We start from the raw sequence: 267,369 nt of genomic DNA, 5'->3' as shown, positions 1-267,369 counted from the left end.
GATATTTGCATTTCAATGTGAATGGTGCCGAATAAAGGTGGGCGAGGGGCTCTGATCAGGGCTAAGCCCTTTCTGCCTGGCTGCTTGAGGGTTTTTTTTTTTTTTTTCCTCCCTCCCATAAACACTTTCTTGTTGTGATGTTGGTTTGCCCCTGCCGCTCGGAGGTAGCAGACCGCGAGGCCTGTTTACTGGCTGGCTTCACCACACTGTCGGTGGGGCCAGGTGGGGGGGGGGTGTGGAGGTTCTCTGCTGGCATGTTGTGAAGCACGCCATTTAAGGTACTCTGGATGTACTAAGCGCACGCCCTCCCGCGAGTGCGAGGGGAGATCCGCTGGCAATCCTGCGACAACCTGGGGCAAAAGATTAGGATGTAATAACAGTTCATACATTTAGGTTTTTGCAAAGCTATAGTTGTACAAATACTGTTATAGATTAAGGGGCATTAATAATATTACCTTTCACTATAATAGCCTTGTTTACTTAATGTATATTCATTTTTTTGTGTTATTGCTTTCTTCCGCCTGTAGGAAGAAAAAAACTGCAGTACTATGAGTAATTTGTTAATAAGCAATTAGTTCAATCAATATGGTTTGAAGTAGACTGTGCCCCGGCGCCCGTACTCCCTGGACATGGCTTTTTCACTCCGGATAGACTCCGTGCGCTCTTTGGCACCGCTGAACTGATTCTGTACGCAGCCCAAACAGCAGCCCTCCCTTCAGTGGGGACATCTCTTACCATCCTTATTTAGCCCTTACAGTATAATTTCACTTAATTATCATTATCATTCAGACACTCCTTTGGTACCACATTGTTCTTCATACATTGTGCAGAACCTCACTGATCATGTAGAATATGCAGATATGATAGTGAAGGTTTCACCCTCTGGAAACATGGCAGCACCTCACCTAACCCTGAAACGAATATCAGTATGACAATATTTCTTCTTCTTATTATTATTATTATTATTATATAGCGATAATTTTTGCCAGTTCAATATCCAGCTGACAACAGTTTGAGCACCCCTGACCGACATGCTATTCAATGACACGTTTTACGATGATTGTCAACTTTTCCTGCATATTTAGGCTTTGATTAGTGTCACCTAAATGCTATGTCTTTCAACTACGTTCATTTGCATGATTTTATACTTCACGCAAATTCTGAGATAAATTAGCACGACTCCCATCTTTGTTGGTGTGGCACGGAATGAATTACCCTGGAAAGGGAACAAGGCTCACTGTAAAAGCTCCGAGAATTACACCTGTGAAATATGTAAATGCATTACAAACGATAATGACCTTATTTATTTTAATTGACAAAGTTGAAATTAGCATTAGGATGACTAAATGAACTGGAAGTTAATAATCAGGCTGCAAAGCTTAACAAGCTTACCCTTTCATTCGTTAGCAAGCTTTAATGGTGGCTTTAACTTGGTGAGTTGGATCATCAGATGCGTACTTTGGAATTTCTAATGCCGTAATCAAATATTCCTGCCTCGGAGGGAATTCCCAGATGCCGCGAGCCGATTAGGTAGTTCACTTCGCTATTTAGGGTTGAGCAGCTGGAAACACAGGTTGCACTAATACTGTAGGGCCCTGGCATTGCTGCTCAATTACTATCATTCAATTAATTTAATTATTAGAGGTGCCAGAACCACATGGTTAACGGGGTCTTATTATCATACCATAACCACTCAACAGTTATGGAAACCTTCGGCGCCTTTTTTTATGGTAATTTAGCCAGTTTTTATGTAGTTCTGTTTTAAGATTCCATCTTACCAAATTGCATTAGTCAGCCTGTATTAAAAAGATTGCCAGTGTATGAGTAACTAATTAACACTTAGTCTTAAACAAGGGTGTAGTTCAGTGCTTTGGTATATGGCCCGTCGTATTACGCTGTAATTTTGCCCGTTTTTACCTATTGGTGTTTTAAGAGAGTTAATTTTTTTATAATTGGTGGTTTTAAAGAATTCATTCAGGGTTCAGATTTAACAACAACGTATAGGTCGTACCGACGCTCCGGGAGACAAGGAAATTATCTTGTTCTTAAATACCATACTGTCAGTTGCATACGATTAAAAATGAGGTTTTCTTTTGTTTATTTCGTATCGATTTGCCTCAGCAACCGTCACGTCAAGTGTCTTTGACGTGAAATTCCCTTCCAGGGTTTAAAGCTACCATTTAGAACAATGAGGCCTCGGAACTTGCAGGGTCTCTGTTCGCGGAGGCGCCGAGGCTATTTCCGCTACATTTGGTACAAACAAAAAACAAGAGTCTCCCTCGTTCCGAGCTCGTGCCTCTCCATCGCTTCACGCTGTCTGGGATAATGGACACGCTGGAATATCGGTGTCGCGCACTCATCACCGGTGTCTTTTCATTCGTCTAATTTGACGGAGAGAGCGAAGGGTGGTGCGCGGCCAACCCTTCGCCTGGCATCTCCCGCTGGCCAAAAGGATCCTCACGCTACTCTGGAGAGGCTCCTGCTGGGGATGATGGGAGGGTGGACCAGTCCCCGGTCCCCCCCTCCGACTCGCTGAGCCTGGCTTTCAACTTCGCTTTTTTTCCGTCATTTCTATGCGTGACATTAGGGAACCGTGATTTCCTACCTAAAATTAATAAAAACAGTATCGAGTATTATTAGCGCTGTTGTTCATAATTCACGTTATTTTCGTCTGTATTTGAATTATAAATGTATAAATGTTTGTATCTGAACACATGGCCTGCAGAATAATATTAAATGAAAATAATACGCATTTAACTTAAATTTAGATAAGATATTCCTAAGTCAACTGGTGACCACTCCTTGAAGCTATACTTGCACATTTTGTGTTAAGGAGCCTGTGCGTCCATTCCTGTCCCTTGGTAACACACTCCAGGAGCAGCAAATTGGCCATTCCTTGTGTTTCCCATCGGTGTCGCCGCGTCGCCGCAGACAGCGGTTCGGTGCCAAGATGCCGTGAACCTCATTCTTCGAGGACAGACACCAGTGTCATCCTGGCGTCGGCACGGCTCGTGCCGACGACGTTAAACAAGGAAACGGAGGCATCAGAACTCCGGAGGCTAAAAGCCGAGCTTTCGGATTGAACGTCCTCGTGAAAAAATGCAATCCACGGTATGTCTTCTCCACTTTGAATGGGAGGCATGCTGGGTAAGAGTGAGAGTCTGTTTACCTTCTCAATCTACATATATCTATCTAATATCTCTGTGCCATTGAGCTGGGAGTCCCTGGGGTTTCACTGCTGGGATTATGCATGGAGGCGGTTGAACTATTGCCCTTTTATGATTGAAAGACCCCCCAGTTTAGGCCTTGCTTATTATACATTTGCACTGCTCAGTTTTGTGGGACTGCGGGGGTAGGGGACAAACACTGTCTGTCTAGCTCAGTTCTGCGTCAAAAGCAGCCTGCCGTCCTCCTCCAAGCACCGTTCTTCGCAGCCAGCAGATGAGAACTCCGCCGATGCGACAAGTCGCCGAGCCCATGTGACCAGCACATACCGTGATTATGAAGGAAATCCGGGATTTTATTGCCTCGGGAGGGAAAAAAATCACGTGCCGTCCGTAAATAAAGAAAACTTTGTGAAACTACTGCGGCCGAGTCCCGAGGAGTAATGAAAGCGCGGCACGTGCCGAGCGCTCCGGAATTCCGCTCGCTTTGTCGAGTCACGGGCTGCCTGCCGATGCAGCCCGTTCTGCATCGCTTTCTCTCCCTCCCTCGCCATCGACAGCTCCGGTAACGAAGCTAATTGCGTCCACGTCCAAGCCCCGAAGTGGTCAACTATGTAATTTTACTAATTCATCCCGCTGAGAGTATGACCTTAAGAAATTATAATTATGCACACCTGAATTGCACAGGGACCCAAGAGGCCTACCAAGCATTTACTACTCAATGAAGGATCATTAAAAAAGAAAAAAAAAAAAAACAGCAGTACAACTAATTGTGGTATCAGTGTACAGGAGGGGAGCTTCATCTGAGGCAGTGAATCACGATGGCCTACATATACGCTTCTGCGCACGTATAAACACGTACAACTGCGGGAAATAATGCTTGAGTGATTACACCCAGCGCACATTTGCTACAAAAAGTCCTTCATTTTTAAAATAAGTTTCACTTCATTCAGACCAAGCGCTGGTACCCGTTTCCGACGCCCTGACTGTCTGACTGTCCGGAGCTGAGCCAACTGGCTGTTTTTGCACTTTAAAGTGTTAATTATGCCGAAATAAAGCCATCTACAGTAACTCTGTATAATATAAACAGAAATTATTTATGCATTTTAATATGCCCACCCATGCCTCATAATTATGCATTACTTTACACTTTCATAATTGACAGGAAATGTGAAGCATGCCAAGGGGTCACCTATTAGAATGACTTTTCATTTAATTTTTTGACAGCCCAATACGTGGATTCATGGTGAATTTGTTCAGGACGCGTACAGCACACAGGAACCTTTCCGCCAAATTCCTGCAGAAATTCCTCCAGGGCACCATTCTCATCTGTTTTAATTGAACAAAACTATTCTTCTTATTCCCACACCCAACTAATCATCATAGACATGTGTTTCTCAATGAGTTTGTCAAAACAGTTTCAAAAATGGGCTTGTAAATGTGCCGCGCGCCAAACGCTTTAAATTTTTATCCACGTCAGGCAAAATGTTTCAACTACAAAAGTTTTTCCAAATCCTGGCAAGTTCACAGATAGAAAAATCAGAGTTATAAAGAGCCCAACATCTGCACCAGTCCAGATCTGTACCTTATGTGATGTAGTATCACTGAGAGACATGACTAATGTATTATTATTATTTGGCAGTACAAGGTACATAGACTGGATTTAATTTAAAACAACAGAACAAAGAATAACTGGAAACTTTCGATGGTTCTGCCATCTGAGGAATGACCTTCTTCTGTACATGTTTAAATCTCTTACTTTCTGACTTACTGTCTCTCTTCGGGGCAATAGAGAATGTGGTTGTGTGAAAATTTTCTGAGCTCAAGTTTATTAGCAGGTCATCAAGTCCTGCCTCATACCTACTGAAGCTTCATCGCCCGGCAACCAGACACCGAGGTGACCCCTGACAAAGGAACAATGCATTGTGGGAAGTGCAAGAATGTGGGCCCTTTCCCCTGGATTTTAAACAGCCTAAAATATTACTGCATCCCTCACATGTAAATCCACATCTCCAGAGCTATAAAAATGCTACAGTGAAGGGCGGCTCTTGTGTTTTTACTGCGTAAATTAAAGCTTCGTCCCACTTGCGATGCGCAACAGAAGTCGCCTTTGTAACCTTTGCGGGCCGGCCACACTGGGGCCTTTGTCACACGGGGCGTCTGGTGAAGGAGCGAACGGAGAGAGGAGAGTGTTTCCAGTTGAGTCACCGAGTTCAGCATTGCTTTCTTCGCCCGCAGGAGAGGGCATGAACTGAAGAATGAATGCTGAACAAAACCAAAAACAACAAACTAAGCTCAAAGAGAAAAAGCCCAAAAGTTTCTCAAAAGCTAACTTTTCCTCAAATGACAATTTGTATTCAAATTCAGTGCTTATTATAGAAGTTTTAGTTGTAATTGTGCATTTTCCAGGTGTTTCCCTGCTCAGCACTGATAGGAGCCATAGCCCGCCCATCCATCCATCCATCCATCCATCCAACTATTGCCAATAACCACTTGTCCAGTGCACACCCTGGATAGGACCCCAGTCCATAAAATTGTAATCACGCACCACAAACAATTTTGACCCACCTATCCACCTGCAACACACATCTTTAGACCATGAGAGAAAACCAGAGCAACCAGAAGAAACCCCCACAAATACAAGGAGCACGTGCAAACTTCACACAGACTGAGGCCGATTTGAACCCAGAGCCCGGAAACTGTCGTGCACCAAAGTATCCACTTCTCCATCGTGACGCCCCTGCCAGCAATAATAACAGCTTCACTTGGATCATCTTTGGTTCGGTCAACCGCTTGATTGAAAACCTGAAAGGGACCAGGATCAGAGACTTGTGCTGCACTCCACCTGGTTGTGCAAATCCAATTTGTAATTGAGCCAAAGTCCTGCTCAGTGCTCCATGTTAACAATCGCTTAGCATTTTTGAAGCGTATTGATATCCCACTGGAACTGATTTTTGTCACAATTCAACAGCCAAGTGCACGTTCTGAACCCGAGAAAGACCGTCTTCCCACCACGTTTTCCCCACCTCTAGTTTAGACCGCGCGGCTGAACTTGGCATCCAAACAAGAAACATGGCGGCCCAGAAATTACTCACCGCAGACCCGAAACTACTTTGACATCGCTAAAGGTCAATTGTCAACCATCTCGATAGCCGCGCGTGTCTCCTAATGGCTCAGGATATGCAAGTCTCTAACCTGTCTCTCCTCCAGGAGGCATTAATAACAAGTCACAGTGTGAAGACAGTGCAGCTCAAAAGGCAGCGCTCATGGAACGGTGAGAAATATGAACACAAATGGATATGATATGCCTTTATCATTCAGATCTCACTAAACATCCCTCATTGCACCTTTCATTTCTGTTTTAAATGAAAGTCTGAATAATGCTCTTCTTTTTCTCACACACTGCAAGAATCTCAGCTATCACATAGGAATAGCGCTGAAGTGTTTCATAAATGAAAACGGAATTTGTTCAATCAATCGACTAAAAATTATGAATAAATCACCGCTTAATTTACCATTTTAATAGTAAATTATCATTTATTAGAAACGTTTAAATTAGACTTTCTAATAATTGTAAAATGCTAGTTTATTGCAAGCCTAACTATTTGTTATGTGTTAATATTTTCTAAAGCGATATGTTATCATTTTGAATTAGGTGCTTCCGTCTACATTGCTATTAATTTCTTTTTGGAAGATCTCAGTGGGAAATATACGGGAGATGAGAGAAGACATTTGGACATGTTCTTGCCGAACCGTTAAAAATTCTGTTCTGCTCTAACAAAACAAAGCAGAATTTGAAATATAAAAAATTAAAAATGATATGCAGCGAACAAGGTGCCTGACTGAAGGACATCTTGGTTTACGACAGAGGGAAAAAGCAAGCTTCTGAGCATGGTGTTATCAGCGCCTTTTGGTAAAAGGATATCATCAATCATGAGCATAATCACATGACATCAGGTCACGGCCTGCTAAGTGTGTTTTCCTCATTATGTTAATATGCTAGAGAGAGACATGTTTCTATACTTTTCTATCTTTTAATAGTCCCTTCGTGACAACCTGCTGTCAAACGAGGAAAGGAAAAAAGATGAGAGATTTAAAAAAAATTAAGATTTATCTTTTAAGTTGTGATGCTTGTGGGGTTCATCATGGTCAAATGAGTTTGCTAAAATGGTTCAACACCAACTTTGATTCACTGTAAAATACTAATGATTTTATATATGTGTGTATATGTATATGTACATAATAATAATAATAGTAATAGATATATGAAATTATTCACGATATTTCTTTTAATAAATGTTCCATAAAAAAAGATACAATTTGATACTAGGGTAAAAATAATGTGGTTACACCCTGAGATTAATAACAAGCTGGTACATCTTACCTGAAGTACAGACCTTCCAGCTGTTTACTGTCTCCTTGACGTATGAAGTTTGTGGCTTTGATTGTGTGTGATTATGTTCGGAGAGGGTGACCTTTAGTGGCAGCGGTGCTGTAGTATAATGAGGATGTGTCGGACCGCAGGAGTACAGTGATGAGAGGCTGCCTGGCCGGGCCGGGCCGGGCCATCGATCCGCCGCCAGCACGTGGGAGGGGAATCGAAACGCTTCCAAAACGTCAGTGCCCAGTGCTGCTGAAAAGTTCAGCTTGAGAAGTCGTTTCATTTTAGAGTGTGGTAGATTTGTGTCACCGTGACGATTCAGCATGTGACCCCCCATTCCAAAAACATGGATAAGATGACTCACAAGCCTACAGTTTAAACAAAACATCACTTCTGATGGATCTGGATTACATGCGATTGCCTTTAAAGCGCTCTAAAATATTATCAGTGATTATTTACAGAATAGGGGGTGCGGCGGCACAGTGGGTTGGACCGCAGTCCTGCTGTCCGGTGGGTCTGGGGTTCGAGTCCCGCTTGGGGTGCCTTGCGACGGACTGGCGTCCCGTCCTGGGTGTGTCCCCTCCCCCTCTGGCCTTACGCCCTGTGTTACCGGGTAGGCTCCGGTTCCCCGCGACCCCGTATGGGACAAGTGGTTCAGAAAGTATGTGTGTGTGTGTATTTACAGAATAATTGTATAATTGTACGAATATGCAGCTTTTTGTCTGCATTTCTCATATAGTTATTGCTTTAAAAAGGGTGATAATTGAAAGCATACTTCATCGGGAGTTCTGAGCATCTGAATATGAGCTGCTTTCACAGCACCGATGGACACAGCCCCGAGAGCACAGAAGTGTGGCTGTTACAGGGTGCCGATGGAGCGTCTTGCGGGATCACAGTCCGCGTCTCCCTCCTCCAGTCGCTGACCATGTTGAGGGCTTGAGGCACGAGGAAGATCTGCACCGTGTGTCCATCCGTTTGGTCTCTCGAAGGAAAACACAGCCAAGAGGGCGTCCACTGCGCGCGAGGCCTTTGAGTCATTACGGCCTGTAATAGGCACACAGGAGTATGAGTGAAACATTCATCACCAAAATATTAAGGCTTATACACTAAGACAGCGCATTAATCCAGATGGCCATTAGGTCTCCTGAGACTACATATTCCTGCAGAATTTTAAAGCATTTGAAAACCCCGATTTGAATAAAACACAGGAAACAAATGACATATGTTATCTGAGGTTTTCTTTTCTCACATCAGGAGGGATAACAGAAGTGGAGAAAGTTTAATTTTATTTTTTGAAAAACTGATCGAAGACCTTAGTTTAGCAGTTCGGCGCCGAGAATATTAAGGTGCGCCGTGCTACGCTCCCCGAAAAGCCGCCCCCGTCGGTGCGGAGCGGCACGGCGCAGGCTGCAGAAACCGGTGGGTGCCCTGAGCCGGCGAGATGTGTTCTCACGGCGCCGTTAAAATGCTGTCTGCAGGGACCCGGTGATGCCCCATCCTTGTCTACACTGTCGAGATGACTGACTGGGCCGACAGCCTACCTGTAGTCGGTGGGGGGAAGGCAAAGGAAGAACACCAATTAGAAACCTTCTCCTGGCTGCACCCTCAGAAAAGCCAGTCTCCACTAAAGGTCAGCCTGAAATTTGAATGACAGGGCTAAAGTCTTTTACTCATAATTTTTGTGTTTGCAGTAGAATTCTGGGCAATTCACAGCTTTAAAGGCCTTAAGTGAGAACAGCAATTAATTGTAATGAATAATCTGACAAATCTGGTTGACATATGGCCGCTAATACTCCTCCTTTCTAGTGGGAGCGTGGGGGGGATTAGATTAGCTCAAATGAAATCAGGGAGTACCGTGCCATCTGCGTGTCTAGGGAGGGCCGGAACACGTTAAACAGGCAGCGGGTAGATTTCTGTTGTGTTACCCTACTCCCCCCCCCAGCCCTGCCTCCCTGCAAGTTTCAGCAACAGAATTGGGAATAGCAAGGTTCTTTTTTTAAATATTGAACCAGCTGCCTGTCATGAAAAAAGCAATATAGCGCTGGCATACGGCCTGGCCGAAGTCGGGCCAAAATCGAAGAGGAAGGAAAGCTAAACAAACTGGAAGAGAACTAATGACTGCTGCCGAACCGCATCAAGAACGTCTCCTTGTTCCTCGGCGCGAACACGCCGTGCGGATGGCAGCGCCGAACAGGTCAGGCTGAAATGTCGTCTTGCGTTAAATATGCATTTATTTGTACTGAATTCAAACGTCACTGTCGTGGCAAAACTACAAAAAGCCAGCAGCGGAAGCACTTTGGCCGATGAAACTAGCTAAGACGTTCACGTTCGCGTTCACGTCTATGTTCACAGCTCAGACATCGTCTAACATCACAGTAAACTTTGCACCTGTATTACCTCTATTTGCTACCATGAACATTTGCAGGCAGCGTATACACTTATATGTATTTGTTTAGCTGACGCCTTTATCCAAGACGACTTACAATCTGAGGTTTGTACACCAAGTTACTTCCAATTATTTACCTTGCAATACAGCTGGGCAATTTTTACTGGAGCATTTCACAGTAAGTACTTTGCTCAAGGGTACTAGAGCAGCAGGTGGGATTCACATCCAAGTCCTTGAACGGCAAGGCAGCTTTAACTGCTACGCTACTCACACTCATCAAAACATGCTATTGTATTGAGAAGCTGCATTAATCAGAAGAAATGGTCTGTATCAGCAACTAATCAGTGATGCCATCCCTGTAAATACAGTATAAAAAGTACCATCCTTTACGGCTCAAATTCTTTAAACGACACCGCGAGAGGTTAGATGATTAAGCATGTGATGATACTGATTTAAAAAATGAAGGGAAGGGTGACATGTATTGCAGGATGTGTGGGGCCCCAGGTAACAGGTGAGAACCACGGTCTAAGCAGGGCAAAATCCACATCCGAGAGGGCTTTGGTCTGCAATGACATCACTGCGCGCGTTCTCCCCAAAATACAGTTCTTTCTTTCAAACCACTGCAAAACAAATGAAGAGATCATCGCCGGCACTGTAATTATTATGTGGAGTTATAATCCTCCCTCACTTCTAAAAATGAATTCTGAATAGACAGTTCATAAGTGGATCTCATATTTAATTGCAAGAATTGAATAAAGGCTGGTTTTCCATGAGGCACTGGTGTCTAGCAGACCTAATTGTCAAGGAACAGGTCTTAATTTAAACTGGGGGGTAATTATCATGCAAAGCATACCCACCCAGAATGTTTGCATAACTATCACAAGCGTTTTCATAAATGATGCTTTAATTAGTCTTAATTAGAATTTGTTTAAGTCAGCAGGGAATGCAGAGCCCGTGAAATGATGTATGTAATAAGCATCAGGCTCTCTCTCCTTTTTTTTCTTACTTGGGGAATAGAGCTGACAAAATCACATCACATTAAATTGATTCAGTCAGAATTAAAATTCTTATGGTATTAATTAAATGGGGAAGATCTCATTAGCAGGCTGTGCGAGGCAGGAGAGACTCTCCCTGCCAGCAGCTGTGTCGGCGGAGGCGCTGCTCGACACGATCGCCATTAGGGCCTGGCCCCAGCCGCCGCGGCCGGGAGAGAGAGAGAGAGAGCGAGAGAGAGAGAGAAACCGGGGTGGCGGGAATATTAATGGGGCGCATTAAGGTCCTAGCCATCTACAGCTTCATTCGGGCTCTACAAAGTACTGCGCTATCCGCTACCGAGCCCCTTTCTGGAGGAGTCGGCCGCGGCGAAACACGTCGTAAGGAACCTTTAGATCATGCTCAAAAGAAGCTTCTAAAATATCAGAAGCATCTGGAACCTTTGAGGAGGCGATCGCGGCACTTCTGAAGTTTACGAAGACACCTATTAAACTAACATGCGGAATTCCTGCTCGATAGGCCACATACTCGATACGCCAAATATCAGGCGAGCTTCTTTGCTCTCTGTAACACGCAGCATTATATCACTCATTTATAGCAAGCTTGACTCTTTTCTGTTCTTCTTCCCCCCTTGCTTCCCTAAGGTAGGAGTTGACATCTTCAGGTCAGAAATTATTCTGTGATGTAGAGCAATAGACACATCGGATTCACCTCCCAGCGGCTGTCACTTGACGTTAGCCTGGACACGGAGAAACACCAAAACATCAAGAGAAAAAGGAGGAACCGGAGGTGAACCTGATATGTGTGTCATACGCTCGCCGCATTTCAATGACACGCAAAAGCGCCGTCCACGAGAGAAATCGCACCGTCTGAAATGTGAACGGGAGCAATTATTGTCATGCCTTTAAACAGGTAAGGACAAGAGAGCTCCCGTTTCTGTTTAAGGAGATAGATACACAACCGTAACCACATTAGGAGAACTCTGCCCTTTGCGTGAAGCTGAGGTGCGACTTATTAATGTCACACGGCACGTATTGCGCCGGCGTAACCGTCGTCCTCGGTTCTGACTCCGTGCGAAAGTTCTCTTCCAACCCGCAGTGCCTCCGAGCCAATATTATCTGCCGCCTGTTAGCTCTTTCAGGTGTGCTGCCTTCAGGAAAAAAAAAAACGTATCAATAGCCAGTATTATTACAATTGTTTCATTGTGCTTATTATTCATTTATTATAATTATTATTGACAACTTAGCTGGCGCGTTTTTCCGAAGAAAATTACGGTGTTACTTATTGACAGTGTTAGATAATTAACAAACGAACTAGAAGCAGAGGGCACTGAAACAATCGGTTTGAGGGTGAAAAGTTGCACTGGGCTTTGAAACCAATGAAAATGGTAATGTTCCAAACCCAGGCCTGGGGGCGTCTTGGTTACAACCCACCGTCGCCCCCCAGCTTCCCCCACCCTTTTTATTAGGGACAAACATGGCTGTTTGGCGGGACCTGAATAAATATTTAGGGCAAATACACAGTATATCATTTTTCTTCACACATGGACTGCATTATGATTCCCATGCAGGCCCAGGTGATCCGAGGTCAGACGACACAATTACGCAGGGCTCGGAAGCAGCTGCCTTCGTGAGTGTCTTTAACCATGCTTGGCTGGTTTAGCCATCAAAAGCCAGTTGTACATGCACCATAAAAAAAACATTGGATATGTGTTTAAAATGGTATTAAAATACTGTTGACCCTTAAAATTAGAAAGGAAAACGTGCAACTCCTTGCATGTCATTTGTTTCACATCTACGTAAAGCGCTATGGAAAACAGAGACATATGGCTGAGGCCTTCGAAATTTATTGGCACATACGCAGACACCGGAGGCAATTTATTCCTGAAGGTTGAATAGGATGAAGTCCGTGCTAAAGAACCATTCGAGGGGTTCAACTTTAGACCCCAGCATATGTCTAAGTGCTTTTGCATCCATTGTTTAACATTATTTAACATTGTCCAGACCTGCCTATAAAACGGTTCTCACACTGTAATGATTTTGTATCATTTATTATTGTACATTTTCCACAAATTCTGTATAGCCAGGATTAATTGGGAATAGACGTTACTAGGAGCCAGTGGATTAAAGAGGAGAAATTGTAGCACATGTCAATTTAGGTATAGATGTATGTAAATCAACTCTATTCCTCGGTTTCAAAAGTTATGTTGAGAGAACAGTTTAGGTTCCACTGGTCTTACACTGTAAGTGGGAAAACAGAAAAAAAGAGAAAAAGAAGGAAAACTATAAATTCAGAGAAAAAGAGCATCACTTTATTTACATAGATTTACATAAACTCTGTTTTAAACCCGATCTTTCAATCGGGTCCAAGCGATCAAGTTCAAATTCATTGTCATAGGTACCAGTACTGTGTACAAGTATCGTGAAATTCTTCTTGAATGCTTCTCCACAGACTATGGACAAAAAAAACAGAAATACTGCACAAAACAAAACAATAACAATGACAATGAGTAATGCTAATAAAGAGTAACAATAAATAACGGTAACAGTAATAACAATGATAGCAGTCGACAGTCAGAGAACTCAGAACGTGAGAGCGAGAATGTGAATGCTTAAAGTGACAGTGTAATTTACCAATGTGCTTGGAAGGAGCAGTCCAACTCTAGTTAGTAAAGGCGGCACATTGGTGAGTGTTGTATACTCTTACAGCAGTGGGATAAAAGCTGCTCCTGTACCTAGCTGTGCGGGTTTGAATAGACCTGAGCCGCTTTGCAGACGGCAGAGAAGAGAAAAGTGCCCGTTCGGGGTGACTGTGATCTTTCACGATGCGCATCGTCCGAGGCAACGTGTGGTGTAGGTGTCCTGGACTGCTGGTAGCTGTGTGCTGATGACTTCAAACTGAGTGATAAAAGCTGCTGGTCCTCTTACGAGAATTGTAGTATACACGTGTGCCAAAAGGTAGTGACACCATGCTGTAAATAACATTACTCTGACAATTAAAAATCAGAAGTGTCTGTACTTTCTATGGATTAGAACTGGCCCAATTCAGTCCCTAATCATAACCAAACAAGTGGCTATTTTAACAATAACTTCTTTTCTGTATTCGAATCATTACAAAGACTTCCACTCTCTGAGCATTTCAAAAGAATATTGAAGTATAGATTTCCATTTATTATTTACTCAAAGTGGGCTTTCTAAATCCATTTATAACGAAGAAAACAAAATCAACGGCAGCCGGTCTCTGTGTATAACAATTAAACTGATTACAACTAAATTTAGAAGACTTGATCATTCGCTATGCCCAAGCCAGACTGTCCCTCCTCCTCTGGTCTCTTGGTGATCCCATGCACAAGAGAACCAAAATCAAAAGCATAAAGGTATTTGGTTCTGGCTTCAGTGTTATAGAATAACTTCCCTCTCTCACTCAAAACTGCTGAATCCCTTTCATTCAAGAAGGGTCTCAAAACACATCTCCTTCAGACTCACTTCTCCCCCGATGTCCTATTAAACATGTACTGTTACCTGTTTTTCCTTTAACCCTATATGCAGCAACTCATATAATGTATTCTGGTTTATATGGCGGTATGAGACTAATTGATTGCACTCAACGATCATGCGTCTACTTCTAGATCTCTCCATCTGTCGGTGTAATGCACTCTTGTGCTGTTTCTGAGATGTACGCCACTGTTGAGAAAGGCATCTGAAAATTGAATAAAAGTAAATATAAATGCAAACTGATAATTTCACTCTCAGCAAGAGTTTAGCCAGCAATTTGCCAAAGAAAATCTTAAATGAATCTTTTCAGCAGACTCCTGGAATTTAGAGGAAAATCAGCGTATCGTCTTTACTACGACCTGTCTCGTAAACCCACACTTCCAAACACAGCTGAAGCTCATGTTCATAGCAAGCTATTTATTATTTAGGCCAAAACAGAAGAGTTCTCAGGGCTGGTCAGCTGTGTCCCCATCATACCTGCGACATCTGTGTGTACACGTTTAGGATAATCCTCTTTGCGATTGTTAAACAAATTGGGGGGTCACCGGTGCAGCTGTACCAGGGTGGTTGGTGGGGGCTGGGCCACGGTGGAGATGTTCCACGGAGTGGTTGGTGGGGGCATTGAGACCCTGTTCAGGTCCTTCTGCATCCCACGTTGCCCTCCGCTCTGCCCGCAGCTGCTGAGGCCCCCACTGGGAGAGGTTTATTATGGCTGGGTTAATTTACTGATTAATATCCAGCCGCTGGATCGCTCTTTCCCCAGATGGCCAATTAAAACCTCCAACTGGCACGGCACTGGGGCCAGGGCTGGAGGCTGTGACAGAAGGTGTGGGCCTCCACCTCGCCAAGGAGCAACTTCCCCCACCCCGGTACGCCATATCAGAGGGGACGGCAAAGTGGGCCTGAGCACAGCACATCGCATTCCAGCAGCGGGGCAGAAGTTTGGCTCCTTCTTCCAGCGCATTCTGCTGTTCCAGCCATCTCCGCTGAGCTCATGTTTTCTGGTCATTGCTGCCTTTTGCTCCCACTCCAGAGACCGATACATTAACTGGGGGGCAAAATAGCCCTTTCCGGTGTATTATGTAAAAATTACCCGTGCTCCTTCTTTCCACGATCCGTAAAGCACTTGACATCGATTCTCGAAAGTGTGCAGTAACATGCAAACTGCTGTTTGCCAAAGTCAAAGATAGTGTTTTACAAACCAAGGAAGGGTGGTATAAAACGACTAAATTAGAAAGCGAATAACGGTGTAATTACAATCTCTCAGCGCTTTGGAATTTCAGTATTATGGAATTGTGATAGCCAGTTTGTCACAAGCGGGAGGTATCATCACTATTAACATCTACTTAAACTATTTTAGAGAATAATGATGTGACATTTTTTTTATTGCTCTTAAAGTCTCTTTTTCATCCAGAATGTAGTGTACTTGTTGTTCTACTCATACCACTCTGCAAGCTGGCTTCACCACAGCGACTTGGGAAGTGGAGGGAACAAAGTTGCCCAAAACACATATAGCAAATCAGAAGCGGCTACACCAAGGGTAGCTACATTTAACTAACCAGCCTAATTTCATGAATAGGTTAACTTGTACTTAGCTGACACCCTTTATTATAATGAAAAGCAAAGGTAATGCCAACCTTCAGGAACAGTGCCTATGCAGTGGTGCAAATAAAAAAATTCCCAGGAATCCTCACAAGACCAATAAACTAAACTTAAAGACCAGTAGAGTCAAAATAAAAGTAAGTTTGTCATGGTAAATAAAAATACAATTAGCCTAACTTTCAACAAAATAAGTAAAAATATCACATGCGACAATCATGTCCAAACGTAATTAAAAAAAAATATATTAATGAAAATGTAACAAAATGACACCCTACTTACAGGTTACCTTCAGAAAAAAACAGTAATAACTGCTCCAAACATGAGTGTGACATCACACAGAGACATGTTCTACTTACAATCCCAACTATGTTCCAGGATATTTAAGGTATTAAAGTTGTACTCGGTACCTATGTTAATAAGAACCCCATGCTGCTTTTCCATTTTGAATGGCAACGCTACTGGAGAGGAAATTCCATACTGAGGTGAAAACCCAGGTAGAGCAACAGCAGGTCTTTGCTGACAGAACAGCAATGTTACCATGGAAACTGTAAATACAATGGGCACCGGTGCAGTTCCGGGAGGAATTAATTAGTAATTGTGTTAAGTGCTGAGAACGAGAAGCAGTTTCCGAGGGCTGCTCCGTAAGGAAGTTTGCCATTACAGTTTTTTCTTTCAAGGGGTCATCATGAGCAGGTGAAATTGCACCATAACTGTTCAGAGAGAGTTCACTAAGAGAGGGAAAGAATTGATGGTCCATTTTATCATTTAATAGCCTATTTAACCTCCTTTTTCTAAACGATTGAGCTTTAAACTCTATCTTAATGTAATGTATGTCAAGCAATTACATAAAAATCCAGATACATTTTTGTTTGTTGAATGCAGTCTCACGCTGGATTTATGGTGTTTCGAGTTGGAAAGAAAATAAAAAAGGAAATAAAACGTAGAAACGAAAATTTATACAGGACTACTGTTTAGCGAGCAACACATTTTCTTAGAAGTTCATTTTCGGACTCTCGGTGGTGACTGAACGGGTGAGAGCTTAGTGAGCGGATCTATGTGAGTTATGGACGATACACTAATTGGAAGGAAAAATTTCAGGGAAAAATCCGGAAATACGATTTCTGAAAATAAGTGTAAAGCAAGACATCGACATGGAAGGTAAAGATGAAAAATGAAAATAATATCTTTAAGGGTGATTTTTGAACAGGTGGAATATGAATACTTATGTGTTCATCCCAGTGATCTGGTTCCCTTCTTTTCCTATAAAAGACTTTGCGGTACAGGAGCAAAGAATCATTAATGTGTTAGCTTTACATGCTTGGACTAACCAAGAACCACCTCAAAAAGGACTCCAGTGTTGATTTTGGACACCTGTACCTCAGCGAAGTCTAACTTGATGCTTCTGCCAGCACGGCTAGGTAGAGAGTCAATAGGGTGATGAAAGAAGAAGAGATATATTACACCCTTCCATGGCAATGGCTCCTACCCCAAGCTGATGTGGAAGTATGATTGAAGCATCAGGGGTTTCTTACACCTTCCATCAGTGCAGAATGTCCCCTGGCCTTCTAGGCAGTGTCCTTTGCCTACCTTCCAGAGCAACTTTCTGCCATGTGTCGGTGGGCAGTGACCTCTGACCTCTCCACAGGGCCGATTCAGAAATCCTCCGTGCAACTCTTCAGGCTTTGGTTAACCGTGAGCCGCCTTCAGCCGCCCTTGCAATTTTTTATATATCCCACAACTGCTGCAAAATGGCATTCAGTTTGTGCTGCACCTGCCGCTGCCATACATGACTTTGTCTGCTTCTCCCTGCCCTAGACAGATGCCCGTGGACCTTGATCATCCCCACTTGTCGCGGACATGCAGCGACCTTCGGCTTCACTGGTTTTTCCTTGAATCCGACCCGCGCCGACTCGTGCCGACCTCCGACTTCCCTGCGATTGTTTTTGCCCTGTGCCGTACAACAGCAAACAAGGTTCCTTCGTGCTCCTTTCATTTCCTTTTTCATGAATGTTCCACCAATGAAAACAGCCCTACCGCTCATGAAAAATTCTACTCAATATGGACATTGAAACTTAAATTTCAATATTTATGTGCAGAACACTATTTTCTGAGTTTGGGGGAAAAAAAAATGTTTTAGTTCAGGCTGGGAACGTGTCTATGGGGTTCTTATCTTACATTATACTCTGACTTTGAACCCTTGCTAAACAGCTGAGGTCTCCGGATCCTAAAGATATACCTTCCGGTTATGTTTGCGGGTCTGTAACTTTCACAAGAAATTTTAATTTAATTAACTGCAGAATAGAAGTTGAATGTGTTGCCAACACAGAGAGCAAATTAAATCAGTTTAAGTCGGTAAATTGAGCATGAAAGGAATTATTTTAATAACGTGAGCTCCCTCAGCCTGATGCTGCATGTAGGCAGAGCGCTTCTCGAAAGAATTTGCCCACTCATGCAAACCTCAATAAAGAAAATTTAAAATGTTACAAAGTTTTTGTCAATTTGATTTCCACTACTTTTCAGTAATTATTAAAAGGGGGCAGTTTGTCTGAACCCAACTACGAGCTGAGCTTCATAAATCCTTTTGGTCCGTTTGGTCATAAAAATACTTCATTTGCACCGTAATAGAACTTCGTACTGTAAGAATGAATTTTAACCACCTCGCCAATATAAATAAAGTATGGGCCGAAACTATATATGGCTTCCAAGAGAAGAATGTTCATTTTTTGAGGAAGGTTGAACGCACTTTAGGAAAGCGTACTTGATTTGAGTGGACACCACACATTTTCGAGTTATTGACTGCAGCAGTTTGTACTCTGCTGCTGGAGAATATATTTCTGTCATTTTATAAAATGCCTGTAGCCTCTACATCTGACTGTGCATGCCCCAGCTGGAATTGAGATTGTGTTGCAGGAGTCGATTTTTCCAAAGCTTTCATTTGGGGTCACAAAGGCTGCGGAGATACACGCTGCATCACTCCTTTTCCCAAGGGATCAGCCCGCTCCGCGTGGCACTTGAGCAATCAAGTGATTCCGGGGATCTAACTGAAAGTCAAGCAGGACTGGAGTGAGAGATGAGGCCCAGCCACGTTGCTCCCCTGTGTGAAATTGGCTGAGAGGATGTAGACATATTCCAGGCGCTGATCCATGCAGGGGCCACCCGGAGAAGGATCTCCACCGCTCTCCTCGGTCACGGAGTGGCCCTGTGAAACCGTAAGGAGTGGCTGCTGCCGGACCAGGGATGGAACTCGACTCAGACGAAGCTAACCCCGTGCACGACCGACGTCTGCGTCGCCTCCGTACAATCCCCCCTCAGCAAGGTGCGCAGATATTTGGTGACAGGAGAATGCCAAACTTATCAGCATGCAGGCACGGCAGCAGAGAAAGATGGAGGAGACACTCAAGACTTTGGAGTGAAACCAGCTGCAACGCTGCCTCTGTGTAACACAAGAATACAAATCAGACGTTGACAGTCATCATTTATATTTCCATCCAGTCTAACAGTATGTTCTTTTTTGCCTTCGTAATTAACATCATGTCCTGAGCACAGCATAGCCTGGCATGGTAACATTATAAAGAAACCCTAAGCTACACACAGAGTATGTAGAGTAACTGCAGATCATTCATGTTTGCATTTACTATTTGATTTATTTTTTGAAGCATGGTTGTGTATGTGACAAATAAAATTTGAATCTGCCTTGCAGATAATCCTCTTGTCTTTTTTTCTCTCATTTAGAGGTTTTGCCTATTTAATCTGTATACTCTGTGTACCAGCTTGCTTGAAAGTTGTGTAAGAGGGCTTCTCCAGGCTGGCGACATTCAGCTCACAAGTCTACGTCCTTCACCGGTGCGGCGCCCGCTGTCCGTAGCCTTACTGTCACACGGAACAAGCGTGTGGAAACCGTTATTGACGCCGCTCAGGTTTAATACCCGAACCTACGTTCAGCAGAGCCGGAGATGAGCCAAGTGCGTTTCCTGCCTTGCAGCCTGAGCGTGACCATTCTACGACCCACCCAGATACTGAGTAATGAGCTCATTTAAATAGATTAATTCCCCGGTGATCTATTTGGACGTCGAAGACCTGTTCTTGAAAGTAATATTCATTAGATTGGCTGGAAATCTGATGTTGAATAAATAATGAAATACACTAAAAGTGCTAAAATGTGTTCTAAAAGAGAAATTAGCTATTTTAAATTACCAGACAGTACCTTGAAATCCGTCACGCATGAATTCAATTCATGCTGCCCAAATATAAAACCTTGCCTCGCCCAATCTGTCCTGACTTTAACGTCGAGTTTATTTTGAAGAGCTGAAGATGTTGAAGTTATTAATCGCCCGCCGTCATTAACGTTTCAGACTTTCACATATAGCGGCCAGCTTTAATTTATCAAAATTGTTTGTGAAGCTCCCAACAAGACCGTTTTACAGCCGATGTAAAACCTTACGATTCGCCCCGCGTGCTCTGAAGCACCCCGAATGCAACGGGTACTAACAACTGCATTGGCACATGCAACGATACGGAGAAGTAACAAGGCTGGAAATGCTGGACACGTGGCCCTGTGAATGCTTAAATGCCTTTGATGGAAAGTTTAGCTGTGCAGGAAATGCAATTGAGAACGCCGTAAAAGCGACAGAGAAAAGCATGAATGTAATTAAAGCCCTTGACACTTTTATACTGGGTAATGGGAGTCCGGGGCCCGGCTATTCCCTGACGTGCTCCCCTGGCAGCGCCGAGTGCATTTCAATACCACGGGACGCAACTGCTTAAATGCCACTCTTATGTCCTTTATGGAAAAGTAATATGGATGTGTAAATAGAGTAAATACCAACAGCCGCAGCTACAGCAAGGGATGTGGTAAATAAACGCCACCTAATGCGCAAAAGATATAAAATGAGCAGAAGGACCTCAGAGGTTCTTTCTTTCACTTTTCCATCCTTTACAGCAAAGCTGACTTTGCTGAGCTTAACAGAAGAAATTAATTTCATATTCCCTTATTAGGAGCTTAAAACAAGATTTAGTACAAGCATGCAGTCTGAACTGCTTCATGTCTCCTTCGAATCAAAAACTATACAAACCTGCACATCTCATCATTATTCATAATATATAAAGCTAGTATGTTTCATATGCTCTTTAATGTAAAACATTCGTAAATTCAAATTAAAAATACAGTGTATGTATATATATATATATATATATATATATACACACATATATATACACTATATATGTTTACATGGGTCTCTACAGACCCCACTCAAAAAATATAAGCTCCTCTTCATCTCCCCTTCAAAATGAAAGTGATTTAACCATCTCTAACCCAGGCTGTCAGAAGACTTTTGAAAAATGTCAGAGCACAGAGGTGAATTGCTTTTTTTTCTCCAGCTGTCTCCACGTTATGAAAACTAATAAAGTACATCTACTGTATATTGCATTGTCTATATAAAGGAGAAACATGGTTTGATCATGACATATCGATACACAATAAACCGAAAACAAAATTCAGAAGAATTCATATGCAGAAAACCTAATTGTAGGCCTCTGCAACATGATATTTCTTAAGAATTCTTGCCCAAATGTATTGTCTTGAAAAGAAGATTTAAAAAACTCCAAATTCAAACACCACTGCAATAATGCAGCAAAAAATTACTAAAATATTTTTTCATTTGCATGGTCATCAAAATAATGCTAACATTAACAACTACGTGAAACAGACAACCAAAAAACTGCTAATTGTATATCCTCAGAATTAACTATAATCACTTTCAAAAAAGTATCACAAACAAATAAGTATGTTTAATTATTGAAGACTTTGATGCTATATATTGATTTTGCAACAGAAATGCTGAAATGGGAAATTCCCCTCCAATTTCATGAAAATAGGAAATAAAGGCCTGTGACCAATGCAAGTGAGATAATGAACAAGTTAATAACGTAAATGATACTCTAAAATCTTACTTAACCATCCAGGTCCCACAATTTAATATGTAATAAATAACCAGGCATCATTGTGAGCTGGCGTCTCATAATGGCAAATGAAATATGCTGGTATGATAGGTACAATAAATCTGGATTCTCCCATAGTTCCCTCAGGCTAGAACAATATGTAACTATAGTGCTCTCTATCAGGATGAGCACATCTCGGAGCCGTCATAAAATCTAAATGGGCGCTAATTAGGCAAGCCTTCCCTCTCAGACTTACTATTTCTATTGACATTTTCCGTATAACCCAGCAGCAACCCCCACCCCAATGCGCCCCAGCACGGCGTCATAAGTCACCAGGATAAGAACTCCCAGGATTGTGGTGGAACGAAGCTTTAATGGAGAAGTTCAACTCAGAGGCCATGCATAAATTTCCCCAGCAATGCGGCAGGACTCCTGCATTGTGGAGTTCAGGAGCAGACGCTACAAACTCCTTGTTTATACGTGGCGTTGAGAAGGTTGGTTAACGCTTGTTTTTTTTTGGTTTTTCAAAAATGTTCTCTCTTTCATTTCGATGTCATCGTTCACCAAATTTACTTCATTCTTTTGTATCGTAGCACGTTTCTTCGGCACTGTCCCACAGGATAAAGGCGCACAATAGAAACACGCGGCATGTCTGGCTCAGTCTCTCAGGCAAAGGTTTACCTACTTTTACACTAATGCTGAAGAATTAACAATACAGCTACTGTATTAATTTTGATTTCAATTTCCTATGGCCATAGGTCATCTCCAACACCTGGGGGAAAACACCACAAGTGTCTGTATTCATAAACATTGTCCACTTTTAGTGCCTGAGATTGTGTTTGGGGGACAATGGGGTTCAATTTAAAGCCCTATAGATCCTGCTGGCATGTATTCCTGCTGTCAGGGGGCCGTTTAAAAGACCAGGCTTCTGTTTATTGCCGCAGGCATCCCACCCAGCTGTAGCCCCCAGGACTTCTCCGCAAGGAGGTGGGGGCAGTCAGGTAAACATATATGCATCCTTCGCAGGCTCAAATTAATAAAACTCCACCGTGTGCTCCGGCGCAGTCCTGCTTGTTGAACATATGCTGGAAGCACGGCTAAGCCATCTGGCTCAGAGTCAAGTATTCCCACCGACTGTGGTCTTACGCTACCTGACAGTGGGAAAGCTCTATTCCCCCGGCGTCAGGGGCACGAATGGAGAAATATTATTGAAATGATTATCTGCATCAAGGCTCAGATTTGGGCTGACATTTCGCCGGCTCCACGTAATCCGAGGGGTTGTCTGGGAGTGCGAGGTTGGGGGGGGGGGTTGCCAGTAAGCTGTGGTGCGGTGGGCATGGAAGGGGGGCTCAGGGTGATTAATGAAGGTAGGAGGCTGGGAGGACCCGACCCACCTCCACCCAGACCCGAGAGGCGTAGCCTGCATATGAAATTTATTCGGATGGAAGGAGCCACCAACAACCCCCCCCCCACCCCCCACCCCAGTCTAGCAGAAGCCAGTGATCAAGACAACAAGCTTCACGGTGATTCCAGCACCATTTCTAATCAGCTCCCAGGCTATGGAGTCCATTCCAAACCGCCAGACTAAAACTTCATGCAGCAAGTGCTGGCCGGAGGAGTCAGTCAGGCTGTTCATCATGATCTAGCAGTGGAATCCATGAGGTCGTGTTGTATTCGGCTGACGGCTGAGCGTTTCATGCTGTGGAGACACACTGGTCACTTGCCAGTCACCCGCTCATGAACCCACTGCTTAACTGGACCTCACTTGGGCTACATATTCAACTAACAAATGGCAATTATTTCCCTGTTAGACATAGCTTTAGTACAGAAGTTACAAGAATGAGCTATTATAAAGCACAATGACATAACCTTTACACAGAATTTTAAATGAATTATGTCTGCAACTCTGAATAGTAATGAATTGTGGGAAAATGGTCAGTCAGAGGTACAGCCCTGATACACTGCCAAAGACGTCTCAAGATGTGTGTTTATGACTCAGAATTCTGTTAAATGCGCCCAGTTTCCAATGAGAGGGGCTAATATGTCGCTGCGGACCATCCCCACCTTCCTATGCTGCGCTGCACAAGGTTTCCCCGGCCCCCGACACTGCTGTTCACACATTTACATACATTTACATTTATTCATTTAGCAGACGCTTTTCTCCAAAGCGACGTACATCACGCAGAAAATACAATTTGTGCATTAAATTAGGAGAAAGAGACATAGTTGCAGACGTGTGACTGTTAAGTAAAATACGGTTTCTTTCCACTTTATGCACCGATGTTCATCGCACGAGTAGGTGCATAAAACTCAGGACAGACGAATCCTGATCGCCTTCTTACAGTTTTTTTTAAGGTACACAAACATTTACGTGCAAACGCAAACATTTACATAAAAACACAAACATTTACGTACAAACACAAACATTTACATACGACATGTTCAACAGCCCAGAGTATCTGTGGGGCCAGGGTAGCGCAGGATGCCATTCTGTAGTGGCCAGAGTGTAACACTGATGCCGCTAATGCCATCAGGACGACGCATTGACTCGAACGAGCCCGTCGTGAAGGATAACATTGCTTTCTTATCCTTGAAGATGCCTTCACTATACATCTTCTCTGGTGTTTAGGCAAAGCCTTGTGTGAACACATGGTGAAGCCATCCCTTCAAAATAGCAGGCAGGGTAAACCAGGACATGGGAAACTGGAATATGATGAGCTCTGCCTCCTTCACCTTTTGTTGCTCTTCAACGATGTCAGCACCGAGCGACCCTCTTGCCACGCCAGCAAGCTTTCCTCACCATACCGGAAGTCCTGCGGGTTCTTCAGGGTTCCAGTTATATCCTCGGCAGTGGCAGAAGCTTTGAACTTCGTAACGTAAAGATCAGAAACCACCACATTACAGTTCTGTAAGTGAAGTGCTTTTACAGCTGTATCCAGAGCAGCAGCGTTGAAAGAAGTTACACTCTGACGGGTGTACGCAGTGAGCACGTTCTTCGCCACTAAATCGGTTTATTCTTACTCAGCCACAGGCGTGATGTATGAGCATGTAAACCGGTCAAGACGCCTTGGCGTTCGGCAGGGAGAAATGCAACTTTGGAGCCGCACTAAGGAGTACAGTTGTGTCATTCTCCAACAAACGGTGGGAGAACGGGGGGTTGGGGGGGGAGTAGCCGAGACCTTTTTTAATTAGACCGCACCAATAATTATTCTAAGACAAGGTTGTTGTGCGAACGTGTAATTAATAACTGGAGGGGGGAGCAATCAAGGGGGGCCAAGTGTCACAAGATGGGTAATACCGGAGCAGTGATTTCTAAATTACCACAATTATGTGTTTACCTATTATGATCTAGCTTGGAAAAGCAAGCCCTCTCTCTCCCTCCTCTCTCTCTCCCCATTTTTAAAGAAAGGAAAATGACCAGTGCATGATTAATTGCAAGCTCACAGGTTTTACAGCTTCAAGAGTAAATCAGCTGCTAAGAAGTGCTAACTTGCTAAAATACAAACTAATTTTAGGCCCTGGATATTAAAATATAATCCATCTTCTTCCTCCACGGGGAAAGCTAATTAGAAATTGTGACTGGCATGAGGGAGAGGAGGTGGAAGAACAGTGGGATTAGGTTCAGGAGCAGGAAAACCAGGTTTCCCAGTAAACCACCAAATTCTTTGCTCCTCTTCCTTCCCGTCCTCCAAACCCCTCATATATCATCACTATTATTCTGCTCTTGAAAAATAATTAACAACCAAAAACCATCATGGGCTAGACAACATGACCTCAGGAGTCCACGTTCTTTGAAATGAGGTTTTTACTCCTAAATAAAAATTCAGTGCAGTGAGAGTATTAGAGAGGAGATGAAATAAACAAAATAATTATTAAATTAAGTAAGTATTGAATTATAACTGTGCAATACCCCATACGGACCGGGATGATGGCAAGTCGACTGATTTACATTAAGCGGGCCGATATCATTTTCTCGTTTTTTGCCAACGCGTTTCGTTTGATTCCGCAGCATCCCCGGTACTGCTCAGTCAGTGAAGTAACACAGTCTGCCTTTTTTTGATTTTAACCAGAATTGCACTCTGCATTTAAAAGATAAAATAAATAAATAAATAAATAAATAAATAAATAAACCACCAACAACTCAGCTATAATAAATCTTGCTGTTTTTCCAATGAAGAAAACATTTATGTGGTCTGTCTCTGCACAGGTTTATTTGAGTCTGTGCCTCGTACCAGGAGAGAATAACCAATAAACAACATTCGCCATGACCCGAGGCAATGCGGTTACCTGACAGCAGCTCAGCCCCTGTTCCGCTCTCCCGTTCTTCATATGTATTGACCTTATGCAGAGAAACATCCACATCCTACTGTGGCCTGTGATTTGCGCCCCTAAGCAACGCAGCGGTTCAAAACAGTGCCGGTCACCGGGATCAAGTCTGAGGTCCCGCTCTGAAACTCTCCCTATGCCTCGCACGCAGGGTAAGCCCAGGCTGGGTATTTTCATGTGCAAGACTATACCGGCTCTGCGATGGAACACAGCGGGCAAGCAGTGAGGGGGTTGACCGTTTTGGTCCCCAGACCCCAACCGGGAATGTTAATGCAGGTATGAATTAGCCCCTTTGGAGGCATACTGTACATCTGCTTCCACCAAGTAAGAGAATAAGTGAGCCTAGCATGGGCTCACCAGCGAGGTCCCCTAGTCCACAAAGAGCAGTGCCAGTGGAAACCAGGGTGGGGTCTCTCAGCCCACCTTTGCAACAAGATGGTTTAGAAGTTTTTCTTGTACCTCCTAAAAATGTTGCAATGGATAACTTGTCCATCTGCTGAAGAACTAGGGTCACAACCTTGTAATTTCTCATGTCTTAAAATAAGCACACGATTCTTAACTAATAAAAAAAGTGACATCTTTTTCGTTTCCAAGATTTCTCTTTGTCATCTCAGCCAGAGTCTTAGTAGGGTGTAATTTTTTGGAGAGTGCCAATTTAGCCCTGATGGCTTTGCTCTCTGTTAACCCCTTCGCTGGGGATAAGGCTCTGTAACGGTTAAGAGGGGCACATTTTCAGGAATTTCAGTATAATAGCAGTAGAATTGCTCGCCTGCTGAGTGTCCATTTGGCTGCTCAAATCACATTGCCATGCCTTCCTACGGGCAGCAATTACTTCTGAAATGCGCAAGAAGGAGGAAGAACTTTGCAGCAGAAACTTTGCAAAAAAATCAAGAAAAAGGATCGATATCTCATTTGCAAAGATGTACTCATTTGTAAGGCATTTACTTTTTAAACTTTGATGAGCTATATTTAGATAAGCACACACACACACATATACAGTACATACAGTATATTTATATATTTATATATATATATATATATATATATATATATGCATACACACACATGCATAAATACACATTACAGACAGGCTGATACAGCAGCTGACTAATACAGAGTGAGAGATACATAGTGTGCACATAGAGCTGTAACGTTGCTATTGAAGGGTCTGGGTTTGAATCCCTGCTACTGTTTGAGCAGAGTACTTAACTTTAACTGATACAATAAAAAGTACACAGCTGTATAAATGATTAAATCGCCATAAGTATCTTAGTATACAAACCTAACATTCTAAGTCAGTTTTTAGGGAAACATCAGCTAAATCAACAAATACTAATAATAATAATATATTCAGGACAGATTCAGACACTATACAGTATAATGTATTTGTGATAGATAGATAGATAGATAGATAGATAGATAGATAGATAGAGTGTGTCTGTACTGATGATGGAGATATATAGGTCTTCAAACAGATGGAGAAGGTTTACATGAGAGCAGACACCTGAGGTTTAAGGGCTCAGACAAAGCAGAAATGAAAAACTGATGATGTAAAAGGAAGAAAAAAGGTTCTCCTATTGTAACAGACAGGTCCTGCTGTGTCCCTGCCAACCTTTCTCACAGATTTCTAAAAGTCACTTTACCATTGAGCAAACACCGACAGCAGCCTGTTAAACAGCCACCCGAGGTGAGCGGCTTTTCATCGAGAGAAACGTGGCTTCTTGAACGTCTTCCCTATCTGTACCTGTTAAAACATTTACATTTACTTTGCTCTGTATATTTAATGATGCTGTAAATTGTATGAAGAGTCATTGACCAGAGTGTCGGTTGGCTCAGTCGTCTAGCGAGTGGCAGCTTCCAGTTTGAGGTGGTCATGCATCCGTTAGGAGACTGAGGTGACACGCAACATACTTACCTGTAGAAGGCTCATTTTTACGGGGACAGCTCGGACCGTTAACGTAAGCTGTAACGCGAGCGGTCGGTTCCGCCGAGCATGGCTTGAAACGCCAGCGTAAACGCACAAGCGGCCTGGAGCGTGTTGCAGAGGAGGCGGGGGGCAGGGGGGGGGCGGCCGGCCGCCTGCAGAGGGTCAAACCGAGGGAAGCTCATTTGGAATTCAGCACGGCAACATTGCCATCTTTTGGCAGCCAGGCGAATGCCGGAGTCTGCGGCTGCGGCTGCGGCTGCGGCTGCGGCTGCTCCGGTGGGAGAGCCTGTCCCTGACCGAGGCCTTTGTCAGAGCCTCCCTCAGCCAATTCCGCCTGCATCTTTCCGTGTTCACTGCTTTTCTCGCTATTTCTCAGTAGATCCCACAGCTGAAACTGTTTGCTTATTTAATTTCAGCCTGAGCAGCATAGGATGGAATATGTGATTGAACAGGGGTTATGACTCAGTAGTTTAAGCCCCATCTCACACAGTGTACGAAGTGAGGAAATATATACATTGACAAATTGAAATTTATATATATATAGATATACATACATACATAAATATATATATATATATATATATATATATATATATATATATATGATCTTATTCTGTATCACATATATTGTACATTTGTATACCAATATGTTGGGCAATGAGGGGGGTGCGGTGGTGCAGTGGGATTGGCCAGGTCCTGCTCTCCGGTGGGTCTGGAGTTCGAGTCCCGCTTGGGGTGCCCTGCAGCGGACTGGCGTCCCGTCCTGGGTGTGTCCCCTCCCCCTCCAGCCTTGTGCCCCGTGTTGCCGGGTTATGCTCCGGTTCACCACGACCCCGCTCGGGACAAGGGGTTTCCAACAGTGTGCGTGTGAGCTGTACAATTAGAAAATGTTTTAATGAGTGCTGATTTAGACACCGGTTAATTGAACACGGGCAGTATTTTGCTTTTTGAAGCATGACAATATATACAAAAGAAATGAATAAAGTATAGTTTTTAAAGAGTAACATGTTTTACTTGCAGTTGTAATTCAGCTTTTGTCAGAAGTAGTTCACTCTTGGGGGGCGTGATGGTGTGGTGTGGCAAATTCAGCCGGTGCCCACTGTGTGGCGGGTCTGGGGTTTGAGCACCGTTTGGGGTGCCCTACGATGGAGCGGCGTCCCGTCCTGGGTATGTTCCCAAGTTAGGCTCCGGCTTGCTGCGACCCCGCTTGGGACAAGCTGGTTGTTGACGATGGATGGAATGGATAGTTCACTCTCATTCACTTTTGTTAACCACTTGTCTTTGCCAGGACCACGGCAGTCCTGACACCACGCTAGGAGGGGTATACCCTGGACGGGACGCCAATCCATCTCAGGGCAGCCACACGTGCACACCTTATGGGCCGTTTAACATCACCAATTGAACTGAAAGGCACATCTTTCAACTGTCTAAGGGTTACCCACGTACTCATGGGTAGAGCATGGAAACTCTGCAGAGACTGATCTGGATTCAGACTGGATTCCTACAACCCCACAGCCAGGCGCCACGGTACATTTGAAATGTTTCTCGAATAAAGACATGAATTCTAATACGTTCCAATACTACAAGCATATTCTTCCAACATTATCTGACCATTTATGTGACCGTCGTATAATATTTTTAACTTATTATACTCCTAGATAGCAAACAGTTCTAAATAAACCCAGTACTAACACTGGCTCTCTCGCCGTATTTACGGTAAAATATAGAAGCAGCAAGCAGAAGCAGCACATTGAGTACAGTATTTACATGAAGAGAGAAAACGAACAGTGTCACCGAGTTATTTTGGAACAAGGTTTACAAGACTCACAAGCATGTGTGTGTGTGTGAAGCGCGAATATACACAACACAGGTTGCTTGCGTATCGCTGCGGCCGGCCCATTTTCCCACGGTGGCGTGTGGGACGTCAGTGACACAGCAGGCATCCGCCCTGACGTGAGGGGGGGGGGTGACAACCCGTCTCTCCGTCCCTCCATCTGACATGTCACATTTCCTGATGACTTCATTGTGCGCCCTGTCACCGCACTTAATCTACGTGTCACTCAGGCCCTGAGCAGCCACGGCGGCCTCCCCGGCCCCTTCTAATGCGCGGCCCTCTAACAACATTAGATTGGGTGTAATGCCATTCAGCTTAGTGCAGATGCTATCTCCTGTTTGCATCGCTCTCTCTCCCGCCGCCGCTCACACGCAGCGCCCCGGCCGGGGCGACAGTGAGCCGACCATTCCCCCGCCCCGCTCCCCCATTCGTTTTTACGCCAAAGCTGACAGATGTCAGGAAGGGAAAGTCAGCATTATAAGGCCTTATCGAGGCAAAACACGATGTCTCACTTTGGCCCGGCCATCGATAGGAGGCCTCCGCTTTCTAGGCTTTTCCTTTCACTTTAATTTGTGTGCGTATTTTAAAGTTTTGTACATTTTCTTTGTACTCCACCGCAAGCGTTACGACCACTTCTTCCAAAATTCCCAGCTACCCTTTGAAAATATTAATCCCTGCGTCACGCGACGGTTCCGATTCAACTTGCAAAGGAGTTTTTTGGGGTTTTTAGATTGCCTTTGCTTGTCGCTGGGAGCGAGCAATAGAGAGTCACCTTGGATGATTGCAAAGCCCCGCGCCCAAGCTAAAGGCCCTCTGGCACGCTGCAAATCCAAGTCTGAACGCACGCGGAACATGTCTCGCCCGCTCCTTGAAACAACAGCAGCCCATGGGGACAGGGCCTTGGGGTATGAGCGACATCTCGAAAGGGACGGGGGCATCATCACTGGGGCACCCCTAAAGCCTCTGTGCCAAACACGGTGTCGCTCACGCAGCGGATAGGCTATTGCTCAGTTTAATAATCTGGCGGCAAGGAGAGATACTTCAGACACAATCAGATGTTGACTGTACTCTACAAACACCCAGCAGAAAAGAATTTTGGACTTACTTGTCGGATTGCTTGTTGTTCACATTCCGTGCGGACACGTGGCATCATTTAAAAGAATGGAACGTCCACTACGAAACGTGTTAAGAGTCAGCACTGGAGCGCGTAAAGAATGGGAGACATCCACTAGATTGGACAAAAATGAATGGCTGAGTCTCTGGAGCTTAAAGAAATAGACAGCACTGAAATGTGTCACTTCAATAAGATTTAATTCCACATTCTTACCTGCAAATAAATATGGTATTATTCCTGGAGTTGACATTTCTCTATAATTTTTATTTTTTTATTAGCTGTAATTGCCAAATTCACGTCTCGATCTAAATGAAAATACGAACAACAATGGCACCTGCAAAATTCCGCGGCGTGTCTTTGTCTTTCGCTGAGCTCTTGTTTCATTTTTACTGTGTTCTGAAAGTACAATCTGTTCTCCACCTACACTGTGACTGATATAGCATTTAGTGGGGAACTAAGGACCACTAAGGAGAAGGCATTCATAATAGACGAAGACTAACTGTTGGACTCGTCATACTTCCTATGGTTCCATGGTGATTTAACAAACTAATCAGAGTCCACTTGAACAATTGCAGGTCTCTAAGCATTTTTCACACGACCCTATATGAAGATGAACAGCAACACCAACAGCTGCCACGAGGTAGTCTAAACACTTTTTATACTTACCATGCAGTTTTTGATATCAGAAAAAAAAAAATCCCTGTTTCCTTATTAAATGTATTTAGCATCATAAATATTCCAAGGGGACAGGTTGACACAGTGAATTAATGTCTCGCCTTAAACACAAGAGCCTCTCAATTACAAGCTGAGGCTGGAGAGCTGCCCACCACAGAGTAAATGGTGCCCAATGTGTTTCTTTTGAATGAAGACCACATTAGTCCTCTGTTAGGAGAGGCGGCACACATAAATCTTGTAAGAAAAAACTCAAATTTGATAGTCTGAAGCCTGACAAGTTGCTAGGCTATGCAAAATAGTTTTATTCCCCATACTGCCGCCCCCACTACCGCTCCCCCTTCACCAGCCCCTTCAGATGTTCAACCTCCTGGGTTACGTTAACTTAGGTGAGGTCATCTTGCAAAGAAACTTTAGTTCAACTATTGCTTGTCACCGCTGGAAACAAGAACATGTTAAACTGATCATTGGACTACTCATTGGACCGAAGCAAAGCAAAAATAAAAAATATTCTGGCATTTTTGATACTCTAAAGTTTTAACACTTAAGAACACGTTGTGTATATCTGATCAGAGTTTTGAATAAAGTCTTAGCCATGAACAAGTCACTAGTAGCAGTAGTAACAATTTAATGATTGTAAAATACCGTATTGTTACTTGGGTGCAATAAAAAACTGGATAAATGGACATAGCAAAAAAAAAAGCTTCTACCCAATGTCACCAGAGGGCAAGACTAAATAATATCTCACCCCCCCCCACCACCATTTACATTTATTCATTTAGCTGACACTTCTCTCCAAAGCATCTTACAATGTTAAGTTTACAATTATAGTTACAAGCTTACAATTATTTACCCATTTATACAGCTGGGTAATTTTACTGGAGCAATTTAAGGTAAGTACCTTGCTCAGGGGTACTACAGGCAAAGGGAGGAATCAAACCAATGACATTTGTATCCAAAGGCAGTAGTTCTAACCACTCGGTTCCAGTTTCCCCATTTGTTTAAAGTAATTAACTTTTTGCACTATGAAAAGGGGGGGTCCTATATCCGATCAACGAGGATAGAAGGCCAATGGAAGCAGTTATCCATTAAGCATTTTGGACCTTAGTCTTACATTAGCACATAGTTAGTACAAAATGTAGCTTTTTTAGAGGTTCTGTGCTCTAGCAATACTCACCTCATTTGAGCGAGGCCTACCAGGCCCTTGACTCCACGGCATCTTTGGTTTCACTCACATTCATCCAGTTTAAACCGATCAGTGTTGCCACTCACCCTTGGCATTTCACGCCACCCCTACCCCCCCCCACCTCACCTAGCTGCTGTATTCACAAGCGGCCCTCCACAATGCTTCCTGCATCTCCCCTCCTCCCACACCCTGCCAAGGGAAGAGGGATTTTTGTTTTGGATGACTTCCTGAGGCTTGAAGCCCTTCCCAAGTCCTCACCCTTGAAGGGGTCGGCGTTTCACAGTGAGTTCTCCGAGCTCATTCAGCGTCAGGCTAGCATAGATGTTTGCCAACATGCCACAAGGCCGTGACGACCAGCTATGGGTGCCAAGTGATGGGACGTGGGGGCACACTGCTATTTCATTTCCACTGAGGTCTTCCTGTGGTTCCAATCAGAACTTGATGGTCAACTCCTTCTAGACGCCTAAATGCCTTAATGTTCGAAATAAGTGCTATCAGCTCCTCCACCTGAACATGCGTAGTTCAGATTTCATAGATGCGAGCAAAGCATTAATATTCAGGTGCACAAAAAGAAAACAAGGAATTGTAAACCAAATTTACGTGTAGTTTCACTTTTGATTTCAGCACAGAAATATATCCCATATATTCTTACCTTTCTTTTCTTCTTCTGATTGAGGGTTCTGCTGAACTAAAATTGGATATCACGGATATGAATGTCACCCTATCTACATCACTACTTTTGGCACTTAGAAAATCTATATATGTCACTGCACATTTAAGGTAGCCTATAAAGGTGTTCCCCATCTTGAGTTACAGCATCGCATGACATCCATTAACCATAATTTCTCCTAAAAGTAAATGAGCAGTTACCTCTTTGAGTTTTGCATAATCACAGCCTAAAAAAACGACAAAAATAAAAGGGAGGGAATACTCCAAAATGCAGAGTTTTCCTTTCTAGCCTATTTCCAGCCAGGTTTAACCAAGAGCGCTTTTGTATTGAAGAACTAACGAGTAAAAATGATAATGTAATCACCGGAATTGTGTGCGCAGCCCAATACCATAATAGAGTCTGCTGTCGAGAGCTTGATTGTTATGGTTACTTTGACAAAATATTCTTACCCGGGTAACCCGTACTCGCTGGCGTACGCAGCCAGTGATCACCACACGAACGAATGCAGAGACGACCGTGAACGGCGGGACCTGGCTGCGAAGGCGTCTGCACGGTCCCATATCACCTCTGTGCGTGTTACCAAGCTGTGACCTGGAATGCAGGGCGCCAATGTAAGGTCAGGTGTACCAAAGCGCCACAGCCTGTCTGCAAGTGGCCCCTCCTTATTAAAAGCCAAGTGAACAATGGGCATAATGAACTTAAGACAATGCTAATTAACGGCGACGGACAATGGGTTTCCACGTTTTTTTTTTCCATGCTTTTTTATGGCATGCTTGTACGACATCACTAAGCCACCTTAATCCGTTTTTTGATTCTACGTGGCGTAGGCAGCCTTTGGGCCGAACGGGCTCAGCCAGGTCAGGGTGTTGGGGGGCTGCAGCTCCTGAGAGCCTCCGATACATTCACCTGTGACAATTCTTCACAGCCAGATAAAGTAGAGGAAGTCCCTCAAAGAGCCCGCAGAGCTTCATCCCCCCACATTCACACACATACCCTAGCCCACCCCGGGGGACCAGGTGTCAAAGTTGTCTATCAGAGGGCTGAAAGGAGGAAAGGAACACGTTAGCGAGTGCCATTGTGCCGCAGTTGTCAGTGACTGATCGGGCCCATTTAGTGAGCCTTCACACTGAATGAGTCCACCTGAATAGACGAAAGCGAGACAGCCTTCCTGAACAAACAAGGAGCCGCGGAATATTCATGACGGATCTGCGCGGGAAAGATTAATGTATTAGAAATTAAAATGGGGCCGGGACGTATGATCTTGCTCTAACACTTGGCCAGACCTGTGTCACCCGCCGCTCGTGCCTGAAGTCGGCAGACAACGCTGCCAAGGTGGAGGGGAATCATTAAAGCCCCCCGCCATTGTGTGAGCGGAATAATCAAACTTCACCCCCCCCTTTCTTCCCGCCGCGCTGACAATGAATAATTCTGGAGCCATTTGCAATGTTAACAGCACCTATCTGGGCCATCCATGCTTTTTATGATAAGAGTTCCACATATGCATCTCAACAGTCTGAACAGACACCGGTTTGCCGGCATTTCAAAGGACACCTGTCACTCAAGTGAAAGACCTGTCAGTCTCCGTCGCGCGTTGGTGCCAGGGAAATGGCCCAAAAGATAATCTTTACTTTTTTTTTCCCCTTTTTTCCCTGCTTCTCTTTCAGATTGTAACAGTTACATTTGCCATAGAGTGACAAGTGATTTACACTGAAAAATAGATGTGGTTAAACTAAAAAAGGTTTATTCTCTTAGGCAGACTCATTCTTTGCTGGTTTACAACTGTATCAAATTTACTATCAAAAGCGTGATCTGGGCTACACACAGAATGCTGTCCCGCTTGATATTATAAGCACTAGACCGACTTCTGAGCTTAAAGGTGACATTGATCATTCATATCTGTCCAAACAGAGACCCGGTGACTCAAAGTGGCAGGGAGCTGACTCTGCTTTCAGCGTGTGGGATCAGTCACATTCCCTTCTGTAAAAGTCAGACCTTGACTCATATTTTCCACATCGGCCGAGTACCGCAACAAACGCCACATCAGAAATCTGTTGTACAGGAACCAAAATGCATTTCAAAGAAAATATAAGGAAATGCCTTGCAAAAGGTTTTACGTGTTTTTTGAGATCGGGGACTGCAGTGGTGAGTTTGCTTGAGTTGCAATCTGAAGGTTCCTGGTCTGAAACGCCTCCTGCTGAAGTACACTTGGTTAAGACACCGACCCCGAACTGATACGGTGAGGATACCGTATAAATGAGTGAATCACTGTAAAGTTGAATATCTCCCATTGCAAACCACCTTGAATAAAGTCAACTAAACAAAGGTCAAATGTAATAATCTTTTAAATTGGGGTCATTGACAAAGAGTGAGTAGTAAGAGAATATTGTAGTTGGAGGATAAATGTTACATACATTTTTCACATCATCTATTAATCTTCCAAAGCCAGTTATTCCAATCGGGGTCACAGTGTTTCAAAGCCTATAGGTTGTAACTCGGGGGACATCCTGGGCAGCACGCTAGTCCGTCACAAGGCAATCGTACAAACGCACATTCATGCATCTACCTTGAGCATTTTGAAATCAGAAGTTCGGATGAACAGCCTAGCTTTGGTATGGGAGGAAAGGTGGGTGTCTGGAGAAATCTCATGCCCATGGGCAAGAAATGTTAGATTTGAACCCGGGAACTGGGAAGCTGCAGTGCTTCCCATTGAGCCGCCATGCTGCTCTCACTGCTACATTCTACTTTTTTAGTGTGGAAAGGGTTAAACCTGAAAGCCCATTTAATTCTGATAGTTTCATATCTTCTTATAAGACCTACGAACATTGCTTTATAGCACTTAACGGAAGAATATGATGAACACATGTCCACACACGAATTCCTATCTGCTCAGACATGCGCAAGATCTAAATTCCACCACAGAGTCATCATGGGTGAGTTTTGTTTTCCGGCTTGTGGGGGGGGCAGTGACTGGCGATGGCTGGCATACGGGCTTTGCTTTCACGTGCAAGCCGCTCCTTCATTAAGCATGAATAACTTGCACGCCACTGGCCGTCGCTGACATTTACAGTGCGTTGTCGCCCGGGACCTGCAGCGTGGCGGCCTGAATGTGCCTGGTCTCAGGTCCCCTCCCCCCCATGGCCACTCCACAGGGTGACATGCAGCACATTTGAGAATTAGAAAATTTTCATGGGGGCCTGCTTATAGCTGACAAAAAAAAAAAAAAAAAAAACAAAACAAAAAAGGAAAGGAAAGGGAAATAAACCTTTCAATAACTACAATTATTCAGCAAACCTGACCATGGGTCAGTTACAATAATGCCCGTGAAACATTGCTGGACTTACTAGGATTTAACCGGTGGTTTCATCAAAATGAAATTCAAAGGAAAAAAAGGGGGGGGGGGGGGGTGTTGGATAAACAGGTTATGAGAAGTGGATCACCTGGAACTCAGTTTTATGCACGAACGTTCAGTTGTGTAGGTTGCTGTGCTAACGCTGGCCGAGCACTTGGAAAACACGATTAGACGCTCATGTTTTTATCCAGAGAGTAACTAATTACTTAATCTCTCTTCCAGAGAATTCCAGATTATGGAGGTCTCCCACTAATGGATTATTTTTCCCAAAAAACTCGGATACTCATACAAAGCCATGTGCCATGCAGTGTGTTAATTTACCATCACGGGGCTCAGAGAGCGGCATTGTGATGGACAAAAACACAGCCCTACACTTGAGCTCCTCGCTCGGAGACAGAGGCCCCGTTTGTCCCTCGAAGGCCGCCGATCGCCCGCGTCATTTCAGGATAAGCGGCTCCGCGGAGAGAATGTGCAGAGCCACGCGGAACATAATGGGACGAGTACTCTGATGTTTACCAGTCCCGAATTCCTCTTTGTTTCCCTTCCGAAAAGAACGAAAAGCCGTTCCAAGTGGCGCAGAACGCAGCCTCTGTGTGAAGCAAACGCTCCGAAAGTCCTCCGTCCGCTCGAATATTTTCCGTTCGCGCGTCCCCTTCCCTCCGCCTCCCCTCAACAATCTTCTCATTGTGGCACGAGGATTGGGGCGCTGGCTGAAGATGTGACTCAGCCCATGAATGTCCACTATTATATCAGCTTCCACCAGGGCAGCAAAATCATAGACAAATATTGAGCGATGACTCATGTTTCCTGCACCTCCTTGCTGCTGTTTGTTTCCCTTTGGATGTTCTAGATGTGTGTAAGGCTTCTAAGTTTATCGCTTTCAGGCCCTCCTTTCTGCACTGGAAAACCACAAAAGTGTCGTTCTTCGGCGTCCTTGGTCAAAACAAGTTCTGGGCGTTGCCAGCAATACAGTAAAACGGTACGGATAAGTTTGAGTGAACTGGAAACGCTGTTCCACCGCGCGCACAAAAGTCCAACATAGATCTAAAATGCTGAATGAAGGAGTAAAATGTAGTTTTTTTTTTTTTTTTTTAATTCACCGAACAGGTTCATTTAAATCTGTCACTTTAGAGTTGCTGTCTACCGTGAAGCCGCATCCATTTTACGGTGATATGAAAGTCCTCCTTCCCTCGTCTTAATTACAAAACGAAACTGCACACTGGCTCTCCTAGTAAAATAAACCCAGCATGCAGGTCCTGTGCTTTTCTCCACCCTGGAACTGAACACCGCATCTAAGCGAACAGCAGATTAAAACATATAATTGAGTCCTGAGGGGAAATCATTTGTCTCGAATATACAGGAACCGTTTCGACACCGAGCGCCCGGCGCATGCAGTATTTAATCTGTGCTGCAGTTTGTTTGCTCGAATTACAGTGGCACGTCAGGTGCAGACGCACAGCTGTGCAGTCAAGTTAAGGTAAATAAGTAGGTGGCCTTCTTATATAGTCATTAAAATTACCATATGGACCTGTCAGCACATCGCGGAGACGTGTTGCGGTGTTGCCATTTAGCCCTGCATTGTGCCATGTGGAATGAGCGCGTGTGGCACATGAAATGCCTCCCCCCCCCGACCCCCGACCCGCACCGGCGGGTACGCCCGACACCGGCGGGCACGGATCCGACGCGGGGACAGAGCTTGCGTTTTACCATCCAGGCCCTGGCTTCTGACCAGAGGCCGTCCACATGCGCCGCAGCTGTCCCCTCTCTGCGATCGCCGCTGTGTGCACGGAGAGGGCGAGAGAGGGGGAACGGAGTGGTCACTCAGCATCCCCGACATCTATTCTGTCAGCAGGGTGAGCGGAGCGAGAGCGCACCGCGCCGCTCGCACACACAGCTATGATGGAAGGTGTGTTGTCCCCACCCCCGGGTTGTACGATGACGCGGTGATCCGGAAAGGCTGGAACCCGTGATACCGTCTCGTCTCGGCCTCATTGACCTCCTTCCACCGCGGAAGCCGCCCCGCTCCGCAAAGCCCCCTCTCTAGACTGCACGTTCACCCAGGAGTGATGAAGGCTATCGACTGGACTTGATTCACTCGCTCACTCCCGATAAAACTGTGTCTCCACTTCAATATTTCACATCTAACCACCTCACTGTAAAGTTTATTAGTGTTGCGCTAAATTTGACATGCAGTATATGCGGATAATATCAATTATAAACCAATAAACAAATTAATTTGATTCAGATGTGGGCTCAGATCTGGCTCAGTCTTTGTGGCGATTGCATTCCTCCAAATTCCCCAGCGTCTTCCCACGGTGCCATCATATGTGTCCAATGACTATAAATTGATCCTAGTGTGTGTGTGTGTGATTGCCCTGCTGGTGTACCCAGAGTGTATCCTGTTAGCCTATCTCTTTGTAGAAGAACAGAACATAGAAGAGGCAGTAAACTGTCTCAGCAGCTTTGAACAGAAGCTTATTTAAGCAGCGGCAGTGTGTCTGAATCCATTTTCAGAACAACCTGATTTAGGCTGTACACTTGTAATAGTTATGGAGAACAGTGCAAATTCATTAACAGCGTCAAGCAGCCGTACTCTCTAGAATGCCCCATGTGACAAAAGCATATTTTGAAAGAGATGCTGGAGCAGGCTGTCTGGGGAGTTGTGTCTTTGTTCGGAATTGTTTTTGAGTTTAACCCTCCGGTGAAAGCAGCCATTGTGACGCAGTGGAGCACGGCAGGCGCCTGCAACATTGTTCCTGCCAGGAGGCCGGCACCGGTGCTGGTTATCAATACGGAGCAGCCCGGCACACCTCCCCACCACCGAGCCACCGGTCCTTTCATGTTCCATAAGCGCTTATACCGTTCAGGGCCGTGGCGATCCGGAGCCTGTTGCGGGCAGCGAGATCCGGAAGGTTTGGTACATCCTGGACGAGATGCCCAGATTTCCATCGCAGGAAGCTCACGCACTCACGCATACGCACACGCATATAGAGCGGCTGACGTGGAGTCACCCGTTCACCTGAGCAGAATACACGTGCAACGCAGGGTGAAACAGAATCGCGTTTTCGGTGGTTTCTCCTCCGCTTCTGGTTTTGTCCGTATCCGAAACAGCCCATCCGGTGGACGGGCCCCCTCTAGGTACAATGCTCCCAACGGCTGCACCTGTGTGTTTTTATTAATTAAACCCCATTAGGGAGCGTGCCGTTTCCCACATTAGCCATCACTCCGGATTAAGACCTAATTAACCCCTCCGATTCGCTTGTGGCAGCAGAAACGGAATGACCCGATCCTCCTGAGTGCGGGGGGGGGGCGTCCGTTTCTCCTCTCCATTTCGTGCTTTGACTACCTGAAGCATAAAACAGAGAGTAGGAGCCTAGGGCAGGCTTTGGTATTTCTGAACCGCTTCTCCGCTATGGCCTGGACTATATCTAATGCCTCCCAGCCCCCCAGCCCTCAGTACGAGGGTCAATGAGAACCAGAGGTTGGAGCGAGCAGGAGGAAACCTCCACTGTTAACGTCTCCCGTAGAAGGCAACGGTTTTCTACGGGATGCACGCTGCTTTCCTGCCTCATTACAGCCAGCTGTCCCCAGCCCATCCTCTCTGCAGTATTATCTCGTCGTCCTCAGCATTAAAACCCATTAAAATCACCTTCATTCTGTCACACACCTTATTATAACGTTATGTACTTGCAGCCCAGTCGGACAGCCCTCTAATGAGGACAGAGGAGGATCTTTTTTATGGCGTGAATTACAAGAAATAATGAAGGTAAGTCGGTTCAGGGAAGATTAAGGGGGCATCGCTCTTCTGCGGGTCAATAGCGTGTGGTACGCTGCCACGGAGTGATGGCGGCGAGGAGTTTGCATCCATCCATTGACTCAGTGACTACATAACCTAGTCCAGTTTTTGAGAACATTTTGCTCCTTAAGGAAAAAGAACCTAATACCAGCCACCGTTCATTTTATGAGGCACCTTGCAATCAAAAGAAAAAACTCCTGACTTTCCATAGGATTCCGGAGAACTAGATATGTCACGTGGATGCGCTCCCTGTCGTAAGGGGAAATCATTACCGCAGGCAGGCTTGAGTGCCTTTTAAGAAATGTAGAGTCTGCACCAAAAGTTTTAGGTGAATAAGCAATATTGGCAGGAAGACTTTTCCAGACAATTTAGTGACCAGGGCGTTGCATAGAAACGTAGCTCAAATGCAACAGCTCCCTCTGCAGTCTCCAGCCCAGCGTGAGGACTTGATGCTGGTTAAATCCCCCTCTTCTTGGCTAAGGACACACTGCGCACTTGCTTTAAATATCAAGTGTATAACAAGGCACAAAGTCAAATACCATCCTTCTCATAAGCACTTGGACTGTGGATCATGAGTTAACGCCATATTATTTTTTGTCTTTTGAAACAATACTGTAATTTGACAGAAGCAACTGCTGAATGATATAATTAGAGAATGGAAGTCCATATGGAGATACTCTAACAAAAAATAAAGTACGGTGATGTAATGGCTATTTATTCTTTCCCGAACGAAGCGAGATCACAGCGATCAGGGCATCGATGTACCGTAACTATTAGAAACAAAAAGAGGCAGCACTCATGAACATAGAAATACGGGAAGAACAGTTAATTTTTCATGCTACGTGGACATGGGATTCCAGTGTTCAAATGTAAATTGAACATCATTGTCTATCAGAGTTGAGCATATCACCCATCATTATAATTCCTCAATGTACTGTAGCTAACTTCTTACGTGGAACTGATGTCGCCCATGAAACACAGTACAGACTAGTGGGTAACACATCGTTGGCTACAGAGTCATTCTTTTTTTTTTTTTTTTTTTTTTTTCTTTCACGTACTAAAAAAATTTATCCTGCCTCCTCCAGTAATCTGTGACTGAAATTTGTTTCTGTACAATTCTCGAGGACAGCACACAACACGGGCGCTTGCGTCATTCCTTGAAATCAAAAAGTAAAATTAAGAAATCATCAGTAAAGGGTTTAGAAATGAAATGTGGGCAACGATGAGCGATAAATCATTATCGGTGGCTTCGCGGTGTAAGTTTTTGCGAGCAAAATCGTGAGCTGAGTAAATAAATGTGAATAAGCAGAAGTACCACAAAAAGCACTCTTGGTGTAAAAAGGCGCAAAACACCTTTATTACCGCATGCGAAACACAAAGGAAACTCAGCTAGAACAATTTCGATTAACCGTTATTTTGCTGACACCATTGTCCAAGACGACAATGTCAAGTTGCATATTAAGCTATTATAATAAAAAGCCATTTATACAGCCGGGAATTTTTATAGTATGAGTTCAGGGTTAGTACCTTGATCGAAGATACTGCAGCAGGAGTGGGATACAAAACCCGGGTCCTTCGGCTGCAAGATGACAGCTGCTGCTCTGTATCAAAGAAAATGTCAGTATTTTATGCAGTTTACGGATTACATTTTGTCTTCTGTGAAGTCTAATAGAGATGTGCTTTTTTTTTTTTTTTTTTTTTTTTTAATTTGTCTAACCAGCCACTTCCTACATGTCAACTAGCATCTTTTCTGCCAGCTGTTTTTTTCTGCCAGGAAAGCTCTCAATATACTTCTCTCTCGCTGCAGTACAACATCACGATTAAAAAAAAAAAGCAGTTAAATCGGCACAAAATGTATTGTGATGTGTGAGCTGGATTTCAGGCTTTCTGGCGTGTGGGTCTTCACGTGTTACAGGTTGTCTTTGAGCGCTTGGTCCCGAAACCAGGCACCTCACAGGCTCTTTACTTAGGGGACTCGTGGTGACTGTTCCGACAACTTGGGAAAAAAAAAAAAAAAAAAAAAGAAAAGAAAAAAAACATTTCTCCTCACACGGAGCAGCGCACAGCCCAGCCTTGAATTTCTATTTCATCCCTTCAAGCGCAAAATACAAATGCCTGGGCTGCCACTGGCCGATTCAATCAAGTGCACTGCATTGTATACCCATGGGCTACCAGAGGAGGAAAGAGCTGACTTGTACTTAATTAATAATGTAATACCCTCTGCTCAACAGCTAAGCCCTTGGCATTCCCATTTGCTTTTTCCATTTTTTGTAAACACTTTCAAGACAACAGCTAACATGTTTGAGGCCTTTTCCCCCCTGTAAGTACATAAACTCTTCCACACATTATACAAGCACATTGGATCTATAATACACCGTGTTCCCGAATTCGCAGCTGGAAGCACAGCTGCAAATGGAACCTCAGCCCTTTTTATTAAGAGATGGCAATTGTTCGTATATCTTAGGGAATGAAGGTAAGGATGCCAAACCATTTCCAGGCTTCACTTTTGGGGTTCAGTGAACCTTGAAGGGAAACATTACTGACACCAGAAGCACGTGTTCTGGTTATTTGATCCAGTTATAAACCAAAAGGAAATAATCGCTTGGAGCAATTCAGACAATTCTGGTACGGAGCGAGAAAATACTTAATATTTAGACCCGCTAGTACAGTGTAGCATTGCTCAGCTGGTGGAAATAAACTTACCCATAGAATTAACGGGAAACAAGAAACGATGAAGTGGTGTCACCAATGATGAGGCACGCAGACAAGGTAATGAATAACCTGCCCACATTATGACCTGTTACCACACAGTATGGATTTGCCGCAAAAAGACGCACGGTGAGTTTCAGTTGTTCCAGATTCTGTGCTCCACACCGGATGCTAATGTTTGGAATCTGACAGCAAGGTTCGAGCAAAATCAGTTTGAACCTCACAATACACCGATGCCTGTAATAAATGAGAAAGACGTGTGTTTAACAGCAGACATTGTACTGCATCGCTGCTTTCGCTGAGCTGTGTCTGACTTGTGTGTGGATGTAGCAAGAATGCTGGATGCTGATGCATTGTCCTGTTTCTAGACGGAAAAATGTCCAGCGGTGCAGCACATTGTTCCCATGGTGGGACAGGCCCAGCAGGAGCCCTGGGGGGAGCCTACGGCTGCTGGGATGTGGGCTTGCGTTCAACCCACGGAACGTGTTCACAATTCCGGGCTGGCCATCGTGACGCGTTGACACCGCCACCGAAAATCCTCAGAAACAGGCTACGCAACATACAATGCTGTGTAAATATAGCACGCATGCAGGGAAAAGGTCTGTTGATGATACAAAGGATCCTCACACCCGTCAAGTTAACAAGACAGCTTTGTCTTTTCTATGTAGTTTCTATTTCAAATTGTTATAAAATTTCATCATTTCTGCACACACCATTATAGAACAACATAATGCAGTTTGAAGTGCCTGCTGTTCTCATGTCCTTTCAAGAAAGGAACCACCGTCACATCATTTGGTCACTGGTTCATTATATGTAACATAACTGAGCTTTATTTATAGTCAACCATTTCTATATTATATATAAATACAGTAAAAACAGTGTGCAGTGACTACTGAAACTGTAAAAAGGAAATGGAAAAGCAATAATGTCCATCATAACTAATTTGCATGTTTGGTTTCATTTTCAGACACCGTAGTGTGGTTTTCACTTTTGACATAGCGGCACAAGGCAAGTAGGTGTTTTTTTTAATTTAAATGACGCTAAGCTGAATGTACGTATTTGTGCGCGAACAAGGGACAAACACTAATTATTATAAGCTAGCCACTCGCCCTGCAAATAAACAGTGATTATTCCTGCCCCCAGAGAAGGGTTGTCTCTCTGCGCTCTGTCAAAAGGTCAATTATGGCCCCAAACCGCCACGCAGTGACGTTGACCTGGAAGTGCCACCGATGACCCCGCAACTCGAGGCCCCAAAGAGTTGATCGTCCAACACGCGGGCCGCCCGCAGCCATGGAAATCTGACATTTGTCCTTATTCAAATGAACACAAACAATATGCATGCTGGCCCCCTTCCCCACCCTCTGCCAAACATAAATACAAAGAGTCAGCCCTTCCCCTTCATGAAGCCCCCCATCAGAATACGTAGACCATTCACTTGGACCAAAGTCAACGGGGCCATTCTGTCGCCGCAGCGACGATATCCGCTTTTACGCTTTGGGTCTGCATGGCCGGGCGATTGTGTAATTCATAAATATGTTAAATTATTGCATGCGTGAACATGTCAGCAACACTTGATTCCAATCACCCCAATCTGCTATAGAGTCAAAGCACTGCTCTGTTCCTAATTAAATTCAATATATGACATTGCCAGCCGTTTACACCATCACTTCGGGAAACCTTTCCTAAATTAACAGTTAACAAATGATGTAACTGCCACAGATTTCGTATATGCAGTTATGTTTTGCTTGAAAAGTGAACTGATTATGCTCATAATGCTTTAAAGTTTGTTTTACTCTTTTGTTTCGGCATCTCATAAGAAATTTAAATCTTGTTTAATTTAGTACAATCCTATAGAATGTTCGAATATTATCTAAACAAAAGGTAAAATTTTATGCAATTACAATATTCACAAATTCAATACTTCATCAGGACATAGTAGGAAATTATGAACATCACATCTTGAAATTTTAGATTAACACTTTTGACGACACATGCTTTCTTCTTTTCTTGGGCAAGGTTTTTATTGGGTTTCCATAGAAAAAGTAAACAAGCATGAGGAGACGGGGCAAAAAAATGGCAGGAGGGTAATGGAAAAATTACAGATAGGCTTCACTAACCCAAGAAACATAAAACCATAGCTCTTGAAACCAAAATATTGGGATATAAAACAAATGCAGGCGCTACAGTAACTCCCTGACCTTTGAAATTATATCTAACCATGTTGCAAGGAATTTGTTTCTCTAACTGTTCTTTTTTTGCTGTTGATCTTTACACTACTGTGACGTGTTGTAAATTAATCATACCTAAGGAAGACCACGGGTAAAGCTGTTAAGTAATAGTTTTTGGTTGCTTTCAATGGCAGATAGGAGCATTTTTTACTCATTACTGGCAAGTGCATCTCAGAATCATCATTCAAAAGAAAGGAAAAATGAGGCTGAATCTGAATTCCAGAGAACCGATACAGATTTGCTACGTCTAACTGAAGGTCTAAAAGTAAGTTTGAGAGGGAAGTATTACCACCCCAACCCTTGCTAAGAACCCATCCAACAAACGTCCACATACCTCACATCATGGATCCCACAGTATCCCACCATCTCCCATCACCTCCTATCTTCATGTCTAACACTTCTACCACTGAACAAAAACTTTACTATGAACAGAAAGTACCACTTTTCCATCCAGAGGGTAGTGTAATATTTTCATTATATTGTTTTTAAAAGGAGTAGTAATATTTTTTTAATTATTTCAATAATCTGATCATTTTTTAGCTTGGTAAGCTAGGTTCCTGGAGGAGAAAAGGGGTGTGATGACACACTCTTTCCCAGCCTGCACACTCCTTACCTGCCTGCACTTGTCTATCCCAAACTGAGGAGATAGCGGCTTTCCTTGGACTGCAGATAAGGAGAGGTTTCTAAAAGGCAGAGAGCACTCCTGTATTAACAGACAGCCGTTTTACTACTGATTTGGAGCATAAAAAGGAATCTGAGGGCACTTTGCAACCGTGCACAGGAGAATGGAGCTGCCACAAAAATAGCTTTAATGTTTTATATAATTTTGTGAGATCCTGATGTAGAGCGGGCACGCTTTATTTTGCATGAATGCTCTTTAGGTGTTCTTCAAAAAGGTAAAAGACTTCACTTAACTGTGAAGTGTACCCTGTGAAAGAAGTGTGAGACTCATCAGAAATACTCTACTGATAAAAGTGTAGAAGAAGGTGCGGGTTTTTCTCTCCAGACACCAAGGGGCACAAACAGAATCGAAGCAGAGTAAATCCGACAGTCAATGGATTTTTTCGGCAGCTGTTTTTCTGCGAATCCTTTCTCGCTAATAATTAGAGAATCCTGTGGTCATTCCCTTAAAAATATCAAATATCAAGAATATTGTGATCAAGCTTGCCAAGACCTTCCTGATGTGCAGGTAACGCAGCAATTTCGCACACAAACCCGTAAGCCGGAGGCTGTCGGCTCATATCCCAGCAGTGAGTAAAAACAGGTAAAATCGGTCGTGGTTTTGAAACAAGAATTGGCTGTACAATGAGATTGTTGTAAGAGCTTGGTGTGGAGCACAAATATTTTTCCTACTGGCTCGGCGGTGAATATTTTCAGCAGGGGACGGAAACGGGCAAAGAATTTTTACTGCGTGAAGTCGGCCGTCTGAGCAGTGGCACAGGTACGTGTACCGCAGACTCCCTCTAAAATGTACTTGCCCCGAGCGTCACTTTCCACTTTAAATGCTTATCCGTGTGGACTCCCATCTCTTGCTGTTTGGTCTCCGTGCTTTACGTATAGGGGTTGTTGATAACAACATGTCAAAGAGTAAGGGCTCTCGTGTCTTGAGGGGATTTCAGAGTACATGGTCATAAGGAGCATAAACACAAGGCAAATCTTAAAAGGTTGAGCATGGAAAAGTCTTTTTCCCCCAGCATGCCAGGTTTCTTTTCTGTCCACTTCAATTTCATAATATACTTCAGCCACATTGGCCACATAAAACAAATCATTCCCTGGTCACAAAATCCAATCATTTTACCTGGGGAAAAAAAAAAAAAAAAAAAAAACGAAGTACCGGTGAAGAATGTGAGGGAATTGTTTTTTTTCCTTTACATTTTAATTCATATCACAAAGAATGCACAAAAACACATACATCAGACTGGTTGGGCACCTTTACCTCCAGGGCAGATATTCGTTTTAAATACAGATTGCTGGCAATATCACGGCACCAGGTCTCAGCCAGCGCCATCAGGAGAGCCTCACATCCCTGGCCCACCTTGAAAAAAGCTTCTATTCAATCAAAGAGAAAAAATAAGTGTATTTCTTTGGCTCTGTCAACTATAAACGGTTATTGATTCCACAAATGAAATTTGTTCATGCTGATCGATCAAACGCATTATCTTTTTTTTCAGGCTATTACCGGCAAGTGGAAAGTCGAGAGGCGTCAATAAACAGAGTCACGTATCGCAAGGTGGATTCCTTCCTTACAGCCGGAGGGGCCGTAAGGACGAGAGAGTAAACGTAAGCACTTGTATTTAAAAGTAATGGACCTGTGCCGTGACTAAACGCCGTAAAGCCTGCGGTGAAGGAGGAGGCCGCGTACGGGCCCGAGTGCAGTATTTCTGCGGTCCTTCACGTCGCCGTTCATCCCCCAGCACCTTCCCACAATCCCCCATTCTTTTGCCCTATTCGTCCTGTGCCCCCCGCTGGTGTAAGCGCTCCAGCTGGCACGCCGCTGCGCCTGGCAGGTTGGCGGAAACACGAGAATTAAACCTGCCGCAGCACCCGCTTCTCAAATATCAGCTGGAACCAACAGGGCACGGGGGACTAATGGGAGGGTGCGGGAGGCTGTCTCTGGGTAATACGGCAAACGTACGGAGCAGCGGAATTCCCACAAGCCGTTGTTACGAGTAGGGCTGAAGGAATGTTTCTCACAAGTGCACCAACAGCTTGTATGACTTCCGCTGCAGCAGAGCCAACAATAAAACCAAGAAGGCGTGCCAGGAGAACAACAGCAGGGAGAGCAGTTAAGGGCATGAACTTGCGATCGGAAGGCAGTTAGTTCAAGTCCCACGGAGGGCCCTGCAATAGCATCGCCGAACAAAATACTTGGAGTTGTTCCAGGGAAATGACCGTAAATGGGTAAGGCTGGATAAGCCACTTTGGATTAAAGCAATGAAAATAATAAATGTAACAGGTCCTCTTGTTCTGCTGCTTGTACCAGCAGTCCGTAACAAGCGTGGAAGCGCGGGGCTGGAGGGGACCAGTAGTTATGGCTGTCACTGGAAACAGGAAGCGTACACCCAGAGAGTCTCGGAGGAGCCGGGAGATGCGACAACATGACAGACTACACAGGGACAGCGCTGCTGCTGAAGGAAGCTGAGGAGGCGAGAGGAGGTTCGCAGAGCAGCGCGCTGCTACACTGCACCTCCGACATGTTCCGCCGTACAGCCGTGTCCTCGAGTAAGGAGCGGAGCGCAGCGATCGCACGCAGACTAGCATCCAGTGCCAAAGTACGCCATTAGATTTTATTCACTTTGAGACAAACTACATTTTAAATATATCCTATAAAAGTCAGTTTATGGAAATTATTTAATGGCTTAATCGGCAGTTTTCTCCGAAGCAGCTCACAGCATTTCACTTGTTTATACTTGTGGGTAAAAGTGACTTTAAACCACGTTCTCAAATAACTTTACAGAAAGAAAAAATACATATGTATGGTTATTGCTCACCTATAAAGGTAAATGTATGACTCTTCAGCATTTGAATCCCAAGTTATCACACTAACAGAAACTAAGGACAGCAGGTAGCATAGTGGTTACAGTTGCCGCCTTTGGGTTAGGGTTAGGTCCTAGCTCTGAACCATGCCTCCTGCTGTAGTACCCCAGAGCAAGGTATTAACCCTTAATTGCTCCAGTAGAAATTTCCAGGCTGTACTGATGGGTAAATCACTATAAGCAGCTTAACGCTTTAAGCTGCTTTGGAGAAAAGCATCAACTAAATAAATGTAAACAAATACATTCCTCATACCTGGCGCAGAAAAGCATCATGTTTTTGTAATGTACTGTGTTATGGGCTATTAAAGTAAGGATAAGGTAAGCACAACTACATATAATAACTGATTAAGAAAAATGTTTTGTCACAAGTGAGTTAGGTGATGAAATAATTTAAGAATATCAGTTATTGTTTAAAATACATATATAGTTTACAGTATATATTTACAGGTGGTCCCAGATATAGAATAGTTTGACTTACAATTTTCTGACTTTATCATGGTGAGCTGGCGATAGACATTCAGTAGAACTGGTATTTCGAATTTTAAATTTAGTGTTTTCCAGGCAAGCGAAACTCTCTTGCGACGCTGGGCAGCAGCGGCAATCCGCATCTCCCAGTCTGCCACGCAGAGGCATGCATTACATTTATTAAACGCATTTTCAACTTATGAGGGGTTTCAGGGAAAGTAATCCCATTATAAATCAGGGACCACCTGTATATGTACTCAACAACAGAAACCACGATTATTTCTGATGACATGTAGCCGATGCTTTTCTCCAAAGTGACTTACAGTGTTAAGGTTACAATTAGTTATCCAGCTGGACAATTTAGGGAAACTACCTTGCTCAAAGGAACTACATTCAGAGATGGGGACCAAACCTGCAACCTTTGGATTCAAAGGCAGTAGCTTTAACTACTACACTACCAGCTGCACCCACAAGAAAAACATCTAATTATAATTAGATAATACATAATTAATTAAATAGAATTATATGTTAGACACATACATAATACTATAAATATAGATATAGATATATTTAGGCCAAATACTGAAAATGGAAAGTTAAGGCAGTGGCATCCCTCCTGAGACTGTCAGATGGGCCACCAGACAGAATGCAGCAGATGTATATATGTCTGACCAGTGTTTGAGTGAGTGCATTGAAATGCATCCCCTTGATCTGGCTTCAAATGGATGTCTCAAATGATGGAGGTGAAGCTAACCTTCTGCCAAAAACTCTGAACACTGACACTTCTCCTCGATATCAGGGAAAGAGCGACAGCTTGTCCTCTTAGCAGAGAAGACTTCCTGGAAAATAGGTCCATTCAGTCCACCGCCATGACGGAGACCAGCTGATAACTTCCTTTATTATGGAAAATTATTTTAAACAGCAGAAAATGTTGGAGGTTCAATTTTTTGCCCGTGTTTCTGCCACTATCATTCCAGCTATTGATAAGATGTCTAAATTTATTGCAGAATAATTCTGCTAGAAAAGAGATAAAAGGTTGCTGAATAAAATATGAGGCAGAGGCTGTAAATTGTAGCAATGCATATCATTTCATTCAAATGTAGGAGGCAATTACCATCTGCTACACTCATCAGTTCCCTCCTTTATGACTTAATTATATGTTTAATGCTATCAGATCAAGGAAAGGGCAAAACAGATGAATGAGGAGGAAACAGAAAAGATTCTGCAACAAGACAAAAGGCAGATGAAAAGTAACATAAAGAATGGAATTGATTTCATTTGCTGGGGAATACAAAAAGTTAATTTAAATACAATATTCTCTCATCTCCGTTGCCATTGTGAGATAATAAAAAGGCATGTTTTTCCAATGTGCCTCATACAAATTTAACAAAAGGTGTCAAGTTTCTAAAAGGTGCATTGCCTTCCTGCTCGCATTTATGAAGTATATGGACTTCATAACATTTCTGCCAACATTTTTGATCACTGTCTGAAACTTAAAGGCATATGCACTTTATGTGGCATATTTGAAAATCAACAACGGAGAGAGCCACAATCTGAGTGACATGTGACTGGTGAAAGTCAGCTAAACCTCCTGATCGATATCAACCATCAAACACATATTATGAGGGAGCAAGTGGAGTTCTGCTGCAAAGAACAGTACTCACAAAACTAACTTTGCTGCTGTCTGTGAAATACAGGCACAACTACAGATACACCGGAGAAAGAAAAACAAGGAACAGTGATTCAGAGCTGTCAAACTTTTTTTTTAAAATTATGGCAACAGCAAAAACATTGAGAAAGGAGCAGTAACACAGCTCAGTGTTTAAGAGCTCAGATTTACATCACCAAGGTTTTTGGTTCAAGTCCCACAGAGGACTTTACATATTACCCCTTGGGGAGGGCACTTCACCTAAAAAAAAACCGACAGTAAAAACATCCAGCTTTATAAAAAAGCAAATGCTTTACCTTGCTTTGAACCCCTACTGATGTGGGCAACAAAGCAACAAAATGGTCATTTATGTATGTGCAGTGTTTTACTGGCTCTATTTGCTAACAGCAACACAGGAAGTCCTAACTGCTTACTTCCTGTGGCACCAGTATGGGCACTTGAAGGAAGGCCCCATCTGTGACTTTGGGTTTAACCGCTATTGGATTTATGGTTGCAGCAAGGTGAAAGACAATTCGGTGAACCCTGGATAGCCAGGGTACCGGTGAAGCCCTTTTTTCTGCAGCAGCACACCTATGTCCAGACCTCATTACACGGTGACATTTAGGGCTGGTTCCATGCCAAGCAAGGATTAAGATCAATTATGTAGAGTTATTTTTTTATGTCACTTATTAAGTCGTGTCCAAGTTGGAGCTAAAAATCACATTACCATCATGACACAGTGTTATGAAGTGTTTATCCACAAACGAGGACAATTTGCATCCTGTTGCACGGTGCTTCGCATCCTCTTTCTCATTTACATGTCATCTTGTGTACATATTTGAATAACCAGCAGCTATGTAATCTATGTATCACACAATACAGTCAAAACAACTGTTGTTAATGGAACTAATCTGTTTATTTTCTAATCCTACTGCAAATTCAGCACATTTTAATTACAGCATGACTGTCTGCCTTGTACTTCCTGGCTAGTACAGGTAGTAGAAATGGTTGGCTTCTGGATTAAACCTTCACCTATTCTGACCAGTATATCCATTGTTCTATACATTTTGGTTCAGAATAAAACCAATTTTTTTTTTACTCGCAAGTTACTGGCTGTCCACATCCGTAGCCGTTCATCCATTCATCCGTTATACATCTGAGGAATTCCACTTGAGATACACACTTAGAGAGCTCTGTGAAACTTGGTGACAGAAGTTTCCTGCTGATGAGCTGTCTTGAACAAATTAAAGTGATATAAAATGGGCAGTAACATCAATTTAACCCATCATTCATTGATATTCATTGGATTTGTATGTCCACTCTGTCACAATTTCATGTTCATCTGAGTAACACAAATTTCTATTTCTACTATAGCAATTGCAGATGATGGGAAAACAGGTTGTATCCTCTGACCACTGTTTTTGTATTATTGCACTGGTACGCGGTATCAGTGTGTATCAGTTTTGATGGATGTTTCTTTGAAGCAAATTCTAGTGCTATATGCATGATGCAAAGCTAATGATTTTAATTAAATGCATAATAGGAATTCCCAAACAAAAGTGGATTGTCAGGCAACAAGAAATGTTGTCTGTCAGGTAGAGGGATACTTGTACATTAACAGCACATTTATGTTAGGAAGGACTATATGGAAATTTGCAAGACTATTTCAGATATTCAGCTGTAAAGAGTAAAATTAATACAGACTCAATATATTACACCGACTCCAGCATGCAAATGTAAACCAACACAAAATTTAGGCTACCTTGAAAAGAACAAAAAATTCCTGTAAAAAATTAAAAATTTCTATTTTAATGTCCAACACTGACATTCATCCTTTTAATCAGAAAAGTTAAAAACTTTTTTGGTTTTTTTTTTTTTTTTTAAATTCAGTGATGAAAATAATACAGCAATAATCCACTGTAATTTGTAATCCTTAATTATAATAAATATTATAATAAATTATCTGGAAAGTTTAGATTTAAACAAGTCATGCTAGTGTTCTTTTTAAAATACATTTATTTATGATAGATTTAAATTAATATGATCATCATCATCATCATTAAATATATTGCAAGGTCAATACATCTTAACACAATTTACAGGCAAAAAAAAAAAAAACTTGCCAGTACAATGTTGTATTTCACATGTAAGCTATTTATTTACATTTTGTACGGCAAGGTGGCACAGTGAGTAACGCTGCTGTCTCATAGTGCCTGGGTGGTGCAAGAGAACATGGGTTTGACCCCTGCTCAGTCTGTGTGGAGTTTGCATGTTCTCCCCGTGTCTGCGTGGGTTTCCTCTGGGTGCTCTGGTTTCCTCCCACAGTCCAAAGACATGCTGTTCCGGTTCCCCCATTGCGTGTGAGTGTGTTTCACTGATGCATGGATGAGTAACCCTTGTAAGTAGTGTTTATAGCAGTGCAGTCACCTTGGTGAATAAGGTGTGTGGGCTAGTAACACTACATAGTATCCACTGTAAGTTGCTTTGGACAAAAGTGTCTGCTAAGGGAATAAATGTAAAAGAAAGTAGCAAAAAGTAACATTCTCAGAGAACATGTAGTTTGTATACATAGGCATGGTCAAAAAAATGTAACACTGTGAGGGTTAAAAATAATTTTGATGAAAAGGGACTCGTTTGGAAATTCTAGTAAAAAAAATGTCATCAGCCTTATAACAGGTTAGGTGAAAAAATTCCCATCCAATACTTGTCTCTTGTGAAAAACTGGATCAAAAGGGAAAGAACAAAAGCGCCATCTCGTGGCTACAGATAATATAAACAGGTACCGTACATAACTTAACGTCCCAGGTCTGGGGCTTTACACATAACACCTCCTTCCAGCAGCACACACACACACCTACACACCTGCCCACCTCCCCAGCATCACCGCACCGTGGTGCATCAGTCAGCTGCTTGCTGCTGAAGTAAATAGCTCTGAGGAGGAAGAAACATTTCACTAAATGGTTACTTTCCAATACATTAGTGTCATTGAAAGGCAGTCTCCTATTAGCACTGGCCTTCCAGGAGAGTGCAGCCAATGGTAAAGACACAGGAGACCTCTATGGCTTTAGTGCGAATTATGTGATAAAGACCTTGCCGTCCACATATTATCAAAAACTGCCAGGTTTGCAGAGTTCATGCAATAATTGTGTTATCTTGCTGTCATTTAAGAGCTTCAGTCTGGAGCGAAAAAAATCTAAATACATGTACTGGCCTTTTGCACCTCTTTTGTGTATTTGCAAGATTTCTTACAAAATACAAATTAATAGGGCCACGGGGGGGAGGGGAGAAAAAAAAAAAAAAAAAAAAAAAAAAAAAAAAAACTTTCTGAAGGAGTTGTGCCACGGTGTGGCTTTAAAATCTGTACATCCTGTAGTCACCACATAAATTATTCTTATATCAAGTCCATTTCTGTTATTATGTGTGTGCTGCATGAGATTCATTTAGAAGATAACCCAAAAAATGCCTGCACACTGACACAGAGCCGAAGCATTTTTTATGTACATTTCTCTCTCACAAGCTGGGAGAAATCACAAAGAGAAAAAAAGAAAAAGAAAGGAAGTAATTGATTTAAATTAATTTGTAAAGGTCTCCCTGATGGGTACCATCTGTCCAAACACAAGCAGTACATTCAGTACCTTTAATAATAATTAATTAAACTGCTAACAAGTTACATACATCATAGTTAACACAGAAAGAAATTACCGCAGGAAATGTTATGAAACAAATTAGTTTTAACAATGAAAGAAAATTACTTCACATAACTAAATATTACGCTCCCTTCCGCTAGCCATATTTCTTAATGAATTCTCTAATTAATTTAATTCACACATTGTGCATAATTTGGAGCCGAAAATGTCACTGGGTCAGACTTTACCATAGTCTTTTGCTGGCTGTCTGTTTCAACAAGAGACATACTGGCAAAACATAACCCCTATGCAAATTACATAGACCAACTGTTGTAATTTTAATTCCAATGCCTGATTAGCATGTTCTTATGATGTCTTTCGGACAAGTTTTTTTTTTTTTTTTTAGACAAGCCAGTGTCAATTTAACTAGATCCCATGTTGTCATTATTAATCTCCCTCCAAGATCTCTCCCAGAATTTTAAAATAAAAAAATAAAAACAACCATAGACAATGCTAAATGTCAACACACCTTATGTAATTTAGCCGTTTAACTGGTGTTTTACAAATGTAAGATGCTGGGTAGTTACTGCATCCAGACATAAAGACATTAAAGTTGATAACCATAAGTACTCTTGCTATACACTGTCAACAACAGGATACATTTTAAGAATGCAGTGATTTACAGCAAAAATATAGCACTGCCGGCATCTACATAAATATGCAGTAGATCTGCATATTTTAATTAAGGCTGACAGGCTTTTGACCACCGAGTGAGAAGTTTGAATGCGTAAATAAGGCAGGTGTTGGTAAGAGGCTGCAGGGCAGTCCTGGGGCCAGGCGCTCAGCAAACAGCCTAATGAAAGAGACGGCACTGGCGGCCAGGGACGCCCACTCCGAGTGACACTTTATGGGCCGGACAGAGCCAGCACAACCCCTGGGACACGACCTGCTAGACAGACTGCAAAACTGGAACCATGTGGATCGAGGCCCCCTGCCATGAGCACGAGCCATGTTTATTCAAAGTTATGAGAATAATTATAGTGCAATAATTATAACTATATTCAGGGGATATGCAATGATCCAAGAAACCTTTAACAACAACAACAAAAAATAAGATTTGTTCCAAACTTTTTTTTGTGCAATCACAACCCAAATTCCTTTCTTGATGGTGCTGTGCCACAGACTATCCACTCTTACATATTTGGCCAAAAAAAAAAAAAAAAAATGCATTTTAATGCTGCAGTCTATACCTGAATTTCCCTCTGTAAACACGTTAATGACTAAAGCATTTAAATTTCTCCCACGTGAAAAACTTACATTTAATGTGCATGACGTATAATGAATTCCTGATTATCTAGACACCCTTCTGGAAGTTATCAGAAAGTGCTACACGATCACACCTGTGATAAACTGTATACTTCCGACCCTGAGCCCTCGCTATATGGAGGTGGACATAGATGGTACACCAGGAAAAAAAACTATCTGTATGCTGCTTTGACCCTGCCCTGTGCATAAAACCAATCAATCAATCAATCAAAAAAATAAAAACAACTCCTATATTCATTGCACAGCACAGCCTCTACAAGCAAGGTGACAAGCCCATGAGATTCATTTCACTATGTTACAGTATGTGCATGTCCCAGGCAGTCCCATGTGACACACACAAATATTATATACATACACGTGTACTAAATGTAACTCTCCTTTTCAATCATTGGGACTAGGGTGGTATATCATTATAGTATATCCGTAGATCATGTTGATACAATAAATAAGGCAACATTTAAATATAGTTAAAAGTATCATGTGAATAAACTGGTTCACTATTAATAATGTCACATGTCTCCTGCGATAGCAACTCAACTGATAGTACCAGGCAGACTCAGAGTGTTAAATATTCCTGCGCTGAAGTTGGAACACAATATGTGGATTGTTCCCGCGCGAGGGAGCGGCGACACACACACCTGTGCTGTGGTGACAACGCGGGGACAAACGAGTCACACCCCTACCCACGCGCACACACCCCCTCTGGGTTGGGTCCGCTAGTAGATCTGCCCTCGTGCCTCGAGGCTCGAGCCGACGTGGAACTTGAAGGAGAGCGCTCCTGCGTGTCACGTCGCACGGAGCCCAGGCTGAAATACAGGAACGAACGGGCTCGTGCTGCAACGTGTCGCTCTCTCTGTCTGTGCGCAGAACCGTTCGGCTAACTAACCACTGACTGACTAGTAGTCCGGTAACCAGTTAAGTTACCAGACACAGCGACAACAGAACAATGATACTGATGATATAAAGAAGTGTGCGGGACTCATTTAAACGAACGGGGCTGCTGCTCTTCGCAACAGGTCAGGTAAACTTAGTTTTATAACGTCCTTGCGTGGACTAAATGAGCGCACTCCGCGTACTTTACGAGCGTTTCGCTTCGCTTTCTGACGCGGGTTCTGTCGCTTGCGGATGGTGGAGGGCGGCGGGCTCGCGAGACGCCACGCAGTCGAAGCCGCAGCGCGCGAGCGAGTCCAGCCGCCGGCGCACGCGACACCCGCTCCCCCTCCTCTCGGTAACGCGTTTTAAAGGGACAAAACCGCAGTCGCTGGTGTCCGACGCACGGAAAGAGAGAACGTGATGAAGTGCCGGAAATACTTCCGAGGCAGCGGCAGGGCGCTCGCCTTCGTCTTCGTGGCGTCCGTCATCTGGCTGCTGTTCGACATGGCAGCGCTGCGAGTTTCCTTCTCCGAGGTGAACAGTCACCTCCTGAAGGAGCGCGTGGCCCGGGAGCGCGAGCTGGCCAGACAGAACAAGCCCCCGCGCCACGCGCGCCCGATCAATATTAATAATTCACCGTTCAGGGATGAGCTGATGCACGGAGGCGATGTGGATCTAGAAACTGAACTCAGACTTCCGAACAAAGTGGAGAGGGGGGCGTTTGAATTCGGAAAACGTAAAAACCCCGCAAACAGGCACAGAAAAGTAAATAAGGACGAATATTATCCCGAAGCAGGGGGTGGAGACGTGGCCGCGGAGACGCACCGCAACTCTCAAAGTAGTATGGCGAAGTTTGCAATGAGCAACACGAAAACACCCTTCGGGGAATCGGCTTTAATAAACGTTTCCAAGAGCGGTCACGGGGGAAAGGAGCACGCGACCCCCACTGCGAGAAAAGCACAAACCCCCCAAGTGCCTAGAGGAACACCCGATGATGTCCCGAGGGGAGTACCGGTACACTCACCTGACTTACGCAAAGCCCCACCTGGCGTGCGGGAAGAGCAAGTGCAGCCCGTTCCGGATGCGGATGCGCGGCGCAGTGTTTCCCGCCAAAAGGGCCGCGAGTCGCGCGCGAGCTCTGCGTCCCAGAAGAAGGCGCCTTCTGGCGCGCGCTTACAAACCGAGAAGCTCCTGAGCCGAGATGGAAAAGCAGAGGAGCACGTTGTAAAAGGTGATCGAAACGATGGGGTCATTAGTGTGGAAGGCCCACTGAACCGTAGCGGCCCCAGCCTGCAACCGACGTCCAGACCGGAAGCGCTCCCCGAAGCTGCAAATGACACAAGTTCGGTCGGTGTGCACCCGTCCGGCGTTCACAAAGTCATGTTAATAGACTTCACCCAAAAGCCGAGGGACCCCGGTGCTGTAGGGCAATTCGGGCATCCTGCCTCGGTGCCCAAGGAGAAGGAGCAGGAGATGAGGAGCCGTTGGAGCGAGGGTCACTTCAACGTTTACCTGAGCGACCAGATCCCGGCGGACCGGGCCATCCCGGACACCAGGCCCGAAGCGTAAGTCTGAGACCGTGCCTGCGGGATCCGTGTCTCGCTTTGCCGGAAACCCGTAGCACCTCTGTGTTGTGCTCGACTGCGGTTGCAGGTGCTCCGAAAGCATGGTGCACGACGACCTTCCCTCCACCAGCGTGATCTTCTGCTTCGTGGATGAAGTGTGGTCCACCCTCCTGAGGTCGGTTCACAGCGTTCTCAATCGCTCCCCACCGCACCTTCTCAAAGAGATCATCCTGGTGGACGATTTCAGCTCCAAAGGTAGGAAAACAGACCGTTTAACGCTACTTTGCTTCTTCTGCTGTGCTATCATGCAGATCTATGTTCTTCTCTGTCTTTCCAGACTACCTCAAAGAGCAGCTGGATGCGTACATGTCTCAGTTTCCCAAAGTGCGCATCATTCGCCTGAAGGAGAGGCAAGGGCTGATCCGAGCTCGGCTCGCTGGGGCTGCAGTTGCGACTGGTAATTCATATCGTGCTGTCAAGTTACAACATGTTACGTCTTCTTCTGTAATTAAAAAGTGACTCTGCATCATGGGGTGGCTCAGTTGCACAGCAGGCTGCACTGGTGCCTCACAGCTGTGGTGCGGAGTCTGCATATTCTTCCGGTGTTTGCATGGGGTTCCTCCAGGTAGTCCGGTCCTAAGACGGGCGGCACGGTGGCACGGCGAGTAGCGCTGCTGTCTCACAGCGCCTGGATGGTGCAAAAGGGCGTGGGTTCGATCCCTGCTCAGTCTGTGTGGAGTATCATGTTCTCCCTGTGTTTGTGTGGGTTTCCTCTAGGTGCTCTGGTTTCCTCCCACAGTCCAAAAAACATGTTCTTCAGGTTCACCCCTAGTGTGTGAGTGACAGAGTGAGTTTGTTTCATTGATGTATGGATGAGTGACCCATTGTAAGTAGTGTATCTAGCAGTGTAAGTCACCTTGGTGAATAAGGTGTGTGAGCTGATCACCCTACACAGAATTCATTGGAAGTCACTTTGGAGAAAAGTGTTTGCTAAATGAAGTAACGTAAACATAAGACGTGTTACAAGTGGGTTTGTGACTCTGATTTGTACTTATTGTGTCTGTGTGAGAGGGGGCACAGTGGCACAGCGGGTTTGGCCGGGTCTTGCTTTCTAGCAGGTTTGGGGTTTGAGTCCTGCTTGGGGTGCCTTGCAATGTACTGGTGTCCTGTTCTGGGTGTGTCCCCTCCCCCTCCAGCCTTGCGTCCTATGTTGCACGGTTAGGCTCCGGTTCGCCGCGGCCCTTCTTGGGACAAGCGGTTTCAGACAGTGTGCGTGTGTCTGTGTGCGTGTGATGACCCTGCCTTATGCTTCTGGTTAGCCTCTAGACTCTGTGCTGGATAAGCAGTTTTTAAAATGAATGAATGAATGAATGAATGAATGAATGAATGAATGAACGCTGCATCATACCTACCAAGCAGACGCCTCTCATTGTCCTACTCATTGGCAATATATTATTGAGTTACTTAGTGTTTCATTTCACCTATTTCAATACTGTATTTACATTAAGAATTAACAGGGTACAGCAGAATACTCTGTCCTGTTGCTTTAAAAGTCCAAATCCTTAAACACTGTTCTACCTGCTGTCTCTGGTGTGCAGAGCAGCCAGAACCTCTCAAGTGTGTTATCATGCTAGGGTCCATGTATGCTCTGTCAGGGTGTCAGATTTGTGCAGTATACTCTGGAGTAAGCTGTGCTTCTTGTGTTCTGTTCCAGGTGAGGTGTTAACCTTCCTCGACTCGCACATCGAGTGCAACGTAGGCTGGCTGGAACCGCTGCTGCAGAGGGTGCACATGGACAGGAAGAAGGTTGTGTGCCCTGTAATCGAGGTCATCAGTGACAAGGACATGAGGTAATCCATGACTACAGTCCGTGGTCCTCTGAGCGATCACGGCCTGCCTCGTTGCGTTCCAGACTGGAACTGAAACACCACAGCCGGCTGGTACATTTAAAAGCGTGCAGCAGCACATTCACCTTTTACCTCAACCAGCTTTTCTTCTCAAGAGAGCACAAAAAGTGCATATTACCACCCTACATCATTAATGTAGAATTTGGTTTTTTTTTATCTATGATTGACGTTCACTTAGCTGCAATTCATGTGTTTAAATCTATGCAAATGTTTTGCTTGAAATTACCAGCCTCTTCAGAGGCACTGCGGTAATAATTATTTTTTCTGCTTGACAATTTATGTTAAGAGGGTGGATCTGTGAGGTTGAAAATGAAAGGAAAGAAGTGAGGTGAAGTGATGTTATACAAGGCCTGAATATAATGTTGTTGAAGGAAAAAAATATTTAGTTTTTCCATGAAGCCTTGATTCAAAAAGTAGAAGTACATTTGACTGTAATGCCTAAGACTTTTGTTTTTATTTCCATGTAAAGGTGTCATATAAGTAATATTTTTGTATTTTTCTTCTAGTTATGTGTTAGTCGACAACTTCCAGAGAGGAATATTCAAATGGCCACTGATTTTTGGGTGGAACACTCTATCTGAGGAAGCCATCAGAAAGGATAACCTGAAGGATTCAGACCCTATCAGGTAAAGCTTAACAACACATTTCCACTTACACAAATGTGGATGTAATTATACTGTATGTCAATCAAACTTTATCATAGATATCAAGAGAACAGGTCTGATTTTTTTTTTTTTTTTTTTTTTTTTTCGTTTCAGTTGTATCCGAACATATAATAATCTAATTTACCTCATTTATTTGATTGGCCGGTTATGAAATTGGAGACATACTTCATATATAAGAGCAGCTGCAAAGTGCTTCTGGATACTGGGAAAAATTCCATATTTTGAAAATCATATATACTTGTTTAGACCAGCTTCTTCATTTTATCAGAGGTAAAGACTGTATGGTTAACCCCTCTTAAGCCTCTCTACTGGGTGACCCTGTAATTATCCCAAATGTATTGCTAGTATTTCCCTATAATGAACTTGCTGCACAGTGGATGGTGCATAATGGATACAGGGATAGCAATCTTTGCAGTGGCTGAAACAATTACGTCTGTTACATCTTACTGAAAGTTAATTTCTCATTTTTAATGGTTGATAGTGATTGCTCTTTGTACATGTGATTGTAGGTGTCCTGTTATGGCCGGAGGCCTGTTCTCTATTGAAAGAAACTACTTCTATGAACTGGGAACCTATGACCCTGGACTTGATGTCTGGGGTGGAGAAAACATGGAAATCTCTTTCAAGGTAAGAAAATGTACCCTTACGGTTTTATTTTAGATGAAGTCCTGTTTGAATTGAACATATAGCATTTTGTGTGCTGTTCACAATAAATGTTTCTTACATTGTAAGGTTTTCATATTAATTTGAATTTCACTTGCATCACAATATTTACTTTTTTCCCCATTAAATATGGTCAAACACACTGTATTCTATCATCCTGTGACCTCTGTCAGATCTGGATGTGTGGAGGTGAGATCGAGATCATCCCGTGCTCCCGTGTGGGACACATCTTCCGTGGGGAGAATCCCTATTCCTTCCCCAAAGACAGACAAAAGACTGTGGAACGCAACCTGGCTCGTGTGGCCGAGGTGTGGCTTGATGAGTACAAGGACCTGTTCTATGGCCATGGCTACTACCATCTGCTCAACCGGAACCTCATTGACATTGGCGACCTCACCGAGCAGAAGCAGCTCCGGGAGAAGCTCAAGTGCAAGAGCTTCCAATGGTATCTGGAGAACGTTTACCCAGAGCTGAACGCACCACTTGTCCGGGCCCAGGGACTGGTGGGTCATCATCATCATCATAATTGGTTGCTGAGCCAGTGCTTCTACCCAAAGCTTTGCTAAAACCTGTTGTAAAGTTTCAAGTTGAATAGAGCTGGTTGTTTATTATAGCATGGGGCTGATGAGTGAACCACTGTCTCTCATCCTTATCATTTGGTATATTAGGCAACACTTGTATTGAGAATGATGAACAGGTTTCTTTCACGCTTTGTTTAATACCATGAACTTAAGTGGTGCAACTGAGGTTAGGTTCTTTGCTCAAGAGCACTGAAGCAGGACCCCTTTGGTTATCCTGAACTTGCAACCTTTAGGTTGCAGCTTGTGTCTTGAGCCACTAAGCCACCTGCTGTTCTGCCCTTTCCAGGAAGCTGCTTGTATCCCCTTTCCATTAATGATGCTCCTTTATCCGGTTATGCTCCTCTCATTATCGCTCATATTGTGGTTTAATAAACAGATTTTTTTTCTCCAGTCAATTTCAGGGTTTTTGATGATGCAGTTTATGTGCTGCTTCATTGTTGCAGATTAAAATTTAGCTCACCATCTTATCCCTATAAACCTGTAGTTGCAGTTTTAAAGGCTACACAAATTCTCCTTATTTGTTAGTCTGTTTTTCACCAAAATTGGAACTGCATCTCTCTTCTGTGGATTATTTCTCTTGTTCTTTTGGATGTTGGGGGACAGATGTGAGGAAAACAGGGTGTTATTGTACCATGTTGTCTCTGAACAACGGGTAATTGTCACTATGTGCCTGCAGCAGTTCTGTGACTGCATTTACCAACAGCTGTGGTTCACAAACCATGGTCCCATAAAGCGGGGTTTGTGTAGTGGTTGAATGTGTAAACATTTGTTGATGTGTTCAGGCATGTGTTTTTCATTAAAAAACTCATCTGTTGCAGATCTTCAATCAGGGAACAAGAAGATGTCTTTCTCTTGAAAAAGGCTGGCTCACCTTTGAGACCTGTGACCTCACCAAGCAGGTATTTACGAAGCCCACCACATCTGTAGTACCACAGTAAACATTTATTAATACATAATTGTTCCATATTACTGAAAATGGGGGGGAAAAAAGCACTATGAACTGAATTGAAACAGATATAATATTTTATAAATGCCTGTCTGCCAGTTTTTAACATAAAAAACTGAGTTCAAGTTCAGATGCATTTCCTATATAACGTAAAGTTATTTGCAGTAGAAATGACTACTGTTTAATTCTTAGTGTAGTTTTACATAATCTACTTGAAGTTGCAATCTAATAATCCACAATCACATTTGAAATGATATAAATATTTTTATGTGCTGATGTATTGCATATGTAGAATGGTTTGAATATTGAACATATTATGGATATTCAGCCTGAAGGCTATTGATTTACTTTGCACCCATAAGCCCAGGGCTTATTATCCACAACCAGTCTTTTCTACCCCCAGAGACAACAGTTCAACCACACCTGGATGTGGTATATTCGCCACCGGGATTTCTGCATGATCCCGAGTACCACGAATGACACCGTGGTCCTGGAACCATGTGACAACACAAAATCCCACCTGCGCTGGCTGCACAAGTCCCTCATCCCCAACTCAGCAATGGTCAGTGTGGTCCAGTGGTTTGGTAATACTTGTTCTGAAGTAGAACTGAGTCAGATGTGGCTCCTAGCAGAGTAGCACATTAAAAAATTAGGACATTGTCTTGGGCCAAAGAGTAATGCGTCAGTTAAGGATGAGGACTTATAGCCTGAAGGCACAAACTCAAGTTAATGCTGTAGTGCTCTAGAACAAGATACTTACTGTGATTGCTCCAGAAAAAAAAACCTTAATATAGGTAAATAATTGTAAGTTGCTTTGAATTAAAGTGTCTGGTATGTAGCGAGTGAATGAATACCTTTTGCAATTTAAAGCTTAAAATGTAAGCAGTGTCCTGCATATTCAGTCTATGCTACTTTTATCTGAAATGAGTTTTGATTGTGGTATTTTCTTTCTCTATATTAAGAGTACGCATGAAGATTATGTTAATTCAGATTATTACACTCACCATAGATGAAAGGTCCACACTATGACTAAATAATGACTAGATACCTATTGCCCATGCACAATCCTAACCCATCGCTGTGGTTTCCCCTATCTTTCAGCTCGACCACTTTGTTGTGGACCTACTTTCCGGACGCAAGTGCCTGGAAGCCAAGGTCCAGGGTGACGGTGTGCACCTGAATGACTGCAACCCATCTAGTCAGCTCCAGAAGTGGCAGTTCACACACTACTACACGAGCTGATTGATGGGCCAGAGGCAGACCTCCTCTCCACTGCTTATTCTGCATGGAGATGCAGTATTTCTCCAAGAGACATTGTCAGAGACTGCTTTTGAAATACACTAATTTCTCTACACTAGGACTAGTGTTCTGAGGAATATAAGAAGCTGAAATTGGCATAACTGGCAGTCACATTTTTAGTGGCATATTTTATTAGAGATTTTTTGATATTTTTGATTTTTGAAAACGCATCAAATAGTGCAAGTTTATATCTGTATTAATTGCACTTGAACTGTGGTTCTTTATCTACTTCCTTTTCTTGCATTAACTCAAAGTATATGTCACTTTTGAAGCACCGGAGAGTGCACATAGCTCACCGTGTCATCACTCTACACACGCAGGCCAAAAAAGCCAAGAGAACAGAGTGAAGTTACTTCACCTTCATGTTGGTACCAACCGATCGATCTGTGCAACATTTGGTGAGATTCGTTTCCTGTGTTCCTTGGTCTGACTTTGGGCCACCCTGACGCTAACAAATGGTTACTGAAAATGAATGACTAGATGGATGTTTTTTCATTTTAAAACTTCCCACCGGCGTACGGGAGCATACTCTGTGTGGCTGTTTCCAGCTTATAACAACTACCTTTGTCAACACTGCCGTTCATTGCCCTTTGTTACAAAGTATAAATGCTGCAACTAACCGTGGTGCATTTTGCAGAATGAGTCTGAATTATTATTACACCAAAGATTCAGTGTGCCTTCGGGGTGCCTTATATTAAATCAGCATCACCAAATAATCAGTACATACAAGTTTGTAAGAATAATTTTTTTTCATTGAAATGTAAATATGACAGTGCAACAGAAAAGGGTGTTACGTTTAGCATGATGTAAATATTTTGACATTTTGTGAAGGGGGTCAGAGAGAGTGTGGAGAAGTTTTTATTTTGTTCTTTCTAATGAATTATTTAGCATGAAAATCATGCTAATGAAATGCCATGGCAATTAAATAATGTTTACAGTCTTTGACAACCATTATTTATTTTCATTTGGCAGATCCTTCTCAAGCTAATTTTCTCTGAGTGTTTTTTTATGTTATTATATAACCTATAGTTTTTCGTTAGCATGTCTACCATTGTGAACTACTCCTAACTGGAGGTACACAAGTGTCTTCCTAGTGTTTCGTAGGGTGTTTGTAGTGTAATATTTTACCACTAGAGGGAAACAGAAGATCTTTCAAACTGTAATCCTGAAGACATGCTTGAAAATTATTTCTCTTGTTGGGTCTTTCATTTATCCTATACATAATGAAACAGTTTCCTGAGTGAAATGTCCTTAATCACTGTCGACTGCTTAAGGTGTTTTAATTTAATTGATTCTTTAGTATGTACCACAGCAGATAAGGATGTGAAATTGTAACTGAAAGCTTAGTGGTTTAAAATCCAATATGGGCCCTGTGGTTGTACCCTTGAGATGCTGTTTTACTAACGACTACATTAAAAATGTTCAATAACGTAAATGGGTAATTTGTGATATTTTGTGTAATGTGTGATGCTGTAGATATGTCTGCTTAGAGCAATCTGTGTTCTCCTCAGTTATTTCATCTGTTTGTTATATTCCAGCAAATCAAAGGCTTTGTATTGATGGAATTAACTGAATCAGATGTGCTGATTGTGGAGGAGAACAAATATATTTTGGAAGGAAACAGATTCACTGGCAGTTTCTAAAGAGATTTTTGAGAGGCACTGAGTGACTTAAATATATATAAATTAGTATAAACATACATTGAATTAACATAGTTTGACTCGTCACGTTTTCTGCATGAAATACTTTGAACAGGATTCTGGTGTAAGGAAAATCCTTTATTCCTTCTCCTTCATAACAGTGTAAATTTCTGCTGCAAGAGGGCCACAGCAGCAATACGTCATCCATATTTAACACCCTAAAGGTTTGTTTTCCAGCTTCTGGTACCTGTGAAGGCCTTTGTGCAGAACTGTCTTTCACTGAATATACATTTTGTACTGAATGAGCTGGCAGCCTTGACACACTGACAATCATTGATATAACCGCCTGCATGTATCTTTTTGACAAAGCATAAAACAACAATTAATAAGTTAATACCATTTTTGACAGATTAGACAGTGTATATGTTTACCAGTGATGACTTCTGAGTCTCTTATTTGCATTTTTTTTCTAATCCTTTGTGTTACATAATTTGTGGAATTTTTGTCCCAACTTCCAAGTAGAGATTACGAAACAAGTATCAAGTCTGTTATAAATTGAACAACAAATCTTGATTTCAGTGTTGAATTTTTTTTTTTTTTGGTCTTAGTTAAGCATAAACAACAGCTATTCCAAACAATTAGCATAAAAGGTTGTTTCTCATCTATTGCCTATGTTTAAGGAAGTGTTTTACAGAGTATAAATTATGTTTATCATGTTTTATGACATGAAATTAGACTTTGTGTTTCTATCAGTACATGAAAGCTTCCAGAGAAAGTGAAAAATTTGAAAATATATGCTCGGCTACAACTACAACTGTAAAGTAGAACAGTAATACTGAAAAATGTATTATTCAGAATTTGTGTTAACTGCTCCTTCAATAAGTGAAATGTCCACTGCATGGCACAGGGCACAAAAATGCCAGGAATGGCTGTAAGAAGCAAGGTGTGAAACTAGGAGAATCATGCCTGCGAAACAGTTTGTGTAATTTCAGTTGTTTTTAATGCCTGTTAGTATTGTCACTATGTTCACGTGTTCATCATGGACTCGAACTCATTGATTTTCTGCTTGGTGTTTCCCTTACGGATCTTCCGGTAAGAGACCGTGTTGTACTTGGAGCAGGTGTCGTGGCTTGTGGACTTCTTCCTGCCACCAGTGGTGGGTTGCTCTCCGGGGCTTTCGGGCTCATTCATTTCCTCATCGCCCTTGTGCAGATTCTCACCCAGGAGCTCCTTTCGGGGCATCTCTGCCAGGCACTCCCGTTCCCCGTTCGGGTGGTTAACCTCCCCGGGAGCAGCAGCGGCGGCTGCGTATGGCAGCGGGGTCCCCTGTGCTCGCTGCTCCAGTGAGGACACGGGTTCTAGAACAACACAATTCAATCGACCGGACGCTGACACGCAGACAAGCTTATTTCTATAAACTCTGCTTCGGCTTTTTATTTTTGTTTTGCTTTTACCTCTTTCATATGACTGAACAAAAATCAGCATCATAAAGAGCGTGAGGTCCAAATGTAATACATCTAAGAAGACAGTTTTCATTTAATTTTTAATTTTTTCTTTTGGCAAAACTCTGCAGATCTAACGACTCCATAAATTTGCATCATACCAGCTGTCAGGATCACCTTTGTAATTGTATAGGCAGCTTCCTTTGTAATGTGCGCCAGCAAAAACAGGGCTAGTGGACAAACTACCTTTATACTTATTCATTTAGCAGATGCGTTTCTCCAAAGCAACATACAACTCGGAGCAAAAAAAATTCCACCGTTTGTACAGAGAGATACAGTTGCAGACACACAGGTCTCCCAGCACGGTCACTTAATCCAATGTCAGCACTTAACCAGCGCATCTTACATGAGCATCTGAGCACAGAACTGGCGGAGAGTGCAACTACCGACCAGCTGTGCTTCGACAGACACCCGTCTGGACCTAGAACTCTTTGCCTTTTGCGAAATGCACTTTTGTTTGCTCTGGCTTGTACGTTGTTTTCAAGAAAAGCATCTGACAAGTGCGTAAATATGAGTATAAATGAAGGTTAACTCCTTTCACTCCTTTCAATTTTTAGGCTGCACCTCTAATTGTTAGTCATCCTACTTCTATGTAATAATTATCATGGGACGTTTCTAGTCTTTGGAATTTTACTTATAAGTTTCAATGCTAGATTACCAAAGCAAAAAAATGAAAAAATTTTATTTGTTCCGACAATGAATACAGGTATGTAAGACGCGTCAAAAGGAAATGGACACATTGCTGTTTTTGGCATGACAGTGTCAGTGCACTTCTATGTACACTGTGAGCAAGAAGTCATGACATGCTTGCAGATTCCTCCCGTCTTGACCAGTGTGTAGTGAAAATAAACTCTTTGTGCATCCATCCCAGTGGTCACTCAGAGAATCATATTTTCGTTGACTAAAGAGCTTTAAGAGAAGGTTCAAGACATATCTGACAACACAAATGAAAGGTACGTGGCTCTGATTTCATGCATACATTTGTTTTTATACATATTGCTGATAATTATCATGTATTGTATCTATGACTTGATTGTGGCTGTGCAGTAATGGAGAGGTTTTATATTCCATCTACAAGTAGAGCTTGAATCTCTGGTTTATCAAGTAACTGAAATTTGACTTCAAAAGTCAAATGTAATTCAATGAATTCCTCACCTTCCTTGCTTGGAATCCAGGCTTCTGGTTGTGTTTCAGCCACTTTGTGTGCATCACCAGGAACATCTGGAGAAACCGTTTTGGAGGTTTGGACTTGGGGCTCTGTTGGACCCTGATGTGTGGGACCCACTGGAACGAGGTCTACAGGACGCCCTGTGACATCCTCCAGGGCATAACCTTTGGAACTTGTGAGAACCCCAGCAGCATGCACCTCTGCTGACATCTCCGTCTGGGTTTCTGTGGACTCCACAGCTCTGACAGCTGGCCACACGAAGGTGAGCTCCTCAGGGGCAAGCGCCGGCCCCCCTTGACAGTTGGGTTCTGGCGTGCTTCTAGCCCCTGCAGGAATACAGTCATCCAGCAAGATATCTTTATCACAGTAGAAGACATCATCATCATCTTCATCCAGAGCTCCGACCGCAGCGTGCACTGCTGGTACCACTGACTGCATGTCCCCCATCCTACCAGCAGTGTCCACCACTCCAGATAGCTCAGGATTCTGTCCCTGCTCCAGCACCTCAGTATCAATCCAGTCAGCCATTGCAGTGGTGGCAATCTGTAAATCCTTACTTTGCTTTAAGTAATCTTATTTGCTTCTATTCCTGGTCTTGAACTTTTTTCTTGCAAGTACTTATAAAACGTTCTTTATTTTGCCTCTTCAGTTTAATCTTGATTTCTGTTCCAGTCTGCAGGTGGTTTGCTCCAAAATGATCAACGTGTCCCTGACGTGGCAGAACCCACACTTGGTCCAGTCAAAAAGGTTTGGTCATGCTGGTCTTGCTGGTAATGAAGGCAGCATCTTGCATATTAGTAAATGAAAGGAGAAAGGCGGGCACCTCTTTGTACTGCTCCGCCATGTACTTTTCTGAGCCTGCTGGACCCATGGAGAACAAGGGTTTTGTGTGGGGTCAATAAATGGTTCTTTGTCATTTAGCTTCAACAAGTGAAGTGATTGTCCCGATTTGTTAACCCTCACCAAGTGATCCACCTTCTCTTTTAGATCTTATAGAGCCAGATTAATATTCTCTTCCAGGTTTACTGATCGCAGGTAAATGCCACACCAAAGGCGACCGCATTCCATAGTCTGCTGAAAGTAAACAAGGTTATTTATGCCGCACACACTCACGGAATTGCGCGGCACTCTACATCCTGTGTCATTGTCTCCCATCGGTGTGAACTGATTCATATACATAGCCTTTTTTTAAAAATTTTTTGTGAAATTTGGTTGTGTAGTGAATTTATTTATTATGGTGTGTTTTAATACGAGGGGGGTGCGGTCACGCAGCAGGTTTGGCCTGGTCCTGCTTTCTGTTGGGTTTGGAGTTCGAGCCCTGCTTGGGCTGCCTTGTGATGGACTGGCGTCCCGTCCTGGGTGTGTCCCCTCCCCCTTAGGCCTTGCGTCCTGTGTTGCCGGGTTAGGTCCGGTTCGCCGTGACCCTGCTTGGGACGAGCGGTTTCAGACGCTGTGTGTGTGTGTGTGTGTTTTAATATGGTGGTAGTGCTGGTGTCTCAGAGTTCCATGCGTCTGGGTTTAGACACGGCTTTAAATCCAGCTCCCTCTGTGGAGTTTTCGTGTTTGTGCGAGTTTCCTGTGAGTGATCTAGTTTCACTTCAATTTACATTTACAGAGTGCTCTTCTCACCAGAGTAACTCAGAGGGCTGAACAAGACGTAATGCTTAAACAGGGTTTCCGCCAATGTTGATGACAATGCACAGGCATAACACAAGAGTTTTGAATTCAGCTCACTTGAGTTTACATGTTCCTTCCTCGTTTATTTCTCTCTCTGTTTCAGGTACATCACTGGTCAACGGCCGCAAGTGACCATACCATGAAAAATGTGTGTCCAACTTGATTTAGATGAAGTACACATCCGTCATGGTCAGGCATTATGTATATATTTGACTTTTTACCTAAATTTTTAAATAACAGTGTAGCACGCCAAGGCTGCCTGGGGAGGGGGCGGAGACGGGATTAAAGCAGCCACAGCTGGGGCTGATTTCATCCCCGATTTCATCCCCTATTTCTTCCCCAGTGCCCGGCAGTAGGAGGAAGAGACCAAGGAGGAGAACCAGACCGAGACGACCGCCGACCCGTTCCCTGACACGAAGCCCTCGTCCCGATCGACCCTACTCTCCCAGCCTGCACGAAACCCTTCCCAACCTGTTCTCTGCTCCCCCTTTCCCATCTCCGTCCTTCTCCGCTGTCTAGCAAATAAAAGCCCACAGCTACGGGCGACTGCATCTCCTGTCTCCTGCTTCATCTCTTACAAATAGCTTAGGGAAAAAAAAATCTCTTTGCCCACCCCTGATCTAATGTATCCTTCATGTTTCCCAGTGTGACTTTAACCTTGAATGATACTTCTATATGTGTATGTAGTTGTATCTAGCATTCTAAGTTGCCTTGGACGAAGACATCAGCAAAGTACCGGTTCATAATAATAAATGTAGCTCCTGTTGGGTTAGTAATGGGCAGCAGCAGGCTATTCTTGGGCTGAAGCCATCTGACAGTTTTGAAGGCTTTTTATTTTTGATACAAAAGGATTTCTCACATACTTACAGATGTGTAATTTCCACACAAACACCAAAAGCGTGTCTGCCTTCAGCAGAAGTTGCGAGGTGCTTACATGGACCCTGTGTCGCTCTGTGATTGTGGGTGTGGCCTCTATGAAACTCACATGGTGTGGCTTTGTGCTTATTTGCGGTACAGAAGTTCTCATGAACTTGGGTGTGGAGTGGGTTATGACAGGTTCCATTTTTATAACTTTTGCAGTTCACGTTCTTGGTAGACAAGTGACTGTTTTCTTGTATTTCTTTTTTATTATTTCTTTCTCCGTTCACATTTTAATTAAGGAAACAGTTTCAGCCATCTCTACTGTACTCTCTGGTTCTTATGCTAAGAAAGACTTATAAAGTTCAATCAAGACATAGTCAGACATTAATCATTAACATGTATATTTACTAATGGATTTTTTCTTGCAATGTCTGGACAGTGAAATGTAGTGGTGAAGGGTATCAGATGGTGTAGTGGTTAGAGCTGTCTCTTTGCACTTAGAGGACCCAGGTTCCAATGCCACTTCCTGCTACAGTACCCTTGAGAAAGGTACCTACTCTGCTTCAACAAACATTACCAAGCTGTAGAAAACAGGTACTGCATTCTTAGATGTATACACTCTTTATTAAAGGAGATCAACACGATGAAATGAGCTCCAGCAGGATCTAAAGAGAGAGAACATTCATGAGCTCCATCTCTCCTGGCTGTGGAAAGACATTATTTTGCCTTCTTTTAGTATGGCATTATCACGTTACATGCTCCCTATGAGAGAGGTTTTTAAACCAAGTTGAACTGGAAAACATAAGTTCAAGTGCAATTAATACTCACATGAACCAAGTTTGTGTGTAGTTCCACCTCTGCATATGTTACCTTGAGGGCCACTGGATACTCGTGTACATGTTGATGTTGCTCATGGTGATGATGAAGAAGAAGAAGCAGAAAATGAAATAAACAGAAGCACTCATTAGATTAATAATGTGCAGGGAAATCTGCTAATGAAAAATAAATTACCTTTGCCCCGAAGTCCAAAAAACAAGTAGAATGCTCTTTATACCAGGGGTGAGTGATGAAGGGAGAAAATGCATTAAATTAAAAGAAGTAAAGCTGTTGTTGTTAAAGGCTCACTCATGTATAAATATCCGTCTCTCAAAACAGAGGATGTACCACGTCATTGTTGATGGCACTGACATACGCACTGCCCAGGTGAACTGAATTAGATTTGACAGTCTGTTTTAGAAAAAAATGTATTCTCGTTGTGGAAAAAAAGGTAAAAGGCCATCATTCCTGTTAAAGTATAAAGGAGCTGTTTTCACAAAATGAACACAACATGAAGGTACATTAGAAAAAACATATGCCAAAACTTTTAATACAGCCACACATAAATGTAAGTATTTAATGTGTTGAATTTTCTCCCATTTTAAATGGCTTTGGCTTTATAAATTGAACTGAACAGATTTAATTAAATCTGAGATAACCACATGTTTTTCATTGTAAAATTTGTAAATCACCCATCATATTGAATTTGTTTTTTGCCATTCCTTCAACAAATTCCTGTGTGCATTCTCCAACAAAATGTGATCCGCTTGGCCCGTGATCAAAGCACAACAGAAAATATGCACCTTTGTGTAAAGTAATACAGAAAATGGTTCATTCCCATATTGACAAGTACATGACCACAATAAATCTGGTACAAAATGAGCCAAGAAGCAAAAATTCTCAAATATTCAGTTTCATTCCATTGAGTCTAACAGAAGCTTCTTAAAATAATACATGAGAAATCACAAAACTGGAAAATGTTTCTGGATAATATAAACATGTTCATTGTGATGGTTAAAATTCCATGAAGTGTTACATTACATTTATTTAGCAAACAATTTTCTCCAAAGCAGCTTCCAATGAACTCTATGTAGTGTTATGAGCCCACACACCTTATTCACCACAGTGACTTACACTGCTAGATACACTACTTATAATGGGTCACTCATCCATACATCAGTGGAACACACACACACGCACTCTGGGTGGACCTGAACAGCATGTCTTTGGAGTGTGAGAAGAAACCGGAGCACCCAGAGGAAACTCATGCAGACACAGGGAGAACATGCAAACTTCATACAGACTGAGCGGGGATCGAACCCACATCCTCTCACAGAGCCCAGGCGCTGTGAGAGAGCAGTGCTACTCATTGTGTCACCATGTTGCATGTGCTCATTTCAACAGATGTGGTTAAATGGAAAAAAATGATAAAAAGATGGCCTCACACTCCTCTCATCTCGTTACATGTACGGTAGTAGACCAGGCTGGTTGCCAGTCAGTGGCTCAGTGAAGTCAACATATTCATCCTGATGTGTCACAGCTGTGCCTGACCCTTTGCCTGCCTCTGTTAATGACTGGAGCTAATAAGGACTGGAACAAAGTGAAATAATATGATTTAAACAAATAACAACTGACAATATTTAACTAATGTTTGTATAGTAATATCTTGCTGTGTATGTACAATATTTATCCCTTATGGACACATTTACTATGGAACTTAATTTTATCACAGAAAGGAAAAGGAGTAATTATGTCTTATTTTTTCTCTTAGGCACCTGTTTGCACATCTTAGAACATACTTTTACCCAACATCCTGAACTGTATGATCTGCAGATATGCCTGTGATTAATAAGCAAAACTGGAGCACGAAAGGTACTGCAACTGTTAAAAATCAGCGGTTACAAGCAAAAATTTGTGGTGTTGACTAGTGATAAATTAATCCAGACACAGCAGTTCTTAAGACACACTGCCACTTGACTAAGTCAATAATCCCATTTATTTCAACAGCATTTATTTATTAAATGAAATGACTGTGAACTGCCAAGACAATCATTATGAAGAATGGAGCAATGAGGCGTAAGGCATGGGGGGCCGTGGAAAAATTTAGTCAAGGCATCTGCATGGTGAACCACCAGCATCCTGTTATGATCACTTTATTTGCTGTGTGGTTCAAATTTTGATTCATCTGATGTGTCACTGCAGCCAGTCTCACAAGTGGTATCCTGCTTCTCAGTTTATTATAATTCTGTGCAATGATCATCTCCTTCAGATAATTTAATCATAACTGTATCAGTCTTCACACCAGTAAAGAAAACATGCTTTCAATGCAGTGAAGGAGAAATTTCTATTACACATGCAAAAAAGGTTGAAAAATACAAAAGGTTTATGTCTCATGGTGCCACAAGTATGCAACTTTGTATTTGTTAGCATGGCATAATTTTTTGAAATAGTACCCTCTTTAACAGCTAAGTGTGTTTTACCAAGAAACCCTAGTTCAGATTTGTTTTGGCAAATTGCAGTTGGGCTTTCTTATGCACATCATACCTATGTTTATAGAAAACAACATGAAGACCTGAAAGAAAAGAACACCTTCCCTACAGTGAAGCATGGAGGAGAGAGAAAAGAATACAAAGACATTTTGAAGTGCGATGTCACACCCACTGTCAGAAACATGGGTCTCAGACACACAATTAGACAATAAGGCCATGGGTCTTCCAGCACAACAACATTTCCTAAAACACCGTGACAAGCATACATGAAGGGTTCTAGACAAGACTTTACTTTGTGAAGTGACCAGCAATGAGCCCAGATCTAAATCCCGTTGAAGACCTGTGGAGAAATCTGAAAAGAGCAGCCGTGAGAAGGCGTCCTTCAAATCTGGGTGAACTGGAGGAGTTTGCACAAGAAAAGTGGGCCCAGTTGTCAGCACAGAGGTGCAGGAAGCTCGCTGATGGTTGTAGGAAGGATATGCTAAGTTCTGAATCAAAAACAAAGTTCTGTAATATTAAGAGTGAAATAAAGAATTATGAGACCAAATTTCCAGTTATTTTTAGAGAAAGTATTGAGTTCTTTGCAAAACAATGCAAAGGTGCCAATATTTTTGGCCACAGCTACCCTTGCTCAGGGTGCTTTCTCTGATATTGCTCCAGTAAAAAATACTTATTGTACGCTGTAATTTTGTAGGATAACATTTATAGCCAAGTAAATCTCCTTTCATCTGCCTTGTAGAATTCTGGTCATGTTTATGTGATATTAGAAATATAGCGCCTTCAGATGGTATTCTTACCCTTCTACTTTTCCCACACTTTCCTGCGTTGCAGACTTATCTCAACATGGATTAAATTTACTCTTCTTGTCATCAATCAACACACAATACCATATGATAACAAAGTGAAAATGTTTTTACAATGTTTTTTAATTTAATTAAATCTCTCCTTTGCATATATACTAAGACCCTTTCCCATCTCACTGCAAATTGAGGTCAGATGCATCCTATTTCCTTTGATCATCTTTGAGATGTCTTTCAAACCTGATTTAAATCCACCTGTGGCAAATGCACTTGACCTGGCATGGTTTAGACACACAGCTGCCTTTATGAAAGACACACAGTTGAAAGAGCATTGCAGAGTAAAAACAAAGTCATGAAGTCCAAGGCACTCTCTACAGAGCTCTAGGATAGGTTTCTCTGTGCATATAGCTCAGGAAAATGCTATAAAAATGGAAATGCATTGAAGGTCCCAAGGAGTATAGTGTCCTACATCATTGTCATATGAAAGAAGTTTAGAACCATTGAGACTCTTGAAAGAAATAGGAGGCCAGCTAAATTGTATATTGACAAGAAGGTTTTTGGTCAAGGAGGTGATGAAGAACCCAATGGCCCGTCTACCAGAAGTTTAGAGTTCCTGTGTGTACAGATAGAAGAACTTGCCAGAAGGACAACCATCTCTGTAGCATTTCATCAGTCAGTTTTCTATGGTATAGTGGCTAGAAAAGAGTCATTCCTGAGTAAAAGGCATGCATCAGCCTGCTTGCAGTTTGCCAAACAGTACTTAAAGGACTCTGACAATATGAGGAAAAAGATTCTTTGGCCCCAATGCCAAATGCCACATCTGGTGAAAACCAGGCACTGCTCACCATCTGACTAATACCATCGATACAATGAAGCATGGTGGCGGCAGCATCATAGCTATGGGGATGTTTCTCAGTGCCACAGACTGGGAGACTAGTCAGGATAGATGCAAAAATGATTGGAGCCAAATACAGAGAGACCCTTGAAGAAAACCTGCTGCAAGGCACACACAGCCTTGGACTAGGGTAACGATTCACCTTTCAGTATGAAAACAAAGCACACAGCTAAGACAATACTGGAGACGCTTTGGAACAAGTCCCTGAATGTCCCTGAGTGGCCAAAGCAAGGCCCAGACCTGAACCCTATAAAAAAATCTGTGGAGAGACTTAAAGTTGGTAGTTCACTGATACTTTCCATCCAACTGAACAAAGCTGGAAAGGATCTGCAAGGAAGAATGGAGGAAACTACCCAAATAAAGGAGGACAAAGTTAGTGGAACCATACCCACATACCCAAGAAGACTTCACAGCTGTAATTTCTGCTAAAGGTGGTCCTACATACATCAACGGGGCCCCAGTGGAGAGGGTGGACAGTTTCCACTGCCTTGGCGTTCACATCACAAAGGACCGCTCATGATCACGTCACATCAGCACCCTGACAAAGAAGGTCAGCCAGCGTTTTTAGCATCTTAGACGCTTAAGGGAATTCAAACTGCCCTCTAGGGTGCTGAGGAATTTTTACATCTGCACCATCGAGAGCAACCTGACGGAAGCATCACGATCTGGTTCGGGAACAGCACCAAGCAGGACAGGCAGGCTCTCCAGAGGTTGGTGCGATCAGCTGAGCGCATCATTCGCACTGAGCTCCCTGACCTGCAGTCTATTTACAGCAAGCAGTGCTGGACCAAGGCCAGGAAGATAGTAAAAGACCTCAGCCACCCGAACAACGGACTTTTCTCCCTGCTGCGGTCAGGGAAGCGTTTTCACTCTCTGAAGGCCAACACAGAGAGAACGAGGAGGAGCTTCTTCCCGCAGGCCATTTGGGCTCTTAACCAGGACAACACTATGGAGTAGAGACTGGACTGTACACACAAGGAACACTATCTGAGCCGAATATTGCACAGATTTTTTTTTTTTTCCCGCACAACACTGACACATGCCACTTTTTATTTAACTTTTAATATTGAACTCCACATCTGCATTTTGCTGTATATTTCTAATACGTTTTTATTATGTTTCTGTTATTCCAAATTTTTAGACCACATGTTCAAATTCTTTTACCATTATATTTTTATCTTTTTTTATCTTTCTATTTATTCTATCCTATTTTCATCATTATATATTCTTCATACTTCTGCAGTATGTTTCTGATTTCTACTTTATTTGTATTGCCTTATTCATATTATCGCTTCTATCAGTCTGTATTACGGACAGACAAAAAGCATTTCACTGCATGTCGTACTAAGTATGGTTGCGTATGTGACGAATAAACTTGAACTTGAAGATAGTAATGAAAATTTATGCAAAAAAGGACTTTTCTTTTTTTATTTTTAATAGAATTGCAAAAGTTCATATAAACAAGTTTTCACTTTCTTATTACGGGATATTATGTGTCAATTGTTGGCAAAGAAGACTCAGTTCAATGCATTCTGAAACATACACAAAAAAATATGGAAAAAGGTGGTGTCTGAACACTTTCTGAAGGTTTTCAAAATGGTATTGTTCCTTTTGCGATACAGAAATGTTGTGCCCTAATGATCTGCATTTTTTTATTAGACAAGAAAGAAAGTTTGTAGAAGCTTTCCTAAGAAAACATGAGAATTTATAAATAATAAAAGTAAGTAGTGTCGTGATTTAGGAATGCTGATTTGTAACCTGAAGACTGCTGGTTCAAAAATGAGGAGAGGCCTTTCAGTAGTATTGCTGGTCAGGACACTAGGCTTGAATCCCTACAGTTAATAAAACAGTTACAATACAAAACACCAAAATGATTGTGCTTTTCAGTATGACAATAATTAAGCAGTAAGTTTTTCATAGTCTGACGATTACAAAAATAATAAATAACAAAAATAGTCCTGGCATCCAGTTCTGTTATCATTTTAAATTAACTATACACCGTGTAACTACAAGAGCACGTTTATCATTTTCTAACAACACATGCAATATAATAATAAATTACACACACTATATATACAACAGTAACAATAAAAATAAAAAATATTTTTATCATACGGTCGCAACATTTTGGACTGTGTTTAAAGACAAAATCCTACAGTGATACTATGAATAATGCTCGCATGTTGCTTTTCGTGAACTGAATAAAATATCGACACGTAGAAGCAGTCGGTGAGGGTCTGCTGTCCTTCAGCTGTCCTTCAGCCGTCCTTCACCTGTCCTTCAGCTGTCCTTCAGCTGTCCACCTCTTCCTCCACTGAGTTGTTGAGTCCAGGGATAAACTTCAGAACTCGTTTCCGCACGGCAACCTGCTTGGCTTTCCTGGGCAAAGTGGCAAACAGGGAGATCCCCCAGAGGTCTGAGGAGGACGACAGAGATCCACCGCCGCCAGTCCTGCCGATGCTGTCGGGGCAGGTCTCCCAGGTAGAGTTTGCAATTGCCTTGCAGGGGGTATCCGAGGGGCTGGGGTAATCGAACATGTACGACAGTGAGGCGCTGTCCTCGCCATCCTCTGTCATCACACTCCTGCAACTGCTGGCGCTGGACAGACGACAGCTGCCCTGACCCACAGGGGAAGCCAGGGACATGGGGGAGCCCAGGGAAGAGCGGTAGGAGTCACCATTCAGATCGGCTGGAGACAGAAGAACATTCATCAGCCAACCCACTTTCACATCCTTAACAGCTTGGAAAGGTTATCATCTGTGCATTTTTCCCATTTGTTATTATAGTAATAGTACATTACTATGTAGCTACACAAGAATTTTTATCCAAAACGGTTTGCGTTGAGATCCATTTCCGTTCAGGTCAAACACCTTATTCAACACCACATTTGCACCCTCCGTTCCAAAGTAACAGCCATCGCGTTACAGGGCCGTGACCAAGAGCGTTGTATTATATGCAACCTCCCTTTATCGGTCCCAATTATAGATGGCAAGAGTACAATAAATGACACTCCTGGAATCTAAAGTGAACCCCCTGTTGTGACGTAATCATATTTTGCCGACATTACTCTCTAAAAATCATCGTCTGTATTGCAGTTTATTCGTCATTAGAAATTATGCTCTCGCAGTAATTATCATTTTTTTAAAAACCAAAAGACGAAGTGAAAAAGGCAGAGAATGTCCTGTGGTTTTGACAACCACGGTTGAATCCCCACCCCGAGCCCCTTAGTTACCTCCGGTAATGCGTAGTTCCTCGAACGTTAGGGCATGCAGCTCCGCCACTTTTTCTTTTAGACTTTGCTGCGTGAGAAAGAGAAAGCTGCGTTACAAATTACGCAATGGCCAGCAAGGCGTGCTCTCACAAAGAAAAAAAAAAAGAATTTGCCGACTTTCCAGAAATCACGCAATCAGAAACATATATCGCACTGCTGATTCAGTAGCCGCAGGTAATTCCCGACATGCATATTCCGCTGATTTGAGTTTTGCCCTCACAGCAAGTGTGCTCGTGGGCCTCGAAACTGCATGTTCAGCTTTTGATCATTAATATTGATAATATTGATATTGAACTTTCTGCACCCAGCACAAGTATTGCGAAAACACTCTACTCATTGCAAGGCGGTATACTACAAATGGTTTATTCAGCATCAGCGGTTCATGAGATAAATATTAGCTGGCTAAAAGAAGAAAAGACACACCTTCAGTGACCGTAACTTCTTTTCCAGTTCAATCCTCTTCGCGACTGTACCGCTCACCGTCTCCAACCTGGTGAGGCAGGTGGCACGATATTAGATCAGGATCAGTATGTTCAACATTGTCATGCATTTTAGAGAAAACCGCAGCTGTTCTTGAGATCAGCAGGAATGTTTCAACGCTGCTGTAATTCTTGGCTGCTTTATGCAGTCTTTGGGGCGTAGAGTTTGGTACTCTGATGAAGCTTCGGGAATATGCCCTAGCCCATCAAAACCGATCCAAGCGGCACAACAACTTACGTTAAAATGTTGGCGGACTCGCGGATGAGAGTAACGATGTGCTGATGGTCGGCACCCTCGGTGCAAACTCCATTTACTGTCACAATGACATCACCTGGCACACACAAACAGAGAGGCACGTACATTAGGAGTACAGCTAATGCAGGAAACACTCTTTAATTCATGGCGGTAGTGATGCTTTAAGTCAAAATTAATTTTGGCACATTTATGTAGCAGGATATGTTACCCGAAGATTTCATGGTTTGGTACCTCAACCACTAATAGGGAAGAAGAGCTCGTTGTGGGCTTAAACCAGCCACAGGTCCATGCCCTTCGGCACTCCTCTGCTTGCTATCATGCCTGCTATCAGTTCCACATTTTCCAAATGCTTTAGGGAGTGAGCTGAGACCTGGGGGGTGTTGGGGAGGGGGGGAGTGGGATGAGGAGGATGCTCACCTGTGTTTAGGCCTGCTCTTTGGGCTGCGCTGTCTTCCTGCACCTTGCAGACAAAGGTGCACATCTCCACCATGGTGCTAGACCTGTGCTGCATACCATATGTCTGCACGGCGAGAATCAGCCCAAATTACTGTCACATCCAGACCACAAAGTACTTCACTATTTTTATACATCCTTTGAGGAATCCCTTCCCGTTTACTGTATTGAATATGCTGATGACTGTGCTTCCGACAACACGTTCAAAGTCCGGCTGCTTTTGTTAAATCCTCTTCTATCTGAAGAGACCCACAGTAATCCTGTTTTTATAGTTTGTTTTCATCACTCACAGTGACTGGCCATGGAATGGACTGCTGTAATTACTCTCAGTAACCAAAGCTGTGTGTGTCCACGTAAACGTCCCGTGTAATGTTTTAAACTGGGCGTTTTACAGTGGAGCATAATGGAGAATTTTGGAAGGCATGGCAGTTTACGATGGCCACCATAAGGTATAGAGGAACGACTGATGATTAAATACAACTGTACCAATCAATGGAGAAAAACAGTAAGACATTACTGAGGTATGATAATGTTTTATTGAATAAATTTTTTGCAACAGGTTTTGGACTTATTGTTCTAATGTAAGCCGTCATAAGTATGAGCTGTAACAGCACGTCTATAATAATGTCTTGAAAAGGATCAGATCACGTGTTAAAATTCATTCCCTATGTCTCAGCTATACCTGTAGCAAACTATAAATTTGGAAAATACTGAAATTTTAAGACATAACTAACGGGTAAACATACCTGAATTTCAAATCCAAAGGTTTCATTGTCTTGCTTTTCCAGCACAACTCTTGTTCTACGCAATTCACGGTGGATAAAGAAGTGTCCGTCATTACTAGCAGTCACATATTTCTTTTTTGCACACTGAGGTCAAAGCGCACATTAGACATGAGATTTTCTCACATAAAATGAATAAAGTATTTTATTTACCTGTCAAGGTCAGAGTAATCCACTAAGGAGTTTGACTGACAGCGAGTCACCTGGACAGGAGAAAAATTTTATACTTCATTGTAAAATTTCATACACCTTTAGCTCATGTAAGCCAAAAATTGAAATATGTGTTGTGTTTTGTGTGGACTTCAGTGCATTTATCATTGTTAGTGACATTTCTATAGTAATTTTAGTACTAAATTCAGTATTTGACAGGCCAGCAACCCAAATGTTTTTTTTTCTTTTTTTTTTTTTGTCTTGTTGAGCAAGGGACTTCTCCACAGACTACTTTAGAGTTTCATTAATTTATCAAGAGATGGTAAGATTTCAGCACACCACAGAGACCCATAGAGGTATCTGGAGCTAAGATCAGCCAGATTAGTCAAGGCTAGTGGACAAACAACCCCATAGACATCAGTGGTGTCATTTACAAGTGACTTAAGTGAGGATTTAAAAATCTTACAATTACTGTCAAGGAAAGATATCCGCTAACCTGCTTTGGTCTCCTTGACAACATCTCAGGTGCTGTCACGTCGCTGCTGCGGCGCCTTCTCATACTTCTAAGGGAGCGTCTTAGCCACGGATGAGACTTGTTCCTCAGGGAACCTTCTGCGTTGCAGCTCTTTTGACTGTCTTCTTGCATGATCTGCTTGAAGTTCATTGTGGAGCCAGTTGAGCCTGCTCAGCGAGAGTGCTGTGCAACTTGTAATTGTCTGCCTTGCCCCGCATCGGGGGTAAATGTGTCAAAACGGAAATCCTAACCACGTGACTGTTGTGAACCTACGTCTGCTGATTTTACCCGGTGCTTTTTTCTCCCCCTTAATATTCTGAATGAATTTTTTTTCTGACTTGGCAAGCTCTGAAGTCTGCTTCCTTTATTCTGAGATAGGTTTCCTTTGTATGCGCTGCGGGGTTCAGTTTATTTTCTACAAAAAAATGCACAAAAACCCCTTTTGTGGGTAGCCTTTTTACTATCACCTCTTTCCTCCACTTCTCTTCCGATTCAGAAAGTCTCATAAACTCACTTCAAGGGCTATCTTAAGCTTGTAGCCAGAGCTGGCGACAGTTATTACAAATAAATCAACTAGACAGGATGTCAGACTGTCTCTGTGGACAATCTCTGTGTTGTAGATAAGTCGGAATGTATCAGTTCGCATCCAGAGACCCACAGCTTCAGTAAAACAGGAACAGTAAGAGCAATGGAATTAAATAAACTATTTAATGTGGCAACTCCCTAGAGAGCTACTGTGAATTCTGTGTGGCTCAAATACCTGAATTGAGACTTACCTGGGCCATTGATACCATTATAGCCTTAAATGTAGGAGCTGGCAGGAACCCATTCGTTGGTCACCAGAATCTTTCAAATGCACAGGTGTGGTAATGGAAAGACTGCTCAATCTAAATTTATAATCTGTTGGGTTACATTCTGCTACGTTGGGTTTTGAATTCAAAAGATATACGAATGTTTTATAATCATAGAGCGGTGTTAACCAGTTTCATAATTATGTTTATTGAGCATTATTAGCAAAATAAGCCAAAGCTGTGGTCACAAATCAGCCTCTGATTTAGTGTGTAGTGCTCAGATAAACAACAAATAAGAGGGTAAACCTTTCTAGAACTCTACTGGCCAGGCATCCGTTTGTTTGATAAATAAGACGGTTATTGATACTTTGCCCCAGAGAACACGTCACGATTGTCCTCTAAACTTTCTCAGGCAGCAGCACAACTGCTTCTCCGAAGCTTCATCAGCACTGCGGGGAATCTTTGCTGCGTTTAAAGCACTCCTGCAAAACCACAAGTAACTGTCAAAGTCGGTTTTTCCACCGCTTCGTAGGTGATCTGATGAAGGGGTTGTTGCAGAGCGAAGCAGCGAATGAAAAAGCCCAGTCATTCCGGTAGATTTACCATCAAGCGTAACATATGGGTTACTTCCTTTCTCTAACTGAAACATCAATTTTCAGTTATTTACAGTGGTCGCATCAGCATATTAAAATGAGTTCATATGCAGTGTTGTAAGATGGAGATTGTTATCATTTTGCTTATTTTAAAATAATTGAATGCATTCGAAACCTTCTGATATTATGTATTGGAAAGTGTAACCTTGTGAGTAACAATCGCATGTGGCACAAAAATACTGTCGCGGTGGACTAAACCTTCAACCATTATGAGGAAAAAAATGGTCCAAACCAATTCAGTTAAAAAAGGTTTATTTTAGATTCCATGCAGAAACATGTTGAGAACATAGTACATGACAAATAGTACTTGACGAAAGCGTTGTTATCCCACCATGCTTTAAGCCATAAGATTTAAGGCAGAACAAACATTACTTTCAAAATGACCATTGAGAAACACAAAAACTATCTGAAAATATTTCCCCGCCACAGAACTTTTGGATGGCTTAACGCCAGTTCCCCGTTCCTGTGCAACTGCACATGTACTTGACATACAGTAATTTTATTCCTTATCATTAAGTCAGCTTTTCCCAGCAGGTGGTCATACATGACCAAAAAAAGAACACATTCTGCTGATCCCTTGTGCTGCTGCCCAAATGCAGTGATTGTTCCACCGGCCTTCTCAAACACCTGGAACGCACTGCACCAGAATCTTGATATGTGATGTGTTGCCCAGACCTTCACAGATCCACTGCTATTTAGTTTGACTTAATAGCTGGAGCAAAGATGAAGAAGGAGCATGGTGGTCTTTGTCCACTAAGCTTTCTTCTCCAAGGTCTCTTGTGCCGCTCAGTTCTATAGCTCTATTTAGTGTTTCATTTTTGTTGTAGCGTTTCACATTCCAACAAATGCACACAAATAAACAATACAGACTCAACAATACAGCAATACAGTACGGTGGTACATAAATGTGCACATTTTATAAGTTCGCAAAATATGTCAACTACAACAAGAAAGCAGCTGTGGATGCAGTAAATACATGGACTGGTCATCCAGTATGTATGCTATGAATTTTCCAGCAGCACAGTCAATAAGTCACAGCTCATTCTTCATAGCTAGAACCAGATGTGGCACACGAAATGACAATTCAGTCACAGGGAAACAGGGTTTTTCATAACTTGGTGAACTGGGAGAGATGGACATCAAGTGGACAAGATTTCAGCGGCAGCAGGTAAGTCTCATAGCGCTATTCTCTGCGTACAAGAGTCACAAAAATACTGAAGTGCAGAAAATGTCACATCAAGACATCAAGAGAAGTATCATATCTGAGGGAAATTACAACTAGTTGACAACGTAACGTGACGAATTTGGCAAAATTCTGTGTAAAAATCCATTTGATGTGGATTATCTGACAACACTTTTTTGGATTTCATATAATTTGGTTTGCGGTAATTTCTCAGTAACAAAAGTACAGTCTATTGTTAGGGTAATTAACTTGCACTACGCTGAGCTGTGAACGCAGTCATCACTAAAACTCATTAGGAGGGTGCGTTTTTATGGACACCCCACTAAAACATCCGCTGCACAGACAAAGATCTGAGCTATTTATTTTGTAAATGCTTGTGCTGCATTTTAGCTCCACCCGGTCTGCAACGACTTCTCACCATAACATCTGAAGGCATCCAAAAAGCATTTCTGACACAAAAAAACAAACTGAGCATAGGAGAAACTTCCGGTCACCTGGGCTGCGAAGTAAATAAAGCGTGTTCCCCTTTAGCCAAACTGCTACACAAAAAGTTTAAACAAAGTTTAAACGGAAACTGCAAGACAATACTGGAAATCGTTGGCAGGGATCAGTGCACAGACGGCTGTTTTTACAAAACCAACAAAAATACAAAGGCAGATGACCTCATGTGAAGAGTAAATGAAAACTGTTATCTCCATCTAAAGACACTGTAAATAGGACATTTTGCTGTTCAAAGAAAGCAAAGATTTTAGCAATATTATAGTTTGTTTTCAGTCCATCTCTTCCCAGATCCCTTTTATAAATGAATATACCATACATAAATACAGAAATATATATATATATATGAGTAAAATGTATTTCATACTTATGTAGCTTGTAATTAACACTGTAGTGCAACAGAGTAATTGAACTTTATACACACAAAGCTTAAAAAGTTACCATAGTGTATTATCCTAGCTCTAAGCTCATGGACAATTATTTTTGGCCTTACATTACACAGCTTTTGATTAAAGATTTGGTTTTAACCAATTAACATTCTCATCTCATTTGCAATTAGGTATTCACATGTAAACAGCACACATTGAATTACCTTTGCAGAAAATATACACAAACTGAATTTTTGTCTATATATTTGCATTGTTCAGAGGTGCACTAGGTGAACACGGGGGCCTCTAAAATGATGCACCCTTTTGTAAGGTTCATTTGCAGTTCAAAATAAGACAGTAATGTCTCTTCTTTGTAGATGGGAATGACAAGGCTTCAGCATCAAGCATAGAAACAGCATTACATTACATACATTCTTCTGTATAGCGTGCTGAATTTGGATTTAAGTAAATGCAATTAATGTTGAAATGACCAAATGCGGTCTGATGTATCATAAACACATCACATTCTTTTACTTATCCATCCCCTAAAACAACTGCATTGGCACAATTCAAATTTAGCTTGGTCCTTGAGGTACATGTGTTTGCATGGACAGCAAAGTGCAGAAAGACATTTTGTAAAGATTAACAACAAGTACGTGAAATGTAAAGCTTGGTTCTCTGGTGCTGAAAAGGTGGCACAGAGTTGCCTGGCAATAGTTATGATGGTGGGCAGAGGGTGCGAGCCCTACACAATCAGGCATAGTGGTGGGTGTTACTCCGTAACATTCACATTTGCAATCAGTATGCATCTTGTGTCAAACTGCATAAATGAAATCAATGCAGTCCTGCTGTATGCACACCTTCAAGCTTTGGGCACTTAAAAACATTTGAGGTAGCATGGAACATTCACACTTACTTCCTCTGCTGGCGCTTGTGTTTCTTTAATGAGTGATGTTGCAGCCAGCAGACCGCACGGGGGTTGTAGCTAAAAGTCTTGTAAAGAGGCCTTAGCCTATTAGTGATATGCTTAGTGTCATGACCTTCAACACAGAAAACTGGTGTGCGTTCTCTCAATGTAGACTGTTTCCCAATGGTTTTGCAAACCCCCTCAAGGTAACCCTACAAACGAGCATGAAGGTCTTTTGATCATTCTGCTGGATTCACCCTTCATCGTGGTAGTTGAGAAGAGTTCTGATATTTGACCAATGCAGGGCTTGGGTAACGGTTACATAGGAAGGGGCAGCACACTAATCCTAGATCATATCTGAGAAGACGTTAAAGTCACCACCTTCTGCATGGGAAATATGAGGTTCATTCATTTCGTGAGCTTTTCCCCACAGAATTGGGATACTACTGTATCTTCTGTGCTGGACGCATGGATTCTTTGGCATAGTGGGCCATTTGCAAATGGACAGCGGAGCATCAGACCAGCTACAGTCACACCTGCAGGGGCTGGCTCATTAGTCCTTGACATCTGGGACAACTGCCACTTGGGAAACTGTCTTCTTCACCCGCAGGGCCGTGAGCCGGGCAGCACCGTTGGCGTACCAGCATTCACGCATGATTTTGCCCATCACTCTGAGAGCCTGGAAGGTCCAGAAATTCACAAGAGTTGGCAATTCAAGTTTCCACACTGCACTGGTATGTGTTCAAGACCTTACTACAGATCATGTCACAAAGTCCTCTTGCATCACTCATCTACACTGGTTTTTACACACCAGTGAGTCACTGCAAGCATCTTTTGCAGTCAAAATAAAGTGTACAGAAGTGGTAAACCCTGGCCACTGTGGCATTCCCTTTACCTCACAGCTCTGCCATTGGTTGGGAATGTTGGGTCTCAGCTTCTGTTCACAAACAATCCTTCTCATATCCTCTATGGAGGGATCTGAAGGCACCATGTCATAATAAGGCAACTGATAATCTTCATATATTCCTGTACAAAAAGATGGCACAATTATTACTACAATGTGTACCGTTCCATCTTTTTTGTTTTTGTTGAAAGTAGCGTGAGTTACATGGATCCCCATTAAAACAGAACTATTATGTACTTTTTTATACTATGTGTAGTTCTAATTTTTCACATATACTTGACTCAAGCTAGGGTTTTTTTAATTCAAAAGTATTTCATTATGAAATACTGTTTTTAAAAAACCGAGCACAGTGAATCACTACACTTCCTGAGAACTTCTTTCACTAATCAGTTACACTTGTATTCTTGTTTAACTGGGACCAATCTGTGTGTTTGTTGTTTCAGACACAGTACCTCTCACAGAACACCTCCGAGCTAGTTCCCAGAAGACCAGACCCAGGGAGTACATGTCCGCTCGCTTGAACAGCTCAAAGTTGCTTATATTGATTGTTTCATCCAGGATTTCTGGGGCCATGTACCTGTGGCCAATAAAGCCATTAACTCCTAATACATGCTCCTCTTGTAAGGCCATAAACCATGACGCATACACTTTTTTTTTTTCCAGAAATGGACGCAATGTCCTAAGAACAGGGAGGCCACACTGGCATTCTGGAAATAAACAGCAGCATCATCTGAACTTTTATTACACAAGCTGCAGACCATCCGATTTCCCTAGTGTACACAGGCAGAAAGTTTCACAAACAACAAAAGTGAAACCGTACTAGGGTGTCCAAGGCGCAGCACCCCTGCCTCTTTTATCTTCCCAAAAACATAACATTTATGTAAACAGATTTCTATATTTTACATGAAAAAGAAATAAAAGTGTAATAATGGCATAAGAATATGGAAGAATATCCATTTGTACTTTCAAAATTTATTTCCAGTGTATCTGCCGCTTGCATTTACTTTAAGCAGTGTAGGCCCTTACATATGTCAGGCACAAATATTTGAAGAGAAATGTAAACAACAGCATAATGTAGAAGATGCCAGAATTTCCAGATTTCGCCCATACCTCTTTGTTCCTACTCTGTGATTAGACGGTATGTCAATGGAGTTGGTGACAGAGTCGTGCTTCACAGCCAAGCCCAGATCGGCAACGGCTGCCGTGCCATTTTTTTTCACCAGGATGTTTTTGGACTTCAGGTCTCTGTGAGCAATAGCAGGTTTTCCTGTCGAAGAGAACATTTCAGTTCATTGTCCTTCAGCAAATATCATATTTACAGGTTTTTTTTTTTTAATAAATAAGTTCATTAAAATTGATTCATTGTGCATGACATTAAATTCAAAACCATCAATTTTCACATACAATTAGACTGAATTAAGTGAAATTTTCTCTCTGTGGTACTTTGTGGTACTTTTGGCTCTTCTTGCAACACTAATACAATAACTTAGGACAATTTTAAATCTATTGGTCTTATGTTTTGTTCCTCTACATTGACCGCAGGCCCCTGTGCGTTTGCGGAGGTGTTTGTCCCATCTCGGCAATTGTCATGCTTTGACGTGCCTCTGACCCCCCAGTCCCACCTGGACTCACCCTGAGTGCCGATGATTTCCATGTGCAGGTGGGCCAGCCCGCTGGCGATAGACAGGGCCAGGAGGAGCATCGCATCCACGGAGACAGCGTACCTGTTCAGGTGGTCGAACAGGGAGCCGTGCTCATGGTATTCTGACACCAGCCACAGTTGGGTCCATGATCCATTATCTGCAATGGGGAGGAAAACAATGGTTTCTTCCAATGCAGAAAGAACGTATTTATAACCTTTTCTGGGTGTAGTCTGCCTCCTTTACAAGACAAAATTGCCCTTTCACGGCAAATTCCTGCCAAATCTTTTCACAATGGTAGCATATTGCAATTCTGAATTACATAATGATTCTGTGTCAAAACACCAAGCTACTTCACTAAAATGATTTATTAAAAGTCTTACAGACTGACTTTGAAAATATAAAATTCATAAACATGAATGACGGAAATACATACTAAATAAAAATTGCCAATACAATGCCAGAATTCAGCACACATTACCCAGGAGCAAACAAACAAGTAATACATATTTAACATTTAAAGCTCTGATGCATTTGCCTGATATCTCACTTTTCAGTTGTGGGGAAGGTCTGATTATTATTAAATGCTCCCATTTTGGGTACTGATCTCCATCACGTCTCATAACGAAACAGATTGCTGACATTATAGATTTAATTTTCAATTTCAACATCATAAAAAAAACTGACGAACATAAGAATGCACTGATAACAATACGGCCATCAATTAGTTGTTTGACAAATATCTTCTTTCACAACATAACGCCGCCATTTATAGTTTAATATCAGCTTCAAATATGGGAAAATACCACTCTCCAAGAAATTCATTTTGTAGTTTAGCAGAAGCTTCAGTGCAAGCATACTGATTAGATTTTTCACCTGTATTAAACACTTTGCCCTCAATATCCAGGAATTTGGTTTATTGAAAACAAAGGCTTCACTGCATCTTGGGTTGGGGAAACAGACACGGCTGGAGAACAATCATTTTGTGCTTATGGTAGTATAGTAGACTCACAGTGTGATATCAAGTAGCTATAGCAGTTCTGGCACTGATCGGAAGTACAAATTATGATTATTTGCTATGGCCCACAAACCCCTCCAAACAAACACAATAACTCAGAAACACTGGACAGAAATAAACTAATTCTGAAGTCACTAAATCACATTTATTAAACAACACAGTTAACAACAGTCTGTAAAGCTAAATATTCAGAGTCTATAGGGCACAAAAATGGCTTAATATGGCAAAATAAACTAAGTCATGTCTTTATATGACTAAAAAAGCATCATAAAACAGTAACTGTGGCCCTACATTGAAGCTTACCACTGACAAGGATAGATGTTTATTTCAGAATAATTTGTAAAAACAACAATCCAAGAGCCTCTAAAATAACCACATAAAAACTGAACCAACATCAATGCAACCCAGTTCCAACAAAAATTCCATTGTGAGCTTTGCAGTGCTCATACAGGGCTGACATTTCAAAACCAACTGCATCCAGAAAGTTGTGCAAAGATGCATAACCTGGAATAATGAGCAAAAACTTGACTTTTAAGCAGCTGGAAAAAAGTATTATGTGTAATGCCTTTTCCTCTTTGTTTTTTTTCCCCCAACAACTAGATGAATTTGTCTGGAGATGTCCAAAGGACAAATTAACTCAGATTGTTTGTTGCCAAGTGGTAAAGCAATGTTGGATCTGCAATAGTATGAGCAGTCATCTTTATTAAAAAAAGAAAAAAAAAAAGGCAAGTAAAATGGAGCCATTTTACACAACCTGCTGAATTCCAAACGTCTTATATTCCATGACAAAACTGGCACCACACATCATTAACAGATTCAGGTCTCTTTTGTGGACACCAGGATAAGGTCAAACACCTTCTACGGTCTTTCTTCTCATTATACATAAACATCACTGAACATCTCAAGCGCAGAATGGTGGAGCAGATTTCCTTCTTGAAGAATGGTTCAACATCTCACTACATCAAGAGCAATTCTTGTATGATATAATTCCAAAAAGAACATACAGCAGCTGGTCTGTATTTCACAAATCATTTAAAAAAGATCTGCTCTAGTAATTAGTACCTTTGTTGTCAGCAGCAATGAAGCCCAAGATGTTTTCATGCCGAAGAAGGATGGTCTGGTAGATCTCTGCCTCCCGAAACCAGGATCTCTCGTCCCTGGATGAGAAGATCTTGACAGCCACATCTTCACCTCGCCATTTACCGCGCCACACCTCCCCATACCGCCCTTTCCCAACAATTTCCTGCAGGACAATGGTCCGGGCAATCGTCCGCTGAACCAGCAGTGGAAGCCCTGGGGGAGGTAGGGTGTACACTGTGATCAGTGCTTAATGCAGTCAACGACGGCAATGAGTAGCACAGCGGTTGAAGGCCTTGTAAAAGGTCACTGGTTCAAACTCCTTAAGACACCCCTCAAGGATTTTTTTCTGAATTGCTCCAGAAAATGATTCCATTGTAAAAATGGGCAAAACTGTTAGTCACTTTGAACAAAAATGCTGGCTAAGGGACATAATAGTAGGAAGGGAAAAACTGAGCTAATCTTCCAGATAAATGCATTCATTGAATTTAAGGCATTCCTAACTATGATATTAAACACAGCAAGATCCATTCTATTCTTCCAGCGGCAGGATAATACAAGGTTCATTTTGAAAGGTCCGTGCTGCCATCACGCAGTCCCGCAACCTCAAGGCCTGACAGTTCTGATAGCCCTTACCTGATCCAGATCCTGAAGTGCTCATGTCGAAGATCAGGTCCTTCAGACACTTGTTGGGGGACATGAGGCTCTGGTCGTCGGGCGGGTCCTCCGCATCATGCTTGTGAGGACGTCGCCGACCACAGCGCTTCGCGTGGGCCGTGCACACGCCCAGCAGGGCACCCACACACAGCAGGCAGAGCGGCACCAGCAGCACCGCTGCCAACTCCAGCTTGCTCCAGCCAGGTGCCCTCGGAGGACTCTCTGTAGGGGACATACAGGGAACTGTCGCTAGCACTCGCTGACCAGTTCATCTAGTTGTTTCTATGGGTCGACAGTCAGTGCCAATTACGGTTTTTGCACTTCACTCTTTATCCACGGAGAATATTAACAGAAACACCGAGAAAATGAGAAACTACAGCTCTCTAACGGAAGCTTAATCTGCTACATTAATGAATACAAATACAAATCACGACATGAACCTTATGCCCTCTAGTGGCATGTCTCTTTGGAATCCTAACTTCTTTCCAGTTTTTAGCTGCCTTTTGTTACCGATAAAACAAGGAAGAAGCTTAAACAGTTTTAATATCGTCTCAGCTGTCATGTTTAAACTGTACTCAGGTTCTTTCACTCTTGTTCCACACCACGTAATGTTGCACATGTATTTTACGATCATGTTTTAAACTTTATGCAGTCTGTCGGAGGAGGTGCTTCTTACTCTGGAGAAATCCAGCTCTTGCAACATGGCTCCGCGGAGAAAGAGTGCTGCGCCACACCAGGGAAGGGACAGGAATCTCCGTGTGTTGTTTTGAAACCATTTTCACTCTTTCCCCTAAAAATACACTAGGCCTTTGGGTTCACTTGGAGCAAAGGAGGTCTGGGAGCACAGCGACCTCAGGCACACCAATCAACAGAACATAACCCTACGGTTTCTACAGCACCTGGGCTCCCCCAGTGCCAAATCACGCTGCGTGTTGAGTTGCTATCGAAAACACCAGATATCACTCTGGTTTGGTATGCTGTTGGAGACCGATGTTGGTATGGTACTTCTGAGGAGGCGGGGGGGCACGTTCCTTGGCGTACTTTGTCCTGCGTGATGCTTCCTGTCTGACCATAGCAAACAAGCATGTCTATGGCCAATAAGGTCATTCTTCTGGTCATGTGGAGTGGAATTTTTACCTTTAAGCAGTTATAAACAAAATACAGCTGCTCAAATAAGTTTAAGGGGATATACACACACACACACACACACACACAGTGTCTGAAACCGCTTGTTCCAAGCACAGTCACAGGGAGCCGGAGCCTAACCCGCCAACACGGGGCGCAAGGCTGGAGGGGGAGGGGACACACGCAGCACAGGACGCCAGTCCATCGCAAGGCACCCCAAGCAGGGCTCAAACCCCAGACCCACCGGAGGGCAGGACACAGTCAAATCCACTGCTCCACCGCACCCCCTAAGGGGATACAAATAATAAATAATCAAAAGTATGTATAAGTGTGCAGTTTTCACATTTTTAAAAAGCAACACTGAACTGGCACTAATCGCACACACACAGTGACTGAAACCACTTGTCCCGAGCGGGGTTGCGGCAAACCGGAGCCTAACCCGCCAACACAGGGCACAAGGATGGAGGGGGAGGGGACACAGCCAGGACGGGACACCAGTCCATTGCAAGGCACCCCAAGTAGGACATGAACCCCAGACCCACTAGAGAGCAGGACCCAGCTAAACCCACTGCACCCCCTTGGCACTAATCTGTGCCACTAATTAATTCATTACATTTACAAACATTCATTTAGCTGACGCTTTCCTCCAAAGCAACTTACAATGTTAAGCTACTTACAATCATTTTCCTATTTATACAGCTGAGTAATTTTTACTGGAGCAATTTTAGCATAAGTACCTTGCTCAAGTGTATTACTCCTGGATGTGAGATTCAAACCTGTGACCTTTCGGTCCAAAGGCAGCAGCTCTAACCACTACACGACCAGCTGCCCATTAAATGATAAGTTAATAATTAATGTGAGGTAAATAAGAGACTGAATAATTAGTGAACCACAATTTCAAAACTTAATGACAAACCAACCATTTTTTTTCTCATAGAGTACTTTCTTTCGCTGATATTTTTGTCTGCACAGGATTATTAACTAACTGAAAATGAATTCATAGGCAGGTCTGTAATCTTCTTTTGATTTACAAATTTTAAAGCGAAAGATAGAATGAAAAACTATTTAATGGTTTCATAATTAGAGAGAAAAATCATGTTTCATTACCCAGAGTGTATTTTTGCGTTATGCCACATTCACTGACTATTAAGACCTCACTGTACCATCGTGTAGCATTAGAGCAACATTACACCACTTAGGATAATGACAGTACTTTGAAAGTGAGTCAGATTTAACTGTGATGTCAGAGACCACATGGGATTACGGGCCAACTATTAACAAGGGAAATAAATAGAACGTAAGTAAAGAAAATTGAAATTCCACAGAACATTTACATTGACACATGTGGCCCTTTATAACAGTTATAAAACAAAAAGGCTAATTTTATGAAGCCACTCTACTGAGTCTGGGCAGAACATAAGGCTTTTGCCTAAGCAAATTGGAATTGTCGCAATCACCATATCACTGGTAACACCCACACTACAAGTTGAGCTCTAGCCCACAAGGTCACGCTCCTACCAACACGGTCACAACCGAACCAATACCTCAGTTTCTGCAAAACTTCCAAGCCATTTTGCGAATTCCTGCTACCAAAGTGCATTAATCAGTGGCATTAAAAACCCAGAAGTGATGACTCTGTCCCGCATGCACTTTTGCCAGGTCTGGATGTGTTTCAGAGCCACTGAGAACTTCCGTCTAAAAACAAATACAATCAATGTGGTAACCGGGGGAACAGTCACTGGGGGCGGCCTACAGCCGATGATGGACCCCGGACCTCCTTCTGGTCACCCCCGCATCCACAGAAGAAACTCTGAAAACAACAAATTTCACAACAGTGCCGTTAATAGCACTAGACCTTGTCACCCATCCATCTGTTGCATTAATATCTGGGTGAGAGGTTCTGGCCCAGTGGGATGAAATGAGAAACCTCATCAACATAAGACTATATACCAACCCATTAAACATGTTCTACCCATCTTACTCACTTATAAATTAAGTACTCAATCAGACTGCAGCTTAAGTGGTGTACTAGACACCAGTGCACTACATTTACACATGCAGTCCAAAATGTAGATGAACTCGCTTTCTAGAGACAGCTTTCTTTGTTTGGAAAGAAAGGCATAATGATGGGGAATTTTCTGTTTTGTTGCCAGCGGATACTATGCAGTTCAGATCTGTGCTGGAAATGTGTTTAAAGGGCTCTGTACTTGTCTGGTACATTATTAACTGAACTTCTAGCAGTTAAAACACCTCACAGAGAGGAAAAAGTGAGTCAAGCTTATTTTAAGAGTCCATTAGGAGCCAATATCAGTGAACAGAAATTCCTGTAAAAGTGGCAGTCAATCAGAAGACACTGAAGATGTAAGATTTGAGGCCTTCAGAAGAGAACAAGAGAGAAAAGGAGATTTCTATTTTAGTACAAATTGCTGGTATTATATTCTTATTATCCCCTCGAGGACTGGAATCACCTATACAGAAGAGTCTGACAATAGAGCACAATTATATGCATTCAGAGGTGAAAAACAGACATTAACACAGGAGAAACAATTAGAAGTAACTAGCAAAGAAAATGTTTTCTTTAATCACACACATATATAGATCCAATAAGTAAAACCAATACTTGTGTTTTTTAGCATGATATATTATGTCACTGATAAAACCTCCACGTTGATGCAGCCTGGATGCCAACATTTCTTTATCACTGTTAATCAGGTTAACAATTTCGGGACAATAGAGAATTCCAGTAGTCCAGGTAGGATATAAGTACGGCCTGGACCAGGTGTTGTGTAGAGTTTGTTGCAAAATAAGGGCATATCCTACATGTGTATCTATCTACAGGACCAGGCTGTGGCTTCAATACATTAAAGAAAGACAGACTTCAGTCAGCCATTACTCCCAGGCCCCTTTGCCGATGGATTACACAAAATGTGCCAGTTGTCCAGATTGACAAAGAGTTCTCAACAAGATGACAGACCAGCTGGGAGGTGAAGAATCTCTGTTTTGGAGAGGCTGAGTTGTAGGCGGTTATCACACTTCCAGGCAGAAATGTCCGAGAGACATACGATACACGAGGAAATGTCTGTTGCTCCTGGAGGAAGGAGAGGAAGAGCTGGGTACCATCAGCACAGCAGTGGTGGTAGAATCCATGGGAGGCGATGACAGGGCCTAGGGAAGATGTCTAGATTGAGAAGAGTAGGGGGCCAGAACAGAGCCCTGTGGGACGCCAGTTGAAAGAGGTGGAGGGAATGATCGGGAGCCCCGGCAGACCACTTGGTAGGATCCACCTGAACCACTTCAGTGCAGCTCCTTTGATGCCAAGCTGTCTGAGAGGAGAGTAGAAATTCCACAACAAACTAGAGAGCTTGTATTAAAAGGTCAATAATATGGTTTTCACTGCTCCAGAAGCGTTAAAACTGCTTGGAGAAGGCCAAAGAGGTCGACAAATATTTCAAAATCACAAAAAGGAAAAACCAAAGGTGAGCCCAAGGGTCTAACCTCAAAAAAGATTTAATTTTACACTAATAGTTTTAAACTTCTTCCATTCCTCCTTTCTTATTTGGTAAAAAGTACAAGGACAGACACACACACTTTCCAAACCACTTGGCCCATATGGGGTCACAGGGAGCCAGAGCCTAACCTGGCAACACAGGGCATAAGGCTGGAGGGGACACACCCAGGACAGGACGCCAGTCCGTCACAAGGCACCCCAAGCGGGACTCAAACCCCAGACCCACCAGAGAGCAGGACCCAGTCCAACTCACTGCACCACCACACCCCCTATTACAAGGACACACACACACACACATTTTCAGAACCGCTTGTCCCATACGGGGTCACGGGGGAACCGGAGCCTACCCGGTAACGCAGGGCGTAAGGCCGGAGGGAGAGGGGACACACCCAGGACAGGACGCCAGTCTGTCGCAAGGCACCCCAAGCAGGACTCGAACCCCAGACCCACCGGAGAGCAGGACTGTGGTCCAACCCACTGCGCCACCGCACCACCGCGCCCCCCTACAAGGACACTTTCTTACTAAATGAAAGCAGACAGACACTGGGAGAGGCAGAAAGATGGGAGATAAGTGGTGAGGTTTTTGCCTTGAAAAGCCTCACTCTACATGTCCTTTGAATGCCAACACCTGCCCCAGTAGTGAAAGAACGTGATCTTCACTCATCTTTGTGGATAAAGCAACACAGTGTCACCCAAAACCTTTTGAAAAAGTGGTTCACCAATAAGCCTGAGCTCAGCATGGAAGATTGTCTCCTTAGTGGTGGTACCATCCCCTACTTCATGTCTCAACCAATCAACAATTGGCAATCACACATTTGTAAACAGCATATAATTTCCTTGACTGCAAGTGCTAAATCAAGTTGTCATTTACTGTATTAATTGCACTTGTCATTCAGAAACATAGATGTGAATCAATACACAACTGCCATGTAGTACAGATAATGGTCTAGAGTATTGTTCTTAGTCACTCACACTTTAAGACTGACTTTTTTTTGCATTGTTCCCACTTTCATCCATGTCTGGGGACACAATCATTTTGAGAATAAAATTGTCTTGACCTGAGCCCTGGAAAGTTCAATCTGCAACAAAGTTGCAGGACCAAGCAAGCAAAACATACCAAACACCAATCCACGAGGTCCGCTAGCCACAAAGTGGACCTGGCAAAGGTTTCTTTAATTGCCACCCTGGACCATGCAGAGGTATTTTAGAAGTATGACTGGCATGTCACTGACGGCAGGTATTTAAAAACTGCGATTGGCACGTCACACCGGCTACCAAATGGATAAACCCAGCTTGCATCATGTCACAGGATACGTAAATCGGATCAGGCCTTCACCCATCTGACTGGGTCAGTCTGGTGCAGAGACTGGCTTCACCGTTGGGTGAATATTCATTTATTCAACAGGAGCTTTCGCACGGGATATTTATGGTCTAGCCCCGGCACCAAACGTCAATACAGACTCCCGCTCTGACTGCTCAGCGCTGCCTCTGCCATTTCATTTGGGTACAAGTGAGACCCAGTGAAGCAGCTGTTTTTACCTGAGTGCAAGTGCAACAATTTTCTGTTGCAGAAGCTTGTGAAGCACCATTTTTCCCCTAGGTGCAAAAGCAGTCTATCACTGCTGCTGAAGTCCATAATGGAGCCGTTTTACCTGGGTACAAGCGTAAGGTCTCATTGTTGCAGAAGTCAGTGAAGCAGCAGTTCCTCTTGGACACATTCCGTGAGCTGTAGCAGAAGACCTGGCCCTTCATCTCAGAGGGTGAGAGACAGGACTTAACAGCTTCTTCTTTCCCGTCAATCAGCATCACCGAGTTCCAGCAGGCCCCGTCTGCCCCCGTCTCACAGGTTTTGTTGGTGCACAGCTGGCATACACACTTAAGGCCTGCGGAGAAGAACAGGACCAATGTTTCGATGAACACTTGCGTCTTCCCACCAGAGCATTCACTTCAGTGTTTTTACTATGAAAAGGGTAAATGGAAACATTTCTGCAGTTTGGTATTAAAGCAGAAAACCACTAAGATGCATCTTTTGCATATTGAAAATATAATCAGCTTAGCTCAAAATTTCTTGTAAAAGCTACCACGCCACCTTTGCCCACACTGATGGTGTTAACCTCAAAGATTTTTTCCAGTCCATCTGAAACTCAAATTATCCAAAATAAAGGGAAGGAAAAAGTGGAAGAAAAAAGCTTAATGTGAAGCAACAACAAAGTGTCTATTGCACGGGAGGAGCTTATTGTGGGCAAAATCCAGGCAAGTACAGATTTCTGTTCATAAAACCTCCATGCTTCTTGGTGAATGGTGGTCAACACATAGTTTAAGACACCTTACCGCAAAAAGGCCACTTGCCCCTTGGACGCTACGACTTCCTGTTACCATAACTTGACCCTCTCTCCCACGTCGAGGAAAAAAGCAGTGTAACACAGCTTATCTTAACACCCAGATAATCTTGATTTTCCCTTGGTATTTCTGTCCCGCAGAGGCCAAGACCAGCGCAATGGGAATGCCATGCTTCTCCCTGTTGTCATATTAAACTAATGCTGCAACAACCAAGTAAGTTTGTCTTAAAATTGTCTCTAAATTACCCTTAGTCTGCATTACGTTGCCACGGTATCTAGCACCTTGGATAAAGGTGTCAGCTAAATGCTAGTTAAAAATCATTGTACGTTGTTTTGGGTTACAAGCATCTGCTAAATGTATAAATCTATACGTCTACCACACAACTGACAGGAGAGACAAAATACTAATTTTGTTTGAATGAACGCAAAGAAATACCTGGAAAGTTGAAACAGGGGCCTTTCATGAAACATCTCGTAAAGGTGAACTCTTGTTACTGAAATGGGCGTATCTCCATATACGTATAACTATGCATAAATCCTGAAACTAAAGGCCAAAAAAATTAATTAAAATTCTTTACAACTTTTTGACACTGGAACTTCAAATTTACAAAATAACACCATTTCAATAAATTGTGACATTGTACTCAATGTAGAACTCGGGTTCTTATCCGATGAACTTGCTCACGAAGACAGATCTTCACTAATCTTAACGTCAAGCAGGTATGAGGGACGCACTCCGAGTGCTAACTAGCGCTGGTTATCCCTTCCGCTTTGAGGATCACTGCATAAATACAGCACTTTAATAGTTAGGATGAGTTTATGAAACAGGTTCAAGTGTTTTGCTTTTCTGTTTTTAGTTTTAAGAATAATTCCTAAGGTACACTGGAATCAATAGATTTCTTTTTATGAAGGTAGTCAAACACTCGGAAATAATCACTGCTGCTCTAAATCGAATCTCAAGGGCCATTAGCGCAAGTGTGCTTGTGGTAAGAATAGTCCTCATTTTGGTATACTTCTCACAAGCCTTGGATAAACTTCGCAAGGTAGTTCTATCTAGTGTACACTGTGTGAAATTGCTTTAAATTTGAGGAAATGCAAGACTCCTGGAATGAATGATTACAGCTGTCCTCCCAACAACCTGGGGCTGTTTTCAGAGGAACCAGCAAGACACACTTTAGGGAGCACATGTGAATGGATTTCTCTTTTTGCTGACCAATTGTAAAGATGGGCTGACACTTAAGGCTGCAACACGGAAAGCTGAACCGAATTTAAAGACACTTATCAACCCCGAAACAGACGTAGTGCATGAGCATTTAAAAAAACAACTGTAAAATGAACTCTTCCTATTTTACATGGAAGGCAATTATACTAAGAAGAAAAAAAAGAATAAGGACGAGCATACATAAGAAAGACCTATCCTGTCCCTTTTGTCCCTCGCTATCTTCAGGTCAGCTAGCCCTTTTCATCTAGGAGAATCCAGCAAGTTCAATATGAGTGCTGTGGGGATTGTTGCTGAAGTCATGGAGCTGGTCAGACTTGATCGATCAATCGATCGATCGATCGATCTATCTCTCACGTTGTGGAATTCCCAAAAAACTCTGGACAACAAACAGCAGAAGCAGCTGCACAGACAGCTGGATATGTCTGTAGTCTAATGAACATACTCTTAAATTTATATGGTGCACATCTGGCCTGGGTGATGCACTATTACCCAGATATCATGCTGAAACAGTGCTGCTGTTCCAGCTTTTTCACCAAAGAAACAAACTTGAAACTCAAAAAGCATCGTGGAACATCACCACCAGCACATAAGCAAAGTTACAGCAGAAATGAAAAAAGGGGTGATCATTTTTAAATCACAGAAAAATGAGACATGAATTTGCCTCTGAAATGATACAGCAAACATCAAGCAAGACCACTGGGCAAAAGTTTTACATTTAGCTGATGCTGTTCTTCAAAGCAACCTACAACTTATTCACCAATTTATACAGCTGGGCAATTTTAAGGTAAGTATCATGCTCAAGAGCACTACAACTGAAGGTGAGATTCAAACCTGTGCCCTGGAGGTCCAAAGACAGCAGCTCTAACTACTCTGCAACCAGCTGCTCTTTAGAAGTGTTTACCTATCAGCTCTAAAAGTAATAATGCAGATTAGGTAAGACCCAGGATATTTTAGAGTTCATCTGAAAACACACTTTTAGTGTATGCCTTATTAAAATTAGTGAATTCTAACTAGCAAAAAAACAGAACATTTCTAAAGTTTCAAATAAATTACTTTTTAGTTAAATTAAAGATTTACATGATCGAAGGTCATCCTATTGCCAAAATAGCTATAAAATTCTGCTTTCCCAGGGATTTCTCAGATTATCCATTAATATTGAACCATTTAGCTGCTCTGTTAATTCGTAGCTAAATATTTCACAACTATTTAATATTTTACAGACTAACACCGGAGCTCTATAAAACTTAGAATTATCTTATTTTGTAAAACAGATTTTTTCCCTATAATTTGAGCCAAACGTGCTATTTTGGACTTAGTTTGTTGTTTCCCAGTTATGTCTAAAAGTTTTAAACAGTAACCTTGGTAATAAAGTCACGTTGCGTACTGGCGACTAAATCGTGCTAAAACGTCTTAACACTAAGACTTTAAATGTCTTGAGTTAAAATGTTACATTTATTGTTATATTACAGTACTGACGTCCTCGCTCAAGCAGACACTGCAGCTGCTGCTCTTTCTATTCTGTACTGTGGTTCCGCACTGTTGTATACAGAGTTAATATTCTTGTTCGCCAACAATAGACATGATTTCTGAAAATATTTTCTGGGGCTTTCTACATTTGATTTTCATGACTCTTTCCATTTTACTTCGCGCAGTGAGCCCGTAAGAACGATGATCGCTGGAGGAAAGTCAAAGTGAGTACACGTTCACGTTCCCATTTTACCTAACCCTAAATCCTAGCTAACCCTAACCCTAACCCTAACCCTAGCTAACCCTAACCCTAACCCTAAACCCTAGCTAACCCTAAACCCTATTCATACCGAAACGGGCTCAAGAAGCAAGCAGCCGTCGGTGTCGCTCCCGTCAACTTCATTCAAATCCCTGCTGCCTGCACTTGTTGCGCACAACAAGTCACACTCCTGACCGACTTGTCTTGAGGAGTTTTTCTCACATTGCCGCGTACGTGATGAACGCAGACAGATCGCGGCATACAGAGTGAAATATGGCATATATATATATATATCATCATGCGCACTTTGAATGAATCCCGCGCTGTTACTAGTTACATTCATCAGTTACATTCGCTAAGCCGCCGCCGGCTCTAGACTCTGGATTAACGCCGCGGTGAACGGACGGCGCAGCCACGAAACGCACATGATCATCATGATGTTCGTGTTTCGCTGGTTAAACAGCGTAAACGTGAAGGTAAAACCTCTTCTTGTTGTACATCATCACATCAGCATGTCAGAAAACCTCAATGCGAGCGAGACGAGGGGGGGGGGCGGGCAGAGACGCACGGTCACGGTGGTGCCGGCGGCGGGGGGTACCTGTGCCGAGCTGCGCCAGGTACAGCAGGAGCAGCGTCGCCGCGGTGGTTCCCGCCGCGGGACACCGCCGGGAGCGAGCCATGGGCCGGGCGCGCGGGCGCGCGTGTGCGGGCTCTACCCTGCACGCACGCTCATGTCACACTTCTTCTCCGCTTCTCTCTCAAGTCCTCGTTCCTCGGGCTCGCGGCTCCGTGTGACACGTGCATCCGCGCGGGCTGTCAGTGGCCGCGCTCCGAGTCGCCGCGCGCTCAAATAAGCGTGCAGAGGGAGCGCGAGCCGCTCCGCCCCCCCCCTCCGCCCTGGACAGGGGATGACAAACAAAGCCAGGGGATTAATAGTGAGTTAGTTCTCGCTGCTGGGAAAAAAATAATCAAATAATTATTGGAAGTAAATAAAAACACGGGACACTGTTTGCGTGAACAGGTTTAAAAACATGGTTTTTAAAAGTTTTACCAGTAGGAGCATCGAATGAATAGACAATAAAGTTCAATAAAGTTGTAAGGCATCGTCGGTTGGCAAACAAATTCAAATTGTTATCTCACATTATATTTTCTCTGCAGCGGTTTTATTTTGTACCACATATCATCGGTCGGTATTTTGATGATTCTTCAGTCCAAGGCGATTTTTAGTGATAGGGTTATGTAAGCAATTGACGATTAATGTCGCCATTAGAGAGAAATTCCGAGCGTATAAGACTATCCAACGCTTGTAGAACCACCTCGGTCCCAGGAAAGCAGCAGCACATAAGTCACTGTAGACATTTTGTGAAAGTATTTGTGTTTTTATATTGTGCTTTCACGACATAATTGGCCGTAGTAGGACAATTTGTAAAGGTTCATCCGTTGAACCCAAGTTGGGGACTGAGGCCTCCTGCTAAACTTCAGACGACACGCCTTCCTCTTGTCTTCTCAGAGGGAAACATTTCGACACAATAAATGTTTTGCAGCAAAAAAAATATATATATTGACCCGTACGCTGCGGGTGCTGCTTCACAGCCTGTGGAACTATGGTCCTGCCTGGCAATCCCACTTTCCGCTGTGGGCTAGTAACACTACATAGTAGATACATTGTAAGTCGCTTTGAAGAAAAGTGGTATTAATTTTGTGTGTGTGTGTGTATTAGTGTAGGGGGTGTGGTGGCGCAGTGGGTTGGACCACAGTCCTGCTCTCCGGTGGGTCTGGGGTTCGAGTCCCGCTTGTGGCGGACTGGCGTCCCGTCCTGGATGTCCCCCCTTATGCCCTGTGTTGCCGGGTTGGCTCTGGTTCCCTGTGACCCCGTATGGGACAAGCGGTTCTGAAAATGTGTGTGTGTATTAGTGTCGGTTATATTATATGATACAGGCCCTTTGCTAGAAAGATTATTCTAGTCCAATATTTAATTAATACTGGGGGGTGGTGGCGTGGTGGTGCGGCAGGTTTGGCCAGGTCCTGCTCTCTGGTGCATCTGGGGTTTGAGTCCCGCTTATTTTGCAGCTAAGTTAAAGGTGGAGGGCTACAACGATACACAACAAATGGCCAGGGTTAAAAAGAAAAGAAGCACTAGAGGAAGATACACAAAGTGCTTCGAAATTACTGGAATATTACCAAATTAAAGAAGGGCGAGACACAGAAAAATACTGAGTGCAACTTGCACTCACTATACTAGTGAAGTTCAGAAGTATCGCAGCCTGGTAAACATAATTCACCAGTGTTTTACACTGGTGGTTATCAATGCGCACACACACATTTTCGGAACCACCTGTCCCACACAGGGTTGCGGGGAACCAGAGCCTACCCGGTAACACAGGGTGTAAGGCCAGAGGGGGAGGGGACACACCCAGGACAGGACACCAGTCCATCGCAAGGCACCCCAAGCAGGACTCAAACCCCAGACCCACTGAAGAGCAGGACTGTGGTCCAACCCACTGCGCCACCACACCCCTGTTATCAATGTGCTATGCTGGTAAATTGTTTTGGGAGGAAAAATTCCATCATCCATTTTCATTTTGGACAGCATGGTGGTGCTGTCGTCTCACAGCGCCTGGGTGGTGACAGAGGACGTGGGTTTGATCCCCGCCCGTGTGGAGTTTGCATGTTCTCCCACGTTTGCATGGGTTTCCTCCCACAGTCCAAAGGCATGCTGTCAAGTGGATTGGTGACTCTGAAATTACCTGTAGTGCATGTGTGTGTGTGTGTGTGTGTGTGTGTGTGTGAGAGATAAAAGCACATTTCACTGGTGCATAAATGAGTGACTCACTGTAGTGTGTACTGTAGTAGTGTACCATAGTGTATCTGGTACTGTAAGTGAATTGGGATGAATAAGGTGTAGGCTGATGCTACTACATGGTGTTCATTGGAAGTTGCTTTGGAGAAAAGTGTCTGCAAAATGAAGAAATGTATATAAATGTAATGAAATGTTCATCTTTGATTACATTGTAGGTTGGGGGGGGGGGGGGTGCTGTGGTGCAGCAGGTTTGGCCTGTGCCTGCTCTCTAGTGGGTCTGGGGTTCGAGTCCCGCTTGGGGTGCCTTGCGCCAGACTGGCATCCCGTCCTGGGTGTGTGTCGTGCCCCACCCTCGCCCATGCGCCCTACGCTGCCAGGCTAGGCCCTGGCTTGCCACAACTCCGCTCGGGACAAGCGGCTTCAGACAGTGTGGGCGTGAGTGTGTGTACGTGGTAGTGAAGTTTTTTTTTTTCCTTCTTCTTCAATAAATCACAATACAATAAAAGCACAAGATGCAGTTACTTGGTGCATTTGTGGTTGCAAGCTGAAGTATTATACTGCAGAAAATGTCAGGACAACATTAGGTGTGCACAGTATTACTAAAAGTACAAATGAAAATATTACTTCATAATCTGAAAACAGAATTGGAGGCAGTGAGTCTGAAATAAGCTATCTTTTTTTTTCTTGTGTGTTCATGCTTGGAATAATATAGTAGTACTTTTACTAATTTTCCATACTCAGATTTGTAAAGAATAGATTAAAAGTCTCTCGCCCCAGGAGAACCACTCGTGCTCATCTCAAGAGAGAAAGAGATTATGTTCATGATGAGGAGACAAACAAGGTAGTAGAGACAGTGGCCTCCTGGGGTGATCATTTATATTTTAATGTGAGACGGTCTTTGTCAAGATTCTCCAGAGAAAATGGCAGTGTGACCTAAAACTCCACATGTAAATTTTGTTTTGAAAAACGAAAATTGTTTGAACGATTTTTCACGTCTGAATTTTTTTTTCTTCTTTTTAAGCACTGTTCAATTTGTCACATGGACTAGCCTATAGGGCTGGTCTATGGTGGCAGGACAGCACCATTAGTTTTTCAACACTTTCTTGCTCAGTTGTCAGAACTGCTGAGGTACAGTCTGCAACAGCATGCACTCTGGCCCTTGTTACACGCGCTTTGGTCGCAACCTTAACAACAATCGCCTTGACCTGGGATCCGCACCAAAACGAGTCGTCTTCCACGGCAATTACTCTTCAGTAAGGCTGGGGTCACCTCTGCTGAAAGCAGAGAGGTGCCACACAGCTGCGTCCCGGTTCCTTCTTTACACAACAAGCGTCAAGAATTGCATCAAGGAGCAGCCAAGGAATTCTAACGAAGAGGAGTCTTTACCTGCTAAGACAGATCTGCTGAGCTTCTGATGCTGTTGGGTTTTCTCTCCGAGATCCCGTTTGCGAAGTCAGCTGTTGGATTCTGTTATTTTTGTTTTAATAAATCCTTGTTCTCTGAAGATGAAGAAAACCAATGGAGACTTCAGAGCTTCTTTTATTTGGTTGCTATGAAAATGTGAACCGCGAAGCCCCACAAGTCACGTAAGTCGCGGCCGCACGCTGCAGCTACGGTGTCCTTTTTGTACTTGCATTCCCGTCCGAGCAGGTTGTAGAGGCTTTGTGAAAGTCGCTATATAATGGATGCCAGCTGGGGTCTGCCCAACCCTGGTTGACTTGCCTGGATGAGGGTATCTGATGCTGAAAAACCCAAAACACCCTCTAACCCAGTGTTACCCGACTGATGTATCCAAGCGCATTGCAAGTTGTGTAGTAAAATGATAACATTCTACCCTGTTAAGTAACTACAAACATTCTGTTAATTTAAATACATGCATTCTATGTTATTAACCAAACAGGTAACTGCAAACATTCCATATTGCTAAGACTACAGAAAGATGAGTACACATGACAACATAAAACAAAAGATCTTTCCACCCTAGGCAATATTCAAGAGACAGAATTATGCACCATTTATTTACACTTAAATACTACTCCTAAAGGCATGATGTATTTTTGTATAAATGCCTAAAGAGTCTTTCATGCAAATTACCATTACACTCAAATATAGACCATCTTTAATTGTAAAACCAGTACCTAGCTGAAAGCGTTTCAGTGTTTTCTGTTACTAAGGTATGAGTGGTCAGATTTAGAACATGAATAGACTGGCATTGTTTTACCTGATAAATGTCCTGATCTATGAATAAACCAAGAACATTAGTGTAACTATAGGGACAGGAGGACTCACACACATTAGTCTGAGAGAACCAGCTGATCAATATTATTCTTTTCACAGGACTTACTGTGCAAGAGGCTGCCAATTTATGAAAGTTAGAGGAGCGACTTCTGTCAGACAGCTAAGCGCACACCGGCCAGCCGGATGTCAGAAGCCAGGCCACAAATAAAAGAGCTGGCGCATGTAAATTATTTATTCCATAAAAGATTGTTTCATGAAGCGGAAAGCCTTCAGGAATACCAAACAGTGCAATTTACATTTATTATCACACAGGAAGTCCTTGAAAACATTAATGGGAACAATAACATGTTGCATTTTCCCGTTAACACTAAAGTGGCTTTAGTGCAAAAATTGTTCTACGTGCTTCACACAATTAGGGGTGGACCACTGGACAAAAAGAGAGGTGGAAGTGGGGTAGCGGTGGGTTTGCAGAAAATATTCCACAAGGGCACAGACAGTCGTTTATGCTCGTTACAATTGGCGGGTGGGTATGGTCATATGTTTGGTTCAGTACTTCACTCCCAACATTTTTTTCCCCAAAACTCCAAATTGTTTGTGACACAAAGTATGTTTTTCAAGTGAACAGTATGTGAAAGTCTGAACCTCACGCGGGACCTGCTAGAGATTCTCTACTGACATGAGGACCATGACAGGCTAACTGCTCACACATACATAAAGACCATATTTATGTTGTCAGAATGTCAGTCTACCAAACTACCAAAACAGCCAAAGCTACATGAGCTTGCCTTGGACGAGCTGCAATATGCATAGTCATTGGGGTAATTCACATTTACTGATTTACTACAGGGGTGATTCAGCAAAGATCTTGGCTGTATGCTTGGACTTCACCCGAATAGCAGTTACTTTTAATTGCCTATGTTTCTATAAGTTTTATGCAGAAAGAAGGCAAGCGGCAGTGACTTCTATGCGGCACTTCTTGTGCCATTAATGCACATATCACTGGAAATTCTAATATGAAAAGGCATTACATGTATGAAGTCTTACTCTGATTTGCCAGCAACATGCAAAATAAAATGAGTCAGCATTAAACAGTGAAAGGCTTTCTAGCACACAATGTCTGAGTTTCTGTTTTGAAATGAATTAAGATGCTGATATTCTGCAGTAGATCGTTAATGAAAGAGAAATGGTATTCTCTAAAAGAAGACAAAAAAGGACCAAACAGCTATAGCTACATTTTATGCTGAATTAGCATAACATAAAACACCACTTCAAAAAAAATCGGTCTTAAAATGCACTTAATCATTTTCCATCCCTGCACAAATGAAAGTTTTGTCTAATAAATTTTTTTATTCAATACTCAGGAAAATAAGTTGAAAAAAATTGCTAGAATGTAAAACTGACACGTTATACAAAACATAGGCAACAGGATAATGAAAAAAATTGATGCATGACAGACAGCTTATAGCCAAAGTTCATTTTCACAATTCATTGTGTTAAACAAATGACAAGATTAATAAAAATAAAAATAAAAATAAAAAAAAAAAAAAAAAAAAAAAAAAAAAAAAAAAAAAAACTTGAACAGCTTTGCCAACAACACTGTTAAAACCAGTACAAGAAGTGTAGCTAAATGTAGCTAACATAGACCTATTTTCGCCCTCTGAGTTATTCTAAGATTAAGTTTTTGTAGGATATAAAATTCATTTTTGGCAAGTATTGTTCTTTTCAGAATTCTTCCACAGTGCAAGCAATTCAAAGTTCGCTAGTGCAATAAAACATTTAAAGACATATTTAAAAAAGAGAAATCCATTAAAAAAAAGGGACTATTAAAGAAAGCACAATACTCCAGTTCCCCAGTTCGTCTGCTTCTTCCTCGAAGAATGTTTACCATTAGTAAAATTCCTAGCTTCTAAAAGGAGGGACACCTCTGATGCCCAGCTATCAAGAGTCTTCAATGCCCACTAAGCCATCTTTGGATGCCAAAACATATCCCATCGGGAGTTCAAAATAAATAGCATTTGCCACTATAAGGGCATTACGCCTGACCAGCCCCTCGCAGTATTGTCAGGCGAAACTCTGCTGGTTGTCGTAGAGGCCTCACAGTCTTCCTCTCAGAGGCTGTTCAACTGTCTGCCTTGATTTTTTCCAGCGAGTTGTCAATCTTGGTCAGCGTCTTTTTGATGCGCAAAGTGGTTAGCCTGGCGGACGGATTCTGATACCAGCACTCCTTCATAAGCTTTGCAACAGCAGTTAGAGTCTGTAAAAGAAAAAGGAAAACAGTATGGCAGCATGGGGCATTTACTGGGATTTCCTGGGTCTGTATGCATGTGAAAGAAGAAAGGGGGCAGCTGGAATTGTGGTGGTTAAGAATTGGTTTCGTTCTTCCTTTAGGACGCTGTGGCAAATTTCACTGTGGGCACACTTGTATAGCATGGTTTCTGGATTGCTATGCATAGATTTCAATTAAACACTTGTTTACCCAGAATGAATTCAGTGACAATGCAAATAAATTACTCAGAAAGGAGTAATAAAATAGCAATTTAACTCAGTTACGACATTATGCATATTGTGCAACATTTTAAACGGTCATAAGGCAAGGTGATAAGATCAAAAACCTGCAAGGGTAATCATGTGTACTTTAAGATTTCTCTGAATGTGTTCCCTGCTGCTCATCTGGTGCTCAGCCTGAGCCAAAAGCGTTCAGTGGAGATGAAAGATTGAAAGGCAGGGAGTACAAGAAAAGATGGAGTGCAGGACATATCCTAATTAATCTGATCTTGCAGGGTCCCATGAATAGTAAGTGCTGCAGAATCCCACAACCCCCCAGGAAGCAGGTTTTGGTGTAATGTGAACTGCACAGATACGGGCAATTACAGCGCCAAATGTCAGATCCTTTCTCTTTACTCACAGTAAATGTAATGATGAATACATTGTCTACTTTGGTTACATTCATTTCCATGACGACATGCAGTAAGGAACACATCACAAAGCACTGAATTCTGTAATTCACTTTCCAGCCAGGTTTCCACTGCTAAGCTTGACTTTTCTGGTATTTAGTTGGCACAAATCCTATCTTGGCCAGATTTACTTTCTCATGGAAAGAGGGTGAGGAAAACATAGCTGTGACACAAAAATCTGCATATAGAATGTATATTTAATATAATGCTAATGCAACTAGGTCTAGAGTGTCAACTAAACAGATGAGTAGTGTTGGAGAGCTGGGAAAGTTTTGAGAGACTGAGGTTGGCTGTCTCACTCACTGGATCTGAGAACCATCTGTTTGGGATGTTGGGCCTCTGCTGGTCAACACACACCACCTTCCTCATATCCTCAAAGCTGGGATCATTGGGCACCAGGTCATGAAAGGGTGGCTTGTAGTCCTCCACAATTCCTACAAAATGAACACACAAAGCATATTGCACAAAGCAAGTCCCTGCACAATCAAGGAACAGACTTCTATTAAAAAAACAGACAACAGATACACAGGCATCAAATTCAGGATGCAATTCACCATTAGCTAGCAACTAGGTGTGTATATATTATATTTTTAATAAATTTACAGAGACCTTTCTTGCAGCAATGACTAATCTTTAAAAAAAAAAATAAAAAAATCAATAAATGTAAGAGGAAAGATTAAGGGCAAATGTAAAGCATTCACTTTTTAAGACTTTTTTTATGGTTTGCCCTGCAGTGAGAAATGCAAACTCACTAGGTAATGGCAAGGTCAAGCAAAAATAAATCTGTAATTCCAGCACAGGATTACGCAAAGCCTTCACATACAAAAGAGCACCAGAGAGAAAAAGGCTGGAAAATGGGCATACAGTGCCTTGCATTAACTGCCAGTGCGTAAGGTGTCCGTTGCCCAGCAGCCACTATAAATAGCCGCAAGTCATTTCGGTACCATCGGAAGCCTGCATATCCATTTCAGTTCAGACAGCAGCCACTTTACACACAGTGCAAGAGCAGCAGCCTCTGAGAGAAATAACCACACTGTATTATAATCCATCACCTCTCAGAGTATGACCGTTTAACTGGTTTCGCTGACTTCTGACCGATGTGTACAAGCGTAGCCAGCTCAGCAAGTGTTTAATATTGCTATTGTTTTCATTTAGCAATGAACTTCAGTTAGCTCTTTCATTAATTCTTCTTTCCAACAAACAATTCAGAGAATTAAAATGATAAAATAAAACATGGAAAACCCACCATGTGGCCACTTTGCAGCTGCAGTCTTTGCAATTGTAGTTGTGAAAGAACATTTTATGTCCTTACTGGGATGTAGAAATTTTTAAACCTAAACATAGCACGCTTATCGTGTTGCTCTTTATATAGAGAGAAGATTAGGTATGCATCCACAAAAGCTTAAGTTTATAAATAGCGAAGTGCTTCACTGTGAAGAATTCCAGAATTTTGTCTTGGAGGGTGCTGTTCTGGCTACCCGCCAACAATTCACTCATAAAACCATCAGTTAGCTGGGCTTTAGAGAAAGGCATCTGTTAAAGGGATGTGTGGGCTGGTGACACTACGTGGAGTTCGTTGGCGGTTGCGTTGGAGATAAGCGTCTGCTAAGTAAATAAATGTAAATGCAATGGGGGGGGGGGCGCGTTGTGACACAGCAGGTTTGGCCGGGTCCTGTTCTCTGGTGGGTCTGGGGTTTGAGTCCTGCTTGGGGTGCCTTGCGGTGGACTGGTGTCCCGTCCCGAGTGTGTCTTCTCCCCCTCCAGCCTTGCACCCTGTGTTGTGGGTTAGGCTCCGGTTTGCCGCGACCTCGTTTGGGCCAGTGTGTGTGTGTGTGTGTGTGTGTGTGTGTGTGTGTGTGTGTGTGTGTGTAATATAAAGGTAACCAATGTAAATGTGTTTAAAGATGACGTGCAGAAGTTTAGCAGACCAAGGAGCCACTGCAATAAATCCAATTCTCATTAATAACAATGAGCAATAAATACTCATTCAAATATGTTCACACCCATCTCTTCATAGAGACATTTACACACAAATTCATAAATGCGGATACACAATCCAGACAATTCTGCAGCGGATTAGTGCTAAATCCATTCCTGCAAGATGTCAGTTAAATACCAAATAACGCACAGAGGGAGACACGAAATGGGGGGGGGGGGGTATACACTGACCGTTGCTGACTGTCCTCCTGGCGATCTCCCACAGGACTAGGCCAAAGGCCCAGATGTCCACCCTCTTGTAGGACTCGAAGCAGTCCATCTGGATAGTGTCATCCAACACCTCCGGGGCCATGTAGCGCTTGGTGCCCACCTTTGGATTATTGCCCACATCCAGCTCATTTGTGTCCTGAAAATGCATCACAGCCAGCCCTGGCAACAAACAGGTTACAACCATTGTTATACTCTCATAGTTTTTAATCACCTTTATAAGTGGTTAATAAGAAATTGAGAAATATACTGGCGTTGTCACTGCAAATGTGTGACTCAACAGGTTCAACAGAAAAGAGCAAGCAATTAATTGTAATCTCTTACAGTTCTTGAGAAACCCCTGCTCTTTTGCACGAATGCACTTGCCAAATAACAATTGTGAAAGACTGATTAAAGATACTCCAAAATCCAGAAAGCAAAAACTGGAATTGATAAAGCTCTAGTTTCCTCCTTGCTTTTGGTCTCACGGCTATGCCAGGGCACATACAGTGTCCCCTTGTGGATGCCAGGAACATTACAAAAGAGCAGAAACAGCAATCATTTACTGGGAAGCACAATTAATCACATTACTCCAAAATGTTCTAAAATGAAAACACAGCTCAAACACAAAATGCATATGCACTGATGCTGTGAACTTTGCAATATGAAGTATGAAAGGGGGGGTTTTAGTCCAGGCAGAAACAAGTCTAGGTGCTGTTTTCTGCTAGTTTTTGGAGTACGTCTTCCGGACTGAGTGCTCTTTAATGTGGTTTTTAGTTGACCGAAAAGAGGAGCCTTCGCTGACATTTTCTTCCTGTAATGAATTACTCTCATTTGGGAAATGGCGGTACGGGGCTGGTGCACTTTGAATTACTTGAGACAGCTGCTGCTATACTCGCCCCCTCCACTTGTGTACCTTTTTGTATTACCAGAGAGCTGGAGCACCACTCAGCTGCTAACTTTCATTACTGGGAATGGTGGGTCCTGATAAATTCAACATCCTGCTCAATATTTTCCTCAAACATAACAAATTATGGGCCTTTGTACTGCAGCAAAAAAAAATGTAAACAGGAACTGAGTATGTGAAAAATATTTAACAAGTACACCTGACAGCAGTTTTTACCCCACAACCTTAAGAAAACAAAATGAACATTAATTTTTTTTTAATCCTCACACTGGGGACACTCAGAATACATTTAATAACATTCAAGAAAACTAATGGCAAACAAAGGGTGGCAGTTCTGATGAAATACAGTGAGAGGCATAAAATGCCTTTCATGGGGTTAAACAATTCTTTATGGTTTTCATTCAGACTTGCTGTCCTGGCTAAACCTGTCCAAAATAGACAGGCCTGACTTTAACAGAGTCTGAAACTTTGCACTAAGATTAAACAGCAAAATAAATCTTGCAGCTTTCTCATATCAAACTGAGCATGGGTGCAGCTCTCACCCAGGTCTGCGATGCAGCACTGGCCATTCCTTTTCACCAAAATGTTCTTGCTCTTGAGGTCACGATGCGCAATGGCTGGCTTGCCCTGCGTGCCAAAAATCTCGACGTGGAGGTGTGCCAGACCGCTGGCCACGGAGAGCGCCATGCGCAGGCAGGCAGCCGCATCCAGTGTGCTCTGTTGCAGGTAGTCATACAGAGAGCCCAACTCGTGGAAGTGCGTGATCAGCCAGAGCTGTGTGCTGGAGTTGCGGGAGGTCATGTCCGAGGCGATGAACCCTGTAGTATGATCGCGTGTGGCACAGTTACACACTTATTGAAAAATGTCACTTATGGCCACTTAGGCAGCATGAATGACATGGCAAATGTCAGCAATTAGCCCTTAGCTGAACATGTGCCGAAGGAGATCTCTTTGTATTTAATACAAAGTGATGCAGTTTAGCCTCTCTGTTGTACCCCTGACATCTTAAACATCACTAATCTTTGTGGGGAAGACTGTGAATTGATCCTAGTGCTTGGCAATTTTACATGACGTAAGTCTGAATATATTTATATAATTCTATTTCACATAATTACTGTGGAAATCCATTGGTTGAATGTTTTGCTAAACTGTCTATGTAAGCATCAGCAACCCATGGTTTTCGAGGACCACAGTCAAACAGAGTTTAATTAGCACCTTGTTTTCACCTGAAACATCAAGTGAGGTAGCTTATTGAAAAAATAATTACTGAAATAAAGAAACTGAAGTATAAAGTACAAATAAAGAGAAATTGAAGTAAAGCAAAAAATCAGCAGCGCACACTATGGCCCTCAAGAACTCGAGAGTATCCCCTCCGGCACGTAGAATAATCAAAGGACAAACATCCAACATCCACAGCAGTTCTACACACCCATGTATCACAACCAAATGTTGTGTTTGTTAAAGGAAGTGAAAATGGACATTTAATGGGCACCTGTTCTTCAAATACACACCCAAAATGTTTTCATGCCGGAGCAGCACTGTGTTGTAGATTTCCGTCTCCCGGAACCAGGATTTTTCATCTCTTGAGGAAAAGATCTTAACAGCCACGCTCTCCCCCTGCCACTGCCCTCTCCACACCTCTCCGTAGCGCCCTTTCCCTGTTCAGAGCCAACAGTTATCATTAGGCTTTCTAAATGTATTCATTCCATATGCAATTCCAGATTTCATTTAAAAAGAGAATGTGCTTAGCTTCAGCAGCTCAGTTAACTGTGTGGTTAACCTTGAGCTGTACTCTTTCAGTTGAGAACTGATTTTAGCTCTGCTGGAAAATACTGCATTGGACTTGCTTCTCTGACTAAACCACCCAGATGGATCTTAATGTATTCTACAGAAAAAGTATAAGTTGCTCAACATGGGGTGGGGAGAGAGAACATCTTCAGTGTGCTGAACCACACTTCCTGCCCCGAGCTTGCACTGCGCTAAATCACTGCTATGACGCTTCCAGTGTGATGCACCAGAACTTTCGCCAACTCAGTGGGTTGACTTACAGGGTTCAAAAACACAGAAAGCAATGCTACAAGGCGTTTACAATTTTATAAGAACAGAAATGTTAAACATAATGAAACAAAGACAGAGTGCTAAAATCCATTTCCCCAGGCCCACTTTCCCTGACATTCCCATGGCTGTCAAAGTGAAATACTGACCCACACACTCATTGAGTGTGATCTGTCGTGCAACGGTCCTCTGCACGAAGAAGGGGAGCCCAGAGCCACTTCCTGAAGTACACGAGTGATCCAGCAAATCCTGGTGAAGCAGAGTAACTTTGAATTGAATATTACAAGGGTTATTAGACCAAAAGCCGGCCAATTAGTTGTTCATTCCTTCCCCCAGGGCAGGTTATTGATTTTGCAGGCAGACATTTCAATGCAAAGTCAAATACATAGTTGAAAACACTGAAGTTTATTTACTGGATGAACTGCTCACTGAAACTATTCCAATACTGCGCTGAAGGGCTCAACCAAAGCATCCCTTAAAGCTACCTGTCTATCTGCTTAAGAGCTACACCAGTTTAGGACCGCAGTAGTGCCAGTAAGACGTTTTTTCCCCATCAGGCCATATTTTGGTGGAATTGATGCACTGTTACGGCAAGGGCCCTTACTCATCTTCCACCCACCCCTGCTAGAAAAAAAAGAGTTCACTGGTGGGAGAAAACAACCCCCGTCACCACCAAGTTCGTGATTAGTGGGTGGCTGGAAGACTCACTCTAATCCCAGCGCCAGACTCCAAGCTGGCTCACTATTAAGCCTTTTTATTTTTATCTTCCACACCAGATATTAAAAAGAAGACACTGCAAGGTGTCGCTGCAGACACAAGAGGGCAGCATTTCGCAGCTACACATCCACACTTCCAACAAAGCAGAAACTGGTGCCAGAAACACTAAACTGCAACCAAAAATAAACATGGTTACAGCATGAGTGTCCACCGAGCAGAAAAAGAATATAAATATATATATATATACACACAACAAGATAATTAGAAGTGTAATAAAAAGTATTCCAGACTATTCAAACATCCTATATCAAATACTTAGCAGGGGTTAATTCAGGTCTGGAAAGCACCAGTGCAGGAGTGACAATATAAGCGATTCCTCCACCCCCAAACACCACTTTTAGAGCCGCAACTGTTCCTAATAACTTTTTATGGGCCACTGCCAAGCGCATTTTAATTATATTGACACAAACATTTTGCAGCAGCATATTTGGGATGTGCTTGCCAAGTGTTTCAACATGGTTGAAAATTGCCTGAAATCAATCCAACATAAGCAGTTTCTGCAAACACACCCTCAAATCATACACTGAGCAGCGATCATCTTTTACTGTAAACACTTTCCTGCTTGCAAGCCACTTATCAAAAAAGAGGACCTTATGGACAAAACAAACCATTAAGCAAATTAAATCTACTCTGTCACCTCCTTCACACCTTGCTCAAATTAAGAAAGCAGGAATTGTCACAATCACAAAAAATACTGTATCATAACAGTAATACACTTACTATTTACCATGGTGCTGATGATTTTCTTTGGGAGGGGGGAAAAAAAAAACAAAAACTTTTTCAAATGTACTATTTCACAGTTTTATATGCTTAGACATTTCAGTCAAAGTAATTTAGGTTAAGGGTATTTTAGCACTTCCTGAGGATAGAACCTTCAAGATTTTGACTGGAAATCCACCTGTCCAGAGGGAGGCAGTACACTATTCCCACAGTGGAACTAGTGTGGAGGCGCCTCTGGGCAGGTCACTTGCTGCCAGGAGCCGACAACTGCCCACAACAACCGCCAGGTTCGCTGGCCTCGGAGCACCCGCTGCCTACCATAACCGAGAGAATCAGTAATCACAGGCCTGGATAACAACTTTGGGTTCCTGGCACTATTATAGCTCTGCTTTGACAGACATACTAGTCTTTTCTCCTAGACATATCCAGACATGTCCTCGATAAACACATTAGAATGCCCAACAGGGGTGGGAAGCCTCTGGTAAACGAATCCAAGAGGTTTACTTTTCTCCCGTTCTTTGCAATTGGGAAATTTTTTCTACCTTTCTGTACTGTTCCTTTCTCTGGAACTTTGTTCAGCACTTTGTGTCACCCTGGTGAGAACAGTACTCCGTAAAAACAGACTATGTTGCCTGATGTGTTACCTTAAACATTCCACTAGATATGAAGAAACCTGGCATTAAAGTGAATGATAGATCAGGATTGTAGACAGCAGCATACAAAATCCAAACCGCATGTTGCATATCCAGCTCAAGAACAAATAAAGGAGCCCCACTGGCTATGCCCACTGCTGAGGGGGTGAGTCTTACTGCGAGCGTGGTCTCTCCAACATTGGAAGCGATGAGGCCATCGACAGTGCCGTACTCCGCATCCCGTGCCGTCAGCCTCTCCATTTGGCTCCTATGGAGCCGCTGAAACACCAGGACGGCAAGTGCAGACAGCAGGATAAGCACAGCGATGGGGCCGACGATGACAAGGGTCAGGGTGGTCACACTGTATGGCACATCGCCGCCACCTGACATTTCTGCAGGAGAAGGGGGATATGACCTCAGCAATACAAAATTGAGAGAGGAGCAAGCAAGAAAACAAATTCAAGTTTACACTCCTGAGTCTGACAGGGGTGGAGAAATACACTGGACATTTACAGTTGAAAACAACACCTCCAACAGAACAGTGCAAGCTAGATATGGGCACAGCTCACATACTGCAGTCAACTTCAGAATATTGAAAATTAATTATAGAAGCCCATTTTATAACAAAGCGATTTAAATATGAAGTTAAACTTGGGCATGACAGAAGGCTTTCAACTCAAACTGGGGCTGTGGTCAAGAAACTTGAACAGAGGATGGCTTGGAGGTTTTTTAAAAAAAAAAAAGAAAAAAAAAAACAAACATGGACCAAACTAGAGAAACACATCCCCAAGATTCACTTCTTACAACTGACCATTTCACTTTCCAAAACATACAAGCTATTTTAATTTTATTGTTTAGTCAGGTTATTTATCCAAAGCAAAGTATGTTCACCCACTGCAAGTGTCACAACCAATCTGTCAGTGAGGTACTTGAAGAGCTCAAGTTTTCCCACTTTTTATTTTGTCTGCAAAATTCATGCCCAAAAAATATCAGTGGGTTACTTAAACCTAATAAGCCATAAATTTTGTTTATGTCACTATTTATTTAAAAATATTAAGTGTATCTTCTAGAAATGCAATTTAATTATTATCTAGAAGCCTTTACAGTAAGTTTGCTGAGAGGACTACAAAGCAAGAAAGATCCTAGGTTGAGATCAAAGTGTCAGCTCTCACTGACACCTCCAACTTTTGTGAAAGTCACCCTTTTATAAATCAGAACTTGTGCAAGAATCTAACCAGAATATCTGTATGTAAACAATCATTTTCCCTAGTAGTCCAAAATACAGTTTACAAGCTTTCTATTATAAATTCAAAAATCCTACAAGGAATGTATCCAGATAATGATGTATATTCTTGGCAATTACAATTTTTTTTCCCAGACTTTCAGAATAAAGCTCTGTACTCCCTCATGTTAAAACAGCAATAAACATAATTCAAGTGTAGAAATCTCCACTATTCACTGTTTTCAGAAGCCTTTGCATTTTTCTCCAGTTCTGTCAGTTGAATGAAGAAATCCCCAGTGTTATGGAAGGGGATATTGACCATGACCAAAGAATATCAGGTGGTCCGTAGTGTTGCCCCCTCCATGACCCTCTTTGTGTTGTGGGAATCTTGGAGTTTAAAGCACAGCGAGCCAAAAGGTGGGTGCCTGGAAGGGAAACAAACAGCTACATGGACAATTTCGCACCCTGCAGCTTCTCCCTGTGAGAAGAGCCAGCTTCCGGGGGACAACAGTTTCCTTGGAATTCCATGTAACCCCAAAATGTCCTGTGAACATTTACCGAATCAGTTCTCATGGCAAGGTCAACCAAAGCTTAGCATTTCAGATAATGCAGAAAAATCACACCTTCTCGTTATGTAGCAATAAGGATCCTTTCTTTTCATTCCACCAATTAATATGGTTTAGGAGGCAAAAGAAAAGTAAAAGAAAATACAGTAGCCATCAAAAATCTAATTCTACTTACTGGAAACTGGTTAACGGTTAACAATTTTGAGCAGAAATTTTGTCAGGATGTCTTCTTATCTCTTCTGAAGCAATTCCCAGAGGGCACTTGTGGGTGCTTTGCTTTCACACTTCTGGCCAGTTCCATGCAAGTATTGCTCAAGTGTACTCAAACTTTTGACTGGTATCGTACCATGCTGCGCGTTCTACTGTGACTATGGCCTCGTGTCACAACTTTCAGCCACACAAACAAAACGAAACAAACACATGAGAAAAAAAATACTTAGAAAACTGTGCTATACCCTACCTTGGACAGGCAGCTCCACAACCACATCCAGGTTACACAGGTGACCCTGGCAGCATTCCACTACTTGCCCGGAGGATGGCGGGGTCTTGCAGTTGAGTCTGCTCTGCTCGTACTCTTTGAAGCATCCTTTTTGATGGACCTGAATGCCGTTGCTCATTGTCAGTGAAGAGAAACACTGCTGTCCCCAGCAGCGGTCACCGCTGACACACGAGTGCCCTTCACATACACATTGGTGTTCCTGGAAATCGTGGCGCATCTCCTGACCTGAGCGGGACACTGAGAACAGAGCCCTGCACAGTTAATCCCACTGAGCCAGGCTCACTGCTACCAAAGTAACAGTGCACACACACCATTTCTAATACACTTGAATACACACACGCACGCACGCGCACACACGCACGCACGCACACTTCCTGAACCGCTTGTCCCACACGGGGTCACGGGGAGCCGAAGCCTAACCCGGCAACACAGGGCGTAAGGCTGGAGGGGGAGGGGACACACCCAAGATGGGACGCCAGTCCGTCGCAAGGCACCCCAAGTGAGATTCGAACCCAAGACCCACCGGAGAGCAAGACCCAGTCCAACCCACTGCGCCAGCGCGCCCCCCAATACTAATACAGTACTGTGCAAAAGATTTAGGCGCTTGGGGAAAAAGCTGTAAAGTGAGAATGCTTCAAAAAAATAATGTTCTTAATTAATAAACTTCCTATAAAGCTTAGTAACCACCCATCGACAACAACTGCCTGTCCCGAGCAGGGTGGTGGCGGGATGGCCGGGTCCCACTCTCTGGCGGGTCTGGGGGTCAAGTCCTGCTTGGGGTGCCTAGCCATGAACTGGCATCCTGTCCTGGGTGTGTCACCTCCCCCTCCAGCATTGTGCCCTGTGTTGCTGGGTTAGGCTCCAGTTCACCGCGACCCCGCTCAGGACAAAAAGTCTCAGACTGCGTGTGTGTGTGTGTGTTGTCTACTTTCTTTAAAGATATACAAAACCCTTACTGTAATACTGTAACTTCTTGCAAAAGGAATGCTTGGAAATCTAAAATATGCTCTTTCCCATTGACACTAATGCAGAAGACATTAAATAACCATCTAAAACAAATATTTCTGTGAAACATCTAAGTGTGTAAGACTTTTGCACAGTACTGTAATTCCTATTATACCTTTAGCAATATACTTTCTAGTGACAAGTCCTGTCTCCTTTAACGGTCACTGCTGTAAAGTAAGTAGAACTAGCTGTAACCATGAGGGTTTTTTCCTAATGACAGAAAGTCAGTAATTGTTTTTTCATTATGCTGAAGATTTTCTCCAAAGCAATTTACAAGTTAAGCTTGCACACAGCTTCTTAATATGATTTACTCATTTATACAGCAGGGTATTTTTGTTGGAAAAATTCAGTGCATTTTGCTCACGAGTACTCCAGCGGGAGGTGACATTTGAACGCAGGTCTTTTGATGATGACAGCTGTAACCACTATGCTACCTGCTCCTACCTGCTCATATACCACTAATATAAATGAAAATCCTTGGGCCTGCAGCCAAGGAAGAAAAAACATGCATCTGGACCAGAGGCTAACCGGGGGGTTACCTGTGGCGGACGCTTCCATGGTGGAGTTCACGTTGCAAAGGTGGCCACGGCAGCACTGAAACCGAGGGCTGGAGGACTTGGGGCTGCCGCAGACAACGGCCCTCTCCTCAGACCCTGCCACGCAGCCCCTTTGGAGGAGCGACTTTCCCGCCTGGACAGAGTATGAGGTGAAGCACTGATGGCCAAAACAGCGGCCCGCCCCAGCACACTGCTCCCCCTCACAAGCACACTCAAACTGGACCTCCTTATCTGTGTGGGGAGACGAAAAAACCACTGTGAGCTTCACAAATTGTAAAGGAAGATAACTAAATACACTAAACAGCTGTGAGAGCACAAGGAGTACAGCTGGTCACAGTTGACCGGTAGACCACCATGTACACTATTACTGAGAAATGACCAAATGATTCCCTGTTGAGATTTTCAACAAGGTTCTTTATTATCAACACAAATGATAATAAACCTTTAATTAAAAATATACTCCAGTACTGCACCATAAGCAGTGAGTGTGAGCGTCTTCATCAAATGAGAAAACTGATTGTAAATTTCCAATTTAGGGACATAATTTCCCCATCAGTTCACCTGGAAGCTCAAAGAATAAGCACAAAAAACAGGCAAACCTTTTGTTTTAGCACATAATTTTTTGTTGAAACCTATTTATTTATTTTATTTATTTATTATTTTTACATTAAACATCCCACAATAAGGATGCGAAAGACGGTCTTTCCGGGAGCATTTTTTGCACCCAATCAGTACACAGCCATCCAAGGACCTCCAGCCAATCATGGCAGTCCGCAACACACAGGACAGGAAAAGCTCCCCCTCACCCATCCCCCCCCCCAAAAAAAAAGTGTAGATGCAGATGGCAGTGACACTCGCTTCTCACCGAACAAATACAGGGCTTCAGGGAAGACGAGTCACCCTCTCCAATGCCCCTCACTGCCTGCGAGAAGATCCGCTGTCGACCGAAACAAAATATTCCATCAGAGAGAAAGGAAACTTACCCTCGAGGCTGGCGGCAGCAAAGACCAGCATTGCGACGAGGAGGAGAATCATGACACCATCCAACATTATAGGGCTGAAAGAGAAGAGGAAAATTTGGGATTGGAACAGCAGAATGTTTTCATCACAGAGTCACTGAATATTAAAAAAAAAAAAAGATACACAGAGCTGAGGAATTCGTTCTCTTTCCACTCAATTTCCACTGAAAACGTGTCCAAATATTTCACTGTGTGACTGTGAAACAGCACAGAGAAAAACCCACTTGCTTCCAGCTGTAACCACAAATCAATGACCATTTAGTGTCACATGAATGCCCCCCCTCCCAGGCAACTAAAATGGTACCAAAAAAAAAAAAAAACAAAACAAAACAAAAAAGCAGTGCACCCAGGAACACCACTTACAGACAGAGAGTAATCCTGTCGTGACTGAAATCATCTCAGAGCATAACTTGAGAATGAAACAAACCTAAGGCTTATCCTGCAGTACATTGAGAGCATCTTCGCCTACTCATCTGCAAAATCGAGACCATATTCCCAAGGTGTGGTACGCGACTGGAAGAGCGCAGCTGCTTGATGACTGGGAAGAAGGCATCGCAAAGTGGCACTTTATGAGAATGGGGTGGTGGGGGGAAGAGAGAGAGGAACAGGAAAAAAAAAAAAAAAAAGAAGACCCTTACTGTCAGTAAAGAGTCAACTCCAAGTTTTAAATGCTCAACTAAAGTGGGTCTCATGCCTTTGCTGTTGTCCTGGCAACAAGGCGCTGAGTGGCAAGCGTCGGGGAGAGCGGTGCTATCCTATTGGCTGCTCAGGCGCGTGAGAGAGACACAGCCAGCTTGGCAGAGATGGGAGCAGACAGACGCAGGAGGAGGACGAGGAGGAGGAGGAGGAGGAGGGAGGCGCAGCAGGACACACGCATGTGGCACACAGTGTGGAGGATTTCAAATGAGGATGATCATTGTACGCTTACATTGACTTATTTCCCCCCTTTTTTCTGTTGGCTAATGAGGGTATATTACGTAACAGATTTTTATTTATGGTACTACTCTAATTGAACCACTTTTTCATAAGCACATGCTAAGAATTTTTTAAAAATGTACCGTTGAATCATGTCATGTCTCTGCTATGTTTGTGACTATTCAGTTGTGATATGTGTATATGATGCTTCTCAGCTGCAGGCAATGACACGTTAACCGTACACAAGCACTGATTGCTATTGGAGTACTAAATATGCTCGGCGGGGCCAGGACTCCTCGGGCCCTTGCGCCTCCTTCCAGACGCAATGACTGGGGGCATTCTTCTCCCATTACCCCCACGCAGTCTGTGAGAGCCTGCAAGCGCACCCGCCACATGTCATTGCTTTAAATCGGAGACAGAAAGCAGGGGGCCTGCTGCTGGGAGATAATCACAAGCTCCGGGGAGGGAAGAGGGCACAGCCAGAGGAACAAAGAGCCAGCTAGGGGTAAGTGACACTGAGTGTGGGGGCAGTAGGGGGCAGAGCAGGGTCAACGAGAGGCCAACGGGCAGACTGAGATTCAGCTCCCTCCTGACCAGTACACAGGGGACGTTGGAGAACCAAATATCTATCCATCTGTGACAGTTCCACACACTACCTCAGGACAGACTGGCAAACCACAGAACGACACAAGGGTTTCACACAATCCCCCCCAGAAGTGGCCTTTAATCTGTGTTATTTTAATTTGCAAACAACCAGAAACAGTCACATTTGTCACAACAGTAAAAGCTTTAAGTCACTCCAGAGCCCATGCAACTCAAATGGTAAAAAGATTGAGGTTTTAATTATACCACTGAGTCAACTGTCATCAAACCTGGAGTAATGTTTTGATAGCGCTAGTTTTCCGTAGTCCGGGACCCGGACTGCACCGCACCCATGTCTGTGTTTTTAAGGATTTTAAGAAAACCCCCACAACAAACACTCTTCCGAGTTCTTCCAAGTTAGAAACTCTTCTGATGAAAAAGCAGAGCTGGGAGATAATTCAAAATCACCTACAGAAATATTGCTGCAACAGTAAAGCAAGCGTGACTAATATGCGTATTTGTGGAAGACGTCACACAGAAAGGTGAACAAGCAGGAAAGCTTTCCTGATAATTCCGAGACGAGCCGTGCATCTACACACTAAGCTCTCAGCGGCGTTGTACAGTTTTGACTGAAAAAAACTGATTCAGAGCCAGCAAGTCTTCCACCTCTTCACCAGGTCAGACCATTTTCGTTAGCTGCTATTTTCAACCACGATCTCAGGCCAAGTGCGGAATACATTACTGTATAGCGACAATGGGGAGTGGGGGGGGGGGGGGGGGCGGATTGTGGTGCTATACTTCATAACCAAAAGCATCACATAGGTTTATTTGCCTATGAAAGCCGAAGATCAGTTTTGCAGTCCGAGTCCCATGAGTTCTCCCTAAAAAATGATTGCACATGACAACCTTTCGACTCAACTTTTATTGGCCCACATTTCCATCTTCTGTCTTCTACACCTCTGATTCAAGTAGGCAGTCCACTAAATAAAAATCTGTCCAGCTCGCAGGCCATCTGATGGGTGGGTGGCAGGTCCCTGACCTGCTCTGCATCACATGGTAGCATTTCAGCAATGGCAATGCTAAATAACCGACTGGCAATTTTTACATTTAATCCTTAATATGCCATGTGGTGGTGTTATTACAGCACAAATTAAGTCGTTATTAAAAATCAGCTTATAAAACATTTAACTTATTTATACGACTAGATACTGCATGATTTCTAAGAGCTTGAAAGCAGCCACTATTTTGAAAGTGTTTATGTTCAACACAGCCAAAGGATCTGCAGCCTCTCCCAGGCAGAGCAATAAGAGCAGCTTTAACCCAGATCCTCTGCAACACTAAACCCTGCAGGGACTGCTGAGTCATCAGGCTGCGGAGGTCGGAGACAGGGGGCTGGGGGGGGGCGCATCTGTGTCTGAGCCTGGCAGTTCAAGGGGTTGCCATGGTGTGGGATGCCAAGGAGCCATAAGGCCCTACGAACTCCACCGGGCACAATTCCCAGTGCTGGACCCCAGACTCACCCACACCAACCACAATGACAAGTGCCAGAAGGAAGCTACATTCCTCATCCTTGCCCACCAGGATATCCATGATATTCTATCCAGGATTTTAAATTCTTTATGGAAAAAAGGAGGGGGACAACTGCAACAATATTACTGCAGTGATATATATATATATATATATATATATATATATAATATATATAAAATATAACTGATAATTGCAATACATTGCTCTTGTTAGAATCAGTGCTGTTTCAGAAAATCACATTTACAGTGAAAAACTAAATTGTGCATTACTTTGAACTATAGAAATTAATTCTTCAATTGTGTTCAGTCTTTACGATTTACATTTAGACCACAAAAATAAGGCCCTTTGTATAAGACACTTCAAATTCTTGCAACATGCTTAGAGAAAACACTCTCCCGCACGAAAGGACTCGGCCCTGTTGAATAATGTAAAACTGTATAGGAAAATGCAAGCTGGGTAAACAAACTCTGCCATGTTAATTAACTACAGCCTGCCAGACAGCGTTAACTACTTGGGGGTGACAATCAAACAGGCTGAAGCTCTTAATTGCAAGACAACACTCATTAACCTATGGAAATCTTTTCCCCATGCCAGCAGCCTAATCAAATGGGAAATTAAGAGAGAAATGGAGCTGCACTGGGCCTCCCAAGGCATCCTGCTACAGCGCTATCTGCCTGCCACATTCAGCCCTGCGTCCCATGTTTCAACTAGGAAACAGCTCCCGGAGCATGACATATGCAGAAAAACTCTAATTTGCCTTTTAAAAACTGTCCTATGTTCTCCGCACTTTCTCAGGAGACTCTCCAACTCCTCCAACTTCTTGCCAGGGTGTTGGAGGACTGGTTGCACAGAGTCACAGGATGAGACTTCAGAGCAGTTCCACTACACACCAAGGAGGTCTCAAGATATATTAAAAAATACAAATAAACCTGTTCAGGTAGCTGTTCATTTCACAATGTAACCATCTTCCAGCTAGAACCATGGTGGTTAAGGAGAAGGACAAGAAAGCTGCCAGTTCACCTCCCAAGGAGGTCTTGCCATACCAGTCCTTCCTGTGGTTGTAGCCTTGAGCAAGATGTTCCAACCTTGGTGATAAAAAGGAATAAAAATTAAAACTGGTTAATTACAGTATGCTAAAAATGCTTCCATTGAGTATGGATTTTCACTAGCTTTTTCCCAGGAAAAAAACAGTAAAAAGACAGAAGGTATGAGTCACACATTAACCTTACAGACAGGTGATACACAGTATAACCCTTCTTCCTCCTGTCAGTTCATCCAGCAGGAAGAAGGGTTAAAAAAACCTGCCAACCTGGGCCACAGTCAGTCACCACAGATGCAAATTCAAAAGCAAAATACTCCTCCACGGTATGCAATTGTCATTGAGAAAGATATTCATTATATTCTGCTCTTAGAGCTACCTAAAAGAACAGTGTAACTGTGGAAAATTAAAAAAACAAGCACTGCTTTTCTGGGACAGTTGCATAAATTGCTCAAAATGCTCATCATCCTGTGTCATAACACACTGCCAAAACTAACACTAGTAAATATACAGAATGTGAACACCACCGAAGGGCCATAAAAAATAGTCTTCCAGGCCAAATGTGTGGTTATCTGCATCTTCTAGAGATCTGAGTCAGGAATTAATTACCAGTCTACTCTGGGAGGAAAAAAGTTGAGAAACTGACAGTCAAGACACATTACATCACAGCACGACCACATTCTAAATCCCGTTTTCGCCTCTCAGGTGCCTTTTTCCACTATATCCCTTCACAAGGTTTACAATGCCCCAGTAAACAAGAATTTGCTCTCATGAGTAAGTTAAACTTTTCAATTAAAATTCAGATTAGAAGCTATTTCCAACAGTAATGGCAAGACACTGGAAAAAAATAACAGCAGTGCATCATGACAGAGGAATACCAAGTCAACACAAGTAACATCAGAGCCACAAACCTTTCTCATAACTAACTTACACACATAAGACCACACATGGGACTCCCCAAATGAGAGCTTTTATTGTGTGTAATTTCTTTACAAATCTGATTTTTATGAAACATTCAAGTGTACTATACCCGTTTTCTTGTGTTTGTAGTAATTGTTTTCCCTCAAAGCATAGACACTAGAAAACCGCTCAACAGCAGTTCACAACCCTCATGAAGTACGAACTGGCTCATTAGGGTGTGTTATGATAAGCAGTGCTAAGTACTGAAGATTGTCACTGTGTATATATTAAATTATATATGCAGAATATTAGAGTAAAATGGATGCAGTTTTTGGGGCTCAGGGCAACCTGGTTTTTTCAAATGTTTCCCCAATTAGATTAATCAAAATTTATACCCCAATTTTTAAGCATTCAATTTACAGAGTTCTCAGAAATGCATTACAGTCTTAAACTGTATAGGAAAATAGGTGTTATTGGACACGAGAGATCAATACTAAAGAATCTAAGCAACACTGAGTAACCTTTCTCCGTAAATGCAATTTGCTTCATATGTACATTGTTCGAAACTGATTGAAATAAATTGCGGTCATCAGCAGAACGGAGCCCCACCCCGCCTGCCAGTCAGCACAGACCTGGGAGACCCTGGGGTCTTGCATTTACCAAATGCCTGTTTCAAATTTCACCGACGTGCGCCACACATGCTTAACAGCACCCCGTTCCACAGAGCATAGCCCTCAACGGGAGTGTGCAGCTACGGAAGGGTTACTTCTTCGGAGGGGACACTACAAAGAAGAGCTGCCTAAGAGTGTAGATTAGTCCTTGGTTTGTGACTTAAGAACTAGACTACATTCATCCCCAAAATGCAGCATGTTTGGCCCAGAATTAAGGCGGCTGTGTTTTCCAGCATTCCTGTCTACGGCAGGCAGTGCAGAGAGACAACCAGCCACAGGGTTAGACTTCCCTCTTACACCTTACACAGTTGAGAAAGGCTGGACTGATCACCACAGGTGCAGAACTATGAAAATGCACAAAAAAAAAAATTAGCAGTCACATTTCATGTGAAAAGAAGCAGCTGAAATCTTATATAGCTGTAAACTGTATTGTCTGGCAGATGGTTACCAAATGCTGGAAACACCCATCTTGTCACATGTTGCGATTACAGAATCACAAAGCGGTAGAGCCCATCTCAGCAGGAAGCACAGCGTGTGTGGCATTCTCAGGACTACCACAGGGTCCATCAACAGGGCACCTGCACACACAGAGGAGACTTTTCTCCAACTCAGCAAAACAGCACATCTTAGGATCATCAGGGAAACTGCTAAAACTGGAGGAAATCTCATGAACATTCAAGTTCCACATAGTGAAAGCTAAGGCTTGATTTGAACCCCCCAACCCTGGAGCTGTCAGTGGCTGATGTTACCCCCTCATGCTATACCTTTGACCCCCCGTGCCTCTAACCTTCCATCCACATCAGGGACGTGACTCTTTATCCATTAAAAAACAACTGCCATAACTCTCCACCATAAATAACTCTGCTGAAAAATTCATTTTTTATATTATTCATAACTTACATAAGATGAGTAAATAATTTCAAACCCGAAAATCTCTTGCGATGCCTAATTTGAGTGAATCCTGCTTGAGCTGTTATTATTACAACCTGAACCCAAAACCTCTTCACAGTTGCAAGGCAAACAACTTGAGCATCACTTGGTATGTCATGCGCCTCAGACATAGAGGGTCACAGTTAGATTGGGCAGTTATGCAATCTTGCTTATATAAATTACTGACGTCTCTTTCTGGAGACCCTATATCTCTTATTAGCACCTGAAAGCTCGGAGAAACTAGAGCACCCTTCCATTCATTAGTCTTTCTTTTCCTCTCTGAAAACAAGACTTCCAGCAGTTCGCCCACCCTGCGGTCTCCCAGGTTCCCTTTAAAAAACAACTCCGGCATCCGGCAGGGGGAAATCGGGCTTGATCCTCGTAAAGGAAACGGAAACAAAAGTAGCCCACACAACAAGTAGAAAAACAAAGAATTCAATTCACCAGAGCAAAGGGAATTTTACACCTCTGCAATTGAACAGCTATCCAGAAGCAGAAATTGAGCTTGATCTCTGAGGGAGTGCCCGACAGAATATGACTGTTCAAAGAGCCAGCAGAGTTCTCTCCGTCTCACTCCAGTCCACAGAATGACTTCCTGTTATTGGAGAGGCTCTTGTCAAGGCATTTTGGAAATAGTGAGGACAGAGCTCTGTCCATAAGGTTATCATTATATGCTCTCGTTCCTTTCCCAAACAAAATGTTTACCAAGCACTTCCTCTGCTTTTACTCACACTGACAGACTGAGCAACACGGAGGAGCAGAGGAGTATTCGACTGACTGTCAGTGTTTTTGATATGTGACGGAGGGATGAAAACATTGTACAGCAAATATTCAGATTATCTCTGACTTTAAATAATGTTTCCCAGTAGAATGACTTGTGACAACCTTGTGTTTTCAAACAGTGTAAAACTTGTTTGCCTTTTCAAACACTGAAAACCTAATCCAGTAAGCCTCCACTTTTTTGTAGAGTAATGCTATTATCAGTAATGGGAGAATTATGCTTCTTACTTAAAAGTAGTACTTGGTGAACTCAATCTCAGCATTTACTTCCAAGTGCAAAAGAGCCCAAATGAATCTAAGTGAGATTTTCAAGGCTGGAAAAAGAGTTTGAGAAGAAAGTAAACTGTTATAACACAAACCTACCTCATTATTTTTTCCTTAGCTGATGCCTTTAAATAAAGTGTCTATCTTGAAAAATTTGCAACAATTTTCTTTGCTTATACAGCAGGACATTTTACTGGGCAAAGTGAAGTACCTTTTAGAACAAATACTACAGCAACATGCCTTTCAGGACTTGGACCAGCAACCATTATGTTACAAAATCAGAAATATTTTGGTAGAGTTTTATGCAGCTACTTGTGTGATGAACATCGGTGGATATGGTGAAGGAAGGAAACTAACTGTACTTAAGATTCACACATCTGCAGCTATGTCTCTTTCTCCTAAGGTAATGCACAAATTGTATTTTCTATGAGATGTACATCGCTTTGAAGTGTCTGCTAAATGAATAAATGTATGTAAATGTCAAAGTGTGTAATAGGCCACTGTGCTACCTGCTGCCTATCATTACACAGAGGACCGTGTTTGTGTGTGTGTGTGTGTGTGTGTGTGTGTGAGAGAGAGAGAGGGGGTTTTCATTGCAATTCATCCCACCTGCTTTACTGTCAATTTTGCAATGGATGAACTCAGCTTGTTTCTTGAAAAGTACAGGAATGAAACACATACACACACACACACACTGCCTGAAACCGCTTATCCCAAGCAGGGTCGTGGCAAACCGGAGCATAACCCAACAACACAGGGCGCAAGGTTGGAGGGGGAGGGGACACACCCAGGACGGGACACCAGTCCATCACAAGGCACCCCAAGCAGAACTCGAACCTCAGACCCACCAGAGAGCAGGACCCGGCCAAACCCGCTGCGCCACTGTCCCCCCTACAGTGAAACAACACTTTAGTAAATATGGAACCTGAAAATCTGCAAACATCATGTGTGCTATTATTTTGAAATATAAAATCATAATCTGCCAATCAACAGACTAAGAAGGTACAGCTAAAGCAAAAAGCACAAAACTGAGGAAAAAAAAAAAATCTGTGGACTGAGTCAACATTACTACTGCAAAGAAAAGGTGTTTTATTATTTTGTTGTGCAGTGGACTCATTTATCCACCTGCACATACAATTTTTTCCATTTATATAGGTTGACTCACATCGTGGTCCAATACAAGCTGAACACTTTTACAAGAAGGTACTTGATCCAGCAACTAAACCCTTCACTAAAATTATGTCTGCTGCCCAAAGGGTACCGAAGCTTACTTTCTCATCCTTTGTCAACATACTTGATCCTCTGATGTTAAACACCTATAAGTCATGACAAATACCTCACTCTGCAGCCTGTTTCATTGCAACTCAGGGCTGGCACTCTAAACCCTTGGTCAGTGACCAATATGTAACTGTGTTTTGACACAGATTAAGTCTTCAGTAACACACAGTTTATTGCACACACTGTATACCTGCTGGTTGTTTTTCATAACTGACTTCTGCAAGAACATGATAATCAAGGTCTAAGAATAACAGCTGTAAGGATTATATTGGTTCTTATAAGGAAACAAAACAACAACAACAACAACAACAACATCAGAAAAGTCATAAGAAAGTCAGTTGCTATAAAAATGTTTTAAAGCAAGCATACATAAGGTTCCTGTCGAAATAAGACTATAATCAGAGAAACAGCTGATGTAAAATATGCATCTTCCATCTGCAGTTGTACAACACAAAAGTAGAAACAAGAACCTACATAGTACTTATATGCCTGTAATAACCAAACTGTGTAACAAACAGCTCACTGTAATGCACAGCAATATCTCAAGTGACGGGTGCATATATTTTGCGCAGTCCATTTTAGATCAAAATGCAATGAATGAATAGAAAGTGCAGATGGAGAATAAACGGCACCTCAACTTCTTGAGCAGCTCAATGATGAAGGAAGAGCTCGTAAACTGTATGGTGCAGACTGTCGTGACCAACAGGACTTGGATCCAGGGGCACGGCGTACAATGATTTGTATTGTGGGTCCTCTCCGGTGTCATTTCAAATCTGTCTTTTTACCCACACTTGCACAGCCAAGGAAAAAAAAAAAAATCTGCACAGACAGCAGGGGTGGGGGTTGGTATGTTTTGAGCCCAGACTGCCATACTTCCTGTCTAATACTAAGTGAAGCCACCAGCCGCCAGATGAAACAGGATTTTGGGATGAATCTTGTCATGTGCAAAGGGTGTGATGATCAAAAGCTTGTGATTTGGGGTATAGCAATAGCATGCAGTAAAGAGACCTGTCCTTAAAAAAACAAAAGCACGGTGAAATGAAAGCCCGAAAAAACATCGCTCTGCACCCCTTCTTAGGCAGCCTTCGTGCACAGTTAATGAGCAAAAGCACAACTTACTCCCAAGTCTCCTTGCAAGTCGGCCTGTGTGGCAACGCACAGTCAGCAACACCAGCCTGGCCACGGATGGCTCCTCAGAGAGGAACTGCTGCTCCGTGGAGTCGGCCCTAGCACCACACACATGCGCGCGCGCGCACGCACACACATACAGACAGTCCTCCTCCCTCTCTGCCTCCCACCCCCTTCCCTTTAGGTCCACCTACTCGCCTGAGTCCCAGACTCCTGCTCTGACTTGAAGGCGTCTGTCTCGGACAGCGGCACCGCCTGCTCCACGATGACAGGCGATGTAACCCGATCCTCCCACGGGCACCCAAAGAGAGCGCTTCCATCTCCCTCGGCTCCAGCATTGTTCCAGCCCATGCAGCCATCCCTTCCTGACAGCCAAATTACTGGGCGCTGAGAAACGATTACCTTTGGAAAAGCCTGCCCCTCCAAGCTCCCTCCGATTTTTCTTCTCGCCTCTCTAAACCCCAAAGCCAAGACACATTCCTCACTTTGTGATGTGTAAGACAAGAAAAAAAGAGAATGTGCAGAGAATTGTGCTGAAGACAGGACCAGACAGAAGTGGAAAAATACTGCACGGGAGCTATACGAACAGTGGGCAGAATTAGCCATGCATTTGAAATCTACACAACAGACAGTGTAGTACAGAGGTTACCAAAAAATTATAAGCTAGGTTCTTACAACTTCTACTAAATAAATTTTAGCAATTTTTAAGCAAAGGTTACCTTTCACATTTTAATACCAAAAAAAGACTCAATTCTAGATTTAAAAAAATGGCCACTTTGGTGTGGGGACAGACGATTCCGTAGCTGAATGAAAACAAAAGTAAGGTTGCTAACCAAATATAAACTTTGAAGCCAACAATGAATAGCTTATGAATCTCAGTACTGTTTGCATTTAAAACATTACAGAAGAAAACATCATATTAATCAACTTGAGGAAGCACTGGAAAAACTGCAGTGGCACAAAGACAGTAAAACTGTTGAAACAGATCAATCTCGCACAAGAATGCAAAAAATCCAACCGCAAATGCTACGGCCACCCTCAGGCAGAAGGGGCGAAATCTGTGAAAAACTGCTCACAACAGTCAGACCACCACCAATGTCCATCAAACCACAGTGACCTGCTAACAGACTAACACTCAGGTACATAGGCTTAACCATTATCCATTCATTTCACTCAAGTCAACAATTTCCAAACTCCCTCATGGTGTCCACTGACTTCAAGTCTGCGTGTCCCATACATTTATTTTCAGCGAATCCGACTGACTTGTCTGGCATTTTCTTGGAGAACTACCACTTGGTGATTTTTAGACGTTTCTACAGTATAACAACACACGCAACAAATCCAGAAAAATTAGATGTGTCTAACTACATGGGTTCCAGTGAAACAAATCTCATTTGAAATCATGCATGCCCATAGTACCAAGTTAATAGTTTTCAATCAGCTTAGCATAGAAAGATCTCTAGCTCCTCAGTTATTTTGTGCATCCATGCATAATACTTAGAAAGTGGAAACTGTCCTGAATCATTTTTATTCTTCTCATCTGCATAAAACTTCCTTCACAACAGTCCTAAGTATATCATTTCTCCTGCTTACAGAACAATTATGTTCAGTGTCAGCAAGTGCATTAAGCAGCAACAGCTATTTGGTCCAAACAATGTCTGGCACCAAGTATATAACATGGCATGATGAGTCGTTCTGTTGACAGAGAATCACTCATTGTCTAGAGGTCCAGCTGGGCTGTGGTACAAATGCATTCAGATCCCAGTACACTTCCAAACAGTGTCAGCAAAGCTATTAAGAAACAATTACAACCCGATGGTTTGCGTCCCTAAAAACAAGGAGCAACATACATTAAGAACGTATTTTAAAGGATCATCAGAATGATGTTAGGAGATCAGGCTAAAATTTTAATTCAGGCAACAGTATAAAATAAAAATGCAAAGCGTCAACCTACGGTACAATTTCAAGCAGCTACTCCAATGCACGTCACTATTCGGCTTGTGAAGGCAGTGCATGAATTTTGAGAAACCCTTCTATAAATCAAAGCATTATCAGCTGGACAGAAATGACCATTCACAACTACTCTCAGCAGTTAACTCCCAATGTCGGCATAGTACTAAAGCTCCATTGCATACAAAATGTGTCTAGCAACCATAATTTGAATTCCCATACCGCCACAATTTACGAGTAGTAATTTCAGGACTACTGGTGTCTTACAGATTGACTTCAAATACTATGCCTATTAATAATTTCCGCTATGCTCTTTAATGACTCCTTTGCAGCAGCGTGACACCAATACTGACAATGTCAGGAAAAGCAGGAGGATGATCCTTGTCCTCTCAGCACCAAAGCACATAGGCTGTCACCTGGACCAAGAGAAACACTCAACGTCACACGGCATACACGGACAAAACGTACCCGGAGCAGCATTATTCGGCTACTACGGGCAGCAGTCCAGCGCCTCCGGACTCAGAGGTCACAGGTTCAAATCCTAGCCATTACTGTAACACCTCTGAGCAAGGTACTTGGCCTAAGTTGCTCCAGCAAAAAAAAAAAAAAAAAACCCAGCTGTATAAATGAGTAAACCATTATAAGCTAATCTGGAGAACAGTGCCAACAAAATAAATCAGTTCAGGTTCCTGGTTTGAATCCCCCTCCTGCTCATCAAGGTACATACTGAATTGATGCAGCAAGAATGCTCCACCTAAAAGGGTAAATCACTGTAGAGTTTATCCAACATTGTCAGTCACCTTGGCTTGGACAAACTAAGCTGCGGACTCAACGCAGACTCATAACACCACCCATGCAAACAAGTGGCGCTCTAGTCTTTTCATCCTTCCTGCCTGGTTGCAGCTGAGGAGACACCCCAGTGTGAACATGGTAACAGGGTGGTCCCCATCTGTCCCACTTCCTCGGCGGGAGACCGACAGGCTTCACCTCGCGCGCGCTCCTCTCAAGACTTAAGATTTCACCGTGCTGTGAACTACAGTAGAGTACAGCAGAGTACTACACTGGTCCTGGAACAAACGGCCGAGTGTTCATTATATGGTTGCGCAAATGCCCGGGGCGACACTGCCACTCCCTCCTTTAACCACACTTTTTGTCTCCGTCGCGCACGTCAGGCTCGTTAACTTAATGTTTCTCGCGCCGACTTCCTGCAGTTTGCAGCGTGGGAAGTTCCTTTAAAAACTCGATTTAAAACAAAAGCCGCTGCTGACGCCTTTGCCGCCTTGTTGTTGTCGTTGTCACACGCGCAGCGTACGAGAACGTCGTGCCAGCTGAGCTCCTTTCTTCAGCTTTTCGTTTTTAGAACGAAACATTTCGCACTTTGAAAACCAAAAACACAAGGAAGGAGGGCATTTTTCCACACGTTTTACCACCACCATCGCTTGAGCGAATACCGGACACGGAGAGATTTATTTTGCGTTGAGACGCTCGGCTCGGATTTGTCGTAGGTTTTCTTAGGCGCGAGGCGGCGCGAGGCGGCGCGAGGCGGCGCAAGCCCGCGCTCCTCGAGCTCGAAATGACAAAAGACTGAAGCGAAGCGTAAACTAGCCACACGGACGGGGGACAATAGCGGAGACAGACTTTTGGGCGCCATACACGTGAACGCGGTGAATTTAATTTAACGCTTCTGTCATGATCGAAGACCCGTTCTTATTTATTACTGTCAGAGCTGCAGAAATGTATGTAGTTACTAAAAACACGGACGGGCGTGTTTTTTTGTTCACGCCCCAACCCACACATCGCGCAGAGAAAACATCCCACGGCCCGAGCGAACGCCTCATTTTACCACAAAACAACGGGTCGCTTCTAATTTCAGCCGTTTCAAGCCACGCATTCGCGATTCTCCAGTGGAAAACCTTCAACTTTGTTACAGTTAGGACTGTCTGAAGCCCGACTACAGACACTAGACTAGTCTTACTGTAACTTTACCAACCTAAGCGAAACGTCGATTCGATTGTTACGAAAAAAAAAAAGTTGTCTGGCGTCGGTAAGTGCAGTTTAAAGCGCTAACCAGCCCTTAACCCAGCCCGAAATTCACTCACCTTGTCAGATGAAGACGGTGGGTTTGCGAGCACTTCTTCTCTGTAGCGCAGCTGCTCCTTCCTTCCCGCCCCGCCGCTCGGCTCAGGGGCGCCCCGCTCTTCCTGCCCGCGTTCCCGGCTCTTCGGGGCGCATCGCCGCCTCTCCGCTTTCGCAGCTTCGCGGTCACCCCAGCAGCGGCGCGAGGCACACCGCGTGCCCCCCGCCGGCGCGGCGCTTCAGTTCTCCTCCGGGCTCGGCGGGAACGCGCGCGCCGTGTGTCCGGCCAGCGGCGTAGCGGGAAGTGGCCCCGCACCTCAGCGGATCAGAAAACCATCGGTCAGAAGCACGTTTCCTCCGTGCTCCTTCCCACATCGACCACCTGGTGGAAGGACGGCCACGGCTCACATCTCATTGAGTCATTCTCACAACATACCCCCACTGACCACATCCCACATGATCTGAAATACTGGTTGGCACCCCGCATCACAACTCAAGCCTCACATCATCCCACATCTCAAATAACACTTCGTCCCACGTCATCTCAAATCTCAGATGTCGCATCTCGCGACGTCCCATCATCATCATCATCATGATGGTCATGTCCCTCAATCTCGTCTCTCACATCCAAACCCGTCTTCTCGCATCTGACCTTGACCAGGTTACGGCTCTCTTCGTCCGTCCTACTGGGCTACAATTTGCTTTGAGAAAAGTACACATGATATTTGGGAAAAAAAAAAAAAAAAAACTTTCAAGTGGGATACTGGTCGCACGTTACTACGTCCACATTGGAATCATTTGCTGTACACTGAACTAAAATGTAGTAAATAAAACTGACCGACAACACGAGAGGAAAACTGAATAATTGTTCGCGCTCAGTGCATTTTTTAAAATTCTTACTATTATTAAAGCTTTTTCTCACGCTGACATGTGTTTACTCTTACTGTTACTGTTACCGTGTTAGAGGGGCCGTAACAGTTCTGCACAGTAACTTGGGACCAGTAACACTGTGTTTCTACACAGAGGACCTCAGTAAATTGTAGAGCTGCACTGTGAAAACAGGAAGCTTCTACCCTTACAGGTGACATTTAATCGCGTTCATTTACAAAGAAAATGAAAGTTTACGCTACAGTCGCGCTGCCCTTTTCTCGGATACTTCGCATCAGAAATAACTCGTGTACTTTACACTGCCCTCTGCGGTGTCGGAGGACCACCGAAAAGTCGTTCAAAACACACCGCAGCCTTCACTATAATACTACTGAGTCGCCCGACTCTTTTATTTTACATATATTTAGCAGACGCTTTTCTCCAAAGCAACTTCCAATGGATACTATTAGTGTTATCAGCTCATACACCTTATTTACCAAGGTGACTTACACTGCTAGATACACTACTTACAATGGATCACTCATCCATACATCACTGGAACACACTCTTTGTCACTCACACTATGGGGGAACCTGGACAGCATGTCTTTGGAATGTGGGAGGAAACCAGAGCACCCAGAGGAAACTCACATAGATACAGGGAGAACATGCAAACTCCACACAGATTAAGCAGGGATCAAACCCACATTCCCTCACACCACCCAGGCACTGTGAGACTGCAGCACTACTCACTGTGCCACTGTGCCACCTTTCTGTTTTTAGTCCAAACCTAAACCTTTTGGCTATGATCAAAGTGTAGTACCTAATACTGCTCATCAGATTTACTGTATCCTTTAGCCCTATGTTCATCTTACGTTAGCTGTCACATAGTATTATTTTAGAAAGTTCTTGTACGATTTTAATCATATGGCCTTGTGCAGGCCTTTCATGCTGTGGAACCCTAATACTATGAGCTGCAAAGATGAAAAAAAACTAGGAGCTAAATGATAAATACTAATGAAGAAATGTCAAAGAACAAACTAAGCAGCCAAAATTAAAGCAAAAAAATCACAACTAAAAGAGCAAATAAATTATTTTAGGCACTTGATGAATACAGATTGTTTAAATATATGTTTCAGTTTAATCTAGAATGTTATATACATATATATATACATAACTAAGCTATCCATTGCATTTCTTAGCATATTTTCACAAGCATGATAGATAGATAGATAGACAGATAGATAGATAGATAGATAGATAGATAGATAGATAGATAGGAATGAGGCCGTTAGCAGCGGTACCCAGGCCTCCATCCTCCGTTTCTCATCCCCCCGTCGCCATGGTAACCGGGCGGCCGGATCTCTTCCGGAAACAGCGAGGCGCTGGACGGCGAGCAGGTAGGTACACTGCTGTGTCCTCAAAACGGACTAATGGTGTTGTTTACAAAGACAGCGTCAGTTTAGGACCGGCAACGTCGTATTTCGAAACGGTAAACATTACGAGCATCCTCAAGCCGGTGCTTTTCCCCGTCCGTCGTTGTCCGTTTTTTGGCACTTTTTTTTTTTTCTTTTTTTTTTTTTTTTTTCTCCAGCTATTGTATTGTTCACGTCGCGCGGCCGAGCGGAGCGCGTGCCGCGCACATCTTTTGTGTTCGCGCGCGAGGCTCGCGGGAGATACGACTTTACTTGTGACGCTCGAGTGTTTAAAATGAAATGTTAACGTCGTCAGCCGGCGTTCATAATGTTCTAGATCATCTAGTACTAGATGAGCACTGAAATGTGATATAGCACCAGCAGTGTATTCATGACCGGTGTGTGTGTGTGTGCGTGCGTATATAATATATTTATATATATATATGTATGGATATATATTGTACTGTATATGTTTGTTTTTTTCTTTCTTTGTTTCTGTTAGTGCTCTGGCCTCAGCTGCGGGGCTCCCTCTCATTCGTGTCTTATCAATAGCGAGCCAAAAGGGCCTTTTGAGGCTTTTCCCAAAAAGTTATTATGTGATAACCCCCCTTGTCCTCCTTCCTTTTTGTCCTTATTGCTCTTTTATGTTACCATCAGTCATGAGTGCCAATACAAACCACCGGCGGCTGAAACAAGGTGAGTCCTGCTGCACACGCATCGCTCGCAGTCCATCACTCCTCCCTCGTGCTTCGTCGCTCGTAGCGCCGTGTTCCGCAGCCACCGTTCGTTCCTCAGTCATCGGTCCTCGTTCATCCCTCAATGTATCATTCTTCGTTCCTCGTTCATCACTCACAGCACCACATTATGCACCCCCCATCACTCAGTGATCGCTCCTCATTCTTCGTTCATCACACGTAGTGCCGCATTTGGCATCCATCAGTCCTCAGTTCTTATTTCTCACTTATCACTCACCATTCCACATTCCACCCTTTAATTATCCCTTTAACAACCTGTAGGTATCGTCACGATGACGGCACAGAGCTTTCTTTTATTTTCACAGAGCCTTTTTATCATTAATCTGATTTTAGTCATAGAGAGCAAAGCGGCTGGCTAATGTACTTTATTAAAGGCAATAATATGTGCTTTGCGAGAGGGTATGATAAATAAATTGCATTTTCTATGAGGTGTACGTCGCTTTGGAGAAAAGCCTCTGCTAAATGAGTAAATGTGCATTATGATAAATATAATGAGGATGGAAATACCGGCGCAGCTGGTAGCCTAGTGTTCGGGGCCGTCATTTCGTAATGTCAGGGTGCTTGGTTCGGATCCCCCTCCTGATCCTGTGCCCTTTATTAACTTTCCTTCACTCGGGGCATTAGCAGTACCGTGCTCTTCAAAAGGGTCAGTCACTGAAAAGAAAATATTCTAACATTGTAAGTCACCCTGGACTAAGGTGTCAGCTGAAGGACAATAACGGTAATGATAGGTAACAAAGACAATGTCACAGATGAAACTGGTGATATTTGTTTAAAAACAAAGTTACTGGCAACATGTGTTTCTATTTTTAGGTTTCCATGCTTACAAGCAGAGCGCAGCTGGTGCCAACGGGGGGCCGAGCTCTCAGATCCCCGGGCTGTCGCCGTGTGCCAACGATGTCCCGGAGGAGAGGACCCGCGGCCGGCGCGTGGGCATCTTCGAAACCGATTCTGATTACGTGAAACTCGCCAAACAAGGGGGGCAAAAAGGTCATTCCAAATAGCTGAGTTTTAATAACTCTAATATTTGTTTCATAAGAAAAAGTTCACACCACAATAGCTGGGACAGCTGGTAGCCTAGTGGTTAGTGTGACTCTCTGTGGATGCAAAGGTTGCAGGTTCAAGTCTCACCTCCAGCTGTAGTATCCTTGAGCAAGGTACTTACCCTGAATTGCTCCCGTAAAATTACTCAGCTGTGTAAATGATCGTAACCTTAACATTGTAAGTTGCTTTGGAGAAAAGTGTCCGTTAAATGAATAAATGTACTTCTGCATTTACAACCGGAGTGTACTTTTTTGTTTCGGAGCATTAGTGTTGATCTTCATTCCAAAACTCAAAGTGCTGGCATGCACATACTTTCCTTTTTTCGTATGCAATTTGTGTTTATTCATCTCCACAAAGACTGATTCTACAAAGTGTGGGAAGTTCCTGTTTTTCTTGGTGCTTTCTTTGTCTCGTCAGATGAATGGAAGTGAAAGAGGAGCACTGACTCCTTGTTTGCTCTAATGTTTTTTGCAGGTTTGCTATGGCACGAGGAGACCTCTGTAGCCCCCAAACCCAGTTCTCAGTACAATGTGCCGGACTGGTTCTCCGCCGACTCCGAGGCTGAGCAGAAGACTAGGTAACAGAGCCCATGAGTGCCAATCTGGAAATGAGTACCTTGTGACTTGCTCCACATTTTCTTTTATCTTCTTTGCTGTGTAAAATCTGATTGCATTTTTTGTTAGAATTTAAGAGCTATCTCTGATATCTTTTAATAATTAACTACTGATTTTCAGTCCCTTAAATGCAGTTTAAAGAATCTTGTTTTTTTTTTTCTTCTTGCATGCATCAGATTCCTTTGCTCAAGAGTCTGTAAAAAATTTCTTGTTGTTTAGTTTTTAAAACAGAGGCGTCCAGAATGCACAGTTCCATAGGTGCTTTTTCAGTGCATCGGTGTTGCAGATGTGTTTTTTCAGCCCAACGTGGCCAACAAGTGTACGCATTTTAGACGTTCTGGTTTAAGCAAACGGTGTTGGGAGACCGGAAATTATGATGGTTTTCTACTTGCAGCCAATCAAAAAGATCAACCCCCGATTCTAAGACTTCCGGAGATTTCAAGAAAAGTCCGTGTAGCCCGCTAGACGCTCCCTTTGGGAGTGATAATAAGTCAGCCTGGGAGCGAGAAGCTGATAGCTTTGCTTCTGGTAAAGAGAAGGTGAATGGCCAAAGTTCACTGGTGCTGCTGTGACAGTGTACCTCTTCCTACATTCTGTTCTGCCACCCCCACCCTTATTTGTGATTTTATTCATCCATTCAAACGTCGCATCCACCAAATAGGGAAATGATATCTTTTTACAAGTGCACTTACTCTGTATTTTGTGTAGGAGGCAGTTTCAGGCAGCATTTGTTTGTTTTCTTTATGTTTTAATGTTCTGGAATACATGTTTCTCCATCTCGTATCATACTTCCATGGAGATAGGTGTGTGTGGTATTTGCTGTGTAATTTCAAGTACTACTGCAACATGAATGTGTAAAGAAAACGCTGATGTTTGTTATCGTGTGGCTCCTTGTGGTGTTAATATAACGAGTTTAAACGTCATTTAGAGCCAAAGTCTCAAACTCTTTCCATCCCGTTCCTTTGATTGAACTTGAACTAGCAAGTTGGTACGTGTACATTTCCGTTAAAAAACTGTAAAATATCTTTGAGTGGCACAGCAGGCAGAAATGAATCAGGGTCCCGGCCTCACAGAGCCGGGACCCCGATTCATTTCCCTGCTGGGGTACCTTCTGTTTGGAGCTTCGGTGTTCTTCACATGTCTGTGGGTGTGTGGCACATGATGTAGCTACTTACCACAATATAACACCTTGCAAGTTAGGGGTTTGGCCACACTAAACTCCACTGTGTGTGTACGTGCGTGTGTGCGTTCCTACCAACTTGGCATCCTGCTCAGTGTTACCAGGATAGACTCTGGCTCCATACACCCGTCAGCATGGATAAGCAATTTTAGTAAATAACTGAATAAATTAATGAAATGTCATTTTTTTCCATTCATTTAATTCACTGGAGCAAGAAAACTTCACACACTTTGGAATGAGTTTGAGACCCGATATTGCAAGTGAAATGCCACCTGCATGCAATATATTACAAGAAAAGCTAAGTTTTTTCGTTATATTTTCCCCTAAAGAAGTCCAAAGTCAACCAGACCGCTGAGCAGATGCAGAAATTATCTTTAACTGCTCCGGATTTTCAAGAAGCGAACAAATTCAAGAGAAAGTGAGTACCCTGTGTAAAAATGTGAGTGTGGTACTTTACCACGAGAGGGCACTGTCATTTAATGTATCAGTAGTGCGACTGGACACCTACTGTAAGGGTGTAACCTTTTAAGATACCTTTTCTATTAGCAAATTATAATATGTAACGCAGGTAACGCAACAGAAAGCGCAATGTTTAGTTCAGGCAATTTTCTGAAAATTGTATTTAGTAAAGTGGTTCGTCCAATGCTTCCGTTTCTGCCTAATGTGTGAGGAAGGTTAATGAGTATTAATGAATGTTACAAGTGGGAGGTAAATAGTTTCAAAGATATGCAGCTTTTTTAAATTCTGGTCTATGTGACTGTCTTACAAGGGAGGTTAACCTCGGGAGTTGCGGGCAGAATTACGTCGATTTTCACGTGTTCCTGTTACATCAACGGATCAGAAAAGGTCCTCCTGCAACTTCAGGCCAATGACTGTAATACATCAGAGCTCATATTAAACGGAACAAGTAGTTCTAACTGTTTGACTCTTAGCCGTATTCATTTTCTGTACGCCATCTGAATTTTTCGTGCATCCTGGTTAGCTGAGCTGACATTCAGCTTTTCTTAAATCATTTTTGAGCTTTCCACAGTTATTTCCCAGTGTTTCATTCACTTGTTTGGCTGATGAAATATTCAGCTGCGTGCTCATTCATATATAGAGCCCTTAACATTTGACATTTAAGTGAGGACGTGCACGTTATTGACTTACCCATACATTACGAGGGGGGCGCGGCGGCACAGTGCATTGGACCAGGTCTGAGGTTCAAGTCCCGCTTGGGGTGCCTTGCGACGGACTGGCGTCCCGTCCTGGGTGTGTCCCCTCCCCCCAGCCTTATGCCCTGTGTTGCTGGGTTAGGCTCCGGCTCCCCGCGACCTCATATGGGACAAGCAGTTTCAGACGATGTGTGTGTACGTTACAAAATAGCGTCTGTGATAGTATGTTGATTTTTGCAAGAGAATTAATTTGCCCTCACAGTCGAGCATGTTGACATTTCCATGTGGTCAGCATTAGCACAGTGTTACATGGCGTTGTCATATGTGTCTGCAGGTCCTATGACAAGAAGCAACCACCCGTGTCCATGTCAAAGCTTCTGAGTTTTGGATACGTAGAGGAGATTGAGAAGTCTCCCAATGATGACGACGCATCAAGTAAGGCTCTTTATTGAAACGCTGGGCATATGTGTTCATTCTTCCCGCATTTAAACGTGTGAATGAGGTGAACCGAAAGATGGTCAAACATGGCATCGGCTCCCAAGCTAATGATCCTATTCATGGTCGTGGTCGTGTTGGATCTGTGACTGCAAAAAACTGATGAAACGTGCTAACTTCCCATGGTATAAACAAAAAATAAAGTCACAGTACACTTATTCATCGACACTTTTCTCCAAAGTGACTTTCGGTGTTAAGATACTTAGAATTACAGTATTTATTCATTTCTACAGCTGGGTCATTTTTCCTGGCGCAATTTAAAGCAAGTACTTTGCTCAATGGTACAACTGGAGGTGGGATTCAAACCTGAAAACTTTTGTTCCGAACGCAGCAGCTCTAGCCACTATGAGCTGGCCCATGCTACACACACACACACACACATTTTCAGAACCGCTTGTCCCTTACGGGGTCACGGGGAACCGGAGCCTACCCGGCAACACAGGGCGTAAGGCCGGAGGGGGAAGGGGACACACCCAGGACGGGACGCCAGTCCGCCGCAAGGCACCCCAAGCGGGACTTGAACCCCAGACCCACCGTAGAGCAGGACTGCGGTCCAACCCACTGCGCCACCGCACCCCCCATGGCCCATGCTACAATTAATTGAAAAAAATCAGAACAATGTCTTGCAAACGCAGTAATTTATAAGAAGGTTTCCGTAGGCGTTCATGCCATCTGGCGTTCTGTGCGATCGGACTTCGATTTGATGCCTTTCTGCGCTGCAGGCATGACGTCGGAGCCCGCCAGCACCATCGCGCTCGAAGAGGATCTGGAGTAAAGCATTGTGGAACAACAGCTGTGCTCACACTGTGCTGTGGAGCTGCCCTTATTCCGCTTTCTGTTTCCTTCAAACTACCACGTTCTTAGCTGAGGTGTTCATTTCAGCCTGTTTTAGTAGATGCTTTCTTTTCTCCTCATTCGCAATGCCTAGTTCAAGCATTAGTTCTTATATGGTGTTTTTAGATATAGCGTCACAGCACACGAATAAGCAGGAATGTAATGAAGCACGATTCAGCAAACAACAATAAGGGCTTGTGCTGCAGTAGTCAATACAGTGAACCTCCATATGCAAAAGGCAGCAGTGAATTTGATCTCTGGGATTTAAGAGGAACAGGTCCTGACACTCCGGGCTAATCGTAAACGAAGGCCAAAGTGTCCACCTACGCATCTGAAAAAAAGACGAGCGACCTCTGCTTCCAGTAGAACACGGATTGTAAAAACGACATTTTTTTTTTTTTCTGCAGATTGAAAAGTACATTCTCTGTCAGGGTTGACCCGCCCACGATTATTCATTACCCTCTTGTTAGGATTTTTTTCGCCGATATTTATGTCGGAATCTTCCATTGAATAGGTCTTCCATTTTTCAAATTGTGCATCTGTTAAGTCTTAATGTGCCGTTATTTTCTCGTTGATGTAAATTTTTATGCCGTGTTTTTCTTAATTGTGAGGTCTTCCATTATTTCTACCTTATGAAGTGAATTGTTTACTTGTGTTGCTATTCAAAATAAATTTGCATGTGCATGAGAGCAGTTTGTTCATTCCTATTAAATAAATGGAAAACAGAAAAGGAAAAAAAAAAAAAGAAAACTTTCCCCATTGAGATTCTGTAATGAAATGGGCCAGTGGAATTAAAGTGTCAATTACTGTAGCATCGTTCTACAAGCCTCGGGGATAACCTGAAGAGCTGAGAGCTGAGCGCTGCATAGGCTCCTGCTGCGCGCCACTAGAAATGGTGGTGTCGGCAAACTAACCGCTTCCACAGTCATACGTCTGCATCTAAAGCTCTTTGCTGTGAAAGGCAGCTTTGTTAATTCTGAGACGTGGTATGTTGATCTGGAGAAAAGTATTTGCTAAATGGAAATACAGATTTATTTCTTCTCAAAGTAGTTCAGGTGAAAGCTGACGGCGCAGGTAAAGTGAATTGGGTGTACGCCGCACGCACACACACACACACACACACACACAGATACACAGTGGAGGTCTCCAGGGTGACTGAAAGGAGGCCAAGGAAGAGGGGGGGCGAAATGTGCTCTTCAGAGTAACTTGAGGACACCACAAGCGGATGAGATTTCAGGACACGTCAAAGCAGGTGGAGCTTCCGCTAGCGGCAACCAGTCCCTAAATACACTCTCATCGTGTCCCCTCTGGTGCGCGCGTGCAGAAGAGAGCCTCACCGCATGCAGCACTTTACCTACTCGGCGTGCCATTAGATGTGGGCTGCCGGAAAGAGCACGTGGTGCGAGGGACGAGTGTAGCCGCATGGATGGCCACTCCACGCATAAAGTGGAACCCATGTTCTCCATTAGTGTTAGCGTCCTACGGTGGGCCGGGGGGCACCTGCATCACCTTGCAGGTTTCCACGACAACAGCCTGACCATCCTGTTGTATTAAGCGGCTGCGGCGTAGCCATCGCATGGCTTTCCTCTGACTACAGTCTACGGTGGTTAAGATTTATCTGACCCTTTGGCTATTCATTCATGATTAAATTTAGCTTTTGCAACATTAATTTTCTGACAGTTTCATGCCTTTTTTTCCTGAGTTTGGCCTTAATGGTCTTGTTCTGGAAACAGTAATATAAACTAAATTTATTATTGAAAATTAATTTAGAGAACCTCTTTTATGAGCCAAAATGAGTATTTCTTAAACGATGATTAAAAATTCTATTGAGAATGACGATCCTGACGTATGATGCAGAATATCCGCGGGGGGGACATCCGGTCCATTGACAACACGCATCTCTACGGGTCTGGATGTAGAGGTCAGTCTGGTCTAGATGGTGGACCTTTTCCTTTGGGCAGGTGGTGACAACCAAAGTGCGGCTCAGGAGGACAAGGCAGCAGTGGGGTGTAGCCCAGGAGTTTCTGTGGAGCTGCCCTGAAAACCCCCACTGCCTCATCATCAAAACACGTCCTGAACAGTAGTCAAAATGCCGTTTCAATAGTGCCATTTTCCAGAACACACAAACTAAACATTCACCGTCTGCACCATTTCTGACGCGCTTGTATTTTGAGTTAGTACAGCGCACTAAACCATCATGTAAGACTCTCCTTTTTTAAACATAACAATCTCAGTAAATATTACCATAAAATAGAGAGCAGAAAAAAACGCACCATCTGTTCAAGTGTAATCGGTTTCAAAGGCTTGCCGGAGCCGTGAAGATTCAACGGACCTACCAGACGCATTAGGGAACCTGGGCAACGTTTATTGAAGGTGAGCTCGGAGATGAGCGCCAGGGACCGATGACAGGTTCCGTGTGCGGACCCCGAAAGAGGGCACTGCCGCCTCCCACACTTCCGAGAGCACAAAGTCGTACTTAGAACTGGCCCCGTTTCAGCTGGATCAGCAGTTTGTTAACAAATATTTTGTACATAGATCTAGGTCATATTTTGTTGGAGGCGTGAGCTTGTGATCAGAACAAACACGCAAAGTTGAAAAATGATTTCTTTTTAAAGTTCTAATTAACTGGAGGGTAGTAGGGTAGAATCACAATTTCCTAGCAAGAGATGAAATTAGATGCTTTCAAAAGGATTTTCAGTGAACTAATCGTTCTATCAATCACAAATTGCACAGCGCAGGGAAAAAGGAGTTTGCCAAAAATGGTTTCTTGAACCCAACCACTAGAACAGGACTTAGTTACATGATTTAGAGGATATGCAGGGAGCTGATGTGCCGCTACTCCTGCTTTCCCGTGGGATGTTGGTCACGCTGTGCCCCACTTCACCGTGCCAGAGGAGGCTCCACGTGGGAGCACAGCGGAGAAGTTCAGAGTAGCTGCGGTGTGAAGTAAGCTTCTTAAACTCCAGGCTACCCATCTCTCTCAAGTTTTACGGATATGGCTCGACAACATCTAACTCTACGTTTAACTTAATGCACAGATCACTTCAAATGTATCATCAATAAAACAATATAGTGTAAACATAACTGTCCACAATCAGGCACATACAGCGCTGCCTTAAAGTATGTGGATTTAAAATTAACAGATTTATTTTGTCTTCATTTATTTTTGAATTTACTCATTTAAAAATACATGGTCTCCTCCAACCCCTATTCACTCCTGATTGTTGTTCATCCCAAAAACACGTACAACATTTATCAGCTTATTATTGCTCACCATCACTCACAAACGCCAGGCACGAGCCGTAAGCACTGTGGAAGAGAGCTGAATTAAGAGGGTCTCCACGCTCCTGTTCTGTTACGGGAACTTTATCTATCAGCTAGATACAGAAATACAGGTGGACTTGGCTAATTAAATAAATGTATGTCCTGTATGCGGAGACAATGTAACATACTTCGGTATTTCAATTCAGTAAAGTCAGAGCGTAGACAGGCTTTCTCGGTGGAGCTTAGAAGCTGAAGGCGGTGGACTCGGTGTCCCTGCGGGCCGGTCTCGGCGGACGGACACTGGATAGGACCTCTTTAGCATACAGCGTTTCGTGGAGGCCAGCTTCCCTCAGAGCTTTTTCAATCCGAACTCTCGGATCGGCCATGATCTGCGCAAAGGGATACGGACATGCGGATGCTGAACTTGCAAAAATGCAGAATATCTTAAAGCAGATTATGCTGGAGTCAGACTTGGAGACATGAAGATAATCACCACACACATTTTTGTACACATGCAAGTGTATTTTTTTCCTATATACCTTGTGCATTTTACAAATTATCTAAGATCTGCTTTAATTTTTTGATACCCTCCTATATTTTCTTCCTTCCTGTTAGTTTTTTCTTTGTTTTCCTTTCCTCTGTTGCAAATTGGCTTACTTTACAGCTCTGCTAGATAGTATAGTTCTTACAGTCACTAAATGTATAGCTAACGTTTCATCTGTAAGCTTATTTTATACCTGCTATCTTTGTCACTACTATGTCTTTTCGATCCTTTGTTCAGTGCTCAGTGTCAGTGTGAGAGAAGAGAGCTCTATAAAATAAATTGAATTATATTATAATTATATAGGGGGGCGCAGTAGCGCAGTGGGTTTGACCGGGTCCTGCTCTCTGGTGAGTCTGGGGTTCAAGTCCCGTTTGGGGTATCTTGTGATGGACTGGCGTCCCGTCCTGGGTGTCCCCTCCAGCCCTACGTGCTGTGTTGCTGGATTAGGCTCCGGTTCGCCGTAACCCCGCTTGGGACAAGCAATTTCAGTGTGTGTGTGTGTGTGTGATTATATACATTACAGCCAAGCTGGGAAACACTGAACAACTTCTATCAAATATAACAGCCTAACTTATGCAGATTCATTGAAAAGCTGGTATTTAGCTATTTGAGGAAAGGTTAAATTCTAATTTAGATAAATGCTGCTTTGAATAATTCAGTAATTGAGGCACTGGAGTTGCTGAATTTTACAGAGGTGTACCATCAGCTTTGGACCCGGGTTCAAATCTGTAATAATATCCTTAAGCAATGTATTTACCATAAAAACTACAGTGCTGCGTACTGAAGGTGCGAGTCACTGTAAGTGTACAAACCTAATACTGTAAGTTGCCTCGAAGAAGGGATTCGGTTCAGCGAGTGTCTAATAAAGGAGAAAACTGAGTACAAACTGCCCCCAAGTAGAGAAAGGGGGTTTCCTAGGTGTCTCCCACCTGTGTGTCCGTGTACGTGTGAAGGTCGTAAAGAGGTTTCTGCAAAAGAAACTCCTCTTCCATGTGATGCCGGTTCTTGGAGGCCTCTGTGTCTCCCATCATCCTCGCCGGGTCTGCTTCCGCCAGCACTGCCACCTGGTGCAGCGACAGGAGCGCAGTCAGAGCAAGGCACAACCGCCAAGGCTTCCTGTCCACTTCCTGCCACCAGGTGGCAGCGACATCGCGAGGTGCCGAGGCAACGGGCGTGACGCGTAGATGGGGGCCCTGCCAAGGCCCTTTCGCTCCGCAACACCTCTCGCTGTTACAGGTGTGGAGGGTGGGCTGGTGCCGCCAAGGCGACGCACCTGACTTCTTAGCGAGTCCAGACGCTGCTGTCGCTCCTCCTCCTCCTGGTGTCGCTGCCGCTCCTGCGCCTCCCTGGCCTCCCTACGTTGCAGCAGGATTCCCGCCCGAAATTGCACCCTAGTGGGGGGGGGATGGCGGCCAGGCCGCTGTCACGGCCACACACCTCACGCTTGGAGGTGGGACAGTGATGGCAATGGGTGCCAAGTGATCCGGAGAAAATGCGGACGAGTAAAATCATACGGCATACGTTTCACCGCACTTGAATGACAGCTGGCGACGGGGCACTGACTTTTTCAAAAAATATGGGCAATGCAGTTTGGCCTATGATAATCTGCAGTCTCTAATCTACCTTTTTCTCAAAGCTTGACTCGTGCTACAAGAAATTGGGTGCTCCAACACTACTACTCACTCAGTACTCCAACACTGCACTCCCCTACAGTGAGTTAGTACTCGCTCGGTACTCCAGCAACATATCTTCCCCTGGCCGTGACTCTCAGTTACTTACTCACTGTTCCCAGACTGTTCCTCTTCCCATGCTCCGATACCACTGTACTGACACTTTTCTCTAAAGCGATTTACAATGTTCAGCCTTTTACCCACTTATACATGCCACTGAGGGTAAATGCCTTGCACAAGGGCACTACAACAGCAGGGGGATTTGAACCTATAACATTCTGACCTGAAGGCATAATAATAATAATAATAATAATAATGTTTAACACTATTGCGCACATGGTGTGTTTGGTATAGTGAGTTACCTGGCATTCCGACACTGTTATTTACCCTCTCAGTGCTCCAGCACTGTTACTCAGTCAAAACAGCTGCCTCCTAATGAGAACCAAACCTCCACAGAGCCATTCTCTTACTGATGCGGCCCATTCAAGCAGGAGGGATGTGGGGTCCCATCACAGGTCAGGCCACCTGTTCGCCAGCAGGCCTTGTGAGGAAGCACCGCATAGCATTACCAGGTGCCACACTTGCACTGACGCTTAGGTATTTGATAATCACGAATCTAAATATTTTACTAAGTGCCGGAAACGTGTCCTCAGTGTCACTGGCATAACGTTTCCAACTGCGAGCGTTACCTCTCCCTGTCCTTCCTGGCCTGTTCGGCCATGAGAGCTTTGAGCCGCTCCAGTCTCTCCACATTCCGCTTCTCCAGCTCCTCCCTCCTCCTCTGCTTCTCGCAACGGTGTTCTTGGATCTGGAAGGCGAGGGGGGTTACAACACAACCGCATCAGTCCCGAGCAGGGGGCTACACCCAAGGCAAGGTGGAACCTTAAACGCCAGCCGCTTCTCGACTCCCTCGGCCAGCATTCTGACAGACGGACGAGGAGGAGTCCCGCTAGGAAAAGAGCTAACGGTTCCACGTCTGCAACGCGTCTCGGCAAAGGTGCTTGTAATCCAGTCCGGCTGTCACTGATCAGCTACTTTTTTCCCAGGCATCCCCACAGGAGGGGGCTTAATTAAGGGCCCTGGAACGCAACCGGCTCCCATGCCATCTGCGAGGACGTCAGGAAAGACGCGCGTCACAGACGACGGCCTTCGACACAGGCGCAGGTGGATGGGGCTCTGCACCTTCACCAGCCTGCTGACAAAACAAGCCATTAACTGAACCGAGTGAAGGCAGCAACACAGAAACATCTTTCTTCTCTGTGTCACCGATGCCTCATCAAGGACTTGGACGGCAGCAGGCGGCAAAGCGCTCAGTGCTATCACCCTTCCTCACAGCACTAGTTAGTGCTTTTAGCAAGAGCACGAATCAAGTCATGAACGCAAGGTGTGGATGTTTGGGTTTCACATTTATATTTATTCATTTAGCTGACTGGGGGTGCAGTGGCATGGTGACACAGTGGGTTGGACCAGGTCCTGCTCTCTGGTGAGTCTGGGGTTCAAGCCCTGCCTGGGGTGCCTTGCGATGGACTGGTGTCCCATCCTGGGTGTGTCTCCTCCCCTCCACCCTTTTGCCCTGTGTTGCCAGGTTATGCTCCAGCTCCCCACAACCCCAAATGGGGCAAGTGGTTTCAGACAATGTGTGTGTGTGTGTGTGCACATTTAGCTGATGCTTTTCTCCAAAGTTACTCATGATGTTAAGGTACCTACAATTATTTACTCATTTATACAGCTGAGTAATTTACACACACACACACACACACACACACACACACACACACACACACACACACACACACACACACACACACACACTTTCGGAACCGTTTGTCCCATACGGGGTCGCGGGGAACCGGAGCCTACCCGGCAACGCAGGGCGTAAGGCCGGAGGGGGAGGGGACACACCCAGGACGGGACGCCAGTCCGTCGCAAGGTACCCCAAGCAGGACTTGAACCCCAGACCCACCGGAGAGCAGGACCCGGTCCAACCCACTGCGCCCCCCTGAGTAATTTAACTGGAGCAATTTAGGGTAAGTACCTTGTTCCAGGGTAGCACAGCAGTAGGTGGGATTTGAACCTGTAACTTTTGGTTCCAAACGCAGCACCTCTAACCACTACACTCCAAGCGCCGCCATTTTACAGGTTACTAACAGGACTGTGACTCCTCCATTTCTGCTTGATCATAAATGCTGATGCATTTCACTGCTTCAAATGTTTTGCCTCTAATAAATGTCTCCTTCACATCTTACGGAAATAAAAAATAATTTTCAAGAGTGCTCTTTGTAGACAGACTGGTTAGAGAGTTATTCTTAGATGTGGGTGACACATCAAGAGGCACCAATACTCAGGTGTGTTTACATTTCTGGTGCTGGAACATGTGCTGGTTTTTACAGCGCTCAATGAAGTGCTGACAGCAAAGAGAATGAGCTCATTTACTCTCAACTAGTGCGGTTAGTTTAATCAGGGAAATAATTAGTTCAACCAAGTGGTAGCGATGAAAACCGACGCACGTGACAATGAGGACACAAGTTCAGGTGGATGATGCAGGAGGTTTGGGGTGGGACGGGGCAGATAGGAACTTTACCCTCTCTTTCTGCACGGTCCTCCGTGCCATTTCTCGCTCCTGCTTCCTCCTCAGCTTCTCCTCCTCCTCCTGCTGCCTGCTAGCGGCCAAGGCGGCCTCCAGTTGGGCCACCTCCTCCTGGTGAGCACGCCACTCTTGCAGCTGGAGACAGGGAGAGAGACAGCAACACACGTGTCACTCTCGGCGATCCATGCGGGTGATGCATGCCCTCCGAGGAGCACATCTGGAAATGCTTTTGGTTGAAAACCAAAGCAAAATCCTAGTATTGTTCTGTTGAGGAAAGTTCTGAACTTTAACTGATCCAGTAGAAATATTCTTCATTATACAAGAACAAAATGTAAAGTGCAGTACATTTGTAAGGTGTAGTATATAAGGTCACATGAATGTTTAATAAGGTGTAATATGGTACCTGCAAGTTACAAGTTAAAAGTAGTTTTTATTGTCATTCCTCCATACAGCTTGTGTACAGTGGGACGAAATGTCGTTTCTTCGGAGACCATGGTGCAAGACAGAACATAGCACAAGACAATGAATAAGTAAAATAAATGCACAGGATAGGACACGGGCATGGCTGTGAACTGTAGGTAGTTGTGGAGTAATGTAGTGCTGAGCCAGTTGAATGTTGGGAGGTAGCTGGGTGTTGGAAGAGGAACTGGATAAAACTAGTCAGTAATGCAACATCATAACATCACAATCCATCCATCCATCCATCCATCCATCCATCCATCCATCCATCCATCCATCCATCCAGTCTCAGTAACGGTTAGTGTGAGCAGTGTTGCGGTGATCTGGAGCTTATCCTGGACACAGGGCTTGAGGGTTGGTGCACCGTGGACGGGATGCCCGTCCATCTCAGATAATGACACTGCAATTGGCCTAAATCTAGCCCATCGGACGAAGCCTGCGCTGACGGTGCTGTGCTCCTTCTGGCCCCTTCTCCAGGACGCACCCACGGGAGCCCATTTGTCACCACACACATGTTGCGAGGATCGAGGGACAGATTGGAAGGCTGTCGAGCGCCCAGGAGGTCGGCAGGAACCAGATACTCACATTTACAAACCGACAGACGGTTTTTACAGGCTCATCGGCAGCAGGCCGAGGCTTAAAGCGTCAGAGGGCCAGAAGCTTAGAGGAGGCCATCGCACGTCTGGCAGCGATATGACTGACGCAAACATCCAGCTCGGGGGACAACGGGTTCCTCGAGTGCTGCGGAGGGTCAGCGTTCGCATAAAAACAAACACACGAGCCCTTTCGGGCCAGCTTAAACTGTGAGGGCAGCTCACGCTCTCCGTTTCTCTGTAATTGGCACGGGAAAAGCCGGCGACATGAGAGAACTCCGATTTTGTTAAGACGGGTCTTTCAACAGAAGCAAAGCAGAACTTAGGTTAATTTCCCCCACCGTCACAAGTTACAGTTAAACTGCGGCGGCGTTCAAACGCACCCTAATTAAAATGGCTGAGAACAGATTCCTTTCCTGCAAAAGCCGCACCGGTTTAAAGGAAGATAAACAGTCGACTTTAAACGTAGCAACGAAAAAGACTTTGTGCGGAAAAGCTATAATGTGACAAATGGCACCATAACTGCTATTTTTGTCAAGGCTTCAGATAAACTCATTAAATATGATGCACTAGAGCCATTATAACAAAACACAGCTCGCCTTTCTTGTTGGGGAATTAGCTTGTTATGTCACAGGGAGCCTGTTGCTAGAATGAGCTTCTCTGAGTTAATGAGGCAACGCTGGAAGCTGCAACAGGTTTTGGAGGCACCTTCCGCAATGCTCTTTAATGAGATTAGCACCCGTGCTTGTACGAAAGCTCCGCAGATATGATTTTATTATAAGTTGAGGAACATTAGAGGTCCACGACCCCACAACCACGCGCTGGCTTGTGAAAGCAAAGTGTTACGCGGTTACAGCATCCGCACGTTTCCAATGGTTTGCTGACCGACCTCCGTCCAGCCGTGACAGCTTACTCATGGCAGATAAAAGTGATTTTAGCAAATTATGCCTTGACGATAAGTGCCGCGATCCACATCCGGATCCTCTGCACCAGAACCGTGTTTCTCATTAGAGTTCCAGATGCACAAAGCAATCTGTTCACCCATTTCGGTCTTTCAGGTGGAACCCACCTACCCCAGCACCACCAATTCACTGGCAGATCTGCCTACACAAGCAAATTGGTTTGGAACAAACAGCGACAAATGTTTTTTCAAACAAAATCCATCCTGACTGAAATTAGAAAGCGTGATTATGGGAAGGAGTACACAGAATTTAACCACCAAAGAGTCACACATACAGTACAACCTTAGGAATGAAGTTCCAAAGCGTACGTGCTGTAGACCGATTACGCATCTCCTTTGGAGAAAACAAAACATCCATGAAATTGATGAGGAAATGTGGAAAAAGAGCACAGAAAAGGAAAAAGACTTGTGTCTTTGTCAGTGGAGTTCTCGCACTGATGAGGACTCAATTTAAACAGCCAGTTACATTAGAAATTGATGTAGAAGCTTCCTGAACATTCCTCATATCTGTCCCACATGGCTGCACCTCCTCATTTAGAAAGCGGAGACTAGGACGATCTACACACTTTTGTGTGTGTCTGCGCGCGTCCCACACACAAGAAGGGGCAGAGGGGAAAAGACACATATGTTGAGAGAATGGTCACATAGTGGCCACACACAAAATCCAGGTCTGCTGAAAGAACACCAGGTTAAAAAAAAAAAAAAAAATCACCTGCGCCGAACATATTCTGTCAGTAGGATTTTCACGATTGTGTATTCAGCACATTCCATATGGCATTTGAAAAGGCAGGATGCAAGATAATGTCAGTCATTATCGCTGTATCTGGCAGTACCAGACAAAAGACCAGCTGCCTTTTAAGGACTGTTAGTGAAAATTTCCAGAAACGGTTTGTAATGTACCGGTGCTCTGAGATCTGATAACGCTGTTGGTCGGTGTCAGTTAATAATTTCCCTTTCGTTACTTTCCATCACGTACTGTAGGTGATCGTCAATACATGATGAAGCAGAGCTTCTCGTGGAAACAGCATGAGCAGAAGTTTGTAAAAACGAGTGCTGAAATTGAGATAAACATGGCAGAGGATAATGTTACAGCGGGGGATGCTCTCCAGCGGAGGGCAGCAGGTTGCACAGTGGTTAGAGCTACTGCCTTGCAGTCGATGGACCTGAGCTTAACTCCCACCATCATGAATAAGGTACTTATCCTGAACTCACACACACACAATGTCTACAACCTCTTATCCTGAGCGGGGTCGCAGCAAACTGGAGCCAACACAGGGCTCAGGGCTGAAGGGACACACCGGGACGGGACGCCAGTCCATCAAAGGGAACCCCAAGCAGGACTCGAACCCCAGACTCACCAGAGAGCAGCACCCACCCAAGCCTGCTGCGCCACTGTGTGCCCCTCTGAACTGATACAGTAAAAATTGTCTTGGTGTATAAAAGAGGAAATCACTGTAAGTCGCTTAGTATAAAAGCCTCACTTTGGATTTGAAGAAAACTGTGAGCTAAATAAATGCTGTGAATAGTAGTAACTGCTGGGTGCATCAAGGCACAGTACTGTCATCTGGCTGCACTCCCATGGAATTATGGCACCAGCAGATGGAGTGCTTTAGTGCAGGCAGCTTTCTCCACTTTGACATCAGAAATGGCCTCAGTCAAGTGCATTTCTGCTCTCCACATTCCCACATTGTCGCTGCAAACTAGGCAGGCACAGTTCCCCGGGAAATCATCGGTCTGCAGAGGCGTCCAGAAATGAGAGTTCATGTATAGTCCTCGGGACTCCTGCATCTGGACCCTGACCCACCCTCCTCAGGCAAACTTCTCGGTTGTAGTACAGTTTTGAGAACAGTAGCGTCTACCATTCAATTAGTCTCAAATATCCTAGTGTTTCTCACAGCTACTGAAACATTCATTTATACATTCCTTGCCCCCAAGTTAAATTATTGAGAGTGAACAGGTGTGAGGAAGTTATCAAAGAACATGCAAAACTAAAGTTAACGCAACGTGGCCAGCCCTTGACATCTCAAATACACAATTCCAACTTCCCCTTTGGAACAGCACCCGCTTTTTCCAGCATCTCTTCTCAACAGGCAATTCATTTATTTGTGGCATAATCTAAATGGCTTGTTTCCCTGCGAACGATTCACAACAACTCATCGAGCTTGAGCGACAAAAGCACAGCTGCTTAAAGAGAGAGCCGCCGAGGACTTTTTTCCAAGGTAACCATGGTGACACGTTGGCCTGTGGGTTCTGTGAAGATCAAAACGATGTGCGGGTCTTAAGTCAACATATTGAGCCTGGAAGCTGAGGACTTCCACCGTATCCTGAACGTAGAGCTGCATTCGCTGACATGCAGAGGTACATGTTGCAACGCCCTTTGACACACTTATTCAAACAGCCGTTCATTTTTGTAGTGTATATAATGAAGAGCAGTTTAATAGCACCCACAGACAAACTGACACATGCATCTATTCTCAGACACTACAGCCCCCAAAATAGTTAATGAACTCAGCATTTGAGAGAAGCAAATGTAACCATGGGTATGCTGGTCACGGCAGCTGCTGTCTACTCCTCCATATTCCAACTTTATTAATGGAGATTGCTGAGATTTATCAGGATATCACACTCCATAAATCACAGTTACCAACTGAATACCTAGCTACAGCTACTTTGGTAATCACCTTCTTTAAATATTTAAAGTATAAGCAGCGTACATATTCTCAGTTAGTGGCCTTAACAAAGAACCCCATTACTCTAGATTACAAATTCAAAATACATTTCCTTGATGACAGTTAAAACCGTGAATGACAATCCAATCATTAATCCATTTGACCACATACCTATAGCTGGCTTTGCTTTTTGATCTGAAAAAAAAAAATCTGCGTGTGGCAGCGAATGAAATATTGTATCAAACCTAGGGTGGAATTCCCTTGTAATGTCAATCCATTTTGTAAAGTTCAGCTAAAAGGACCCTCGTGTTGGTGTCCAGATCCCACTGGGTGCCCAGTGGGCGCAGACATGCCCGATAACCGGAGGGATCGCTCCCTCTCAGCATTTCCCATAAGTCACCATAAGTCCATGTCGTAAGTGCGAAGAGCCATGCTGAAGGGGACAGTGCACAAAGGGGCCTCACCTTCAGGAATACTACAAAACTGGGATAAGAGCAACAGAGAATTCAGCCCATGGGCTCCTCATGTTAAGAACAGGAAGAGCAGGTTATAAGCAGGTGATAAGTGAGGACACGCGCCATAGCATTAAATGAGGCACCCTTGCACACAGCTGCTGCACAAAAGGTCGGGAATCGTATTTTATAACAACGGAAAGACCAGGGAGTTGTTAGGAGTATAGGTCAAAATTTCCAAGCTCATGACTAAGGACCGTGTGCATGAAACCCAGGTCTCCCAGCCGAAGACCTTAAATTATCCCAAAGGGGATACTGCTGTACACATTTATTTTAAATATGTGTGGCTGGCTCACAAAATACGTGCATAGTGAAATTAAGAGGGACTGTGCGGTGTCAAGCGAATCGATTTAATGTTTGAATTTACGGCACAAAATCATACTGGACTTGTTTTTTTTGATTTTAAACTAACGTGTGCGCAACCGCTTTGCAAGATCCGCCATCAGAATCTGTGACACCAGCCGCTTCTTTCTTAGCGACTGAAAAAATATCAGGGAAATCCATCTTTTCCTCGGGCGGCTGAACTCTGCTGGAGTAATAAAAGAGAAAGGCCCAAACTCAGCGGAGATTTATGTTTAGCAAATTTGTTCCATGCAATAATATAAATGAGCGTCTATGAGAAAATAATATCTGAAAAGTGTGGAACAGTCAACGGTAAGCCGGTAAAGGAGGTGCTGAACTTAAGGTGAACCCCAAGAAAAATCCCCCACAAGCAATATCGCAGTGTTTACAGAACTGACTTTGTTGCACACTGTTATTAATATTTCATTGCTTAGTTGATGCTTTTATCCAAAACAGAGGATTCTTTTGCCCATTTATACAGAAGGATATTTTACTGGTGGGGTGGCGTGGTAGCGCAGTGGGTTGAACTGGGTCCTGCTCTCTGGTGGGTCTGGAGTTCGAGCCCTGCTTGGGGTGCCTTGTGATGGACTGGAGTCCCGTCCTGGGTGTGTCCCCCCCCCTTCCAGCCTTATGCCCTGTGTTGCCAGGTTAGGCTCTGGTTCCCTGTGACCCCATATGGGACAAGCGGTTCAGACAGTGTGTGTGTGTGTGTGTGTGTGTGTGTGTGTGTGTGTGTGAATGATATTTCACTGGAGAAGTTTGGATTAAGTCCGGTGCTCAAGCATACAGTAGTCGAGACCCCGCCCAAACTTGAACCCGTCACCCTCAGGTTACTCTTTCAGGCTACGTGACAGAGAAAAGCCAGCCATAAGATGTCCCTGTTACAAGTGCTCACTTGTATCTAACCGGTAAGGGAAGAACTGGGAGCTCAGGAACAGCGCTTATGCCATTGTGCAGCAGGGGACCTTAAGAAGGAGCTGCCCAGGATGGCCAGAGAAGACAAGCACCTAGTAGGGCTTCAGAACCAAACACGGGTCAATATGGGTGCTCAGCAATCACAGGGAGTCACTCCGCGTCCGTACAGAACCCAACATATGGCATTGTGTGGAACAGAAAGCATCACTAAAGTGCCTCATTATCTTAATTAGAAGCTGTCCATGACCTACAAAAAACCCATAGTAACGAAGCAAATTTAAATAACAGGCTAGAATAATTAGATGGAGTAGCAAGACACAGAACAACAACGTCACACGTGAACAACCAATCATTAGATGCAGGGGAAAAAACATTTTGGTGTTTATGTTAACGTGTCATTTTCATCCCACTTTACTCTAAATTTCAGTTGCACTTTGTTAATTATCCATTTCTTGAGGGTCCCCCTCAAGGGACAGTAGCCACAGCACCCACAGCTCTGTAGGTGCTCTGTGAATGTAGGGAACATGGACCAGTCTGCGTCCCCTCGGGATTCACGACACAGGCGACCAGTGCGCTACAGCAAGGACTCAACACGGCCGCCACCGCGGAGCGCGTGGCCATTTACCGGCGTGCCGCTCGGAACACGCATCAGCACGCTGAAGCACACGACAAGCGCTCAACATTTCTCTTTCCTTGCTTACGCGGCTGTTAAACACACCGAAAAGTCCCCGGACCTTGAAGAGCTGGCTGAAGCTCAGGTAATTTTCTGTGGTAAAGATCTGCACTGAATGTGGATTCAGCCGGCGGAGGCAAATTCCAGAACGTGAGCAGAATCGCGGATGTCGGACCTTGACTGGATTATCAGCTACACCGGCCCACTGCATGGTGCTTTTAAGTGTCAGCAGGTTGGCAGGCGGCAGAACTGAGATATGAACAAACGGTCCAACCGGCGATTGTCGCCCTCTGAAAACACGTTACAGTGCAATCGGGCTGCGGTGCTAGAAGTTGTGGGCTGCGAACTGGGAAGGCGCACTTACACTCCCTACCCTTGATGATTCCAAGAACGCACAGGCCACAGAGGTTCATGGGTACAGAACTGGAAGAAACTACAGTAAACTGAGCTGTAACGTAAGATGAAAACATAGTGAAGGCGGGGTCCGCGCTCGAGGGATATACCTTCTCCCTCAGCTGGGTGCAGATTTCCTGCCGTCTCATGCGGTCGCTCTGTGTAGCCTGCTCCTGCTGGTGAGCCAGCCAAGACTCCTCCAGGGTCAGCAGGCTTTTGGCCAAGAGGTCAGCCCGATCCCGCCGCCAGCTCCGCAGGACCGCCCGCTCCTGGGCCTGGGTGAAACGGTACCAATCCCAAAGCCGCTCGTGGTCATTCTGAAAAAGAGGAGATTCACACGCCACCATCAGCATCAGCTCCGTGACCATTTCGGCAGTAAGACGGCACAGGCTAATGGTTTACTTTCCAACTGCCTCCCATTTCGCCCAATGATTCAGCACAATCCTGGTGTAATAAACATCAGGTGGGTACCAGCTCTACAAAAACACACCGCAAACGTAAATACGCATTAGTAACGTCAAGAAAACGTTTCACAAATTGCTTCAAATCCATCGTCCAATTCAAGTTCCTGAAAAGTTCAGCAATTTCTGACCAGGACTTAGAAGTACATAGACAGAAGTACAGATGATACATAGCTAGATAGATATGAACTTCATTAACCCCGAAGGACACTCCACAAGGTTACAGAGGGGTACGACAACATAGTGACAGGGACACTGGAGTAAGACTCATGTAAATGCAAGTGCAGTGTTTGACTGTTTTAACATCATGAGCAGTAGCAGGTACTAGTGTGTATGGCTTTGTGTGTGTGTGTGTGTGTGTGTGTGTGTGTGTGTGTGTGTGTGTGTGTGTGTGTGTAGCTGCTGGCCCAGTGTGGTGTTCATTACACACAGACGGTGTGGGCAGGACTGACTTTCGACCCTGGGGTGTATTGTCGCAGTGTGTTTGCCAGGTGTTGAGCTGTATCCTTGGAGGAGTGTATTACAATGGAGCTCTGTTAGTTCAGCTGTTTCCTCCGTCAGCCTCCAGCAGGGATACACCATCAACAACGATGAGCTGAGTGTTTGTGGGTACATAAACACTTGTAGAAGTTCTAAGGTACTCAAGGGCTGGATGTTGTCAACAAATCTTTATACAAGAACAACTAAAGAATATGCAAAACCAATTGCATAGTTTAATGCAGGTGTGCCACGACAGCACACGCTCAAGCTACATACTGCATGAGACACACAAACGCACCGTCTGAAACCTCCCATCCTGAGTGGGGTTGCGGTGAACCGGAGCCTAACCCTGCAACACAGGGCGCAAGGCCGGAGGGGGAGGGGACACACCCAGGACGGGACGCCAGTCCATCGCAAGGCACCCAAAGCGGGATTCGAACCCCAGACCCATCGGAGAGCAGGACCCGGCCAAACCCGCTGTGTCCCCATGCCCCGGCCCCATGTGAGAATATCATCTCAATCATGGCAGATGAGCAGAAAGAGCAGACCAGTGTGTAACCCCAAACCTTGAGAATAATAACATGAAAGACTCTACAGCCTGGTATACTATATCTAGGGCTGTCACGATTACTCGATTAATTTCAAGTACCTGCTTTAAAAAAATCCTTGAGTACAATTTGCCATGTCGAGTACTCGGCAAAACGGCGGAAAGGCCACGGTGCACAAAACGGCAAAAAACGTCAACGGTGTGGGAACACTTCCGTTAGAAGAAAAGAATAACACAGCTGTCTGCAGTCTGTGCAAAAACCAACTTAAATACAATAACAGCACATCTACAATGCTACAGCACCCGAAAAGGCGACATCCAGGCCGCGTAACGGATGCTCCGCCAGCATGGTAAGTTCACTACTAGCTTTAATCATTTTGAATACTGTTAATTTGCACACCGTTTTAAACACAAGACCGAACATGATATATGTATGATATATTTGCATTATAAAGAGTTTCACCACTTAAACACCCGTCAGAGAGCACAATTTCATGGAATGTAGATGACAAATAAACTCTGACGAAATGTGAAGTTAGGCGTGAATATATCCATGTTTCAAAAATGTTCACATTACTTTTCATCGCGATTTTCATAACTCATAAACTCCCGCTTGGGTTAGCATGTTTGATGGTTACTAATCACACAAATCGAGGAATTATAACCCTTACGAAAATTAACCATGGCTTTACTACAGTAAACATAGTTTTAACTATATGCTGTAAAATCGTGATAACCACAAATTTACTATGGTCTTAGTAACCATAGCATAATGATGATATTTGTACAAAAGCTATGGTAATAGTTAATCAATCTGCCAAAAAACATGATTACTACACTACTAATAAATCCAGGGTTAATTTTCCTATTTTTATCTGATTACTCGATTACCAAAATAATCGATAGTGACAGCCCTAATTACATCATCACAGGGTGGGTTTTCTCCATTTCAAATGTATATTTGTGTGAACAAAATAACATTGGCTATTTGGTCTGAAGCATAATGGTTACTATGGGTAAAGGTCCATTGGTCTAGATGTCTGGGGTCAAAGGTGAGAATGTACTCGTGGAAACCAGAGCCAGGTGTTAAAACTCACGCTCCCACAGGACAAAGCCCTAGAGAGGTCAGTCTCTATCCAAGTCTTACCTTTTATCTAAAATCTGTTCACCATGCTCCCCGAAAATACTTTTATGATACTTCTTGAAAAATGCTGTACCAGTCTTTCATCTGTCTTTTCCTGTATTTCCGAAAGAAACGTTTGAAAAACTCATAAGTCCAATTACCTCGAAAGGAGACAATTTTAAGAAGGAACAAAGTAGTTTTTTGAAGGGTTTCAGTCGAATAGCTCATTTGAAAAGGAAACGCTTTTAATGATTTAGAGGTCTCTGAAAACAGAAAATGTCAAAGCAGTCATAGCGCAGTATGAGCTTTGCAGAACTCCTATTTTTTTAGGCAGCTGTGTACATGTTGTAAAAGACAAATGACAAGGAGTGACTGTTTACCAAAAACTATGGTGCTACCAGGGGGGGGTGCGGTGGCACAGCAGGTTTGCTAGGGCCCACTGTGTGGTGGATCTGGGGTTCAAGTCCTGCTTAGGGTGCCTTGTGGTGGACTGGTGTCCCGTCCTGGGTGAGTCCCCTGTGCCCTGTACTGCCAGGCTAGGCTCTGGTTTGCTGCGACCCCACTTGGGACAAGCAGTTGCACACAGTGTGTGTGTTGTGGTACTCAGACCATAGATAAGCTTAGATGGGCCTTCAGATTGAACCTTTGGCATTTCTTTGCTGTCCTGACTTTAATCTCTGTCTTTTACTATAACATAAAATACAGTCAAACCTTGGCTTTGAAAACTTCCCTCAGACATCCAGACCAAAAGAAAGGTAATAGGTAGCACAATGGTTAGATCCGTCACGTTAAAATGGACCCAGGTTCAGCTCACTCTGTACTACTGAGCAAGGTAGTTACGCTGAAATCCTCCAGGAGGGATTAACAGCTGTATAAAAAGGAAAAAATGTAGGCATCTTAGCATGCCAACCTAATGACATTTATTAATGCTTATAAATATTAACATTAATATTAGCACACACACACACACATTTTCAGAACCGCTTGTCCCATACGGGGTCACGGGGAACCGGAGCCTAACCCGGTAACACAGGGCGTAAGGCTGGAGGGGGAGGGGACACACCCAGGACGGGACGCCAGTCCGCCACAAGGCACCCCAAGCGGGACTCGAACCCCAGACCCACCGGAGAGCAGGACTGTGGTCCAACCCACTGCGCCACCGCCTAATATTAGCATTAAACCAAAAATATTTAATATTTCAGATACAAAAAACTGTTTTTCACTGTAATAAATATTTTTCACCTCTTCAGTTTCTTTTTTCCCCACAAACAGTACAGTATTTATAAACCATAATGGGATGTTGGCAAGGATGAGGAGATTTATCTACAACAGATATCGAGAACCTTTATAACTAGACCCCATTAAATATTCATTATTTTAGAAATCTCGTGAGGGTCCAACGGACCTAATCTCGCACCTCCAGAAAAATTTAAGAAGTGCTGTTGGTAATAGACAGTAGCACAGATTCAGTACAAATTTTCCCAAAGGTGATTAAATAAAGATGAACTGTCATAGTAGTTTTGCAAACACATTAAACAGGGCCTAAGGTCTGACAGTGCCAGGGTTCATTTACACGGCTGATCCAGAAGAGTGTTCACCGGGAGGGCCTTTTCACAGTGATCATGCTGATGTAAAGGAACTATCAACACGTCACCTGTAATTACCTTTACTAAAAAACTAGCAAAACCAGCCATAGATGATAATAAATCATGCATTGAATAAAAACAAATGGCCCTGCTATTTATATGAAAACAATCACAGCAATGCCACACAGTGGTGAGTCTCAGAACCTACTGACTATACCTGATATTTGTTTCAGAAAAAGTAAATAACATTACTATGACAATTATGTTTATCTGTTGACAAAATCAGAGTGAAAATACTATAAGATTATCTGTAAGGTAAAGGAGTGTAATCTCTTATGCTAATTTTACCATGTGCTCATATGCTGGATATGAAAATAGGGAAAAAATTTCCTAACATCAGCTTTACATTTTCTAAATGTCTTCTCTGTTGACCTCTGCTTTCCTGACATATTCTTAGACATTTATAGAAAGATGTTGCAAGATTCAGTATGAATCAACAAAGAACTAAACTTTATTACATGCTTTTAGTATTTTACTCATATAAACAAACATTTCCAGGTATAAACCAAGGAATCCTCTGAGGATCTCTGCTTGTTAGAGCCAGGTGTGCCCAGTCAGGAGCTTTGCAAACTCAAGGTCCAATGCTGTGAAACCACTTTAAATATCAATACAGCACACTAATTACTGTCCAAGTACGGGTATTGCGAAGGAGTTTTGGACTAAATGAAGATGCACCTGAAATGCAACTATACTGACATGCCTTGGATTAAGCAACCCTGATTATTCCAGGAAACAACCTATAAGATGTTAGCGAGAGCCACAGTAACAGCTGCTTTGCAACATTTTCTAGAAAACTGAACTTTCACTGATGAGGGAGAGACTCAACAGAAGCATCCTCAGCTGAAGCATCTGGCTGGAGCTGGCTCCACTGAAGCTAGGCACTGGAGAGAGCGAGAGATCGCACCCTAGGGTTGCCATGGTAATGGGGAGATGCAGCAGAGTCGCAGGCCTGGGGAGTGGAAGGATATTCACATGGACAGAATGCTATTTTCACCAAGATCGTCCTTTGCGGACGCAGGAATCGGACACAGTGAGCACTGAGTGAAAGGACAATGACAGACAACGAGAGAAGCGAATCAGGAGTATCGCCCCAACTTTCAAAAGTCACATATGGCAACAGATGCCAAATGCCCTGCTGGAATAGTATAAAACTCTCACCGTAATACCTGGCACATAGACACACGACTGCCTGCCAAAGCTTGAGCAGCAGTGGGTAGAGTCTCAAGAGTCTCCCTGACCAGAAAAGGCTGGATGAGAAAGGAGGCAGTGTGTGTGTTTATGTCTATGTTATTATTACTGTCCAGTTGACTTCTGCTTCCCAGATTAATTCATTACTTGTGTGTTAATGCTTTCTTCTACAAATGCGACATTTCAAAAAGTTTCTCACTTTCAGAAAGCCCTGGTAACCAATGACAGACAGAAGAGACACCCATCAGAGAATGACTACAGATGCCGACCACTTATAGACAGACAATAGAACTGCAGAGACGGTTATTCGTGACACACAGCAGAGATAACGACCAGCGACACACAGCAGACAGTGGCCAATAAAAGGCCGGAGAGATACTGACCAGATCCTCTCTGGATCTGTGGGGGAGTAGCCTTTGAAGCATGTCCATGTACAAGGCTCTGTGCTTCGGCAAGTCAGGAGGGTACTGGCTTACGACCATCTGAAACACCAAGTGGTCCTCGGCAGGCCATCCGCAGTTCCTGGAGGAGGGGATTTGGGACACACACCAGGTATAGATTTAGCCATATTTTTGGGTTTTCTGTGTTACAAAGTCTAAATCAGAGCTTTGTGATTATAGCCCTGAGCGGCCAGTTCCAGCCGTTACCCAGTTTTCCTTATAATAAGAGCTCCGAAAGAGGAGTACCTGGTTCAGTGATGACAGAGCGTTGAATAGGGTGTTTCACCACCCCACTGCACTAAAAAACCCAGACTCAGCCTTCCAGGACTGGACCTAAATGGCTACAGTCTAGATGTATGCACCATACCAGCTTTAGTGTGAAATTCATCAGCAATTATTTTTAATTCCTCCCAAAAAGAAAACAGGGCCAACAACATCTGGAATTATTAAAGGAATAAAGTGGACGTAACAATTATTTTTGTGATGCAAATGGTAGAAGAGAAATCAAGGTGCAGATGGACTGTTTTCAGCACGTTCCGGTTGACTTGGTCCATAAGCAGCCACTCCGGAGGTACAAATTGCTGTGGGAGGCCTTTCCGGCTCTGTGCTGACTTTGCTCTTTCTTATCTGGATCAACTCAGGTCCAGTCTTTCGGCCAGGACCTGTGTCCCTGCTTGCTAAACGAAAGCTCAGCTTTAACCGGATTCCAGGGCAGCCACTGCCTTGCCCTACCATATCAGAACCTGGGGAGAGGGGTGGTCTCTGAGGCCGAGAACAGGCCCCTGTCGCACATTTGAGCAATGTTCCCAGAGACTCACTCTACCTGTCCGTGTCACCAAGACGGCTCCTGACACCCTCAAGTCTGGCACCATACTGCATGGAGAGGCTCATAAATTCGTGCAGCAGGGCTGCCTTCAGGTCAGGATAGGGGCTCTCCGAATGCAGGATCTCATCTGGAATTGGCTCTGGGTCACTGGGAGACTCACGCATCAGGGTCAAACGCTCCTGCACAGAACAGTGCCATATTCCATATCCTGTGTGTTCGCAGGACAGCAGGTGGATGGAAAGGACACACAAGCATTCTCCCACCTCTATTCCCAGAACAGAGATCTCCTGTTCCAGTTCCTGATACTCCACCCGTAGCTTTTCCACAATGGCTGCCTGCTGGTCCTTTACCGACTGCACCTGGGTGAGAAAAGGGGAGAAGTAGCTGGTCATGAATCATCTGCCTGGGGCTCCTGGGGGATGGAAAGCATCATATTGGAGGCTTGCTTCTTACTGAAGCCTCCCGCAGTGCACAATGATATCCATGATGCACCACACTAGCTTGGCAGGACAGTATTGCACACTTGGATGCTTTTGGTTCCTCCTGGTCCATACTAAAATGCGGTCATAAACAATCTTCAGATACAGCAAAGTAAATGATCCTGCACATGTGCTATTTGTGCTAACAGTGAAATAGCTGCTGTGCTTTTCGTAGGTTAACTGTGGAATATAAGTTAACTGTAGGACATTAGTCAGTGAAGTGTCTCCTCACGAGCATGAGTCAGTCTACAGTATGTTAAATCATCACCGCCCAAAACGATAACATTACTGCACCCAGAGAATTTCCACCCCTGCACAGCAAAGTCAGGTGAACATACTGTATAAAGACATATGTAGCTGGTTCATCTGAGGTCTTTTAGTTTGTGCAGTTTCTGAAAATACTGTATTTTCATGCATGTTTATGTTTTATGTTGTAGTGGATGAAGCATCCAAAGAAAGGAAAAGAAGCAAAAACGCATATTAATAAGTAATAACACTAAACAATTATTCTCAGATGAAACATCAAAGACAACCTAAAGAAACTGAGAAAACACTGGTTTACATCCCAGGAGGTCATGCACGCAATAAATAATTACCTCTTGTTTTCTCACACGTCTTTTGACATGGGAGAAAATTTGTGTCCTGTATGTTGCATAATTACAGTTAGATTAGCAGCAACATCTAGTTTTCTGTAATGCTTATGGCAATACAATAGACAAAGTCACTATGATGTATAATACAGGTTGAGGCAGGGCTGCTTCAGTTGAAACTCAGCCAAACCAAAGGCTGTCAAGTGAAAATGGGTGATTATAGCTGAAGAGAGGAGTCAATACCACAGTCCAAAGAGGCTCAAATGATCAAAATTGCAGATTCTCCATCGTTTTTGACCAAAGAAGTGTCAGTGAAATGCGCAATTACATATTTTCCATATTTTTACTACTCTTCAGAGCGCAACAAAATAGCCCAAGTTCACATTCTCGTCTCCCACCTAGGTAATTGGTCCACATAAATGCATGGTGACATCAATATTGGTTATTCTTTATCTACGGGAACAGACGCGGCATGCAGCTTGCCTTCATTGTCCTTCCTTCACAGGTTGAAAGGACTGAATAGATCTGTGCTTCTTGGAGAAGAAAGGCCTGGAGAGGAGGCCGGTGGGCGATGAAGGCCTGCCAACAAGCAGCTCAAACAACGAGCCTGTTTATGCCCCAAAATGTGGACCTGCTTCATAGATGTCTTTCCTGCCCTCTCTTAATCTCCACCATTCTTTCCCTCTCAGCAGAGACAACTCCTGGAGTCAAGAGAGAATTATCCTACAAAAGGTGGCTTAATTAAAGTTTTCAACCACCTACTACACTGGGGGACATGTGCCAAATGTGCCAAATGACAGGCCCGTGAAGAACTGATTTGCTGCTGCACGTCTCTTAAGTTGCCATGAAATATTCTGCATTTTTATTCAAAAATTGTGGGACTGTGAGGTCTGTTGTATGTTGCACTGATATTTTTACAGCGGTTCTATATTCTGATGAAACTCGAGAGAGGTAAATCATAACAAGTAAATTAATTTAATTTGAACGCACAAGCAGTATAAATCAAATTACAAAACATACCACCTGTACGCTGCATAAATCTAAAGCTCACAATCCATAATCGCCATTAAAACGATGAGAGCAATTCTTCGGCCTGATGTTTGCTTACAGGTACAGTTAATCCTCTTATGTCACTACAGCTTGAAACTACTGTGCTTCGTAAAGATTTCCATTCTTTCTTTACACAAACAGGTCTTATGTCAACTACAGTTTAAGCCATCATGGTTCAAGTTCCTGACAACGTATGGAAAATGACAGTGTACAGCCTTTCTATTTTTCACTCATTCATGATACCATCATGTACACTTATAGCTGAGTCAAAAAAACCTCAGAACAGGTCCATTCAATGTAGAGAGAGCAAAAAGCGTGGTTAAGGACACAGTGCTTGAAGGTGACGTGTTAAAATTCCAGGAGTCCTGCTGTTATTACTTTTATACTACTAAGCTGACTCTTTCACCCTAAGTACCTTACAGTATTTCACCCACTGACACCTTTAAACAGAGCAATTTCTGATCTATACCTACAGCAGTAGTAGGGCTTGGATCAGCAACATTGTAACCTAGGGTTACAAATCCTTAACTTCTATACGATACGCACCCTTGAGAATAGCGCAGAACCTGAATTACTCAGTATGAAAGTTAAGAGTATAAATTGCATCAAAAAAACTCAGTTAAGCAGAGAAGTGTGATTAATATGGTTTTACTTGCTGCAGAACCAGCCCCCATTCCTGAGCCTGATGGGGGCGCTGTAGAGTGTCACAGCCCAGCTTGGCCAGCCTACAGCGCAGATCTTCCATCAGTTGCCACACAGGGTTCACTGTGGCCGTCCTGAACTCACCCCGCTCGCTCTCCAAAAGCAGCTCTGCCAAGACACAACAGCTCAGCACGGCACTCCAGTGAGCGCTAACAGAGAGGAAGACTGCGGTTCCAAGGAGAGACCAGCGTACCGTAGTCCAGCAGTTGGGACAGACACCCCCCGTCCATTTCTGCTTGTCCAAGGAAACTTTGAAGCTCTGCCTCTGCCTTTTCCCTGGAAAATTAGCAGACAACACACAGAGAAACGTACTCTAGATGTTCATCAGTTTTTTAAATGCAACATGCTTATGTCTTTATATTTTTCTCATTTCTTGTTATGTCACTGTCATAAATTTCCTCAGCATTTGGAGCTTTTGGCAGCACAGAGGTGCAGCGGGTAGCGTCGGTGTCTCACAGCTCTAGGGGTGCAAGTTCAGGTGTGGGTTTAACTCCTTCTCAGTCTGTGTGGAGTTTCCATGTTCTCCCTGTGTTTATGTGGGTTTCTTCCGGGTGCTCTGGACATGTGTTTCCGGTGAACCGGTAACTCTAAACTGTACATAGTGTGCTAATGTGGGAGTGAATGAGTGTGTCATTCCCCTGAAACAGACTGGCATCCCATCCAGGGTGTGCCCTGCTTCGTGGCCTATGCATCCCAGATAGGCTAGGGCCCACTGCAACCCAGCAAGAGAAAAGTGGTTGATGGGACTGGTGTGCGTTCTGTTTTCCATGTCATTCTGGTTACCTGGCTTGTGTGAGCCTGGCCTGCTCTTGGCTCCACACCTGCCTGTGCTGCCTCAGGAGAGTGATCTCCCTGGACACCTTTGCCGCATGCAGAGTCTGTCGAACCTAGGAAACATGTGTCGCGGGTTGTCGTGACATCACAGACTTGCGCTTTGTATTCAAATTAGCTTGTGGCTGACATACATCTGCGACTGTTTTTAAAGAGGGTAACATATATGCAAGATACATTGCAATTTCGGAACACATCTGAAGGCCTAAAAATCACTTTTCAAAACATCATGCAATACTTTGTTCTTTTCCTCTATAAGCTGTATTCTGTTAATAAGAGGACCGTCATTTTTGTCACGGTCGGTCCCGGAAGGAAGTGGCGGACCCAAGTGCAGAGCGGAACAAGGGCTTTATTATGGGAAATCCAAGAGACTTCGTCACAGGACAGGCAAAAGGTCTGCAAGGTGCAAACGTTGTTAAAGCGGCAATCCAAAAAGCAAGGTCGGTACACAGGCAAGAGATCGATGATCATAAGGAGGCACAAGGGCAAAGGAGTAGGGTTTCGGGACTGGGAAAGGGTTTAGGGATCAGAGAAGACGTAAGGAGGTCGCAAGTAACAAGTCGACTATTTCAGTTTTCCCATCACTGTGCCACACCAAACTCATCATCAATGTGTCTCTGCATGGTTCACTCGCTCACATAATCGTACATACAAGTCCCTGCCCTCATGTATCAAACAGCCAATAAAACATGAAAGTTTATGAGATTTCAAATCACACTGTAGCACGACCCCTATAAAAAGCAAAGTCATGTGATTGATAATAAAGATTTACCGGGGAAAAATGGTGGACATCGGATTGCAAGATTTATAGCTCGCACTCAGTTAAGGCATTGCCATTCAGGCAGTCAACCACTTAGTAAATGCTAATTAATTTAAGAGCTCAGATGAAGCAAAAAGCAGCAGAGGCCTACGCAGGGGGTAGCCAGAGCCAGGACAGAGAAACACTGCAGCGATAAACAATTTCCCAGTCATAATTTCATGATTTACCCAACTAGAAATAAAGTTACCTCATTCTGACATATTCCGAGAAACACTGCTTTAGCCCTATATCCCATCAAAGTGAGCGTTCAAAAGCTATGACAGCAAAAAATATCAGATTTCAGTCATAATATGAAATGGCAATCAGATTTCACGTCTCCTACCAGCTTTGGCATCTCACCAGCAAAAAAAAAGACGACAGATGCGCTCCACACCCACATAGACAAGCACACAAAATGAGACTAATTTTCACAGTATGTCAAAAATGTGAAGTAACTTAAATACAACATTCAGACCACACTGTGATATGCTGTTCGAGTCACGTTCTTCCCTGAAATTATGAAAAAATGAAAATAAATTGAATTTTGTGATTATTGTCACAGCAAATTTAAGCTCTCGGAGTGACAAGACAAAGCCTGCTAATAGACTGCAGAATTTCTGTATGGCACTTTGTATAACTCTGGCCAAATAATTAAAATTTAAATTTCCTTTACTCTTAGCATAACGTAAAAAAATCTAATTTAAGAAGCAATGACATTAATTACATGGAAGACAACTCAATCTACTCTGGAACTGCAATAAGAAATTTATTATTTTTAGTCATATGGCGAGTGAAACATATGAAATGAAAATTGTAAAATGAAAACATTGAAAACCCCCGTTTCATCTGAAACAATATTAGACACAGGCAAACTTTAGAAAAAAAACTTTCAAAATTAAGATTTTATCATCTATCTAGACCTTGCACGGCTCAATTACGGGCCTCCATCACTTTTTGGAATCTTGAAACCCAGCCATTAGTTGTTGTGCTTTCTTGGAAGAACATTTCCTTATGCTGATCATCTCGGTCTTTTCCAGGAAAAAAGCAAAAAAACCAATAGTTAGCAAACGGATGACCTCCTACCCCTCAAGCTCATTCACTTACACCAGCAGAGCATCACTTTAGCTTCATGGCCTGTTTTCTCTGTAATGCTGATGAGAATCTTATCAGGGCGCCTCCAACAAAGATATCACGATCTACACCCCCAAAACACACACTTCTCTCCCCCCGCTGCTTCCACCACAAAACACAGTAAAACCCTCGGGCATCTCTCACGCTAATTCATTTAATCACCATCGACATAAGACTTCCAAGCAGGTCTGTGTTTCGGGGTGGGGGATAGATGTGTGCAAAAGCAGCCTGCCTTATCTAGGATGCGCAGAGGCCCGAACTGGAGAACGCCATGGGCAAATGTAATGAGGCGCTAAAGTGCTGCTCCTGCTGCAATACACCAATTAGAATACTGCAGGTCTAAAGGCATAATCCCCTTTGCCCTCAGGGTTAATATCTTAAAAAGAATACCAGGCTGAATAGGAGACACTCACGATTTCAATATGCTTCATGACACATCTCCTGTATACATAGGAATATTCAGACTGTGATTACTTTTTTGTTTTAATATTTGTAGAATAACTTTATACGAATAAGACTTTGATATTTGACAACATAATCTCATTTTCATTTGTATAGGTATTGGTTGGTTCATTACATTTTCATTCATAAGGTAACATACATGACAATGTGTGAACATAAGATTAACTGCCTTGGTTTGGAACAAATTTTATAAATATTTTAATAATTTTATAATTATTAAATTTATAATATTTTCTAACTTTTTGTTTATGTTTTTCTCCATCATTTGAATTTCTTGACTCACAAAACTCACGTAAAATTAATTGCATAAATATGTATTATGATTGATGTCAAGATAAATCGATTAGTTTACAGTTTCATGGTTTTTGATTGCTTTGATGCATGTACCAAAACAATACATTTTCAACTTAATTCGCAAAGAACAGAGTAGATTCACCCATAGCATAATTGTTAAAAGCATAATTTCACATATTGTAGTGAGTGAAGGAAGTAAAGTAGCTGTTTTGATATTTCATTCTAGGACCATCAGGCAAGAGAATTTCTTAGATCACTAAAATATTTCCCGACCGAGACTATGGAGATAACACCACTGTCGATGAATCACTCATACAGTGCAGTACAGCTAATATGGCGTGTTACGCCAACAGGAAGAACACTTGGATGTATGATATGCTGAGGGTACAGCATTGGTGTTGAGGAAATAATCTATTATTTATTGTTAACACACAGTAGTAATTCCCATACCTTGCAGGCATGAGCACTGGGAAAGAGCTCTCTTACTTCCACCAAACACATGAAAGCTGCAGTCAGACACATCCAGCAATGTCCAGTTGGCACAGATTAAAACGATGTGTCAAAAAACAGTGAGTAGCCAGTGTACGGAGGCACAGACCGGATTGTGTCGAGTGCCGCAGAAAGCCTGCCATTTTCAGTACTGACCAGGCACTGCAATGAAGAGATTCACATTTGTACCTGCCAACTGTCTCCCTTTCTGGCAAAGAACCGTTAGAAAAATATAAACACTAAATAGCCATGATAAACAGTTATACTCTACAAGCTGTTTGCTTGCTGATTAGATATGAAAAAGGCAAAGAGTCTGACAGAACGTCTTTGGTTGACATATTAAAATATGCCTGAAACATTACAATGTCCGAAAATACAATCTTGTGAAAAGCAAGACTGAACCAACCAAAGGAGCCCAAATCCATTAAGACAAACCCTGTCTCTCTTGGCAAACCTACTCAACAGGATTGTCTCTGAACAGCTTATCGCTTCCTTGAACTGAAAAAACTATTACAAAACACTTCCATGAAGCCTTTCCCTACAGCAGACTTAAATGTTGTATGTCTGATCTTTTGACAGAGATTAAGTATCTACTAGTAGTACAGCTAGATTTAAGAGCATTCTTTGAGACAATGAACCACAAGACTCTTTTGAACTGAATAGAACACCTGTATGTTCCATTTTGGTTTGGAGCTTACTTGTTAAGTCCTGTTATACTTCAAAACAAAGTGATAAGAGTTGATGGTGGTAGTGTGGCGGGTTTGGCCAATGCCCCCAGTGTAGTGCGTCTGGGGTTCAAGCACTGCTTGGGGTGCCTTGCAAAGGACTGTCGACCCATCCTGGGTATGTCCCCTCCCCCTTCAGCCTTGGGCCTTACATTGCTGGGTTAGGCTCCGGCTTGCCGTGACCCCACTTGGGCTAAGCAGTTGTTGATGTTGGTTGGCTGAAGCTGATCCTGAACTCTAGAATAAACATAATTTAAAAGTGTGGTCTCAAGCACACTGTAAAAGTCTGGCATGTAGCAAATGCCAAAAATAATCCACACTTTTGTTGCATCATAAAAAAAATATAGTTTCTGTTACCATACAGATTTAATTTGCTGTGACTCACTGTAGCTCAGATAATCGACAGAACTGAAAAAAACTATTCCTGTTTTCATGACATTTCTCTGACTACCTGCAGAGGTGATATTAAACCACCAATGCTGACCTTGGAGGACTTCAAAGCTTCTTATATCTCACAATCCCCCATAATTGCTTCATTCACAGGAGACAGTCTATCTGCTCCAAACCAGGCAAATCTGGTGGCACATTGAGCTTCTCTTAAAGAACCTCTCAGTACATTATTTAAATTTTTTTTACCAGAATTTTAATGCCGATTCGCTTGAAAACGATGATGATGGATGTGCCATCTATCTCGACTCATAGCGACCACTCAAATGGTTTGCAAGGCAAGGGAGGAACAGAAGTGATTTGCTCGTGCCTCCTTCCATGATTCACCTCATACCTCTGCCTATTTAGTTGAGTTATTGACCACAGACAACAGCTGTTCTCATTTAGCCCCTCCACTGCAACTGATCCATTTACACACTAGAGTAGTGTTAGTCACAACTAACATTATTAGTAACAACAACAACAACAATCATCAACATCAACATAATAAGGTACAACGTGGGCACCTTAGAGCAATGGATGGATGGATGGATGGATGGATGACAATACCTGATGTTACAAAACATGCTTGAAATGATAAAAACTGTAAAAAAAAAAAAAAAAAAAAAAAACTTGTGAACTTGTGAACCATTGTGAAAAGATATACTGCATATCGATCTTTGAAGGTATAAAGTATACATATAAACTAAATGTACAATGTTATGTAGCTTGATCTATTTGTTAAATAAACTAGATTTTTCAATTATGGAGAAGTACGATCATAATCAATGTTTGGGAATACTGACCATTCATGCTGTGACGGCTCTGGATTTGTTGGCCTCCCTTCATATGTGCTTTTTTCTTCACTGTAATGCAGCTAAAGTTTATTTCTGCTGAGGATATACTCAGTTGTATGTTTCTGCTACATGTGTGTTGCAATATTATCCATATCTGTGCTCTCTGCCTTCCTTCACTGTACAGGGCTACCTCTCAACAGTCTCTTGGGCTCGAGACTCACCAAGGCCATATAAATCCACCAATACATATTATTACCATTTGCAAACACTTGAGAACCTTTAGGCGACACTCTGACAACCCTCTATTATCCACCACTGTTGATCCCTAGAGTTTTCAAAAAGAAGAATTATTATCTTTGGAGATTAATCAAAAGGAACTTCTATGTAGACATGCAAAAGCCTGGTTTACTTGGTACAATTATGACTCCTATAAATAGGAATAAATACTTCTCATCTACTCAACTAAATTAAAGAAAAAAATACTGTAAATATATAATTACAAATAAAAAGAGAGGCCTTCTGATTGTGTATGTATTAAACAGTGTTAGGTGAAATGTAAAGTACTAGAGCTACAAAATTTGTCTACAACAACAGTGGCTCAAAAAATGTCAACATGAATTCAGTTCTCTCGGTTCGCTCTTCAAGATTCAAGCGAAAAGACCAAGGAGATGTCAAAACAACTCAAGAATAAACCAGTCGAACAGGCACAGATCAGGAGGACATCGAGACACAGAATCACCCCCCTGAGAATGGTTGAGTCGACCACTGAGATGTGGAACGTGTCTCAAACTCGAGTTCAATGTGAATACTGATTTCATCAACAGCTCTCAATGAGTGTGGCAGAGTTTGAGAGTCTGACCCATTTCACCAAGGCAGCTACTCAAAAGCGAGACATAAAGATGGCAGAGACCTGTTCAAATGCAGTCTGGCAGTTGTAGCGGTTGCCAAATATGTTTTTCCAACTCTTGATGCAGAGGATGAATACTCGAGCAGTCAATTTTTTTGTTTTTTACTTGGGGTTCACTTTCAGTTCACTTTCACTTTCAGTTCCAAGTCCTTAGTTCGAATATTTAAATAACATCAATTCCAAAATATGAGCATACACCCGTTATTCATCTGGATGGAAGATCTCTGGAAGCAAGGCACTACACAGCAGATCACATCTTCTCATTTTGCTTGTATTTACAGATAAACATTTACTGGAGTAACTGATATGCATTTGGTCAAGGAACCATCTGCTCAGCCCTTCATTCACATCCTTAACTTTCAAGGTTGTTTGCAATGCAATGTTTACAACCGCTTGTCCCGAGTGGGGTCACGGTGAGTTGACGCTTAGCCGGTAGCGCAGGGTCAAGGGGGAAGGGGACACACCCTGGACGGGACACTCATCCGCTGCAGGGCACCAAGGCAGGGCTCGAATCCCAGACCCGGCACACAGCAGACACCAGCCAAACCCATCACGCCACTACTCCACCGTGGCCCCCCCCAAGGTTGTTTGTATTTTTTTTTTCCAAAAAATATCACTGAAGAACACGTTTTATGACAGATTTGCTAAAAAATGTGTGCTACACAAAGCCAAATACATTTGAATACAGAGAGCATCTCTCTCTCTGCCTCCTGTACTTGTTCCTGTTCCTTCTATTAGAACAAGAATGCCAATATCATGTTATACACCATACATATTTTTTCTGGAAAAAAATGTAAGAAAAACTACAGAAAAAATACTTCAGAAAACAGTGAGACGGGAAGAGAAAAACAAGAACAATAGGATGAAGATACAAGTCGAGGGAGAAAGACCTTTCCCTTACCTACCTTTCCCTCAATGTACGCAGAAGCAAGCCTCTTGGATTCCACCAAGGCCTTCAGCTCCTCGTAGCAAACAGGTCTGTATTTCACACTGCCCATGCTGAATTTCTCTCGCAGGCTTAGTTTTTCTATGCCAACAAACTAAAACATCAAAGTCACAGCACAAACAGGGATTTAGGCCTGCTGTTAGGTGCAGACCTTCATTAAATTTTTGTTTTTTTTCGGGGGGGTCCACAAACTGGCAATCAACAAAAATTAACAGACAAAGGAGAAAAATTACAGAACTACAACATTAAAATGAACCACCTCCGGGACACTACAGAAAGGCCTCCAGGGAGGCTACGAGTGAAAAGGAATAAGTTGCATCAGCTGCTGTGCAGTTCAGTTGTAATTCATGCATGAAAGCATTTTGTTTTTGTCTCTGTCTTCAGGGCAAAGATTTTGCTCTGAATGATTCTCCAGAATAAGCAAGTCCTTCGTGGTCAATGTGTACAATAAGTGAACGATAAAGACTGTAGGCCCTATAACATTCTCCATGATCCTCCAACATTTACATGATTCTCTAATTATCATGGTCAAAATGAAAAAAAAAAAAGCTTTGAATTCATTTACCTATTTATGCTTAGCATTAATGTTTCTTATCAATGTTATTGTCACTCGTGATTTATACATATGTTGACCAGCAGCAAATCAAAAGGTGGAATGAAAATTATCTCCAAGTATGCAATTATTGTGGTCTTATGTACAACAGAATCTGCTGGTATTCTACACTTCCCTCAAGATGCTGCAGAGGGGTCAGTATGGAAATCCACACATTTTCTATTACAGCTCCTCTAATCACCTTATTTTAGGATTAAAATTTATACTGAAAAGGAAATGGGAAGAGTGCTATCTCGAAACTTCACATAAACACCATGTAAAGCTCTGCATTTGGGATTATACTAATAACCTCAGAATTTTTAACACCTCTTGAAAGCATTTGACAATAACTGATATGTGCCAGTCTTTAAATACTTAAGTTGAGTATCTTTCAGGCATTGCCAAATACACTATAGTTTATGTAAATAAAACCACAACATTTTCTGAACTAAAAAATTTTGCGGTAAATAAAAATAATGAAATATCATTAAATATACAACTGAATTTCATATCAAATAAGACTCTTCTTAGTGAACAGTCAGTCATGTTAATTAATTCTCAATTAATTACTGCATAATTACTGAATAATTGCTGCATACATAGATATACAAGATTATATCATTATTTTTATATTTTCATGACACTGTATTTGCCATCACTTACAGAATTACTTCTATAAGTTCATGAAAACCATAAATGATGTATGTGTTTGTTGTAGTGCTCCAGACAAGCATTTATACAGAATGCAGGCATATTCAGGGGATGTTGAACAAAACAGCACAAACAACGTGAATGAAATTAACTGTTGCGGTACTTTTTCAAATTTTAGAATATGAACCACATAGTAAGCGTTTCTGTCTTAAATAATAGAGACGGTCCCAGCTGCAATACTTTGGTATTGTAGAAACTACAATTAGTAGATCAGTAGGTGGCGTACTGGTGAAAGCAGTCACTTTGCCATTGAAGAACATGATTCGAACCCACCTTCCAGTGTAGTGGCCAGGAGTAAGGTACTTAAATTGAACTAATACAGTAAATAAGGTAAATCAGCTAACGAATAGTCAATAGATTTGGAGATTCCAAACGCACATGTGTTTAAGCGACAAAACACGAAATGTCCTAAATGTAGCAAATAGATAACTGGTGTCACATCTTAACTTGGACCTGAAGTCAGCTTGCAATTTTAGAGCCCATCGAATAGCGCATATGATATCTATGTATGTGGTTTGCTTTCTGTACCTCATTACTGCTTGCTTCTTTCCATTCTCACCGTTGGTTGACAAAACTTGTAACCAAGGAGACACAGAGGCGGCCAGTGATTGGTCAATTTGACAACAGCTCTGCCCAATGAAAACCACGCTTCTCCCTCGCATGCCCAATGGAGTCAGGGGCTGGAAGCCCTTGGTGAGCTGACGTCATACGTGGCTCTACTCCTCGGTCAGTGGCACTGGCGAAAGGACGAGTCTCGAGCCCAGCTATGGACACCAATTAGATGGTTGCACAAGTGGGGTTCGCGTGCTGCTTCCTTCACTTTCCACCTGCATATCGATAAGTCTGCATGCACGGATGGCGTTCTTCTGCAGCGCACTCGGTCTGCGGTAACTCCACTCCTCCTCACGGTAAGATTCGTTTGGTTTTTTTTTTTTTTTTTTTTTTTACAGAAATCTGCATTTACTCCAGCACGCAACGGGCGCCCGGCTGGTGAGCTCCGTCTGCGTCTCTCTCCTCTGTCTGTGCACATCGTACTTTTAGTTTTGCCAGCGGACACGTTTGTAAATTGTAGGAATACTACTGTACCGCGCGTGCATAAACTAAGACCTGCGTTAAGTGGATTAGCTGTGATCTTTCCGCTGTGAATTACCTACTAGTACTAGTAGTATACTACACAGCATCCTTGACAGATCAGATGAGCACCGGCGAGGTTGACTGCGATGTAGTAATCTGTCCATCTCTCGCGGTGCTCTGAGTCTTCTCGCTTCGACATGTTCATGATGTTGTTCAGCGTGAGAGAAGGTGTGTTTGCGCTGCTGGTGGCTGGAACAGGCAGGTGTGCGATCGGATCGGTCAGTCAGTGTGTGCGATGAGTGAGTGTGTGTTCCGGAATGTCAGGAATGCTGCTCCTTCTGCACCGCATCTCCTTCCCAAACTCATGCCGGGGCGTGAGTGGGCACGCGCTCGGATGCGGGAACGGTTCGCGCTCACTGGATCATGCGCCGTGACCGCGCGGACCTGCTAACTCACTGTTCACGTGAAAGCGCTACAGGCGGTGCGCCGCGTGTGAGCTTCATATCCGAGGGCGATGCTGTGCTGTGCGTCTTCACTCCTCTCCCCACAGAGTATATTATTTCGACATGGTCGAAACCGCTCGATCAAACTCGTCCGGGTAAATTCACACAGGTGCTAAAGAAGTTCAGATGGACTCGAGGAAGCGCGGACGTTGGTTGCGAGGCGCGCGCTTGCGGACGTGTCTGTGCTCTCGCGACCCCGCCAGGCTGACGAGGAGCGCGCGCGAGCGCCTTGTCCGAGTGTTTCGCCCGGTGTCCCGATCGGGGCTCCTCGCGACGTTCGCCGCCACGGTGTGGCGGGACCTGACCGACCGATACCTCGAACCCCGGACCCTCACCCTGTCGCCTCAGGGCGCGTAGAGATCAACGGTTCCCCGCCTACCGTAGCGGTCACTCCTTATTCGCGCCTCACAGAAAGTCGAATTCGTGCGACACACACACACAGCATTTGATTCCAGCGTTTCGCGTGCGAAGTGATTTTAATTTTGTTCTAAATGAACTGAGGCAGCAATAAACCGCCACAGCTGGACATTAAAATTTAATTGGCAGGCAAATTGATATTTTCTTTTTTAGTCGAATCATAAATATAATAGTTTTCACTATTTATTTTAGTATAATTGCTCAGCTAGATACGAGAGACTAGCGCAGAATGCAATGTAGCGTGTCAGTACCACACTCCAGTCGTGCTATTTTTTCATACTGTTTGCTTATTTATTTTCTCGAGGCTCATTTACGAATATATTTGATTACACTAAGCTACATTTACCTATTTGACCCTTTTCTACTTACAGTGGTTTTCCCGTTTATACAGCTGGGTGGCATTACTGTATCGATTCAGGGTAACTAAGTCAGTGACCTACCTTGATCCCAGGGATACCACAGCAGGAGATGGGGTCTGAACCAGGGACCTTGGAGGGAAGAATGCGGCTCCAAACACTATGCCACCTGCTTCCTTTTCTCTGCAAGCCAGGGGCTGTTGAAAATAACCTAAATATTTTGTGGCTTTCAAATGTCAGTTTTCGTTATTTCACCAGATACCTACTGCTAAATACCGAGTACCGAAGTGCCTGCGTAATGTGAGTGGTGTATGCGATGGCACAACTCCACTGGGGGGGAGGCAGCGCTCAGGGCTGTGGCCTTGCGGTCTCAGGGTTCTGGGTCTGAATCACCCAGATCAGGGTAGATTTCCAGCTGTCTAATGAGTGCATCACTGTAACATTGCTCATCTAACACTGTAGGTGACCTTGGACAAAGACATTAGCTATATAAGGAGTAATAATAAAAGAAACTTCTAGATCGCCCACAGGGTGCTTTTAACTCGGTCTCTGAGCTCTGGCCTCTGTGCGAAATCCATCTGACGGGCTCGTTTTTTCTTCTACTACACACACCTCTGCTACTGGAGGCTGAGGTTGTGCGTGATGCTTCGCGTACTCCAGCCCTGATCCTCCACCAGCCTTTGCACGAAGGCGAGAATGAGCCGAGCGTTCGGCGTTCTCTCACACACACGCACACGCACACACCAGGAAGAACGGTAGATATTCATCATCTTTTGCTTTCTTAAAGCTTTCACGTTCAGAAGAGCTACCCACAGCTTCGCCGGTGATGTTTGTGTTCTCTTGAATTCTGATCTCTTCACGAACAGTTTGGCGTGATCTGGGAATGCCGTCCCATGTTGAGCTTGTCCAGGTGCAGCCCAAGGCCGGACCGAGCCGCATCTCTCAGGCAGAACCGCTTCTCCCTGCGGTGCAGATGTGCCGGGTGTGTGAACGACTCCTACCGGCTGTGGTCGCCTTGATCAGGTGTTGCTGAGCTGCATAAAACGTGCCTCTTGTTTTGTCTCACCGTCGCCGCCTCGTTATTCTGCAGCGGCGAGAAAGGCTTTATGTACCACTTGGCTTTGTACACCTCGTATCATATCTTTTATGGGTTTTTTTTTTTTTTTTTTTTTTTTTTTATGCAGAATGTGCATTTTAAAGTGTGTTTTGCTAAAGATTTTTTTAAAATGGGGACAAAAAATTGCAAAATTTCAAAGTGTCATAAACTACCAAGAAGTCTGCTATCTGTAAAGGTAACCAGAGTTTGTATGGGCTGTCATACAATCACTGAAACACTTAAATCTGTAGCGCTGAACCAGCCTTGTCAATATTTTGTTCAGAAATTTTAGATACCTCCTTTATATTCGCATAATGTGAGTGTAAAATTTGTCGTAGCATAATAAAAGATTGGGACACTGGTGAGCTGGTGAATAGAAGGATGAGTGTTATTCAGTCCTGCGGACAGTGTGTTCTGAAGCGTGCAGAGGCCCTGCGGTCTGGTCTTGGCCGGACCTGTCCCGTTGGACTGGGACTGCGCTACGCTGAGCTGTCCATGTGTCCGTGCTGTGTTAGCACCATGTGCCTAGAGCCCAAGCCACGGGATTTCATTCGAAGGAGCGCTGTCTACATCACAGGCCAGGTGGGAGATGAGCACACGTCCCATGTTCCTCCCGGAGCAGGACAGCAACAGACTGGTTCTCCCCCAGAATGCCGAAGCGGTGACACATCACTTACTGCAGTGTTGGGATCAGCCTGAGCACAAATCAAGAAGACAGTGCAATGCTTTCTTCGGGGAGGGGGGCTGTCAAGGCTTCTTGCTGATGCTGATTGTTCTGTTTTTGATTCTAAGTTCAACTACATAAACAGATGACACGTGGCTTTTGCTGAGTGTGGGCAGTAGGTCCTCAAACCTTCGTACAGTGGGAGGTGTTACATAGGCCTACCTTATTTCAGCACACAGTTTATATAATGGAATATAAATACAGGGGAAGCATCTATAAATGGGCTTTTTGATCTAGGACTCTGTGTCTGCTTTAATTTTATACCATGCTGTCTTTACTGTATCTTAATTCGTAGATGTGGATATACTGGGGGGGTGGCCTCAGAACAGATGTCAGAATGTGTGTTATGTCTGGTCTTGCATGTAGAAAATCAAAGCTCGTGCAAAGTGCTGAGCGTAATGCAGCTGGCTGTCTAAGATTACTAATGTCATATTCAATTGTGTAACCTGTTAGCTTCTGAAGTTTTCCCACAGTTCAAAGCTCTGCATGAAAGGGATTGCAGAATATACTATGTCCTGTGCTTTAGTTTGCGCAGTGTTCCTATTAGAGTGTTTCTCACCTACAGGCCACGTGTGCATGGTTACCTCGCCGAGTAGTGGTGGTGCCTCTCAGCTTCTGGGCTCTGGATGCGGGTTCGAATCTGGATCAGTCTGTGTGGAGTTGGCACGTTTCCCTCATTTTCCTGTGGGTTTCATCCAGGTGCTCTGGTTTCCTCCCACAGTGACCCTGAACTGCCTATAGTGTGTGAGTATGTGTGTTGCATTGCTCTATTGTGTGGATGAGTAGACACTTGTAGTTAACTTCTTGTAGTATATGTAGATTGTGAGATTAATCAGGTAAATATGGATTAGTAGTAATATGTTTAAGGTCTTCTTTTCGTGGGGTTGTCTGCTCTGGGGTTTTGCAGTAAGACTGGAGGACTCCACGACGGCCATTTAACTGTGTCAGATTTACCGTGTACGTGATCCAAGGTGGACCTCCAGTCAGGCCAGGTTCCCCCTCAGTGGACTTCTACAGGGTGTCCCTCTACCCTCGTCTCCCTCACTGAGCATATAGGTCGAGCATTTCTGTCCGTGCCGCCGCCCCCCCCGTAGCGGTCAGCTGGGCGGCAGGCGAAAGCACCTCGTGATACACATGAGCGACAGTGAACACGCATTGAAGGAGTCTGCTTAAATGAGACAAATTAGACCTTTCTCTCGAGGCTTTTCTGTTGGGTGAAGCGAAATTCCGTGGCACAATGGCTGCTTTGTATGAAACATCATTTCTGATCAGCTTTACGCTGCAAAGGCCTTGCGCTTCAGCAGCGCCACTGAGCACAAGGACGGCGAACGCAGAGCTCGCATTCGCTGCCTGTGCCGAACACTTCTACCCAGAGGGTTAATGGTTTAAGTCTCACGCCCTGCTCTTAGGCTCTGCAGCAAGATGCTTTATTCGAATTGTACCTTGTAGAAATGTACACCTACTGAGTAGATAATCGTTGAAATTAAAGTGTGCTTAAAGATGCTCAAGTTAATGTACAGTGTGGAACGAGCGCTTTCACCAAATGATGGAACAGGTGCTGTTTGCATGAGAAGGGCAAACTGTGCTTTACCCTGGTGTCCCAGTGTGTGTTCTGCTGCAATCTCTTGGCATCCTGCAGTTGGTGTGTGAGTGTGTTTGCTTAACCTAGCGCTCATGTTGCATTACGTTGAATGGTACTCGACCCTGAGAGATCATGTCCGTGTTTAGCATCTGAGCCCTGAAATCTGCTCTGATAAATTTTAGAACTTAAACAAGGATTTAAATGTGATGTTACATTCTAGTTCTCCTCGCATCTAATTTAAGTACGAAAAGCACAGGTAGGCAAAAATCGCATTGCAGAGACATGTACAGGTCAGTCCTACAAGTGTTTAAGGTTACTTTCATATCGATACTCGGTTTACTGCAAGTAAGCACAGCACAAGGCCGAAGGGCTCCAGTTTTCACTATGGGTGGTCAAGTCGGTCCAGGAGGGTGAGCAGACATTCCAGAATTCATTGGAATTATGATGCAGTTCAAATTCTCCTAATCAGTCAGTCAAGTGAACCACATGTTTGTAGAGGAAGCGTCTACTGTGGACCATAGCAATAGAATACATTTCTTTGTCAAATGTGTAAGAGTACTCGGGCTACGCTATATAATTTCATTAAAAGCTGAATTTGGGTGGTTTAGCGGGTAAATGTTTTAAATTTTTAAGCTGAAAAACAGCTGGTAGTGTAGTGGGTAGAGTTACTGCCTTTGGATCCAAAGGTTGAAGGTTTGATCCCTACTTCTGGCTGTAGTACCTTTGAGCAACGTACTTACCCTAAATTGCTCCAGCAAAATGACCCAGCTGTATAAATGGGTAAATAATTGTAAGCTGGTAGTGATTATAATCTTAACATTGTAAGTGACTTTGGAGAAAAGCATCAGCTAAATGAATAAATGTAAAAACATAGTATTTGTTGTGTGTTTTTCACATTGTTAACATACTTCTTCCTTGAAGTTTCCAGATGAGAACCAAACATAAGATGTAGAAAGTATGAAAGTCACACCACTGCAGTGGACTAAAAATATGCTGCCTTTCAATATCTCTGTGCTGCCTCTTTCACCTCTGTGCCAGGGCAACAGTGAGGTTATTGTTTTATGAGGAATTTGTGGAAGGTAAAATGCCAAACAGCGTTTCTGGGGAATGTGGGCCTTGTGGCGTATTTCGTAATCTCCACACGTTTGCTGTGTACCGCACGCCCAGAGTGCCCTGTTGGATAACCATCTCAACCAAAACAGGTATTTTACATTCCCATCCTTTGTATTTACTCTGTTTTCCTGCGAAAGGATGAAAATATGGCTTCCAAGCATTATGTAATATTTCACTGAATAAATGATTGCTGTTTTAGAAGGAGCCATTTTTTTAATTGCATATCTCGTTCGAACTAGATTTTAAGGATTTGTGCACTTTAAACTATCTCGGAGGCCTGAATACTGGCTGTATCAGTCAAACGCTCGAGGATTTGCAAATATAATAATCAGTAATCGTGATTAGTTAGGGCTGATAGAGCTGCTGCCTTCACATCTGTAGGTTGCACTTTCTAATCCTGCCAGTGCTGTACTACCCTTGAGCAAGGTACTAAATTACTCCAGTAAAATTACTTGGCTGTATAAATGAGTAAATAGTTGTAGGTAGCTTAACAGTGTAAGTCACTTTGGAGATAAACCTCAGGTGAATGAATGCAAATGGTTACAACCAGCAATGGGTGGCAGAACGTGGGTCTGCAAAATTTGTCATTATCCATTATAACCCTTATGGTTCATGGATTCTGGGCCATTCTCAGGGTGGTGAGGAACCAGTTTTTCCAGGGCCATAGCTTAATGTTCACCCATTTGCTCTTTCCATCTTTAATATATGTGAATGAACTGGATTCTGAAACTTCCATACTCCAAAGTTTATTCTGCTGTCATTCTTACAGAAGAAACGGCAGCTTTTACAGATGTTTTCTGCTGTGACCTTCTGATGTAATGCTTTTGTGGAAGTCTTATTTATTAATCCCCACATTTGGTAGTTTGAGAAGGCGGGAAGTAGTTCTTTCCATGAAGAAAACCACAAGCTGTATATTGTGGAAATTATACGGGGGAAGAGAAATCTATTTCCATTGTTCTGCTTAGCTGTGTGTTGGTGTAGAGGCCAGCAAGTGGTAGAAGTGTTCCTATTTTGGGCACAGGAGAAGCTATATAAATATATCCATGAATTGTTTAAAGAGCTTATCCATATGAGATTCACGGAGTGGCAGGTATATTTTTATTTATTAATTTGGACAGTGTAGGAAACAAAGACAAGCTTTTTACATCTCAGAAGACTTTTTTTTTTTTTTTCTTTTCTTTTTTTCAAAGGCGCCATGGTTCCAGCTGGCTGTGATTAAACAGGTCTTGTCACAAGGAGTGTATGGAAAAGATGTCTCTTGCAGAACGGCCTGTAGAGGTTAATCTGGATGGATGCGTGTGGATAAACGCTATCTGACTGGATGCAGAGATAAATGTTGGAAAGGGCTGCGCAGTCCGTGACTGCTGAGGCCACAGAACGTGTCAGCAATTTGGAAGATTAGCCAGACAATGAGCGCCTGTCTGGGTGAAGAGCACGTCTCCCTTCCGTCAAACCGGGCCTGAGCTGGATGCCGCGACGAAACCCTGAGCCCTGCTGGCACGCCCCGGATCAGGTGCCATCCTACCCTGAGAGCGCCATGCGTGTTGGAGCACACACTGTTTTGAGTCTTTCTACGGCGATTGGTTCATCCTCCACGGAACCCGGGGCCACAACTTTTATTTAATTTCTTCATTTAAGTCACACTTTTCTCTCAAAAGTCTTAGTGTTAAGCTACTTACACTGATTTACCCATGTATGTAGCTGGGTAATTGTTACTGGTTCAATTCAGGGTAAGTACCTTGATCGAGGGCACCACAGTGGCATGTGGCGTTTGAACCCAGGCTACGCTACCTGCCTCCACTGTTTTGTAAGGAAGCGTACCAAAAATCCCGGTGCTGATGCACCTCAAGAGATGTCCAACCGTCGGCACAGAACACAGCTCAACACACCACTGTGGTTGGACAGCTGACACCGTCCACATCTAACTGAGGCTTGTTCTTCAGCTACATTTACATTTATTCATTTAGCTGATGCTTTTCTCCAAAGTGACTTACACTGTGAAGCTACTTACAATTATTTACACCATTTATACAGCTGGGTAATTTATCTGGAGCAATTTCGGGTAAGTACAGTGCAAACCTGCAAACTTTGGGTCCAAAGGCAGTAGCTCGAACCACTATGCTAGCCCTGTTCCTACTATTTGACTAGTACCTCTCCTTTGTGGAGCATGGTAAGGTTTGTTGAGCTGCCTTTCTTGGTATTTTGCCACAGAACATGTTGCACTCTGCAGTGCATTGATTCCCCCGCACCCCCCTCTCTCTCTCTCTTCTCTGTTGAATAAAGTCTGCCTTAAGTGGTTTGGATTTTTCCCTTTCGGTTGTGTTGTAGTTGTCTCGGATAATTTTTGTTCCTCTTCACACCTTTCGGAAGTTATTTGAAAAGCTTGTCATGTAGTGCTACGCGGGAAATGTGCCGAATTTCATGCCTGAGTGTAAGTCCAAGGCAGTGACATAGAGGGCCACCCCGCTCCCCCATATGGCCCTCCCTGTAACACCTCCCAGGTGTTGCCAACCGTAAAGACTAATTACAGCAATTACCTCTGATGCAAATCTGTTAACCGGAAATCTGATCATGTATTTTCTAATTCACTCAGACAGAGAACAGATGGATCACAGGTTCTCTCCAGCACTGGTGTAGTGATGCTAAGGGCCACATACCTCAACGTATCCTTCATAGCAGTTGCTGTAGTAAAACTTTGCTGGGCTGAAGTTTCTATTGGATAATGATGAAGGAAAATGGGTTTTTGTGGGATTTTCTGGATACAACAGGAATTTTCTTTTTTAATGAAGAGAAATAGGACTTATGTACCAGGTGACTGTGCAGAGAGACTGTCCCCTGTAGGACGCCTCTCCCCGTCTACTTCTCCTTTTCCAACAGAAAGCACAGTGGCATCTCTGAGTCTGAGCATTATTCAACAAATTTAACTGGCTGCTCGTGTTACAAACAGTTGAAGGAATTTAAGAATGTGTGTGTGTGGTTTTTTTTTTTTTTTTTTTTTTATATATCTGTTTTGTTTAATCTTTTTTATATTCTCACATTTCCCTGTGTAAGTGATCGGATGCAACCTGTGTTTCCGCCTCCAGCCAATAGGTGTCAGTAAAATGCACCTGCTGAATGTTGCTGTTAGTCCTTAATAACAAGATGACAAATGTTGCACAGGTTTACGTCATGAACAAATCCTGCTTCAGCATTAAATTAGTTTGTGGAGACAATGTATTTTTAAAATTACCTGGAGTCGGCTGGTGTCCCATCCTAATAGCATGATGCCCCAAGGATGGACCCTGGACCACCGCGACCCTCAGTTGGACAAAGGGTTAAACTTTTGTTGATTCCGAGTTGGTGGTAAAATCAACTTCGAAGTTAGAGCAAAAATGAGTTACAGCTAGACTTCCAGTCACAATTGTGTTTATAAGTTGAGGAGCCAGCGTAACCCGTAATTCCATTTCTCTGGGCACTACACAAAGAACATTTACCACGTTCAAATTCGGCCGAGCGGCTTTGCCCAGGAGGCGAACACAAAGGCACGGAAACAATGTGTTGGAGGGGTGAGGCTCCCTCTGTGCTGTAGCAGCGCTTTCGTATTGTTGCCGTGATAAGTTTGCTTGTGTTTCTGGTCCACTTCATTGCATCACGCTACAGTGCAGGAAACTTAACCTTTTAAAGTGGATGCCGATAAACTTGAAACCATGTTGGGGTTTTTTTTTTTTTTTTTTTTTTTTAAAGCCGTGTTGTTAGTATACAACTTCTCTAAAGCTGATATAGCGAAATGTAGCTTTTTAAAGAAATCCCACTCATGCATGATGTGTGCTCCTTGAACACAGTGGGGTTTCTGTTGACATTTGCTTTTGGGATTGATGGGGGACTCTGCTTCTTTCCATAACCAGGTCCTATAGAGAAAGCGGATTCAGAGATGTTTTATTGGACTGTGTGTGTGTGAGAGAGGGAGAGCAAAATGGAATTTCTCTGTAGTTGTGCGCAGAGAAGAATGCTTTAAAATGGGAAAGCAACGTTCAAGCTGATATTGCGGAGAGAATGGAGGCTGGAGGCAATCTCGGGCCCTGTTGTACCGGCAACGCGAATACCACAAACACGTCCGCACTTTGCAGAGCGACGTGACTCGCAGGCAGAATAGCTGCTGATGCTTCCGATTGTCCCTCACATTCCACCCAGGCAGCAGGAATTAGGAGATGTCCTTAAATCGCATACCAAAGTAGCGCGTTACCCATTTGCACTGTGTGATCTGCTGGACGGGTAAGACCAGCAGCTTCGTTGGCTCTCAACTCCCTTCTCGTCGCCTTTCAGAAAGGAAGAGTATTTATCATGTATTTTTTTAACCACAAATATAAATCAGTTTCTATACCTAGGAAACTTTCTTTTGCGTGGAAAATCACATCCTGGATTTGCAGTTACGTTGTGTGCACGTGTCATGCGCTGCTGCAGCCTTGCAGTTTCCCTCTTTGGCATTACAGTTTTCGTTTATTTATCGCATTCATAATCGACGTTGCTCGTTGCTTCGCGTGCATTTCCACAACAATGCAAAAACCTTTAAATCTACTGTAACATAATTCTCATTCAGAAGAAACAAAACAGCATTATTTCTGAAGTAGCCTACTTTTTTTTTTTTTTTTTTTTTTTTTTTTTTTTGAAAACTATTTTATTTCTTATACCTTATTATACAGCTGGGTACATTTGAGCAATTCAGCTTAAATATAAAGTTCTAGTGTTCATGCACCATAACTTTGAGATCATACCTGCTAAACAATGGATAAACCTTCACGCAGCCACTCCTGTAGTGTAACATAAATGTTTATATATTAAAAAATATCTGTATTATTAGGAAGGCGATTAGGAATCGTTGATATTCGGATAAAGTTTGATGCAGCTACTCGCGTGATGAACATTGGTTCATATATTTGGTGGAAAGAAACAAACTGCACTTAAGAATCACGCATCTGCATCCAAGTGTCTCTTTCTGCTAAGGTTATGCACACGTTGTATTTTCTACGAGATGCACGTTGCTTGGGAGAAAAGCGCCTGCGAAATGAATAAATGTAAATATCACAGTAAAGGGTACAACCTGCAGATCTCGTGTTCACGATGACAGGCTATCCATCATCCAGCGTTTGCTCGTATTTCGACGGTGTCGATGCAGAGGTGGACCTCCTCCTTTGCGGTAGGGCTGCCTTTACGCTGCCCCCGAAAAGGCGATGCGACTGATTTTACCTGGATCTAGGGGGAGAAGCAATTATCTTGCCGTGTCATTGTTCGCGCGTCGCGCTTTCGCTCATCGTTGCTCGTAAATGCGCAAGTTCCGAGATGAGAGCCCCAATAGGAGCCCTGGAAAGGCAGCGTAAATAAAGTGAATTAACGTGTAGGCAGGGGTTAGCCTGATCTGTGGCCGCCTTGAAAATGCGAGGCCTTTCGGCACGCTGCTTTTTACGCCGGATTCTTTAAATAACGCTGGAGTGTTTTGGCTCCGGGTTAAGGTCAGCTTTCGGGGCTCTCCACGCTGTGGCGGCACCGCGAGGGACGGCCTTTGCGGATGCGATGCGACAGCGTGTTTGCGTGTGCGGGGAGGACGGATCAAAAGTCGTGCGCGAAGGTATTCCGAGTTAGAATTGAAGGGTTTTTGCTCGGATGCCTCCTGCAGTTGTGTGCAGCTCTGTCACGTTGCGTCGCGCCGCCTGAACTCATATCGGTCTTTTGGATCTTGTTGCATTCTCAAGTTTTTGTGTTTACATTTATTCACTTAGCAGACGCTTTTCTCCAAAGCAACTTCCAATGAACTCTATGTAGTGTTATCAGACCCCCACACATTATTCATCAAGGAGACTTACGCTGTTAGATGTACTACTAACACTGGGTCACTCATCCATACATGAGTGGAACACACTCTCTGTCACTCACACACTATGGGGGAACCTGAACAGCATATTTTTGGACTGTGGGAGGAAACCAGAGCACCCAGAGGAAACGCACACAGAGAGAACATTCAAACTCCACACAGACTGAGTGGGGATCAAACCCACATCCTCTCGCACCACCCAGGCGCTATGAGACAACGGCACTACTCACTGTGCCACCTTGTTTTTTTTTGTTACACTCATGAATATCAGACTTGAGTTGTAAACACGGTGGAAAGGAGTTGAATCAAGCTGGTCCCACACTCCTGCTCTGCTAAAGTGCATTTATAGACTCAGCGAGTCAACACACATCACTCGCTGGTTGAGTTACACCGCTACTGAAAGTGCAATTTAAAAAAAAAAAAAAAAGTTTGTAGCTTTGAAAATTCGTAATGCGGCCGTTCGCGCTTCTTAGTTTCACGTGTGTGTTTTGTGTGCACGGGCCTGATGGAAAAGTATGAAAATGGGTCAGGGTTTTTGAGGCTAAACAACAGGCAACAACATTTCTCGTTTACCGTACTTCGCAGCTTTGTATCTCGGGAAGGGAAACGACCCCCTGTCGTACCGTTCGTTTCGGTCGTGGATTTTTCGACTCGTTCGCATCCGATGCGGCTCGAGAGTCGTCTGCCGCAAACGTTTTAAAAAGAGACGGCGAGAGGGGAGTTGGCTCTCGCCACTAAGCAGGCGGATGGGAATGTGACGTCCTCAGTAAGGCTGCGGGCCGGGACACGTGAGGGAAGGAGCACGTTAATTCAGAAAGGGCAACTTTGAGCTGTAAAGCTATACTTAGTAGCGCTGCAATAATGAAGACTGCTGAAATGTCCCGCCCCGCCCCGCCCCCCCCCCCATGCATAATGGCATCTTTCATGCGTATGGGTCTTATTAAAAGCCTTTTTTGTGTCGTATAATTATCACTAACGACAATATTTTGGCTGACGGGATGCCCATTTCTCGCTGAACTTTACACATCTACTCTAAACCAGCGAGGCATTTAATAACCAGCGCTAATAGACTCGGCCATTAAGAGAGCCGCTCTTCCTCTCCTCCGGCCCGTTTGTATCCGTGATTTGCGTCTTTCTTCAGCCCGAGGAAACGTGGGGGTTTGGATTGTGGAACGTGCTTTTACCGCTCCCCCCCCCAGCACCCTATCCCCATGCTCTCTGCTCTCACTCCGGTGACTACATGTGATCCACACCCCCCACCGCTGCATCCTTTGATTTATTGGATGGAGGAGTAGGATTGGCTGCTGCCTATTGCTATGCCATATTTTTTGAAAGACTGATTTTTATCTAATGAGATTATTTCCAACGGTTCTGTTACCCGAACCGGCTTCATTCGGATGCCAGCGTACCGGTGGGGAAAGTGGCCTCCTTTGTACCCACGTTGCACAGCTGGACCAAGTGCAGCAGAAATGATTATATGGCTGTTGACTGAGGGGGACAACGAGAGGCGGCCTCCAGGAGTCGGCAGAAGGCGGGAGCTGTAAGAGGCCAAGGTGTCGTCGCGCCCACGCGGCACGTCGGCTTCTCGACTTTTTCCTGACGAATTTCCGGAGGCTGCAGCCGAGGGTCCCGTTAACGGGGGGGGGGGACCGTAAGCGCCGTCAGGACTTGGCAGTTGTGCCCGCGAACGCCCCAGGCGGCCCGATCTACGAACGACGGGGGCGATCGCGAACCTCTCGCTCTCCGCCGGTCAGGAGGAAATCGCTTGGCTGGTTTTTGGTGCCGCCGTCCTCCCTCCTTCCCCGTGGAATCGAGCGTAACTTGCGGAGACGCGCCGTGCCGAGCCACGCTACCGCTGTCCTTGTGGGTGAGATTGATCGCTTGATGGGAGACGGCTTGTCTCCAGGTATAATCGGAGGGAAATGGGTGAGTCACCCGCGACGGGGAGTGAACATCAATCTACCCTGGCAGCTGCGTTTTGTGACACAGCCAATATTAAACTAACTGTCAGCCCAAGTCACTTTAATTATCAATCCTAGTCACTTTTCCAGTTGTTTTTCTTCTTTCTCTTTTGTCATATTGTACATTTTAACTGTGGAAACGTAATTGCGTTGCTCCTGGAAACGAGATGTCTTGAAGTTTATGGCAGGAACTGTGAGATGAACGGAGATGAAATATTGCTTCAAGAGGATTTGTGTCCCTTCCCATTAAGTCCAGACTGACGCAGACCTGAAGTTTGCTGTTGCACCTGTCAGCTTCTCCTCCTGCCAAAGATTTAAAATCTGTGGAATTTAATTTCTCTTGTATACCTCCTGAGTTTTAAACACAAATAATGTAAAATTTGTATTTTCTGCCGTTACAGCATTTATGCATCTGTCTCGACTCTGCTTGGATTTTGGTTTGTTCAACAGTGCCGTTCCTCCTCTTCCGGTCCCCCGAGAGCAATATGACCCCCGGGATTTGCGCGCGTTCAATTCCTCCCTTCGTTACCCTCAACGTCATTTCTCCCGTCGTCTGTGCGCTGCAGTACGAGAGGGCGCTTAGGCGCTTGCTCGTTTTTCTTTCTCGTGGCTGCGGCCGTGTTCAGGTGCTGTCGTCCAAATGCAAGGGCTGCATCCACAGCGCTCGGTTAACAACAGAGGGGAAACTGGGCTATGCGACGGGGGATAAATTCTTATTTATATGTATGCAGCCGCGGAGGAGCACGAAAGACAGAGTGTGGGAGGCGGCGCATATCCTTGCAGGGGGCACTCTTGCATCGCCGCTCAACTTGCCGCTTCCAGGGATGCAGCGAAGACCTGATCTGTGCAGAGGCTCCTCGGCAGGTGCTGCTCTTCAGGGGTTCTTTCGTGAACAGTCACCTCTGAAATCCTCCGCGGTCGGTGGCAAGAAGACGACCCCTTACTTGTCCTCTAAAATGCTTTAGGTTTTATTAATGAATTTTCAGGTCATCAGTTTTGATACTGTGCTTCTTCTTTTCTGCAGCTGCCTGCTGGTAAAGTTAAAGAGGTAAAACGGTGGGTTGAGGGGCTACTTTGAATAAAGAAATGGGGTTTTTGTGTACCTTTTCTTTTAACTGTCACTGTAAATCTGTAATTCTTCCTTATTCAGTGGAAGAGGAGATACTGTATGTCTCCTCCACACATTCCTCACGTTCAAGAGTTTACTCACCTTGGCCAAATGTTCGTTCCACCCAGTTCATCGGAAAGACTATTTGGAAATTTTCCACACATCCACGGTGGTCTCTTGCATGGCCCTTTTGGTCCTTGAACAGGTTTTTGTCGTCACTTTAGGGTTGCGCGTATGTGTATCGCAACAGTGCGGGACTTGCCAAGATGCCGTAAGGGCGAATTCGGCGTGATAAGGAGCTGCTCGAGCAGAAACCGCCTGGGACGAGCCCCAGTTCTGCCCGGGAAAAATTCCTGAGCCTGAGGGTGCGCATGACTGAAAGTAAAACATCATCAGCTGTCGAGCCTCACCGAAAGTCAAACATTTTGTGTGCCTAATAATAGCCATTTGAGTTCCGCCACGACAATTGACACGGTACACAAAGTGACATGCGTTAACTTCCCATTTGCCCTCTCTTTAGAGGCAATTCATAGTGACTTAAAGCTTTAAATAATACATATCAAATCTCCGCATAATTTCTCGACATTATCAAGGGCAGTTTTTAATTAGAAATGATGGTGGGACATGAGGGCCGCAGTGAGATGTTTGTCTTTCGCATATTTGTTTTGTTTTTAGTCCTGTTTGGATTCAGATTACACATGTAAAAAAATAAAAAACAGCTTGCGGCAATTCCTTTTTATTTCGGACCGCTGTGTGCGACCGTGCGCCTCTGTGTGGGGAGCCCGGCTCTTTCCGGAGGCCACCGACGAGGCGGCGCGATAGTGGAATTTAACACGAGTTTCGAGTATTTGATCTGCCCCTTATTGGTAATGATGTGGAATTCCAGTATGTTTCACTTTGATGTGTCAGCACAAATGAGCAACGAAATACCATCGGTACATTTCTAGCGTAGTCGGTGAAAGTCTCCGTAGAGTGCAAGTTTATTCGTAAATCAAACGTAAACGGTAAAGAGGCCTATAACCATTGTGGTTGGGGGGGGAGGTGTAGTTCTGGATGCTTTTAGCGTTGCCGTGGGGATATTTCCGTCGCCTTTGTGCGCTTTAAAAGATTCCACTTTGCCCATCTTGGAGAGCAACCGTGATTTTGTGTCCACATAAGCTACCGATTGTTTTATTGAAGTTATTATTTGGGCAGCAGGTTCTTTCACGCCGTGTTTCAGGCGTCGAACAGGCACAGTTCGAAACGTCTCCCCCTAAAATCTTCAGCACTCTGCTCCTTGCAGCAGTGTGAACTTCACCCCGGTAACTACAGTGTGTATCGGTGCTGCGTTTCACTTTTCCCAGCAGCGATCGGCTCGGAGCCTCACGGTCCTGGAGTTATTTATTTTATTTATCCATGAAATGACACTGTTATAGGGGGCGCGGTGGGTTGGACCGGGTCCTGCTCTCCGGTGGGTCTGGGGTTCGAGTCCCGCTTGGGGTGCCTTGCGACGGACTGGCGTCCCGTTCTGGGTATATCCCCTTACGCCCTGTGTTGCCGGGTTGGGCTCCGGTTCCCCGCAACCCCGTATGGGACAAGCGGTTCAGAAAATGCGTGTGTGTGAGAGACACTGTTATAAGCTTTTACAATATTCTCATTTTTTTTCAATTGGCTGCTTTTCTGCTAAGCAGCTTACAGTGTGAGGTTTGTACACTATTATGTACACAGTTTTGCTCATTTTTACAGCTAGGTAATTTTTATCAACTTAGCATAAGCACCACTGTCAAGGGTAATGCAGCGGGAGTGGGCATTCGAAGGGCAGACCTTCGGATGTAAGACGAGTGTGGCTGTACCCACTGCGTTGCTTTCGGTCTTGACACCGACGGTGTGGAGGGGATGGAGATTTAGTCAGATGGTGTTTAAAATCGCACCCTCGTGACTTGACCTCGTGGCAAAACGGATAACCTTGACTTTCGCCGACCTGAGAGCCGCTCGCAGAAAATTCACACCTGTAACTTTCAACTTTTTTTCTGAAGGTTTTGGTTCACTTTCCATTTTTGGGAAGAAGCCTTGGGGAAAGCAATGCAGACATTACGATTAATCCAAATCCTGCCACGCGGTTAATGGAAGGCGTAGGTGTTTGTTTGAGCTCGGCTTCCGAACTCTCTTTACGGCTCGAAATCGCGCTCGGCGCCAACGCCGCTTTGGCGCGTTGCACAGGGGGAAAAGTACAGGTAAATAAAAGCGAACACGTTTAAAGATGATCTGCTGTGACTGAAACGTTGCCTGTGCGGGCCTCGTTCAAAACGGATCCGCAAACAATTTGCGGATCGCGAAAGCTTCGTAGTTCTTGGATTTTTCTGAAGTGAAGTGGAGTGGAGGTGCTGGAACGGGCTTCGTTAGACTGGTTCCGCAAATCCTCTGATCCACGCAAAGGCCGCCCTAATCTGCGGCCCCTTCTCCGAGATGTCACGGACGGCTGCTGATGAACGCTTTCCGAAAGCAGGGGTTTCCAGCCGGCAAACTGGTATTTTGAGACCGTGGTCTGTGGGAAATTTCCACAGCCTCTGCTCGAGTATGTTTGCAAGGAGCGCGATGCTGCTCGCGGAGACCATTGTTGCTTTGCTCAGATCCCAGGGCTGCTAAGTTCTCCCGCCTTCATTTTCAGCATGAATTTATTCATTTTTAAGTGCTAATTTACCTACTAAAACGGCGTTATCCAGCAAAAAGTGACATTACAAATCGGCCCTGTGTCATGGCAAATTATATAAAGCTAGTTGAACAAAAAAAAAGCTTAGCTAAAACAATTTTGAACAGTTTCTAACAAGTGAGCTACCTCAAGTTTATATGTTGTAACACATACAGTATGTCTGACATAAAGATACACTTTAAATATCCAGCTAGGTATTGTGCTGTGTATTTATTGCCAAAGAAATTTACGGTAAGCAATCCTCTGATGTGGAAGGGGATATTTTGCGCTGCCGTGTTTAGCTTTAGCATGTCGCTAATATTGCGAAACATCTTGCGCCTCAGAAATCCGTTGTGCTCGGTCGTCGTTGGCTCTAGTTCCAACAGTTTGCTCATCATTATTACCATAATGAGCCGGTGGACCGTTGTCGGCACTAGCTGTTGATTTAAATGAAATCATACTGCAGGCGCCGATGAGCCCGTTTCCTTAGGCTGTTTTGTAAGGTCGGAGTTGTTCATGACATGCCAGGGGTGGCATTTTAGTTAACTTAAAAAAAAAAAAAAAAAAGGGGGGGGGGGGGGGGGGGGGGGGGGACTTAGGATTGGTGAAATGCACATGTAAAAATAGATATTGCTGTCATTGTCAGGTACAAGATGGAAGCGGGAACATTCATTAATTTGATACTGCGACATCATTAAAACAAGAAAATAGACATTATGGAGCAAAGGGTGATGGGAAGGCTCCTGCCTCTTTCCCCGCTACAATATTTTATAATACCAAGGTTTGGTTAAGCAAACGACGGGTTTAAAATGGAAAACATCTTGTTAAAACATTTCCGCATAGCAATTGTGAGGTTGCATAATTCCATGTTCCCTCAAAATAGTTAACTGAAATCTGTAAATGGGCTAGGAGGAAGATGATTTAGGTCTTCTTTCATAGTATATCAAAAAACTGCAATATTTACAAAATCAGCCATATTTCATAAAAGCACTCTTATTCCGGAAATCTGATGTAGGAATCTCAACTCGGTTTCGCATGCGTGGGTTTCATTATCAGTCTGTTCTCAAACAAACCAGCCCTGTATTTTCCTAGTGACTTTATAAAAGGTAGTGTTAATGTCCCAGTACCATTGCTGCTGTTTGCATTCCTCGGAAGTGGTGGCTATTTTCAAATTACTCAAACTTCCTTCCTACGCGTGCATCGTTGACTATGGATCGGTCCTACAGCCAGTGTTTCTCGGTTGAGTCTTTCGCTCATCTGCTCATTTTCCCATCACTGCGGTTATTTTGTGGTATCTTTCAGAGATGTCTTTACATTTCTGTGCTTCTAACATGGGAATAATTTTATTTTGCGTGTATTACGTTCCCATGTGTTTTCCTAGAGGTCCTTAGACTGTTCTTGTATTGGACTTTTTGGTGAGCTCGCCTCCTTCTTGCCGAACTCGAGTCGTCAGGCCTTTCTCTGTCTCAACCGTCTCTCTACGCAATGGAAAGCTTTCATTCGAGATCATTTTCTGCTGTCTTTTTAGTTCTGTGTAGAGCTACCTTTATTTTGTTTCACCGGAGAGGTGGAGAACGGCAACAAGGCGATGACCCAAGATAACGCAGCCTGCCGATGGGACTCAGACAAGCAGCTTTTTATGGCAGACCTGGAGATGAAGGGGCATTTTTCTGTATTTGTAAAGACATGTTGGTTTGTAATGTGATAAAAGCTGCTGCGGTCAGTCAGAGATGGATGTTTACAGTCCCCCCCACCCCTCCCAAGTCACCTCAGCCTTTACCCAAAAGAAATGGGAATGTGCTTTAAGGAAGGTTTAGGCCTGTGTCTATAACCACTGCAGGTTTCCATTATATGGTTAGCAGTTCCACAGACAATACAGGAGACGACTCCAAAGTGTCGATATCTTGTTTCACTCTATAGAAAATGTCTGGTGGAAAGCTTTGGCTGCGCAAAGGCAGTCCTTGGGTTATGTAAGAGATACTTTCCTGTATACACAGGAAAGCTTGTAAGCTTCGCTTACACTGTATACACAGCCTCAGTATTGTGTAAGTCTGAGTTATGTGTTGCAATGAAAACCTAGAGAAAATTAATATTTAAACTTTCTTGCATGATTTTCCTGTGTAAATATTCAATATAGTACTTCTATACAGAGTGAAAAGTGGAAGAATGGATTAAATGTCTTAAAGTATGTAAACATTTACCTGCACATCCATTAATTCCCTGTGTTTGCATATGTAAAGTAGTATTTGTCATTTTATGGTGCCAACATTTTTCTAGAAAAGGGAAGAGGCACTTTTCCTTCAGTGGCTGTTTGATTCTAAAATGGGAAAGTCGTTTGAATATTGATGTTGTGAGTCTCCTTTTAAGCTAATTGTGTCCTTTTGAAAGGTTAGTTGGATGAAATGAGACTTGGAGTCTTCATCTCTGACTTCCTGAACCTTTCTCAGATGACGTTGTGTTGAAGCATTATGGTGCCGACTAATTGCTCCCTGAAACCCCTGTAATTGCTACATGAAATCTTTTAATTGCATTGTAGATGAACACCGGTGTTTACCCTTGTGTTGGAAATCCCAGCTGCCAGATGATCCAATGCTTGGTGCTAAGCTTCTTTTGGAGAGCGGTTGGCTGTTGCACCAGTTTTGTTCTTGTCTTCCAGGTAAACAGGAAAGCAGGCGGACGGACTGGATCTGTACCTGTTGGTTTGCTGAGCCGTCTTCCTCTGCTGCCATCCCGTCTTTAAAGCAAACCTGCTGGAGAACGTTCAGGGTTTTTTTGGAGCCATACTGATTGGTTAGATGTTGGAGTCATTGGAAGGGGCTGCACTGAGGCTATACGTTAACCCAAAGAAGTAAAGAAGGTTCTAAAGAGGGGACAAATGATTGTGAGTTCAGGGCCCCAGCTCTGGAGAGAATTAGAGAATATATGAAAACATAAAGACAGAATCCTAATGATGTCTGAAAGCAGGCATCTCTCCAATAATTCATGTTCCTCGGTCAATTCAGCACCCTTCGCAAAGGTGTAGGCGATCGGCGCTCAAAATTGCAGTAATTCATGTTCTGTACGCTAAGCTGCACGTTAAAAGGTAATGATCGGATGTAATTTCAGGTTACATGGTCTCTGATGCGTAGACATAACACGAAAATATACTCAATTCATTACAACAGAATTAGACTCGTTTTACCTCTTATAAAATACAATATAGCAAATTCAGTCATGGCTGAATGACAGGCGTTTCTTGCAAAAGCCAAAAGGGTCGTGGAACAGTAGTAATTAAGTGTTCTGTACCTTTTTTTTTTTTTTTTTTCGACAGGGATTTTGTTCATTTTATTAAATGTGTTCTAGAAATTTCCATTTTATTTTACGTTGTGCTTTCCTCAAAACAAGGGGGAGAATATTCATGCAACCTTATGCTGCATTAATCATCTCGGCGGTTAATTGCTTCATTTTGGACCAAGCAATACAATGGTCTGTGACAAAAACGTGGAACGGTTGTTGCCCTCGTCCCCGTCCGCACTAGGGCACAGAGGCCGTTTTGCACCTTTCTTCACCTGCACGACAGCCAGCTGAGTTGTCACCCCTTTTATGCATAAGTTGGATTTCAGAGCTGCCACAGCACTAAAAACAGCGTTTGAGTCACCCTGTGGAAAGCAATACGATTTCGATGACCTTGAACCGCGTGACCCCCGCTGCGAACACAAGACAAAAATACCGCCAGGTCACATCTCGTACCGAACCTCGCGCGCGTAATGTCTGCTGTCTTCCCGGCAGCTCCGCGTGACGGGTCGAGAGCGGCGCCTCGCTCGCATCTGCCCTGCTGTCAGCTGCTATAAATGTGTACTCCATTGTACGTGCACAAAGAGCATTATTCTCCGGAACAGCTTCCCTGGGGGGCGCTCAGAGCCATTTCACGGGCTTCAGCTAACTAGCGCAATTATTTCTTGCTGGCAAATGTAAATGGTGAATCTCAAGAAATGAACAAGCCTTCCTCTTTCGCTGGGACTCCTCGCAGCTCCTTCTCCCTGGCGTTCTGGACGTTGCCCTTCACCTGCGTTCGTGGCCTCAGTACCTTTAAAAAGGGCGTGCATAGTAGACACCCCCAGCACATCGGAACAGATCAGAGGAGCGCAAAGTTCAGTACTCGTGGCGGTACCTACGTGTTGTTAGTCAAGAGGTGTGTTTTGCGGAGCACTCATCCGTGCATCGTTCTCATTACTCGAAACTGGTGAAAGATTGACATTTGGCTTAACAGTTGTTTCAAGGTGATGTTCTTTGTAGCGGGGTGTGCGGTGGCGCAGTGGGTTGGACCGGGTCCTGCTCTCCGGTGGGTCTGGGGTTCGAGTCCCGCTTGGGGTGCCTTGCGACGGACTGGCATCCCGTCCTGGGTGTTTCCCCTCCTCCTCCAGCCTTACGCCCTGAGTTGCCGGGTTAGGCTCCGGTTCCCCGTGACCCCGTATGGGACAAGCGGTTCAGAAAGCGTTCGTGTTCTTCGTTTTATATTAGACATATGGCTTTTATCAAGGTTAAAGGTAATACTGTGGCATTTTGGCATCTGAATGTTGCCAACTGCTGCCCAGTAGTGTTGCACGACCCTGCTTTTATTTACACTTATACATTTATTTAACAGCTGCTTCCCCCCCACCCCTAAAGTGGCATTCAGCTGAGAGTAAATAAAATTGCCTGCCAGTCAGTCAGTCTGATTCCACCGTTTGTGGTGACACACATTACACAAGTAGCTGTCCGTAGAACTGGAGTCTGACAGGAAGCACAGAGATGGTTGTGACAGATGGCGTGTTGCAAATTTATTGAGCTGTTAGGAGATCAAGAGAGAAGCGACTCCAAAAGAGTTGAGTCATTTGACTGCTGAAAGGGATTCGGCAGTTCCGAGGGAAAGTGGGAGCTTTCCCCATATCAGAGCTCAAACCTAGAACCCACAGACTTTTGATTTTAGACCTCTTATGAGACCATCAAGCGGCCAGAGGTAGAGGAGTGAAGCGTGCTTGTTGGTACGTAGGGCGTGATCACAATCCCTGTAGGTATCAAGGATGCGGTTCCTACAACCATTTTGTAGGAGAAAACCAGAGTCTTGTACTCGATACAGGGAGACACAAGGAGGGCAGAGAAATTATATCCTTTAGTGTTACAGTAAGAAAAATGTGTACATTGCACAGTTTTAGTTTTTCTCATTAGGCTCCTTAGCATTGGGGTTTCAAACTTGTTTCTAGCAATCACATTGTTGTTTTTTTTAGCACATGGCGGCACACAGCCAAAGCATGCCTTAGTGGGGAAAGTGTTTCTCATCATCTGCACCACTCTGCCACTGTTCTGCGTAGACTGATGTTTGACTTAAACACCTCTGAGCTTGTTGAAGGGCTGTCTTCAAGCTTGGTACAGAGATGACTGCAGTAGCTGAGGATGGGCACCACACAGTAAGATATGACTTTACCGGTGACCACTTCCGTGGGCTGTTTCTAGATGACTGGTTAATTACGAGGGGGCGCGGTGGCACAGCGGGTTTGACCGGGTCTTGCTCTCCGGTGGGTCTGGGGTTCGAGTCCCGCTTGGGGTGCCTTGCAATGGACTGACGTCCCATCCTGGGTGTGTACCCTCCCCCCTCCGGCCTTACGCCCTGTGTTGCTGGGTTAGGCTCCGGCCCCCCGCGACCCCGCATGACAAGCGGTGCGTGTGTGTGTTCAATTGTCACTAGGGAGCACCGAGGCACTAGGGCTGGGAAACACTCGGTGGTCACTGTGCATGTGAACGGAGCTGTGTATTACGGGCAGGAAATGCTCCATTTAAGCAGCTATGGGTCAATGGTTTGTGTTTCTAAAATTGTGTTTTCCACTCAGCACTTAAATTTCACTGCACTCATCCAGAGTTTTCGCCACCCGGTGTCCACCTCATTTTTCATCCTGGCTTTTTCCCCTATGAGCTCATCCAGCTGTTTCACGCAAAGCCCTTCTTGCAAATGAACTCTGTCTCAGGGTGCCGGTGCATTCAGGCGCTGTCTAAAGTTATGAAGCATAACTGTTTTGCCTTTATTTTTCAAATTCCTGCAGTCTATCAAGAGACGGAGAGAATAACATGTTATCTTCTGATGTGTTGTGTTTCTGGCACACAGTTTGTTTTGGTCCGTGGTCACACTCTCTGCGGTCTGGCACAGACAGCTGTTTTCCACATTTGCAAATTATTTTCAGCCTCTTTCACATGCAAAGGTGATCCATAAATTTTAATTTTCTGTTTTTTTTTTTTTTTCTGTGGTTTCATGCATTTATGGGAGAGCAAGTAAATCCACTCTTATTTTTTGGTCTGGAGTAGAAGGCATGTCCACTGACTGTCATGGACTGTCATGGAGACCTGCAGAATCTTTGTTTCATGTAGTTGCGTTCCACTGTTCAGTCTGCGTTTGCGTCTGTATCTGTTTTATCGTGTCGAGGCGAACGTGGTTGCGTTTTATTCCAGTCTCTGTGTGTACTTATGGATCGGTATGGATGCATGCATGTGGACTGCGTGTTAAAGCTCCCTAATCTCTCTGTGGACTGTGTGTTAATGGAATGTATGCTCACTACATCTAAAAGTGTGTGTGAGAGTAAAGAACAGCTGCGCTTAACATTCTGTGTACTGTGCTACCACAGGAGGGATGCCTGCTCCTGAGCAGCCTCCACCCGCAGAGGAGGGACTGCTGCTGACCACTCGGGAGGTCTCTTCCACCTCCTCCCCCTCCTCGGTCTGCCGCATGGAGCCCCACAGTGTCGCCACGAACATACTGGCCTCCGTCAAAGAGCAGGTACTGCCCGTTGGAGCTGTCGTTCACACCGTCTCCTCTGCCTTTCATTGGCCAGGCTCAGTCCTCGCTGCCGTTTTTCGCTCTTTCTTCTTTTGGGATGTCACCGTGGCACAGCACATAGCGCTGGTGCTTCACAGCTCTTGAGCTGTGCGGTTGAATTTCATCAGTCTGCGGAGTTTGCATGTTCTCCTCATGTTCGTATGGGTTTCTTCTGTGCTCTGGTTTCTTCTCAGTCAAGAGACATGTTTCAGGTAGACTGGTGAATATAAATTGCGTGAAGTGTGTGAATGAATGAGTGTGATTGCACTGCTCTGGACTGGCATTCCTTTCATTGTGTACCTTTCCTCACACCCTATGCTTCCATTGCAACCGGCACTTTATCTTCATTTACTGAACGCTTTCTGTAATTGTTTGAGCAATTTTTGCTGGGCGACAAGTGCCTTGCTCAGGGATTCTACAGCAAGAGGTGGGATTTGAACCCACAACCACAGAGTTTAAAAGGCAGTGGCCCTTATCCACTCTGCTGCTCAACACGCAACCAAGTGGTTACTGATGATGGATGAAGGAATGTTTCTGCTACTGCTCCAGAACCTGTACAGGTTCTGTGCCCCACTTAAGGGTACAAGAGTACGGCTTCAGCCGTGACCACTAAGCTGCATACAGCCCCTGTGTCCCAATCCAGCGTTCCTTCTGTATAACAAATGGCTTTTCTTTTGTTCTAAATTGCAGTCCAAACTTACTCTCTGTGCAATTGCTGAAAAATGCTGTGACTCTGTGTTTACACGCCCTTTAATGAGAAGAAATAGTGCTGAAGGATGTGGTTAAGGGCAGCACTAGAAGGCTGTGGCCCGAGACATAGAACTGAACGCACAGAGGGCAGCTCTTGGCCGCATGCCGCCGGGCCGTGATTGCCCTCCCTTGTGGCAACCCTCCAGCCCCTTCCTCTCCCCGCTCGTTCACCGAGCCAACAGGAAGGAGGGCCCTAGCTGCTCGACACCTGTCACTGGGATGTCCTTCTGCAGGGCAGTCCCCGATCGCTGCTGGGTAGCAGCCCGTTCGTGAGCATCCCTGCCGGAGTCAGCATGGCCCCACAGGGCTTTGTGGTCGGGGTTTTGCGGGCTGGAATTGCCTTACTGGTCTGCGTACAAGTCGCCTCTGAGGGCCGAACCAAAAAAAAAAACCACCGCAGGAAACAGGCAGCCATACGAAGGTCATAGCCATTGCTAGGGAAACATGTTTTTTTATTATTATTTTTGTCTGTGAGGTTTTCCTGCGTTTGTGCAAAAGCAACATTAATATGGGATGCTGCTGGCCCTAACATCTGAGTTTTTGGCAGCCACGGTGTTCCGTGCGAACCTCCCTCACTCGTGTGTTCGTGCGACTCTTGTTCCCGTCATCTGTGCAAGATGCCCCAGTGGCTCAAGCCGTTTCAGCTACTGACCCAGTACCGTTTCTATTCCGCTTTTCTAGCCCTCTGCAATCTGACTTTCCCTCCCTTGGCTTCCACCCTAAGAAGTTAGAAAATGAATTTTACATACATTCCCTCCAATATTTATAATGTAGTTAAAATTTCATTTAGTCAAATGGGTGTTTTTTTCATAGTTGTTTTAGCACTATTTTTATCCGTCTAATCTCCATTGTAACGGAAACAAAAGAAGACTCTACGGTAGAACACGGGGGTTTCATGGGAGCATTAATCACTTCTACCCTGCTACATCAAGTTGCGGTACTGATGTGGTAAACAGTACTTTACCAGAAATTTCCTCATGGCAACCCCGTTCAATTCAATTTATTTTTATAGAGTGCTCTTCTCACGCAGTGACACAGAGTGCTGAATAAAGGCATGAGACAAATAAATAAAGACAATTCACTATATACTAGAGTAATACATTATCCATGCAGTTATTAAAGCTATAAGTATGCCTATTGGCCACAGAGGAAAGGAACAAAAAAAAAACTCCCAACTGATAGTCAGGCGAGACAAAAAACCTCTGGGGGTCCAAGTGCCAGCGGCTGTCCACCCTTTCTGGGCATTCTAGATTAAAAAAGATGAAGTCAATTTTCAACTAATAGCACTGTAGCTGAATATTAACTTCATGTCCCAGTTCATAAAGGTACGTCTCGTCCATCATGGCAGGCGGTCATCAGCTTCAGTCAGCATGGGGTGCTGCTATGATGGCCAGCTGGCCTCCTCAGGTCTTGTCTATAGGGAAACAATGCTCAACAAGAAAGAAATTGTTAGTAAGTGATGACTTGAAGAGATGAGACAGGTTAATGCAGAGAGGGGAGGGGGGAACACAGCTAACTGGAATTGCACTGCTTAGCGATATGCCCAAGTGAACATGTAAGTCTTTAGTCTGGATTTAAAGGCTGAGACAGGTGGGGCATTCCTGACAGTAACTGGTAGACTATTGCAGAGTTTAGGTGCTCTGCAGCTAAAGGTACACCCTCTTATTGAGATCTTATTGATCACAGATACTTTAAGGTAAACTGCATCCAATGAACGAAGACACCGTCTTGAAATACAAGAATCAATAGTTTCACCAAGGTAAGCCGGAGCAATGCCATTTACTGCCTTATAGGTCAGAAGTAGGATTTTATAGTCGACTCTAAGCGTAACCAGGAGCCAATGCAGCAATTTCAGGTCTGTTTTTGTGTGGTTGTACTTCTTAGTTGTAGTACGAATTCCTGCAGCAGCATTTTATACCAGATGCAGTCTGGATACAGTCTGGTGCGAACTGCCCCATAATAAAGCATTACAATAGTCCAGCCTGTTTGAAACAAAAGCGTGAAACAATTTCTCAGCATCTTGGCAACATAGGAATCCCCTTAATTTAGTTGTGTTTCTCAACTGAAGGAAGCACCACCTAGTCAATGTAGTAACATTAAACACAAATGACAATTTTCCATCCAACAAAACACCCAAGCCCTTAACATAATCTGTATGCTAATACCATTGGTAGTAAAGATTGGTGTGATTGTGTTAAGAGTTTTGGCATCGCCACTCACCACAAGTACCTCTGTTTCACTGGCATTCAAAAATACAAAATTATTACTCATCCAGGGGTGCGGTGGCGCAGTGGGTTGGACCGCAGTCCTGCTCTCCGGTGGGTCTGGGGTTCGAGTCCCGCTTGGGGTGCCTTGCGACGGACTGACGTCCCGTCCTGGGTGTGTCCCCTCCCCCTCCGGCCTTACGCCCTGTGTTACCGGGTAGGCTCCGGTTCCCTGCAACCCCGTATGGGACAAGTGGTTCAGATGATGTGTGTGTGTGTGTGTGTGTGTGTGTGTGTGTGTGTATTACTCATCCATAATTTTATATTGCTAAAACAGTGACGCAGCGGGTTTGGCTGGGTCCTGCTCTCTGGCAGGTCTGGGGTTCGAGTCCCACTTGGGGTGCCTTGCGACGAACTGGCATCCCATCCTGTGTGTGTCCCCTCCCCCTCCAGCCTTACGCCCTGCGTTGCCGGATTAGGCTCTGGCTCGCCGTAACCCCGCTCAGGACAAGTGGCTTCAGCCAATGTTTGTGTGTGTGTGTGTGTGTGTGTGTGTGTGTGTGTGTGTGTGTGTGTGTGTGTGTGTGTGTGTGTGTACACCACATGTGATAGGTCATCAGGCTTAAACTGAATATATAGCTGTCTGTCATTAGCATATGAGTGGAAACTTACATTGTGTTTGCAAATAATATCACCCAATGGTAACAATTAGAGTGAAAACAATAATAGGCCCAACACAGGGCCCTGAAGCACACCATATTGAACCATAGACAAGAAGGAAGGGATGCAGTCATCAGATTTCAAAAGAAATTGTTCAGGCTCAGATATGAGAAAGATATGACCAGCATCAGAGGTGATGAGAATATCGTTAACACGTGCAAGCGCCGTTTTAGTACTGTGACTAGGGTAGAAACCAGAGTGAAAATTTTCAAATATATTATTATGGTTAAGATATTTTACAATTTGGAAAGCTGCAATCTTTTCTAAGATTTTGGATAAAAACGGTAGATGAGAGAGAGTTCTATAGTTATTTGGATGATCGCATTCAAGATCTGATTTCTTTAGTAGAGGTCTAATAACGGCGACCTTTAAGTGTTCGGAACACAGCCGTTAAGTAATGCGGTATTAACAATATTGACAGTAGGTTCCACAAGAACGGAAACTGCGGTTTTAATAATTTAGTGGGGATAGAGTCTAAAGGACAGGTAGTACCTTTCATTGAGCGAATTAGCAGTGGTGAAGAAAAACGTTTTTGGGGGGAACAAATATTCATGCCTTCAGTATAAAATGACCACTTATGAAATGGAGGGTTGGGGTGGTCCGGAGCCCATCCTGAAAGCGCAGGGCACCAGACTAGGTAGAGTACAGCCTGCATGGGTTCTCGGTCGATCGTTGCACAATGATATTAATTATCATCTTTTGTAGTTTTAGTTAACTTTATTTTATACCCCATTTCCATTCCGGTTTAGAAACGTGCACGTTCTCTCCGAATGTTGAAGTGATGTCACTTTCGACGGCTGAGTATTTCATTCCGTGTGCAGATGTTTAGATTACTGCTGCCTTTCTCATAGATCGTTACTTTAACTCCTTCGTAATTACGGATGGCAGGAAGCTGGAGATGAGCTGTACAGTCAGCTACGACTACCTGGTTTTCTGAACACTGAACCAAATGCAAATGTCCTTAATACCCGTTCGCATATCGTTTCCGTAAAATCACCTCGCTGTTAATGTCACAGGTTATAAACAGAAAGGGCTTTATTTCGACATTATCTCTCAGTTATCGTTTTACCGAGCCCGAGAGTAGAGTGCTAAGTGTGGAAAATACCGCGGTTACGCTTAGGATGGGACTGGGACACAGCAGGCAGATCCAACACAGACCTCAAATATTATGACTTGTGTGATAGATGGGAATTCCACACACCTCCCTGCCTGCGGGGGCCACCCGAACGAGCTCTTTTCAGCACCCCCAGAAGGAACGAAGGAGGGAGTAAAGCAGTGTGGCAGCGCCCGGGGATCGAGACACAATAGCTGGCTCCACAATACACTGCTTCTTCTCCAGATTGCTGTTATTAATAATACTAATAATGATGATAAGTCGTATTTAGCAAACGCTCTAGTCCAAGGTAACTTAAAATGCTAGGTGCGCTAAACTTCTTAGAATCATCAACCTATCCAGACAGCAGAGTAATTTAACACACACACACACACACACACACACACACATACATTAACTACAAGCAGCTCAGTCATCAATTCACCGGAAATGCGCGTCTTTGGACATTGGCACGAAAGTGGAGCACTGGGCAAAATGCATGGAACACGAGGAGTACATGTAAACTCCATACAGGCTGAACGGGGATCGAATGTACGTCTGATCGTGCGGCACATTGAGGCACCGGCGCTACTGCTGCACCGCCGTGTGAAAGGCAGACCCCTAGCGAGGTCTTCGTTGACCAGACTCCTGGGTGCACTTCCTACGCATCAGGGTGGGGGGATAAACGTGTCACGATGCTTCTCTTCCCTCCTTCGCCATATTCTTGTGCCCAGTTAAAGATGGAGGATGTAGCTTCCTATTTTGTACGTTCTCACACTCTGGGGAGAAACGGTTCTGGAGCCTGTGCTGAGAGTCCTTGACGTGCTTGTGAAAGAACAGATGTCTGTGTGTCTCCTGAGTGTATACTACAAAAAGAGAGAGATGTTGATCAAAATGAAGAGAAAAGGCTTAATTAGTATATTTATGTGTGTTAGGGAGGCGGTGCGTATGCGAGGGAGCGAGGAGAGAGAGTGTGTGTGTGTGTGTGTGTGTGTGTGTGTGTGTGTGTGTGTGTGTGTGTGTGTGTGTTGGAGTTCGCACGCACGCGCGCACCGAGGTGCTGCAGTGCCGTCCCGCTGCTGTCGGTCACTCGGCCAGTGCTGAGTGTGCTTCGTTACCTTCAGTAACGCTGGCAGCACACGGGAAATGCTGATAATTTGTTCTGACTTTCCGCTTTCTTTACTAGAGCTCATCGGTATTTCGACATTTTGTGGGTTTTGGTGAGGATTTGTGTCGGTATGAATGCAAGAAATACATATAAAGTACCCCACGCCACGTATCCATCTGTATAAATGGATCAGTAACTGTAAGAAGCTTAGTACGCAGGCCTCACGAGTTAGTCTGGAAAAAGACATTCTCTAAATTAATAAATCGTAATCAAGGTACACAAGCTTTGGATTTACTAGTGACATAATTTTTCATATTTTTATTTCTAATATGGTCTTTGAGACTAATGCCATTCTACTACCTACTGCTCATTTGAAGCCAAAAGCATCTGTTCCCATGATAAACGCTGAATTTTCTTTGTGTCCTCGTGTCAAAAATGCAGATGCATTGGGAATAAATAAAATTTTTACAGTGAAAATGAACCTCGTTTCTGTGAGTCTCCCACTGTTACGAGACCCGGTAAATCCGGCCCTCGTTCGCTCTGTGGAAATGAGAGAAGGGCCATTTGCTCCATAACAGGATGCTGGGAACAATGTGCTGGAGTGCTGGGGCAGTCCAGCAGGTGAATGACTTCCTGAGTCAGGGGTTCGAGGGTTGCTTTAACCCTCTTCGTGCTCGCGCCGTTGGTCCTGCCGCTTAGACGTGCGGCATCCTGGCGTTTCCAGAACTGCGGGGAAAAGACCGCTTGTTTTACGGCGCTTGTGTCATTACTGCTCGTCCCCGGAGTCGCGACCTCCACGTGACATTTAGCAGAAAAGGGGACGACCGCGGCCCCAATCCAGGTTACGTAATCGCAAGCCGTGGCGTTTTCGCCTATGTTTCTCTGCGCGGGGTTTTGCTGAGGTCGCCGCATTACTTCCGCCGAATTGAAATGCCCGACCACCGGCATGACTCTTGGGCTACAGACAAATAGGAGCCATCCGTAATCTCTCGGTGGATTAAGTGGAACAAGCAGGGCCTGCGTTGCACAGGTCTACTCCGTGTGTGTGTGTGTGTGTGTGTGTGTGTGTGTGTGTGTGTGTGTGAGAGAGAGAGAGGGAAGAGAGCAGGTTTTTACCATGAATACTCTGAACTGGAGCAGAAAAACACTTCAGTACGCTGTGTTCCATCAGAAACTGTTGCATTTTAGCTTCGTCCAACTGAACGTACCATTTTTGCACTAATTCACTGACATATATATTACCAGGCAAAAGTTTGAGTACAGGTGGCCAATACTTGTATGGGAGGACCGGATAGAAGAGTGAACACTCAGCAACCCACAAGTGTCCTGCGTCTCTGGGAACTGCTGTCGAAGAGCCGGGAAGGCATCCCGCCTCATTTCCTGATCAAACTTGTTTCCCCATTCACCATTTGGTTCACGTTACTTTCCAGCAAACGTACTCGCGCTTTACACTGGTACCGTGCGTCTCTCCCACTGGCGCTGTAAGATCTGAGGAAGCGGTGCCGTTTGTTTCTCTTGAAACTTGTGTATTTCTCCATACGTCACCTGGCAGCACTGGGCTGTTGTTTATCTGCTGTTCCTGCACCCTTTTGAAAGCATAGCGTTCCCTTTGCCGCACCGCCGCTGTTGTGCGCCGTACCCACGTGACTTCCCAGCTCACCGGCTTTTTCGAACAAAGTGCCGCCGTGCAGATTTCCTTATTCACTTTGTTGGAGTCCAGTGCACTGGAAGACTGCGCGGGCGGAGTGTTCTGCTGTTCTGCTGCTGTGCTGCTGTGCGGCGAGAGCCTGGCGTGATCGCGGGCCCCCCGGCGGAGCGCCACCGTCCTCTCCGTAGAACCGGGCTCCGGAGGTGACCTTGCGCCAAGTGACGAACGCAGCGATGAATGCATAAATCATGAATGAAGATGAGAAGAGAAGTGCCCTCTCTGATGCGGTGAAGAGTCTCTGCGGCGTCCAAAGTGGGACGCGAACTCGCCGCCGCGTCGGCCCCCGTGACATCGCTCTCGTTCTCCAGTTTCTGTTGTGCCTCCGGTGATCCTCTGTTTCCACCGTTTTAGGTTTTTCTTTTGCCGGAGGACTGAGAGTGGCAACATCGGGGGGGGGGGGTCAATTCCCTGCTTTTCTCTCCTGCAGGGTGCTGGAATAAAAGAAATAAGAATTTGCTGTGTAGGCAGCAGTACTGTGGCTGTAGGTGACAGGAGACCACTAATTATACTGGTAGACACAGCTCCCCCACCCCTTATCTGTTTCTCTCTCCTCCACTGTGATGGAAAGGTGGACGGGGGAGGGGGAGGGCTCCGAGCGTAAGCGCTCCGACCTCGATTGTAGCTGTAAAAAATGGAAGCCTGGCTCGCGGCGATTATCTGCGGGGAACAGGTTACGGAGCCAGAATGCCAGCAGCCGGGCCGTGTCACCGGGAGACCGGTGGGAGGAGGGGATTTAATCTGCTCGGTCCGTGACGTGACGGAGGAGGAGCAAAAAGCTGCGCCTGGCTCACGGCCGTCCGCTTCCTCCCCCAGCCTCGACGGCAGCCTTTCCCTCCTCTCGCCACCCATCGCCGCCTCGGCATTAGCGTCCTCACCTCCGGCAGCGGGCTTGGGGAGTCCCAGGGGAGGGGAGCGTCATGGGATGTCATGGGCAGCGCGGGTCTCGGGGCTCTTAAGTGGGTCTGAACCATCGGGGGATGCGCCTTCCTGCCTTCGTTGGACTCTAAAGCTGCTCCCAGGTAACTGACTGGCAGGGTGCAGGACGGTGCCTTTCGGTTCCACATCTGGTCCAGATGTCACCTCTCCTGGCTTCCCCAGAGGACAGCACGACAGAACTGGTGTGTGTCATGGTCCTACAGAGAAGTGCACCGTAGTAAACCGTGGTGGCATTGGGTACTTGCCTTTGATCACTGTGGTGAGACTTTATTGAGCTGTAGAAAAGTAGTTAAGTCTTAGATTAGGTCTGGCCTTTCGTTAGAATCTCTCTGCGCTCGGAGCAGAGGTATAGCTTCGGCTAAAAGTGTTTAATGTTCTTCCGTTTAGTTTCTTTGCACCTTGCTATTTGCATGACCGGTGATCTCTGGTGAAATCTGTTCTCTTGTGAAATACGGCTTGATAGGGTTTGCGCTTCAGCAGCTTTGTGCGTTTGTGTGTACGGCAGCGGGCATTGATTTTTACTCTCTTAAGCAGTTTGCTGCACTGGGAGGCAGACACGTGCAAACGGGTGCTGTGCGTTCTGTAAAGCCCGGGGAGAGGGGCCGCCTCTCGGTGAGTGACAGCCACCGCTTTCGTTCAGCAGCCTGGTAGGGGTCACCAGATGGGGTCGAGATGAATCTGCGTGCACAGATGGACACGGACACACACACACGCGCACACACACACAGTTGCAGCTGACAGGTTCATGACTACACTTTAAATGTACTTGTTTCTACAGAGGTGCTGTTTATGCTGTTGATGGTCATTGATAAAATTGGATTGCACATATGATTAGTACCGCTAATAAACACCAGTTGTAATAATAATTGCACCGCACGTAACAGGCGCTTGAACAAGAGGAGGATATTTTCTGTGTGTCGGGGTTGAAGGTGAGGATGTTGCGTTCTGCAATGTGACGGAGGGAGGGAGGCGATCGCCAGCTGCACTTGGCAATTGAGGAAAAATCTGTGCAGATCACTCCATTCGTGCAATTGTTTTTTCCCCCCGATAAAATGGCTATTGATAAGATGCCCTGCTGAGATTAGCTACATCCTCTTATATGGAGCAGATGGGATTTTCTCTTTCTGTCAGAGGAGGTGCCAGGAGCAGCCGGTCCTGTCGCCGGCAGTGAAACTACAGTCCTTGCGCTCTTCCCCTTTCTCCATTGGCATTTTTAACAGGCGGCTCAAGGCTCCACATCTGCTCCCGGAGTGCAGAGTTAAAGAACGTCCTCGGCCCGTCTTGCGTCCTTCTGCGTTGACGACCTGTGCTCCCTCCTGGCACGGTTTTGCCAACCGTGCCATCTCCTGACGTACGAGAAACTTTGTGCTGGTTTCTTGTCGTATTGGGTTTTTTTGTGGTCTGAAAACATGTGTCACAGTGTTCTTGGCACGTGTGGCATAATTAATATCCCTGCTCTGCCAAGTTGTAATTATTGGCTCCATTAGGCTTGACTCGACGCAAGAGCCAGTGATATGATTTGTGACTAGAGAGCTATATGTAATGTGCGTCTTCAATCTGCCTTTTGACTGCCTTCTCAACAGGGTTTCGGAGGAGGAGATTAAGACGAGGTCTCCTGGCGTGGATGGCTCGGTTTAAATGCTGGAGATTAAGCAATGGGAGAGTTTTTGTTTGAACGTAGTCTGCCAGGTCCTTCTCCGTATGTGCTGAAGATCTGTATTTCCACAGGGGAGACCTTGAAGGACATTGAGAATAGTCTCTCTTAAACATACCTCCAGTTTCAGATGTTTGGATTATGTGTTATTCTGACAGAAGCTGCCAGAGAGAAAAAAAATGCCCGCATTTGTTTGCCCGCCAGCTGAGAAATATGTATATTTTAGGTATATTCTCTAGGGGAATAATTCTTCTTCTGCGCGAAATGATGTTAATTCTAACTGGTTTTTGACACAAAATCAAAATCTGTGTACACCACTGTTTCAAGATGCATGTAAGGATAAATTCTGTATTAAATGAATGTTGACAGTCATTTCTTAGGATCAGCGATCGATGCGTGTTGAAATTAATCAGTTCTGTCATGGAAGCTGCGTCAAGCCTCTTGGTGTTGTGCAAGGCATTCTTCTTAAAACACTTTCTTATTAAATTAATTTCTAAATTCATTCTTCTTAAAATACACCTGGCCAAGGTTACCTTCTCGCATTCCGATGTTCAGGACACAGCCCTGTTGCAGTGGACAGGATATTTCTCCTTTGGAAGGATGTGCGTGTTGAGCATGTCAGCATGTGCAGGTTCTTTCCTGGACACCACTTCATGGAGCCATGTATCCTGGAGGTTGAGCGGTGGGGGGGGATAGTTTCCCTTCCTCTCCTCATCCACCATCCCAGTCCATGTCTGGCTTCCACAGCAGCAAAAGGGGCCCCCACAAAGACTCACTGTTCACGGTCACTCCCATGAGCACCACTACGTAATGCCACAGTCCTATGGCTGTGGGCATCAAACCCAGCTCTTGGCAGAGTCATGTACACTGCTGGTTTTCATTCTGACCTTTCCCAGGTGTAATTTTGTAAATTGATGTGTGGTTTCTCCTATTTTTACCAAGACACATCAGCGAATCAGCACTGAAATACAGTACGGAAATGTGGCCGGCCAGAAGTTAAGCACGATCATAGCATATACTGCATTGTGACCCACAAATGGGGGGTGATACCTGTGGTCCTCTGCCGGTGACCACTAGTGAGAAACCAAGGTGCTGTGTCCACTCATCGCATCCAAAGGAGTTTCTCACTGTCAGTCGCGTACTTATCACTTCATTACTGAAAAATGCTTACTCTTTTTACATTCTTCACTTAGACACGTTTTTATTTCCCTGAAACCACTGTTTGAAGCATAAAGTGAACTTTGTATTAAACCTCAGCTGTATGTCACAACTGGTGCGTGTGTATAAAACCCATGTTTCGCTTCAAGGCTATTTGTCTTGAACTTGCAGTGCAAAGTGTCTGTAACCCCACCGTGAAGCAGATATAACTTTACCTTTGGGTATATAACCCCAGCTTAGAGGGTGTCAGTCTTGAATTTGGGACAAACTGAAACTGTCCCACAACTTTTCGAAGAGGCAGCATCTCTCCTGCTCCGCACGCACTCTGCCGGCAAATATCGGCTGCCACCGTTACGCACTGTGATGAAAGTTGCGGAAAATGCTCCTCTGCAAATCAAAACTCCTGTTTGGTTGTGATCAAAAGCAGGGAGAGGGTTCGATCTAAGGCATCGTCCTAATGATGATGTTCTCCCAGGCGCAGTGGAAGAGGACTGCGGTGAATGAACCCCACACTGGTCTTTCAGTCTCCTAGAGACTGCTACCTTCACTGTGTAGAGCAATTCGCAGTTCCTCGGACACCCAGGCAATCATTTTCTCCGAGGTTCGAACCATTTACAGTGTGAAGACCTGTTGGGTGATCAGAGATGAGAGTCTGGATTGCTAAGTGTCCCAGTTCATTGTGTTTACAAGTGTGTTTCAGGGTCAGAGTGTAGTGGTTGGAGCTGTCGCCATCAAATTAAAGGGTTCAAATCCCCACTCCTGCTCTAGTACCCTCAAGCGAGGTGCTTAACCTGAATTTTTCCAGTAAATATTACCCAGCTGTATAAATAGGTAATTGGATGTAGCTGAGTATACAACACTGGCATAGTAAGCTACCTTGGACAAAGGTGTCAACTAAATGATGACTAATGTAGTAGTAGTAAGGTCTTGTTCTTCAGCGTTCAGAAGGCTAATAGAGCGGCTTGTTTGGAAAACGCATCCCTACATGGTAGTTCTGTGGTACAGCTGACTGAAGTGGTGCATTAACTATATTTGTGAAAACACCTTGTTGTTATCGTGGTGACGGTTTGCTGTGCTTTGATTGTGGTGCCGTTTTAAACGCAGCGGAAGGTTACTAGATGAAGTGTGGACCGAGAGACAAGACTGTTTCCGAGTCAAGTCTCCCAATCCCTTATGCACCATTATCAGATTCTCACATTGGAGGGGGAGGGGACACACCCAGGATGGGATGCCAGTCTGTTGCAAGGCACCCCAAGTGGGACTCGAACCCCCAGGCCCACCGGAGAGCAGGACCCGGTCAAACCCACTGCACCACCGCGCCCCTCTTATTATCAGATTCTCATTTGGAAAAACCCCTCTGCCTTAAAAAAGAGTTTTGATTCACACACACAGTCGCGTGAAATCGTTCCACATTCAGAGAGTCTTGTGCCATGGCTTCGGTGTCAGGGACCGCGTGTGTCCCTCCGCCTGCAGGCTTGCTCCTACTTAATAGGGCAATTACCTAAGATCACATTTGCAACCAGAGCTGATAGTTCGACTGAGGGGAGGATTCAGAAGGACATCCTCTTTGTCCCGGCGCCAACTTTCCGCTTGTAGTAAAGAGCGCAGAACGGGCTGCTCTCCCACCGCTTCCTACATGTCAGTGTCTGCTAGGGTGTTCCCCCGTGATTAGCTCCAACGTCATAAATATCATATTACTGTCTAGGTGCCACTTGCCTCACTGATTTAAAGCTCACCAGGGACACAAGAGCAGAATCTCTAAATCAAGTGGAGACACAAGTGTTCATTTCAGTGTATCATATTATATCCTTCTCATTAATCATGGCTCACTACCTGCTTCTAATGAAAGATTTGTAAGTCGTGTCTATATTGACAGGATGAAGAATCAGGCTTTCGTCTGCAGGGCCTTCTCACCTGCCACCCCATCCTGGCTGCAGCTGATGACAAATCGGCGTTGCTTGTGTTCTCATCGGGTCGGGTAACGTGCACCGCGGTTGCCTGCTTCAGCCACTTGCTGTCCTCAGGCTTCGTCGGTAGGCTAGATTTCCCAGCATCCTTCCTTCCTTGCGAGCACCTGATGGTGTTCATTCGAAGTGGCAGCATCGCCGTCACGTAAACTGGTGCAACGTTAGAAGGGCCGACAGCTTGGATGCGGGAGAGTCGGCGACTCGGGCGGGAGGAAGTTCTCAACGTCAGAGTTTGGTGTGGAGCATCAGGGTATTTAGGCCTGCATTCACTGGCACTCTGGCATTCTGGGTGCTCACTCTGTCGGCGTATGGCTGACAACACAAAAGGGATGACATAGTTACCGACTGGGAAGGCTGCATCTTCAGCTTCTTCGGCACGTTCGCGCATATGCCACTTAGACTCGATTCGCTTCATTCGCTCGCAGAAGGATGGGTCTTATGGGCCCGCCATGGAGGCATGTGGCAACACGATGGAGGAATCAGTCGCGCGTAGGCATTCGTACTTTCTCGTGACTAAAGCTATGTCCCGGGGTCATTTAGCAAGCACGGCTCTTCTTCTCGGGGATGGTTTAGGTTAGATGAAGAGCCAGTCAAAGGACAACATGTCGCACATCTTTTTTTTTTTTTTTTTTTTTTTTTTTTTTTTGGAGAGCTGGTGTTTTGGAAGTGGCCCTACAGCATGTTGCTCCTCTGGTGACATGGGGCTGTCGGTGGTGGTAGCGATCGGTGTGGATCCACCAAGTCAGGGCTTGGAGAGCCTCCAGGCCCATCAAGGAGAGTCTCCAGCAATAGGTTTGGAAGATAAAGTGGATAAAGGGATGTGTAGTATGTCATTCATCTGTCTTTGCCCTTAACTGGACAGGATCTGATTCAGCGATTGGTGCCTGGGGACAGGGACAGTGCTGCTGGATAGAATAGACCTGAGGCTGACACAGAGCCAGTGCAGCCCACTACTTACCATGGTCTCCCAAGTCATTTTTGCACCAAGGCATTGTGGGATGTGATGGAAGGGTGTTCTCCTGGTAAAAACAAATGCAGTACATTTCGCCGGTAATTGTTACTGCCGTTTCCCTGATGAGATGGTTCAACAGCCCTGATGAATGCACCCTATTTCACACTTGACACATTCTTTGAAAATGTACCAAATTGCATATAGATGTAGAATAAACAGCTATGAGCAATGATCTCATTTGTGGTCCCTGTTTCACTTGTGCTCTGTCTGGTCCCATCCAGATGGGTGTTCAGTGTAGCGAGTTGACAATAGAGATCTAAGGAAAAGCTTGTTAAGCGCACCCAAATTTGTTTTTATTAAGCCTTTTTTTTTTTTTTTTTTTCCAGTACCCTCAATAATGCGCTGCTCCATCGAGGAGCTCGGGCCGGCTATCCAAGGGCAGCGAAAGGAAACTCCATCAGACTCATTTGCATTGCAAGATCGCTGTGAAGCCCTGAACGACTCGGGGCAATAAGTCACCGCAGTGATTGTTGTGTCTCGCAGCACTAGCAGATGCCGCGGAAGGCAGATGGGACCGAAGTTTCGCCGCGGGATGGGAAATATCTGCTCCCCCTGCCTGCGAGGGAGGTGTGCCGATCTGAATGTGGCACGCAGAGGGCTGCGGTCCCTCCATCCCGGGACGGAGGGTAGCGACGCAGAGCCAGGGCTATTCCAATTATCCACTAGATCAGCTCTTTATGGGCCTTATGGCTACAGCAGATGCTACTCTTTGTCCCGGTTACATCACAGCAGCGTTGTTTCATCCCAGGGAATCCTAGAAGTGTTTCTTTAAGGGACAGGGACGTCATTAGAAACCCGTGAGCGCAAAGCCCGTACCGTAGGGGCTGGTGACCGTCGGAAGGTCAAAGGGCATCGTTGGATTATCGGTTTATATAAAATCAAGCCGAGCTTAGAGGCCAGCACAATAGTTGTATTTAGAAATCTGTCATTAGCCTTGTATGGCCATGTTAAAAATTCTTGCCCTGCTGGTCCGCCGTTTCGAGCAACGTATAGCAGCTTTGCTGGAGGTTACTCGAGAAGCTCTGAGAGAAGGGGGTGGCGCTCATCGCTAAGCTTGCTGCCCTTTATCTCCGCTGGGAAGACTTCATCCCCCCGAGGGGCTGCGTCCCCTCTATCTATATTTATATCAAAGCTGAGCCGAGCCCTCTGCGTTTCTGCAGCTCTGCTTACGCGGCGTGAAATTGTGTTTGTTTGATTTCTCGGGCTCTCGTCGTACACGAAGTACTTCTGTTCCAACCGCGTCACCTTCATTAAAACGTCTCCTGCACGTCGCACCGAAAGGGCTTCTCCAAATCGCAGCATTTAACCGCTGATCCTGATGGCCTACTTTCCTGCGATGCTGTCATCTGAATGACAAATCTGTCCTTTCCTCCCCCCCCCCCCCCCCCTTGTGTTATATGGTCATTTGTCAGTGCAGGTATTCTTTTATGCGTAGTGTGTGTGCTCTGTGTAACACCTCGTACCGCAAGGCCTTTTGAAGATCACAGGGTTCCGAAAACCAAATCACCGTTTACTGTGCAGGGAGTTTCGTTGATTTCCGTCTTATTTATTTTTCCAACTTGGACCAAGTTTTCACGTTCCTTATTTAATTTTTACGCCTTAATTCTTTATGCCCCTCCTTTCAGTTTTTATTTTAATGTTCTGGCTACGGGGGGTGCAGTGGCGCAGTGGGTTGGACCGGGTCCTGCTCTCCGGTGGGTCTGGGGTTCGAGTCCCGCTTGGGGTGCCTTGCGACGGACTGGCGTCCCGTCCAGGGTGTGTCCCCTTCCCCTCCGGCCTTACGCCCTGTGTTGCTGGGTTAGGCTCCGGTTCCCCGCGACCCCATATGGGACAAGCGGTTCAGAAAATGTGTGTGTTCTGGCTATTTTTTGCGAATATTCCTTGTCTACTATAATTCTGTCATCATCATTGATTTGTGTGTCAATGGACAGCAGGCAGCGGCGTAGTGGTTAGAGCCTCCACTTTAGGACTCAACGGCTCTGCAAGATCCAGGTTCAAATTGCACCTGTGCTTGTAGCATCCTTGAGCAAGGTACTTACCCTAGATTTTCTCCAGTGAAAATCGGGCAGCTGTAAGTGCCCATTGTACTGTATAAATGGGTAAATAATTGCAACTTGCTTTGGAGAAAAGCGCCAGCTAAATGAAAAAATGTAAGTTTTTCACATGCATTGCTGATAGGTTTTTTTTTTTTTTTGCAGTGTTAGTGTGTCAATAAATTCAGTATTATAGCTGCTCTTGCACGTGAGCATAGCTGCAGTGAATTTTCACAGCACGGAAGACAGTTTTCCTCCGAGGACTAAGGAGCTGTGATTTTTATGGGGAGCTGAGCAGCTTCAGCATACAGAGCCAGGGAAACAGTTTGCAAAATGATTGCCAGCTTGCTTGGTTTCTTTAAATAAGTTCGAAATGAACAAAGTCCTAAAAGGAATGTTGCCTGGTCTCTTATATTGATTTGTAACTGTAATTATGTTGTGGGATCCTCACTCGGTAAGCTACATTCGAATTCCGAGATATTTTAATGTCTTTGCTTTGAGCTGAAAAAGAATTGATTATGTGATAATGTGCATTTATCGAAACAGAAATCCCATTCTGCATCGCGGAATATAACAACTTTCTCCGGTTCAATTTAGCACCAAGACTTTCGGTGCTGGAAGGTGCTGGTTAGGAGCGGGGATCCAAATGTGCCGGTAGATGTTGGCTTCTTGTATGTGGCATCAGAAATCACTAAATAATGTAGCTCTGGTGCTTTGAGCCCCTCCACTTTTACGCTCTGCTCACTTCTGGCGCTGAGATCCAGATGCGCAGTGTGCTCCAGGAATGAGCAACGCTGAATTGCCTCTCGGAGGCGAGGTTGAGTCGATCGGGTGAGAGCACCGCACTCCTGGCCTGCCCCCTTCTCTCTGCAGCAGAATGCACATGCTTCAAAGGAAGCAGTGGAGAGGCTGCGAGGCTACCGAGAGCTGCGGTGAGATCTCTGGGCTACGTGAGGCTAAGAGGCACTGGACAGCATGATGCTGGAGATGCGGAGGAGCTGGAGGTAGAATATGTGGCTAGCGAGGGGTATTGTAGGATAGCGTGGACTAGTGTGGCTCCTCAGGATGCAGTGTGAAGGAAATGGAGGCACAGAGTCTAGCCATCCAGCAGATCGTCATTTGAATAGTTAGTTGCTCAATTGCTCCATCGGGAAGAGCGAGATTACTTACTGGAAAGGGTTTGGAAACACTGCCTTCCCCCGCCTTGCATGAAATGATTGTTTTTGTGGTTAGTTTCCAGAATGGTGATGTCGTCATGCTTCCGTTGTTGTCATCTGGTGCGTCTGTGACAGGGCATCATTGAGTGTGTTGTGTGGTTGTTGTGTTGTACTGTTGTTCCTCTCTATCATTGCGATGGAGTGCACAAGCGGCTGACCCCGCTGTCCCTCCTCTCTTGCCGTAGGAGCTCCAGTTTGAGCGGCTGACTCGGGAGCTGGAGGCCGAGCGACAGATCGTGGCCAGCCAGCTGGAGCGATGCAGGCTGGGGTCCGAGTCTCCGGGCGCCGCCAGTGCCAGGTATGCAGCCAGTAAGCCAAAGCAACCCCCAACCCCGGCAGCGGACTTGCCAAGCTGCTGTCCTTCCTGCTGTGGTTCAGTGAAAGCAGTATGAAAGTGTTGTGTGTTGGCCACAGTGGAATGGAATTTACCATACCTGTGTTGGCTACAGTGTGTGAGGGTACACAGTACCCCAAGGCTTCGTACTGTGACTGTACTGCTTGTTGGGTGAAGGACGTTTTAGTTATCGCGATAGCTTGCGGCCGTACGAAGAGACATGGATCATCTCGGTCGCAGTGGGTAGCTGCGCATTGAAGCTACAACCCAGACCTGCAGATACGTCCTGCATAACATCCGCTGGATCCATCCCTACCTCACAACAGACTCTTCCCAACTACTTGTCCAAGCCATGGTGACATCCCGTGTGGACTACTGCAACTTTCTCCTGTGTGGCCTTCCTGCTACTGCCATCAAACCTCTGCAAGTGATACAGAGCACTGCTACCCGAGTCCTGTTTGACTTGCCAAAGCGTTCGCCTGTATCTCCTTGTAAGAGACAAGGCAGGAGACAGGAGATGCAGTCGCCCGTTGCCGTGGGCTTTTATTTGCCCTTAGACAGGGGAGAAGGAAGGAGACGGGAAAGGGGGACCAGGGAACAGGTAGGGAAAGGCTTTGTGCTGGTCAGGGGGGCTGGGAGAGTCGGTCGGGACGCGGGCGTTGTCTCAGGGTTCGGGTTCGCCTCGTTCTCCTCCTCGGTTTCTTCCCCCTACTGCTGGGCACCGGGGAAGAAATAGGGAGTGAAATCAGCCCCAGCTGTGGCTGCTTTGCCCCCGTCTCCGCCTCCTTCTCGGGCGGCCTCAGCGTGCTACACCCCTCTACTCATTTCTCTGCGCTGGCTTCATATAGCTGCCTGGATCAAATTTAAGACCCTGGTTATTTCCTACAAATCCATCAGTAGCTTTTTGTCAACAGCTATTTACAAGACTTCATCAACCGCTACACCCCAACCAGACTGCTACCCTCTTACACATTTGCCCACTTGGTGGTCCCACGCACGAAAGGTAAAGCGTGAAGGTTCTCGGTTCTGGCTCCGTTGTGGCGGAACGGCCTCCCCCCTCTCACTCAGAACTGCTGAAACTCTGAAAACTCACCTCTTCCAGACTCACTTTCCCCATGATCTCAAACTCATGTTATGTGTAAATGTTTATGCACCATAACTTTATGATCATGCCCAGACAAGCCTTTACACAGCTACTCCTGCAATGTACGTAAATGTTTGTGTATCTCAAAAAGAAAAAAATAGTTGGAAGGTGATCAGGAATCGTCGATATTCTGAGTTTTATACAGCTACTCGTGCGATGAGCACTGGTGCGTATGGTGGAAGGAGGCTAACTACTTAAGAATCACATGTCTGCAACTATGTCTCTTTCTCCTAATGTAATGCACAAATAGTATTTTCTGTGAGATGTACGTCGCTTTGGAGAAAAGCATCTGCTAAATGCATAAATGTAACTGTAGCGTTGTGGTGAGAGCCAGTTGCCTTGCACTCAGAGGATCCAGGTTCACATCCCCACTCCAGTTGTAGTAACCTTGACTAAGGTACTTACCCTCAGTTAACACAGTGAAGCTTAAGATTGTCAGTCAGCTTGGAGAAGGGCATCAGTTAAAGGTCAGCAACGAAATAATACTCTCAAATGGAAAAGAAATGTGGGGTGAGCCATCTGTTGATTAACAGCAACCAACTGGGTTGTTTCCATGTCTTGGAGTGATGGTGCTGCTTCCAGCGGGAGGCCAACCCTACCGTGGTGTGCGGTGACGTCGGTCGCGCACGGGGCTAGCTGGACCGATGTGATTAGATGTGTTTTCCCTGGAGGTTTCGCTCCTGCAGAGCAACCTGGGCGCTTTGTCAGGCTTCGGAGAAACGTGTTGTCGCAGCAGCCGCTGCTCTCGATGCCTCTCTGGCTCGTCTTTACACGAGCCTGTCGAGCTGTAACTCCAGCAATTCGCACGTCGAGCACCGTTTATTGTGGAGCGCGTACCTTTATTTTCTGGTTTTGAAAATTCCCTCCCCAAAGCTTCTGAGTTTTCTAACAGGTGACAACTCTGTATCACCGTTGTCGTATCGCTGCTGTAATGCGCCTGCTGCTGAATGCTCGAACACGTCCACCATGCTGTGATTCTGCGAATAATTGGGTAAACTCTTCTGATGGGGCGACTGGTTTTTTTTTTTTTTTTATAACCTTTTTACCCCCCCCCCCCCCAAAACGTTACCTCCAGTATTATACATTACAACTTTTTGGAGAAGTATGATGTCTTTATAGAACCGCACGATGTGTTGCTGGGATTTTTTTGTTTTCGTGAGTAAGGTGAAGGAAGTAAAAGTATTGTCTCTTCCTCAGGGAGTTGAGTAAATATCACAGGTCGATCGCCTGAGACTATTCACTGAGTTTCTCTGGAGCACTAAATTACAGCACTAAATATCCATATGTTGGCTTTTATGTTGCATTTGTGCCTTAAGTTGTTTTTAGTGTACTATTGTACGAGTGCTTTTTCATGTGAAAACTACAACATTGCCCTCCACTGGACTGGTGAACTTCTTATTGCCTTACCCCTCTTCTCCCCTAGGATCAGTTCCGGATCACTGCATCACTGACTCAGTAAGCGGTTCCTGAACGTGGATGGATGGATGGATATGTAGGTGGAGGAATAGATGCATGGATATAGTTTGGCTGTTCCTGACTAACCATCCGCTTTACAAAATACGTATTTTCAGCTCCATTTTGCAGACCGAGGCTGATATTTTCCAAAAATGAAGTCTCTTTGGGTCATTAAGTCTCCCCAGTACTTCCCTACGGTCTAATACTTAATATCGTTTAGCGGATCTCATTTTCATCTCCTGCAGACGGAAATATCCCCCCGTGATCAGAGCACAGAATACATTGTTAGAGCAGGAAGTGGGGGCTGCCTCCCACCGACCCACTCCAGGAACCAGTGTCACGGGTTTTAGGATTCGCAGCACAGTGCCTAATCACATCGGTCCCCTTCAGCATTGCATTAGTAATGGCGCCACTCGCGCTGAGAATTTGGCATAACATGGGTTTTAGAAAGGTCTGATCGATGATGAAAAGGCCCGGAGAGGCTGCCTCATTATTTCGTGAGCCTCTACAGTGAAGCTCCTGCCATTTATATATACCAGGAGAGTGCCGCCTCACCCGAGCACTGCTGTGATATTCTTAGGAGCTGTTCTTGTGCTTTTGAGAGAATTTGACCAGTTGCTTGAATGAAAGAGATACGTATGCATTGTGCAAGGGAAAGCGTCAACAGGAAGCCATTAACACGGTGATGGACCTTGATGTGAAATAGCATGGCATTGTGTCAGCCATTGTTTTGTCCTCTAGTAAGAGAAAGAGAGTATAATGTGGAAATACTGTTGAAGGGGATCACCATACCATCATACAAATGTTGTTCTGGGTAGTTTACAGTGTTTGGGATGGCTATGAAGAACTCATGGTATTGGGTGCTCCATCCCCAGGCACCAGGCTTCCGCCCTCCCAAAGAATCCCGTGTTTCAGTGCACATCAGGTACCGTACCTGGGAGTTAATGTGACCTGCAGCATACCTCTCCCAGCAGGAATTCAGAGTGGCCGGGTTGTGTTCAAGGCACTGATACACAGCAGCTTTCCTGCTTGTAACCTTTTCTGTTACTCTTTCTGCAGAAGTTCGCCTTAGATTCTTTGGATGGATCTCACTCTTGGTGGACACATGGCATCCAAGGCCACCCACCACAGCAGGCCCATGCAAATGCTCGACTATATATTTGACATGTGGTGGCATTACAAGCATCTGGATGCTCACATACTCTAAAGAATGAGTAGCCAGGGCTTACTGAAATAGAACAAAGCAAAGGTAGCTCTCAAGCGCCAAGTTTTTTAGCTCAATATGGAGGCGATCAACTCATTCAATGAAGTCACACTTGAGCAGTCACATCTCTCGCCTCACGAAAGGTCTTACATGGTCTATGCAGTCTTTGGGACCGGTCTCCATGGTATCAGACTGTGTACAAAACATTATTGTTCAGAATGGCCCAAGAAACTTGAGTTTTAGCCATGTCCACATCGCTAATTAGCTGTAATAGGCTAATGCTTTGTCTGCCTTTGGGTTCTCATCACTTTTAAATTGTTTACAACCCCAGAAGTGTTGGGAAAATAGGGAGAAGCCCAGTCTCTGTGATGCTCTCAGTTGTGGTGTTGGTCATCTCTGTGAAGATGTGTCCACAGTTCAGGCCCTGCCTGGTGTGCCACATTTCATAATTCCGGTAGGGTCATCGGCTGGGCTCGTGGTTCCTCAGTTATGAGCCTATGGAGCCATCACAACCGTAGGTAGTCTTAGCGCGGGATTAAAACTGAACCAGCTGATACTACACTCCTTCTCCCCAGTACGGCTCAAAAGGAAACAAACATACACAATTTAGCACCTTAGAAAAAGTTCAGGGGCTCACGGTTTCAGATTTTTGCAGTAATTACTCGGGTTTATTTTGCCGTCACATTCTCCATCACAAGACATAACATCAAGGTCAAGCTCAAGGTATTCTAAGGAGGGACGAACTTTTTTTATAGGGCAAGAGAGATGTGAAAATGATGTATTTTTCTTAACTCTGTGGTTAGTAACTGGTGAATACCACTTATTCTTCTTTAAAGAAGTATTGTTTGATATCTGTGCAAACTTATTAACATTTTAAGATGGGGAGCACGTAATGCCATTTTCCTCATTCTCTCAATCGTGGTGTAGATTTTACCGCCAGTTTCAATAAAATCACGCTTCCCTGCACACTGGAGGGCAGAATCAATATTTCTGACACACGTTCACATCAAGCAGCAGGTTTATATTAATGAAAAATAATATGAGTACGACATCTCCCCTCCTATGCTTTGTTCAGAATCGCGGAATGTCGTACATCTAATATTTTTATTTTTTCATACCACCCTTTATGAGCTTTTGAAAAAGTGGTTTTTTAGTTCTGTTTGACTTCGCACTGTCCACACAGGTTTGAATCACTAAATACAAAATGTTTTTAGCATGAACATGTGTCTGATTAAAAAAGGAAGAGGCATCAGGAGTGTCAAGTCTGATATCCAGAGCTCTGCAGTAGAATGAGGGCAGCAACAAACGCAAAGGAAAGTGGATTAAATCACAGCTAAATCTGTTAACTTTTGCTGATGTTTTAATATCCCTCCATCTATCTCTTTTCAGAAACCACTTGCCAGTACAGGGTCAAAGATATCTGGAACCAATCCAAGAACCATCAGGTCATATGAGTAACAAGGGGAGACGTTCCCCCCCCAGTGTTCACGCAAGACTATGTGCAACACCTGAGTACCATTGCTCATATTTCTAGCTCCCCCAGTATTTAACAAGTTGTTTAGTCCCTGTGTACAGCATAAGGTAGGGTACATCCTAGATGAGACACCAGTACCTCACAGAGCAGTCACTCACACTCTCATTCCCTCACACATACACACTCTAAAAGCAGTTTAGATGGACCAGTTCACCTGAAATTTGTATTTTGAATTTGGGAAGAAACCAGAGCACCCAGAGGAAACCCACATGAATCTGGGGAGAATTGCCATGCAGAATTTCATTGTCCTGCATACAGTGACAATAAAGTATCTTATATTCTTAAAACTTCACACAAATAGAGCTGTATTGGAGCCCATGCCCAATCCCAGAGCCCATTAGCTGTGATAATCCAGTGCTACCCACTGTTCCGCCACGCTACAACTTGCGTTTAAGAAAAGTTATATTTCTCTCAGGGCACTAAGTTCACTTTCTCATTCGTTTGAAGCAGCTCTGTGATGCTGCTGTCTTTGAATATCCCCCTTTAACTTGCTCCCACCTCCCTAGCCTATCATACTGCTGTCCTCAAGTTCACTAATGTCATCTAATTTTTACTCTGATGCGAAGGTACAGTCAACTTGCAGCGCTAGGTGCTCTCCGATGACTGGCCAGAACCCTCTCCGGAAGGCCAAAGCATGTACGTCGATGACCCGCGGGTCAAGGCAACCCTGCGCTGGCCTTTGAGCAGGAATGCTTCTCAAGGTCAGGCCCACTTCTGTCATCCCTCTCGGTGAAGCGTGGGCTGTGGGAGTTGTAGGTCAAGTAGTCTCGATGTTCACTTCGCAGAACTTCTGCCTTTAATGGTGCACTGGAAGATGGAATGGAATCTCGTGACCTCCTGTGCAGCACTCTGCTGCCTTGGTGCTCGTCCACTCTGACGCCCTCTGGAGCCGCCCACCTGCCTGCTTCCATTTCCGTTCCGCTACGCTGGGAAGCAGAGAAGCCAAACCGCTTATCTGTACTGTTGCTCGTATCCTGACGTCGCCCTCGGTCACAGCTTGCCAGATGTCCAGTGAAGTGGCCGTGATGGCCATTAAATGTACATTTCTTAAATACTTCCCCTGTAACGGAGTGCAGTTAAGTGCAGTAAATGTCATAAAAGCGCAAATATCCTGCTTCTTTACCTTTTGTGCACGTGTGCACTTCTGTAATGGCTTGTAAATGATCATAATGTGACAGTACCAGAAAGAATATTGAAATCACAGGTATGTTTATACATTTAAAATGTATTAAAATCAGTAATGTCTGCGAAGGCTTGGGGATGAGGCGCTATTAACCAGTGCGTTTTCATTGAGCGAAAAAAGTATTGTTGACCACAGCTGCTGTTTACGGCCGACTTTAATTACTAATTTACTCTCATAAAAATTTTAATTGACCAAGATGGATCAGGACTCATTGTTGCAACGAATGAAAACTGTTTCAATTATTGTTGCAGATGCATTGCATTAATTAGGGTAATTAAACCGCATTCATTTTTGAAAACAAAAACAGGTATTTAAATGAGTTCAGTGCATCTTGCTCCATTTACATACTCTATTTCAGCAAAGTCAATAACAATTTGCATCCGGAGTCGTCAAAACATTAGCGCTGCTAGTTGCGTGTGCTGCTGTCATCTCCATAAATAATGGGCCTTGGCCCCAGCTGAGCGAGTCTGAGATGTGCACAAATGAGACTAAATGATCATTTCTCTGTATATTTTTGTGTTTTCAGAGTGTGGCCTGTGCTTATTGGTAGGGTTTTTGCATGCTTGCCCAAGATCAATACGCTTTGTATTTATTTCTGCCGTGTTTGTCAGTAAGGTCTGAATGGATTGTGTTTCCTGACCTTACAGTTTCTCCTCATAGCCTGCTTCCCAAGGACTGGAGCCACACGGCCCTCAAAATAAATCATGGGTCGATTGAAGCTTTGGTGGAGGGTGGAGGGGGGTGGGGGTTGGAAAAGCAGAGGGGGAAATGGTTCCCATTTGTTCAGGTGCCGGAAAAAAGGAAAAAAAAGGTCAGCACAATTGTAATGAGGTGTTCCCCAAGTTTTCAGTTTGTGGGTCAATATGCGGACATGTAGTTAATTACTTTGTGCAGCTGATCCTGAGAAGGTCAGTTCATTGTTCTGGACATAAAAGGGAGTTGCGTGCAGGTATGTTTCATACAGTTTAAATTTCACTGTGTGTTCAGACACACGGTATTGTACAGTCAAGGATTTTTACCCAGATCTCCTGTACTGTTAAGTCACTAACTTTGTGTTCATGATGCAATATTATTATTATTATTATTATTATTATTATTATTATTATTTATTCATTTATTTAACTGATCCTTTTCTCCATTTATTTTCCATTTTAAGTTTTCCTATACACTAAGCTACTGATGATAAACCGTTTTTACGTCTGGGTGATTTTTTTTTACACTTTCAATTGAGGGCAAGTGCCTTGCGTGCTGCAGCAGGAGCTGAAATTCGAACCTGGGTCCTTTGTTTGCAAGGCAATGGCTCCGACCACTGTGCTGCGTACCGCATTGTTGAAAAGCACCGTTGAAATAGAGTACATAACAAAGTAACTACCTGTCATTTTGTGTTCAGGTTATGTGCCTGTATTTGAAGCCCTTGGCTGTTATGAAAAGAACTTATCTTCTCTCAATTATGAGTCCCTTTGGGTACGTTTGCCACCCCCTACTTTCTAGCGATGACCTGAGGACCCTCTAGTCATGACCCAGGCCAGATAAGCAGCCGCAGCAGAAACCATGATGGATACGTAACCTGTGATAATCCAGAGAACAGGGAGCACTTTTGCTCAGTCAAATTGTGGTGATCATGCTGAGCTGAACCACCACAGGCACCACATGACCTCCCCCTAACCTCTCCTCTTCTCTTCTTCCAGCTCATCTGAGAAGTCCTTCCCCTGGAGGTCAGCAGGTACGGGGTCATAATGCTTCCATCTCAGGTTACACTCCATGGTGGTGGTCACGATCGCAATACCCCCCCCCCCACCGTATGCCCAGCACCATCAGCTCTGCACGTGTTCATAAGGGATTCTTGTGAAATAAACATCTGCCTGGCAGTCGGATTAGTTTTTTGTGGCATTGAGTAAATGTTGTAAATCACAACATGATAAAGTACTCTAAACAGACAAAATTATACATCTCTAAAGCTAGATACTGTAATCTATTTTCTGCATTAGTTAAATTTTAATAGCTTTTTCACAAACACTTCATAACCAATATTTCTCTGTAAAGAAACTGTTTGTTGCACTGAAAAATGATTCCTCTACGTTTCCTCTCTAGGAACATCTACTTTGTTGTTGAATGTCAAGTAAAATCCACATTCGCTATGATTGCGGGGCACCAAATTTATTTACTCCGCCGTATAATTAATCAAAAGTGTCCTCCGTCTTGTTTCGGGGCCCTTATCGGAAAGCTGTATTAATTTATGAAGTCTCTGTGGGAACTGGCGTGCTTGTCTGTGAAACTGTGTTAATGTGAAATGTTGTCAGTGAATTACAGCGGCGGCGTATAGAGATTTGCATGAGTCGAGCAGTGTGCCGACTGTTTGTAACCGTGCATTTATCAGAAAAACAGTTTGTAAATATGTATTTCCTGAGCAGATGGTGGAATGGCTGCAAATTCCTACAGATGTATCCGATGTGCACGGCGTATGAATGCGTCAAGTGCTTTAGATTTATCTTTGCAGTGTTGGAATACGGCGCATAGTGAGGGAACGTGAAAATCAACACATTGTGAACGTTCTCTGACTTGAATCTGAACATTGACATTTTTGACATTATTGATGCTGCAGAGATGGATACGGTGCATTCCGCCTTGACCCAGGAGGCCTGTAGGAATGTCTATAAATTGTCCCGCCACTACCTACAGTATGAGAGAACTGGAGAAGCGGAGAAATTATCCAAAAGGACGAGGCTGTTCCGAGAGTGAAATCTATGTCAAACCCTTACACGTAAACCGAGGGCGGCGTTGGCGAGCGTTGCCGTCAGCTGCCGGCTGTGGCGTTTTACAGAGCTGTTCTTGCAGATTGACTAGAGCGTTCGTGTACCTGAACACTTGGAGGGATCGAGGCTGGAACGAGACCATGGGAGAGGAGCCGGCAGTGCTGTGTACTCCCACTGTTAACTTTGCCAGAGAGAAAACATCATATTTAACCGCTTGACCTCCAGGAGGGAGACATTACAGCTGCACTGGAATACACACCAAGTATATGTTTTTAAAGATGGAAAATAATAGATTTTTTCCTATTTTAGAATTTGATCCCCTTCAGAAAAGTTTCATTTAGCCCAGTGGCTCTGAATTTCCCATGTGTTGGAACGTGGTGTCACTAAAGACATTTTGAGTAATCCTTGTAACTACGCTCAAAATAAGCAGGTAAATGTCGATGTAACAGTAAGGGATGGGGGGTGCGGTGGCGCAGTGGGTTGGACCAGGTCCTGCTCTCCGGTGGGTCTGGGGTTCGAGTCCCGCTTGGGGTGCCTTGCGACGGACTGGCGTCCCGTCCTGGGTGTGTCCCCTCCCCCTCCGGCCTTACGCCCTGTGTTACCGGGTAGGCTCCGGTTCCCCGCGACCCCGTATGGGACGAGCGGTTCAGAAACTGTGTGTGTAACAGTAAAGGGTGTTTCCACCGGGTGGCTCCTCCCCTGCAGCAGAAGGGGTGGAGTCACCTGCTTAGCACATGTGAGTAGAAGCCCTTACTCAGATTACAGTGCACAGGTCAAGGGTCCTGAACCACCACAACCACCACACTTGTAGTACCACTTACAGTGGATCGAATCAGTGCTCATAAATACAAGCAAAACACCACAGTGTCCAATGGAGGTGTTCTCCTCCGCAGAGCATCAGTGAAAATTGGATTTTAGCAGAAGAATGGAAAATAATTTCCCTTAATTCATCATAGAGGCACTTTTTCCAAGGTGGTTCTCTCACTAGGTTGCTCGGAATTAATTTTTAAAATGACTGAGCATTCAAATGACTGAGGCATATTATTAGTGTTTGACTTCATGTCTTCAGATATTGTCAAATGTATTTTAATGAGCATTTCTGCAGAAATATGAAGCAAATTTCTCACTTCAGTAATTTTCTGCAGCACGATTTCCGCGCGTTACAGTCGGTGTGAAATATTCAGCCCTCCTGGGAGCTATAGCACGATGGTCAAACTCATTTTTAAAACTCCATTTTAAAAAGGATCAAGTACATTTCACTTTGCAGTCATTTTGCTCTATATTCAAAATTTGCCTATTTAGGTGGGCTGTTTTATAGGAAACCCTTTGGGGGGGTTAAAAAAAAGTACAAGTTATACAAGTTATGCCAGTTTAGCCAATTTATGGCTTATTTGAGGTATACTGAACAGCAGTAAATGCAATGTGCTGGGAGTCCGGTTTCACCGTGCGTACAGTTAATATACTGCAGCTCTACAGTTGGCTTGACAGATCTACTGTTCCGCTCACTTCCTGTGCCCTTGTCCCTGCCCTCAGATGTGTCGACGGCAAGCGATACCAAACCTCGGGTGACAGACGGTTCCCAGTCGCCGACCTACTGCATCCGCAGCGAGCTGGAGCAAGTGACCCTGTACTCCCCAGAGCAGACCTCTCTCCATGAAAGTGAGGGTCTGTTCATGCAACTCCATCCTATAACGACACAGTTCTCTATCATAGGGGAGGGGCGGGCCTGGGGGGGGTCACGAACTCCAGTCCCCAGGAGATGCAGTCCTGTGGAATTTAGAAAATGCTTTTATTGGCACTGGATTTACACCTGAAACACCTGGGTAGGTGATTTAGAGTCGAAATGGTTGCTTCAATAAAGCAATTAAAATAAAGAGCAGAAACCTGCACTGCCTGCGGTTCTCTAGCAGCGAAGTTGCGAACCCCAGCCTTCAGCGCGTTCGGCTGACAGCAAAGTAAAATTTGGAGCATCCGAGTCAAATAAAATGCAGAGTTTGACTTTTTGAAGAATAAGGAGTAAATGAGGTGTGAACCTGGCTGTGAAGCAGAATAGTTCCAGGCCTAGAGAGCTGGCACTGCCCACTGTACACTGGCATGCGGAGTGCTGCCAAAGTCCTCTGTGTGTCACGGTGCTCCGGTGGCCCTCCGCTCACATCCCCATCTGTCCCTCCAGGGTCCGGCGGGAACTCGCGCAGCTCCACCCAGATGAACTCGTACTCGGACAGCGGCTACCAGGACGCCTGCAGCTACTACAGCAGCCAGAACCTGGGCAAGGCCGAGCTGCGGCTGCAGCACTCGTACCCGGGCACCGGCAGCGGGGGCGGCTCTGCGATCGCTCGCCATGCTCGGCCTGAGGGCCAGGCTTCCGTTCAGGTGCACCTTGGTCTCATCGACCCTTTCGACTCATGAGAGACGTGTGCGTTTAGGGTTTCCGGGGGTATAAATTCACTTGGCCGTTGACGAACGGTGGATTCTGATGTTTTTGCTCTTCAAAACTTCTGCAAGATACATTCGCTTTGTGCGCAGCTCTGTTAATAGTGTGGTGTTGTGTGATTGTTAGCTGTATATTTTTGTGCGTTAAAAGATGCGGCCATCCTTCCATCAGCGAGGCTTTGTGTTTCAGTAAAGGCTTATAGTGAGCATGTGGTCACTGGGCCTCAGGTTCGAGAGGTTAGTGGGCTCTGTCTCGTGTCCTCATGGCTCCGTCCCCCTCGCAGGTGGCCGGCAGTCACTCCACGGCGTCCGGCCGGGCAATGCGGAGGGTGAGCTCGGTGCCATCCCGCACACAGTCCCCCGCCTATGGCAGCAGCGCCTCCCCGTCACGTGGCTCGCTGCGCACACTGCTAGGGAGTGCTTACAGCTCCCCCGTGGCCACCGAGCCCAAGCCGCCATCAGCCGTCTTCTCCGCCTCCACGCTGCCCGCCTCCCAGCAGCCCTGCTCGCCGGCCTCGCTGCGACGCGTTGGATCGGCCAGCTCCCGCCCAGGCAGCGCGGGTCGCAACGCCTCACCCTACCGCGCATCTGGCCACGCGAGCTCCCCTGCCGACGGGCCACCGGCTGCATCCACGTCACCCTCACCCGTGCGCTCTGGCATGACAGCCGTGCCCCAACACTATGGCTCGACTCTGCCCCGCTCGCTAGCGCACGAGTCTGACCCGTTCGGCCAGCGCTCGTACGATCTCTACGAGAGGATGGTCCCGCCACGGCCCGACAGCCTCGCAGGTCTGTACCGTCCGCTCCCTTCCCCGCGCCTCCCTCTGGCGATCCTGCATCTCTGGGCCGCAGCCGCCACTGGCCCTCATAATGAAGACTGGTGCCGTAAGCCGCGGGGCTCTAGAGGGAGACTTGCATCGTAAGGAGAAATATAGTGGGAAATGTATATGTATGTCAAAGGACTGTTCTTTTGAAGCGGTAGCCCAGCTGCATTTCAAGGCAGAGCCAAAATAAATAGAGCGTTTACTATGAAGTTAGCTGGCGCAGGGGGATTCGCTATACATTTTCATTATGCATTATACTTGTATGTCTGTGTGTGTGTGTGTGTGTGTGTGTGTGTGTGTGTGTGTGTGTGTGTATATATATATATATATATATATATATACACAAACTATATATAAACATCAAACACATACGCTGTATGTTTAAATGATGTAACATAGTGATTTTATTAACAAGGCAATAATAGTGCTTGGAGGAAACGATCAGATTTTCAGTTCCTTCACTTGCATGTGTACGCTCCAGTGTTTTATTACAACTCCCAAAAAGCCCCTTCAGTGTCAAATGTTATTAGCCTTTTAATTCCCTTCACTGCCACATCTGATTATTACTGTTACATTAAGCTGTGTCTGCCCAAAGTGCTGTGAAAGAACTCCATCTCCTGTGAATAATTCATTTTTTTTGCCTGTTGATTGAAAGCCTCGTAGTAGCGCGCTCTCCGTGTGCGTTCTGAACCCCCGGCTGCCACCTCAAAGCTCCGGCACGTCGCGCTCGTCGCCCGGGTGACGCAATAAAGAAGTTTTGTCTCCCTCGTTTACAACATTTGCACCGTACATTTGAGGCGATGAATTATTCATCGCGTCCCTGTTACACTCGATACTCCCATTTATTTATTTTCGCAGAGTTGAAACAAACAGGCTGTTTTGACACTTTTGACTTTGAAAGAAAGGCCTTTCGTAATTCCCTTCTACAGGAACGGCTTGTAATGTAAAACGCCAGGACAACATGGGGGGGGCGCTTCCTTCCAGCTGCTTCCCCGTGCGTAAGGATGGGTGCTTTTCCCTTCCAGACCATTGCTTACTTACACGCAGCGCTGGGGCAGCTGATGAACAGCAGAACTGCTGACTTTTAAACATATTGCCAGCAACCAAATATGCATTTACTTTAGAGGAAAGGGGAGACAAAGGTTGGATGTTGATATGAGCCAAAAATTGTCATTGTAAGATGAGTAATGGGTCAGCTTATACCCATTTGTTCCCTTCCTCAGAGCCCAAGAACTAATAATTTTTGTTTTGAAGTATCTGGCACAGCAGAATATGAAAAGGGCTGCTGCGGTAGCCATATGGGGGGGAAATTAAATTGAATATAATCATTCTGTCTGCTGACACTGGACAGCACAGTAAACGGAACAGGCAGGCTTCTTGGGGAAATTAATGCTGTATTAATGGGTCTTTCTGCATCTTTTGCTGCTCATGCACTGTTATTAATAAGGTTGCTTCGCCTGAATTGATCGGTGTTTTCTGACTGCTTAAAATGTTCTCATTTTAGTAGCATAAAATGACACAAATGAAACTGCTTGTAGGTGATCACTATACATATATATATATGTATATTATATATATTTAAGGTAAATGAGACTACAAATTGATCAGCCCCTGATGCAGCCCTGATGACCATTTCTAAATGTTCCATGATGTCATAGCAAGGCCTCTTGTCATTTGTTCATTACTCATAACTCTGTCTGTCTTTTGCTCTTTTCCTTGCACCCAATGGAAATCTCCAGACGCCCTGGTAGATGAAATACAAGGTGACACTCACACACACTGTAATCCCTCTTCATTTTCATCCCCTACTTTGTCTAAAAAATGTGTGCTGTGACTTCCCTGTGCTTGTGTCTGTGTGTTTGTGTACCATGAGCGTACGTATCTGAAGAAAATGTCATAAGTGTACTATAGTATAGTAAGCCCCAAAAATAGGCATTGTGGGATAACCCTCAGGACACAATGCCTTTTTAAATGATTAATCGGCTTTTTCCAAACTGCAGAAAACTCTTGGGCGTAATTTATAGGCTTTAATGTTTTTGAGTTTCATTTGGGTCGAGATAAGAGTAGGAGGACTGATCACATGAAGGTAGGAGTGATGTTGAAATCCTCGTAAATGTTATTTGTTTATTATTAGAACTCACTTCTCCGGTAGTGGTGGCATTGTAGTGGTGGTCTGGAGCCTATCCCAGATGCAAAGAACACAAAGCAAGGTACACCCTGGACAGAGCGTCTCCACAAGCTGTGGAGTGTGTGTGTGTGTGTGTGTGTGTGTGTGTGTGTGTGTGTGTGTGTGTGTGTTCTTTACTACTTTTGGACACATCAGAGGCTAGTGTTTGATCTGCAGTCCAAGAGTTCATGAGCCCCTGCCATGGTTCCTCCAATCTCTCTGCCTTCTGTTAGCATAACATATTAACAAGGATGCACACGCACATGCGCGCACATCTTGTTCTTAGCAGATCATCTCTGGCCCTCTGTGCGTGAGGTTATCTTCTGCTCTGGTGTGAGGGACCTGGATGTCACTTTGAGAGGTGTGGGGCACTGTGTGCTCCTTTCGGCCCTGTATCCGGTGACGTGTAGGTCCTTGTAAATTGTTTGGAGGGCACAGTAGGTTTTGCCTTTGTGGACATTCTCATTTGAGTCCCTGCATCCTTTTCTTTAAAGCACATTCCACAGGAATATCATTCATTTTTTTCGGGGGGGGGGGTATCAAAGGCTTGACAGAATGCCACTGAATGTCTGATGTTACTGTGCAGAATGCAACTAAACATCATTCACCCCAAATCTCAGTTTTAATTTATAGTTTTACTGTAAAATCTCAGTTTTGCTCTAGTTCATACATTTATTGTTACTAGACGATAAAGCTGGCTCCAAGTGAACATTATTTATTAATTTTGCAGTTTCCTTTCTGCAAAATGATTTACAGTGTTAGGTTTGCGTGCCAACGTTCTAACAGTGATTTACCCATTTGTGCAGCTCCATCATTTGTACTTTACCAATTCAGGGTAAGTAACCTCGCTCAAGGGTATAATAGCAGAATTGGGCATATGAACCCAGGTCCTTCTCGTGCATGGTGACAACTCCACCCACTATGCCACATGCTGCCCCAAATGCAGTTTATTTTACATCTCTGTCCAGATGTTACGATAGAGGTGATATTGTCAGTATATTACCAGCCATATAGAACACCTGCTAGACCCTCCTTCGATCTTTAACTTCTGTCCCGTAAACTGTGTACGTGTTTCCTGCAGTCTGTCTGCGTGTCTCCTCTTTTTGGCAGGGTTGTCGATGACACATCCCACCTGTAACCTGAGAGCCTCACCCTTCACCACCACCTTTGGCTCAGTGCTGTATTGCTATTGTCTGTACTTTGCAGGAAGTCAGTTTTTGTTTACAGCTCAAAAACGGCGAGACCCTGTAATTGGTCCGTTTCTAACCTCTCGCAACAGTCTCGCATTATTCATGCAGAACTTCCATTTCTGGCGAGTCACCATTTTCATAATTCATAATTGCTTTTAGTCATTTGTGTAAATGGCATTGCTTCATATTTACTTTTCAGATTTTTGATTTTGGTTTGCCTATTATATTCTCGTACATTGTTGTTTTTGTGTCCGCAGTATCCCTTTCTCCCTAATTGCATCAAGTCATAATCATCAACAAATCCGTTGTTTTTTTTTCCCCAGTTGTCTTTTCACCTTCTGGAGTGAAGATCACCATAGCAATTAGTAGATGCAGACCAGAATGTGTGATGCATTAGAGATGCTCTGCCTGCTGCTGATTGACAGCACATTCTCATAGCCTTTTTCCTCCAGCACAATTAGCTGCCACTTTCTGAGCGACGTACACCGCATTTCAATGGGTGCGAGTGGGGGGACTCCGTCACGGGGATTACGCTTCGCAGGGATTGTGCTGCATCAGTCTGAGTCACACACCGTGGGTCTAAGAGCGCATAGCAAGTCCCGCCACTGCAAGATTCCTTCCTTTCTCAGCAGCACCTCTGAGGATCAGCTCTGCTTCAGTCTGCCGTCATGTTCAATGGCTTTACCGGGTTACGCGCGCGTCGATCCCCTGACGCAACTCCAGAAAGGCTCGTCTCGTACTGCTTTCTTATCCTTCAGTCCTTTAAATGCATAACGCTAAAGGGCAGCAGGTGGCGTAGTGGTTGTGGCAGTCAGCTTGCAATCAGTAAGTTCGTGTTCCACATCCTACTCCTACTGCAGCAGCCTTGATGCAGGTACTTGTCCTGAATTGATACGGAGTTCCCAGAGACACCGAACATTCTCATCGAGAGAGTCACGCGGCGCTGGATAAACAAGTCATCTTCGCTTTCCCTCAAGTAGGCTGTAGGTTGAGCAGTGCCGGGGCTGATTTACTGGCCGAGAGTGCGGCAGAAGGCAATAAACCAACCAGATTTTTTTCCCCCCTTAATGCACGACTGTCACCCCAGCATTGCTGCTTCGTGATGTATGTTGTGCAAAGTTTGTGTTGTTTGTGGTTTATTGCCCCTCTGCTCTGGTCATAGTGCAACGTAGCGAATCCTAAATACGAGGCCGCGTAGCTGTATGTCAGGCGCATTTGTTTCCATGCCTTTCAAGGAGTTACAGTGTGCCAAAGAGGTTATGGTGGTGTTATGAATCTGGAAGCAATTATGTGCAGCAGCTTTAAGTTGGGCTGCTGATTGTACCGGTTGGATTTATGTCAATGTAGAGCAACAAATTCGGCAGTATCGTTCCATGGTTTTATATCTGGGCAGTACCGTGAAAATTCAATCATCCTGTAGATCATTCCTTGCAATGTAATGCAAGTTCAACTAGCAGGTGTTTTGTTTGGGCCACATGGTGACACAGCAGGTAGCGCTGGTGCCCCACAGCTCCTGGGCTGTGGGTTTGCCTGTGGGTTCAAGTCCGGCTCAGTGTAGTTTATCTAGCAAATTGGATAAAAGTGTCTCCTAGATACTTGTAAATAATAACCACGGTATTGGAAAAAAGGCATCTGCCAAATGAGTAAATGTAAATGTAAAATGTTAGAGAGTATTGATGATGTCACTGGGGTTTTTCGCTGCACCCAGGAGAACTCAATAGTGAGGAACTGTGGTATACTGTTGCACGCACACACACTCATCCAGAGGTCCTGCCTTTTTGCTGGGTCTTGAATTACCAGCTCACTTATTATCCCCCTCCCAAAAAATAGAAAATCTTTTAAACTGTAAGTCTTTTTAAGGCATGTGTCTACAAGCCTTTTTTAAGAAGTGGCTTATTCTTGCTGGAGGGGGGGGAGGGGGGGGGGAAACGATTATTATATGTTCACATGTTCCAGGTTGAACGTTACTTGTCTTTTCATGTTAGTGGTTTGAGATATTCGACTGTCATACCTTCACGAATGTTTGCGTATTGCCGTGCTGGCTCTTCCCGTAAGCCTGCCGTTATATTTTAACAAGCTGCAGTGTGCCGTAGCATTGCTGCAGTTTGAAATGGGGCCTAAATTAATTTCAGATAAGTCTTTAGCAGCTTAAGTATCAAAGCAGAGTGAGGATGAAGTGTCATTCTGTCAGAGCCTTTGATTTTCTCCGCAGCGTGTCTTAAACACTGCTGTTTATCCAGCACTTTCAGATTTGCGCTGCTGCCGCCGCCGCTCCGACTCGATGTGACAGAATATGGGTGGGCGGGGCTTAACCGTGTCTAACAGTAGGGCCACCGCTTCCAGGCTTGAGGAGCTCCTACGCCAGCCAGCACAGCCCTATGGGACAGGAGCTGCGGGCGACCGTGTCCCCCGACCGCCACATCACGCCCATCTACGAGGACCGCACCTTCCAGAGCCCCCTTTACCGCAGTCGCAACCACAGCACGGTGGACCTGAACCATAGCTCCCAGAGCGCCATCTACAGGACGGGATCAGGTATGCACCTCGGTGGCTAGCGCAAGGACGGACGTGCGGTCCGGAGGAGAGCAGTGCATTGTGGGTCAACGGACCACGGTCCGGTAACGTGGCACAGCTTAGAATTCCAAACGTGTCTCTTCCTGGCAGTCTCTGCTGTTTGTCTCCCGTTTTACTGCCATTGCGATATCATCCCAGGCAGAGGGTAATAAATCGTACTGACACTCCAAACGGCACCCCCAGATAAGCACCCATGATGTGTTTACTCTCCGCCATAGTGAGGGAGAAGAGAGCCTGTTTAGAGTCTTTATGGAAACGTACTTCATTAGACAAAAACAATTTGATCCCCTAGGACTCTTTGTTATGCTGTGAAATTAGATTTTAATGGCTTTTTTTCCAGCACTTTTTTTTTTACACCCTTTATTTTTGTGGTTTGTATATTTCTTTGGAGGGAATGAGGCTGTATTGTTCTAGATGGAAATATTGATCTCTGGTGAGAAGAAAAGACGTCTGAGCGGCGTTGAATGGAATGCAAATTTCAGACCAGCATAATTTTTGTGAGGTTACCTTTTGATGTGTGTCTGAAAGATGTTTACATATTTTGGAGAGGAATTCAAGTAGAGACAAATTTCTAGCACTGGTTTTCTTAATAATGGCGTTCCTCTGGGCCCATTCTAGGCGGCGGTGCGTGCGTGTCTTTTTTAATCTTTATTTTTTCGCATTTAAGCATTTTCTTCTTCCACACCACACTCTACAAACTCTAAGTGACTTTGCTTGACTTGTAGTCAGCCCGAGATATCGAAGCTCCGCGACCTGCATGCAGCCTGGAGATAATCGCTGTATCATGAGTTCCAGCTATAAACGGGCAAGCCGAAAGACGCATCCATGTGAATAATGGGATTTTTGGAATCTAGGGCATTGAGCTGACTGTTTGTTCCTCGTTTTTCTAGGGCTCCTCGCAGAGAGCCCCTGAGCTCATAGGACCAGGGACAGAGAGATGATCAGACAAACAGCTGCAGGCACTGAATGAATAGGTCTGACCATAGGATGCCAGGTTATACAGCAGATTATGTAACAAATAAATTTGGGTCTCTCCGTCAGAAGGGGGCGAGGGGGCAAAAAGAACTATAGGCGGATGATTACTCACAAGTGCTGGCAAATTGGCCTTTTCAAAAAAAAGCAGGATATCTGTCCTGGTTCAAGAATGTTAGCTGGACAAACAATGGAGAAGGAGCTGCAGAATGTCCGCAGGGTGTTTTTCAAACACCCAGATGTTTGCGGGTTCACGTCCCACAGGGGGGAGCTGAGCTGCCTGCTTAACCTGAATCGCTGCATTTAATATGTGCTGTATAAATAGAGCCATAGAAAAAATGTCTGAGATGTAAAAGTGGAGCTGGGTACAAGTGTCGACCGGGCGTTGAAAGTAAAGAGCGTCCACCCAGCTCTGGGGACCGTGGCTCGTGGAGATGCCACCTGGATCATGAACTGGGTGGGGATTTTCTGCTATGACAAGAATGCTGGCCCCTGAAGGAAGTGTCCCCAGGCACTGCGCTGGGGTCAGGAAGTTATCCATGCAGGACTGGACTTGCGAAGCCCCCCTTCTTGAAAACAGGCCACAGATAGCTTTCCAGGAAAAGTTTGGCGCGCGTTGCTGTAGAATCATGGGAGTTTTCGTCCATTCAGCTCATCCACTCATCCCGGACTATTGAGAGAACTGCCTGTTTGCTTTAAAAGGTTTGGCTGCCCTGTAGATCAACACTCTCAGAGTAGCCCTTAGGTGTGTGTGGCCATGTGTGAGGTGCCAAGAGGTGGTTACTTAACAAGATCAGGCACAAAGCAACACTACGGCATATTTAGGCTTCATAAATGGCCCTTGAGCCCAAACGCTAAGAAAGGAAAAACTAATTTAAAAATACAACTTCCTTCTTAGTCCTGGGATGCATTTTTAAAAAGAACCTCAAGGTAATAAGGTGTCAGTGTCTTTCTGCTCATTTCCTTTTCGCAATCCTTCTCAGGAGATCAGGCTATGGGAGCTGTGGGCCAGGCTGTTGTTGATTACACTGTGTGACACATGAAATTATTACTAAGCACAGTAGTGTTAAAAATTGTTAAATATAACAAACTGGATTACATCTTTTTTGTTTTGTTTTGTTTCTATTGTTTCTTCTAGAAATACAGCAGTGTGAAGGCTCCAGATATGATGCAGAGCTTCTCTTTCTGTATAGTTAAGGTGGGGCGGCAGGGTAAAAACAATAGTAGTAAAGTTTGCTATTTAAAATGAATATTTTCTAACCATTCTATCCCTACTAGTACTAGCCGACACTTCTTCGTCAATGGATGGGCCAGCAGGTGGCAGAGTGGTTAGAGGTGTCGCTTTGCAACGAAAGGGTCCTAGTTTGAATTCCCCTCCTGCTGTAGTGCCCTTCAGCGAGGTACTTACCCTGAACTGTTACAGTAAAAATTACTCAGCTGTATAGATAGGTAAACAGTTCTTAGTAGCCTAGTGTACAAAGCTGTACACTAAGTTTCTTTGTCAGTTAAATTAGTGGATTATAACAAGAGATGGGGGAGTCACTGTGGCTTGTATTATAAATCTTAGTCCTGTTTAATTTGTCTGTACCTTTCATAGAGACACAGGTACTAAGACATAGTGAAACTGTTTGGTCGTTACCGTTCCTTAACCACCAGGCCATCCGTTCCACCCATCATTTGCTCAGGGGTGGGGAACCTGCAGAGGACACTGAGCCAGCGCAGCACCATGACCTACCACAGAGGCAACTATGGCGTGAACTCCGCAGCCGCGTACGCGGAGCCCTACCACTCCGGCCCGTACCACTCCACCGAGCCCAGCTATGGACGGCAAGCGATCGCTGCAGACGGCGGCGCCACCCGATCCCCTTCCATAGACAGCATACAGAAGGATCCCAGGTACAGCTCACGTTTCTGGGCTCGTTAACCATCTCCGAGTTAACCGAGGAACTTGTGAGTAATGCTGTTTTGATGCATTATACATGTACTAATTGTAATCATATAATTTTAAATTATTAATGGAAAATAATGGTAAATGATTAATTTTAAGTGGATTACTTATAAGTGGAAATATTATTATAATTAATAAAGAGTGTTCTAGTCATATATTCTGGCTCATGATCCCCTGAGAAATGAGGGTAATGTCACAAACCTACAAAGTGTAGCTGCCAAAGGGTTCCGGTGCATTTCGCACACACTCGGGGTATTGCTGTTTTAGCTCGATTCGATTCCCTATGATGAAAAGTAGCTTGTTAAGATGGGAATCAATATGGGATTGATCAACAATTACAGCTCTGATATCACGCTTTTTCCTCCCGCAGTACGGTTGCTCCAGCTTTGCTGTGATTATACGGTTATGTCACATAAATTATAGCTCAATTTGGAAATACTGCAAAGATACTGTCTGATGATCATGAAAGATTCACAGCAGATTCTCACTTATTTATATATCCATTCTCTCTACTTTATGTGTTTCTGCGTCTGTCTAAATGTATTCTTTCTCATTTTAAAATGCATTTCATATACAGTACCACTGTAAAGTGTGAGTACACTTGCTGGAACCTGTTTTTTTCAGGAGGCATTTAGTTCAAAAGTCTGATCAGGAAAAGAGGTGCAATGTCTTCCCAGCTCTTCTGCAGCAGTTCCCAGAAATGCTGGACACCGGTGTGCTGCTTTGCACTTATGTTTATTCATTTAGCTGATGCTTTCTCCAAAGCAACTTACCATCTTAAGGGTTAGTACCTTGCTCAAGTGCACTACAGCTGAAGGTGGGAGTCGACCCTGCAACCTTCATATCAAAAGGCAGCAGTTCAAGCCACAGTACCAGCTGCCCAATAATGCTTTCACTCTTTTGTCCCCTTTGTCCCATTTACGTCTTGCTGAGGTTGCCCATGTGTACTCAGACTTTTTACCGGTACTGTACATAAGGTTACGTATGCACATACCTTGTCCCCCTACTGGGAGTTGAACTGATGATCATAGCTCTAGTGCCTTAACCAGAGCAATGGGTGCCATGCTCACGGAGGGGACAATATTACTATCTCACAATCATTAGACAGTCTGAAGACACCCCACTGACTCTGCCCTTCTATCTGTTAGTCCAGTGCTGCCAATGAAAGTTTGGAGTTCGAAACTTTTCCACTTAGCATGAAGTGTATTTCGCATCCGTCGCCGCGTAAAAGCGCCGCTGTCACTAATGATTTCCCTGGGCTCTATGCGGCTCCCACACATTGTTTTCTGTAAATAATAATGGGTGCTCTGCTATTAGGAAAAGCGCACAAGTGTATCTCTTAACAGCTTCAGTATTCAGCAGGGGGCATCTGTTGGGATAGAATATCTTTGGGGAATAAAGGGAGATCCAACCAGGAAAGCTGAGATTTTGCATTTCATCTCATTTCATTGTCATTTGCCAGCGATGGATAAGTGTAGAAATTATGTGCTGTTCACCACTCAGCCGTTATTCTGTTGAATGTATCCTGACTGTCCAAGAAAGCCTGAACGAAGCTGACCATTATTTTTACAGCTTTATTGGGAGCGGCATTGTGTTGTAATACTCAAGCTTTTTAATCATAACAAACAAGATTTTTAAGTGAATAGCAGCAGCTTTCCCCCCCGCCCCCCCCCAAACTAAGCCGTTCTGACTGGATGGTGAAGCCTTCACGGGGTCCCTAAGCTGCGTACGCTGAGCAGTTTTCTCCAGTTGCGCTACACCGATGGGAGACGGTCGCAGGATCACAACACCAGGGGTGGTGGCGGCGGCTTAGCGCGACGTCCGAATTAGGGAATGCTGCTCTCCCTACCTCTAGGGGGGAAAAATAATTTTGTTTGCTGGGCGGCTGCGCTGGCCACTGTGAATTGTACCACTTTATTCCCCGTGGCTGATTTAGATTAAAATACTTCTGTACCGGAGATGTTCCGTCACCTGCTCTTGTCTGATCGAGGTCAAACACGACAGTTTTCTTTGCGAGCGACGACATATTCCAAGCTTTTCTTTTCTTTTTTTTTTGGCTTGCCTTTTACTTGTACCCAAAGACCTCATGGGCTTGTGAAGATTTTCACAGCAGACTTCTTTTTTTTTTCCTTTTTTTTTTAAAAAAAAAAGGTTTTTCCCTCCTTTAAAGTATGTTTTTCTAAGGACATTGTCGGATTGTACGAGAAGAGAACGCTCCGCGAAAACGTCGCCTTGTCACTAGTATGTGATAGTTTTTAAAGCTTCACACCTGCAATTTTTTCATTACGCGAAATTAAAGGTAATGTTCAAAACCAACTATAGCGTTGGCAATCAAGCCATCTTCCCTTCATTACTGCTGTGTTATTGTTCTCCCCTGTGAGAGGAAAGGTTTTAATAGAGCAAAATTCCTTTCATGTGGAATAAAAGGCTGCTTTTCAGCAGGCCTCGTCCTCACAGGAACCGAGCGAAGGGAGCTACGCCGTCAGGTTCGGACGCTTCAGAAAGAAACAAAGGGTCAGAGCACATGTCTGTTTGAGGAGGAAAGGCAATATTCCTTAAACCGCCCAGGTATGTTTTAATAAAGGTGGGCTCTGTGCTGGACTTAGGCTCGGAGAAGCTGCCGGAACGGCGTGTTTACTTTGGACGGCTGTCGCGGCTCTGTGTTCACGTGGCGTCTGTTCCCGTTCCCTCGCAGGGAGTTTGCGTGGCGAGACCCCGAGTTGCCGGAGGTCATTCATATGCTGCAGCACCAGTTTCCCTCGGTGCAGGCCAACGCCGCCGCCTACCTGCAGCACCTGTGCTTCGGGGACAACCGCATCAAGGCCGAGGTACCGGGGTGGGTGGGGGTTTGGGGTGCGGTGATGCAGCACCGGCGAGCGTCATTTGTAAATAAACAAACGGACAGACCACATCACGGGCAACGGGGACATCTTTTTACCTTGCTTTTACTGGGAGCGTCTGCACTTTGAGACAGTTGTTCACTCGTTCAGGTGTAATCTTCATCTATCAGGATTCGTGTCCAGAAAACATGTTTTTGAACAGTTTACCATTGATCTACCTTTGAGATCATGCCACTATTTCAGTCCATAACTGAAAGTGACTGAGACTTTGATAGAGAGGTTTTATGTGGTTGAAGTAAGTGGCATCTTTTGTACAGCACAATTAATTGTTTTTAATTCTGAATTGCTATTTATTATTATTATTATTATTATTGTTGTTATTATTGTTTTTGTTATTACTTGGTCTCTTTTTAAGATTTTTTTTTTTTTTTTTTTTTAAACTACGTGCTTTTAAATTGTTTTGTCTTTGCCGACTCCCAGCATGTTCATTTTTAGAAAAAAGTTTACTAGGAGAAGTATGTTGTTTAACACAACGCAGCAGTCCTCGAGTCTCGAACCACTAACATCCGGGATGTCCGCTTGCTGTCTCTTGTTTGTAGGTGTGCCGTCTCGGGGGAATCAAGCATCTGGTCGACCTCCTGGACCACAAAGTCCTGGAGGTGCAGAGGAACGCCTGCGGAGCGCTGAGGAACCTCGTGTACGGCAAGGCCACAGACGAGAACAAGACCGCCGTGAGGAACGTGGGCGGGGTCCCTGCCCTGCTGCGCCTGCTCAGGAAGACGTCGGATGCTGAGATTCGGGAGCTGGTCACAGGTGCGCACCTCTGTCCCTCTGTCCATCCACTCCACATGTTCTGCTCCTGCTGTCTCTTTCCGGGTCTTTCCAGAATGACCGCTGTTGCTGCAGCTCTCAATCTGTCGGAGGTGGGGTGCCTCGTGCACGCACGGCTATATCATTCATCCATAATTCAAAGCGGTTTTCCCAAGCTGAACCTGCCTGCGCAGCCGTGTTTGTTGGGGGGAAAGCGCAGGGATCGGACTCACGCGAGCACTAATGTAGGGAGTGTAAATAATTAAGCAGCGCTTGAGCGATGGTGGTCCGCTGGTGCGGTGGGGGGTGGGGAGGTTGGCTTTGGGGGTGTCTCACCAACAGCTCTATCAGCCACCTCCATTGCTGAATGAATCTTCCTTCCTCCTCTTTCTCACTGCTCCCACAAGTGTGCTCACTGTGTACCATAAGAAGACATACGACAAGATGCCAAACTAAGGTATGCTGGAGTGCGCTGAGACCAGCCGCCGAGTTTTCGACATTAAATAAACAAAACAAGATGTTTGGCTCTGCAGCAGCTGATACTGCACCTGGCAGTGCTGATAGTCTAGTGTGGGGCCTCTTGCGTCTGCAAGTCCTTCTTAATGTTTTTTGCAACAGCTGAGACAGGGCTGGAATTAAAAGGATGTGTGTGAACTCATGTGTGTTTGTAACGGTGACCTGGAAAGCCTGGTTATGTTCGGTGGGCTGCAGTGGGATGTTGTAGGTACGATTGCTGTGGTTCGTGCTAACAAAATATGATTTTATACTCATTCTGGGTATAAATTATTTCACGGCTGTATCCACAGGGACCTAAATCCTTCCATAGCTATTAGGGGTGGAAATCAGTTGTATGTGCCGATCCCCTGGGCACCTGACTGCAGGAACCTTCGGCACCGGTGGCCACTGGAGCTGTAAGAGCCTTTTTTGCTCTGGGTTTAACCCTACGTTAGGCTCTGTGCATCAGCCGAGATGAGAGCGCCAGCCCCCGGACACGGTCCCGATTCCCGGGCGACGGACCGCACATTGAGGCTCTCCATCAGACCTGTGCGGCTACAGAGCTGCCGAGAGACATCGTCGGCAAGTAACGATGGCACCGGAAACAGCCGCGGTCAAGCACCGTGCGAGAGCAGGAGTTCGTCACCCCAACCCTCACCCCCACACTGTCTTCTCGGCAAATTGCCTTGACATGACCGCACTGCGTTATGCCGGCTGACGTGCTGCATCGGGCTAATTGACAGCTGAGGGCTCATCGTGTTCGGCAATTAGCAGAGGTCGTTTGTTAATGCGTCTCTCACCCAAACGGAACGGGTCTCCATTCACACCTGTGCCACCGATGCAGTAACATGGCATAATTACTGACTACTGCTTCTTGAACAGAGTTCTCGCTGCTCGGTGTGTGTCGGCACGGAGGTGTGTGTTCTGCTGCCGGAGCTCGTGTGTTAAGCAGGTCCACTGGCTGGTGGCTTAGTGCCCAGTGCTTGTCCCCAGAGTGTACCGAGTGGCGTTCTCTGCAGCAATGGGTTGTTTTGCTGACACTTTTCTCCAAACAGCTTACACTGAATTACCCTTTTATACAGCTGGGTAATTTGTACTGTTCCATTTCAGGGTAAGTACCATGCTCAAGGGTACTAAAACACGAGGTGGGGTTTGAACCTGAGACTTCAGAGTCCAAAAGACAGCAGCTGTAACCACTGTTCTACCTGCTGCCCGTCAGCCTTGATATGGATTTTAATGCACTGCATGATTCAGCAATTGATGCCCCCCTCTCCGTGCCCAAGAGGAGCTTGTGGTGCCGTGGAGGTCACAGGATGGCAGTGCAGTCACGAGCAGGACCCTCTGGCCAGCTCCCCTGCTCCCCAGACAGCTGCTGTTTGTTTTCCCCTCACCTTCCCCTCCTGCGTGTCACCTGTCCCCAGCGGGGTGGCCCAGCTGTCAGGGACTGTCCAGCCTCGTCCTGGACACCACCCCATTCATGTGGAGCCTGGAGCAAATCACGATGGCCTCTCGAATCCCAAACACACACCCTGCTGCCGAGAACACACGCTGAAGTAAGACTTCGCTGCCTGAAAAGCAGCTGTGCACATTTTCAAAAAGCGACGGGTCTTGATTCCATACATGTTCATACCCTTTGATTCAGCAGTTTGGAGAAGCCTTGAGAGTCGTTTCCGCTACGTGTGCGCCAGCTTGGCGCAGCAGCACGGTTCTCTCTTTGACCGCTCTTCTTCGTGTTAACGCTATACCCATTTCAAGGTGTCCATTTCAGCAGAACCCTTTTGGTGCCATGTAGATGTGCTGTCTTACAATTACATTAACTCATTTAGGTACACGTACATCAGGAGTACAATGTGTGCATTATATTAGGAGAAAGACATAGTTACAGACACGTTAAGTACAGTACCCTCTAAGGTCCTGGCAGTGTCAAGCGGGCAGGTACACGGTTATCCTGTACGTCATGTGTCCTGTGTAATGTGGTAGAGAATGTCTTTTTTTCACTTGGCTCAGCGGTTCAGTCCCCCGCAGGTTTTGCTGTCATACCATTGAGACACTGTTCTTAGGCAGGGAGGGAACGCTGCCCTGTGGCAAAGAGTGTCCTTGCACAAGCTCAGCTTGGTTTGGCTACAGAAACTGTAAAGCAGGAAATGCGTCGCTGTTCACCTCGCCCCTCTGTCAGCGAGCCACACCTGGGGAGGGAATCCAGCTATGCCATTGTGTTGGGTACACAAGACAGGTCATCCAGCGAGTGTCATCTCAACAGGCCTACGGATCTCCCACAGTTCAGACTGAGAGGAGGCCTGTACATCTGCATGCACGTGACCCACCGGAAGAAGAGGTGTCTACCGTGCTCACCATGCAGTGTGAAGGTGTACATTCTGTGTGTATAGTATGTGCAGCATGTACTGGAAGGTGTCTGTAGCACCATCACTCCTGCCCTTTTCAACACATTTCCTCAGCTGCAGTTTCGGCCAGGTCCAACATAGATGCCAAAGGGCTTTTTTTTCCCCGTTTTAACCCGAGAATATCCTGTCCATTGCTTCATGTGTACAGTAACAGTGAAAAGTTAGACAATTTTTTTTTAAACTTTTTCTCAACTGACAATGTTTTACATCCAGGTCATTAGTTTGAAGTTTCCTTCACTTTCCCTCTTCTCAAAATAGTTGTGGCACAACTTTGAGGCATGTCTTGGGTGGTTATGTTGTTGAAGAATGAAGGGCTCCTAATTATTAGTAATCCTGATGGAATGGAATGTCTCCAAAATGTGCTGTGGTAACCATGCTGGTTGACATCAGAACACACTTGGTGAAGATCACCACTGTGTCTCCAGCTAAGTGACCCCCGATCATGACACTGCCTCCTCTATTCTGGACCCTCCACACTTTTCATCTTCTCTGGGTCCTGCAAATACTTGGTGGTTAAATGCAAGTATTTTACAAATTTAAATGTATTGATCCATAAGACCAGGGGTGGGCAATTAATTTTCCAAAGGGGCCACATGAGAAACTGGGACTGCTGTGGAGGGCCGAACCAATAGGCTGAACTTAATTCTGCACAATATTAATTTTATCGCTTTGTAAAAAGCAGTAAATTATATGGTTTTGATTAGCTGCTACGCGTAAGTATGCATGTTACGATAAGGCTATGAAAATGTGGAGTACTTCAAATATAGCAGTAAAAAATAGAAGAAACACCAATCATTATACCACTATTTCATTTTATTTTTAACATAACATAACCTTCACAGAAGCAATACTGAAAATGTGTGTTTTGCAGTATGTTAAAGACCAGCAATTCATTAACTTTATACAAAAAGCAATAAGTGCTTTGATGTTTTTCAGTTCTTTTTTCTTGTTCAGCGAGAAAAATCCAGTCTGTCTTGGGTTTGAACAAGTGCGCTGAAGTCCGGTTGAATGTCTGAGGTGGATATGCGAAGGACAGCTGACAGGTGATCATCAGTGAGAGGGGATCTGTATCTGGATTTGTTGAACTTCATCACTGAGAATGACACAGACAGACACTTTCAGAACCGCTTGTCCCATACGGGGTCACGGGGAGCCGGAGGCTAACCCGGCAACACAGGGCGTAAGGCCGGAGGGGGAAGGGGACACACCCAGGACGGGACGCCAGTCCGCCGCAAGGCACCCCAAGCAGGATTTGAACCCCAGACCCACCGGAGAGCAGGACTGTGGTCCAACCCACTGCACCACCGCACCCTCACTGAGAATGTTTGTTCACATATGTAGGTAGATCCAAAGAGGACAAAGAGAGCACCTTCTGAGCATGCCGCCTCATGTGTGGAAAGTTCTCCTCTTTGAGAGAAGAGTAAAAATCCAGCAGTGATAGTGACTTAAAGTGCTCTGCCAGTAGTGTATCAGACTGCAGGTAAATGAGTTTGAGCTGAACATCGCTGGGTGTATTATACACACACTGCAGGTAAAGAGAGAAAAAAATTGTGTGCATTTCATTCTCAACTGTTTTGAAGTCTTGAAATCGCCTTGAAAACTCACCATGCAGCGCTCCTAACATGGATGAGTACCTTCGGAGGTGATCAGCTGATGCTGTGGCTTTCTTTAGTGTTGGCAAGCGGGTGAGAATGTTGTCCTCCATTTGGCCTGAAAGAAACTGCAACTTTCTCGTGAAAGCCGTCGCCAAGCTGTACATTTCGTGTACAAAAAGGCCCTCGCGTTGCAGTTTGCTATTTCGTTCGTTCATCAGTGCAGTCACATCAACAGCAAATCCAAAATCTGCCATCCAGTCTGCATCTGAGAGCTCTGGGATGTCATTCCCTTTCTTCTCACAGAACTCTTGAATCTCTGCTCCGAGGTCCCATACTCTTTTAAGCACTTTGCCCAGGCTGAGCCGTCTGACAGCTGTGTGGTCGCCTATGTCACGATGTCCAGTCTCATGCTCCTCCAAAAGTGCAACAAACTGTCTGTGACTCAATGCTCTTGCCCTGATGAATTTAACTATTTTAGTTACAACATGATTAATTTTTAGCAGTGACTTACACAACACCTCCTGATGTAATTCAATGTAAAAATACCAATTTCTGTTCAGTGTTCATTTCAGTCGCTTTATCCAGCATCCGCTTCAAAATTCCGACATTTTTCCCCGTCAGATTTGGACAACCTTCCGTTGTAACGCCTGCCAGTTTGTCCCATTTCAGTCCCAGCTTGTCCAAGCATGCATTTACCTCCGTGAACAAATCGCTCCCTGTTGTCGTCCCTTTCATTGACCGCATTGGTGCCAGCTCCGCCGTAATCTTAAAGTCCTTCATTGTCTCACGTACAAAGACGAGTAACTGGGCTGTGTCGCGGACGTCGCAGCTCTCATCCAAAGCCAAGGAGGAAAAAGTCAAAATTGTCCGCTTTGTTTTGCAGCTGAAGCTCCAGATTTCCCGCGATATCCTCGACCCTTCTCGTTACGGCACGCACGCACATTCGTAAATTGAAGAAGAAAAAAAAAAGCAGTCGCCTTCAAAATAAAAGCAATGCAGTTGTATTGAGCGCGTGGCGTACACTTATTTACATTTGATTTCTAATTTGCGATTGACCTCACGCGGGCTGGACAGGGACAGCCAAAGGGCCGGATGTGGCCCGGGGGCCGTAAAATGCCCAGGTCTGATCTGGGTTTAAGTGTGTTTGTATGTTCTGTAGGATAAACACTCATTGTTTTCCAGGCTGTGTCTCTCTAATGGACTGTTTTTGTTTGAGCGGACTGGATCAATCTGTCATCCTCATGGAAAATCCTTGTTTATTTTATTCAGTTTGCTTCACTATCGAGATCTCTTCCCGGGAATTTTCTCGCAAACTGCATAGGCAAGTACAGGCGAACATTTCCATCGGATTCCGAGTGTCAGGACGGCGCAGTCGTCAGATGTTTGCGATGGCAGGAGACGAACCGACGTCTTTTCGCACGAAACGCAGATAGCAGTGGGGTCGCTTTGGAGTCAGCGGCGCATCCGTGGAAGCGAATTTGCCGTTAGGCTCGGCGGATGGAAAAGTTTGCAGGACCAAGCCAATGGTAATCTGACTTTGGCAGCATATGGTCCGCGGCCTCCTTCCAGGCCGGCTCTTCGGATAATCGGATCGCTGATACGCTTCTGATTTTCGCCGTGGCGAATCCCCCCCACGCTTTTTGGCAGAAGTGCCGGATCACGCTGCCTGCTGAGGGAATGGAGCCCGTTCTCAGAGGGAAGTCTCTAACCCGGTGAAGAGAGGGCTCGCTCACGCGGGCAGCTCGTCGGACAGTCTTAGGTTAATGAGCTCGGAGGGACCTCGGCCACTGGAAAGCGGAGTCATTTTTCTGGCTCCGTGCCTCCATTCTCATGAAGAGCCCCCCCCCCCTTCTAAAATGGACACTAAATCTGGGCCAAATACGACCGGCCGCGGTTTTATAGGAGAGATTTATTTTTATATTAAGGCTGATGTTCCCTTGGAGGTGTTGGCGTTATGGTAGACTGCTCACAGCGGTCTCACTTCAGCGTGTGATAGTTGCCTGTTACTCAGTCCGGCCTGTTTGAAGAGGCTTGACGTTTTGGGAAATCGTCCATATTCTTGAGCTTAACTGTTAACTTGAAATGCTGGACAGTGAACATAAGTAACAGCAGTGTAACAGAAAAGCACCGATGTGGAAAAACAGCCAGTTTGTGTTAATTATCGCCCTCCGCTGGGCAGCTGCTTCGACCGTACTGCCTGTTGGACCGCAGCATCCCGCCAAGGAGAGAACGCCGCGCTTATTAACGCCGCTGTCGGGAATGTGACCGCGGACCGGGCCGCTCACCTGCTTCTGTGTCCGTACGCACGCCAGGCACGGAGCTGACGGCGTCACCAACAACCGTGAGGATTAAACCCGAAAAGAGTTAAATGGCTCAGAAGCACCCTGTTGGTGATGGCAACCGATATAGGCAGGCTGTCGGTCGTCCTTCGCGGATGTAGCGGTGCGGGTTCACGCGGCCGAGGCGACGTGACCTTGCTGCGGCGGGGGGGTTTTGCGACATGACCTGAGCTCTGCGGGAAACGGCCGCGAGCAAGTACGCTAAAGGAAAACAAACCCTGCACCGTGCGTCCTCGGGGTCAGTGGCTCTGCTGCGGAACGCGGTCCGACAGCTGGCTTCTCTCTCACGTTCGCAGGAACGTTACACTGGAACCTACTGGTTCCTCCGAACCCCGCAATTCTGGTGTGTTTCTAGCGTGTGAGCGGTCATGCCTGTGAGGCCAGACCGCCGCCCCACTCGCACGGTCATTTCTAGAGGACACCTTGTATGAAGCCCCCTTGCCGTGATGCAGAGGAACAGGAAATGGCTCCCTCTCTGGTGCGCTGGGTTTAAGGAAGGATGAGTCGGAGGACGAGTGTTGGGAAGCGACTAGAACACACACACACACACACGCGCTCTCTCTCTCTCTCTCTCTCTCACATAAACCGTTCTCTTCGCCTGGCTCCGCAGTGTCACTCGCCCTCGAGAGGCGATTCCCTCTGTCGCTGCGTCTGCTGCCTGAGATGTAGGCGCCGCTCTCCCGGCACACGTTGCTGCGCTTCCCAAGGTTACCGCCTGCAGGAAATCCTCTTAGAGCCTCAGCCCTCTATTATCGGTGATCTAATTAAACGAGCTGCCGCGCTCCCTAATCCACGGCAGATGCTGCCTTGTAGCTCAACGTACATCACGCGACGAACGTTACTAATAAGGGAATCGAAGTGAGAGGCTGCGGTTCTTTCCGTCGATGTAAAAAGCAGTGCATTTGTACACTTTGCCCTCTGCTATATGTTTCTGTCTGGAAAAAATCTGTTCCATGTCGTCCTTGTCAACTCTGTGTGTGTGTGTGTGTGTGTGTGTGTGTGTGTGTGTGTGTGTGTGTGTGTCGTAATCCTGTGGTCCTTGCAGGCTCCGAGGCCAGACCTAACAGCGTGTGACAGCGGGCAGCACGGGTTCAGAGCCCTCTCTGTACAGGAGAAGCCCCTCATCCTCCATGTGTCTCCGCAGGGGTGCTGTGGAACCTCTCCTCTTGCGACGCGGTGAAAATGACAATCATCCGGGACGCCTTAAGCACTCTGACCAACACTGTGATCATCCCCCACTCGGGGTGGAGCAGCTCGGGATTCGACGACGAGCACAAGCTCAAGTTCCACTCCTCGCTGGTCCTGCGCAACACCACTGGCTGCCTCAGGTACGGAAGGAAGGAAGGAAGGAAGGAAGGAAGGAGGGAGGGAGGGAGTCCAGACGAGCCTGTGAAACAGTGGCGTGTGGTGGTGGTGCCACCCTGTGGCTGTGTGTATTGGTTCCACACGCTATTGTTTCAAACACTCAACTGGCAGGATTGTGAGCGTTCGCAGGTCGCTTCATCGCAGCGATCTCAGGAAATATCCTCGGCACGGAACGCCGCTTAGATTATGCGCTCACATTCACGTGACGTTTACTGCTTACATACGTGACAGTTCCTCGGTGTCGTAGTGCACGGTATTTCCTGGACTTCGTTATCGTTCTCTGCCGATCGTCCTGTTTTTCGAGTCGTCTTAGACCTCCCCATCACGTTGAAGTTCGACAGAACGTGCGTGGGCCTCTCAGATGGTGAACACCTTGTCCCAAACGAGCATTTGTAATTCTCTTTGTTCGTGTGCCATGGCACAGCCACTCGTACCCTCCACGTTCGCCGCGATCATTTGCGTTCCGACAATAACTCGCAGCGGGGGCTCCGTCCGCTTCGCCCAGTGTCTGCAGCCTGCTGGCCGGTCTTCTCAGCCCACCGAGTGTAACGCGAGACGGCCTCCTGTGGAAGACAAATGTCTGGTGCCGGGAAGGAAACATATTTGCATACATCATTTGAAAATGGCACTAAAATTTTCACGTATCAGCTGCGATGGTTATGTTTACCTGTGACGTCTCTGACGTATATTTTCATATATGTACTTCAAACTGTTGTTCTTTTTTGTATATTTACATTTATTCATTTAGCAGACGCTTTTGTCCAAAGCGACGTACATCTCAGCAAAAGTACAATTATGTATTACATTAAGAGGAGACATAGCTGCAGACATGAGTCTCAAGCAAACCTGTTTCTTCCCTACCACTTGCTGCACCGAGGTTCATCGTTCGAGTAGGTGATGGGACACAGGATAGACAAATCCTGATACCCTCCCACGAATGTTTTTTTTTTTTATTTTTTAAATATAAGATACACAAATGAGCAAGTACAATGCTAGAGTAATGGCTGAATAAAGGTTGTATCTAGGGATGCTTATGGAGTTACGATGCATGAACAGTTACACCATAAATGAGCTGGAGAGATCTTGGGCGAAGTGGATCTGGAAAAGGTGGGTTTTTGGACCCTTCTTGAAAATAGACAGTTTCTGCAGTTCTGAGTGACAGGGGAAGGTCATTCCACCACAACGGACCCAGAACCGAGAACCTCCGAGCTTTGCCTTTCATGCGTGGGACCACCAAGCGAGCAGAAGTAGATGAGTGATGGGGCCTGGCTGGGGTGTAGCGGTTGATCAAGTCCTGTAAATAGCCGGGAGAAGTTCTATTGATGCATTTGTACACAGTAATAAGGGTTTTGAATTTGATTCGGGCAGCTATAGGAAGCCAGTGCAGAGAAATGAATAGAGGAGATACATGGGAGTGCTTTGGCAAATCAAACAACTCGTGCAGCAGCATTCTGTAGAAGCTGCAGAGGTTTGATGGCATTAGCAGGAAGGCCACACAGGAGAGAGTTGCAATATTGCGAAATTTAGGTGTCCGATGCTTAGCTCACTATATTATACCTGTATTTTCTATACATGTTCTTTTTTTTTTTCCTACCACATGACACGAAAAGGTGTGGGCTGTCGCCGTACAGTCACCGGTTTCGCACTCGGCCTGCTTTGTGCCCCACTTAGTGAGCCTAATAGTTCTGGACAGTAACAGTTACGCCTTTTCCCCGCAGTGTTGACTCTGCTGTGTTTGATGTCAGCGAACACAGAGACGAGGCTCAGATACTCTGCTGCACTTACAAAGCGTACGCGATTACACTGTCATTTACCCACCGGAGCCCCTGTAATGACACTGGGCAGTCCCAGCAGGACTCTCATCCATTATTGATAAGGCCGCACTGGTAAACCACCTACCAGCAAGCAGCATTTGGCGGCATTTCCGTCGAAGGATCTCGGGCGAAGGCTTTCAGAACCCGTGTTTCTGTGCTCATACTGAAGCCGTGAATCAGTTGTGTTCAGCATGGTTAAACCATCCTCCTTCATGATGCACAAGGAGAAGGATAAGAAGGATTTTAGAGATGACGTAGTTCTGGTGCGCCAGCTAGCGGTGGTGCCTCATGGCTTCTGGCCTGTGGGTTTCTATTTTAGACTTTATTAACATTACGTTGAACCCGTCTCGTTTCCACGGCGCCCAGGAACCTGAGCTCGGCAGGCGAGGAGGCAAGGAAGCAGATGCGTTGCTGCGAGGGGCTGGTGGACTCCCTGCTCCACGTCATCAAGGCCTGCGTCAACACCTCTGACTTTGACAGCAAGGTGCGTCCCCCACTGGCCATATGTGCACTTTTTCCTCGTCTTTTTCACTCACAGCATCGCTACCAAAAGACTTCTGCATTCCGTTATTATTCCTTCCCTTTAACATCTTCATATGCATAAACGGGCCCAAATGCAGGAGGCAGGGAGCACAGTAGCTGACGACTTGTAACCTGAAGGTTGTTGACTCAAGTCCCTGAAGGGGCTCTGCTCTAGTACCACTGAGCAAGGTACTTATCCAGAGGTCCCGTAACTGCATATAAAATATTGTACTGCAAGCGGCCTCTAAGAAAATCAGCGAAAGAATGAAATAATAGTTTGAGACTGAAACGAAGACATTCAGCGGCTTCTTATGATGACAAGCTGTGTTCCTCTGATACGCTGGCAGACATTCTCATGGATTTGAAGCAGTGTCCCTTTTAATGAATTTTGAACTGCACATGGTGGCACAGAAGCACTCTCAATTACAGTGTGTAATTAAAACAATTTGTTTAAACTCAAATTTCCCCCCAAAGCACAGACGCCTAAACAGCTTGAATCCTCTCTGCGTGCATCCCGTAGCCGGTTCATCAGCTCTGCTCCCAACGCTAACGGCTCACATGCCGCTCGCGCTTTTTCGGTTGAGGAGACGCTTTTCGCTGCTCCTCGGAGGCTCTGTGTCGTCAGCGCTTCTCTTCTGTACCCCCCAGATTGTGGAGAACTGCATTTGCACTCTGAGGAACCTCTCTTACCGCCTGGAGCTGGAGATGCCCCAGTCCCGCCTGCTGGGGGCGCAGGAGTTGGACGGGCTGCTCGGCAGCGAGTCCCCCAGCAGGGACGTGGAGTCGAGCTGTTGGGGCAGGAAGAAGAAGAAGAAGAAGAAGAGCTCGCAGGACGACCAGGTGCGTCGCCCTTCCGTCATGCCCCCCGAGAGCGTGGAGGATGCAGCGTGCGGAGGACCACGTGTACGCACTTCGTTCGCTGAGCCTTCAGCCTCTTTGATACAGACGCAAGGCCAAGGGGGCCAGACAATAGCAGCTTCTCCATAAACATCTTAAATGTTACTTAATAGGCCAGCATGAAGGGCCACCATACCGTCCTCTGCTTTATTTCTACCTCTTTGTCTTTTTATTATTCCCTCCCAGTCTTCTCATCTTATCTCCCAATAGAAGATAGGCTTTGCAAATATAGGCAGTAGCTTCTGCTAGATTAAGATTAGACTGCTTGTCTAAAATGTGTTCAAGTTCATTTTTTCCCGCGAGTAATTTAATGCATAAAAATCCAGTAGACTTTCAGTGTTATGAGGCTCCATTTATTGGGCTTGGCCTTCTCCATTGTTTTTCCTCTAGGTTAGCGCCAGAGCTCTCTTTTGTTACATGAAAATACATTTGTTGGGCTGGTTAGAAGGTCCAGGAGAGATAAAAACTTGTCCTCTGACCTATTTGACGCTCTCCGCTCCGCCGACCACACGTGTCCCTGGCCGCAGTGGGACGGCGTGGGCCCCATCCCCGGGTTCTCCAAGTCGCCGAAGGGGGCGGAAATGCTGTGGCACCCAGCCGTGGTGAAGCCCTACCTGACGCTGCTGGCGGAGAGCTCGAACCCGGCCACGCTGGAGGGGTCGGCGGGGTCGCTGCAGAACCTCTCCGCGGGCAACTGGAAGGTAAACGCACGCCACAAACTCTAGCTGCAGGCCACGGGTACGAGTTCCGTGGCTGTTTCAGCCCAGAACGGAGCCCGTGTGGGTGACTACGTACTTGAGGACTTGTGTCCGCAGTATAGAATAAGGCACGGAGTATTAATTCTCAGTCGCTTCAACAGACAATGCTGTGTTTCCGACATGCGCTCCGTACGCTGCGCAAGTTGCTTTGGATCAGACCGTCTGATACGAAACAAAGTGGTAATGCACAGATATGTGTGTTTGTGTGTGTGCCACACAGCTTATCCTTGTTACGTGTGAAGTTTTGGCGGGTTTTTACCAAGCCGAGAGAGGATCCATAAATATGGAATTTCCTTCTGCTGGAGAACGGTTGAAAATGGATTGTCTGAAAAATTAGTCACGCGTTGTTACGTGTTCGGTGTTTTGTACTGCGTCTGTAGCGCTACCGCTCTGTCAACACACAGTCCGTGGCGTGTCTTCACGCTCGGATTAGGCACCGAGAGCGCTTGCGGCATCCCGCGATGCCGCAGCGCACGCTGGCCCCGTGCGTCCTCTCCGGGAGCTTTACCCAGAGTGTCCCCGCGGAGACGGCCGAAACCCTCAGACACGTGGAGTCCAGCGCTCCTCGATCCAGCCTTTATAAATGACCCTGGTTTGCAACCGGCAGTGCGGCTCCTCTAAGCGTACCCGGTTGAACCGCTCACGTTCCTTCTTGCTCTCCAGTTTGCAGCCTACATCCGGGCAGCTGTGCGCAAGGAGAAGGGGCTGCCCATCCTGGTGGAGCTGCTGCGGATGGACAACGACAGGGTGGTGTGTTCCGTAGCCACGGCGCTCAGGAACATGGCCCTGGATGTCAGGAACAAGGAGCTCATCGGTGAGAGCCCTGTTGGAATGAGAAGCACCTTCTACACCACAGGGACACGCTGCTGGTGCCGGAGTGCTCGGGATGTTTCTGCTCCGAGGGTGTGAGCCTCTCAAAGATTTAACTGCTTAACAAACGTCGTGCTCGCTTAATTACAATACGATACAGTTATTCTGGGATAAACTGATGCAAGACGCCAAAAATAAATACGGATGACCGGTGTGATCGCACTGTGGTCCAGCATCTAGAGTTACTCACACTTACCTACTGAGACTAGTGATTAATGAACATGACCAAAGCAAAAGTTTATCTGCTTAAGGCAGCTAGGGGAGCCGACGCGATCCTGGCAGTCCAGAAAAGCTGTGTTCGGCATCGGTGCCACAGAAGAAGCCCTCCGCGTTTCCATCTCTTCACAAAAAACTGAAAAAGAGACTGAATTCTTAGAGAAAGATCTCCTTGAAGTTTACACTCCGAATGAACCGGTGGTTATCCGACCAGAACGTCGCAGTCCTGTCTGCTTCACTTGCTCAGTGTCCTTCCAATAAAAACCGGTTTCCTGGCAACCGCAGGGGAAATAATGAGCGCTTTGATTTCCGTAGGAACGGCAGAATGATGCTCACCACAAAGGCTGTCGCGTAGAAAAGATGGCAGCGTTGTTGGCGTGGAGCTGGGCTTATGGGGCTGGTTTAAGAGGAGTGCGCCGTGCAGGCCCGGATGAGGCGAGAAGGCTCATGGCCACACGTGTGGGTTCGATCTCGCTCCGGGTGCGACTGCTGCGTCCTCGAGGGGTGGTCTTTTCAGAAGCTGGCCGGGTACATCACGCGTTCCGTAACGGCTCCTCTGCCCTCGGCCCCAGGCAAGTACGCCATGAGGGACCTGGTGAACCGGCTCCCGGGGGGAAACACCACCCTCCTCTCAGATGAGACGGTGGCGGCCATCTGCTGCACCCTGCACGAGGTCACCAGCAAGAACATGGAAAACGCCAAAGCGCTGGCCGACACCGGAGGCATCGAGAAGCTGGTCAGCATCACCAAGGGCAGGGGAGAGAGGTGGGTCCCGCCTGCACGGAGGCCTAAAAGCGGCAACGCGGTTCTTACGAGCCCAGACTTGTGACGAGACGTTTAAAAGTTCACGTCTCAAGAAGGTCCCTCGATGCCGTTCTCTCGAAGACGGCGCGCTACTTTATTTGCGGAGGACTTTAAGTTCTTCAGGAAAACAGATGCCGCGGTACACTGTTTCTGCAGAGAAACCATCGCGTACAAAGTGTTCAGACTCCGTGCACTGGCTCCTCAGCTTACAAACGCAAATCTTTGAACACCTCGTAGTGTTTGTAACTCCAGAGTTAGTAAATCAGTAAAAGGTTAATATTACAGATGTCCCTCAGTTTATTAACTGGTTAAATTCTCTAAAAATTTGAGCTGTAGCTGTCGTCAATAAGACACACTTCGTGATATTTACGGTGGTCCTGCTCTTCTGTCCCGCTTGAGTTTTGCTATTGGCTGGGCACATGAACACAAGTCACGTTTGCTCCGCAACACACGGAAGTTTAAGGTCGCCATTACGCCACGGGGGGTGACACTGATGCTTCGCAGCTCCTGTGTTGTGGGTTTACGTTCTCCTCAGTTCATGAGGAGTTTGCATGTTCTCCCCATGTTTCTGCGGTTTACCTCATGGTGCTCTGGTTTCCTCGCAGCGTCCAAAGATATGCATTTCAGATGAGTTGCTGGCTAAATTGCCCATAAGTCCTTAAATCTACGTGTGTGAGAGAGAGACTGGTGTCCCATCCATGATGCACCCTGCATCGCTCCCTGTGCTTCTGCCACAGGTTCCAGGGCACTGCCACACTGTATTAGACAAGGAACTGATATTGTGTGCATGCAATGTAAATTTATCAACCTGAAAAATGAAAACAATGTAAAAAATTCCTGACTCATCTATTCATAACACAAGGAGCCAGTGTACTGAAATGTCCTGCGTTCCACTGAAACACACTGGAGTGGAGTAGCCTTCTATACGTGTCTAGTGTGAATTTCTCTTTCTACTGTATGAAAGTATTGCACTTATTTCATTTCCTAAAGTAAAATAAACCACATTTGAAATTTTCGAGAATAACAACTGTTATCTTGGGTCACATTACTGCTCGTCCTCTCAGTGCTGAGTCTCCCGGGATTCCGCTGACCTCCACCGTTTGTCTCCCTTTCCGAGTCAGGTACTCCATGAAGGTAGTAAAAGCTGCCGCTCAGGTGCTGAACACGCTGTGGCAGTACAGGGACTTGCGAGCCATCTATAAAAAGGTGAGGACTTTGAAGGTGCCGATGTAGAGCGGCAGCGCCGTGCGTCCGGCTCTCTGCGGACCGCGGATGCTGAACCCTATTTTACTCGCGTGCTTCAGGACGGGTGGAACCAGAACCATTTCATCACGCCCGTCTCCACACTGGAGAGGGACAAGTATAAGTCTCAGCCGGCCCTGCCCTCCAGCACCTTACAGATGTCACCTGTTATCCAGTCAGGTGAGCTCTGGATGAACGTGGGAAACGTTGTCTTTTAATGCTCTGACAGATCCATTTACCAGGACTTCTCGGTTAAAATGAGCTCATTAAGTTCTCGTTAATTTAATAATCCTTTTTTTTTTTTTATTACGTAGGGGTAAAAGATTAATTGCTTAAGGCCGAGAGATCAAATCGTGTCACTGATGAGCATCGCAAAACATTTCTGTCATCTCTGTCCTCCAGCTGGTAGTGCAACTTCGTCTCCTGCCATGTTGGGAATTAAAGAACATCGCTCAAATTATCAAAGAACACAGTCAGCTATGCAATTTTATAAGTACCAAGGGGATGGCAATGTAAATAAATACCAATACACAGGTAAGACAGACGTCACCTTTCGCTACACAGGGAATAACTCTAGTGTCAAGTCCTGTTTCAGACAGACCTTTGTTGAAAAAAATTGCTGTTTAGTACCACGCAAAAGTGTGACTGCGCTTCGTAGACACTATTCCCCCCCCCCCCACCCCCACATTTCACATTCAGTTAATGAATTTGATCAAGAAATGAGCTGACTTGTCTTCCTAGCACTTGTGCAGCAGTTCCCAGAGATGTAGGAAACCTGTGGTTTGCTTTCCTTTTACACTTCTGATTCCTCCCATTCAAGTGCCGCCCAGATTGCTCATATGTGCTCAGACGTTTGACTGGTAGTGTAAATCCTGCCCACATGCTCTTTGCTCTCATCCGTCTCAGGGAGAAACAATAACATCGCATATTTCATGCATTCTTTTACTTTATCGGTCTTATTCAGGGTCCGGAATTGCTTAGATGGCCATCCAAGTTCAAGAAGGTTTGAATTCCTTTGTTGCGCGTAAGTGGGGCGGGTGAGCAATTTGGGTCTTGGCCATACTCGCTCACCCGGGAACTCATATTACAGGCGGTTCTTTTGGGAAACCCTTCACAAAGCCAGCGTTGTTTGGGCCCTAGAGCAACTATGGCCGGGATCTAGGGCCACCGCGGGCCAGATGCGCGGCCCTCCCACGGGCACCGGGGGCCTGAGTGGCCGCATTCTTTCTGCTGCCGATAGCAGCACCGGTCAAACTCGTTGCGCCAATTATTTGGAAGATAGTTTTCTGGGTTCAGACACATTGAATGTCTGCCAAGGAAAGTAATACCCCCCAGGCATGCAAAACAATAGAGTGCTCTTGCCAGCCCACATGGACCACATGTATTAGTAATATTGGTTTTATTTGTCCTGCATACCAGAGCGCTAACCCTATATATAAAACAAACAAGGCGGTACACATCTAAGGGTTTGCTGACTTCTTTTCCAAACACGAAAGAAGCTAAAGCTGTAGACGTCACCTGGTTTGTGTTCCGCAGGGTCTGGGAAGCCGTCGCCGTTTTTTATCGGATCCTACTCCTCACCAACGAGAGAGGAACCCAGGCGGGCACAGGTAAGGAGCAAGAACAATTTGGAGCGTGGCGTGGGTTTAGCCTGCGGTAAAAACCTGTGCAGTGTTTTTCTTCCCCCCTTCTGCGCTAACGCGAGGAGACCTTGCACGTGATTCCGGTTGGACTAAACAGCCGTTGGGGAGCGGCATCACTGGCATCAGTTTTGTGTGGCCCTAAGTGAGTGTGACTGGCCTCCGGGGCCAAGCGAAGCGTGCCAGGGGTTCAGTCATGTGAACAGCGCAGACGGAAAGGGAGGGGGGGGGGTGAGGGTAGAGGTGGTTCATCGGACCTCTCAGCTTTTCCTCAGAGCTGTCAATCAAGAGCAAGGGAAACACAACACCCTCAGCATTCACTGGTTCATCATTTTCCTTAGATCTTGTTAAATTGCCTCCACTGGCACTACTCGCTGCAGAGGCGGCACGGTGGCACAGCGAGTAGTGCTGCTGTCTCACAGCGGCGCCTGGGTGGTGCGAGAGGACGTGGGTTCCGTCCCCACTCAGTCTGTGTGAAGTTTGCATGTTCTCCCCGTGTCTGTGTGGGTTGCCTGTGGGTGCTCCGGTTTCCTCCCACAGTCCAAAGACAAGCAGTTCAGGTGGATTGGTGACTCCTAATTGCCTGTAGTGTGTGAGTGGCTGTTCCGCGATGGACCGGTGTCCCATCCAGGATGTGCTCCCCGTCAGCCTTGCGCCCGATGCTTCTGAGACAGACTCTGGTTCACCACAACCCTGAGCAGCGGTTATTGAAGAAGGATGGATTGATGGTTCTGTAGAACTGGCGATAAATGAGCAGCAGGGCAAACTGTTTTAATACATATACATGCCTGTCTCCAATTGGATACAGTTCATTCCTTCTCACATGAAGAAGCACCATATTTTACATATAGTGCTAAGTGACTTCATACTTGCTGGGTGTTAAATTGGCCCATTTTAACAAAGTTTTTCCACCATTCGTGAAGTATATTCAGTTTAAGTACACATAATTTGCAACAGTATGCTGAAAGTATAACATTAATAACTGAATATATTTTAAGTAATTCATTTCCCCGGTGTAGCTAACTTATCCAATTTGAGATGTCTGATTAAACTGCCATTTCCTAAAGTTTCTCTGTGTGATTAAGATGAAATATGCAGCGCTTGGTAACGTGCTGTGCTGCTCTCTCTGCTCCAGCACCAGCTGTACTACGCAGACGAGCCCAGCAGGCGCAACCACGACACCTACAGAATGTACCTGCAGTCTCCGCGAGGCTACGAGGACCCCTACTTCGAGGACGGCGTCCACTTCCCGCCTGCAGCGGACTACTCCTCGTCGCAGCCGCAGGCGCTCAAGTCCACCGCCAACTACGTGGACTTCTACTCGACCACGCGGAGGCCTTCGTACCGGGCGGAGCAGTATCCAGGGTCCCCCGATTCCTGGGTATAGGGGACTCCGCTATACTAGAGACAGCATCCTTCCATCAGCCTCTTGAAAAGCACGCTTGTTTGTATAAGGGCCAGCCGGTTCAGGTGGAGACGCAGAACGTGAGCCAAAGAAGGAGAACATGGAATGTGATTTTTGTTTAACCAGAAGAAGGAGTCATGCAGTGTGTGCTGGATGGTGTGTGACAGCGCTGGAAAGTAGTGAGAACGTCATTCGTCCGTTTTATTGTCTGGGGTTTTTTTATTGTTGTCATCTTTTTTTAATCCGTAGATGTGGTAGCATGTCGAAGGTGTGGGTGATGTTGAGAAAAGGTTTGCGGTGGAGAAAATCAGATGGCAATGTGTATGTAGGATACTGATGACTTGAGACTTTGTGTCTCAAAAAAAGAGAATTTAACTTTTAGTTTGTACTGAGGAATCAAGGTGGATTCCTTTCTTGTATTACGGCTGTACTTGATATTGAGATTGTGTATCCCCTGGAATCATGTACATTTTCTTCATTTTATTGTAAATACAGAAGAAAAAAATGCCACTGGGTATATGCTCATCAGCCACGGTAAAAGAAAAAAAAAGGAAAAAATTGTGCCATGTCCAACTATAGATATATAAATACAGAGATGAATTTGAGAAAGATTTTTAAAATGCTGGACTCTAGCAAGGATTTAAAGGTAATAAAGCCTTTCAAGGTAATAAAACACTTGTTTTTTAAATCAGTGGTTTAAGTGCCGCTTTTTTTTTTTTCTGTGACATTGCAGAGATATATCTTTATTTTTCCATGTCCTGTTCTGCACCTCATGCGGGATGGTTCACTGCCATTTTCTATGCACATGAAAAGAAATAAATGTGAAAGTTTTCGTTCAGAGAGCTTTCCAGCTACTCTTTCTCTTCTCCACCGTTTTCAACTGCATGCTGACATCTTTGAATAATAAATTTGTCCTTTTTTTTTTTTTTTTTTTTTAAACAGTTCACCTTCTGGCCTAAATTCCATTTCCCTTTTACATAATAACTGCCATTATTTTGTTTTGCTGATCTGCAATATTCATTTTCTATGAGGTAGAAACATTTCTTCAGTGGCTTATCAGTTACAAAGCATGAAAAACCATGGGACATCATCATGAATATACATTGAGAAGTCAGGCATCTTCAAAGTTGAACACTATTCTGTCACTACCTCTGCATCTTGGTTTGTCCATGATTTATTTGCTAGATGTTCCCTCATCTAAAGGGAGCCAAGAGTTACAGAAGCAAGGGAAGAAACCTGACTCGTACTGGTGTATATATGGCAACGTTCAAAATAAACCTAGATTGCCGATTACAAAATACATTTAATCCATAGTTCTGGTAATGAGTAGTGGATTTTCTTTTCATGTTCAAATGAAAAGTTATGCTATTAGCACTCAGACCTTTTCTAGGGAAAAATGTCCAATGTGCAATGTACCCACTGAGTTAAGTTATAATAGTAATTGGAGGCCTTCCTAAAACTTGGCACTAAATGAAACCTTTGTCCATTTTATAGATTTACTATACTGCACTGGAGAGCCTTCCAACAGATGTCTAGATAATTTGTAAATAAATCTGGGCATCTAGCATTTCCATTATATCCAAAGACAGTACTGATATAGATTATATTTTTGCATAAACTTTCTTTTAGCTTTGCAGTGTTACAGATTATGAAGTATATTTGGAATTGTCTATGTCCTTATTCCATATACGTACAGAATATGTGATGTCAGTGTGACACCACTAACATTCACCAACCACAGAGTACCTCCGAAATGTTTGTGTTCTCAAAATCTGAGCAACTAAGCTTCATTTAATGAGATGTGCATACAT

At 44.6% G+C, this 267,369-nt stretch overlaps 8 protein-coding genes and 1 pseudogene across 15 annotated transcripts; 3 read left to right on the top strand and 6 right to left on the bottom strand.

Annotated features, from left to right (window-relative positions):
• Window positions 1-8,404: 8,404 nt before the first annotated feature.
• Window positions 8,405-28,553, bottom strand: LOC108927902 (NAD(P)H dehydrogenase [quinone] 1-like; annotated as a pseudogene).
• A 28,440-nt stretch (window positions 28,554-56,993) lies between these two features.
• galnt5 (polypeptide N-acetylgalactosaminyltransferase 5) lies at window positions 56,994-66,457 on the top strand. The gene is made up of 10 exons (XM_018741489.2): window positions 56,994-58,810; window positions 58,899-59,065; window positions 59,148-59,267; window positions 60,525-60,660; window positions 61,224-61,343; window positions 61,892-62,009; window positions 62,219-62,548; window positions 63,445-63,525; window positions 63,976-64,134; window positions 64,674-66,457. Exons 1-10 carry the CDS (start codon window positions 57,666-57,668, stop codon window positions 64,812-64,814), a joined length of 2,517 nt encoding a protein of 838 aa, XP_018597005.2. The 5' UTR covers window positions 56,994-57,665; the 3' UTR covers window positions 64,815-66,457.
• Window positions 66,458-67,300: 843 nt separating this feature from the next.
• On the bottom strand, window positions 67,301-70,053 carry ermn (ermin). Its single transcript, XM_018741490.2, has 2 exons — window positions 69,169-70,053; window positions 67,301-67,869 (listed from the first exon to the last, which is right to left on the bottom strand). Exons 1-2 carry the CDS (start codon window positions 69,707-69,709, stop codon window positions 67,538-67,540), a joined length of 873 nt encoding a protein of 290 aa, XP_018597006.2. The 5' UTR covers window positions 69,710-70,053; the 3' UTR covers window positions 67,301-67,537.
• Window positions 70,054-78,206: 8,153 nt separating this feature from the next.
• Window positions 78,207-82,807, bottom strand: cytip (cytohesin 1 interacting protein). The gene is made up of 8 exons (XM_029256954.1): window positions 82,607-82,807; window positions 82,114-82,163; window positions 81,925-81,979; window positions 81,143-81,245; window positions 80,708-80,801; window positions 80,414-80,480; window positions 79,952-80,018; window positions 78,207-79,408 (listed from the first exon to the last, which is right to left on the bottom strand). Exons 1-8 carry the CDS (start codon window positions 82,772-82,774, stop codon window positions 79,011-79,013), a joined length of 1,002 nt encoding a protein of 333 aa, XP_029112787.1. The 5' UTR covers window positions 82,775-82,807; the 3' UTR covers window positions 78,207-79,010.
• A 3,323-nt stretch (window positions 82,808-86,130) lies between these two features.
• acvr1c (activin A receptor type 1C) lies at window positions 86,131-103,069 on the bottom strand. Of its 2 annotated transcripts, none has more exons than XM_029256949.1 (9): window positions 102,839-103,069; window positions 98,606-98,836; window positions 92,300-92,542; window positions 91,649-91,879; window positions 89,561-89,728; window positions 89,039-89,195; window positions 88,381-88,505; window positions 87,920-88,050; window positions 86,131-87,703 (listed from the first exon to the last, which is right to left on the bottom strand). In XM_029256949.1, exons 1-9 carry the CDS (start codon window positions 102,918-102,920, stop codon window positions 87,578-87,580), a joined length of 1,494 nt encoding a protein of 497 aa, XP_029112782.1. In that variant the 5' UTR covers window positions 102,921-103,069; the 3' UTR covers window positions 86,131-87,577. The 2 variants fall into 2 exon arrangements, with proteins under 2 accessions (XP_029112782.1, XP_029112783.1); XM_029256950.1 differs by having other exon boundaries at window positions 87,920-88,002.
• A 5,779-nt stretch (window positions 103,070-108,848) lies between these two features.
• LOC108927951 (activin receptor type-1-like) lies at window positions 108,849-136,727 on the bottom strand. Of its 2 annotated transcripts, none has more exons than XM_018741632.2 (11): window positions 136,442-136,727; window positions 122,340-122,413; window positions 121,339-121,587; window positions 119,756-120,031; window positions 117,685-117,899; window positions 115,528-115,627; window positions 114,835-114,981; window positions 113,866-114,141; window positions 112,402-112,599; window positions 110,536-110,666; window positions 108,849-109,532 (listed from the first exon to the last, which is right to left on the bottom strand). In XM_018741632.2, the coding sequence occupies exons 2-11, from the start codon at window positions 122,404-122,406 to the stop codon at window positions 109,398-109,400; spliced, it is 1,794 nt and encodes a 597-aa protein (XP_018597148.1). In that variant the 5' UTR covers window positions 122,407-122,413; window positions 136,442-136,727; the 3' UTR covers window positions 108,849-109,397. The 2 variants fall into 2 exon arrangements, with proteins under 2 accessions (XP_018597148.1, XP_018597149.1); XM_018741633.2 differs by lacking the exon at window positions 136,442-136,727 and adding an exon at window positions 132,384-132,464.
• Window positions 136,728-138,665: 1,938 nt separating this feature from the next.
• Window positions 138,666-145,394, top strand: c12h7orf57 (chromosome 12 C7orf57 homolog). Of its 3 annotated transcripts, none has more exons than XM_018741542.1 (8): window positions 138,666-138,684; window positions 139,357-139,395; window positions 140,268-140,444; window positions 140,973-141,075; window positions 141,507-141,651; window positions 142,622-142,710; window positions 143,781-143,881; window positions 144,664-145,394. In XM_018741542.1, exons 2-8 carry the CDS (start codon window positions 139,359-139,361, stop codon window positions 144,714-144,716), a joined length of 705 nt encoding a protein of 234 aa, XP_018597058.1. In that variant the 5' UTR covers window positions 138,666-138,684; window positions 139,357-139,358; the 3' UTR covers window positions 144,717-145,394. The 3 variants fall into 3 exon arrangements, with proteins under 3 accessions (XP_018597058.1, XP_018597057.1, XP_018597056.1); XM_018741541.2 differs by lacking the exon at window positions 138,666-138,684 and adding an exon at window positions 138,698-138,776; XM_018741540.1 differs by lacking the exon at window positions 138,666-138,684 and adding an exon at window positions 138,887-139,097.
• Window positions 145,395-147,974: 2,580 nt separating this feature from the next.
• LOC108927918 (coiled-coil domain-containing protein 148-like) lies at window positions 147,975-179,562 on the bottom strand. Its single transcript, XM_018741548.1, has 14 exons — window positions 179,528-179,562; window positions 177,656-177,790; window positions 170,673-170,776; window positions 170,083-170,165; window positions 169,840-169,997; window positions 167,332-167,427; window positions 167,066-167,247; window positions 166,186-166,324; window positions 160,468-160,674; window positions 152,835-152,975; window positions 150,943-151,061; window positions 149,857-149,974; window positions 149,513-149,647; window positions 147,975-148,428 (listed from the first exon to the last, which is right to left on the bottom strand). The coding sequence occupies exons 2-14, from the start codon at window positions 177,746-177,748 to the stop codon at window positions 148,282-148,284; spliced, it is 1,722 nt and encodes a 573-aa protein (XP_018597064.1). The 5' UTR covers window positions 177,749-177,790; window positions 179,528-179,562; the 3' UTR covers window positions 147,975-148,281.
• A 181-nt stretch (window positions 179,563-179,743) lies between these two features.
• Window positions 179,744-266,422, top strand: pkp4 (plakophilin 4). Of its 4 annotated transcripts, none has more exons than XM_029256730.1 (23): window positions 179,744-179,907; window positions 204,079-204,230; window positions 222,015-222,127; window positions 230,372-230,406; window positions 232,970-233,095; window positions 233,610-233,809; window positions 234,154-234,658; window positions 236,433-236,456; window positions 240,394-240,585; window positions 243,282-243,492; window positions 246,240-246,372; window positions 246,984-247,197; window positions 255,170-255,353; window positions 257,571-257,688; window positions 258,375-258,566; window positions 259,151-259,324; window positions 260,045-260,195; window positions 261,040-261,232; window positions 262,393-262,477; window positions 262,576-262,693; window positions 262,916-263,047; window positions 264,050-264,123; window positions 265,289-266,422. In XM_029256730.1, the coding sequence occupies exons 1-23, from the start codon at window positions 179,847-179,849 to the stop codon at window positions 265,538-265,540; spliced, it is 3,639 nt and encodes a 1,212-aa protein (XP_029112563.1). In that variant the 5' UTR covers window positions 179,744-179,846; the 3' UTR covers window positions 265,541-266,422. The 4 variants fall into 4 exon arrangements, with proteins under 4 accessions (XP_029112563.1, XP_029112562.1, XP_029112565.1 ...); XM_029256729.1 differs by having other exon boundaries at window positions 232,970-233,101; XM_029256732.1 differs by lacking the exon at window positions 236,433-236,456.
• The last annotated feature ends 947 nt before the right edge of the window (window positions 266,423-267,369 follow it).

The sequence above is a fragment of the Scleropages formosus genome, chromosome 12 (genome assembly GCF_900964775.1).
Source record: "Scleropages formosus chromosome 12, fSclFor1.1, whole genome shotgun sequence".
NCBI lineage: Eukaryota > Metazoa > Chordata > Actinopteri > Osteoglossiformes > Osteoglossidae > Scleropages > Scleropages formosus.
Note: the sequence above shows the minus strand (reverse complement) of the source record. Positions and strands in the feature narration are given on the sequence as shown.

Bases quoted from the DNA above. Each gene is read 5' to 3' on its own strand.
- c12h7orf57 (XM_018741540.1), top strand. The intron at 141,076-141,506 runs GTAACAGAGCCC...TTCTACTTGCAG, and splicing joins GAGGCTGAGCAGAAGACTAG to CCAATCAAAAAGATCAACCC. The intron at 142,711-143,780 runs GTGAGTACCCTG...ATGTGTCTGCAG, and splicing joins GCGAACAAATTCAAGAGAAA to GTCCTATGACAAGAAGCAAC.
- LOC108927951 (XM_018741632.2), bottom strand. From the start codon at position 122,406: ATGTTGGATGGTGTCATGATTCTCCTCCTCGTCGCAATGCTGGTCTTT. The intron at 120,032-121,338 runs GTAACCCCCCGG...CTCTGTTCTCAG, and splicing joins CATGGAAGCGTCCGCCACAG to TGTCCCGCTCAGGTCAGGAG. The intron at 110,667-112,401 runs GTCAGTGTATAC...TTCATTTTGTAG, and splicing joins CAGGAGGACAGTCAGCAACG to GAATTGTGGAGGACTACAAG.
- LOC108927918 (XM_018741548.1), bottom strand. From the start codon at position 177,748: ATGGGCAGTGTGAAATACAGACCTGTTTGCTACGAGGAGCTGAAGGCC. The intron at 170,777-177,655 runs GTAGGTAAGGGA...CATGTTTCCTAG, and splicing joins CTGCGTACATTGAGGGAAAG to GTTCGACAGACTCTGCATGC. The intron at 170,166-170,672 runs GTAACCAGAATG...CTAATTTTCCAG, and splicing joins GCCAGGCTCACACAAGCCAG to GGAAAAGGCAGAGGCAGAGC.
- acvr1c (XM_029256949.1), bottom strand. From the start codon at position 102,920: ATGGCTCGCTCCCGGCGGTGTCCCGCGGCGGGAACCACCGCGGCGACG. The intron at 98,837-102,838 runs GTACCCCCCGCC...TCTTCTCCGCAG, and splicing joins CCTGGCGCAGCTCGGCACAG to GCCTTAAGTGTGTATGCCAG. The intron at 87,704-87,919 runs GTAAAGGGAATG...TGGACCTTCCAG, and splicing joins ACCAATGGCAGAGCTGTGAG to GCTCTCAGAGTGATGGGCAA.
- cytip (XM_029256954.1), bottom strand. From the start codon at position 82,774: ATGAACTTCAAGCAGATCATGCAAGAAGACAGTCAAAAGAGCTGCAAC. The intron at 80,802-81,142 runs GTGAGCATCCTC...TGTGTGTGCCAG, and splicing joins AAGAGCAGGCCTAAACACAG to GTGATGTCATTGTGACAGTA. The intron at 80,481-80,707 runs GTAAGTTGTTGT...CTGCCTCACCAG, and splicing joins GAGTCCGCCAACATTTTAAC to GTTGGAGACGGTGAGCGGTA.
- galnt5 (XM_018741489.2), top strand. From the start codon at position 57,666: ATGAAGTGCCGGAAATACTTCCGAGGCAGCGGCAGGGCGCTCGCCTTC. The intron at 58,811-58,898 runs GTAAGTCTGAGA...CTGCGGTTGCAG, and splicing joins CCGGACACCAGGCCCGAAGC to GTGCTCCGAAAGCATGGTGC. The intron at 61,344-61,891 runs GTAAAGCTTAAC...ATGTGATTGTAG, and splicing joins AAGGATTCAGACCCTATCAG to GTGTCCTGTTATGGCCGGAG.
- pkp4 (XM_029256729.1), top strand. From the start codon at position 179,847: ATGCACGGATGGCGTTCTTCTGCAGCGCACTCGGTCTGCGGTAACTCC. The intron at 222,128-230,371 runs GTATGCAGCCAG...CTCTTCTTCCAG, and splicing joins CCGGGCGCCGCCAGTGCCAG to CTCATCTGAGAAGTCCTTCC. The intron at 262,694-262,915 runs GTGAGCTCTGGA...TCTGTCCTCCAG, and splicing joins GTCACCTGTTATCCAGTCAG to CTGGTAGTGCAACTTCGTCT.
- ermn (XM_018741490.2), bottom strand. From the start codon at position 69,709: ATGGCTGACTGGATTGATACTGAGGTGCTGGAGCAGGGACAGAATCCT. The intron at 67,870-69,168 runs GTGAGGAATTCA...GTGTTGTTCTAG, and splicing joins CTGGATTCCAAGCAAGGAAG to AACCCGTGTCCTCACTGGAG.